The 235,964-nt window shown below is 35.4% G+C and overlaps 10 protein-coding genes across 23 annotated transcripts; 5 read left to right on the top strand and 5 right to left on the bottom strand.

The window, feature by feature from the left end:
• Positions 1-1,637: 1,637 nt before the first annotated feature.
• acap3a (ArfGAP with coiled-coil, ankyrin repeat and PH domains 3a) lies at positions 1,638-76,327 on the bottom strand. Of its 2 annotated transcripts, none has more exons than XM_058764091.1 (26): positions 76,144-76,327; positions 40,034-40,091; positions 36,255-36,374; positions 34,657-34,710; positions 28,810-28,868; positions 27,452-27,635; positions 27,022-27,066; positions 26,845-26,940; positions 25,536-25,610; positions 23,847-23,858; positions 16,354-16,466; positions 15,160-15,211; positions 14,560-14,660; positions 14,355-14,466; positions 13,286-13,494; positions 10,788-10,857; positions 10,580-10,674; positions 10,275-10,492; positions 9,983-10,084; positions 9,078-9,179; positions 8,750-8,970; positions 8,535-8,644; positions 7,731-7,841; positions 7,117-7,178; positions 2,473-2,575; positions 1,638-2,348 (listed from the first exon to the last, which is right to left on the bottom strand). In XM_058764091.1, the coding sequence occupies exons 1-26, from the start codon at positions 76,188-76,190 to the stop codon at positions 2,342-2,344; spliced, it is 2,538 nt and encodes an 845-aa protein (XP_058620074.1). In that variant the 5' UTR covers positions 76,191-76,327; the 3' UTR covers positions 1,638-2,341. The 2 variants fall into 2 exon arrangements, with proteins under 2 accessions (XP_058620074.1, XP_058620075.1); XM_058764092.1 differs by having other exon boundaries at positions 9,078-9,170.
• An 11,125-nt stretch (positions 76,328-87,452) lies between these two features.
• On the top strand, positions 87,453-89,487 carry LOC131532686 (uracil nucleotide/cysteinyl leukotriene receptor). 2 transcript variants are annotated; one of them, XM_058764538.1, is made up of 2 exons: positions 87,453-87,879; positions 88,390-89,487. In XM_058764538.1, exon 2 carries the CDS (start codon positions 88,555-88,557, stop codon positions 89,467-89,469), a length of 915 nt encoding a protein of 304 aa, XP_058620521.1. In that variant the 5' UTR covers positions 87,453-87,879; positions 88,390-88,554; the 3' UTR covers positions 89,470-89,487. The 2 variants fall into 2 exon arrangements, with proteins under 2 accessions (XP_058620521.1, XP_058620520.1); XM_058764537.1 differs by having other exon boundaries at positions 88,387-89,487.
• Positions 89,426-98,593, bottom strand: ints11 (integrator complex subunit 11). Its single transcript, XM_058764536.1, has 17 exons — positions 98,295-98,593; positions 97,848-97,945; positions 97,673-97,746; positions 97,360-97,588; positions 96,706-96,804; positions 96,579-96,613; positions 96,326-96,464; positions 96,102-96,166; positions 95,762-95,951; positions 94,969-95,052; positions 94,752-94,841; positions 93,930-94,092; positions 93,622-93,732; positions 93,248-93,309; positions 93,017-93,159; positions 91,037-91,166; positions 89,426-90,123 (listed from the first exon to the last, which is right to left on the bottom strand). Exons 1-17 carry the CDS (start codon positions 98,320-98,322, stop codon positions 90,067-90,069), a joined length of 1,797 nt encoding a protein of 598 aa, XP_058620519.1. The 5' UTR covers positions 98,323-98,593; the 3' UTR covers positions 89,426-90,066.
• A 649-nt stretch (positions 98,594-99,242) lies between these two features.
• On the top strand, positions 99,243-101,110 carry cptp (ceramide-1-phosphate transfer protein). Its single transcript, XM_058763781.1, has 2 exons — positions 99,243-99,539; positions 99,858-101,110. Exons 1-2 carry the CDS (start codon positions 99,427-99,429, stop codon positions 100,378-100,380), a joined length of 636 nt encoding a protein of 211 aa, XP_058619764.1. The 5' UTR covers positions 99,243-99,426; the 3' UTR covers positions 100,381-101,110.
• A 1,908-nt stretch (positions 101,111-103,018) lies between these two features.
• ubxn10 (UBX domain protein 10) lies at positions 103,019-104,353 on the top strand. 2 transcript variants are annotated; one of them, XM_058764159.1, is made up of 2 exons: positions 103,019-103,112; positions 103,537-104,353. In XM_058764159.1, the coding sequence occupies exon 2, from the start codon at positions 103,542-103,544 to the stop codon at positions 104,205-104,207; it is 666 nt and encodes a 221-aa protein (XP_058620142.1). In that variant the 5' UTR covers positions 103,019-103,112; positions 103,537-103,541; the 3' UTR covers positions 104,208-104,353. The 2 variants fall into 2 exon arrangements, with proteins under 2 accessions (XP_058620142.1, XP_058620141.1); XM_058764158.1 differs by having other exon boundaries at positions 103,032-103,112; positions 103,486-104,353.
• Positions 104,354-105,679: 1,326 nt separating this feature from the next.
• On the bottom strand, positions 105,680-114,658 carry ddx19a (DEAD-box helicase 19a). 2 transcript variants are annotated; one of them, XM_058763473.1, is made up of 12 exons: positions 114,473-114,658; positions 113,945-113,999; positions 113,362-113,394; positions 112,969-113,104; positions 112,357-112,449; positions 111,960-112,062; positions 111,103-111,217; positions 110,843-111,020; positions 107,833-108,070; positions 107,588-107,750; positions 107,241-107,432; positions 105,680-106,829 (listed from the first exon to the last, which is right to left on the bottom strand). In XM_058763473.1, exons 1-12 carry the CDS (start codon positions 114,527-114,529, stop codon positions 106,768-106,770), a joined length of 1,425 nt encoding a protein of 474 aa, XP_058619456.1. In that variant the 5' UTR covers positions 114,530-114,658; the 3' UTR covers positions 105,680-106,767. The 2 variants fall into 2 exon arrangements, with proteins under 2 accessions (XP_058619456.1, XP_058619457.1); XM_058763474.1 differs by having other exon boundaries at positions 113,362-113,395; positions 113,949-113,999.
• Positions 114,597-165,910, top strand: vwa5b1 (von Willebrand factor A domain containing 5B1). Its single transcript, XM_058763472.1, is given in 24 exon segments — positions 114,597-114,741; positions 117,302-117,405; positions 122,901-123,111; positions 124,062-124,220; positions 125,054-125,273; positions 126,555-126,703; positions 127,237-127,368; positions 129,325-129,449; positions 132,300-132,476; positions 136,704-136,814; positions 137,621-137,823; positions 144,470-144,584; positions 144,892-144,915; positions 144,917-145,078; positions 146,177-146,378; positions 146,569-146,768; positions 154,314-154,503; positions 156,595-156,885; positions 156,965-157,102; positions 157,289-157,420; positions 158,334-158,408; positions 158,649-158,718; positions 159,796-159,922; positions 163,149-165,910. Coding segments are annotated over 22 exon segments (3,825 nt in total). The 5' UTR covers positions 114,597-114,741; positions 117,302-117,405; positions 122,901-122,972; the 3' UTR covers positions 163,833-165,910.
• Positions 165,911-200,547: 34,637 nt separating this feature from the next.
• Positions 200,548-203,210, bottom strand: camk2n1b (calcium/calmodulin-dependent protein kinase II inhibitor 1b). Its single transcript, XM_058762764.1, has 2 exons — positions 202,870-203,210; positions 200,548-201,791 (listed from the first exon to the last, which is right to left on the bottom strand). Exons 1-2 carry the CDS (start codon positions 203,036-203,038, stop codon positions 201,721-201,723), a joined length of 240 nt encoding a protein of 79 aa, XP_058618747.1. The 5' UTR covers positions 203,039-203,210; the 3' UTR covers positions 200,548-201,720.
• Positions 202,683-231,517, top strand: fam43b (family with sequence similarity 43 member B). Of its 7 annotated transcripts, none has more exons than XM_058762753.1 (6): positions 202,683-202,698; positions 205,051-205,191; positions 207,125-207,244; positions 216,574-216,659; positions 218,935-219,074; positions 229,286-231,517. In XM_058762753.1, exon 6 carries the CDS (start codon positions 229,586-229,588, stop codon positions 230,531-230,533), a length of 948 nt encoding a protein of 315 aa, XP_058618736.1. In that variant the 5' UTR covers positions 202,683-202,698; positions 205,051-205,191; positions 207,125-207,244; positions 216,574-216,659; positions 218,935-219,074; positions 229,286-229,585; the 3' UTR covers positions 230,534-231,517. The 7 variants fall into 7 exon arrangements, with proteins under 7 accessions (XP_058618736.1, XP_058618733.1, XP_058618735.1 ...); XM_058762750.1 differs by lacking the exon at positions 202,683-202,698 and adding an exon at positions 202,818-202,961; XM_058762752.1 differs by lacking the exon at positions 202,683-202,698 and adding an exon at positions 202,920-202,961 and having other exon boundaries at positions 205,000-205,191.
• mul1b (mitochondrial E3 ubiquitin protein ligase 1b) lies at positions 208,316-214,764 on the bottom strand. Of its 4 annotated transcripts, none has more exons than XM_058762748.1 (5): positions 214,691-214,764; positions 213,466-213,604; positions 213,295-213,382; positions 213,032-213,152; positions 208,316-209,308 (listed from the first exon to the last, which is right to left on the bottom strand). In XM_058762748.1, the coding sequence occupies exons 2-5, from the start codon at positions 213,583-213,585 to the stop codon at positions 208,579-208,581; spliced, it is 1,059 nt and encodes a 352-aa protein (XP_058618731.1). In that variant the 5' UTR covers positions 213,586-213,604; positions 214,691-214,764; the 3' UTR covers positions 208,316-208,578. The 4 variants fall into 4 exon arrangements, with proteins under 4 accessions (XP_058618731.1, XP_058618730.1, XP_058618728.1 ...); XM_058762747.1 differs by lacking the exon at positions 214,691-214,764 and adding an exon at positions 214,077-214,174; XM_058762745.1 differs by lacking the exon at positions 214,691-214,764 and adding an exon at positions 214,044-214,126.
• Positions 231,518-235,964: the final 4,447 nt, after the last annotated feature.

Below are 235,964 nucleotides of genomic sequence, written 5' to 3'. Positions count from 1 at the left end.
CTTATATTCGGGTCAATACGGTAATTGGTTCGGAGAATGGACAACTTTATGTTTTTGATTCACTTTAAGAACCGACTCACAAGAGTCATTCGTTTCGAGGAATCGGTTTATACTTGTCGAACTGTACTTTTTTAATTCACTATAAAGAACCAGTTCACAAACGAGTGATTCTTTTGGGAATCGACTACTGTTATCTCACTGCATGTTTTTGATTCCCTACAAAGAGCTGGCTCATAAGACTGATTCATTCGTCTGGAATAGTTGAAATGCAAAACTTAACTTCATTTGGACACCTGAATGTAAGGTAACTCTCAGTCCTTCTTATCCGTCCAATGACTTGTCCAAACTCATTTTGTCTTCAGCAGAAATACATGAAACTGTCTGCGGAAAATCATTTTTGAGACATTTACAGGTGCTGGTCATATAATTAGAATATCATCAAAAAGTTGATTTATTTCACTAATTCCATTAAAAAAGTGAAACTTATATATTATATTCATTCATTACACACAGACTGATATATTTCAAATGTTTATTTCTTTTAATTTTGATGATTAGAGCTTACAGCTCATGAAAGTCAAAAATCAGTATCTCAAAATATTAGAATATTTACATTTGAGTTTCAATTAATGACCATCCCTACAGTATAAATTCTGGGTATCTCTTGTTCTTTGAAACCACAATAATGGGGAAGACTGCTGACTTCACAATGACCCAGAAGACGAACATTGACACCCTCCACAAAGAGGGTAAGTCACAGAAGGTCATTACTGAAAGGTGTGGCTGTTTACAGAGTGCTGTATCAAAGCATATTAAATGCAAAGTTGACAGGAAGGAAGAATTTGGGTAGGAAAAGGTGCACAAGCAACAGGGATGACCGCAAGCTTGAGAATACAGTCAAGCAAAGCTGATTCAAACACTTGGGAGAGCTTCACAAGGAGAGAACTGAAGCTGGAGTCAGTGCATCAAGAGTCACCACGCTCAGACGTCTTCAGGAAAAGGGCTACCAAGCCACTTCTGAACCAGAGACAACGTCAGAAGCATCTTACCTGGGCTGTGGAGAAAAAGAACTGGACTGTTGCTCAGTGCTCCAAAGTCCTCTTTTCAGATGAAAGTAAATTTTGCATTTCCTTTGGAAATCAGGGTCCCAGAGTCTGGAGGAAGAGTGGAGAGGCACAGAATCCATGTTGCTTGAAGTCCAGTGTAAAGTTTCCACACTCAGTGATGGTTTGGGGTGCCATGTCATCTGCTGGTGTTGGTCCACTGTGTTTTCTGAAGTCCACAGTCAACGCAGCCATCTACCAGGAAATTTTAGAGCACTTCATGCTTCCTGCTGCTGACCAACTTTATGGAGATGCAGATTTCATTTTCCAACAGGACTTGGCACTTGCACACAGTGCCAAAGCAACCAGTATCTGGTTTAAGGACCATGGTATCCCTGTTCTTAATTGGCCAGCAAACTCACCTGACCTGAACCCCATAGAGAATCTGTGGGGTATTGTCAAGAGGAAGATGAGAGACACCAGACCCAACAATGCAGATGAGCTGAAGGCCACTATCAGAGAAACCTGGGCTCTCATAACACCTGAACAGTTCCATTTTTTATGAACCCAAGAAAACCAACAGATTTTTGGAGATATATTTATTTCCCACAACAAAAGATCCACTCAATGTTTTTGCATTTTTAACAAAATACCATCATTTTATGATATATTATCAATTTGCATCTAAAAAAACAATACAATATCTGCATTTGAATTTGCAATGATTTATAAGTGGCTGTACAGATAAAATATATAGACTACACCAGCATAGTCGATACAAAACAGTACATTCATCACTACAGCAACAGACAAAATCACTGCAGATTCTCCAAACACAATTTCCTTATTATTTCAACTGCTTTAAAAACAGAAAAAAACGATCAGCGCTGGATATGTTTCATTATAGAGGATAATAGTGATGCTTGTAATAGTATTGAAATGAAATGAAAAATGAGAAAGCATTCATGCATGGTTTTTGGATTATATGTTTAAAAGACATGAAACCATAAATTGCAGATGTTTTGACATTTAGTGCCTCATTAAGTGCCTTTTACTGCTATGGCTAAAAGAGGGAGAATACAAATGAAGAAAAGTGACACAAAACACTGGGGATAAGTCCAGCTGACCCCATAAAGATACAAAAATAGCATTACATTCATTGCAAACATTCAACATGACCATAATTATCATTTAAAGTCTTTCACACTCATCTTCATCACACTTATGATATCAGCTAGTCAAAGTGTCTTCTGCTCCAGCTTGATTGGTGTCCAAAGTTTAAATCTGAGCTTGATCTGTCACACTCTAGATAAAAAAAGAAAAGAAAAACATATTATAATTGATACAATATATATATGTATATACACACACATAATTTTTTTTTTTTTACATTTATTTTACAGATGCCTAATGGATATCATCTAACTACCTGAAGGAGTGACGGAAGTGAACACTCCTCCGTTTCAGCTTCTCAGGATTGTGGGATGCCATATGGGAAAACTCACGGAAAATGTCCAGGTACGTGGTGTCACCTAAAATGGGATCAAACACAGTTAATGTGACTGTACATATAACTCCTAAAATGCAACCGTAATATGAATGGATGCTTTTGTATAAAATCGATATAAAAAGATGGTAAATAGTACTCTTATGTTAGAAGCTTTATTAATGCAAAAGCAGGTCTCTGAATGCCAAAGTAAGGGGGTCCAGTCTATTACAATAACAGTGTTTTCAGTGAGTTTCAATGCACTTCAGAGATTTAGAGTTAGAATTTAAGGGACAGAAATGGCTCTATAAAGCAACCCTATGAAAATGAGACTTCTTGTGCCGTATACGGTCTTTGTACTGTCTGGGTAACCATGGTAACAACTGAAACTTTGAAGGGGACAAAGAGTGGGTTTGAACACTTTGCTAAACTGTGTGAATTTCTCATGCTTGATTTACAATGAGGAGACTGTCCCTGTATTCCCAGGATGGGTGCTCATGCGTACTGACTAGTGTCTGCAAAACAACCATTGAAAGAAAGATAAAAGTTTGAGTTCTGTCACATTCCTCTTTAAATAGAAGCTCTATTGAATTCTATAAACTTACAATGAAAGTCTATAGGAAAACCGTAAACCAGTTGCATTTTTAGTTATTTTACAAGGTAAACTATTTTCTAACTATTTTCTTTTTAACCTCGAATATTCCTTTAAAAGCTAGATTTGATTACAGTTAGTGCAATTGAACTGACATCTTTTCAAATAAATATTAAAATGCACTATATGTTTGATAATAATAATAATAATACACTATTGTTTAAAATTTTGGGGGACAGTAAGATTTAAAAAAAAAAACTTTTATTCAGCAAGGATGCAGTAAATTGATCAAATATGAAACTTTTCACAAAAATATTAGGCGGCATAACTGTTTTCAACATTGACAATAAATGTAAACCAGCATATGTGACCCTGGACCACAAAACCAGTCTTAAGTGTCAATTTTTCGAAATTTAGATTTCTACATCATCTGAAAGCTGAATAAATAAGTTTCCATTGATGTATGGTTTGTTAGGATTGGACAATATTTGGCTGAGATACAACTATTTGAAAATCTGGAATCTAAGGGTGCAAAAAAATCAAAATACTGAGAAAATCGCCTTTAAAGTTGTCCAAATTAAGTTCTTAGCTCTGCATATTACTGATCAAAAATTAAGTTTTGATATATTTACGGTAGGAAATTCACTAAATATCTTCATGGAACATGATCTTTACTTAATATCCTAATGATTTTTGGCATAAAAGAAAAATGGATAATTTTGACCCATACAATATATTTTTGGCTATTGCTACAAATATACCCCAGCGACTTAAGACTGGTTTTGTGGTCCAGGGTCACATATTAGAATGATTTCTAAAGGATCATGTGACGCTGAAGACTTGAGTAATGATGCTGAAAATTCAGCTTTGTATCACACAAATAAATTACATTTTAAAATACATTCAAACAAAAAAACGGCTATTTTTAAATTGTAATAAAATTTCACATTACTGATTTTCAGCATTTTTTATCAAATAAATGCAGCCTTGCGTGAGCATAAAAGCCTTTAAAAAACATTAAAACATTTTTTTTACCAACCCTCAAACTTTTGAACAGTAAGTCAGAGGAACATTTTAATCAAAATGAATATTAGTATTTTAAATGTAGCGTATCAGAGTCACAGAATTTGAGGGCTAAAAATCTTCATATTGGATCTCAAAAGAAAAACTGAATTTACTTCCAGCAGCAAAATCAGTAAGTTGAGTTAATGCAGATGGTTATATAATACTGCACACTAACACAGCAAAGCACTACAGAGAAGAAAGAGGCAGGAGAAGTGAAGGCAAGCACAAGCAGTTAGTACTTCAGTCACGTTTCATTTATTGTCATGATTCTTTTCCGTTTAGGAGGAGAGAACAGATAAAAGGGCAGAAACGAAGAGCAAAAAGAAAAACAGAAGTTGCAGAGGTTCTAATTTACAGAAGTAAGTTCAGTTATACAATATTCAGACATATTTTACAAATGACACCAACATGAAAAGAAAAGCAGAAATATGAAAGCAAGCAATAAAAGAGGTTATGTGCTACAGCCACCATCTAGAACACATCTGGTTATACAGCATTTTTTTTTTTTTTTTTTTTAAATATTGGTGCCCCTTTGGCTGCATTGTTCACAAAATTTCATTTATTTGTCACTTCGGGAATCATACTGATTTGATATTCACAAAAAAAAACAAAAAAAAAAGTAGTTCATGTTAAACAGAAAGTGCTACGATTTCATTGGCCAGCAAGACACAGATGACACACCAACCAATGACCTTTCACCCCAAACACGTCGGGGAAAACTTTACAGTACTCTAGCCTGTTCACGAACTACAGACAACACATTTCTAGATGAATTTTCTCTCAACAAGTGCAGTTTTTGATTATGGTCTTTGGTTGGGATCTAGTGTTAAAGACATCTGAGTCACAACATGAGAACATGTCTATACTGAATATACTGTATTTATGACTCCCAGGAATTAATACAGTGTATATGAAATCATGTGTTAACTTGCTTACGATGTCATCCAATATTTAATATTTATATCATGGGAGTTCATCCTTTATCCTTAAGTGTTGGTGTAGTGTGACGTTGAGACTGTATTATGAGAATTCATTTACACGCACAGATTCATAAAGAACAAAAAGCAGCAGGAAACCAAACAGACCAGAGCAACAGCAATCAATGCACTGAAGATAACACAAAATAACAATTAAAAATAAAATTACCGCATTATATAGTAACATACACAACAGTTTAGGTTTTGGGTCAGTATGATTTGTTTTTAAAGAAATTAATACTTTTATTCAGCGAGGATGCATCAAATTGATCATAGGTGACAGTAAAAGATATTTTATAAAATATGTTATAAAAGATTTCTTTTTTAAATAAATGCTGTTCTTTTAAACTTTCTATTAATCAAAAAATGCATCAATGTTTCCACAAAAATATGAACTATTTCCAACATTGATAATAACAAGAAATCTCCGAATCAGCATATTAGAATGATTTCTGAAGCATCATGAGACACTGAAGACTGGAGTAATGATGCTGAAAATTCAGCTTCGCATCACAGGAATAAAGTACGTGTTAAAATATATTAAAATACAAAACAGTTACATTAAACTGTACTAATATTTCACATTACTACTATTTTTTACTGTATTTTTGATCAAATAAATGCAGCCTTGATGAGTATAAGTTATCGTACTGACCCCAAACATTTAAACGGTAATTGTTGATTTTAACACCCAGTAATCGAACTGGAGTCTAAACTGGAGTTTGGTTGTGAACGGTAAAAGTCACAAGTATATTAAATTACAAAAATACAATCTGTTACCACAGTACAAAAAAAAAATCATGTTGTATCATTGCACTATTGCTCTGGGCGGTACTCAAGAAAAGCATAAAAATCCAGTTTGAGGCATTTTCTACACCAGGGATCCTCAAATCAGGCCCACGAGATCCACTTCCCTGCAGACTTTAGCTGTAACCCTAATCAAACACACCTGAACATGCTAATCAGTGTCTTCAGGATCATTAGAAAATCACAGACAGGTGAGTTTGATCAGGGTTGGAGCTACACTCTGCAGTGGATTGGATTTGAGGAACCCTGTTCTACACCATCATCCAAAAAAAGCGAACAAAAACGACTGGAGTTAAGAAAAAGTGCATAACAGTGGCGTTTCAGTCGACAAAAATCACAATTTCAGTTAGTAGATTAGTGGATTAGACATTTTATACATTTATGACATATAATAAATCACAGTTTTTGAACCCACTCTCCCTCATGCGTTTGCAAGCACAAAACACAGTTTTAAGCACCCGATCCCCGTTTAAACCAAGTGTACAAAAATGCCACTAGAAGAACACTGTTAGAATAGATGGACAGCTGCCTAACATACTGTATAATACTGTTTGAAGTGTAAGTGGAGAGTGAAAGTGCAGCCAGGCGTGTGTATAGAAGCTAACGCTGAAGGTTAGTTCATCAAACGGTTTAGATACACTGGTAAGGGCTCTGTAAGATCAGTGAGTGCAATAGTCTGTGTAATCGGTATTTAGACAATACCACCACAATTACCTCAATCACAGGTAACCTTCATTATATAAAAACTGTCTTGAAATGAGTAGCACCACTGTTCGCTAGGCCAGTCAATCATGTGACTAATCTGCAGCATGTGAAGTGGTCAAGCTAGGTAACCAGATCTGGGACATGGTTAACCAGCCCTAACCAGTTTGAGAAAAGTTAGGTTAAACTTGACTGGAAGTTCACCAAATCAACCACCTTGGTTCAACTCTGACCAGATAGCAACCATTTAAAATCACCTGAAGCTGGAATTCCCAGCAAGACTGGCCCATCTGTACAGATAAACACATAAATACTTGGCAGTTCTTGGTGGGAATGATGGGAAAAAGCGCTACACTCTCTAGCACTCGGCTATGTTGAGACAGATAAACTCTTGGATGCATTTCTTATACTGCTGCTCTGTGGGACTGCTGCTAGAATATTGACCTGGCTGACCGAACGGACCCTCCGACTCACGCATCTCCTCGTTCATACGTGCTAGACGTAACCTGTCGAGAGAGAAAAGAAACAAAGAGAGGTTTGATTTGGAATCAAACTTTGTCCAATTTCTTACATACACTACCATTCAAAAGTATGGGGTCAGTAAGATTTTTCACGTTTTTGAAAGTCTCTTTTGCTCACCAAGGCTGCATTTATTTGATCAAAAATACAGTAAAAACAGTAATATTGTGAAATATTATTCCAATTTAAAATAACACTTTTATATTTTAATATGTTTTAAGATGCAATTTATTCCTGTGATGCAAAGCTGAATTTTCAGCATCATTAATCCAGTCTTTAGTGTCTGATATGATGATTTGCTGTTGTGCTGCTTAATAGATTTGGTGGAAATGTTGTGTTCTTTCAGGATTACTTGATGATTATAAAGTTCAAAATTACAGTATTTATTTGACACGTTTGATCAATATAGTGCATCCTTGCTGAATAACAGGACTAAATTCTTTGATAAAACAATCTTTCTGACTCCAAACCTTTGAACGATAGTGTAAATATTCTCTGGGTAAAACAAATACACATACATAGGAATTTTTTACACTTACAGAGTAACTATGTCAGCGTTAGCGGCTTGAACTGCTATGCTCAGTGGGTCCTGGCCATCCTCATCACCATCGTTCTGGGTCGCTCCTCGTTTCAGGAACAAACAAACTTGACTGGAAACACATGATAAAGAAAATACAGTTGTAGAAAAGATTCAAATTTGATGCAAAGCTGCATACACAGTAACAGACCTGCTAAAATGCTACTGCAACTGAGAACTTAAAAATAAATACCAGAAGTATCATTGTGTTACCATATTTTTTGGATATCTTATCATGATATTACCATTTTAGTTTTATTGGGTATGCATCGTCATAACATGTTTGTTGGACATATACCAATGTAAAACCATGGTATTCTTTCAAATGTCTTGGAGTACCTTGTAAACAACACAGTACATAAATATAATAAATATTCAGTATTCCAATATATAATAAAAGTATGACAAGTCCTCCTGGGAAGTTTGTATTTTATGGGTTGGGAGGTTGTAATTACAACATCGGGTGCATTCAAATAACTTTGGTTGGAGCAAGATGAAGTATTATTTCTGCATGAAGTTCAACAATATTTTTTTAAATCAATATATTTTTTAAATTGATATTTCTCATTGGCACACCCACAACTCAGAAACTCTGGGCTTAAAGAAAATCCAGTTTCCTGCTCGTAATTATGAATTTGTGGTGACATTCATGTCCGTTTAACTTGTATACAATCTCTTTGACATTACAACGCACCAAAAGACAGCAAAAGGCATCTGAAAATCTGTTTTATTAGAGTTACTCAAGAGTTACTAAGCATGCACTTACCCAGTGTGACCTAAATATGTGGCGTGATGCAGCGGGCCTCTTCCCCTGTGATCTCTTTGGTTGACATCTGCACCATTTTGGAGCAGAAACTCGCAGGCTATCAAGGAACCCTGAATGTTGAAAACCAGAGGATTAAAGCTTTACTACCACAAAATGGCAGGTTACTGTTAATATGTGCATGTGCAATGCATCTGAATATTTTTATAATGACTCACTCCAATCACAGCCTGAATAAGGGGGCTTTTCCCCTCGTCCTCTTCATTCACTGAGTTGACATCAGCTCCATGTGCCAGAGCTTCAGCCATGACGGGCAGATTTCGTGCCTGACAGGCCTTATAGAGTAATGCTCCAGGATCCAGTTCTCTCAGATCCTCTGGATCTGACGCCTCCGGCTCTAGTTCAGCCTCATTACTGGAGTCTTCAGAAACCTCACACTCTGAACATTACAAAAACACATGGAACAAATGATCCATCTGCTTCAACAGTCAATATGGAAAATGAACACTTGGTTAACATCATCAAGTCACACAGTGGTTCACTCACCCTCTTCTGTGACACTGTCCACCACAGACTCAAAGACCAAGACGTCAGTGCTGCCATCAGTACTGCCACCTAACCCACTGTCACTGCTCAGACCTGCAGGACCAACACAAGCCCACCAAAGGCACATTACACTCTAGAGCGCCAATAACAGCCAATGTGCACTGACGGCAAAAATGATGAAACTATGCGTCACAGCTACACAACTATATGAAATTGCACAAAAAAAACAAAGCAACAAAGCACAAAATAGATCAAAACAACAAAAAACAAAGCAAAATTCAAAGCAAAACAAGTAAACAACAAATCAAGCAAAAAAAAAACAAAAAACACTGAACAACAAAAGTAGATACAAAACAAATCTAAACAAAATAACACTACACAAAAGTAAACAAAACTACAAAAGTAAACAAAAACAAAGCAAAACATGTAAACGCAAAAACAAAGTAAATTAAAATAAAGCAATCTCACGAAAGTAAACAAATAGAAAAAGCAAGGCAAAACAAAACAAAACCCCAAACCAAACAAAAAACAACAAAAGTAAACAAAAACAATGCAGAGCAAAACACAAAATCAACAAACGTAAACAAAAACAAAGCAAAAATAAAAAACAAAAGTATAAAATAACAAAGAAAATGAAAACAAAGCTAATTAACAAAGCAAAACCTCAAGAGTAAACAAAAATAAATCAAAGCAAAACAAGACAAGACAACAAGAGCATGCAAAAACAAAGCTAAGTAAAATAAAGCAAGATCACAAAAGTAAAGAAAAAACAAAGTAAAGCAAAACAAAACAGCAAAAAAAGAACAAGCAACAACAAAAAAGAGCAACAAAAGTATATAAAAGACAAAGCAATTAAATTAAAAGTGTGGAAGCAAACTTTTTTTTTGCCAGAATATAATACTTACTGCGAGGCCCTGAACCAGTGTCAAAATATGAAAAGAGGGTGTCCAACTCATCCGGGCAAAAGAGGGATTCCCGTCTGAACTTTCTCTCCAGAGCAGCGGTTGCTTAAAGTTGGAGGGGGGGGGGGGCGTGGAGAGAGACGAAAATGTCACTTTTTTAAAACTTTAACCATTTAACACATCTATTATAGCAATTTACACAATACCATTGTATTATCAGCACAGTAAAGCCCAAAAAACATGGTACAAGCATGGTACTTTCATGCACAGCTAATTAAAAAAAATTATTGACTACCTGAGGAAAGGGTTGCAGGAGACGCACTGCCCGGCTCCTGTCTGTATTTGCGGTGTGTTTTGGGGACGGTGGTGGCACTGTTATGCCTCCTGCATTTCCTGGGGTTCCATCGCCGCTCAGATTTTCTCCCGCCGTTGACCAGAACTTCACCCGTCATCATCTTCTTCAGGAACTTCTTCTCAACATACTTTGCTTTGATCCAGGCCTCCTTTTCTTGCCTTAAAAAAATCAAGGCAGCAATTAATCCCTCGACATTCAGATCCACAGAAAAAGAGCCACTTGTGTCCATGTCCTTCATCACTCACCTGGAGCTGCTGGGTCCCGGTTTCTTCAGGCCCTGCTCTTCACAGCTGCCTTCATAGATGTGGTTGATGATACTGTTTCCTAGTTCACACATCAGCTGCATTGCAACAGAACAGAGGGCAGTTATTGTCAGAGCGTGTTTGCTCATGTCACAGTGAAAGGTCATCCAAGAGAGATTAGGAGGAAAACTATTTGGATGTTTGAGCAGACCTTTAGTAACTCTGGTTCCCATGAGTCCAGGGTGAGAGAACGGACCTTTGAACAATGTACTCCCAAACTCCTGTGAAAAGATGGAAAATTTATTTTGTTGGTTTGTTGTACAACACAAATGCACAATTTTATGTTACTTTCAAAATGTTTCATTATTGGACAATAATTTCATGTACATTTCTCTCATCTTTTAATTTGTGATATTTTGGGATTGTTTTCTCCTCAAATTATATGTGCAATGCTGCTGACATAATGCAAAATTAATGTACACACAACCTAAAAAAAAGAAACAAACAAAACAAAACATTTGCAACCATTTCGACTGCAAAAAAAAAAATTCATAACAACAACACTCATTACCATCATTGTAGTTATTTAGCTAACTATATTTATGCAAAATTGTTAAATTTTATAAAAATAGTTCAATAGTTAAATATAATAAAAAGAGTTCAACAACCACAACAACGATGACAATAATAATAATTTTAGTATATTAGAATTATTATTATTATTATTATTACAAATGTCATTAATGATGATATGATGGTTGTCATTATTATTATTATTATTCATTGTTATTAACATTATTAAATAAATACTACATAAATAAAACTACATAAATAAGAGTGACGATAATAACATTGGTTATTGTTATTATTAATTATTATAAATATTTACCAATTTTTCACAATTTTATTTTACAAAAGAAGAAGAAACAATTGATCAAAAACCGACAATACTTGTAATACACAATGCCAGATTTATCAGACAAATCAATTAGAAATTAATATTAATGACTCCTAAGTTTGATTTGGAATTATGATTAATAAATCCTTGTTATGCTTGTTGTTATTATTCGTTGTACTACTTATTAAACATTTTTGCATAAATACAATTGCATAAATAAAGATAATGATGGATGTTGTTTTTATAATTCTTATTTATTAAATAATTTTGCATATATAAAATTCCATTAATAATGATAATGGGGATGATAATGATGGTTATTTTTTCGTGTTTTGCATACTGGATCTATTAGAGGACACAAAGACACAAACAAAAATAAACAGTATTCTATCAGGCATAAAACAGCAGCATCAGTCAATCTCTGATTGTAAACTTGAGAAAGGTTTCTGATCTGAGCTGCTGAAAGTGTTTCAAACTCCCACCATTCACTAACAATTCAAGCAAGATGTTTCCCACTCAAGCTGAGGAGAGCAGCACGGCGACGGCTGACATCACTACACAACACTGTCATGTAAATGTGCATTCTGCCCACTAGATCAGCACGTTTCCAGGCAACCTAGTTAGAACGGGTGAAGACTGTGTCATAGTGAGCCACACTGTCTGGAGCAAAACACCCCAGTGAGCTCAAAGTGAGGGGGTGTGGCGTCAGGAAGAGCTTCGTGTTTCGAAACAGAATCTGATATTCAGTAGGTCGAAAGGTTATCATATCTCATAAACTCCTAAAAGGGGTCATATTATGCAAAAATTAATACTTTACTTGCTCTTTTAAAATCGAGCAAAGTTCAAGAAAGGGTGGAAAATGGTCACGTTAACCACTGTTTTTGGTGCAAGAAACAACAAATACTGTCAAATTTTAATTACAATCTACTAAGACCTCTACTTTTTATTATTGGATGAAATATTAAGTATGCACAAACATCATAATTTATGCAAAACTGTTTTGCAATGGGAATGGATGAATAATAATAATAATCATAATAACAACAACAACAATAATAATTAGTTTTAAAGTAAAAAAAAAAGGAATAAAAATGTTAATACTATTACTAATATTATTCAACAATTTAATAATAATCATAATAACAACATATGCTGAAATATTGATTTGAATTATTATTAGATTATTCTACCATTTCCATTACAAAATAATTTTGCATAAATTGCTAACAATATTATTGATATTAATATTATTCAACCATTTAATAATAATAATAATAATAATAATAATAATAATAATAATAATATTTTACTTTAACAACATATTTTAAATATTATTATTAGAATATTATTATTCTACCATTTTCATTGCACAACAATTTTGCATGATTTTCTAATAATAATACTAATCATTTTTATTATTAATGTCAATAACATTTTATAATAATAAAACATTAAATAGTATTATTATTGTTATTAGGTTATTATAATTCTACCATTTCCATTGTAAAACTATTTTTCATAAATTGCAAATAATAATCAAATGTATTATTATTATTATTATTATGTTCATGCCTTGGTATTCATCACTGTGTGTCTGGAGGAAAGTAAGCGCAGTCGCTGACCTTCTCTCTTGTCCTGACAGCCCTACGGTCGCTGGCTTGCCTCTGACTAATGAGAGAATCAAATCTGACCTAATCCAATTAGGAAACCCGACTGTGTTTACTGTGGCTGGTCACAGGACAAACTAAACACATCACAGACCTTCTCTTTTGGTGTAATGGATCATGATTACGATCTTTTCCATGCCTTACCTGTGAATGCCAGAGCACTCGATGCAGAGCAGGACGCCCAGATTGATGCTGGCCCAGCGCGGGTCGGCCTGCCCACAGTCACAGCACTGCTGGTTCCCCGGCAGACACAGGATACGCTGCAGAATGCTCTCGCCCCTGCCACTGCGCTCTCGGGGCTCATTTGCTGAGTCTATACTGCTGATGGAGGGAGAAGCGGTCCGGTCCAAACGCTGCAGACGGACGCACAAATCAGCACATTATTAGGAGTTATTTGGGGGAAAATAGAACATATAAGCTTTAAATATTAGTAGCAACAATTATGACAGACTTGCTGATTCATTTGTGCTCATCAAAAAGGTTTGCAAAAAATTATTCTTTATTTCGTTATATTTTTAAATAATTTGGATTTTTCAGTTACTTGAATCAGAACTTTCACACTATAGAACTGTTACATAGAATTAACTGTTATCTATACTTTTCATTATTGGATGAAATATTAAGTATACATAAAATGTAATAATAACAATAACCATAACAATAATAAAATTATTATTATACAAAATATTATTATTATTAGAATTATTATAGTCTGTTGTCTTTTGTCTTTAGCAAAACGATTTTGCATAAAATTGCATAATAATAATGATGATAACGTTTTTATTATTGTTATTATTACTAACAGTAATAATAACAACAACAATAATTAATATTTTCAATATTGTTTTAAAAATATTATTTTTATTGAAGCCTAATGATTATTATTTTAAGGAATTAGTTAAAAACACTCAATTAATGGTTTACTTGTAAATCATTCTGTACCGTTTTATTATTAAAATGTAAATTAATTAAACATAATACATTTAATGATTTTTTGCTGTATTTTATTTGCATTTTGAATCTACCCAACAATAGTGAGAAAAGCTTGCACTGGAAAAAATACACTCTTACAAGCCAGTTCTATCGAATATCGTCATAAAGTAGAAAAAAAAAACAGGGATATTACACATGCTTAATTGAGTTTATTTTTTTAAACTGATCCAACCAATGCTCATCCTTTGTTATAGTGATTTAGCATGTAGATTGTACAAACCTCAATGTAATAATTGTCTGGACTCTCTCTGTACGCCGAGGCGATGCTGGCTTGAACCGCCTGGATCCAGGCCTGCCGGAGTTTCTCTGACTCTGCCTGTAGCATACAGCTCCTACAATACACATCCATACAACACAATTACTACTAGTTATACAGCTCCAAGAGTCTTTTTTATACTGTAATCTAAAGTTTGAGCTTTACTCACTTGGTAGGCGACACGACTTCAAAACAGAACCTCCTCTCGATGTCCTCGCAAGGTTTGACAGAACAGAGCCTCAAGTCCTCCACAACAACCGTCAGCGAATCCTATGGAGGAGAAGACGCTTCAGTAAGGCTGTAAATGTGCTGACTTGAAGAAAAGCACTCTAAATAAACCTGTTTCACTCTGAAGTGCATTAAACAGCACTGCGTCACAGTAATTTAGCGGATTGCCTGAGCAAGCATTTCGACTGAAATAAATGGACGTTCTCCAAACAGATGAAGAGCGGGCAGTGCTGTGTGCATGCATTGATTTGTCGGGGAACGAGTTTGTTATCTTTAAAAAGACTGAGTGCTCTGGAGATATGCTGCTTGGCTAAACTACAACTGCTGTATCTAACAGCTCAGTGACCTGTGAGGTGAAGATTCACCAGCATTGATTGTGAGCTGAAGAATTCTGCTGATGCATGTTGTTGACACAAACTCAGTGCATTCTCTCTAGGTACTGTATAATGAAGCTGCTCATTAAAATCAAAGACAGATGACTTAACCTGTCTAAACCACTGTGACTAATGTGTCCACTTACTAAATGCTGATTTGAACTCACCTTTAGTTTCTTCTGATACACCAGCTGGCTGTTTTGGATGGAGAACCAGCGCCTGAAAAAAAAGAAGCAATACAGCGATATAAGAGACAAGGAATTAGTTACTAATTACTTTTTTATTAATAACTAATCATTGGCATGCTACGTTTCAAAAATGTTAAATAATACACAATTTTACTTTTTATAATGATATATTGTTACTATGATTATTGACAGATATTAGGGATTTTTAATGGTTTTAATGGTTTAAATGTTTTATATATATATATATATATACACACACACACATATATAATACATATATATATACACACATACAAATATTTATATATATTTGACCCTTTAACACTAGCGTTCTCTATTCTTTTTCTTTTCTATTTACTTGGTTTCTTTTTATTTATTATAAAAAAAACCTTAAGTCATTTCCCCAGTTTTTACTTTTATTACCTTTATTGTCATCTAAGTCAAAGTTAAACTGTAATTCCATAACACAATTGTTTAATTAATAATAATTGAAATAAATAATTTTCATAATAACAATACAAAAATTATTAATATTAGAGATTTTTTATGGATATCGATATTGGATATTTAATAGTTCATGCTCACTTCCTCAGTTTTTACTTTTATATTATTTTTACTGTCATTAGCTGACTCACAGTTATTCTTTAAAAAATATAATTTTAAATAATTCAATAACACAATTGTTTAATAAATAACAATAAAAAAAAAAAAGAATAATAAATAATTCAATAACACTGTTGATTGTAATCAAGTCTCAAAATTATTAATTTTTCTTACCATACTTTAATGTTACGAAGCCAAAATTCACTTGTAGAATTTAAAATGACTCTTTAATTTTTTTATTTGTCTAGACAAAATACCATAGAATGTATAGAATCTATAACACTAAAATAATATCAGTAGGCTATCAAGCCTGAATTTTTATGCAAAACATCAGTCCTACCCTGAATAATTCAGATTTTTTATTTGCATATTGTTGCATTCCTAACCTAGTTGCATGCCTGATTTAAAGCAAACCATGAATATTCAGATTCATGATCAAGCTTTATTGGATTTACTATGGCAGATACATTTTAATGAGCAAATTTCATTAATCAAATTACATCCAACACTACACGTTACATTTGGTTCCACCAAACTCTGAATATCTGCCGTTAACCAAATTTAACCTACCTATTCCATGTTTTGAAGGCGTTACTGGCCCTTTTAAACAGATAGCCCTCCATCACCAATCCATTGGGCGCATCCACGTTAAACTCCAACTTTGGGTCGTCATACGCAAAGTCCTGAATGACAAAACAATAGAGGAGCGTTAGAAAAGAGTGACGGCCATATACATGAAATAAGCCTAAACCACCAATGCAACAAAATACATTACATTCTGTCTGTGATAATGCTTCATTATTAAACAGGAGGCTGTAAGTGGAGCAGATGAACAAATTCATGCACAACACGTTCTCTCTATGTATCTACAACACACACTAGGAGTGACTCATCCAACGCTCTCAGATGTCCCACCAGAGCTTTTTGACGATGACGCAAGCGGTTGCGTAAGCATCTGAGCATATCCAACCGATTACCACCGAAGAGCTTCACATATTCACACTCACCACTCACAATAATGGCCCTCTTCCTGTTTCAGCAGCACACTCAATGCTCTCAGCCCTGAATCATCACAGGAGGTCCTAATGGCAACAACCTCCTCCACTCAGGTCATTTATATTGATTACCTCTGAGTGGAGGAATGACACGCTGTCAGCCGGGATAACACTTTAGCCATCACATGTGCTTAATGCTATACCATTATAGACTCAACGAGATGTCGAAAGCTCCAGTCGGAAGTAATTCCAGGGGAAAGACTTTAATAAATGTACAGTATTGAATGAGAAGTTCAACAAAGAGCAAAATGAAAGGTCTTCTGAGAAAAACAGCCCCTAATGTCTCCTCTAGAGTTTCAGAAAAGATCTCAACCGCCTCAAACTGTGCTCAGATTTACTAAAAAACCAAAGTATGCAATTAAATGTCAGAGATCTTAATATGAACTCATTAACTTTTAAATTCCTCTGATACTAAATGACATTAACTACTGGCCAAAAGTTGGGAATAATTAAGATTTTTAACGCTTCTGTCTCTTATTCTTATCTAGGTGGCATTTATTTGATCAACATTTGATTAAATTATTACAATTTAAAATAACCATTTTCTTTTTAAATATATTTACAAACGTAATTTATTCCTGTGACGCAAATCTGAATGTTCAGCATTATTATTCCAGTCTTCAGTGTCACATGATCCTTCAGAAATCATTTTAATGAGCTGATTTGCTGCTCAAGTAACATTTCTGATTATTATCAATGTTGAAGACAGTTGTGCTGCTTAATATTTTTGTGGAAATCGTGATACTGTACCATTCAAATGCTCAAATGAGAGAGAGAGAGAGAGAGATTAATATTTTATGTTACGATAAAATATTTATGATTAATTTATGTTATGATTTCTATTTCAAATAAATTTTGCTCATTTAAATTTCTATTTATCAAAAAAATCCTGAAAAAAATGCACCCAAAATTGGTTTCCACAAAAATATTTTGCAGCAAAAACAGTTTTCAACATTGAAAGTCATAAGAATCATTATTAAATATTAAGCAACAATAATACCTAACAACAACTGGGCAGCAAATCAGCATATTAGAATGATTTCTGAAAGGTCATGTGACACTGAAAACTGGAGTAATGATACTGAAAATTCAGAAACACACAAATAAATTACATAAAGAAAAAAAGAAAAAGAAAAAAGTTACTTATTTCAAAAACATTTAAAAAAAAAAATCTTAGTAGTGTAGCTGCTATCCACATTCATTTTACAGCTCTTTACTCTTATTGTATGTCAACAATTGCCTTATTTGTGTCTATTTATGAGTAATTTTAGGAGAAACATTAAAGAAAGTTGATACTTGAGAGAAATATGTAGTAGAAAGAGCAACTTGAGCATTACAATCAAAACTGCACTGTAAAAAACTATTTTTCGAAGTTGCAAATAAAGACTTTGAGTATATTTTAAAAGAAAATATAATTTCAGTTTTTATACTTAAAAATGTCCCATTTAATCCAATGTGAAACTTGAAATTTACCAGCAATTTCTGAGCAAAAACTGTTGAAAAGTAAACCCTACACCAAACTTTTGTCAGCACGTGTTGTAAACTGCACTGATTAGAGATCAAGAGTCATTAATCACGTCTTCATAACTAGATCATTTCACAACCCAAACAAACATCCTTGAAAAGTCTCAGCCTTCAGCTTCCTATCTGTCTGTGGCGGCATTGTCAAAAATTTCAAAGCGTTCTGGCCTCTCATGAACCCTCTGAAGACCTCAAGATAAAGCTGCTTCAACACTTCAGCAGCAGGAATGGACCTTCTTCTGAAAGAGCTCTTTGAACACAAACACTGCGCTCTTGCATTTTAAACGAGATTGCGCAACTTCATTCCAAGTTCCCTGATTAAATACGTGAGACACTGCTGTTTAATATAATCACGTAAGAAATAAAAGCAAACACCACCCAGAATACACCAGTATCCACTTAGCAAACCCCCACAGCACTTCAGCATTTGCACATTAGCTTCAGAAAACGTAAAGCTCTAGTCTTTTCTTCTGCTTAAACTGGTTGTGACAATAAGGCTTATTTATAGTCACTCATTTTACCCAAATCCTCAGCAGGGTGACTGTTCAAACATTCACATCCATTCACTTGTGCTTCCTTACAGCCAGAGACTAAATGATTCACTCAAGTTCTGAATGGTACAGAAACACCCTCCCTTTCACTCCCTCTGCTGCTTTTGCATGTTCCCACACACTTAGATACACATGGATGTAATGCAGTTAGGCTCCCATACCTTTAAATCTATTAAAAAAGTAGAACAATTAAGTAAAATATATATGTAAATAGAAAGAGAGAGAGAGAGAGAGAGAGAGAGATGGCTATAAATGTACAGTAAAAATGAGAAAATGCCATATAAAATGCATAATATAATAATATATAAAGTAAGAAAAATTAATTATAAAAATAAAGATTATATATAATAATTTTCTGTAGTTTTGTGCATTTATATATTATAGATAGATGTGCATTTTGTGTATAAATTCTATAATTCATCCATTTTATATGCACAAAACTATACAAAAAAATCAACAATATAATATTACACAATCATATATTAAGTATAATATAATATAATAGTACTGTTATATGTAATATACTTTAACTCACACACAATCTAACATATAGGACAGATTGTGAATATAAAAGAACAGTCTACATGGGCTATTTAGAAATACATTTGTAATGATGCATTCCATTATATTGTAGGAATATTCAAAAGAAAATGAAAGATTAATAGGTAAAAATCCCGAAAAGGAAACTATTTTTAGTTTTTTTACTACTATATTCTATTTAGTTACAAATTCTATAGAGAACAACCAACTGCATTAATGCACCAACTCACCAAAGTGAAGTCCAACCTGCCAAAGATCTTCATCCTTAAATGTTTTATGTATTTTAAAATCATTGCATCCCCAAGAAGCAGCTGAGCTCAACTAAACGGGTGCGCAGCCCAATCGAGCATGCAGTCAATGCAGCTCTGTGAGTGAGTCATGCAGCCTGGCAGCTCTCACAGTCAGCTGGAGCTTCAGCAGAGTAGATCATGTGCGATTCCACCTGCCCACTGCTGCCCACTGCTGCCCGCTGCCTGAGATAAAGCTCATTACCATACAGCTGCCGGCCCACAGGAATCACCACGCAGCCACTTCTGATGAGACTTTATAACAACTTTCTTTAATAATATTAAATACTATTATAACAAACAGCAAACAGATTATGTACAAGCAAAGAAATGTCATTAAACTATATTTAAATATAAAAAAATAATATTATATAAAACAAATATATAAAAATACATAAAATATAAAAACAACAAATATAATAACTTAAATACTAATAAATATTATAATTATAAACTGCAAACAAATTATGTACATGCAAATAGTTAGAAATGTCATTCAATTATATGTAAATATTTAAAAATATGTTATATAAAATTAATATATAAATAAATATAAAATTATATAAAACAAATATAATAACTTTCTTTAATAATATTAAATATTATGTAACAAACTGTAAACATGTATTTTAAAAAATGTTATAAAATAAATATGTAAAAATAACAATTCATAATAATTAAATAACTTTCTTTAAAAATATTAAATATTAGAACAAAGAGCAAACAGATTATGTACATGCAAATAGTTAGAAATGTCATTCAATTATATTTAAATATTAAAAATATATGTTATATAAAATTAATATATAAAATATATTTATATAAATAAATATAAAATATATAAAACAAATATAACTTTCTTTAATAATATTAAATATTATATAACAAATGGCAAACATTATGTATATGCAAAAAGCTAAAAATATAATTAAACTATTTATATATAATATAAAATATTATATATGTAATAAATATGTAAAAAATAAAAATACATAAAATGAAATAACTTTCCTTAAAAATACTAAATATTAGAACTAGAATCAGAAGTGCAAACAGACTATGTACATGCAAATAGTTAGAAATGTCATTAAACGATATTTAAAAAATGTAAAAATATGTAATGTTACACACACACATATATATATATATAAAATATAAAAAAACATAAAATATAAAAACCTTCAATAATATAAAATATTACTATAAGAAAACCGCAAGAAATGCCAGTTAGAAATGTCATGAAACTATACTATAAAAATATACTTAATATTAATTATTGCTTAAAATATATTTTAAATACCTAAAAAATAATATATAATTTATATTTATATATATATATATATATATATATATATATATATATATATATATATATATATATATATATATATATATATATATATATATATATATATATACACATACACATACAGCAAAAACATAATTATTTAATAAATCATTGATGTTCAGTTCATGACCCATCAAGCCAGTCACAACAATACTAAGCTTAATTTGACCTCCAGTGTAAAAATTATGCTCACTATGATTTAAAATAGCAATTAACCAAAATGCGAATGTTGGTCTTTACAACAAATGTAATTAAAAAGCGGAATATTTCAATACCTGTCAGCTGTGGCGGAAGAATCTTCTGTGCAGCATCTCACAAAACATTGTAAGACTGCAGAAGACAAGCGGCGCTATTTTAGGAGCTGCCGATGACGTGTGCGCTTATAAAAGCCATCGTCTGTTTCAACTACAAAGTCTATCAAAGTTTAAAGTATTCCAGTGGGATAAAAACACAGGATGAAATATTAAAACTCAAATTTAGGGCGTCATATTTGTAGTGAAGTGCTGTGAAGCTGTAAGAACTGCAGTTTGACTTGCTGGGCATCAATGGAGACTTCAAGAACGTCATGCTCACTTCATCTGATACTGTAAAAAATACCACCTCTATCTACTGTAATGACAGAAACACCATATAATTAATCAGCCTGTGAAACATTATTAATCTTCACATCACACACTAGTGACACTCTCTTCCTTTAGAGACGACTGGCTGCGATCCTGCAGATCTTCAGCTGTAACTCACATGTAAATATCTTTGGTTTTGAAATAACACACAGGCCTGATTTATGTTCATGAGTCGACAGCGAGTGTGTCAAAACACTGATAACACCAGTAAAAGTTTGATAATAATGCCAGAAAGACAATATGACTCACTGTGAAGCTACCAACTGTATTCAGTCAGAACAAAATCAGTACAGAACATGTTGCTTCTGCTTATTTGAAATTGAGAACTCAGAACACCATAGAGACCACCTAGAAACCACTCAAAACCCCTAGCAACCACTCAGTACACCCTAGCAACCACTTAATCCAGAAGAGACTTTAGTGTGGATTTTTTTTACTTGGACCAGTAAGCAACTACCTACTATAGCAACCACTTGAAACACCTTTACAATCACTTAGCAACCGCACAGAACACCCAATCAACCACTTAGCAACCACTCAAACACCCTAGCAACCATTCAGAACACCATCGCAACCACTTAATCCAGAAATATACTTTAGGGTGGGTTCTTTTGACTTGGACCAGTAAACAACAACCTAGCAACCACTCAAACACTCTTGCAAACTCTTATAACACCCTAGCAACCACTTAGCAACCACTCAGAGCACCCTAGCAAACACTTATTTTAGAAAGAGGTAAGCTCTTTTGACTTGGACAAGTATGAAACTACCTAGCAACCACTCAAAACACCCTAGTAACCACCTAGCATCCACTCAGAACACCTTAGCAACCACTTAGCAACTACTCAGAACACTGTAGCAAACACTTTAATCCAGAAAGAGACTTTAGTGTGGGCTTTTTTGACTTAGCAACCATTCAAAACAACCTAGCAACCACTTGGCAACCACTCAGAAGACCCTAGCAACCACTCGGAACACTCTAGCAACCATTTAATCTAGAAAGTAACTTTAGGGTGGATTTTTTTTTACTTGGACCAGTAATCAACCACCTAGCAACCACTCAAAACACCCTAGCAACAACTCAGAACACCGTAGCAAACACTTTATCCAGAAAGAGACTTTTAGGTGGGCTCTTTTGACTTGGATCAGTAATCAACCACTAAAAATTAAAATCACCCCAACAACCATTCAGTATACCCTAGTAACCACCTACCAACACCCTGGCAACCACATATAACACCTTAGCATTGTGACTGCGGGTTTTTACACCATTCACGTTTTCTCAAAATTTAAAATGTACAATATTGCACTGAAAACTGCATTTCACCCAAAAAAAAGCTAGGCTAGGCTAATAGAAAAGATCCATTCCAATCACGTCCTCCTGTTTGTAGCGCAGATTCTATTAGGTTCTGCCCATTCCAGCGATTCCTGTGGGTCAATAATGGGTTTAACTGATGTTCAGGGACAGATCTGCGGTGAGAGAGACACTTCATAACACTTTCAAGCAGTTTCGTAAGAACTACCAGAGGATTTGTGACAGACAGGAGGATATGAGCTTAGACAATTACCCAGAAACAGTACAGGCTTCGGTGGTTTAAAAATCACAACATTATGTAATTATGGGTAAGTTTCTTCTTAAAGTGGCTCTGAGACCATATGCTCCTCTCTGATGCCATCAGCCCAGTACTGTCACCACAGTTTGTGGCTAATTGCTGTGATGGATCGCGAGCGTTTCTTGAGATCAACCGCATCCAAAGCAGTCCCAGAAAGCATCTCTTAAACAATGCACAAAGAGAAACGGCTGCTCTTTTCATCAACCGCAATAAGGAACTGAAAAAAATCCATAGATGGAGAAACATCTACTAAATAATTGCTGTGTTGAGTGGAGGATGATGGGACTGCCATCAGCCGTTACATAAGTCAGATACGTTTGTAGGACAAATCAATCAGTCTCACTGAACTGTAATTATATCATCAGTTACACAACACAGGATTTGGGTCAGAATTACAAGCGAAACTACACTTTTTTCCCATAAAAATCCATCTGAGCGCAGATGAATTATTTATAGCCTCCATCTTGAAAGTCACATAAAAATGTTTACAGCCACGTTTGATGGGGTTTAGAGTAAAACACTCACCTGTAACAGTGTCTAAATCAGGATGAAGACAATCCCAGAGCACCATATGAAAGAAAACAGAAAAAAAGAAAATTAGAAATAAGTTGTCATACTAGGATAAGAATATGCATAACTTCACCTCCAGAATAAAGTGCTTTGAATTTGTAAGGTTGTTTTTAAATATGCTTAGTGCAAACTCAGTATTCCCCATTAACTGCCTACAGTAGACTGAAAAATTAATAACCTAAAAATATTTTTGTACTTCACAAAATAACATAAAAGATCTCTTTCATTGTGTTTTGGCAGCACTGCTAAAATTGAAATCACACAAGGATGTAATTTATTTGAATTATATAGCAGGGTTAATTTCTTTAATTAAATCTAAAACGAGCATTTTTGTTAATTGAAATAAATCTGAAATAAATTAAAAAATTAATTTAGATTAAAAACTTTAAGTGAAAATCACCTGAAATAAGGTTATGTAGAAGCACAAAAACTGAAAAAAACCTAAAAAAAAAAAACCTAAAATGGAACTAAAACTGAAATAAAATAAAGTAATATTTTAATAAAATAAAGTAGTACTTTAGTAAAGTAATATATAAAATAATGATAATAATAATAAAACTTACATAAAAAAGTACATAATAAAATTGTAAAATGTAATCAAATTATTTTAATTAAAATAATTATAACAAATAAAATAAAATAATTAATTAAAATAAAATTGTAAAAATTTCATTAAAATAAAATCTGATTCAAAATATTGATCAACTATAACAGTATATAAATAGTACTAAAATAACACTGCTGTCTATAATAACAACAACAACAACAATAAATTATAATTAAAGATATTAAATTATAGAATTAAAATGAATTCAAAATAATTAATTAAAAATCATTATATAATATTAATTATAGAATATAAAAATGATTAGAAATATCATTTTTATTTTTTGCAGCAAAGTCTGAGTTTAGATGTCCATGGGACTCATGATACAGGAGCAAATATTATGTAGATATCTGTCTATAAATGTTTTTTACAGAAAGGTGATGAACTAGGTGTCAGAAGCTGTCAGAAAACACAAGCCGTGCTGTCAGAGCGCTTGCTGAAAATCATCTAAAGCACTTCAGCAAGCTCTATTTTCTGTTCGCCCAAAATATATCCACTTTCCGTCTGCCCAACATCATCAATAACAGGAACATTCGAGGACAGATCTTTTCTACTCCTGCCAGAAGAACAGGAGTACAAACACTGAAGGAAATTGAAAAGGTATCTTTAAATAACTCTGGGCTAAAGTCCACATACTATCTTCCTTTTAATGTTTCGAAAATGAAGAGAAAACATGATGAAGTTAGGAATACGATGCAGGCCAGACTCGAACTTAAATCACGGCATGAGCACCACAGCTTTTATCTTGATGTTTTCTTCTAATTTAACCTAGTTTTGCAAAGTTTGATTGCAGCGCTTAGAATTAGAGTTAGTCTTTTAGTAACTGGACTAGTCCAATTAAAGCATGAATAATCCTCGATCACTAACTCCAGTGTGAAGAATGCAGAACACTTCCTTTCTTTAGAGGATTAGCATCTTTAACAGCCTAATTACAGCATTAGACGCGAGTCAACAGCGCTATTTGTCAGAGTATCTTTAGTAGGGTTTTTCTTACACCATGTTGTTTATACAGTATGCGTTTCTGTGTCTATTCTTACCCGCTGCTGAATCGTGGCATGTTTATGCTCCATTTCTCTCTTCTCCATCGCCGAATCAATCACCAGTTGATCCAGCTGTGACAAGATGAACAACCGCTCATTGTAAGTTTGTTGTCGTCTTGTGTATCAGGAAAACATGATCATGTTTATTATCCACAGGCACTGGGTGTCTATCTGTCCGTTGTAGCACTGCACTTTCAGATGTGATGGTAAGTTAAGCACTAAAGTCAGTGATGTAATGTGGCTGATCGATGAGCTAATTAGACAGAAATCAGACCCTGTCTGAGGTGAATGTATTTCACACAGCATCATTTTTGCCGATAAAACAAGATTTCAACATTTTGAATGCCACTGTATTTTATTATTTTGAGGGTAGGTTGATTTTTTTCTTTTTTGGATGCTGAAAAATGTATCCAGGTTTTTTTTCTCAGAGACAAAAAATTACATTTGAATAGTTTTGTCATTAAAACTTGTTTTAAACTTGTATAGAATCATTTTATACTATTTTTGGTTCAGTTTAATCTGGGTCTTCACATGAGTTTAGTGCCAACTTTCCAAACAAAAATAATGCGTGACCTCAAAATTAAAACAAATGAATCAAAATTAATTAATTTATTTAAAGTTTGAAGTAAACAAAATCAATTTATGCTGTATAAGAACATACATGTTCAAATCTTACAAAATGTCATGTCAAGAAAAGATCTGTATACGACATTATAAACTAAAATAAATCGACTATAAATGTAGGGAAATGGCTTACTTTTTGGCATATAATTTTTATTACATAAAATAAATAATTTAAAAAGCAAACAAATAAATTGATTAATAAATGTATTCACAAATGTATTTATTTATTTATTTATTTACACACTGCTTTTCATTTTAACAAGCTTTATAAATTGTTAATACAAAATTTCTTAATAAATGACATTGCACATTATACTAAATGATAAATGGACTACAAAAAGAGGAACAGTTTAAACTTTTTGGGGTGATAATTAAAATTATGCAAAATACATAATATTTTAAATAATTAATTTATTACTAAACTAACAATTAATGATACATACACACACACACACACACACACACAATTATATTAAATAAATAAATAAATACATAAATAAATATTTCTAATGTAATGAATGAATTTGTCAAATAAAAATGAAAAAATAAAATAAAATAAAAAAATAAATCACTTTGCATCTGTTTTTTTCAAACTTTTTCATTTCAAACTGAATCAGTGTTGCCGAACTGGCCACCAGCGCTCAGACAGAAATCAATAGCGTATGTAGAGAACACTGCTCACCTCAGCAGCCAGTTTCTTCATGTAGGGGTCAATCTCATCCAGGAGGTTGTAGCCCTGCTGATACAGCGAGTACTGCGCATGCATGAAGGATAACATCTGCACAAAACAGGACAGATCCAGATGATGCAGAGTCCACAATAAACCTACACATTTACATCCACCATCACTGATACTCACCGCATCTAAGATCTCAAATTTCTTTTTGGCTTGAAGGACGTTGATCTATATGTGGGAAAACAGATTTATATGAAACATTCTTATATGTGACCCACAAAACCAGTCATATTAAGTAGCACAGGTATATTTGTACAATACACTGTATGGGTCAAAATCATCAGTTTTTCTTTTATGCCATAAATCATTAGGATATTAAGCAAAGATCATGTTCCATGCAGATTTTTTGTAAATTTCCTACCGTAAATATATTAAAACTTCATTTTTGATTAGTAATATGCATTGCTAAGAACTTCATTTGGACAACTTTAAAGGCGATTTTCTCAATATTTAGATTTCTTTGCACCCTCAGATTCCAGATTTTCAAATAGTTGTATCTCGGCCAAATATCATCCTAATCCTAACAGTCTGGAGATGAGTGTTTATACGTTACCTGCAGCACATAGTCCAGTGCGAGATGTCGGAAGCACTTGCGGGTGAAGTTGAGGGTGCTGGTGGCTTCCTCCACCTCGTGGGGTTTGTTTCGAGGTGCCTGGGCGTTCTTCACCTGCGCGATCTCCAAATCTTCTCTCACCTTATCAAAGTGCTTCTTCGTGTCCTTGAATTTACGCACGTCACTGAAAGTACAGATGGACATTCATTATCTGAGTAGTCTAATGAATACAAAGCTGCTGATATGGACGCTTCAATGAAGGTTTTCAACAAGAAATTTCGTTTTTGGTGAACTATTCCTATTCCAGCAGTTTCAGGGTGAACATGAGAGGCAGTTGTGCTTATTTTAACAAAATATGTCTGAAATATTAATGTTGCCTGATATAATTACACATGACAGATCAGGTGGCGCTAATAAAAGCTTCATATCGCAGCGGTCTTCCTGAAATGCCATTAGTTTTGCCATATAAATCTTCCACCCATTGCATTATCAGTGATCACCTGTGATAAATGAATAGGAATCCCATTATCCTCCACCAGGACACATCAATTATTAATGAGCTCCAAAAGTCAGATCATTATTTATAATCAGCCTGCGGGAAGCACAATAATGAAAAAAAAAAAACCCTTCTCAGAGAGTGTGTGGTCGTGAATGCTTTCATGTATAAATAAAAACAGGCCACGGCAGGGCAACACTTCCACATCTCTGACCTTTCGGAGTGATATCAGCGAGTTGATATTTTCATATTTTAATGCATGTCATTTTAATGGAGAGAAGAGCAGGTACTAAAAAATATTATTTAAATAAACTGCAGCATTTCTGAACACTTTTTTTTTTTTTACAACTAAACATTTTAGTAAGAACTTGCAAGAAAATGTATAATATTAATGTAAAAATGTATAATATTACAATAAATACAAAATTGTACTGTAAAATAATTATTAAATTAAATTATTATTATTATCATCATCATCATAATCACTATCGTATTGTTAAAATACTTCTTAATTTTTATTATTAAAGTAAATTATTGCAATAATTGTTATTATTATTATTATTATTTGTAGTCATGATATATATATATATATATATATATATATATATATATATTCACAATCCTATATCATATCTAAGCAAAATTGAATATTGAGACTGAAAACTGAAACAAACAAAAAACAATAATAAAAAAAAAAAAAAAAAACAGAATTTTTATCAGAAAAAAAAAATGCAATAAGATTTCTTCCCCATATCAATAGTGATAATATTGATAAAACTGTTTTACTTTTAACGTGTAAAATACAAGTTCTTTATCAGAGTAAGCAACACAAAAGTGTATAAATATAGTCCAGTAAACTCACTCTTTAACAAAGTTATGCAACTGCTGCTTGACTGATCTCTGGGCTTGATCAAACAGGATCTGAAAAACACAAAATAAAAATAAACATGAATAAAAAGATCACTCTAGTTTGAACCAATGTCATCTGAGTATCTCTCTCTTTTTATGTATAAATGAATATGTGCAACAATAGACAAGCCTATTTCATAAGAAAACAAAGCCAACAATAGCTCAAAATGAAGCTTAACACATTTATTAGGAAATGTTCACCAGTCAACATCCTATATTAATCCAGGAACAACATTCTTATCAACAAATTACTGTTCTATGTTTCAGAAGGTAAAGTTAGCACAGTACTTAGACCAAAAAATGACTGATTACCCTGATTACTGAGAAAAAAATGGGAAATGGGAATATTGCATGTAATGCTCCACTGTCAACACTAGATGGCACTCTGCATTTGTTTAATGTGAGCTGTATGGGATGTAAACCTGTGAGTATGACCTCCCAACACACATATCATCATCATCATCATCACAGCCCTCCGCCTCATTGAGATTCAGCCCGAGCCTCTGCACAAGGACTGAGCTGATCTTGTATGCGGAGGAAAAATAGGTCACTCGGGCAGGGTGGGAGCGACATGGAGGAGAAAGAGGAGATGGAGCAAAGGAAACAACAGAAAAACAAAGGGAGGTGATGCAAGATACTTTGCTTCAGTCACATCCACATCAGCACAGATGATCCCACAGCGCTGGACCTTCAGCGCTTCTCAAGACGCTTCTTTGCTTTACAGCTTTTTTGATTTATTACTGAGGTACCAACTATTTCAGATAAACCACCCCTAAATTACACATAAAAATAAAATGTGTCAATAAAACCATATAAGTGGGCAGCTAAGAACCGAAAACTAGGGCTTGGAAATAAGATGTTAAAATATGTTTATATATTTACATTTATATATTTTATATTTATATGATAAATATAAGAAAGATTGTTTGAAAGGCGTGGACTGAATTGAAATAAATTGATATAATGTGTGTGTCTGTGTGTGTGTACATGTTTACACACACACACACACACAATTCATAAAGTGAACACACAAAATATGTATTATTTAAATATAATTGATTATAAATAAAATTATAGATTTAGATATACTGTATAAATTTATTTTGATAAAAATGAAATACAACAAATACATTTCTAAATGTATTGTCAAATAACAAAATTCAATAAAAAAAACAAAAAAACAAATGCAATATAAATAAATAAAATAAAAAATTATTTAATATAATTTATGTATTGTTATAAATAAATATATTGTATGAATTTAATTTTGACAACTCAATTTTTAATACAATATGAATACTTTCAAATATAAATAAAATGTGCATTTGAATAATACATAAAATAATAATACGTTGTTGTTTTTTTGCATTTTCAGTGGTTATTTTGGAGGAAAAATCCAAGTGTCATTACCTGTAGCTTTTCCTGCAGAACTCCTATCCATGATGCAAACAAAATCCCACTTCAACAATTACATCAGCACAAGCAAAAACCATTTCAGATCATATTCCTGTTTGTGTTGTCAGTAAAATGAGGTAATGTCAGTAGAGCTGTAAAGCCAGATTCTGATGTTACGCCCCAGATGAATACATTTAAAACTAAGCGGTTCACTTCACACTTTCTTAGTGGGGGTCAGTTTATAGCTCCATAAACACAAGCAGAGCCCAAATAAGGTGCTTGGTGATGAAGGCCAATGCTTTTGTGCTCCTCTGTGCCTCATGTCAAGGTTTACGGCCTCCCCTACAGTTAGGCAACAAAAATCCTTCTATAAAACACAAGACTCGGTTTTTCGAGATGCCCATCACTAAACAGAGCTCTAATAGATGTCAGTGACTTATCCTGCATCCAAACGGCCTTTAAATGAAGCAGCAGGTTCTGGGAAACCAAGAACCCAACCGACCGCCCGTCTGTCGCAGCAAAGCCCGTCTCGTTCTTTGGCAGGAAGGGAGAGAAACGCCCTGTGTGTGGTCCGCCGACTGACATATTGTGGTTTAATACATTGCCAAGTGCTAAGTGAGTATTTAATCTGAGCTCTCTATGAAATCACATACAGATACCAGCTTCAGAAATGCATACTTAAAAAAAAAAAAGTATATAAAGAAAAAATAAATAAAAAGAATGCAAAGCCCTAAATAAAATAACACATATTTCATTTAATTAATTTAATTCATTAATAACAAATATTTAACATTTTGATAACAGAAATTAATTCAATATAAATACATTTATTTTAATTAAATGTGTAATATTTAAAAATGTAATAAGTTATAATTTTTGTTATAATTTTATATACATATGATTTTAATATGCATTTATTAAATATTTAAATATTATAATAATTATATATATAATAATAATAATAAATTATATATTAATGCTATAATAATGCTATTTTAAATATTTTATATATAATAATGTTATATATATATATATATATATATATATATATATATATATATGTGTGTGTGTGTGTGTGTGTGTGTGTGTGAATTTATTTTTCATAAAAGAAATAAATGAATACTATAAATACATTTATTATTTCAATTAAATGTATTATTTAAAAATAATTAATAATAGTTACACACATATATTAATTTATTTTTGACAACAGACATTAAATTGATTCAGTATAATAACATTAAATAATTATGTCATATTTAAATAATATAATGAATTTACATTAAAATGTGTAAATTTGTATGAATATATTTATATGTATGAATTTTGACAATATATAATAATTAAATTAGATACATTTCAAGAATATACTAATATAATAAATGATTGATTAATAAATAATAATAATCATCATGTTATTATTATTGATAATAATAATCATAATAATAATAATAATTTTATTATTAAAAGAAAGGTTATTTCATGCAATAATGGTGATGGGTTTGTGTTCTATTTTGGTTTTCCCGCCTATCTTGTATTGTTTTTCTGAACACATCTGTGTAAATGTCAGCAGCGTGTGGCTATGCTGAATATTGTCCTGACTGGGCTTTACTGCCGCGTGTGCTCTTGCTGGGCTAAATTCCCCTGCACTTCCTGCTCTCTGCAAACAACAGTATGAAGGGCTAACCAAAAGGTTAACTGTACCCACAATATCAAAATGCCAAGTAACCACACTGATATGTCAGTGGGTTAGCGACTTTTGTCTCTGCACGAGATTTAGGACAATCTGTAAGAACGTGAGGCTCATCAAATACCTCCAACATGCAAAAGCCCCTCACTGACCCTACAATCCCTTCCACCTGCTTTCCAGACAATTCCTGTATTGTTGGGATAAAGAGCTGAGGAAAGAGTTTCTCTTGACATAACTTCCCAAAGAACTCCCTAGACACCGCTCTTTCTTTCGAAGACCTTCGTCTTCACATACTATCCCAGCTTTTCACATCGCTGTTTCCAGTTTGATTCATTTCCTTCCTATCTCTTAATAAACATGTTGTCCTGAAATTCAGAAATTCCATTCATTCTATTATCTCTGTTCCGATGCACGAAAACATTTCATTTAGGAACATAAAAACGCCTTTTCTAGCAATATACAAAATTCACAATTATAATGTGTAAATAAATTCTATGGTAACAGCTGTCCAGTTAAGACAAAAAATGTTTAGTTCTATTTTAAATTAAGTGATAATAAAATAGATAAATGATCAGTTTCCCCAAATTACATTTTTGACAATAATACCAGATTATTTTCCCCATAATTCAACATTCATTTCTCAACAACAGCTCTTATTTTATTTTTTTTTAATTTAAAAAAATAAAAATAGAAGGAAAAAACATTAAAAGTAAAGGTGTTTACATGCATGTTTATGTTTATGATATCTGATAAAGAACATGGTTAAACATAAGCGTCTGCATGCACAAAGTTAATGGAGTAAATTATTTCTTTTATTCACATTTTAGAATAATAAAGTCATTAAAACTATGAATTATTTAAGTAAAATTTTAACTATACACGTGCATATAAATTTTAATGTAAAACTATTTTATTTTATTTTTAGTTATTTATATTTGCAAAGAAATATTCAAGAACAATTTTATATTTATCCCAAAAAATTAATTAAGCACAAGTCTATTCAAAAAAAAAAAAAAAAAAAAGTCAATGCATGCAAAACATGCAATCATTAATGCAGATATTTGGACATGCCTAATTGCATGACATTAATATATACCATATACAGTATTTATGTATATATACAGTCAAGGTCAGAACTACTTGTCCCCTTGGTAAATATGAGCAAAGAAGACTGAAATTTTATATATATATATATACACATGCATACATACATACATACATACATAGTATCAATAATGGAGGGTTATTACATCCCTGTTGTCTCACTGTAAGTGCTCTTGTGCACTGATGCATGTGTTTGTCTTTCTGCATCCATTTATATAAGTGACCCTCAAGTGTTCATGTTTATACCTCACTGCACACACTGCTCAGGTGCTTCCTGACACACACACACACACACACACACACACCATCACAGCAGGATTCAGTTCCTAGCCCTCTGATGACCCTGCCCATTAACCTCGTTTGTGATGTCATTTCCCCATGTGGCACTGCTGGCCTCTGTACAGCCCCTCTCTAAAGACCCAGTGCTCGCTTCTCAAAAGAGCTCATCAAACGGGCAGTGAGTTCACAGACAGACGGCCCGCGGTGCACGGGTCAGATTTAACACCTCAGCGAGAGCTGGAAAACAACACGCTTAGAGAATGAGCAGATGAGTGTTAGAAACTAACAATAGTCACGTCCCTCCCTAACACGTGCTGCTTAGAGCTTTCTAAAGGAAAACAAGACAGATAATTAGTCAGACTAATTCATTATTCCACATGAAAATTCAGCAAAACCCTCCTCATCCATTTTTTGTTCTTCAGTAAAGCTATAAGGTTATTTGTAGAATAATGGAACTATTGATGTTACATTGTATGCATTATATACATATACATAACACACACACACACACACACACACACAATAAACCTCTCTTCAGATCAGCATACTCATTTTGTGAAAAACAACCAAGCAATCTGAACACATTTAGATAGGAAGTGGTTAATGTGACTAATTGGCTAATTCATTAAAAATAACCAGAAGAACTAAATTTGTTTGAGTTTGACAGCATGTTGCATATAATTCCCATATGCAATATAATGTATAATATAAATTATTAATATTATAATTTATTTGTAATTAATAATAAATATTAGTAATAAATTTGATAGTATATTTGAATTTAATTTATAAATTGTATACATATATAAAATAGTATATACATAAATTATACATGCACATAGTTGATAGCATAATCTAATTTAGAAACTGTATATACGTACATATATTAAATTGTATGTACAGTACATAAACTATATACACACACACACACACTATATACAAATATTACACTATATTTTACATTAGTTCTATTACTTATATATATATATATATATATATATAAATAAAACACTAAATGCTAGTATTTGATCCCAAGGACATTTTTGTTAGCTTTTGCCAATTCTGAAAGCTCTGAATGCTCTAGATATCGTCTCTGATGACCAGAAAAGACGTTCACAACAACAGACAGAGCATCATATATGATTTACACTCAACACGAGGATCATTCATGATTCACAGCATCGCAGCACGTTAAATCATTCACACACATCACCTTCACTAGAGCAGAGCCACACATGAGGGAAAACACATTAACATTTCACGATACGATGACACCGTAAGATGTCAAATATTCATCTGAGGAGAAACAAATGAGAAAAACACCAGACGTACCATGTGGTAGTTGACAATCTCCTGCAAACTCTCGCCACACTTCTCCAGACAGTCCTGTGAAAACACAAGAACAGGTCACAGTCGTCACAATTCAAATTGGATCATTTTCATTATCAAGACCACAAATCGATTATGTGATACTGGTAATTCAATCGCATGTTTATTCTCGTATCTTCATCGATTAATATTCTGGCCCACGTTGAGTCCGTCCGACAAGGAAAACAAGCCCCGCTGAGCGTGCAACAGCTTTTGTCAAAATGGAAATGTAATTGTGGGTCTGACTTGATGTTTTTACAGTGGAAAATGCAAATAGCAGCAGGTTTTAATAAGATGCTCAACATTAGTCAGCTGGGTACAAGGAAAGAGAAGCCAAAAGACTCTTAATAGCATTTACAGATGGCGGCAACGAGTCTAACCCAACTGGCACTACTGACAGAGAGAAAGGAGAGAGTACAGGAGCCCCGGCCTGCTTCCTTTTGACTAAATCCATGTCTAATCAGGGTCAAAGAGTGTCTGAGACACTCAAAACAGCAGCCTGACGCCCTTATGTCAGAGAGTCTGCCAGTAAAGAGCTCACAATTAAAAACAGACGTGAGTTTAGGGTTGAAAAATGACTGGAATGGAGTGATTTATGGTGTACAGTTTTGCTAACTGTTCCTGAACGTTTACACTGTTTATATACATCACCACAGCAAAAGAATGCGATTGATGCCATACAATACTAGGCTATACATTTTCTTACTGCAACCTCCTCTTTGGTTGCACGAAGTGAGGTCTGATTCGTGAATTAATGATTCGACTTTTAATGAATTGATCTAAAAGAAGTAATCATTAATAATAAACTTGACTCACTCCCTGAATTCATAGTTGTGAATTTGGAAGATTTAGAATTTTTGGAATAAATAGTAGGTCTACTTAAAAAAAAAAATAAATAATAATAAATTGAATCAATAGTAGCAAATAATAATAAATAAAATATAATGAAAACTAATAATAAACAAATAAATTATACTATTATTATAATTAATAAAAATATAAATAATATATAACAAATAAAATAAATACAAATATCATATAATTATAATATTAATCAACAATTATTAATATAAATTTAATTTGATACTATATACAATTTAAATATAATTATAATATATAATAATATTACATAATGAATGGAAATGAATAATAAAATTTTACTCTATTATAATAATAAAATATAACTAACTAATATATCATAAATAATAAATAAAATTAAAAATAATACATTTAAATAAAAATAAAATTAAAAATAATACATTTAAATAAAAATAAAATTAAAAATAATAGTAATTGATAATTAATAATATTAATTAATATAAAAGTAATAATAAATAATAAAAGAAAAATAAAACAAAAGTTTTAAAAAGTTAAATTTAATTTTGTTTTTATATAATATAAATAATATTGTTTATTGTGTATTTAAGTTAAGACATCTGTGAAGCTTCTAAGAATCATTCATGGAATTCTTAGGAACCATATTTCCTTATAATATCCATTATGACTCTCGTGATCAGAACTGACAGACAAAGCAAACTCTCACACACACAATAAAATATTACCGATATCATCTGGTCCTTCTTGCACTGCTGGGATAGGTCACGGATGCCGTTGATGAAGAGTTTGTTGGCGGTGACGTACGCTTTCCCAGCTTCAATCATACCGCCACACAGCTTCACCAGCTATTAAAGAAAACAGAGAGAGAAAGAGGTTAACATAATACACAATGAACCATCCATGCGTAATGCTTTTTAGAGCATCAGCAGAAACTTTAAGTCTTAATCATAACTGCGCTGACAGAGCAGAATATTAAAACTCTTTGAAGTTTTGTAGCAAAACACAATTATTTGATGAAATATTTATAATGCTGAGTGATAAAATGAAATAATTTTTTTTAATTGATTCATAAATTAGTATATTTTTTTTTTTTTTTTTTACATTTTATTTTTAAAAGTATGCTTTTGCATCCTTCTTTAGTTAAAATGTAAACATTTTAGTTAATATTATATTACTAATATTTCAATAAGTTTAGCTAATACTATTAGAAACTAATATTTTTCTTAGTATTTTTGTTTCATTAATGATGGGGATTTTGATTTGTCTCCGTGAATCAAATCTTGCATGCAGAAGATTCATTCAGTGAGTCATTCTGAACGTTACAGTTACAGAAGTAGATGGTGACCAGTAGGTGTCTTTTTATGTGTTATTAATGAACTTGAAATGTGTCTTATTTTATTAACATTTTAGTTAGAAACAAGAAAAATTTGTTCACTTCAAGATTTGCTCAGAAACACAGACTAGTTCATTAAAAAGCATTTAAATGAATTCTTCAGTATATAAAAAAAAAGTTGTTTCTGAAGCTGTAAAGTTGTCTAAAATCATAATAAAGATCTTGTAGACTTTCATTATAATGGCATTACTATAATCACACTTCTCTTATGAGTCAAAAATATTAATGCAGTACATTTATATAAACATTAGGTTAACCGAAACCAGAAATCTTTCTTTAAATCCCACAAACACACACACACACACACACACACAAACACACACACACAACATGTGCGGTTTCATCTGTGCAGTAATTCTCCTCACTAATGTGCCAATTACCAGTTCCCACATGTAAAGGCCAAGGCAAAAATTTCCCACTTTCGCACATGCCACACATCTCAGACTCAGCGGAGGGCTTTCACATGTGGTTGTGTGTTTGCTTTGTGTCTGATGGGACACATTCTCAGATGGGCTCCATGTGTCTGTCCCCGCGTTCGAGTCTAACCCGAACCGTTTAGTTCCCTTTTCTTCCCGTATTGCTCTTTCTTCTGTATTTTATCTTCCTCTTTCTTACCTCAGGTGCTATTTTGATTGCGTCCACGCACGCACATCCAGCTGAAAATATGGGTTTGGGAAAATCTCTTAATTTCCCACACTCTCTTCATGAGTCAATCTAACAAACACAGAGAGCCTTGTTCTGCACAGCTGCTGAACAGACCCACAGACTCTGCATCTGAGCAGCCAGACGCGAGAAATAACAAGAAATTGTCATGCAAAAATAGACCGAGATGCATCATTTACTGTTTGTGAGTAAGACTCCAAATGTTAAGTTTCCTACATATGATAAGCATGCAATAAGATTCCTTTTCAGTGTGATATCTCCAACCGTTTCCCTGGAGAAAGATCACATGAGATCAGAAGTCTGTGGTGAAGTTGTTTTGTTGAGCCTGATGAAATTATCAAAAGTTGCACGTTGTTGTGATTAAAATGCATGGAAACACTAAACAACAAAACCAAATATGAGACCAATTCATTTCTCTGGATCACTGCGCCTAAAAACATGCATATCACACTACACATACATACAGTATATATACATATGCTAATCAGTTATTGCACTAACTAGGACTTTTCTATAGTAAAATATACATTTAAATAAAAACAATTAAAAACATAAAAATGAATACAAAATAAATAAAAAAAATACAAAAAATAATAATTTAATTAATAATAATAAATAATAAATATTAATTTTAGGTAATTTGTTTTAAAATCCTGATAATTTCAGGAATAAAAAAATAAATAAATTACCAAAGAAGACTTTTAAAGTGACACAGGTGTAATCTGGATTGACAGCCGTCACTTAAAGGGGTCGTTACTTCTAAAGTAACGTTAACCCTCTGCGTCGTCAGCAGCTCAGATGTCGGGAGTAAATGACGACTGCTATATTCATTATTACATCTAACAACAAAACACCTCAGTCGCTTAATCTGAGTTATCTTGTCTTCCTCTGCACCAGAGTCGACACAGTGGCGGTCGGACTGTTTACAGCTCACTCAGTTCACTCAGGGCAGGTCTAAGGTAAAACGGCCTTGTCAATCAACTATCGTGGGAGGGGCCTACAGAACTACGTCATTCTGACAGGAATCTCAGAACAGCCTGATTTGAGAAAGGGGATTTTAAAGTAGGGATTTTTTAAAAACCACTGGGTTTATTATCATTATAGGATGGATATGTACACACACTTCCAACACACATTTATTTTCAAACAACTTGTAAAGTGAATTTTGCATCCGATGACCCCTTTAAGGTTTTCAGGAACAGATGGAGATCACAGGAATTAGAGAAACGTGTGCTCGTGACATCTGTCAGCAGATGAACACTTCTTTAAAGATTATTTCACCTTCATCTTCTCATGAATGGTCTTTTTTATTTATTTGTTTTTTTTAAGGGAATGTCTCTATATTTTTAGATTAACTTGTAACATCACCATTTCTTGCCATCTTTTTTTGTATTAATATGGGGTCAATTTAACTGAATTACACAAAAACTGAATTTTCTTTATCTAAAAATGATTATAAATAATATAAATACATAATTATTTCACTGGACTGAAAAAATAAAATAAAATAAAATAAAATAAAATAAAATAAAATAAAATAAAATAAAATAAAATAAAATAAAATAAAATAAAATAAAATAAAATAAAATAAAATAAAATAAAATAAAATAAAATAAAATAAAATAAAATAAAATAAAATAAAATAAAACTACCCTAACCCTAACCAATACTTTATTTTCTACTTTTCAATTATTTCCTTAATTTTTATTGAAAATAAATGCCTTTCCGATATGATATTTGAAAAGGGAGAAAAATAGTTTGCCAGAAGGCAGATTCGAACCTGGGTCGATCGCGTTGAAAAGAGTAGAACACGTGCTGTATCCTCTGCACCACTGGAGCTGATGATTGACAGCCGTCTTTTGTAGTGTTGACTGGCCCAATCACACATTGGTGGGCGGAGTTAGTGTAAATGGCCTCTGCCAACAAGGTGGGCTATTTGCACTTAGTGTAAATAGACAGTCCGCAAAAGAAAATAAAATAAAACTGACGTCATGTCAACTGCCCAAAGGCTAGTTTCTTGGGAGCACTAGACTAGACTGCTGTATTACAGTAATGGATCTTCCTGTCGATGAGGTTCAGCCATCTTTACAGCATTTGAACAGGATTACCATTGCTATACATTAATCCACAGTGTTCCTCTAATCTCATATACCACAAATGCCTCTCCACACATGCTCTTTCTGCTCTCTAATGATAAACTGCCCTGCTTTCTGCTTTCTCAGCTGGATTTACACCAGCATTTGCACACACTGATGATCCGTAAAGCCTGAGCTTGACCGCTTGACCTTGTTGTGGGAGCGGCTGATGTCATTGTTTGGCTCCAGAGGTCTTGGAAGGTATTAGATGTGATTTCTAACAAATCTAATCTGTGATTTTCAAACATGTGGCCTAAATGCACTCTGATGGGGTCAGAAGGTCAAGTGACAGCTTTAAAGCGTCTTACTGTACCTTATCAAGCTTGGCTTCGATCTCCACCACCTCCGTCTCCACCTCATCAATATTAGCCCTGGAACACAAGACAGATGATGACGTGAATTATTTTGGCTCGACATTCACAACTTGATAAATGGCACAGAAAGGAACAAATTAGCAGCAGATTTCATAGGATCTACATTTCATTCTTCATTTCGTATTCACTCGAAATAGTTTGTGAGAATAAAAATATGACCTTACTATATTTGCAGATTATAGAATACCTAGATGACAACTACATTTGCTAAAATGTATAGTATACAACAAACACACTGCATGCATATATAAATATATATATAAATTAGTGCTGTCAAACTATTAATCGTGATTAAATCGCATCCAAAATAAAAGTTTGTTTACATAATGTAATAAACACACACATACATACATATATACACACACACACGCATGTATATATTTCAGAAAAATGTTATGTTTACATATCAAATATTTATTTATAATATAAATTATATTAATATAAATATAGACATGCAAATACACGTAAATATTTTCAAAATATATACTGTGTGTGTGTGTGTGTATTTATATATACATAATAAATATACACCGTACACACACTTATTATGCAAACAAAAACTTTTATTTTGGATGAGATTAATCGTTTGACAGCACTAATATATATAATTATAATTTTTTTTTTAATTGGATAATTAAGTAGTTTAATTTGTATACCATAAAACTGGGATTAAAAATCCAAAATAACCATTTTCATCCCCAAGATTATAACTGGACTGCACTTACTGCAACACGATGTGACACACATAGTGACAAAAATAAAATTAAAAATAAATAAAATACAAATCAAATAAAAATTCATAATAAAATTTATATTAGTTTGAATAAACAGGAAATAATATCATAAACCAAATATGCAACATAAGGTCATGTGACAAAAATAAAATAAAATTTCATAATAAAATAATAAATTTTAAAAAATCTGGATTCGTGTTGAACAAACAGGAAATAAAATCAAATATATAACATAATGAGGTCATGTGACATGTAGTGAGGTAGCATGAAATGCTTATTGTGGAATAATTCCTACTATTTAATGTTCATTGTTCCAGTTGATTTTCAAAGAACATGCTTTTTTGGCTAATATTAGTAACAAACCCTTGCACAAGGCAAGAGGCAGATTTTCCACTTGTAAAAAGGTAGACAAAAACACAAGGCTGAAGCTGCTACTGCAGTTTTTATTTGTATAAATGTAAACATGAAGTATGAATTATATTTTGTATTTCTAGATATATTTACCAAGGGTATGAATAATTTTGAGCACAACTGTACGTTCCCACAGCCAGTAAAGTATACACATTTTAGTGCATACTGTAGCAGGAGTATGCAAATAAGTCACCATTGTGTGACTTTATGGTGCTTTCATGCCGGATTTACTGTAATTATGAGCTTCTGAATAGTAAAAACCTTTCATATCTTTGTCAAATTACAATTTGCCATTTTAAGGTAGCTCCAACATGTAAAAACAACCGAAATGACAGCAGCTTCAACAGTTAAAGTCTTTTAATCTTGTAATTATGGTTATTCTGACGAGTCCTGAACACAACTGACCAATCAGATCTGGCCTTCTCTTTTCAGAAGGACCGAAATTACAAGTTGCCGTCTCCTCCCTCTGTCCATCATGCAGTCTTCCTGCGTGAGAAAGGTTTTCCCTCTGAACTGTGAGGCTGTTTTAAAGCCTCAGGCTTTATGTTAAGCCATATCACTGAGATCTGAATTATTTTTCAGACTATTATACATTCAGTAATCTCTCTGTCTCTCGCTATGCTCTGCGTGTGACGTGTTTGAGCGAGGCTGCGCTGATGCACATGTTCTACATTTAGAGCAGAAGCAATTGTGCCTCGAGTACAGAGACAGACATTGGCCATGTTCTAAAAATTTGTAAAATTAGTATTATATATATATATATATATATATATATATATATATATATATATATATATATATATATATATATATATATATATATATATATATATATATATATATATATATATATATATATATATGAAAAATAAGTAATTATAATTAATTATAAAATACACATCCACACACACACATCTGTCCAGAATTAACATGACAGTAACAAAGCACTGCCTTACGATTTTTGCCTCACAGACAAGAAAAAATGCAGAAAACCCCCCCAGAAAGATCCCCTTTAAATCCCTGTAAGCACATTGCAATTCCCTAACAGCCACTAAAAACACCTTTGCAGCTGCACAGCAATGTCTGGTAACCACCTACAAATCCCAGCATCACAGTGACGGGTTTTGCACAGACAAGCACTTCTTCAGAATATGAAAAATAATTTTTCTAAATCACAAACCAGTGTCACAAAGATATTTAATATGCTGCTTTCTCATTGAATTCAACTGTTTTTGTTCATTCTTTGTATAACCTGCACCAAAATAAAGTCTGTTTTTATCCCTACAAAAACATTTGCTCATTCTGGGAATCCTGCCCTGAATAAACCCAGGCCCAGTTTATATAATGTCTCAAGACTTGCTGAGCTTCATCTGGAGTGTCCTGCAGCTGTCTGACCTCCTGATGCGTTTCCTGGGCAGAAGCACAGCTGCCGTCCCACTCTCTTCCTCACCCGTGATCATGCCAGCTCACTGCACATGGCACTCCCAGGATGGATGCGCACGTTGCCCCCGGGCCTGTAACCATGGCAACCGTCATGGGGGCCGACCCCACATTTATAAAACCTGTTATGTCTGAGTAGATCACTTCATCTCGCAAATGAAGAGAATAAATAGCAATATGGTTTAAGGACAACATGAAATAATTTTTGACTTTACTCTATATAAAGTTCTCCACTTTCAACATTACTGTCGATATAACTAAGGCTATGTGGGTAGAGAAACATAATGGTAACCATTAACATAACATAACATAACAAATTTAATTCAACTTTTTTTTTTTATCCAATCAAATCCAAAAAGATAAAAATCAAGTCCCTACACTAAATTAGTTGTGTTTAAATAAAAAAAACCCATCATAATACAAAAGTTAAATGCACTGTAAATGCCATTTCATGTTTGTCTTTAACATATACATTAAATGGCATTCATATATATGCATATATGCATAAAGTGGTGGCCAAAATTATTAGAACAATAGTATTTTCACCTGCTAAAAAATGGTTTTAAGTAAGTTATTTCTATCTTTTGCTGTAGTGTGTCAGTAGGAAATATCAGTTTACATTTCCAAACATTCATTTTTTTCAATTAATTGTAATAATCCAGTGAGATTTTTGTCTGACAGCAGCCAGTGCTCCACACAGAGATCTGATCTCATTATCATCCAGTCTGTCTGGAATCACATGAAGAAACAGAACAAACTGAGACAGACTAAATCCAGAAGAACTGTGGCAATGTCTCCAAGAAACATCTTCAAGAAACCTACCTGCAAAGCTACAGTACTGTTAAAAGTTTTAGGCACTTGGGTAAAAATGCTGTAAAATGAGGATGCTGTCAAAAATCATGTCATGAATAGATTTTCTTTATCAAAGATGTAAGATGTTCACCACAACAGATCAGCCCTGAAGACTATATTCAATGTAACAACATTAGTGCTGTTGTAGGTTGAGATGCAGAACCAGAACCAGCAGAGACATGTTTGCTTCTGGCTCAGTGTCCAGCTGACTTCACTTCCTCCAGCAGGGCCGGGCTCTGTTTACACCCACAAACCAGATAAAAGAAGAGCAGGGTTTGTTTATATCAGCTCTGTCAAATCAGTCCAGAATTAACACGTATGTTTTGAACAACGCTTGCACAGTCAACATCTGAGACGTTTACAAGACCAAAAAAAAAAAAAAAAAGGAAATCATTTAAGCATATAGGATGAATTTCATGAAAATAGCAATATATTTGCCAGTCCTGCTGGTGGCTGGTGTGTGTTTGCGCATGAGTGAACTGCATTATTGACCTTGACGCATTTGCCAGAAGGTACCAGCTGAAAGGGGAACAACCCTCGTCCACCGGGAGCCCACCATAATGAGAGAAACACTCCAGTGGACGCTATCAAACGACCCGCTAATCTGCAAAAAAGAACAGCTGAGAACAACATCCGCTGTATTCTCAGACACATCTCACACCTCAGAGGGAATATTTTCATTGTTACACTGCAACAGCTATAATCGCTGCATGTACTGAGACCCCTTTGCAAACTGATTTGCTAAAAGGGTCTCCATCCGGATGAGGTCACCATGAGGGTCTGATGATGATGATGTCACTGGGCTCAGTATTGATTGAATGATTGCTCCGAGTGCTCAAGAGGAGAGAGTGTCTGAGTGAGTCATCCAGAGAGAAGTGTGTGTGTGGGTCTCTATTCTTAGACTGAACGCCTCTCAGTGCTCTTGTCTGGGCCTTTTAAATTCAGTAAAAGCCTTAATTCTCCTGCAGCCTCCAGCTATACAGCCACTTACCAAAAACAGAGCAAAACATGCATCAGTGTGGCCAGTGTGCAGAAAAATTGAATTATAATGCACTTTAAATTGCCATTAATGTTGCTTTATTATAAAGACAACAGTGAATATCGCAATGGTTTTAATGCACATTAGGCTTCCAAATATAGTTTTTTAATTGCTATATTGGTGTATACTGAAAAAAAAAATTGTGGAGAAAAAAAAGTTTAATTCGATTTTTTATGTATTTTACTAACTGCTTTAAATATTTTGTTGATGTCATTGAATTGATGGCCAGTGATCAAAAACAGAGCAAAACTTGAATCATCAGGACCATTGTGAACTAACCATAAATTTTGAGGCACATTAAATTGCATTATATTTCAAAAGCAAATTCTCTGAATATTTTTTATTTTGTTTTCAAAATAAGTGTTAATAAAGTGCTGTCAAACAATTAATCACGACTAATCGCATCCAAAATAAAAGTTTGTTTACATAATATGTGCGTGTACTGTGTATATATAATACACAAACATACAGTATATTTTGAAAAAATGTACATGTATATATATTTTTTAATATTTACAATTATTTAAAAAAAAAAATTATATACACATACAGTCATGGCCAAAAATATCGGCACCCTTGCAATTCTGTCAGAAAATGCAGCCCTTCTCTCAGAAAATTGTTGCAGTTGCAAATGTTTTGGTACTCACGTGTTTATTTTTTTTTGTTTGCATTGGAACAACACAAAAAAAAACAGAAGAAAAGTCAAATCTGATACAATTCCACACAGAACCCAAAAAATGCACTGGACAAAATTATTGGCACCCTTAACTTAATATTTGGTAGCACCCCCTTTGGAAAAAATAACTGAAATCAATCGCTTCCTGTAACCATGAATGAGTTTCTTACACCTCTCTGCTGGAATTTGGGACCACTCTTCTTTTGTAAACTGCTCCAGGTCATTCAGATTTGAAGGATGCCTTCTCCCAACTGCTGTTCTGAGATCTCTCCACAGGTGTTCTATGGGATTCAGATCTGGACTCATTGCTGGCCGTTTCAGATCTCTCCAGCACTTTGTTTGGAACCATTTCTGAGTACTTTTTGAAGTGTGATTCGGGTCATTGTCCTGCTGGAAGACCCATGACCTCTGGTGGAGACGCAACTTTCTGACACTGACCACTACGTTCCGCTCCAAAATTCTTTGGTAATCATCAGATTTCAGGATACTGTTCACACAGTCAAGGCATCCAGTGCCAGAAGCAGCAAAGCAACCCTAAAACATCTTTAAACCTCCACCATGTTTGACTGTAGGGACTGTGTTCTTTTCTTTGAAGGCCTCATTTCTATTTCTGTAAACAGTGGCATGAGGTCCTTTACCAAAAAGCTCTACTTTTGTCTCATCTGTTCACAGTACATTCTCCCAGAAGGATTGTGGTTTTGTCACATAAGTTTAGTCAAACTCCAGTCTTGCTTTTTTATGCCTTTGTGTCAGCAGTGGTGTCCTCCTGGGTCTCCTTTTTATTCAGATGGCGACGGATAGTGCGAGCTAACACTGTTGTACCATGTGTCTGCAGATCAGCTTGAATTTGTTTGAAAGTTAATCGGGGTTCTTTATCCAACATTTGAACAATCCTTCGTTGTAATTTTTCGTTAATTTTGCTCTTCCGTCCACGTCCAGGGAGGTTAGCAACAGTGACATTGGCTGTAAACCTCTTGATGATATTGCGCACAGTGGACACAGGAATATTAAGATCTCTGGAGATGGACTTGAGATTGTCCATGTTTTTCCACAATTTTTTCTCTCAAATCCACAGACAAATCTTTACACTTCTTTCTTTTCTCCATGACACACAACACAAAGGGTGAGTCAACTTTTCTCCATTTTAACCGGTTGCAAGTGTGATTAGTATATTGCCCGCACCTGTTACTTGCCACAGGTGTGTCTAAATACAAATTACAGGAGCATCACATGCTTGAAAAGCAATTATTTCTTACAATTTTGACAAGGTGCCAATAATTTTGTCCAGTCCATTTTTGTGTGAAATTTTATCAAGTTTGACTTTTCTTCTTTTTTGTGTGTGTGTGTTGTTGCAGTGCAAACAAAAACAATAAGCATGTGAATACCAAAACATTTGCAATTGGAACAATTTTCTGAGAGAAGTGTTGCATTTTCTGACAGAATTGCAAGGGTGCCAATATTTTTGGCCATGACTGTACATACATACATAAATATACACAGTACACACACATATTTTATGTAAACAAAACTTTATTTTGAGTGTGATTAATGGCGATTAATCGTTTGACAGTATTATTTTCAAATGTGCTTTTTATATCGGAAAACACAGATATACATACACACATATATATATATATATATATATATATATATATATATATATATATATATATATAAAAAAAAAGAGATCGCAACCACTTGGTTGAAATGCATTAAAAAAAACACATCTTGATTTTTTTTTTTTTAATAGGTTTTGAATGCATTTAATTAATTGATTTACATATTTTGAATCTATCTGGAGCTTGAGTTCATGGCCACTGACCAAAAAATTTAAAATTAAATAAAATAAAAAAAAAAGTGAAAAATGTGCATCAATGAGGCTAGTGTGCAGAATAATTGAATTAATAAAAGCAACATTAGAGGCACATTAAAATGCATTATAATCTAATGGCTAATTCCGCATATATCAAAATGGTTTAATTGCAAATTCTGGTTGCAAAAATATTTTTATATAGGAACATGTTAAAATATGAGTACATATTCTTGGTTTTTAATGTATTTTACTAATTGCTTTGAACATTTTAAACGAAATGTCAGTGTACTAATGACCAATGATCCATGAATTTGCATCAATGTAGTCAATATGCAGAATAATTGCATTAATAACGGCATGTTGACCATGTAGGAAAAAAAACCCATCCTCCTGGTTGAAAAGTATGGGAAAAAATGAATTATCAATTATAACTATATAATAATTGCATTAACATTTTAAATCTATTTGCTGTTTTTTTGACAAAAAAAGAAAAAAAGAAAAGAAAGAAGAGACAAGACCAAAGCTTGCAACATGTTCGGTGTGTATAAAAATTTAATTACCTTTAAAATGCATTATACTTCAAAAGACGAATGCTTTTAGTATCACAATGTTTTTAATGCACATTTTTTTAGTCATTATATTTTCTAATGACTGTGTCAGCTTGCCTCATTATTGTCTGTTTTTCTTCATTTATTTGAAGCCCCTTATATCATGTAAGGATGTAATAAAGCATAAACGGAAAGATTATACAAACAAGTAAGATAATGTACAGCAAGTATCATTAATGCAAAATAAACAACTTCAGGGTGATAAAAAGACTCCTCCACTTTCTGGCAAAGTGATAATGTGATAATGACTGTACATTATCCCCTTAAACATCTATCAGTGACTCTACTTCTCTCCTCTACAGCTGCATTACTCGCCGCGTCTGTGTTTGTTTTGTAATTCAGGTCTGGTTTTAGTCTCTAGCGAGAGTGGGACGTCTCCAAAAAGCCACAGACGGATTTAACCCAAGCGGGCTTCCTTTCCAGCCTGCTTTATGGGTGTGTGGCGTGTGGAGGACAGGGCTGTCCAGCTCTCAGACATCTCTCAGCAAAAGCGTGTTGATTTTGGAGGGGTCAGCATGCAGTCAAGCATCAAAAATGTGTCATGAGCAAAAGAGAGGAGAGCGGCCCACCCGGACCCCTCCTCATCCAGACCCCGCGAGGCCACCACAGCCAGATACACCATGAGTTATCTGTATTTAGTGGTGTTCTGGCAGGGCAAAGTGAACCCAGCTGGCGTGTGCGTGCAAACAAATCCCTAATCGCCGCTCCGAAACCCGCCTGTGAGGATCATGTGTGAGAAAACACGGCGGTCCTTGCTTTATCGGATGCTTTCCCGCCAAAAATCTGTTGCTGTCTGAGAGGTGATGTCACAAAACGTCTCCAGACGTGCTGAAGTGCTAATGCGTCCAGGACCGAGGGGTTTGTGCAGTGCAGTGTGGGAGTTTAACTTATGTTACACACACATTCTCACAGGTCAGAGCAGATGGAGATCAGATTGTTATGAAGTCAACACTCCTGACAACACAAACACCAGAGGCCATTCAAACCAATCAACTCTATATGATTCACTCCTGAACTCTGTAAGAAACTTCACTTACTTTAAAAATTATTTAGGAGTACAAGCTAGCAAACAAACAAACAAATAAATAAATAAGACTATATTATATTAATGGAGTATTATAATATTAAGTCAGATATAATGTTGAGTTTTTTCCCCACACTGTGATGTTATTTTCAGGACAATTAATTTTCCTCCTTAATTATGTTAAATGAGAATTAGAAACAAAGTCAAGAGCAAAAATATTCTCAATGATGATTATCATTATGTAGATCAGGGAAATGTACTTAATTTTTATGAAAATATTGTCACAAATGCAAAAACATCTTAATGGTCCTAAAACAGACATACTTTTTTTTTTTTTTTTAATAATCATATCTAAAATGTACATGTACAGTAAAATTGTATTCTATTCTATTTTAAATTACATAATATATAATATTGAAAATAATGTCACAACTGGAAAAACATCTTAATGGTCCTAAAACAGACTTATTACTTTTTTTTTTTTTTTTTAAATAATCATATCTAAAATGTATGTATTATAAAATTCACATTTTTCCTATTCTATTCTATTTTATTCTGTTAGAAAACAGGGAAATTACTTATTTGTCATGAAAACATCTTTCATTTCATTTCATTTTCATATTTACATATCTATAGTATGTGAAACATTATTGTAATATAATATAATAATAATAATAATAATAATAATAATATAATGTAATATAATTTTAAAAAACACATATGCTTTTTTTATTAAAAAAATAAATAAATGAAAGTTAAGCACATTCTTATCAATTATCTTTAATGAGATTTAAAGAAAGTAGAAAGTAAAAAAAAAAATCTCAAAGATGATTATAATTACTGTAAAACAGTGAAATGTGCCCAGCTGTCATGAAAATGACTTTTTTTAAAAAAAAAATTTTTACATGATAATAAAAAAATATATACATGTAAAATACTAGTTCTTGACAGGTTTTGTGAGATTAATCCACTGAAAAGTGCAAGACAACTTGTCATCTTCAAAGAAAAGTCTAATGAATACTTGATTGCAGCAAATGAAATGCAATGATTCAGCTCTCAAAGGTCAGCTGAAATGGGCTGGGATAGACAGCACTCCCACAACCCCACACAGCTCACAGTATGTTATCTGACGGACTCGGAGCAGAGATACAGTGTCTTCACAGCCGTCACTGCAGGAATGTTCTACCACCCACCTCTGAGCAGCACTGGAGGAAAGCTTAGAGCCACTTCCTGTGGCCCAGCCACTGAACTCCAGACCACAGTGGGAATGCCAAGAGGTGGTCTATTGGAGCTGCGAGTTTCAAAAAGAAAACATTGCATGTTCGTCTCTACATAAGCTTCATTATGTAATGATACTGTCTCGATACGATCGGAGGAAATGAAAGAGGAAGGGCACAAAAGAGTGAATCTCCACAGCAGGGGCGTGAAATCCCTTCCTTCCTGACGTCCATGGCATATCTGCATCAGGAGATAAAGCCCTGACACGGATGAAATGGAATATACTGTAGAGATAATTATAAAGCAACCTGTCATCATGCTACCAAATCAATGGCGGAAAACTCAAAGATCTAGGGAACGGCTGGGAAGAAATCAGAGAGATACATTTGTTGTGACACTATTTTATAATGTATTCATTTAGAAAACAATTTTACCCAAAATAAAATACAAATGTGGAATATCCCAGCAATTCTACTAGGTTCTTTATTTTTGAGCTATTGTTGCATAGCTCTGCCCTGCATTGAAATCTCATTGGTTTAGAATCCTGCTGCACACAAACGACCATAAAGTGCAACAGTCAGGTTCTAGATGTGAAAATTCCATTCGTTTTCTCCACAGAGATATTGATTTTTAATGATAACTTTTAAAGTTTTTAAAGGCTGTTATTGAGAATAAGAACCTGTTCTTAATTGACTTGCCTGGTTAAATAAAGACTTTCTAAGACAACATCTAAAGACAAACCTATAAACTATGAATCAACGGTATGTGCTTTTATTAAAGCCAACAACCTGCATTATTTCAACTTATTAATTTACCTGTGGAATTCTTGGTGAAAAACTACATTGCCCATAATTCTACTCTACCCACTCCCACACTCTCAAACCACTTAAATATGTGCACACACACACACACACACACACACACACACTCCACAATAAACTTAAAATTGTTTTTATATAAACTCACTATCATTAAATCAATAGTTTTATATTTCTCCATCTTTCTGCATCATGGTATTGTAGTTCTTTAAATTTAAGCCATCATGTACAGTCTTGCACCTTTGTCTATTGGTCCAGTTTTCAAATCTTTTCTACTTCATATGAGAGTTTGAAATGTCATGAATCACCTTGAAGCTGGTTTGTTTGGTTTTTCTTAATTTGCTGTATTTTTACTGTAGTTTTGTAAATTGTAATTTTGCTGTATCACCATATGACACCATTTACTTTCACATGATTTTCAGTAATGTCCATAGGAAATCGGGAAAATGTTTGTAGGAAACCAACAACTTAACATTTCTACTTTGACAAAACATTAAACCAAAACTACTAAAGAGATGCTACAAGCACACCACATGCAACGGCTCAAACTGTGATGCAGCTTTGCTGAAACACACTGCTGAAAAAGTGGTGTAATAAATTCTTGGCACTGCTGACCCGATCTGTTTGTATCAAAATAACTGGAGCAAAAATAAACCATGGAGCTATTTTAAAAATTTCACTGTCAACTCCATTTGAAGCAATGGATGCTATGCAAGTAATGCACTAAAACAGCCAATAACTGCAGGCCGCCAATGGGCTTTGATGCAGCCAAAGATCCCAGTGTGACCCTGTGACTCCAGCCTGACCTCTGACCCCTGAAGAGAGAGCAGCTGCCCTAACAATCCCTCATCATGACTAGAGAATAAACAGAGATGTTCATAGACAGTCGTACCTCACACACGCAGAAGATCCTTAAATAACACTTCAGCAGAGACGGAGAAGTATTTACACTAGTCTCTATTACAATGGTAAATTCACGTATTCAATCATGCATGTGTCAAATGGATTTACTGTTTCAGAGCTTATGTGAAAGAAAATATGAAGGTTTCATTTCTTCGGCGTCTGTAGTGGTTAAAATAATAAAACCAGCTGCAGAAAGGATCAAAGTTCAACCGACAACAACTATAGGCTAAACAATAAAATATACTCATAAAAAGTACATTTATAGATTCATAAATTTCAAATATATTTCCTAAAATTATAGGAAGAAAATTACTCTGCCGTCTTAAAGGAACAGTTCTCTCAAAAATGAAAATCATTCCAAATTCAACATTTTCATTTTTGAAAAAAAAAAAGCACCATAAAACTAGGCATACAACTTGTGCACTATTTTATAAAACTTTAAAAGCCATTTGACACTTTGAATGATGAACAAACCAACATTTAAATTGTTATTTGCTAAAAATCGTCCCCTCTACTGTAGTTCTCAAATATCATTCACATTTACATAATGAAATATGACATCAAAACGTGTTCTACACAGATTAACATCCGTTTCACAAAATTGACCTGTCATATGGATTCAGACGACTTAGAATATTATGATGCTTTGTTGAGTCTCCATTCACTTCCACTGTATGGAAATAAGCAGCATGAACATTCTGCTAAAAATCTTATTCGTATTCTACATGGGGCTGGACAATAATTCAATATCAATATATATTGCGATATAATTTTTTTTCAATAATGGTGATTTGATTTTTAAACATTTCTGATATTTTCATATACATTAATGTTTCCCATACATTGATCAAAATCAATACACAGAGCAGGTGTTCTATATGAATGTACAGTATCTCTGAAAGGAACCGACTGTCTTCAGAAAAGTTTTGATGGCATTTTCATTTTATCTGATAAAGTAGCGTTCATGGCGCTGCTTTGTGTACAGCCGTTACTGGAGAAACCGCTGTTTCTGCTGCTCCAAAAGCGCCTCCTGCTGGCAGAGAATGAGCCCATCTCTAGCAACATGTTTTTGTTGTTTCTCACTCTTTTTTTCTGTTTTCTGCAGCAACTCTGAGCAATTTTCATATTCTTTATCCTGGCTGAAGCACTTTTGTTTCAATCCATAAGAATAATCAGCCTGTTATAGTTTAAAGTTAAAGATATTAATATTACTAAGGTGTTTTTATTACTAAATATTACTTACAGTATGCTTTCTTTGACGGTGATTTCACATTTCTTGTTTGTATGAAGGCTAAATGTGACCCTGGACGACCATACATTGATGTATGGTTTGTTAGGATCTGACAATATTTGGCCGAGATACAACTATTTGAAAATCTGGAATCTGAGGGTGCAAAAAAATCTAAATATTGAGAAAAACACCTTTAAAGTTGTCCAAATTAAGTTCTTAGCAATGCATATTACTAATCAAATTTAAGTTTTGATACATTTACGGTAAGAAATTTACAAAATATCTTCATGGAACATGATCTTTACTTAATATCCTAATGATTTTTGGCATAAAAGAAAAATCTATAATTTTGACCCATACAATGTATTTTTGGCTATTGCTACAAATGTACCCCAGCGACTGAAGACTGTTTTTTGGTTCAGGGTCACAAATACAAATAAAAGGTTAACATTAATTTGCACTGCTTTTTATTTAAAAAATATTCTATAGTTTTATAGGAGGTTTCATAGACTTGGCAAATTCATTTTTCAGAAGTTTGTAGGTACAGACATCCGTTGTGGGCGTTCTTGGCCCACAATATGGGTTCATATCGTTATCGGAATTATATCGTATCGACCAAAATTAAGAAATATATTGTGATACGAGTTTTGGCCATATTGTCCAGTCCTAGTTCTACATAAGAAAGTAAGTCATATAGTGTTTGGAGTGAATATATGATGGAAGAACTTCTGATTTCTGGTGAACTGTTTAAATGTTCTGAAGTTGATGGCTTTTCTCTCACATTAGAACTCACGAGAGATAATCAAGTCGTTCTTAGAAAATTGTAAGAAACCAAATATACTTTTAATCTGGTCGTTATCGCTTTTAAGTTTTAATTTTGGTTTGCTAAAGAATAAACATTCCAGAATTATTTTTTTCTTGAACAAACTATTTATTGTTGCTCTAGCTTTGTTATTTTTACAGCTATCATGGTTTTGACAGGCTGTTAGCATAAGCTGTTAACCGTGTATTCTCTGTCACAGTCTAGCGGGATTTCATTACCGCTACATGTTTGTCCAAGAGTCGATGCTAAAGCCTGGAAGCGGCCAGCACAACGCTGGGGCTTATGGGTGAATCCTCTGGGATTTAAGCCTGACTGGAGGAAGGACAGAACCACAGACCAGGCTCGGGTCTCGTGAGGTTGAGAGGGCCAGACGCCAGTCGGACTCAAAGCTCTGACCCGTAACATCCTTCCTGAGCCAGGCTACAATCAGGACAAATTAGCTACAGGCGTCATTTTCCGCTGTGTTTTAAAAAAAAAAAAAATATCACACGGTTTGGTACCTGCAATGTCAGCAAACTGTTGAGTAAATAACAGATGTGACAAACGAGAAATGATATCAGTGGATGACGAGAGTGACGGACAAAGTGGTTTTTACAGTCCTAATAAAAACAGGAAGGAGAAAGCACAAAGTCACACAAAAAAGACAATACTGTACATCAAGCTAACTACAGTTTCACAGGGACATGTGTCAAGTATATGGAAATGACAGCAAATATATTATATATCTCAATGTAACACTCACAGTAGCAAAACATTAGCTCACAATATACAATAATAATAATAATATACAAAAAAAAAAAAAAAAAAAAAAAAAAATATATATATATATATACACACACTATTTTATTTGAACTATTACATATATTACGATAAACTGTGAAAATTAATCTGCATTGTTAATCCTTTTGATCTTTTATTTAAAAAAAATGCACAAAAATCTAACCTTTCATTGGATAATGAGAATTTAAAATGGGGGGGAAATATCATTATGAAATAAATGTTTTTCTCTAATACACATTGGCCACAATTAACAGCACCCTTTTATTCAATACTTTTTGAAACCTCCATTTGCCAGTTTAACAGCTCTAAATGTTCTCCTATAATGCCTGATGAGGTTAGAGAACACCTGACAAGAGATCAGAGACCATTCCTTCATCCAGAATCACTCCAGACCCTTTAGATTCCCAGCTTCATGTTGGTGCTTCTTCTCTTCAGTTCACCACTCATTTTCTATAGGGTTCAGGTCAGAGGACTGGAATGGCCAGTTTTGTGCTCAGTGACCCATTTTTGTGTTGTTTTTGAGGTTTGTGTTTGGATTATTGTACGGTTGTTTTTAGTTACATCTGACCATAGAAGCCAGTCCAGTCGTGTCTGATAACTGAATATGCTGGAGGTTGTTTTTGGATGAGCTAGGAGAATTTTTCTTGAAACCCTCCCAAACAACATGTGGTGATGTAGGTGCTGTTTGACAATTTTTTTTTTAAAGGTTTCCTGACCCCGAGACACAACTATTTTCTGCAATTCAACAGCTGTGGTCCTTGAGTCTTTAGCCACTCAAACACTCCTTCTCACCGTGCATTAGGACGATATAGACACACGTCTTCTTCCAGGCAGTTTCGTGACATTTTATGTTGATTGGAAATTCTTAATTATTGCCCTGATGGTGGAAATGGGAATTTTCACTGCTCTAGCTCTTTTCTTAAAGCCACTTCACTAATTTGTGAAGCTCAATTGTCTTTTGCTGCACATCAGAAATATATTCTTTGGTTTCTCTCATTGTGATGGATGATTAAGGGAATTTGGGCTTTGTCTTCCCTCCTATTTATATTTCTGTGAAACAGGAAGCCATGGCTGGATAATTTCATGTTCATAATCACCCTGGAGTGCTCAAAATTGTGAATATGAATGGGAATATAGGCAAGGCAAGGCAAGTTTATTTATATAGCACATTTCATACACAGTGGTAATTCAAAGTGCTTTACATAAAAGGAAGTGAAATAGTCATTAAAAATAATAATAATAACAAGAAATTAAAAATAATAATAATCACAACAATAAAAACAAAGTGATTTAAAAATTGATTTAAAAAGAATTTAAAACATTTAAGAATAGAAAGTGATTATACATAGTGCAATCAGTTCGGACGTAGCACAGTGCTCATTCAACAAATGCACAGCTAAACAGATGAGTATTGAGTCTGGATTTAAATGTGGCTAATGTTTTAGCACATCTGATCTCTTCTGGAAGCGGGTTCCAACTGCGGGCGGCATAATAGTTAAAAGCGGACTCCCCTTGTTTTGTGTGAACCCTTGGTATTTCTAACTGACTCGATCCTAATGATCTGAGTGGTCTGTTAGGTTTATATTAAGTGAGCATATCTCTAATGTATTTAGGTCCTAGGCCATTTAGAGATTTATAAATGAGTAAAAGTACTTTAAAATCAATCCTAAATGTAACTGGAAGCCAGTGTAAGGACCTGGGGACTGGTTTGATATACTCAAATTTTCTGGTTCTAGTCAGAATCCTGGCAGCAGCGTTCTGGATGAGCTGCAGCTGTCTAATGGTCTTCTTTGGAAGGCCAGTGAGAAGACCATTACAATAATCCACCCTGCTGGCAGGGGCGTAAATTTCATCTGACAGTAGGGGGGGACAATAAACGTAAAATTTCTCAAGAGCAATTTTTGAAGGGGACACAAATAATACAGCCAAAATTGTACTTGCAAGGATAGATATGTGTACACAGCATGTGTACATAGCATGGAGACCATGTTTAAATGAGTTTATGGTTCACCACGCGGTCATATTATAATTATTATTTTGCGTCATCCATAGTATTTTAGGTTTCGTCTCTTTCGCATTAATTCCACATTAAACCCACTGATCTGCCACTTAACATCATAGTGAACCAAACCCAACACATAGGTCTACAATATTAGCCTAATATCAGTTCACACACAGGCTTATCGCCATGTTAGTTGTAGTGGGTGACAAGCTATGGTATTAAGCTTGTCAAACTTATAATCGCTCATAGAAAATACATCGGATGTCATAATTTTTTTGTCATGACTAATTTATTAATGATCCAGCATCATCTGTATTAAAGATAAAGAATCATTTCACTCGATGTTTAAAGAGAATAAAATAGCCTTGACAGCCTACTTACACATAACTAACTTGCTCTCTCTCACCGGATTCGTGTGTGTGTATTGGTAAAGAAGGAAAGCAGGCAGTGGACCAAACCACTGTGAGGAAAGGGAGGGGGGAATCAAAACATTTCTGAATTTAAAACGTTTTTTTGCATTTATTTTGTTTTACTAATCACACAATTATTTTAAGTATATGTCCATTATATTATTTTCAATACACAGAGTCACTTGTAATTATATTTTTAGGGGGGACAAGCCTCAGATAGGGGGGGTCCTGTCCCCCCCGTCCCCCCCGGGATTTACGCCTATGCCTGCTGGTGATAAAGGACATCTAATTCTTGCAATGTTTTTGAGATGATAGTATGCTGATTTAGTTACTGCTTTGACATGACTACTGAAACTAAGGTCTGTCTCCAGAAACACCCCTAGAGTCAAGGTATGCATTCACCTTGAGAACTTCATCTTTGTTTCCAAATGCAATGACTTCAGTTTTCTCCTTGTTTAACTGAAGAAAGTTCTGGCACATCCAACAGTTTATTTCATCAATGCATTGGCAGAGGGAGTCAATGGGGCTGTAGTCATTTGGAGATAAGGCTAGGTAAATCTGGGTATCATCAGCATAGCTGTGATAGGCAATTTGGTTCTTTCTCATTATTTGACTTAGTGGGAGCATATACAGGCTAAACAAGAGTGGTGCAAGAATTGAGCCTTGTGGGACTCCGCATGTCATGGACGTTTACTTAGACTTATGCTCTCCTATACTCACATAATAACCTCTCCCTTCTAAGTATGACCTGAACCATTTGAGTACCATCCCAGAAAGCCCGATCCAGTTTTCCAGTCTCTCTAGAAGTATGTTATGATCAACAGTGTCAAACGCAGCACTAAGATCTAGTAGTACCAGAACTGATATTTTGCCTGAATCAGAATTGAAGCGAATATCATTTATTATCTTAATAAGTGCGGTCTCTGTGCTATGATGTGCTCGGAAACCAGATTGAAAATTGTCCAGGTATCCATTTGAGTTTAAGAAGTTGTTCAGCTGATTAAAAACTACCTTCTCAATAATCTTGCCTATGAAAGGAAGATTTGATATTGGTCTATAGTTGTTCAACATTGTGTTATCAAGATTGCGCTTTTTCAGAAGGGCTTAACAACTGCAGTTTTCAGGAGTTTGAAAAGTCCCAGAAAGAAGTGAAGCGTTCACCACTTCTAAGAGATCTGCTTCTAAACAGTTAAGCACACTTTTGAAAAAAGATGTGGGAAGTGTGTCAAGATAGCATGTTGACGATGTAAGGTGCTGTACTATTTCTTTCAAAATTTTGCTATCAATTGCTTCAAAAACAGACATAGTCACTTCTTTCTGAAATTGCGGTCGAATCTGTGTGACCTCTGCAAAAGTAGATATGCCAATCTCCTTTCTGATATTATTGATCTTCTCAGAAAAGGAAGCAAGCAAACTCATTGCATTTGCTGTCGGAGAGCATTTCACTGGGAATTTGACTTGGGGGGTTTGTCAGTCTCTCCACAGTAGCAAAAAGAGTGTGAGAGTTGTTTAAGTTACTGTTTATAAGGTTTGAGAAGAAGGTCTGGCTAGCTGTGGCTAGTTCCACATTGAAAGCATGAAGGCTGTCTTTATAGATGCTATAGTGAATTTCAAGTTTTGTCTTCCGCCACATCCGCTCAGCTTTTCTGCATTGTCTTTTCATACTCTGAACTGCTGTTGATTTTCTCCATGGTGATTTTTGTCTGCCATTCTTCTTGCAGACCCTTGCCGGAGCAATATCATCAATAACATTCCTAACTTTTGAGTTAAAAGAATCCAGGAGAAGATCAACAGAGTCTGCAGAAATGCTTGGTGTTAAAGATATAGCCTTCATAAATAGCGCACTAGTGTTCTCATTAATGCATCTCTTTCTGACAGAGACAGATCTAGATTCAGTGGTAACAGAGATCAATATATCAAAGAAAATACAGAAGTGATCAGATAGTGATCTTAATAACAATGGATGAAATGTTTAGACCTCTACTGATGAGTAAATCTAGAGTGTGTCCACGATTGTGTGTGGGTCCATGCACATGCTGGGTCAGATCAAAAGTGTTTAAAACGGTTACAATTTCTTTTGTAGTTTTGATTTCTGCATTATCTATGTGAATATTAAAATCCCCTGCAATAGTAAAACAGTCAAACTCTGAGGAAATCATTGATAACAGTTCTGTGAACTCTTCAACAAAGGCTGGAGAGTATTTTGGAGGCCTGTAAATAATGATAAACAGAATGCGTGGAGCACCTTTCAGCACAATACCTAGGTATTCAAAGGACAAATACTGACCAAATGACACTTGCTTGCATTGAAATATACTTCAGAGATATTTTACTCATAAGAATTTCTAGGGGTGCCAATAATTGTGTCCAACGTGTATTTGAGAAAAACATTTATTTCATAATGATATTTCCCCCCATTTTAAATTCTTATTATCCAATGAAAGTTTAGATTTGTGTGAATTTTTTAAATAAAAGATCAAAAGGATTAACTATGCAGATTAATTTTCACAGCCTTCTTTGATCATATTTACCAAGGGTTCCGATATTTTTGGCCATGACTATATAGTAAATCACAAAACGGTGGCTAGATAATATTACAATATAAATTAAACTACCTGCATGGTGTTTTACTCATGAATCAACAGATATTAAAAATAAATGCTGTATCTAGTTTATAAACTACAAAAAATGATGCATTTACACATGTATTAATAAATATCTAATTTATAACCTTGTAAAATATATATTTTACATTTTAATATCATTAAATAATATACTATTTCTAAAACAAGAAAAAACTTTGAAAATGTAGTCTAATCAAGAAATTACAATAATATTATAATAAATATAATAAATACAAATGCCAGGATTTCGGGTTTTATACATTTTAAAAAAGTAAAAAAAGCAAATTTGTGACAAAAAAACCTGTGCAGTTCTAGTCACTCACAATACCTGAGGGGTCTCCGTTTAAGAGGGTGTAAATTAAAGTGAGGCTCGGGTGTTTGCAGTATACGGCCATCCAACTTTCTTTGCATGTGGCCTGCGATTAGGGCACCGCCGATGGGGAACAGACACTTCAGACGTGAAGCCCAGCAACCAAACAAAGACCATCACAGGGAGGAAGTGGCATAATTAACCCTTTCAGGTCACGCATTTCATTCTCACACAATACCCTCATACATTCTGTTCCCGCCACCGAGTCCGACAACTATAGACGAGTGCTCGGTGTGCATTCCACACAGCATCTCTCGCATTACAGCGTTTCATTTACATTTCAAGCAACTTGGAATATCATGAACGCGAGATGTTCATGACAGCTAGACATAACACTTGGGGCAAGGACGTGATGTAGTGAAATATCAGACCCAAATGTAGGTCCGGGAGCGAAGACAAAGGGCAGACAGTGAGTGTTCAGGATGTGAAGCGTCTTGGCTAGCCAGGCTGGTTTATATTAGCTCAGGGTGGTCTGTCGTGACTCCAGCATGCAAAAATGTCAATGGAGATGCAGAGAGACACACACAGACGCACTCCGCCTGGCTGGGCTGAAATGGATCGAGGACGTTGGCTATGAGAAAAGACTTCACAATGTGTCACTGCTGGGGTGAGGGACAAAAGAGTCTCCCAACTTTCATCTGAGAGAGAGAGAGCTCAATGAAAACGAGGGAATGAGGATTTATCCTGCCGTTTCTGACCATATCCGAGGAAAAAAAGAAGAAGAGAAAACTCGCACATAAAAGAATCTCCTGACACTCCAGCAGTCTTGGCTCTGGTTGATGTGGAGAGATCTTACATTTTTGTGGGCTGCACTTGTAGTTTGGACGGGCTCTGGAACAACATACCAGACACGGGGAGTTTTTGTTCCTGGAAATGTATCCCGTAAAATCTGCTAAAACGGACTCAGAACAGACTGAGCAATTGAAACTTTCACTGTGACACAAAATATATATTTTGAAATGCACATTGCTGCGATTATGCCATTTGAAACCAGTTTCAGGAGTTGTAAAAGATCTCTTTTACTGCTAAATTACAAACTGCTGACAAGATGATAAACTATGCTATTGCCAATAACCGATAAATGGCCAGTATTAAAATTCTATATCATGTCTAAATTATTTTTTTTAATGCAATTATACAGTATAATCACTAAAAACAATCTTTTTTTTTTTTAAATGCTACAAGTGAATTCAGGCACGACAACATTATAATGCACAGTATAAAAAGATATTCATTTTGAGATTTGATTAAGATCTCTTTTACTGTAAAATCATACTACAAAATTACAAATAACTGACAAGACGATAATCTTCATGTTAATGATAACCGATAAATGGCAGATATTAAAATTCTATACCATGCCTACAAATAAATTAAATTAAAAACGTCTATATAAAATAAAAACGAAACACTAAAAACAATCCTTTTTAAATGCTACATGTGAATTCACGCATGACAACAAATGCACAGAATCAAAAAAAGATGTTCACTTTGAGATTTGCTGAAGATATCTTTTGTAGGAAAATCATTCTACAAAATTACAAATAGCGGTTATTGCTGATAAAATAAATTAAAATGTCTAAAACTACAAATAAATCACTAAAAACAATCATTTTTAAATGCTTGTAAAGTCGATAATCCTGTTATTGTTGACAACTGATAAATGTCTGATATTAAAATTCTATACCATGTGTAAATATATATATATATATATATATATATATAAATATAAAATAAAAAAAGTCTAAATTGTATAATTGTGTGACCAAGACCTGTGGTCATTCTGGTTTCCATCAGTGGAAGGACTGAGGCTCTATAGCTTCCGCAGAACTTCTAGGAAGAGCAAATGATGACACCATGAACTATTCAAGACAAACACACAAACAAAACCAGAGGGAGGCCACAGGTCACAGGTTATGCTCATCTCTCCTTCCTCCAGGTGCTTCCTGGAAATTGGGTTCAATAATAAGCTCTAGACGTCACCATGCTGTCATCCTGACCAGGACCAGGATGTTGATAAACTTTCCATATGTGATGTAAACCAATGTACGGCAGTCACGTGACAGGAAGCTAGTGCAGTCCATCCTATACACAAACTGATATTCATCACAGCATATACAAGCACAATGGTGGATGCCCACTTTTTCAGCCAACTTTTTTCATTTTCTCCATTCGATTTTCAGGGAAGTATTTACTTAAAAGTTTAAACATTACAATTGTTTTTTTTGTGAGTAAATGAACTACTCATATTGAACTCCAAGTCATTGATTGCAAGTACAAGAAACAAGTCAACCCAGGAGGTTTTGAAGAAATGTCAGCTCAGCTGTTCCACACTGATGGATGCGGTCAGTGTATATTTAGCGCTCTTGGAAGTGGCAGCAGGTCTTTTGGGAATCGAGCTTGCATCAGTGTGCAAACAGGCCTGCAGTGGGAAGAGGAAGTTCCCTCATGCCTCATTGAGCCTAAACGCAAACCACAGACTCTCCTGAGACTCAGAAGCCATACCACAGATGAAGGGAAAGCTTTCAACAATTACACGGAGCACGCTAATGAGCATTAACTGAGGTTTTAATGCAGGAATTGATCATATAATTTTTTGTCTAAAACTACAGTTTAAAAGTTCAAGGTCAGTAAGACTTTTTTAAAGAAATTAATCCTTTTAAGGATGCTCTACATTGATCAAAAATGACAGTAAAGACATTTGTCACAAAAATGTATATTTCAAACAAATGCTGTTCTTTTGAACTTTGAAGAATCCGTAAAAAAAAAAAAAAAAAGTAGCAAAATTTTCAGAGAAATATTAATCAGCACAAAATGTTTGAATGGCAGAGTGTTAAAGCAAATACTACAGTTACTACTCCAAATTTTGACTGAATGACCCGTTTCAAAAATCAATTTAATATGTAAACTGAAAATCAAACAGGGAAAAACTTTGAAAATATCTGGGTTTTCTTAAATTTTTGATGTGAAAAACATAAACAGACATGTCAGTGCACTCTTGAATAACAAGATAGAAGATAATAAAGTAAGTTAAGGTGTTTATTAAGTGTTTTAGTGCAAAATTGGCATAATGGGCAAAAATCTGTGTGTTGGTAATTGGTAATTTACCAGTTGGTAAAATGGTAATTATCTTCACCTGATAAACAACATTTAGGATATTTATCACCACAATCTTTCAATTTTGAAACAATTTTGTGATTACCGATTAGTGGATAATTTTTTATTTTTTTTTAAATGCTAAAAATAATAAATAAAAAATTTGGTGACTATTATTATTATTTGTAAATATAAATATTTGACTATTTGTAACGGTTGAACATTGGTTGTTTTGCATCATATTCCTCATTTTAATAAAGAAAGAGGACACTCAAGGTTGTGCACTACTGTGATTATTGTTATTATTCAACTGCAAAGAATGTGGTACACAACAATTGTATGCCACAATGTGCTATTGTACTGCTTTTGAAAAACCTGGCTCACTCAGCTTGAATGGAGCTTTGGTTGCTGTGAATGTTGGCGCACACACACACACACATACACACGCCCTGCTGACTTTGCCGAACCTTCGTTAATATTCCAGTAGGCCACCATCATCCACATGCATTTCCTGTGCTGCACAGGGACAGGACGGAGCAGCGCGGAGGGAAAGACCCCGAGTGTGCTGAGAAAGCGAGTGGGTTTGTCCCGATCAGAACCAGATGCCTGTAAGAGCTCCAGATGTGAGTCAGCAACATCCCAGAAACAGACCCAGACAGAGCAACATGATTCACGAACACGCTCCTTCAGCAGGAGAGGAACCGTTAGATACAGGACAAAGATTCAGGGGGAAGAAATAAACAAAATAAAGAAGTCTGGTTAATGCCAGGTTCCCTCTCTGGACTTCCTCCAAAGCGGTTCCTCTTTACTGTACTGTATAGAGTCAAGTACATCAATCAGAAAAGTACAGTCAGTTGAAGCTGGTTCCAATTCACCGTTCCAAACAAATCCAGTTAAAACAAACTGTTAATATGTCGTACTGTCTTAAGACTTGACCTAAGACCTTAAAGGCTGGTTAAGCTAATTAAAGAGCATGGTGGGGGGTATCTAAAGCATCTTTCACTAGGGTCTTAAGCATTTAGAGCAGACCTAAATGTATATATATAAGGCTAATTTAGTAAATATTTTAAATTAAGAGTTAACAAACATTCAATGCCTATGAAAATTGTGACTGGCTGTTTTAACTGTAAGGCGGGGCTAAAGTGTTACGATTCCTCCCATTCATTTCTAAATAAGTGGACCGTCACGTCCCCTTAAAATGTATCTCCCCATAGGGAAACTGGATTTGGATTTATGTTTTTCTCCCAGAATAAGTGTTGTATAATTTCAGTAAAAATGTCTTTGCACCAAACATTTGGTATTGACATATTTTCAACCATTTACAGAGCAATGTGGCATTCAGTATGCTTATTGTTAACTAAAAAAGCATGGTTTATAAAATAAAAAAATATAAAAATAAATATAATGAAATATAAATATTAGATGAAAAACCTAAACTTAAAATAAATAAATAAAATAAAATTAGAATTGTCGCCTTTTGGCAATTAAATAAGTACTAAACTTACTGAAATTAAAACTGAAATTAAAAATTTAGAACATTCTAGATTAGAATTTCATGCTAATTTATAATAATAAATATTATAAATTTGAATATTATACTACTAAAAATGACAAGCACATAAAAACTCCTAAAAATGAATTAAAATGCAATCTGAAAACATCAAAAATGTAATTCAAAATGAATCAATTCTATTATAGTGTATAAATAATATAGTAAAATTATTTTCTAAATGCATGACCTACATTTGTAACGTCGCACTATACAGCCCAAGCCTAGTTTACTGTATCCCACAATGCAATGCGCTTGATCTTTCTGAACTGAGCTATTTGTAGAATGAATTATTTGGATGCAATATCAGTTGAGATTTTTAGCGTCTCTTTCTTGACTCATTATTTGGTTGAACTACAAAAATTTATTTACTTAAAAGCATGTATTTTTTGGCATTCATTCTCTTCAAAAAGTACAAATAACAGTACTGCTTCTCAGCTCCAGTCAGACATAACAACCTGTGTTTCACGAAGTCGATTCAGTCCATGATTCAGACCCATGACTCTAAAGATTGTATCAGTCTGATTCACTAAAAAGAATCATACCAACAATTGCACGTCGCACTGCAAAAAATGTTCACTTCATACTTTGCTAAGTACACAAGATAATAGAGTCAGTGTAATTTCCCAGCCTCATGGCAGTAAATCACACCGGTTACAGTACTTGACTAATCCACATAGAACTTTTACAGTAACTATTTGTATAAATGCTAAATTATAAGAGATTTACAAACTCCTAACCACCCGCTGAGATGCTGCCTTCTGTGAACTTCCTGTGCGGGTCAGCAGAAGGAAAAGATGGGAGTGGGTGGATGACGATAATCCTAATTGAGAACCATTACATCCACCTGTTGGTCACACTAGGGGGCTTTTAACTGCTTTACCCGTGTTTTGAGGGATTGGAGGTTATTTACTAGTGCTTTAAGAAATGCTGCATATTTTAGAGTTCCTAGCATTAAATAAAGGGCTTCATGTTGTTCTTCCTGTGGAGTCGGGCTTAGTAAGACTGCATCATCTATCAACAGGGGGCTTCATGGAAACTCTTTACAGTAACCTCCTGCTGTCCATTGAATCAAAATGGCTTTAAAACATTTTTCATCAGAAACTGCGTAAATTTCACAAATAAAAGAAACAAAGTAACACGTTGAATTAGATGTGAAATATTTTCTTGTAAAATGTACTCTAATAATGTTTTATTTACAAATTCGAAAAATATTTTAAGTGTACACTGAACGAAAAAAAATTCATCTCGCAATTAATTACAGAGAAACTGCACGTAACACATAAACATGACATTTTGAAGTACACCGTAAAAGATGATTTTTCAAAGCTGTACAGTAAACAAAACCGATTACTGGAGTACATTTTACGAGAAAATACCGTTTCAGTTTTTCTGCTTCAATAATGTGTTTAATTTTGTGTTACTGGCTGCTTCTTTGTAATTGTTTGTGAAATATACTAGCGATTTCTGTTTGAAAATTGTTTCTACATTTAGTTTTTTTTTTGTCTACAAAGACTGAAATAGAATTTTCTTTTAAAGTATACTCCAACAACTTTCGAAAAATCATTTTTATAGTGTAAAAAGTGGTGGGAGTAAATGGTGGGAAGAAATCTGAGAGCAATTGAGATCAAATGCTCACTATGTACATTCTTTTTAAGAACCACTTGTTTGCCAATTCAACTTTGGTTTCAGGTTTCCAAGCTTTAGCTTGCCTCCAAAACAAAATCTCACCCTATTTTTTTCCCTTTCCTGTGTGCTGTGCAACCCTCAACAAAAGACTGTGTTGTGACGCAACAAAACAAACCAACATCATTAGCCAAACACGAGCAGAATGGCTCAGGGGAAGCAAACCGAGTCATACGGCCGTGTTATTAGATTTCCTTTCACTTAATAAACCGCTCGCACTCTAGGGTCCTCGCTCATGGTGGCGTCTCTTCCAGGATGTTGCATAAACGTAGATGTGCAAACCGCTCAGAATGCACTGCCTTTGTGTGGCGGTGTGTGAATGGAGAGGCTATTGAGCTTTTGTAGACAGGAAGGACTGCCAGGCTTCACACAGAGTCGTGCACACAAAAGCCTGTAATGACATCAGCTCAGCCTCATAAGTTAAGTCTGTTTAACATGACTTAGAGGGTCTTAGTTCTCTCATTCACCTTCATGCTCTTCTGTTGATGATTTATGAAACACATTAACGGTTTTAAGATCACGACCAACATTTAAGGACAGTTTGCGCCACAAAATGTGTTTATATTGGGGTGTTTCTTCAACTTCATGCACTTCTAGGTTCTAGTCCTAGGGTTTATTATAATTAAGATATTTCAACTACTTCATTTGTGCTCTATTGTAGCAGAAAGGTCTTTTATTTTGCCATTTGCAACAACAAATGTATTTTATGTTATGATTTTATTGTCTTTACCATCTTAAACTCTGAAATCCATCATAAAAGTATATGAATATATAAAGGATAATCTAAATAAAAATACAATAAAATAAATAAATAAAATTGTTATTTACACCCCACTGAACAATTTTGCTCCTAATAAATTTTCTATATAAAAAAATTAAACTCCTATTAAAGTTATTATACTGTACTTTTTACCAAGGAGAGAAAAGTATCAGTTAAGATATTGAGATGAAATATGAAACAGAATAAAGAAAAATCAAGTTAAAATTTTTGTTTTTATTCTGCATCATTTCCAATCAATATTTAATTCTGTCAAATTATGCGCAAATATTTTTAAAGTAATTTTCATTATAAACAGTGTTGTTATTGTTAAATAAAATAGTAGTTAAAATACTCTTTGTGAATTTAATTAAGCCAAAGTAGAATAAATTAAAGCTATTACTTTTTCAAAACAATAAATAAATAAATAAAATTAGGAATGTTGGCTTGGCAACTAAAAATTATTTAACAGATAAAAGAAAAACAAAAAGTAATCAAAAGGGAAAAAAATTTAATAAAATCACTAAATCAATATAACAAACTGAAAATTGGAATGAAAACTAAAAATATAAAAATAAAAGAATTTGAAATAGTAATAAAATACTATAGTAGTATATTAATAATATTAATCACAATACACTGTTCACAACAGAATATCTGAGATGTGGTGGAAAGGACACAGTGGTGGGACTACACAGTTGAAGAAACTCGCATTTACACTTCAAATATCTAAATTCTTACATATCAAGGATAAGAACGGGAATCTCATGGTCTCCTTCTCAGATCCTAAGCCATAAAACTAAGCAAACTCCCCCACAATCCTCTCCAGATTGCTCTTCCTCTGAAGTCAACTGCATGTCCTGGGACTGGTTTGTTTCACACAGTCCTATCATCGCGTGGAAGGAATCCTCCGACGGCTGTCCTGAGCCTGGCTAGCTTAAGAAATCCTGACTGTCAAAGATCTACAGGCTCATCCCATTTCCTGAAGAGGAAGGAATGCAATCGGCACTCGAGGAGTTCATCACAGCGGCAAACAAACTAGAGATGCCATATGGTTACTAAGGTGTTTCCCGAATGGTTTTTAGCAAGTTGCTTACTGGCCAAGTCAAAAAAAAAAGAAAAAAAAAAAAACCATTGACAAGTCTGCATTACTCATTTTGGACCAAAACGGTGCTGGTTTTTGTGCCAGAACGGGCCGCTCTTCACTAACTTGAGAACCAAACTTTGACATGACATACTTTTAAGTTAACGGACTCTTACCAATAAGCCAATTACCGCCAGTTGTTTGGGTATTAAAAGCATTTTAACATCCAAAATAATTTAAAATACAGCATCCTCATGACCTGCTTTTGATGCAATTCAAATAAAATTTATATCAATAAAATTGCATATAAACTGTATTAATTTCATTATATTTTAGATGGGCAAGGAAATGTAATCCTAATATTTGTGAAGGTTTATGCAACACCGAAGACTAAAGTAATGGCTCCTGAAAATTCAGATAATATTTTAAAACATAAAAAGTCATTTTAAAATTGAAATAATTTGTCGCAATATTACTGTATAAAATAAATGCAGCCTTAGTGAGCATTAGACATTTCGTTCAGAAACATTACAAAATCTTTAAAAAAATATATATTATGTATATCTAACCGTTATCTTAAGTTGTAATCATTTTTGACAGGATTACATTTTTTACTATAGTTTTTAATCAAATAAATGCAGCCTATGCAGCTATACATACACTGATTATTTAAGGTGAGTCATCAAACAATGTTTTCACGATTTTCAATGGATCAGGAACAGTTGGATCAAACAGCGGTGATCAAACAGCTGTCCGCACACCTTGACGTCCCAGGACCGTGTTCGGGGGGAATGTGGGCTAATCCATGATTAGCAGAAACGTTCAAACTGCTGACCTAATCCCTGTTGTTTTCACATTGAGCCCGTCGTCCCACAAGGCAAAGACAAGACAAATCAGTGCCACTCGTAGATGAGAAGAACATCTCCATCGGTCTCAATGACACGCTCACAGCGTCTTATTTAATCATGTAAAAATAGAACGATTAAATTAACGGGGCGGCCTTGAGGGCGAGCCAGAAACTAGACGTGCGGGGCGTCTAATTAGCTCTATACACAGAGCTAAAGAGGCAATGCACATTGAATCAAGATCAAAACTGGGCAGTCACTGTGTGTGCTTATTATTTTAATTAGCCCAGATACTCTTATCTATATTAGCATCACGCTATAAGGTCTTGTAGGCGACCTATAATCTGTCAGGAAACCTGTTATGACCACACTGTTTGACGGCTCGCAGCCCAATTACAGGAGGGTCGTCTGAGCCCATCTGGGTCTGTGGAGGTAAGGAAGATGTCAAGCCCTGCTGGCACGCATTCAGAACAGAAGGAGGTCAATATGAAGTAGAGCAGAAGAAATAAGAGCATGTTGCAGAAATCCCTTCCAGCTCAAAGCAACAGCGACTCTTCAGGAACAAGTTCAAAAACAACCAAACCGTACCAAACAACCGCCTCTCTGAGGACACGCTGCAAGATTTCTCTCAAATCCAGCTAAACAGTTTGACTTTTTATGTGTAACATGCATCAAATGATTGGTTAATGGCAGAGTTATTTTAGTATTATTTAGGTACAAGTATAATTTTTATTAGTTCTGTCAAACGATTAATCGCATCCAAAATAAAAGTTTTTGTTTACATAATATATGTGTACTGTGTATATTTTTAATGTATACCCACACATGCATGTATATATTTCATTAAATATATTTATTTATAATATAAATTATATGAATATAAATACAGACATGTAAATACATGAATATATTTTCAATATATATACTGTATGTGTGTGTATTTATATATTCATAATAAATATACACAGAACACACACACATATTATGCAAACAAAAACTTTTATTTTGAATGAGATTAATCACGATTAATCGTTTGACAGCACAAATTTTTATTCACATTTGTATTAATTATTTTTTATTTTCTGTTTTTATTTTAGTATTTTTAAAGTTTTCTTTTTTTATTGTGTGTTGGTTATTTTATATAGTTTGCATTATTTTTTTTATTTCAGGTTTAGTTACTTTAGTGGCAACTCTAACTGAAATAAAATAAGTTTAGTAACTAATTTATGTATGTATGTATGCATGCATGCATGTATACACACACACACACACACACACACACACACACATTATGGTTTTAATTTTAGTTAACTAGAATAACCCTGGTTGATGGTCTAGCATACTTTCAGGGCAGCTTGTACAAAGGGTTTATAAGGTTTATAAATAAAGCAATCCATTCCCTATCTTTGGTCAGCTTTCTTTGGCAAATATATTCTCCTGACACTAATTACAGTCTTTATTTAGTCTAAGGATATGCAATAGTTATCTAAGACACCTGTAGACAACACATTTTATCTGCTCAAAATAACTCTAAAGCAGGGTTAAAATGATCTGTGATCACAGATTAATGAGGTCATTGTCTAAAATTGGATCTAAACAAGTCAACAATTCAACATGAAGCAGTTAAAACGGTAAATCGTCATGGGCAAGGACAATGAATATAAATGACAAACAAAACAATAAAATTAAATGTTAAAAAGCAAACACTTTCAACATGGATAATAAGAAATCCGGCACCAAATCAGCCTTTTAATATAATTTAAGAATCCATTAACGTGAAAAAAAAATTAAATTGTTCAAGTTACCTATAAACAAACATTTGAACTTTTTTGATCGTCTTTGAAGAATCAACATTAAATATGTACAACAACTTGGTGTAATGCATTCATGTTTGTGTAAAATATGTTTCTGGTCTTTGTTATTTCACATCACACAAAACTCAGCTGACCTACTGACTTAATTAAATTTGTACACAAGTCCAAAAGTCCTCCTGTGGTGTGACTGGGTCTTACAGTCCTCACATGATCATGAGAAGCCATACATCAACCATCTGTTGGTCTCCAATCATGTTGACCCAATTGATCTGTCTCAGTGAAAGGAGCCAGTGTGATAGAGAGGCATCATGAACAATGAGAACATTCTGCAACGAGCTGGAGACGACACATGTGAATCATAAACTGAACTTATGCCGCGGGTCACAGCAACAGGACGAGGATGTGTCCCCTTCCGACAATATGCCCCATACATATAAACAGCAGCTCCACTCAAGACTCAGGCAATGACACTCAAAGTCACAAGGACTGAGGTTTCCAGGAACTTTAAAAGGATTTTTTGAAAGAGAGGCAATGACATAAAAAAAACAACAAAACAACAATAAAATGTTATATAAATATAATAAAAAAAACAAAATGTAAAAAAAAAAAAAACATACATACACACACACACACACATATATATGAATAATGAAATAAAAATGTAAAATATAAAATTAACAAAAATTAAAACATGAAAAAAACAAAAGATTAAAAAGTCAAATCAATCAAGTGAATTTAGGCACTGCAACATTACAATGTACAGTATAAAATTGGATATTCATTTTGAAATTCGCAACAACTTTATCAAATAATTTGTGTTTGTAAAGATGAACTGAGCATCAGAGGTTGACAAATGTGAAAAAAAAAATATATAGGAACAACAAACAAGCACAATAAAATATCCGATACAGTAGGCCGAAATATATCCAATATATTTTGATATATTTTATATATTTTTATATAACTGATATTTTGATATTAAAGTAAAAAAATAAATAAAAAAAAAGTTCAAAATTGAACTAAAATCAAACAGATATAAGCCTCTTTCAAATAGCCTAAACATAATCTGCACAGTCTCCATTGAATGTTTTATACCAATATTTTTTATAAGAATGATAATAAAAGCGCTTATGATGATAGGTCTCTTACTTGCTAAATGCAGTCTAGTAGAGACTGTTTCAGTGGTCAACGACAAATATAGCCGCAGTGACCTCTCATAACCATTTTAAGCAAGAAAAAGCCTCTAGTGCACTCAACGAAACATTAAAGTAACTTAAAAAGCATCACAGGATGGAGCTTAAAAAAAACAGCAGCAGTCTGTTCTTCAGCGAGTCATTACGTAAGACACTTTATTGATTGAACCATTAAGCTTAGCACCCAAACAACACCGGCTCGAATGTGCTTTGTGTTTCCTCAGACAGTAAAAGGCCTCAAATGAAACTGGAGATTGGAAGTGAAAGTTCTGGAGATGTAATGAAATTAGTAACTTCTGTTATGCTGGAATGCATCGGTTCGCTCTCAGCGGGGGTTGGAAAAGAAGGTGACACAACAGACTTGAGTCAGGAATGATGAATAATATTTAGTCAGGTGGCTACAATCTGCTCCATATTTGTTAGACGTATAACCGAAATCTGAAAACTGCACATAAATGATACAGATAATAACCTCCATTATGAACTACATTTTTGATTGAGCACAAAGGAAATAGACTTTTTTTTTAATGCAAAACCTACTGGCGCTTTTGTGGCCTTGACCTTTCAAACGACCATTCACAGAGTGACTGGACGGGTCTGCGTCCAAAGCGCAAGGTCTTTGAGGGTTGCCAGATACTGGCAGGAATAGAATTGCTCCAGATGACAGGGATGGATAATTGTACAGGGTGTGGATGCATGAATGCCATGTGAAGAGTCAGTGTATGAAACTATCCATGCAGAGGTAATGCGCAGCATGCAGCAACAAGTGAAGGAAGTAGATTGTATTAAATGTTTTAGATGAGGAAAACCCCAGAAACATCCTGGGATCTTAAATAACAGCTTTTACCTCCATACAAAGGCCATTAAAACAGTGCTTGTGTCCAGGATGCTAATCAAGGCTTGAACCACCCTCAAATTTTGGGGCCAGTAAAATTATTTAAGTTAATAATATTTTATATGATAATTTATTCAGCAAGGATGCATTAAATTGATCAAAGGTGACAGAAAATAATTCTATAAAAAAAAAAAAAAAATGCTGTTTTTTTTTTGTTTTTTTAAATTTCTATTCAAAGAATCCCAAACAAATATATCAAGGTTACAAAAATATTAAACAGCACATGTTTTCATGGATAATAATCAGTTTCTTGAGTATCAAATCAGTATATTAGAATGATTTCTGAAGCATCATGTGACACTGAAGACTACAGTAATGATGCTGAAAATTCAGCTTTACATCACAGAAATAAATTACATTTTAAATCTTATTACAATAGAAAACAGTGCTTTTAATTTGTAAAAACATTTCACAATATTTCTGTTTTTACTGCATTTTTTAATCAAATAAATTAATCAGTGAGCATAAGAGATGTTCAAAAAAAGTTTTTTTTTTAAATTATCGACCACAAACATTTGAACATTTCTTTCTGTTTGAAAATGTTGGATTTTAAAATGTTTAGGTAATGAATGACAAAATTTGATTACAAGCTTATTAAATTTATTATACATTCAAATATTAATATACACTTGAATATATTATTATAAATATAACAAATTGCACCCCGAACATTCTTGAAAATGTTTGAATTATTGAAAAACAATCTTTTTAAAATATTATATTTTAATTATAATTCTAAAATAACCAACTGCCCTGAAAATCACAGTATTCACTCACTGGTTGTGTCCTAATTGCTCCTTTGGACAATGCAAGACCCCTCGCTCACCCAAAGTTAAAATATTAATGTATGTTTGTGCTCAGATACGAATGACATCTCGATCTCAAACATTGTGGCTTCTTGAGAAGATTTAACAATCTAGTTTCTTCATAAACATTAGAAAGTTCCTGAAAATCCCTGAAGAGATTGTGGAGCCCTGACTCACACAGCCAGATGGCATCCATTAAGGTGCTGCTTCCCGGTCTGGAAGTCTTTGATTTGGAGCAGGGATTATATATGCCGCCCACTCAAACACACACACTCTCACTCCGACGCATTTACTCACACACACACGCTCACGTGGGGAGTAACTGGAGCTGGTGCTGAGGAGGGGATGTGGGTGTAAAGGAATGCTGGTTTATTTGTCTAACCTCTGGATCTCGGTGCTTACCACAGTCACAGCTAGAGTCAGTGTGTGGGACATTCGGAATGCTTTAGATCCCATGTTCCACCATAACGCTGGAGCAGCGTACCTCCTTCCTCTCGGAATATATTGTCAAGAGAGCCATCGGATGGGAAGGAATTTTCTCAGCCATTTACATTCACACTGTAGCAAGCCGCTCTGCTTTAAATTGTAGCATTTTACCTAGTGTGCTTCATGACAACCAACATGACCTGATAAATATCGGCAAAGAAAATGTACTAATTTAAAACTGACTATCTATTCAGTTCATCTCAATTTATATACAGCACACTATCTGCTTTGTCGAAAAATATTATAAAAATATTTTTGATTTTATTTTTCTTAATTTCATAAATTATTATATTTGTTTATATCCATCTATATGTCTATCTATATATTATAAAAATATTTTTGATTTTTATATTTATATTTCTTGTATATTTTTTATTATATTTTCGTTTTCTATTTTTATTTTCATAACAGATTTTATTCAGCAAGGATGCACTAAATTGTAACTAATAACTTATATTTTAAATAAATGCTGTTCTTCTGAACCTTATATTCATTCAAGAATCTTGAGATAAAATGATCACAGTTTCCACAAAAATATTAAGCAGCGCAACTGCTTTTAACATTGATAATAAAAAAATATATTTCTTGAGTATCAAATCATAATATTTGAAGGACCATGTGACACTGAAGGCTGGAGTAAAGATGCTGAAAATTCAGCTTTGCATCACAGGAATAAATTACATCTTAAAATATATTATAACAGAAAACAGTTATTATAAATTGAAAAAAAAAAATTCAATTTTTACTGTATTTTGACAAAATAAACGCAGCCTTGAGCAAAAAAAAACCTTAGACGCTACTGGCATAGAAATTTTCATTTAATCTTTAGAGCCATGACAAAGAGGCATTATTTTGAGCATTAACTCAAAGAAACAAAAGGAAACAACTATGAAAAAATGCTATGCATGATTCAACCTTAAGTGCCCCTGTAATCACAGCCAAAAAACTACTCTAAGCCCTTGAGAGGAACATCAGGACATTAGTGCATGGGATATGAGCCACGCTGAGTGAATCATGGAAAATCAATGACTGCTGGGCATTGGATAGCTGGCCAAACATCCCTCTCAAACTCAGTCAGCTGACATGGTGGAAACTACAACCAACATCACATCAATAGAAGGTCCTTCGATGAACAGATTTAGTGTTATACAAGTGTAAATCCTGACCATTAAGTCAGTCATTAAGCCAGTAAGTGTTCAGCACCACCAGAGTAATGCAACGTCTGATCGGCAGTTCTCACAGGTAATTAGGGTACAATCAATGACTCAAGCAACACATTGCAGACTAATTACTCATTTAGTAGAGGTTTAATATAAAATTAAAAATCTGTCATCACCTACTCACCTTCATGTTGATCAAGTATTATGTAAACAAGATTTGTGCACAACAGCAATTAATTAAGTGAACAATCACTTAATTTCACTCACACTTAAGCATACTTAACAAGTGCACGAATCAAATGGACTATTTGTTGGTGCTTTTTCCATTTTGCAGCTTCAACACTGCGGCACCATTCACTTTCATTACATGGAAAAGAGCAGCCTAGACAGTCTGTTCGCTATCTTATTTTGTGTTTACAGGGAAAAAAACCCTCAAATCATACCTATTTTTAGCACCAAAAATAGTACATTATTTATGTCATAATTTTGATAAAGAGCACAATGGTGATCATCAATGGAGAAGCACTCCAGAGATTCAAACCTGCGACCTTTTAGTTCTCAGACCAGATTTGAGATTTTTCAAAACGCACTGGTAAATAATATTAAATCAACAACAATTCTGTTCAAATTACATACATTTTTCAGCTTCCAGGATTGGCACATAATGAATTCATAGTGTCTATTCCATGGCACTGACTCACTGAATCGTTCACGAAAATTAAATGGGAGTAAACAACAGAATAACAGATAACTGAAGACTTGCAACTGGAAATATAAGAAAGCTATGTAATATCTCATTCGCAACGTGACATTATTTAATTACAGCGCCTAATATCACCCGACTAACTCAATGTAAACCTCTCATCACAAACGTATCGTGGAAAACAGATATTTCAGCTTACCGAAAGCGGGGTGAATCTTTGACACAGTCTTCAAAATCCACCGTCATCCTGGACGATTATTTCCAACGATTAAAACTGAAATTTCATCGCCGTCAGTAAACAAGAGAGTAAATGTAAGAGATCCCGCGTACTACAGCCTCTTCACTCCAGACAGAGAATGAATCCACGGAGCTCAAGACTCGCTCCTAACGCTACAGTAAGGGACTGTCGGCAGTTTCTCTGCTCTGAGTAAAACGCGTAAAAGCGTGAACGGCTACCGTCAGACTTTAGCGTGAGTGCTGTCTTTTTTATGCTTAGTAATTTTTGAAAATCAATAAACAAATAGATAAAATAAAATACAAACGAATAAAATAAAATAAAACGAAATGAAACAAAACGAAATAAAATAAAATGACAAAATGATAAAATAAAAAAATAAAATAAAAAATGAGATATAAAAAATAATAAAATAAAATAATGAAATCAAAGCTAAATAAAATAAAATTACATAATGATAAAACAAAAAATAAAATAAAAAAGAGATATAAAATAAAAAATAAATCAAATAATGAAATGAAATAAAATGAAGTAAAATAAAATAAAATAAAAATGAAATGAAATATAAAAAAAAAATAAAAAAAAATAAAAATACATTTGTTTACATTTTCTCATAAGGACTTTTTAACAGACTAAACTCAAACTACTACAGTATATTTTGGTGTTCATGCAGTGTTCATTTTATGCAACCTCTGATCTGGGAGTTATCCCATATAAATAGTGTAACATTTCAACATTTATTATTAAATTGAGAATACATCTTTTATCACTTTTTTGCAGTTTGCAGTTTGCATTGCATATATTTAGAATGTGTTTTTAATCAAAATCTGATCAAAGTCTAAAGAAAACTCAAACAAGATGTCAAAGATCAACACAGCTTCTGGTTAATAACACTAAGAAAATCCTAGAATTGTATTTGTGCATGTGTGTGTTTGTGACAGAAATAAATGAAAGTAACAGAAAAAAATACATTTATTAATACACAAATATAAGGAAAGTGTTTGTGTGATTAGACTTTTGAGATGATCCCTAAGTCTATTCAGATTCAACACACCCCCTTGTCAATCTTATATTTGCATGAAATAAAGGCTAGTCATTTATAAAAGGTCATGTGCTATTTTACATGTTATATAATAATTTTATTTTCATAGATTATATGCTATTCATGTATTTAAAGTCTGTAAATGTGCAAATTGATCTGACAATGTAGGCAATTGTGTGGAATTAGATGCAGACTGCAGAATAAACCTTGAACTGCATTGAGGAATGTTTTCATGTTATGCTTTTAAAGTTTGAACGTGTGTCTTTACACATACAGTAAGTCATTTTTTCATCCTACAAGAATGTTTAGACTATGAATTCTCCTCTTTCCGCTCTTTCAGGAAATCTTACTGCAGCATGGAAGATATCTTTCAACATATGTTTTAACTTTGCTGACAGCCTCTCTCTTTCCTGTCTTGTTTAAAATGTTTCTAGTTCATATCCAGCTCTGGAAAGCAGCACCAGTTCTCATAAAATGCCTGGACAACAGCTGGGAATATTAGCATCTTGCCGACCACCAACAACACACAAACTGAGGACATGAGTTCTGATCAGCTGACCTTGAAAAACCTGCAATGCTCATTGCCATCTTTAGCACAAACCACAGGTTTAATGTAACAGAACCGAGTTGCTAAAACTGCTGAATCAGTCACAAATACATTTCTAGAGGGCTTATAATATTCCCCAAGAGTGAATATAAAGCGAATAGGAGTCTCGGTGGAAATATAAACATTAGCCAGCCATATTTGATCACTAGACAAGCTGGTATAAATAAAGGCAAGGCAATTATATTGGTTTTATTGATCGAAAAAAGCACAGCATTTTAGGACCGGATGAGCGTCATTAATATTACATCAGATTTACATTTAGTCATTTTACAGATGCTTTTATCCAGAGCAAATCTAAATGCATAAAATGCATTCAAAGTATACATTTGATCAGTTTATGCATTACCTGGGAATTGAACCCATGACCTTGAATGCCCAAGTATGTACTTTAATTTGAGTTGATTGTTCAGGCATTTTAAGGTGTGTTTACGCGTGTAACCTGGAAATGTTACAGGAACGTTCTACCAAACTTTCCTGGCTAACTAAACTAGAATGTTAGAACGTCTGTTCAGTAACGTTCTGGGAACCAGAAACTTTAGCTGGGATTGTGGTCCGGCCCAAAAAATAAAATGATACATTTAGTCCTGGTTCGTTTAGCAATCACGCTGGCATGGTTAACACTGAACCTAAAGATACAAAACAAAAGGATATGGTCACAACCTGATCTGACAACTTTTATGACATATTTTGCAAACTTACAGAACAACCAAAACAATGCTGTGTTCTGGGCTAAATGCGCTTGTTGCATGAGTATACATGTGATGGTATTTTTACCAGCTTATAATACTAAAAAGCTTGTAAAATGGGTAAAGGATTCAAAACAGTGGCACAAATTTCACCTCCTCGGTGAACAGAACAGTGGTTCTGATGCCTCTAATGGGCAACATACTGCAGCTCCTATGAGAAAAAGAACCATGTTTGCTTAAGCTTTCTGTCCTTTTTAGGGTTGTATCTTGTGACATCATATCCTGTTTTTGATTCGTATTGCATTCAGACTGTAATTCAGTTGAACCGCGCCATAGTTTGTTTAGAAGCAGACTGAGACCCACCTTTTCAGTGGTTCAGATCGCAACATTCACACTTATTTAATTGAACCGCACTAACAGAGCAATTGCGCAAGAGTCACACCGAACCAAACCTGCCAAGTGTGAACACGCCCTTAATCTATTATGAAAACAGATTCAGTGTGTTACTGTCAGAAGGTCTGAGTTCTCTACAGCATCAAAGCCCATCCAATTTCTGCCCTGAAGTTGGAAGAATAAACTAACACAACTACAGTTCCTGTACTGATTGAAATCTGGAAGTGTTTGTAGATCTCACAGAGAAACCTGATACTAAGAGGGATTTGCATTCTGGCAGGCTGTGATAAGTGCCACAGCACAGATGCAAACATCTGTGGAGGATTTTGTGCAAAACAATGCTGCTTATCAAGTTACAGTGGACAGAACTGAGTTGTCTAATTCAAAATCGCAACTCACAATAAAACATGACATGTTTATTATGATATTATGTTCTTATGAGGCCTTACATATTGAATGTATTTCATTTTTTATGTTTTTGAAAGAAGTCTCACATGCTCATTAAGGCTAAAATACAACAAAAACTGTTGTGAAATATGATTAAAATAATTGTTTTCTATTTAAATATATATTAAAATGTAATGTTTTCTTGTGGTGGCAAAGCTGATTTTCAGCAGCTGTATATACTGTGTATATATATATATATATATATATATATATTATACTAAATCTGAAATTATCCTCCATATACCCATTTGAAAGAAAAAAAATTATAATTGAGCTCCTTAATTAATTAGCATATTTGGCATGGGCTCTTCATAATTATCTCTATTGTTCTTTGTAATCCACAAGGTCAGATGGCCAGCATTTAGATAAATGAATATGTCATTTGTTCTAATGGCATTTTTATGGCAAGAACCAAATTAGAGCATTTCAACAGCCGCATTTCCTTTTTGAAGCCAAAAATAGAGGGCATTATTAATTCACAGGAAATGGGGCAGCCTGGGGGAGGGACAGGCACGCGGATTTTACTCCAGGCCTTTATAGAATGCTATTGTTCGGTCTTGTCCCACACTGAGAAAGCCGTGCCCATAAATCGGAATGATGTCATTCCCTTTTTTCCACACTTGAGATGTCAGAATAGCCCTGGACTGTCCGTGACAGTTTGTTTGGGGTGGGCTAGGAAGTTAAGTCACATTGTTATTGCTCATACTGAGATTTAGAACAAGTGCCTAGCTCAAAGTCTTAATCATCAGAGCATAATTCATCACTGAGCATTTGTCCTATACAGACAGAATGTTGCAGAGTGATGCACAGACAAACACCACACTGAAACACTTCACTCTTATTTAAACAAATAAATAAATAAACAAATATTTATTATTTATTCATGAATTTAATTAATTTTATTTTTTGGGCATACTGAAACTGCATGAATGTCTAGATAAAATATCTAAATATCCTTAAAATAAGGTAAAATAAACCTTAAAAGCAAAACTGCAAAAAGTACCTCTATTAAGTTTTTTTTTAGAATTGTGAATTCTTGTTCTAAGCATATATTTTAATCTTTTTGAGGTACATGCATGTATACATACATGAATAAATCTGTTAAAGGGTAAATTTGATTGCATAGTCAAATCCATAAGCAATCATCCAGAGATTCACTCAATGCAACAATAAAGAAGATTAGATCATTTACTAATTCTGATTAAAATGTATAGTCCTATATTTTCAAAAATATTTCCCATTATTAAAGCTTACATAAAGTCCCAGGCCTACACTCTTAAAAATAAAGGTGCTTAAAAGGTTTTTTGGTTCCACAAAGAACCATCTCTTTCTTACCTTTTTACAATCTGAAGAACCTTCTTTCGCCACAAAGAACCTTTTGTGAAACAGAAAGGTTCTTCAGATGTTACCTATATTTTGACAGGATAGTTTGAGAAGAGATTAGAGAACGGAATCATGAAGCACCTCAGGCCGGGCCTTGAACTCGGATCGCCCAAAACGCTGCTGCTCCAACATGGTGTTGCCATTTGAGTGACTCAGGCTGGCTACAGTCAAAACCTTCCTGTGACTACACAGCAAATAGTTTCTCCATTTCAGCATGACTGAAATGCTGATTTCGGGCCTCGGGACACCAGCAGTGATGGAATCAGCCGCTGTGAGATCATGAGGACACCAGAGCATATGTGTCTGTATCTGCTCTCAGCCTCCAGCTGCGTCTCGCATGCGAAACCTCCTCTGCTCTGTTATGGGTGTTAAAATTAGAGCGTTTTCAAATCCAGCGAGACTTCCCATTCTCCTGTCTCTCTTCCCCAGAGCTTCTCCCCGACTTTCACAGATCAAAGCTGGATTTTTTTTTTCTTCTCTTTTTTGGTGGCTGTTGAGTCAGCAGTCTAAATTAGAAATGAAGAAAGGCTGAGAAGAGAGAGAGAGAGAGAGAGATTTACAAGAAGTATTCCATCTTTTCTATTGAAGTTGTTCCATTATTTTTGCTGGCATTCCATAAAGAATTAGAATTCTATAAAGAACGAGATCTTAAAATCTCATTAATGGAGCAGATCATTTAGAATAAACCGTTTAGAATAAAGGAAATTCTTATTGCTCATGCACCTGCATGCATAAGATGGATGGATGGATAGATGGACGGATAGATAGATAGATAGATAGATAGATAGATAGATAGATAGATAGATAGATAGATAGATAGATAGATAGATAGATAGAATGGACGAATGGATAGACGGACATATGTACATATTGACAGACAGAAAGAAAGAAAGAAAGAAAGCAAGAAAGAAAGACATAGAGATATACAGTAGATAGACAGACGCAATGAACGAATGGATGTCTGGACGGAGGGACAGAACAATAAGAGCACATGAGCAGCTGTATGGTTGCTGGGTCCTGTCAGCTCAGATTTTGGCTGTTCTTCTCTCATCTCAGGCACATGTGCTGCAGCAGTGTGGATTGGTCGATTTGCTGCGAGAGATGTGAGTCTCAGGGAGAATGACCTACTTTTGATCACAGCACTTCCCAGTGCTCTCTCTTTCTCCAGATGGAAGACGCAAACCCACCACTGATTACACACCATATGTAACAGTATCATTTCTGACTGCAGGTGCTACTACTGAGAGCCACTGGAGTGATCCAGCCACTTTCTTGTTAACGGTATATTATGCATGTTCTCTTTCTCCCTCTCTCTCTCTAATTCGGTCTGTCTCTGATCCATTATTCATCCTCAGTGTGTATGCATTTTTTCAGTACATACTCTGGCCTTTTCTTGTGGGAAGTGTTTTAGTCTCTGCAGTCTGATTCTAGTTTTCTGTTCCATGATTCAAATTCTTCCCACCAGAAACACAAACTGCAAACAATTCATCATTTCAGTGAATCAACAGCTACACAGACAAACGTTCAAAACTGATTAGCGAGAAATAACTCAGTCTTGCAACACAGGCTACTAAATTCTACTAAATGTCCTTTAGCTCCTCTAAAATAGATTCAGCAGCTCGGTACAAGTCACCAGAATATATGAGACAATGACAGACCCATATGCCAACATCTTAAAATGAGTCTCAAGTGCATTTTTAAATGCCAAGTTATAAAAGTAAAAAAATAAACCCATAAAGCAGGGTTTTAGACCATCTGGGAGCAATTAAACATTTAATGGGTCTGAAAAATGGAAGTAGCAATGAGAAACATATTGCAAATATGATGTCAGTTGGATTATTTGACCAGGCTAGAGCTTGTTTTAGGATCAGCATGAAGGATCTGGACAATTGTACTAACAACATTCAAAGTAGAGCAGACATTGTGTTACATTTCGTTATTTTGCAGTTAGTCAGTGAATCATTCAGTTTAATTTGTGCATGCTGTAAAATCATTAATGCATGCTAATATATACAGAGACGGGTAACTGATTACATGTAATCTGGATTATGTAATCAGATTCCAAAAATTAAGTACTTGTAATTAGATTAAACTACATTTTGAAACGCTCATAATCAGACTATAATTACTTTTTATGTATTACATGGTTACATATTTTTTTACATAATAGCAGTAATTTATTCATGATTTATTGATTTTCCCTAATTCCTCCCTTTCATCTTTTAAATGTTCCTTTCTAAAATAGATACCACTTATATACTCTAAGAAAGTCAGGTGGCTACAAAGCATTTAACCACTTGATTTGAAAATATAATTTCATTTTCATTAAGAAGTGATTCAACATTGCATCAACTACTGATGAACACATTCATTTTTATTTAAATTATCACTCCGTCGGTTATTTTACCGTGTAGTACTTTGGAAGGCTTTTGTCGTTCAAACACATTAAAAAGCACAAATTCACCAACTTTTTTTGTCATCTGATCTGCTTTTACTTATATTTTTATTTGAAGTACCCCTGAGATTTTAAAATAGATATTTTAATAACGAAGTATCACATTTGCATGTTCATGGTTCACTGATGTTGGTTATGGTTATTTGTTTTAATTTAACATTTTTGTGATTTAATTAATTATTAACTCATGAACTCCCTGCAGTTCCTTCACAAACCCAGTTTGGGAAACTTTGACGTAATGTGAACTTCATGTTGTTGATAACATCAAATGGAATTTATTTCTTACTCTTTGTATTTTCATATAAATATGGTAGAAGTTTATTCTATTGAAAAAAAGATAGGTCAAAAGTAATTTAAAAGTAAACTAAAAGTAGTCTGATTATGTTAGGGTAAAGTGGGGGGAAACGCCCCCATGGGGTAAAATGGCCCCCTACTGTTCTTCCCAAAATAACCACAAGATAAAGTCAAGATAAATTTTTATTGTAACTATGGACTACGTTGACGAGAGTGATAAAGAAGTTTTCACCATGAAGCTTACACTGGCGATGTACCGGAGAGAAAACGGATTTCACAGTAAATGATCTAATTTCCAGCAGTAAGAAAAAGTGTTTTAAAACTTGTTTTGTTGAACATCACAGTTACATTTGATATGAGAACAGTAAGGCCTGTAGATAGGGAGTACACGTTATGTAATAAAAATATAATTATATTTTCAGAATGACATGATTTTTTCTCAAACATAGTGTGTGGGGTAAAGCGCCCCCAGGGGGCAATGGGCAATTACTGTAGTTATTCTGTTCTGAACAATAAAATCCTTTGTTTTTTCATCAAATGTATTCTAACTAGTTGGTTGAATAAAAATATTTGGACTTTATATTTAAAAATTACCTCAAGTTAGCATCAGGTAGCTAGTTAGCTAGCAAGTTAGCATCAGCTAACTTTTTTTTTTTCAAATAGGCTTTTATAATTTTGAAATTCATAATTATTGATTATGTTCTTTTTTTAATTTCAAGCTAAAACTGCCAGTACTCTGATTTTGCTGTAAATGCTTAAAGCAAATTGCTTTGTCAGACTGGGGGGCGTTTTGCCCCATAGGTGGGGTAAAATGCCCCCTTGGCACAAATGTAATTATTGTTAAAAATCTGATAACATGAAAACTCTGGACCTTTTTCATACTTGGTTTATAATTTATGTCATTGTCACTAAAACTATGATAACTTTTCTAAACACATTTAGCTTTTTTTCACAGAAAAAAATTACACAGTCCTTCAGGGCGTACTCTACCCTACTTACAATGTGTAATGTGATGGATTACGTTACTAACTACAATTTTTGTCATGTAATTTGGAATCAGTAATTTGAAAGTAATCTATTCTAGCACCATGGTACTAGAATGATGTTAGCGGTTGCCAAGGCGTTAGTGGTTGCCACTACATAAAACATTTTATGTAGTGGCGAAAACAAAAGCAACGAAAAAGAAGTTGAACCAACGCAAATGATACCACACCATAACAGTTTTGGCAACAATTACACAATTTTAGCGCTACCTAGTGGAGAGTTCACATCAGAAATGTTACGATAGCGTACGTGCAGCAAGCAACTTACAGTAATATCGATTTGCAATAATGTCACCAATGTCATGTATTTTATTTCATAAGATCCGCCTGGATAACTCTGTCGTTTAAATCGTTACTCGACGAAAATCTTAATTTGTTTCAAAGACAGTTTAGCTTCCTCGATGTGTTCATGCATTCAAGTTTAAAACTGTTTTCTTTTGAGTCTGAACTTGTAATAAAAATTCACAAATCCAGTCTGAATGATTCGTCACTGATTCTGACTCATGGTTCTCGAGTTCAATTCAACATAATTGGCTTGAATCATAATGACATTTGGTCAAATTTTTTTCTCCCTAACAAGAATTCAAAATACAAAGTCTTTCTAACTTAGTTAACTACTAAATTGGTGCACAAGAAGTCAAAGAAAATTCTGAATACATGTGATACGCTTTGGGATTGATGCTTTGTATTTCTGCAAACTCAATAACTCAAGCAATTTGTTGTTGCTACTAGTGTTTGAATGGATTCTTACAAGCATGTCAACTCTCTACATGCCAACCAAACAGCATATGACCTCACATGGTTTCCAGAAAATCCTAAGCTTCTCTTGAGCAGGTGGTGAGGGCGGGAAACACCATCTGCTCCCTTTTATACAGTAGTGGTCAGTATTATTATTATTAGTAGTATTGGAGAAAAACATTTATTTCATAATGATATTTCCCCCCATTTTAAATTCTTACTGTCCAATGAACGGTTCGATTTTTGTGATTTTTTTAAATAAAAGATCAAAAGGATTAACAATGCAGATTAATTTTCACAGCCTTCTTTGATCATATTTACCAAGGGTGCCAATAATTCTGACCACTACTGTAGGTCAGATTCCCAACCTTTGATTCAGTCAGCTCTCTTATTAAACATACTACACACATTCGTCAGGCCGTTAGATGAGAGATCACATGTAGGGCAGGATGTTATGGAAGGTGACTGCTCACTTTCAGTTTCATTTGAATTTCCTGTGATTCAACAGTTTTAGCATCCTCACACTTTTCATTTGGCCTTGAGATGCTTCAGCTGCTGAAGAAGGCCAGTGGATTTGCCTAAAGGACAAGGAGCAAGGTCAAAGCACACATCCTTAGAGCACATTACAGATGAATGCATCAAAGATCATCTGTCATGCAGTTCAGTGCAAACATCCTGTCTCAACATTTTGTGCTTGTAGCATGACTTTGTAAAGCTGTTTTTTCCATAACCAACCTTAATCAAGACTTAAAAATCACAAGAATATTATGTTTGCTTTAAGATTTAAGGACTTTTTTTTTTTAATTAGAAATAAGTGTTGTATTTGTGTATTCATAAATAATTGTAACCAAGTGCAATTGCATTATAATAGATTACAGATTCCTTGTAATGTCTGAAACTGGTTGTTTGTCTTGTTTTATAGTTTCTAAATGTGTAACTATAAATATAGTATTTTAATGTATTATGCTGTAAATATGGTTACAATTATTATACATTATTATAATTATACACCAGTGCATTATGAGGTAATGCATAATTAATGCATTAAAAATACTTAATGTAAAGTGTAACCAAAATATAATGTACATGAATGCAATGCAACTTTGTGTAAAAGCATCCAAATATAAATTGTTACTGCTATAAAAGCTATATAGACATGTTAAAAAATAATAAAAATGACAAAATTCAATATAAAAATAAAAACAAATTCATAATATAAAAACATAATATAAAATAAACAGTCATTTTAGACAATTCAATAATACATTTACCAAAAATGAAGGGAAGAAAGACTATTGCAGATCTTTCCAATCCATGTTATCTTAATGGTGAAAGCATAGTTTCCTTATCATCTTGATTTGCATCCTTGTCTGCTCTGTATCCTATCGATTTTCAGCCACCGATCAAGTGCTGAAATGCAAACCAAAAAAATTCTGTTCTTTCACAGTTTATAAATTCCACAATGGCAAAGCTGCGTTTCAGAGCCATTTTCCATCATGAATGATGAATGCCAAGCTCATCCTCACAGGAAGTGTGGAATGTGATAGGGCTGTATTCACTGAATGCATGTCACTATAAAGGCCATCAGACACAATGTGGCCCTTAAACCAAAACACAAATCTCATTCTTGTTCTCTCTGATTCAAACTTCAGCGTAGCCATTTCCATTCAGTTAGATGGCATTTACAGAATCCTAAATAAAATTGATTGTCCTCACGAGTTTGCAGCTACTGAATTAATTATTTAATCAATTATTTTATGATAAAAAAAATTATTGGATTGAAATATGCCTATATGGAGGGCAATGTATATGCATATGCATACATTTTTTTTGTATATTTATATTTGAAAAAATTCAAATCGAATTTTTAACATATTAAGGATTAGATTATTTAGGGTTTGAGCTTTGTTAAAATAGAAATAGTAAGAGTGATGACTGCCTTGGAAAGCACCATTAATCAAACAAATTAAAAGCAGATCAAATTTGATATATATGATCAAATATAATTTGGCTAGAGAAATGTTACTTGTATTCCATAATATCTGTTATAACAGGTTTTATGCGCCACCTAGTGTCAAATAGATCATCAATGATGGGAGATGTTGACCACATAGTTTTTTTTTTTTTTTTTTAAAGAGGTTTTAGACAATTTTTTTGGGAGGTTTTAGACACAAGAGGAACAAAAACAGAAAAGCAGCAATGCGATCAGCTAAACGTGAGTAGCCTAACGACTGATATGAGCATACAGTGCACTTTCACTCTCAAACAATGCACTGTACGAACACCCTTCGGTTCCATGGTGACTCATTTCAACAAAGCCACCTTAAAAAGTTTCTAGACATTACAGTTCATCGAGTGGAACATGTAATGCATAGTTTCCACGTGCTAAAATGTGTGCATGTCCCCCACGGTGCCATCAATACACCACCGGGGGAGGCTGCACTTTCTGGATTTCCTGTTCTGTCTTTTCATATAACTGCGTAAAACCACAGTGCTCAGAATAAGTTTCCACCACTGACAGAACAACAACTAGCTTTCATAAGACTTGATATGAAATTAATGTGCTTTTTACATTAACTCAAGGTCGACAGGATTCAAGAACGCTTCTTCTTGTAAGTGCATCAAAGTTAAATTATTTTGTGTGTGTGGTGTATATATTTGATACATTTTAATACATTTCTTCAATTATAAATCACCATAAAAATCAGTTTTTGCATTATCGGAATATTCAGTGTTGTTCAGTTCAAGTTAATAACCGACAGCACTCGATTACCTCACAATAATGTTAATTTCTTAGTGAGGCACTTACAATGGAAGTGAATTGTTCAATTAATCCATAAACGATTAAATACTCACTGTTTTAGAAGTGTAGCCAAAACACGTAAACGATATGACACAATGAACCTTTCCAAGACAACGTGGGGCGATTCGATTGTTTGTTTGTTTGTTTGTTTCCATTAGTGGTAGTTAACCTTAAGCAACAAATGCTGTCAACTGAATTTGTATTGAACCTGGCAAATGGAACAGTCATACTCTAAACCTGTTTGCGTGATAAGCACCTTATGCTAGATTCTTCACATGTTCACATAATAAATATCACTAATATTTTCTTTTCACAGCAGAAACTCACGGACTTTCACCTCTATCCTGATGGGGAACCGAAAAGCACAGTACTAACCAAAATAACCAAAATGCATTTATAACAATTCTAGTAAGTCATCTTGGCAGTTGATGTGAGAAAATCTCTAAAATCTTTAAAAACCTATTTACCCAAGGACCACAACATCATGGAACACATAAACCAATCCCAAATCGATTTCCAGCGCTATCTCTTCACACCTGTCTACAGTCTGGTCTTGTTTTTCGGATTGATTGGAAATCTCGGAGCTTTGTATTACTTCATCTTTAAAATCAAACAGAAATCTCCTTCAAACATATACATCATTAACCTGGCAGTGGCTGACACGCTCTTCTTGTTCGCCTTGCCATTTCGTATCCACTACCACCTCAATGACAGCAACTGGATATTTGGCGAAGCCATGTGTCGCATCACCGGCACGATCTTCTTCGCCAACATCTACATCAGCATCAGCTTCATGACCTGCATCTGCGTGGACCGTTACATCGCCACCCTCCACCCTCACACCTACCTAAAGCTTCGCAACACAAATCTCCCAGCGCTGGTGAGCACCGCTGTATGGCTGGTCTCTGGGTCAGCTATGCTGGCATTTATGTTAACATGCCCATTATCAAGCAAAGGAAACATGTGTTTTGAGGGCTTCAGTCAAAAAGAGTGGAGCGACTTGGCGCCCTACAGCATAAGCAGTCTCATTTTTGGATCCCTTCTGCCCTCTGCAGTCATCCTGGTTTGTTACCCCATTGTGGCCCGTCGCATCGCCCGGATCCACAACTCCACCGCCCGCGGAGCACGGCGGATCATCTACGCCATCTTAACCATCACACTTCTGTGTTTCCTTCCTTATCATATCGTGCATCTTGTATACCTCTTGACACGCTTGGAAAACAACAAAGAGGATGACGAGCTTTTCTTCCTCCGTAGGGTGACCATGGCTCTGGTCAGTCTAAACAGCATCTTGGACCCGCTTTTGTACTACTTTGCCACGGGTCACTACAAGTGGAGGCTCAAAAGTCTGAGGCTGAAGAAGAAAACGGGCGTTTATTCCATTTCCAATGGCTTTTGAGCTTCTGAAAGCTTCGTTCCAACTGAACTATTTCAGTTAAAAAGCATAGAGAGGAAAGACAGCACATACAATTCATCTGTAAAGCCAAAAAACTGCAATACAGTAATATGGACTCCAATGTGGCTTGATGAAACCGAGTAAGGATTTTTCTCATATAATTGTACTACTATGGTGCAAAATCAAACAAGAAAGACTGGCATTTTGATTAAATAACAGCAAACTTATTGATAAACTGATACATTGGCCAATATTTGGCTTTTTTTAATTGATCTTGGCAGCTAGGCTGATTCCCAATTTAGTCGGTTCTGAATTGTACTGTCATTTCAGTGGTTCATGCAATTTTTTTGTGTCTCATTTCATATAATTGAATTATTACATATATTAGTAGATGCAAATGTCAGTATCATCACTTCATTTTGTTTCAAATTCTGAATACTGACCATTTTTTGAACTGTTTATCCTTTATCTAAAGCTACGAAATAAATATATTTTCACAAATTACAGTCTTCTCAGTCAATTTTACTAAAAAAAAAAAAAATCTTTATTGTTATGTTTTTTAACAAACGACAAATATCAAAAGTCATCAAATGTCACCAGTCATGAAGGCAGACCTTTCTTCAACAACGTAGACAAGAAACTGCCCAATTCTTCATCCTGAAGGACACAATAAGAAACAGGTTAAAATAGTACATCTCAAAACCTAAAATGCAATTTATTTATTTTTTCAGCAAAAATTCAGTAAAACCAGTAATACTGCAAAATATTATTACACTTTAAAATAACAGTTTTCTACAATTATATATTTTATATTATTCATTAATACAATGCCATTTATTTCTGTGATGCAAAGCTGAATTTTACTGAATCATAACTACAGTCTTTAGTGTCACATGATCTTCAGAAATCATACTAATATGCTGATTTTTTCAGGATTCTTTGAAGAATAGAAAGCTCAAAGGAACAGCATTTATTTGAAATAGAAATCTTATAATATAATAATTATAATAGAAACTTCTGTCATTTTTGATCAATCCATTGCATCGTTGCTGAATAAAATTAAACTAATTAAATAAGGGATCTAAATAAGTACAAGCTCTGAAACCACTGAGCATGTCTTAGTGCAGTCAGAGGCGTTTCTATAAGTTACAATATTGGACAAAAGTAATGTAAACCACATGAGAAGGTGACACCACAAATTCACTTTCTCTCACACATCTGTTGCCATTTCAATTGCAATCCATTTGCGCCAGCCGGCAATATACTGAAGAATGTGATTTTATGGTAATATGTTTGTTTTGCCAGGCAGTTGGTGATACCAGTGTTTGTTTGGAAACGTAAGTGCAAAACTTTTCCCTTGTGGGCTGTGAGGTGCTATAAATTCCATTAGACCAACTATCTGACCACGAGCCAAAAAAACAAGTACAGTTCTCCACATACACAAACCCGAAATAGAAATTAAAATATTTAAGCTGTGTGAAAACAGTTCACACAATATAATCCACATTAAATTGTACATAAATTATGAAGCTAGACCAGTGGAGATTTAGTTCATCACATGTTTGTTCACCTGATAGCTCCAGGAGAGCAGAATGACTTTGAGGTTGGGCTCCTCGGCGGAGGATGTCACTTTAATAACGATGGATTCCACGATCACGGTGCCGTCTGGGACGTGCTGGATGCTGTAACTTTTCAATACACTGTAAGAGAGAATGAAAAACAGACTTGACCTCTCATGAAACCTTTACGAAAGCATGAACCACACATAGAACATCATACCTCATATTTGCCCATATGGACTGGCATTTACACTGTGGCTGGAGAGGTAAAAGTGTTGTTCACTGAGGGGCGAACATTTGGGTGAAATGACTCACCTGTATGTGAAAAATGACTAAAGATGACAGCCATGAAACATTTAGAAGCCATATGCCTTTTTAGTTGACAAATTACTGAACAGTTAAATGAGTAGATAGATTTTTTTGTTTTTGTTTTTAACAAAATAAAATATTAGAAGCTATTTAAATTTGTTACATATGATGGCGTTTTAGTGCCATGTAAAAAAAAATTAATAAATTATATGTATATGATTATGAGATTAAAGTCGGAATATTTTGAGAATAAAGTCGAAATTTTTCAAGAATTAAATCGTAGAAATTAAGATTATAATATTTTGAGACTGTAACCTATATTGCGCATGCAAATGGTCTGGATTGGGAGCACCAGGAGAAGTTGTCATTATTTCGACTTTATTCTTGAAATATTTCGACTTTAATCTCGTAATCTTAGATTTTTAAAAATGTTTAATGTGGCACTAAATGTGTCATAGTTACACCAAAACTTTGTCATGAATATTTAATTACACTTTTTCATATGAACAACCAGTCCGTAAATAGACTGATGCAAGTCTCCAAAAACCTAAAATAGTTGGCAGTTTGATTTGAATCTAATTTTCCTGAATAAATGAATCATGTTCTGTGAGGGAATCCAGTCGTTGTGAAACCAGTAACTGTGATTTGGATTCAAACTACAAGTTTGACACTGCTTTGTAAATCTCTTTGACTGACTTATTAAAAAAAAAGGGCTCATAAGAGTCATTTGTTCAACAATCAGACATGTTCATAGTTTGCTTCAGTCTCTGACAACATAAAATCTGCTGGATGGATGCATGCAAAGTGGCGTTTTTTTGCTTTTACTTTGATAGGACAGTTGAGTAACAACAGGAAGCGAAGTGGGAGAGGGATCGGGAAAGGTCCACGAGTTGGGACGCGAACTTGGGATGCCTGTAGCGCAGCGGTGTCGGAGCGCTGCGCACAAGGCTATCGGCAGAGACTCGACTAACTTTAAAAAAAAGTTTTCCCCCCAACATAAGTAAAGCTGTACTTTGCTGTGGAATTTTGAGCCCGGTTTCCATTTGTCTCTTCTTTCATTTTCACATCACACAAATGACTGATCAACAATGTTCTCCGAAGTAAAAACTGCTGAAGATATCTCATCTAACCCCTAAGTGTTAAATCAGGGTGCAACACATCCCACGCCACTGTGGACTTGGAAAAACATGACCTTCAAGCTTGAATTAATCTGAAGGTTAGAAAATTTCTCCTTACGTAAATATACATACCAGTGTTGTTTTTTGTATTATTTATACAATCTATTACAGTTTTTGTAAATATTTAGAATGAGCTTTAATTTATTTCTTTTTTAGTTTAATCTTTAGTAACTGTGTTTTGTTTTTGTCATTTTTTATTTTTAATTATTACTATTTAGGTTTCATTTATTCTTATTTCAGTTGCAGTTTTAGATTAAGTTTTTATTTTATTTATTTCTAGTAAGTAATCTGGTGTTTCAAGCTTAATTATTTCCACATTTCTAATTTTTCTAATATTTATCGTATCTGTTCTAATATTTATATTTAATTTTATTTCTGCTTTATTTCAATTAACAAAATGTTTTTAATAGTTTTAGTTAACCCTGTTACATGCAGGTGAGAAGGGTATGATTAACTGCATTAATTTAGCAATAGAAAAGTGTGTGTGTGGTATAGTTCGCTGACCTCTTGAGGTGTGTGTAGATGCGGCCGAGTGTGTCGGTGTCGCTGTGGGGGTCGTGGAGCTGCACACGGCAGGTGAAGCGCAGCTGATGTTCACTGAGACCCAGTTCTTTAAGAGCCTGTTCTGGAGAAACCAGCCGCAGACTCTACACAGACACACATATTCAGAAAACAACGTCTGAAACCTTATATTAGTCAAATAAATAATGAACCTAAAGAGCCATGCTGACTTACATTGTCCTTCATTATTAATGTTCCATGCATGGTGCGAGGTCTTTTAGCATCAGGCAATGGACCTGTGAGAAAGTTTCATAAGAAATCCTGTTAAAATTTATTTGTATGTTAATGTTAATATATATATTTTGCAGTTAGTGAATGTGTCACACCAAATGAAAGTAAGCACAAAAATCATTCAGTTTAATTTGTGCATGCTGTAAAATCAATAATGCATGCTTGTATAATATAAGGGATCCAGAAAGCTGTGTATAAACTCAAACTAAAAGAGGAAAAGCAGAATCTACAAGAACCACATAACCATATGACAAAAGGTCATGATGGCATTTCTGTAAACAGGTCAAATAAAGGAGTCAGTGGGAGTCAATAAACACCTCCGAGAGCCATCTCTCTCTTCAGCAGGTTGAGCGAGATGTCCACGGGGACGCTGGGGTTCGTCACTATAGTCGTCGTCTCTCCATTAGCTGGCATATAGCAGCTGATACCTGCATGGGGTAAAACATCAGCCCCGAGAGAATATGTAACAAACACTGAAAAGTACACTATTAATGTGATCATATTCCACAATTTTGTATTGTATTTTTACCCCTAAAGATCTCAAGAATAAATCGCAGAACTGGAAATTAGCAAGCATGCTGTACAGTCCAAAGCTGAAATGTATTTTGAGAAGCTGCAGACTTACTGAACTCCTGCTCGATCTTGTCTTTGAGGAACTCCATTTTCTTGGCCTCTCCGTGCACCAGCAGCATGTTTCTGGGTTCTGCCATGCGGATCAACTGCATGATGCCTTTGGCGTCGGCATGAGCACTGAAGGACATGTACTCCACCTGTAGCTTCACATCCAACTGAACACACACACCGCATTCAATACCAGTCAGAAGTTTGGAAGAATTACGATTTTTTAATGTCTCCAAAGAAGTCTCTTATGCTCACCAAGGCTGCTTTTATTTGATCAAACATACAGTAAAACAGTAACATAATTATAATTTAAAATAACCGTTTTCTACTTGAATAGATTTTAAAATGTAATTATACCTGTTATGGCAAAGCTAATTTTTTTTTAGCATCCATTAATCCAGTCTTCAGCATCTCATGATCCTTTAGAAATCTTCCTAATATGCTGATTTGCTGCTCAATTATTATTAAAATATATTACAATAGTAAACAAGTCTTTTAAACTGCAATAATTCACAATATTAAGATATTCATTGTATTTTTAATAATAATAATAAAAAAGCAGCCTTGGTGAGCATAAGAGAATTCTTTCAAAATGTTTTCCAAAAAATAAAGTATTCCAAACTTTTGACTGCTAGTGTATGAGACTTAAATACAGAGATACAGATGTAAATTATAGAGGTTTGACATAAATGAAGTTCAGGTGTGGTTAAAGACTTTATTATGAAAACTATGGGAAACGGTGGATAATATAAACTACAGATCAGAGTTCTCTGATGCCATCTAGTGAAGCTCAATTAAGATCAGTGTTTGCAGTGCCAATTATCACCGTTGCTCTTCCTTCCATCTCCAGTTTTTTCTGTCCATTCAAGATCTTGTGTCCCACAGTGCCTTGCACACAGTACCCTGGCATGATGACCTAAGAAATAAATATATTAAACTCAATAAATATATCTTCTATTTCGGTTAACAACTATGAGCCAGAATGGGCTTTGAATGAGTTGAAGTCTCAGTAACACAATTTGCCATTTCATAAGGAGTCTTACCATGTTCTTTTCATTGCCGGCCCATTTCTTGAATATCTGTAAAGATTGGCCAGCATGCAACATTCCGGGGGTGGCAAACACAACCTGATGGAACAGAATATCAATGTCTCTGTTTTTACATGATATCATGAACTCATTTGTTCCACTTTTCATCAATCTATCAATTCTTTCTGACAATTCTGTAACAGCAGAAAAAGCTACAAACTTCAATTAGCTCTAACTAGGACAAAAAAGAATCAGTGCTTCAGTTCTGAGGACTTGGGAATCAAGATTCAAACCTTTTGATTCTCATCACCAAAAAGATTCACTTTTCATTGATTTATTTGAAAACCATTTACATATTCAAATGTTAATTTTAACATAAATTGTTAAATTTAAATGTTATTTTTTTAATTAAAATTAAAATTAGGATTTAACAAATGCCATGTTTAATATTCTGAAAGGCTTCGACATGTATTATTTAATCATCATCAAAATAATAATAATAAAATAATTATAATTTTATAATAAACATCTATTGATAGTGTATCAATTATTAGAGTATATGAATTAGATTTAAAATTTTCATTAATATTAATTGTAGAAAATCAGATTTAAAGAAATCAATCAATATTATTTTTTGAATACTACTTAATATTCTTGAAAGTTTCTACATGTATCGTTTAATAAGAAGAAATAAAAAAGATAATATTTTTCATAATAATAATAATAATAATAATGCATTAATATCTCTTTGTGGGCTTGCAGAGTATATAAATGATCAGTTATATACATTTCTTTGCAGCCGTCTTACCATAGGTCCAGGGTTATCAGCATATGAGCGATCAAAGGCTTTGATGTGCTTGAACTCGAACATGTTTCTTTGTACGAAGGTCTTGCGGATCTTCTGATTGGTCCAGGTGATGAAGAGCTTGTAGTAGTGATTGGCTTTCTCAGTCAGCCCGGTGGAGAAGTAAATGGGGGCTTTCAGATTCATTCTTTCCCTGGTAAAATGAACAGCCAGCAATTACACACAATTCCGGTCCAATACAGAGTTTATGAGTGTTGTAACAGAATTTGACATATTCAAATAAACATATTCAAAAAGATAAAAAGCAGCAATCCTAGGCCAGCAAACAACTGAACAAGCTCACCAAAATGTTTCCAACAGAATACAGAGTTCTTGTGCTCTTCCCAGAGCAAACACTGGAATCAAGACCTAAAACAGAGACACCAGGATGAACAGAACAAACACACATCTGAAAACATATTATTGAAATGACATTAAAAAAAAAAGGATAGTTATGGCTTTAAAATCTGACTGGATGAGCTGACAAATACCAACTGAATTCTACATGTATTAATGTGCCTTAATTACCTTCCCTCCTCTTTCCACAGTTTCATGAACCTTCTTGAGGAAATCTCTTTCCCTGCAGCGTTTGGAGTCTCTGATCGTGGTGGCGTATGTGGACTCTGATATCAGAATATCTGGCCGGCATTTGTCAATCCAAGCAGCTCTGAGTAAATAAAGTCAGAGAATTTAAACCAGACTCAATTTAACCTGAATTAATCTAACCGAAAAAAACCTGGAACGTGCATAAAATAGTGACAAAAGAAGAGATTTTACTTACCCTAAATGTCTGTCTGGTGTCATGTTGTAATCACCCTATACAAATAGATTTAGATAGAATTTGCAAAAGATGTCAACAGCTGGAACATCATAAAATTAGAGTATGTAACAAGCAATGTTACGCTCACTGTGTAGACGACAGACTCTAAGCCGACTTTGATTTGAACCATGGCGGCTCCCAGAACATGACCTGCATAGTACGCTTTGATCTCAAGCTCCTCGTCTACCTAAAAAAAGAAAAAAACATACAAAAAATAAATAATGTTAAATAATGTTCTAGTTCAAACATTTTCAGTGGGGAACATTTACTACAACAAAATCCATCAGAATATTTAAAAACATTCTACATTTAAACAAAATATTATTATATTTAAAATGTAATTATTTTATTACGATAAAGAAAATAAGGATTTAAAGAAATAAGATCTCAAAATTTCATGTTTAATACTAAAAGGTTTATTATTATTATTAAACAATAAAAAATCCATTCCATTAATAGTAAATTTAAAGAAATAATTGAAATTGAAAATGTATTAATATTTATTTATAATATTAATTAATCAAATATTTATAAATTAATTTGATGCATAAACATTTTCATTAAGGAAAATTTACAATAACAAAATTCTTAAAAATCATTAATAAATTAATGATTACATTTCTAAAAATTACTTACATTAATGAATTTACTAAAATAAATTAATTTAGTTATTTTTTATTGATAACAGTACATTAAATTAATTCATTTCAGTTATTGTAAATTCACAGACAACTAACTTTACCTGAACTGTTTGGTGGAGGTTGAGTGGCACAACTTTCTTCATGCAGTCTTTGATCATCTGTGAAGTGAAGAAGTTGGTCTCTCCCTTTTTGTCTACTGTGATCTTTCTGAAGTCCTCGAGCAGGATGGGGCAGATGGCTTTGGTGGGGTGGGTCATGTAGATGGGCCCGTCGTAACCCACCATCTCGCTCATGTAGGGAAGAGCACCGCAGTGATCCAGGTGGAAATGACTGAGCGGAACATAGAGGAGGAAAGAAAAATCACAGTGGAGAACAGGAAAACTCACACAACAGTCACATAACATACAAACTAACCTTATAATAACACAGTCCAAGAACTCAGTGAGGCGACCGTTTTGGGTAATGTAACTGAAATCTGGGAAACGTCTCTGAAAACAAACACAGAAAGTTAAGTGCATAGTACTCAACTTGTTGACTATTATACTCAAAATACACACAAGTGAAGATAGCAATAACTGTTGTAACGCACATCGTCGTTATAGCCCATATGCATCCCGCAGTCAAGCATAATGTTTTTGCCTCCGATGGAGACCAAAATACAGCTGCGGCCAACATCCTGACCAGCCCCTGCAAGACAACAGATACACACATTTAGAAGAACTTAGAATTAAACTTAAGAATTAAATACATTTATATTATTATTATTTTTTTTTTAATATTTACCTGTTATGAGAGATATATATATATATATATATATATATATATATATATACATATACACACACACATATGTGTATGTGTGTAAAATTAACACATAACACGTTAATAAAATAAGATAACATAATAACAACTACTACAACTACTAATATCGTTGATTCCTGCACAATATAATTTGTTAAGCATTATATGTTTAATAATTGCATATTTATGAACGTTGTTAAGAAGTGTAATTGAAAAAATTATGCAATCTTCTCACCTAAAGGCGTAATTTTGATATCAGGCATCTTGACAGCTTTGAAAAGCTCAGAAATGAATGTTTTATGTTTACAAGAGACTGATGGTCAAACACTAACTGTACATTAGCCGGATATGAACACTTGATGGGTGCATGTCAGTCAGCTTGTACACCAGCCAGGGATGTAAACCAAATGTAAAGACTTTAGATAGTGTTCAAATAGTGGATCCTTCAGAAACAGGTTAGCACAACAAGCTAAACAACTTCACGCCGCTGCCATGAACGCCACAGAACAAGAGCGTAGAGTATCAACAGAGTATCGATGTGGGCGTGACTTAGTGGCCCATTCGTTGTCTAGCAATCGTTTCTAAAGAATAATTTTCTTATTTTAATTATTTACTGTGTGTTTTCAATTGAATGGGTACTAAAGTCTTTTAATATTATTGTTATTATTCATGAGTAAATTACTATCAGGTCCCCTAGTGAAGCAGACTATTAAACGGCCATGTCACGTGGTTACTGTTACTTTTCACAGCGCTGGTCAGCTTGGACCAATCATATTCGTTTGTGATTTCTGGACGAGGATTTTTAAAAATCATTTTCATTCAGATTCAGAGCCGTATTTAAATTCCGTTGTCAGACACAAATATGTAAAGTATATATATATTTAAAAGATTATGCTTTTCGATGCATAATTGTCTCCAATAAAACAAACAGCCTCCACATATTTGAATGCAGCTCAATGGAGAATTCGACTTTCTGAGCCCTCAAGCGCCGCCTCATGGAAGATTACTGAAAAGCAAAGATTGGACGTCAATGCGTGACTGCGACATCTTTAATCCCATTGGTTAAAATTTACTAAACAACCGCAGAGGGCTAAAACCAAAGGCCAATCATATGGAACGTCTTGTCATGTGACATGAAAAACTTGATTTGATTGGTCTAATGTTGCTTACGTTGCTTAAAGAACGCAGGAAAATCCCGGAACAGATGATCAAGAGCAAAGTATTTACAGCGATATGATCCCAATGAGGAGCACATAAGATACATTTATTGAAAATTAATATATAGGATTTAAAAAATATTTTTTTGTCGATTTTGTTGTAAGAATTTGTCCACAAATTTATTTCGTGGTGGTTTAATTAGAACAGACATGGCGGATACATTCAGTCTTGAAAGGGTTTTGGAAACATTCAGATCAAGTCTGAGTGAGACTAAGGAGGTTTACATGAAATATTATATAGCAGGATGGCAGGAGCTGGTCTCGTGAGTACATGTTTTATTACTGTTTTACATTATGGTCTTGGGATATTTAAAGAAGTGATGCCACAACTCTTGAAATATTAAGAATATTTTATTTTATATTTAATTTAATTATTATTTCAGAACTTGGAAAATTAATGGAAATCTTAGACATGTAAATTTATATTGTTCATTTAAAAGCTGTATCTTTTGTAATTACAAATACCTGTATAATTCATTGGTCAAAAAATGTAGAAAAGCCATTTGAATATAAAGACTACGAGCAATAAAAAAAAAAAATAAATAAAATTAATAATCAAAATCCCTCTTTTTTCCTATCAGCTTCATGAATAGTTTAGGGAATGTGTTTTCCTTCATCTCCAAGGATGTGGTCAGCAAAATCCAGATCCTAGAGAACTTCCTTTCAGGAGAAAACAGGTCCTGTTATGTCACTATCCAGTCCATGGTGAAGTATGAGCTGGAAAATGAACTGGTGGACCTCACCAAAAGAGGCAGCCACCCAGAATCCGGCTGCCGCACTCTTCTGAGGCTCCATCGTGCTCTGCTCTGGCTGGAGCTGTTCCTGGAGAGATTGCGAACCAGCAAAGAGGACGGCAAGACCTCCGTCATGTGTTCTGAAGCCTATAACGAGTCTCTGGCTCAGCATCACCCCTGGCTCATCCGGAAAGCTGTCGGCGTGGCGTTCTGTGCCCTTCCGGGGCGTGACACATTCTTTGATGTGATGAATGCGGGTGATCACACGCAGGTGGTTGCTCTGTTGGGAGAGTCTTTGCCTCTCATTGCTGAGGTCTACCAGATCACAGAAGACTTGTATGCGAAGAACAACCTCCTGGAGTTACCGTAGAGGGGGACTGATATATATTATTATATAGTCCTTGTGGCACATACTCACTTATTCACTACAAACATCAATTTCTTTGACTGTCTGCCTGTTTTAAAACTAAAGGGACATGCAATATGCAGATTTAAAGCACATTTTAAGCAGGGTTCTGCTCATTTAAGCTATCAACTACACAACACCAAGTTGGCATTAAATGCTGGGTGCACTTCAATATATTTGAGCTTAGGGAACAATATAAAGCTATTTAAAGGCAAAGGATGTGTATGATATATATCTAAATTAGAGTACTGTATATTTGAATATATAGGTAATTTTTCCCTTGAGTGTTAATTATTTTATTCGAAATACTTTTACTTGAATTCATGTCGAATGTGTGTCATACATCTGCAGCTTTGCTGAAACTGCAAAGGGGGAAATTTTGTTGTGAATGTATAAATAAGGTGTAATGCAATAATTAAATATAATGTTCTGAGAAACGTGTGTTTGTTACGGTTATTCTCATATTATTATATCTAAAATGAAAAGAACACTGAACAATTTTCAAGCTTTGCCTTAGGATGATGACATTTACTTCTTTCAGTATTTACAGTGTCATTTGCAGTTTGACAAAGAGCATACTTCTTAGCAAGCAATACAACACTATTTAGTTATATTCAGTGTATTTTTTTGGTTATTATTTACTAGTACTACAAACCCGATTCCAAAAAAGTTGGGACACTGTACAAATTGTGAATAAAAACAGAATGCAATGATGTGGAAGTTTCAAATTTCAATATTTTATTCAGAATACAACATAGATGACATATCAAATGTTTAAACTGAGAAAATGTATCATTTTAAGGGAAAAATAAGTTGATTTTAAATTTCATGGCATCAACACATCTCAAAAAAGTTGGGACAAGGCCATGTTTACCACTGTGTGGCATCCCCTCTTCTTTTTATAACAGTCTGCAAACGTCCGGGGACTGAGGAGACAAGTTGCTCAAGTTTAGGAATAGGAATGTTGTCCCATTCTTGTCTAATACAGGCTTCTAGTTGCTCAACTGTCTTAGGTCTTCTTTGTCACATCTTCCTCTTTATGATGCGCCAAATGTTTTCTATGGGTGAAAGATCTGGACTGCAGGCTGGCCATTTCAGTAGCCAGATCCTTCTTCTACGCAGCCATGATGTTGTAATTGATGCAGTATGTGGTCTGGCATTGTCATGTTGGAAAATGCAAGGTCTTCCCTGAAAGAGACGACGTCTGGATGGGAGCATATGTTGTTCTAGAACTTGGATATACCTTTCAGCATTGATGGTGCCTTTCCAGATGTGTAAGCTGCCCATGCCACACGCACTCATGCAACCCCATACCATCAGAGATGCAGGCTTCTGAACTGAGCGCTGATAACAACTTGGGTTGTCCTTGTCCTCTTTAGTCCGGATGACATGGCGTCCCAGTTTTCCAAAAAGAACTTCGTATTTTGATTCGTCTGACCACAGAACAGTTTTCCACTTTGCCACAGTCCATTTTAAATGAGCCTTGGCCAAGAGAAAACGCCTGCGCTTCTGGATCATGTTTAGATATGGCTTCTTTTTTGACCTATAGAGTTTTAGCCGGCAACGGCGAATGGCACGGTGGATTGTGTTCACCGACAATGTTTTCTGGAAGTATTCCTGAGCCCATGTTGTGATTTCCATTACAGTAGCATTCCTGTATGTGATGCAGTGCCGTCTAAGGGCCTGAAGATCACGGGCATCCAGTATGGTTTTCCGGCCTTGACCATTACGCACAGAGATTGTTCCAGATTCTCTGAATCTTTGGATGATATTATGCAATTGACCTAATAAGTTGCAAACTGGTCCTCCAGCTGTTCCTTATATGTACATTTAACTTTTCCGGCCTCTTATTGCTACCTGTCCCAACTTTTTTGGAATGTGTAGCTCTCATGAAATCCAAAATGAGCCAATATTTGGCATGACATTTCAAAATGTCTCACTTTCAACATTTGATATGTTATCTATATTCTATTGTGAATAAAATATAAGTTTATGAGATTTGTAAATTATTGTATTCCTTTTTTATTCACAATTTGTACAGTGTCCCAACTTTTTTGGAATCGGGTTTGTACATGCTTCATCCAAAGTGACTTTTTGGCCTTAAATTGCTTTAAGGTGTTTAGGAAATGTAAATATCTCATATTAGTAAATGTCCCACGTGAATTCATGAGTAACGATATAAAATAACATTAAATCTGACCGTGATTATAAAAAACTGAAAATAAATGAATAAATAAATTATATCATTATATTGTACCACACACAAGGAAAAAAAACCTTGCGAAAATTAACCATGGTTTTACTACAAAAAATAAAAAATAAAATCATGGTTACTATAACTAAACCATGGTAACCACTAATTTACCATGTTTACTACACTTTTACTGTAATAAAACCATAGTTAATTTTAAGGGCTACGGCAAGAAATTGTTTATTTCTGTATTTTTGTAAGAATTGTTTAGTAGTTTGACCCACATTTCATATTCATTTATGTTTTTTAACATTTTATAATAATATGTAAATATATATAAAATCGCAGACTTTAGTGCGTTTATATGACGCTCATTATAGTACTTCCGCTTCGGAAGCGTTGCCACGGAGACGCCAGTGCGTCGGCAAAACTATAGACCGTAGTGAAAATGCCTGCTTACTTTATCTCTTCAACAACGACTGAAAGAAGCAAAATAACTTAAAAGGTTCGACACATTTGACATTTTTTTCTGTATTACGATTGTTTATTGAATGTTTTAGCAACTTTAACCTTTAAATAGAACCGTAAATTTGAAGTTATTTGTAATGCATAAGCTTATTTACTTGTTAAGACTGACTGATGCGTGCAAGTCTAATGTAACTAATAATGATACTAAAGACATCTATCTATCTATCTATCTATCTATCTATCTATCTATCTATCTATCTATCTATCTATCTATCTATCTATCTATCTATCTATCTACCTACCTACCTACCTACCTACCTACCTACCTACCTATCTATCTATCTATCTATCTATCTATCTATCTATCTACTTACCTACCTACCTACCTACCTATCTATCTATCTATCTAGCTACCTACCTACCTACCTATCTATCTGAACAGAGTTCAATGTCTTCTGCAGGAAGGATGCATGTGAGCAGACCCAAGTCGTCTAAGGGACGCAGCAGACCCATGATGGCTCCCAATTCCAGTGTGGATCCACCTTCCCAGTCCTCGTCTCTTTCACCCCAACCTCCAGCCACCAAGGCAAATGACAGTTTAAACCAGTGCCTTCGATCCCGAGCCATTCTGAGACGCTGCAGTCAACCCAGTACAGATATACTGACTGAAATATTCGACAGACCCCCCGATGGACCCGTCTCTCTCAACAAATACAGGGTTCTTCCTTCCATAGAGAAGAAAACAGGTACTGACCGGACATTCGGTCAAGGTGACAGCAGCCATAGGATATGTCAACACACTTCACGTGTCCACGCAAAGGTCAGACCGGATGTGATTTCAGGAAGTCAGACGGGTCTAACTCCTCCAGAGGAACCAGGCCTGCTGCTCGCTATCAGAACTCCATGCAGTCAGAGGTTCAAGTGCCATTTCCGGCCGACAGACCAGCTCCAGGTGGTGCTATCGGCCGCAGAGGCTGAATTTGGGGAGAGGTTTGATAATTGTATGATTGAGACTATGGATGTGCCACGAAGGACTTTTACAAACCTTACAATGACCTTGGCTCAGTGTGGCGTCCTGAACAAATCGGTTTTATGCATTTCCCAAGATGACAGCACCATGGATTTAACTTGAAACACTAATGTAGTTCAACTTTTTATGGGCACTCATATTACACAAAGGCAAAGATTATTTAGATTTGCTGTCCGAGTAACATTTCAAATTATGATTCAAATTCCTCATGATTAAATACACGATTGAACATTAGATTATTTTGATTGTAAAATGTTTATTTGTCCCATATATATATATATATATATATATATATATATATATATATATATATATATATATGTGTGTGTGTATGTATGTATGTATGTATATATATATATATATATATACACATACAAGTACATATATTCTGTTAAAAGTTTTACATTTAAATTTGCTGAAAACTGACTCAACCTCAGGCCATCTGAGATGTTTTTCATCAGAACAGATTTGGAGAAATGTAGCATTACATCACTTGCTCACCAATGGATCCTCTGCAGTGAATGGGTGCCGTCAGAATGAGAGTCCAAACAGCTGATAAAAACATCACAATAATTCAGTAATCGACACATTGCTTCTGGACAAAATACCAGTCCATAATCCATAATAACACTTCCTCCAGTGTTCTCGCCTGTAAATGGTGATTGATCTGTGCTTATTTCTCTCCTGATTCATATAAGACAACTTTTTTACTGAAGAAAGCAATATTAGAGAGGACTCATATTTTAGCTGGAAGCAACAGTTTTAAGTTGAAATGGCGTAATGTTGAATTTGTTTCTTACAAACACAGTTTTTCACTTCACACAATGCTAATTGATGGACTGGACTGGAGTGGTGTGGATTACTTGTGAATTATTATGTTTTTAACAGCTGTTTGGACTCTCATTCTGACGGCACCCATTCACTGCAGACGATCCATTGGTGAAAAAGTGATGTAATGCTAAATTTCTCTAAATCTATTCTGATGAAGAAACAAACTCATCCACATCTTGGATGGCCTGAGGGTGAGTCAGTTTTCAGCAAATTTTCATTTTTGAGTCAACAACTACTATAAAGGTAAAACTAATCTTGCTTGACAAAACAAATTAAGGTCACCAAAAAAAAAAATCTGTCAAGAACCAGTTTGGGTCATAAACAATGATAGATAGAATAGATAAAATATATTATGTATTACAGATAAAAAGGTTTTACATTTTGCTTAAAGTGACCATTAAGTGTGTTTAGGACCATTAAGACGTTTTTGCTTTGACCTTTTTTTTTTTTATAATTAGACAGTTTGCTTTCTAATTTTGATTCCCACAAATTCAAAGAATCAAAAAGGTTTTTTTCCCTTTATGCACCTTTTTTTTTTTTTTTGTCTTTTGATTCAAGACTGCATGTCAGAAGCATGTTAAAATGTCTACAACCTATAATAAAGGTGCTGTCTTTTGCACAGTGGATGCAGGGAGTTGGAGAGACCAAAAAAAGCAAATGAAAAAAAGTATAAATCCATGCTGCATTTTAGAGTTGTTGCATTTAATTCTTGAAAAGAAGTAAAAATGATTGATATCACCACATAGAAATGAGCCAACTGGTAGTTTTATTATTTTAAGAATATATAGGAAACAACCATAAAACCCTAAATGCAGCAAATGTACAAAAAAGAAACTGAAATGCTGCAGCTAAATGCAATCGCAAATGGGTTTCAGTCAAACAAGGTGCATTAATTTAAGCAGCACAAATGTAAACAAACTAAAATAATTTTGCATTTTGCAAACAACAGTAGAGCAGCCATTCCTAACAATATAGCTACAATACAACATCACTCTTCAGTAGCTCTTTATACTTTGTAAAAGTGCTGCATTTCCTGCAACAGTAAGGAACATGCGAGCAAATAATTCACAGTTCAATCAAAACTCAAACTAATATTTGGTCTTTCTGAACAGAACAAAACTCTTATTCAAAAAGCTTAAATGCTTTTTGCAGTTCAAGTACAATGGCATTGCTACATATCAAAACAATACTCTATTGTGATTTTCACAATAATTCTCATTATAAAATGTCTTTTATTCTAAAGTGCTCTTGTCTTGAGGAATGTTAGTGTTTTGAGTTGGTCTTAAGAGACGGTGTAATTTGTGCGCCTTATTATGATTTTGTACCAATCTGTAGGCAAGTAAACCATATTTATCAGAGATTCTCTTCCTAACTGACTTTTATCTTCTCAGATACTGTGATGGAATAAATACTGAAGTCTGTTATTATTCTATTCACACGTAAGACCAAAAAGTAGTCTACTTATTTCACAGCGCAGCCCTATGCAAGATATGCTTCATTAGTCAAATCGATAACAGAGACGATGCCTATGTAAAACGGTCTCCTGTAAACAAGATTAAATGTAGGAATTAGTACTGCAATTCACTTCAAAATCAAAACACACTCTGTCAAACGCAAACTGATTCAAAACGTCCTTTAACCGCTATAAGCTTAGAATCAAATCTATTTGGCATTAAGCTCGAGTTAAAGCATATTCTCCTAAATATGAGTTGATAATTTATGTAAACATCTGTCTTTGTAATGCAGATTATTCAAGCATCGAATCTGACGAGGTAACAGCAGAACTGATTTTTATGAAAATAATGTAGAGTGCATTTCGCTCTTCATCACTTCAGTTGGCGATTTTTTCAATTTCATCGAGATCATCTGTGTCCAGCCTTCCAATTTTCTTATCTGTTGGATAAAACAAATTAGTAAATTAATAAATAAAATAAAAAGTCAATTCAAATAAAAAAAAAAAGTTAATTTCATAATTATTCATTTTTGTCATTTATATACATTAATATTCCTTAAAATAATTATATTCAAAATAAAAATATTCTATAATAATTCTAAAATTAAGAAAAATGAATATATATATTTTCATACAGACATACTACCAGTGGACTCAAATGAAAAGCATAAAATAATGGACTGTAATGATCAAAAACTGAAAACAAACAAATGAATAAATCAAAAACTGAATAATTAATAAATATTATTTGTTTTCTACTTTTTTCATTGATAATTGTTGATTATTTTTATAATTCATGAAAAAATAAATAAATACTGGGTGAACTATTACTTTAAGAGATAAACACTTACTAAAATGCCTCTCATATGTCTTGAGAATCTCCATGCTGCGCTGACTGTCCACCATGTTGACAGCAAGTCCTCTCTTACCAAAACGCCCAGTTCTGCCAATCCGGTGGAGGTACGTTTCATTGTCTGGATTGCCGTCTTTGTCCAGAGGAAGGTCAAAGTTGATCACCACTGACACTTGTTCAACATCAATACCTGTGGGTGGATAGCTTGATTACTGAAGATTGCAGAATTTACACACAGATGAGAAAGGAACAAATACTTCAACTTTTGGTTAAAATAGAAACTCCATATTCTCTCAAGGCTGTAGAAATACAACTGCATCTTATTAGATGTACAGGTGTACTTGCCTCTTGCACAGACATTAGTAGTGATGAGAACTTTCTCCTTGCCGTCTCTGAAACGTTCAATGACTGCAGCTCTTTGCTCGACTACCATTTCCCCACTGAGCAGCGCCACCTGGTGGCCCTCTTTAGACAGCTGGCCGGCGAGCCAGTTGGCTGTTTTCCGAGTCTGAGAAAAGATGACAATATGGGATGATTACATGAAAGAAACACAAACTTACAAATATCAACCAAAAGGAGAACAGACTCACATGACAGAAGATCATAGCTTGTGCAATAGTGATGGCTCCATAGATGTTACAGAGTGCGTTGAACTTGTCCTCCTTGCTGTTGCAGAGCACGTAGTACTGCTTGATAGTGTCCAGGGTCTCCTCTTCTCGCTTAAGCTTGATGATGTTGGGATCTGGCACGACCCGCTCGGCAAACTTCCACACAGAGTCCTCAAAGGTGGCAGAGAAAAGTAACATCTGACAGCCTTTGGGCAGCATTCTGTCAGTGACGGGAAATAGAAACCATTTATACTTGATCTCATGCTAAACCAAGTTGCATTTTAAATATAAATTTACTTCTAAAGTTACTTTTTTCTATTTAAGAACAAATTTTAAAATAAAATGTCAATGCACAAAAAGCCACAGATGCCATTATATGTGAAAGACAATGTGTTGGTATTTTTGTGAAAATATGCAAAATGATCAGCGGAAAATAAGAATATCAGTTAATGTAATCTTTGTGTTCATATTAAAACATTTTTGAAAAAATAAATGTAGAAACAACATTTAAACCATTTTCAATAAAAGCTCTAATTAAAATTCCATTTAATTACAAAAAAAATCTAGTTGTGTACAAAAGAAAAATATTTTCTTTACACCTTGAAAACACAGAAGCCTACACAGAATCATTTAAATTATTATTATTTTTTTTTCAAACCTATAAAGGTTTTTGTTGTTACATACATACATACATACATACAAGTATTCAGATCCTCTTCACTCTTTGTTATATTGCAGCCATTTGCTAAAATCATTTAAGTTAATTTTTTTCCCTCGTTAATGTACACACAGCACCCCATATTGACAGAAAAACACAGAATTGTTGACATTTTGCAGATTTATTAAAAAGAAAAACTGAAATATCACATGGTCCTAAGTATTCAGACCCTTTGCTGTGACACTCATATATTTAACTCAGGTGCTGTCCATTTCTTCTGATCATCCTTGAGATGGTTCTACACCTTCATTTGAGTCCAGCTGTGTTTGATTATACTGATTGGACTTGATTAGGAAAGCCACACACCTGTCTATATAAGACCTTACAGCTCACAGTGCATGTCAGAGCAAATGAGAATCATGAGGTCAAAGGAACTGCCTGAAGAGCTCAGAGACAGAATTGTGGCAAGGCACAGATCTGGCCAAGGTTACAAAGAAATTTCTGCTGCACTTAAGGTTCCTAAGAGCACAGTGGCCTCCATAATCCTTAAATGGAAGACGTTTGGGACGACCAGAACCCTTCCTAGAGCTGGCCGTCCGGCCAAATTGAGCTATCAGGGGAGAAGAGCCTTGGTGAGAGAGGTAAAGAAGAACCCAAAGATCACTGTGGCTGAGCTCCAGAGATGCAGTCAGGAGATGGGAGAAAGTTGTAGAAAGTCAACCATCACTGCAGCCCTCCACCAGTCGGGGCTTTATGGCAGAGTGGCCCGACGGAAGCCTCTCCTCAGTGCAAGACACATGAAAGCCCGCATGGAGGACTCCAAGATGGTGAGAAATAAGATTCTCTGGTCTGATGAGACCAAGATGGAACTTTTTGGCCTTAATTCTAAGCGGTATGTGTGGAAAACCAGGCACTGCTCATCACCTGTCCAATACAGTCCCAACAGTGAAGCATGGTGGTGGCAGCATCATGCTGTGGGGTGTTTTTCAGCTGCAGGGACAGGACGACTGGTTGCAATCGAGGGAAAGATGAATGCGGCCAAGTACAGGGATATCCTGGACGAAAACCTTCTCCAGAGTGCTCAGGACCTCAGACTGGGCCGAAGGTTTACCTTCCAACAAGACAATGACCCTAAGCACACAGCTAAAATAACGAAGGAGTGGCTTCACAACAACTCCGTGACTGTTCTTGAATGGCCCAGCCAGAGCCCTGACTTAAATCCAATTGAGCATCTCTGGAGAGACCTAAAAATGGCTGTCCACCAACGTTTTCCATCCAACTTGACAGAACTGGAGAGGATCTGCAAGGAGGAATGGCAGAGGATCCCCAAATCCAGGTGTGAAAAACTTGTTGCATCTTTCCCAAATAGACTCATGGCTGTATTAGAACAAAAGGGTGCTGCTTCTAAATACTGAGCAAAGGGTCTGAATACTTAGGACCATGTGATTTCAGTTTTTCTTTTTTAATAAATCTGCAAAAATGTCAACAATTCTGTGTTTTTCTGTCAATATGGGGTGCTGTGTGTACATTTAATGAGGAAAAAAAATTAACTTTTAATGATTTTAGCAAATGGCTGCAATATAACAAAGAGTGAAAAATTTAAGGGGGTCTGAATACTTTCCGTACCCACTATATATACATACATTTTTTCAATCATGACTTTTCTTAAAAAAAAAAAAAAAAAAACGTATTTTTCAAGAATTTGAGTTAGAAAAAAAAAAAAACGTATTTTCAAGAATTTGAGTTAGAAAAAAAAGTGAAATTCATACACGTTCATCTTTGAAGAGGAGTTTTCATGTCATTGTACATTTCTGCCAAGGAAAATTTTTTTTTTAAGTAATTGCCACTTTTTCCCTCACAATTCAGACTTTTTTTCCCTCATAATTCAGAAATGTGAGATACAAACTCAGAACTGCAAGATACTGTAGAACCTCGCAATTCTGAAAAATAATTGCAACATACAAACTTAGAATTCTTTCTTCTTGCAATTCTGACTTTACATCTCAGTTAAGAGTTTTCTCCCCTCTGAATTCTGATCTCGCAATAAAATGGCCAAAACTGCAACAGCACTATTAAAGAAAACTGCCCCACTACTTTTTTTTTTTTACTAAATAAAAGTGAAAATTAATTTATAAGTACACAAGGTAGGTCCACAAAATAAAATTGGTGTTTTCAAATCACAGTATGTATGAAATATATTTTTTTTATGTTTTTAATAATAATAAATTATGTATAAGATCCAGATACAAAAAAATGTTCATTATAGATCAAAATCATAATAGATCATATAATCAGCAGCCTGTCTTTGTGTATTTGCTTGCAGGCCAAGTTCACCTCTGAATGCGGATGCTCTGGTCCTGGTGTCCCTGTGTGGCGATCATCACATCGGCCTCATCCAGAACAAACACTTTGATCTTTTTGGGGTCGATGAGCTTCAGCTTAATGCACCAGTCCAGAACCGTCCCAGGTGTGCCGATGACGATCTGCTCCTTGATCTTAACCCCACGCTCCACTGGCAGAGGGCACAGCAGCCATCACGCATTTAAATCTGCTTTACACATCGCAAGATTCTGAGGCTTCATTTAACCACTTACTTTTATGTCCTCGAACAGCATATGCCAGTTTGACTTCTGGATAAAACTTGCCCATCTGCTCGATGACTTTTCCCGTCTGCAGAGCGAGCTCATATGTGGGAGAAATGCACAAGCACTGCAGGACAGACACAGATTGGGCACCAAATAATTAACAACATTTACATTATAGTTCACACTGAAATGAAAACTCGCCCTTGTGACTTTAATGATTAAATTTAGAAAGACATGAGGCTAATGGCAAGAAAAAAAATTTTTTTTTCCCAACAAAAATTATGAACTATTTATGGAAGCCACAGAATAAAGAATGAAATTAATTGCAACTAATTCAGCTTTTTTTTGCAGTTCAGAATTGTGGTATATAAACTCAGAATTCCGACTTTTTCCCCCCTCACAATTCCATTTTCATTCCAGTTTACATCTTGTAATTCCGCCATAGAATAAAAAAGGTAACTGTGACTCTTTATCTTACAATTTGAACTTTTTTCCCCTCACAATTCTGAGAAATAAAGATATAAAGAGATATGAAACAAATAAAGAGATATGAACTCAATTCTGAGAAAAAAAGCCAGAATTGTGAGATATAAACTCAGAATTGTGAAAAAACTAATAGATATTAAACTAACAGATATGGCTATACTTTCCCCAGTTGATTAATCACAGTACATTAAGGCAGTTCTTTACTGCTTCAATTTTACTACTTTACTGCTGAAATATGTTTAAATATGCAAAAGTTTCATAATCTAATGAACCTAAAATCTGACCAAAATTGATCAGTGCCTGAAAAAAAACAAAGGTTTTACCTGCCTTAAATCAGAATGAAAGGGAACATTAGCGTGAATCTCAGTTTTCAAACTCACCTGAGGCCATTTTAAGCTTGGGTCCACATGACTGAGCATGGCCAGCACGAAGGCAGCCGTTTTACCAGTGCCAGACTGAGACTGAGCGATCAGATTCTGAGGTCTGGGAGTGAAGGAAACACATACAGTCAGGGAAACATATGAGTTTATTAAAACTCAATTCATGCATATACCCAGAGATTTCACGTTAACTTTTCGATGGTCCAATATTGTTCATCAAATATTCAATCTGTGTGCTTTTAGTCAAATAAATAAATAAAATAATAATGATTCCAGTTGCATACATCAAGGGTTTCGAGCATATTTAGGGCTATAGTGCAATTCACTTTTTGCTCCAAACCCCCAATATGACCTCTTTATTCAATTAAAATAAAATTTACAAAATATGTGGACTTACGGTTCAGCGAGCATCATGGGAAGGGCGTTCTCTTGGATTTTAGAAGGTCTGTTGAAGCCCATTTCATAGACGCCTTTGAGCAACTGTGGTTTCCTGAGTTACACAAATTAAAATGAATAAAATTGACATATGCAAGCTGTCTGAGAGGTGTCGAAGCTTCCATATATAGTGCATGGTCTTTTTCATATTTATTTCTCCCAAATATTGAACAGATAATTAGCAGTAACTGTTGCTAGCAATATAAAATATCGTTCAAAAGTTTGGGGTCAACACAAGATACAAATAAAACTGTAATATTGCAAATTATTATTACAATTTAAAATAAATGTTTTCTATTTGAATATATTTTATATATGCATGCAAAGATGAATTTTCAGCATCATTATTCCAGTCAGTGTCACATGATCCTTCAGAAATCATTCTAATATTTTGCTGCAATCTAATAATTTGCTGCTCAACAAACATTTTGATCTATTATTATTATTATCAATGTTGAAAATAGTTGTGCTGCTTAATGTGTTTTTGGGAGAAATTGACCTCAAACCTCTGAATGTTTGTAAAAATTCACAGATTTTTTTCCTCAGATATCACTGTTTATTTAAAAGGACTCACAGTCTCAGCTCTTCAAAAGTCTTGACTGAATAAAGTGGTGAGTTTGGGTCCCTCTGAAGAACCTCCACTTGGTTTGTGTTGTTGACCACATTGCTTCTGATCAGCTTGTTTAGGAGAGACTGTGTGGCTCTGTCCTCTAAATAGTAGATTAGGAAAGAAACAGGCTACTATGATGGTCTTTTACAGTTAATCCATAAAGTTTAGGTGTCATTTGAATAAGTAACTTAAGATGCTAAGAACACACTTTTTAAAGTACTTACAGCTTCTTTAGAATCAAAATCACTCACAAAAATCTGTTACACTAAACACTAAAAAAAATTGCATTAAGCAAATAAGTTGACTATTTTTGGTTCTATGTTGACTGTAAATTCAGACTGCAGTTTAAAAATGAACCTTTTTCCTCTTCGTCGGATTTGTTGCCATCATCTATGGTACAGGAGAAAAGAAAAAAAAGATGACATAAGAAAATATTAAGAAATATTTTCATGCAATTATTGTAAACAGTTATGTTTTGTAAAAACAAATAGTAGTTAAAATAATAGCACACACACAAAAACTGTCATTTATTCACTCTCATGTCATTTCAAACGTGTAAGACTTTGTTCATTAGATGAACAAATAAGGGAGATTTTGAGAAAAGGACTGGTTGTTTCTTCCATCAAGAACCAGATTATGACATGATTTTGGTCTGTTCCTCACAAAAATATTGCATGACCTGAAAGGACTCGGAACATAGTGCACACTTATAAGGAATATAAATGACACTTTATAGTACTTTTGCATTATTTTTGAAGATCGAAAGCTCCAGTTACCATTTACTGTGACTGTATGGACAAAAAAAAAAAAAGTAATCTACATTTTTCAAAGGTTCTCCTTTTGTGTTCCACAGAAGTCATACAGGTTTGGAACTACATAAACACTCAATTCTGAGGGAACTGTTGCTTTAATGCACTATAAAAATGCAAAACATGACTACCATCAGTCTGATGTAAATTTGCATCTCCCGCTTCCATAATCCGCAAGTTCCCAATCTGTGTTCAAACAAAAGAATTTACAGTTTTAATACATTTAAATGCACTGCATAGAGTCAATATCCAATAATGAACAAAAGTAGATGATTTAAATTAAGCAGATATGCTTGCTGCTAGCCATACAAGCCACTTAATGCAAATTATACACATACTCGCTAGCTTTCAAACAAAAACTACGCACGTTAAGAGTTAACTTATATAACGTTAGACCAAGTTAACTTAGTTAACGTTACTTGTTCAAAGTTAAACTGCGGTCGCTAGATTTAAAATCTCATACAGGCCGTGTCTCAAAACTTAATTAAGAAGCATTTTGATGGCCAAAACCTTGTTCGGACGTTTCAAACACGCCTGTGACATGCAGAAATATTGTCTATATAGGCAGCTCCCTAGGATTTGAGACGCAGCCAGCGCCTGACTCACCGCAGCTAGTGCGCTAATCCATTACAACACAATTAAACCGCATTTTCACTCACAGTCTTGGTAGTAGACTCTTGTTCGTCCACAGCTAGAGCCCACGAGTCGGTTGCCATCGCTTCAGTCGAAGATATGTGAACTATTAAGCGCTCTTGTTAAGTCTTCAGATGGGCTTCACTTCAATTGACTCAGCTTCGCGAGAACGCGCAAACTGACAGCACGAGCACAGATAACGCTGTCCGGCCGGAAGTTAGCACAGAACACGCAGTTCCAGCAAAGTCAAGGGACTTTGGTTCTAGTTTACTATTCATTGCAAGCAATTTCATGTGTAAGTATCTGGGTATTAGTTTAAACCAATTAAATGTTACAGTAAGTTAGTATATTTTTGTAATAGGCCATTAGTGCAGACAAATATCGACATTTGTCTAATTTTTTGTTTATTGTTGTTGTCTCAGGTAAACCAACCACACTTTCTCATTTTTATGCATTGGGTATAAAGAAATAAACTTATTTTATTTGTATTATTTTTTTAAATTTATTTATTTTTATTTATTTATTTATTTTTGTGCACCAAATTAAAATTCCAGTATCATTATATTTTTGTATATGTGATCCTGGACCACAAAACCAGTCATAAGGGTCAATTTTTGAAAACTGATATTTATTCATCATCTGAAAATTTAATAAATAAGCTTTGCATTGATGTATGGTTTGTTAGAATAGGGCAATATTTGGCCGAGATACAACTATTTGAAAATCTAGAATCTGAGGGTGAAATGAATTTCAAATGATGTTCTTAGCAATGCATATTACTAATCAAAAATTAAGTTTTGATATATTTACGGTAGGAAATTTACAAATATCTTCATGGAACATTATCTTTATTTAATATCCTAATAATTTTTGGCATAAAATAAAAATCAATAATTTTGACCTATACAGTGTATTGTTGGCTATTGCTACATATACCCATGCTACTTATGACTGGTTTTGTGGTCCAGGGTCACACATATTGTTGTGTAAAGAAGTAAACACAATAAACCACAACTAATTGCACATGTTGTAAATTATATACATTTGTACAATTGCTGGCCAAAGCAATGGTTAGACATTTACTTAAAAATGGTTCCACCCTTATGAAAATTAACCATGGTTTTATTATAGTAAAATTTAAGTAACCATGTTTTTTTTTTTCTTTTTTCTTTTTTTTTGGTGTATTGATTACCATTTGCATAAGCACAGTTTTACTACAAATACCATGGTTAAACAGTTAAACTATAATTAGTGCAGGAAAACCATGGTTAATTTGTGACAAATTATCTAATTTAGTGTGACAACATGCCCCATCTGTGTAAACCATATCTTTTCCCAGGGCAATATTGTTGAAAAATTATTATAGAAATTGATTTTCTAAAATACATCTGAGAAATGTTGATTGTAGTAAAAAAAAGTGTTACAACTTGCCCAATCTCCCCTGAATATAATGAAAAAAAAAAAAAATCCTTAACAAAACCTGAATAAAACATAATATAATAATCTCTTTTTAACACTGTGTAACACATGTTGGGGAAGGCACTGTACATAATGACACAATGTGTTTTGGCTACACATTCTTGATAGTTACCTTTATACTTGAAAACCTTCATTGCCATCATATAGGAAACCATAGCTGATGTAACCATGGTAATAAAGAGCAATGCTTGTTTTTTTTGCCTGTGGTTACTATGCTTTTGCTAGAAATACCAATAGATTATGGTTACTGTGTAAGAATAATGATAACAGAATTTTCCATTAAAATATTTTAAATCTTTTTCTGATCTATTTAAAGGGATACTCCACCCCAAAATGAAATTTTTGTCATTAATCACTTTACCCTCATGTCGTTCCAAACCTGTAAAAGATTAATTCGTCCTCGGAACACAATTTAAGATATTTTGGATGAAAACCGGGAGGTTTGTGACTGTCCCACTGACTGCATCAGTAACGCATGGAGACGCTGTTTCCGTTCAAATCAAAGCGTAAATAAACGTACAATACGTATCCATGCGTTACTGATGACAGAGAATAGCGTACGCAGTTTGCGTCCATCGGATGCTCTCCAAAATGGCGCTACGCTGACACAGAGAGACAGAGGAGACGAATTGTTGAATAAATGTCGTTATTTTTATTTTCTTTGTGTACAAAAAGTATTCTCGTCGCTTCATAAAATTCCGATTGAACCACTGATGGCAGATGGCAGATGGCTGATGTTTTTTATATTTTTCTGTGCCTTGACAGTGTAATTTACTGATGCAGTCAGTGGGACAGTCACAAACCTCCCGGTTTTCATCCAAAATATCTTAAATTGTGTTCCGAGGACGAACAAAGCTTTTACGGGTTTGGAACGACAAGGGGTAAGTGATTAATGACAAAATTTTCATTTTGGGGTGGAGTATCCCTTTAAAACCCAGTATACAGATTTTATTGATGCTTTAACCTTATGTTGCAGTATTTAGGAGCCATGCACTTTTTGTACATTTATTAATTTAGCAGATGCTTTTATCCAAAACAATTGATTAATACAACAGAGATTTATCCTGCTTGAACCATGCTTGTTTCTTAAACCTAAAAAAAAAAATGCTTCAACCCGACCCCTCAGTGTTAAGAATGATTTATTAAAATGTGCTCTGGGCCATTTTTCTGTCATGCAATCTTGCATTTGTCTCAAAACTCATTATGCATTATGGTTTTATTTATTTTTGCCTGCTTTCTCAGATTTTCGTCGTAATTGTGAGTCAAATGTATATGTCCAAAGAATGTTTATTTAAAATAATTCTGTAGCTGAAATTTATGATGTCCATTCATAGCTTCTGGAAGTTGGATTTGATGTATTTTCTTCTTTATTGCAGATGAAATAATCAGCAGCCGCTGCAGCCCTCAGTAAATCCCAGCAGATGAGATAAGAGACATTCACTGAGAGCGAATGAGTGAGCAAGGGAGGGAAAGAGAGACAGTAAATAGCACATGTTAATTTAATTGAGAAACAGAAGCTGAGGTTTAAGCCAAGGCAGCACATCACTAAACACACACACACTTTCTCCAACCAACCTGTTGTCTTTTAAAAAGCCCTGGAGGCTCCATATTGATTGTCATGGTTACGTCCTCTGCAAAAGCAGATTAATCACATGCACCACAGCCACAAAATGCATTCAGAAAAAAAAAATAAACACAACTGTCCTTGTCATATTGAAATCAAGATAGTGAGCTTAGCAGTCACTGGAGGGAAAAAACATGAATGATGGGAAGACAAAAGTGGCAGGTAACGGGACAGAAAAGGATGTGAGACCAAAATTCTCAATCTGAATCCTTTGCATGATCTATGATCTCTTCCCTCCCCTCGTTTCCCCCATGCATGGTGTTGCATTTCAGCCAGTGGCACTCCTGGCTATCAAATAGGATACATGAATGGGCTCTCGTCACTGATTACAGAGAGACAGAGAGGTGGGGGAGCAGAGAGGTGGGTGGTACAGATGCTGAGGGGAGAATCGAGCGTTGGCAGGGGGCTGGTGGGGTTCGTGTTCATCTGTTGCACAGGACAAGCTCTCGTTTCCAGCTCTGCGCTTCATAACCACATGTTGCTGCACTGATTGACTGCATTAAGGTTCCTCCAGCTGCTTCTGTATCTGTCGGTCTCTCTCTCTCTCTTTACCTTCCTCCCGTCCTCCGTTCTGCTCAGTTGTTGTGTCCATCTCCAAGAGACAGAGAGCTTTTCGGAGTTGCAGCCTGATGTTATTTTGGACCTCACCGATTCAGACGTCGAGAGAGAATTGCGAGCGCTGCAGATGTGAGGTAAGAGATCTCTGCTTGGAGAAAAGTGAAGTCAAAGGATTGAGATGAAGTATTTTGTTTTAGATTCAAGGTGAATTTGGGAAGTGTTTCCAAAGCACCTCGCAGCTGCAAGTGATGCATCTGTAGTCAGTTTGCTGGAGATGCGGGATCAACAGGTGGTTGTTTCTGTGCCGTGTCTCCCGCAGTGTGTGTGGTGGCAGCCGTGGAGTGCGTGGAGTGGGGATTTGGCTGTTTCTTTGGGAGTGATTCACACTCTGTTGCTTCGGGGAGAGGATGGATAGGAGGCGGGGGTTGATTATTGTCTGCCACTTTGGGTTCTTCTGATTTGGGTCCCCTAGAATAGAACATGGAAGAAAGCTGGAATTATGTTTTATTTCATGCTGAGGACAAACAAAATCATATGGCTATTAAGAATGAAATTGATTTGGACCTTTACCTGTTCTGCTAGGGTCATTTGAAAAGCTTAATTTTATGTGGTTTTAATATTATTGCTTACCTGCATGACTTTGGTATCTGTTATAAATGTTTCTTTAGCAGCATATCAGCATATTACAAAAAATGACATTTTAGCATATAGAAAACAGTTATTTTAAATTGAAATAATATTTCACATTTTTTGATCAAATAAATGCAGGTTTTGTTAACATCGATTACCTGCATGATTCAGTATCTGTTATAAATGTTTCTTTAGCGGCATATTAGAATGATTTCTGGAGGATCATGTGACAATGAAGACTGAAGTAATGATGATGAAAATTCAGCTTTGCATCACAGGAATAAATTACATTTTAAAATGTATTACAATAAAAAACAGTTATTCTAAATTATAATAATATGTCACATTTTTGAACAAATGCATGCAGCCTAGGTAAGCATAAGAGACTTTTAATAAGGTTTTATTATCATTAGTTACCTGCATGATTTCAGCATCTGTTATATCATGTTTAAAGATGATACTGACACCTTTGCTTTGTGCAGAAATGTCCGCTCCTCTCAGGACACATGATGGCAGTGTTTGACCGGTTTGCCGTGTGAGATCTATTGCACTCTTCTGTCCAGTCTCATCCTGTCACGCGGCACCCCGCCAAACCCTAATCTATTAGAGAGGGGGTGGCGTTCCTCTGTGTCTGAGAGTTATGACCATGTGGACACCTTGATGAAAGGGTCTGTTTCTGTTCTGTGATAACAGGGAGCTGTTTAATCTCAAACATTTATGTCCTCTGAGAATAGTTGCTCATATATCTTGGGCGAACTGGCTGGGAATCAAGTCAAATTTCCAAAACACTGGCCCACTGTGGAAGTTTAGCAAGTTAGATGAAAATCTGTTTTAATATTCTTGGATATTTCTCAGAGGTTGCTTGCTCAGAGCACAAGAGATTTAATAGAGTTCTCAGTTGCGTTTGCAAATACGTGAGAAACCTGTTTGGAAACTACCATAATTTTTTCATGCTTCTGTTTGATGGCTTATGCTTTAAGTATGAGATATATCACAGATGTTTCTCCTGTAATTCATTAGATGAAATAAACAGAGACTCAAATGCTGATATTCAGTAAGACATTAGTCGACTGATAGAGGCTTTTCAATGCCTGATGCCCTTTCAAGGCTGTGAACTGCTGATATAATGTTATATATTATAATTGCTGATATATATTAATTCAAATTATATGGCAAATTAATATGAAATATATTAATGTTAAATGATACAATTCACAGTACTTTTTTAAAAGTTTGGGGTCAGTAAGATTTTTTTTTTTTTTTTTAATAAAGAAATTATTTTATTCTGCAAGAATGCATAAAATTGATCAAAAAGGACAGTAAATAAATTTATAATGTTAAAAAAATTCTATTTTCAAATAAAGGTTGTTTTTCGAATGTTATATTCTTTAAAAATTCCTGAAAAATGTATAACAATTTTCACAAAAATATCAAGCAGCATGACTCTTTTCAACATTGATAATAATAAGAAATGTTTCATTAGCAACCAATCAGAATATTAGAATGATTTCTGAAGGATCACGTGACACTGAAGACTGGAGTAATGATGCATCACAGGAATAAATGACATTTTAAAATATTAAAATAGAAAAACATTATTTTAAATGGTAATAATATTTCACAATATTTCTACTTTACTGTATTTTTGATTAAATAAATGCAGCCTTACTGAGAAACTTATTTTAAAATCATTAAAAAAAATCTTACCAACCCCATTTTTTTGAATGATAGTGCATAATCTCATAATATCAGAATCTCAGAATGACCAAATATTTTCCACGACTCGACAGTATAACTCAGGTAATTCATTAAAAGATTTTAGAAAATGTTTGAGCTCATATTTAAATCTCTGATATTTGTAAACCTGAGCACAATGTGAGGCATTTTTGAGATCTTTTCTCAGCTCAATTGTGCTTTCCAGACAAATCTGAGAAGCAGATCCAACAAAAGTCTTTGATTGTCATTGCTGTTTAGGAGAAACAATTGCAATATTTATAAATGTCATAATATAAGAGATCTCATTTGTGACATTTTTATTGTTTGGAGATTGCTTGTTCAAACCTTAGGACATTTTATGGAGTTTTCAGTTATGATTTATTTGTCAACATCTCAGATATGTCTTCTTACATCTTACTAGAAATAAAAACAGACACAAGACAATTGACATGTAAGTACAGAGTTCTAAAACAAATCTTCTGGTGACAGACTTTGCATTTTGGCAAATCTGAGCAGAGTGTGAGACATTATTCAGAGAGATTGCCCCTGAAACTCTAGACTGAGATCTTTGGTGTCTTTTTCTAAGGAGAGAAATCTGTGACGCATTAGCTTTCCATTTCAATTCCATTACTGTCCAAGAGAATCAATTGAAAAGTTAAAGAGATCTCATTTGTGCTCTGAAAACTAGTTAATTTGAGTATTACATCATGTTAATGGCTTTTTCTGGAACAATCATTAATGGAACTGAGCGACACAGACGCTTCTCTGTATCGGATAACTGCTCTGGTTTTGTATTCCTGTAGTCTGGAGTTCTGTGTGCTGACCTCAGGTGAAAACTGACTCGTCATGGCATCAGCACTGCATCCGTGGCTTGTTTGATGTGCCAGAGGTTTCTGTTCCCTTTGATGGTGCTGAAGCAGACCTGCGATTTGTGTGCCAGAAATCCAGCCATGGGATGGGGGGTGGTTTGTGTGGACCTGTCAGAGGTCTTCATTCGGACACCAGAGTGACATCCAGAGCGATACGGATAATGCTGTTGTCTTCTCATCTTTATTAATGCGACAGGCATGAGGGCAGTGATGAGTTATGATGTGACAATATGAATGACTTGTTTTTTTTACTCGGAGAGCAGATACTGGACACTTAATCCACACTTAAAATTTGTGAATATCATTGCATAGATATGAAATATTAAACCAGGTGGCGTTGATTTGAAGGACATATTTGCACAAACACACTTTTTAATCAAAATATAAATGATAAAATAGTAAACACACTTTTCAAAATTAGTTTTTGGTAATTTTCTGGTGGTCAAATGTTCTTAAAATGAGATCAGTTTAAGTTCAACTAAACTATCATTAGATACTGCATGTGACTTGTTTTCGGAGAATATATTTTGGAGTTTTTTTTTTTTAACTAACACCACAAAATTCTGTTCGATTTATGCTTAAAACAAGAAAAGCAGTGAGAGAGAGATATAGAATAATAATAATTCAGATCCTTTATGCAGTTTTGCTTTTTAAGTAAATGTGTCTTGTTTTAAGGATGTTTAGATATGTTTCATATTTTAGTGTAAATAAATAAATAAATATTGGCCTCTTATTTATTTAGATTCTGTAAGTTATGTATTTTTATTGATTATAACAAGGGGGGAAATTATAATAATTATAATAACAATATGTGACCCTGGACCACAAAACCAGTCTTAAGTCGCTGGGGTATATTTGTAGCAATAGCCAAAAATACATCGTATGGGTCAAAATTATTGATTTTTTTATGCCAAAAATCATTAGGATATTAAGTAAAGATCACGTTCCATGAAGATATTTTGTAAATTTCTTACCATAAATGTATCAAAACTTTGCATTGCTAAGAACTTCATTTGTTCAACTTTAAAGGCGATTTTCTCAATATTTTGATTTTTTTGCACCCTCAGATGTTCAAATAGTTGTATCTCAGCCAAATATAGTCCGATCCTAACAAACCATACATCAATGGAAAGCTTATTTATTCAGCTTTCAGATGATGTATAAATCTCAATTTCGAAAAATTGACACTTAAGACTGGTTTTGTCGTCCAGGGTCACATATTAGGTCATTCAAGCAACTTTTTAAGTAAATTTATCTTGTTTTAAAGTTTAGATATTTTTTTCTGGACAATCTGGACATTATCTACAAAAGAAATGTATGTAAGTGAATAAATAAATATATGTTCATTTATTTATGTCTTGTTTTATTGTTTAAAACAAGACAATTCAATGCATAATAATAATTATTAATGTTAATAATATTATTAATAATAATAATGTTTATCTGGACTTTCAAATACATTGTCCACAAAAATAAACGTAATAAATAAAAATGCACTGGCCCCAAAGAGGTATTTATTTATTTATTTATTGGCATTCTGCAAGATGTATTGTAAAACATGGTTTCAATGTTATCTAGGCTTTTTAGGGAAACATCCCCTCGCACTCCCTCCTCTGCATGTGAGAAGCTGTACTGGACAGAACCACCATCATGCCTGGTCTGATGAACAAGAGCAAATGGAGCGCTCTGCCTCTCAGCGTCTCAGACATCACTTCCTGTGTCAGGGGTTACACCCTGGCAATGACAGCCTCCTTGACCTATGAAAACATCGAAGATCACCCTATCGAGGGTAAGTATGCTGTCTAAAATAGCATACTTACTTCTGAAGTGATATCAATCATTAGTTGCTCTTGCTAAGTCTAAGTCACTGTTACACTCAAAAAAAAAAAAAAAAAGATTTTCCATTTGGATTACTAGTTTTACCTTAAACTGTTAAACATAGTGTGATGCATATTTGAAACCCAGATTTATAAATCCAATTTGTTTCAGTTATTGTTTTCACAATGAACAGATTTATGCTGATTTGCAATTTTGAAAGTAAGATTATATTAACATGAAACCAAATAACCAAATGCAAAGAGTTAATAAACTATGCCAGTGCAGAAATATTACTTGTTTAATTTACGAATGACTGACAAATATGCATTGTATTAAGTTTATGAGTTTATATTAAAACTATGTAATGCAAATGGATGGAAATTTTGTAGTTCAAATAAATAAATCTTAAATTTAGGCGTTTTTTTTGGATCAACCCTAAACTTTAGCATTAACCCTTGCCACTGCCCCATTGAATGCACCGATTAAATATAATCTCAAAAGATGCAACATCATCAGACCCAGTATTTATTTATTTTATTTTTTGTCCAAAAGTGCTTTTGACAAAAACCACAGTTATGATTCTCATCCTGAAAAGAAATTGGAGAAGAAATTCATTAAACTCTTTATAATCATAGTAATACTTTGACAAAATGCCCTGAAGGAAAGAGAAACACTTGTCTTTCCCTCCCAACCTCATCAGCCATTTGTGTGAAGTCTAGAAATGTCACCGGCAGATTGCTGCTCTGTGGTCTCCAGTGTCGTATTGACTCCAACAAATTGGATTTTGCATTGATCAATGCTGAAAGCACTAAAACGAAGGATTTAATTTCTGTCAAGTGCAAAATTAGCTTTGTGGAAGGATTGCTTTTTGCTATTGTGTAATAAACAATGCGTTCTCCTGTAATCCTGTGATTCCTGCAGGAATCTTTATATACCCTCTGGATGAGTGCAGCGTGGTGGTCGGTTTCGAAGCGATGATTGGCAGCCAGATAATAACCGTGCAGGTCAAAGATAAAATGAAAATCGATGACTGTTACTTTGATTGCTGCAATGCCAATGGAACCCCGCAGAGTGGAGGTGGTAAGATTGTATGCTCATTTATAATGCTCATCAAAGATCTTACTTAGCTAATCCCTGATTCAGAGCTTAAACGTAAGGCCGGTCACAGTGACTATATTGAATCCAGTTAAATGCCTCATGCAATGCAATGCAATGTTTGTTTCCTCATCAGAAGAGATTTGTAGAAATATAGCATTACATCACTTGCTCACCAATGGATCCTCTGCAGTGAATGGGTGCCGTCAGAATGAGAGTCCAAACACCTGATAAAAACATCACAGTAATCCACAGGATCCAGTCCATGAAGCAAAAAGCTGTGTTTGTAAGAAACAAATTCATCATTAAGACAATTCTAAATAGTTGCTCCTTGCTAAAATGCAAGTCCTCTATTCATAATATTGGTTTCTCCAGTGAAAAGTCATCTTGTCTGAATCAGGAGAGAAATATGCACAGATCAACCACTGTTTACAAGTGAAAACAGTCTGAAATGGTTCTAAACAGATATGTTGGTGGACAACAGGGGATTGACTTTTTCACTGGAGGAAGTATTATCACGGATTATGGACTCAGAAGTGACAGTTTAAAGTTTAAAAGCCTTAATTTTGTATTTGTTTTACAAACACACAGTTTTTCCCTTCACCATATGTTAATTGATAGACTGTGGATTACTTGTGGATTATTGTGAAGTTTTTATCAGCTGTTTGGACTCTCATTCTGACGGCACCCATTCACTGCAGAGGATCCACAAATTTTCTTTTTTGGGTGAACTATTCCTTTAACACATTTTATTAAGCTTTTTCATTGAAGTTGACTGTACATTTCTGAGGCTTTACTGATGAATCATCTTGTTGCAGGACATATCGTTTTGGATGAGGATCAGGAGAGGACAGTGCTGGTAGTCAGTCTGGGGGTCATTCCCCCTCTGGAGACCATTAATATACTGGTCAGCACCTCCTCAGAGCTCAGAACACTCCCTAATGGGGGAATTCGGGTGAGCTCACCACCCGTCTGCTCTCCTAGAGTCCAACGTTCTGTCAAAGAGGAGCAGGCGTTTTCGCCCAGCACTGCTAGGAGGTGTGTGATTCATTAGTATTTGCATGGACACACTGTATTTACTGTATGAGCTTAAAACATTCTGATTTCAGTTCTAAACTCCGAACCCCAGTAAAAGCAATTCATTGAGTCGGAACTTTTTAACAAGACTCCAATTTAAAGAATAAAATGTATTTTGTTGATAAAATCAGCTTTATCTGTGCTGCCTATTTTGCATTTTGTGTTGCATGCTACACTTTTTAGGACATTTAAGATTAAAGTTTAAAAATCTCCCATTGACCTGCAATGACATGTTAAACTTTACATTGATATTGATATCTGTGTAATATATTTGCATAATGATTTATAATGATTGAAGGACTAGTTCATTTCAATGAATCAAGAAGTTACAGGTATGGTCCAATTCCCGAATGAATGACTCTTATTAGACGGTTCTTTTTAGTGAATCAAAAACATACTGACTGGTTGTTCATATGACATGCATAAAATCTTTGATATCAGTGTAATATTTGCATACTGAAATTAAAATTTGCTAAGAATATTCTCACCTCAGGTCATCCAAGATGTAGATGAGTTTGTTTGTTCATTGGAACAGAACAGATTTGGAGAAATTTAGCATTACATCACTTGCTCACCAAACAAATCTTAATAATCGACAAGTAATCCACATGACTCCAGTCCCTCAGTTATGTCTTGCAAAGTGAAAATCTGCGTTTGTAAAAAAAACAAAAGAATCCATCCTTAAGCCATGGACTGCAGTTGTGTGGATTACTTGTGAATTATTGTGATGTTTTTATCAGCTGTTTGGACTCTCATTCTGACGGCACCCATTCACTGCAGAGGATCCATTGGTGAGCAAGTGATATAATTCTAAATTTCTCCAAATCTTTTTAGATGAAGAAACAAACTCACCTACATTCTAGATGGCCTGAGGGTAAGTGCATTTTCAAAAATGTTTCTTCTTTTGTTTGAACTATTCATTTAAATCAGAACAGCTGATTGCTGACTGGATGTTCATATGGCATGCAAGATTAAAAATCTCTGATATTGCTCTAATATTTGCATACTGAATTGCGACTTGTCTTCCTTCTTGCATTTATTTGCATACAGAATTTCTACTGCCATCTGTTTAACCATCTCTCTACGTATCATTCCAAAGATATTGTCGCATTATGTGTTGATTAAGCAAAATGTGCAATATGGAAACAGGAAATTAAACAACGTCAGACCCCACTGACTTCCATTGTATGGACAAAAAACACTGTGCAGTGTATCAAAACATCTCCTGCTGATTTGTCTCAGGAGGGATCAGCATCACTGTGCAGTGGGAACCCACGAGCAGACGGCCTCAGGAGTGTGTTTGGCTGCTCTATTGGAGGAAGAGACCATCAACTCCATTGACTATGAGTTTAATTTCCATCTTGAGATCAGAGGGCCGTATTTACTGGCAGGTCAGTTCCTCCATCCCCATGCGTGAGTCTAGAATTAAATATTATACCCCTGATTTACAGAGAAATAAATATGAATACATGTAAAATGTAATGCTTTATTTGCATTTAAAATTTACATTTACATTTACATTTATGCATTTAGCAGACGCTTTTATCCAAAGCGACTTACATTGCATTCAAGTTACAGTTTTTTACATTTTATCAGCTCTTGCTTTCCCTGGGAATCGAACCCATGATCTTGGCGTTGCTAGCGCCATGCTCTACTATTTGAGCTACAGAAAAATGTCTGACAAAAGCATAAATGCAAAATATATCCTGCCAACATTCTAGCCTAAATGATTTTGATGCATTAATAGTTTGATGTGGACTTTTCATGCTGATAACATGGCTTAGCTGTACTACATTATTTGATGCCGGTCGTTTTGCAGTATGCATCTTCCTGCTGGATTTGCAGAACGGTTTAGTCCTCGCATGCGGTATAACGTCTGTTGCTCCTGCTTATTTTAGATGCTTTAGAAGTTTTTTCTGTGCAGGTGTGGAAAGCCCCTCACATGCCATCCGGGCGGACGCTGACCCCTCGGCTCGCTCTGCCACCAGCATTGTGGTCACACTGGCAGACAAGTACACCTACGACTGCCCTGTGGAGATACTGATCTACCCCAGTGGTGTGTAGCACACATAATAACAATAATTATACTGTATATCGTGATCTGAATATGCAACACTTTTTAGTGACTCAAAAACATACAGCATGACCAGTGTAGTCCGATTCCTGAACAAATGGCTCTGAGTTGGTTCTTTTTAAGACCTGACCTGTATAGTCCGACTCTTGAACAAATGATTCTTGTAAACTGGTTCTTTTTAGTCAATCAAAAATAGCACATCCAATGTGGTTCGACTTCCAAATGAATGACTCTTATAAACCGGTTTAGTGAATCAGACATTATCAATTCCGCCAATGTAGTCAGATTCCTGAACGAATGTTTCTCATAAACCTTTTTAGTGAATTACAAACATACATCGTAACTAGTGTATTCTGATTCTTGAGCGAAAGACTCTTATGACCCTGTTCTTTTTTTAGTGAATCAAAAACATATCGGAAACATACAGTGTAACCAGTGTAAACCATTATAGTCCAATTCACAAGCAACTGACTCTTATAAACCGTTTCTTTGTAGTGAATCAAACATTTTCAAAGCAACCAGTGTGATCCAACTCCCAAATGAATCAGAAACATACAGCACAATTTTTTGTGAATCAGAAACATACAGCACAACCAGTGTTGTCTGGTTCCCCAATGACTCTTATGATCCGGTTCTTTAGTGAATCATAGTGCACATACAGTACAGCACAACTATTGTAGTCTGATTCATAAACAACAGAATCTGAGATGGATGTTTTTAGTGAATCAGAAACAGACAGCGCAGCCAGTATAGCGTGATTCCTAAATGAATGACTTCAATGCCTTTATGAGCTTGTTCTTTCAGTGAACCAAAAGTGTAAGTGAAACAAAAAGTAAATCAGAGTAGTTACTGACTGTTTATGCATATGACAGTAAATATGCAATAAATAAATATGCATGTTATGTATGTATACTTAATCTCTTTAGTTGTTGAAAATAAAGTGAACACCAATTAATGGGTTGCATTTATGCCACCTCTAAAAAGGTTGTGAAAAAAGTCATTAAAAAGTTAAGAATTGTTTTAGATGTGCTTATTAATACTGAAATAATCTCATCATTTGGCAATGCAATTACATTTCTTATTTTCAAATATTTATCTTTTTAAGTACTAAAAGAGTCATTAAGGAATCAGAGTTGCTCAAAGGAATCAGAATTAAATTCTGATTTCCATCCTTAGAAACCCTCTAGAAAGCTTAGGAGCAATAATGCTAAAATCCACTTTGGGCAGCAACTAGCAACCTAGCAACCACTTCTAGTGGCAATGAGCAAACATTTTAGTCCCTTTATGAATCCGTTTTCCTTGTGGACCTTCCCAGCAATGTTGCTTTTTTGTCAGGCCATTTGGTCCCCACATGGACAGACAAACAAGATCACAGCCACTCTGACCAGTGCTAACTGGACAATAGAGTCGGCCTTTCAGAGCAAGCCAGTGCTAATCTCTCCATGTGCCTGAAAGCTTGTCCAAACAAGAGGCACTTTATTAAATCATAGGCTACTGAGACATCATTCCCAGGTCCATAGCCATATAACATCATTTCTTGCACTATAAGCACTGTTTAGTTGAGCTCTATATTTCTTCAGCCACCCCATCATGCATCTCGACCTCCGCCGGCGTCTGGGAGGCATAAATGAATCCCTCGATGCCTCATAAGCTGCAGCATAAGATTGCCTTACTCCGCAGGTGACCCGAGGCCAGCATTGTGCAACTGAATTGATAAGACAGCCGAGTCAAAGGGGCAAACGCTCAGCCGTATTGATGGCACCAACGCACTCTGTGTCTAATACAGCTGCTGTTTTTAAGAAATACCGCCACCGCGGGAGTCCTTCATGTCTGGCAGTAATGCATCTCATCGTCTGCTGTCATTATTCACTGTTGTGCCTCCACAAGGAGAGGTTTTAATGCTGTACAGAGATAGTAATTCTTCCTTTCTTCACATAGAGCCCCATCTGCCACACGTTCTCATCGAAGATGGAGACATGACGCCGGAGGAATACGATGAGCATCTGAAAGGACGGAGCGACTACATAAAGGCCTCCAAGAAGGACTGCAGTAATGAAAAGACCGTGAGTGAGACAGTGAATGAGGGATTACAGAAAACAGACACAAAAACAGATGAAGTAGGCTGTACAAGGACGAAAAATATCAAAACAAGTAGTACAATGCTAGGACGCTTTTGTGGTGCTTTTTCAATATAATTGGTCAAATCTAGCAAAAGTTATTATTTTGCCGCCAGGATCATGAACTGCACTGGAAGTGGTGATTATTTGAAATAATATTCTCAAGATGTGTTTTTGTGACTGAGAAGTTCATAAGCAAACCAGCATGTAATATAACAGATAAAGGAATGATTTTGTACACAAGAAGTACCAAAAACCATCGTTTTTTTGAACAAGGAAACCACAGTACTTTTAGATGAATGAATAAATAAATAATTAATAATGAATTGTTAATAGCTGTTAATACAATACAATTATTGTGATTTAATTATTTCCAACCAGTCAAATTCAGGAAATTGTGACTTATTTTAACAATATTAATATTGATAAATGTAATTATTAATCAAATATTGTTTATATATTTTTAGTGAATATATTCAGTAACTTTTAATTTATTTATTGTTTATATTTTTGCACCATTCAAAAGTCTGGGGTTGGTAAGAAGTCTTTTTATGCTCATTTGTTTGATTATAAATACAGTAAAGACATTTTTTTTTTTTTAAATGTAATTTGTTCCTGTGATGCAAAGTAGTAATTAATAATTTTTTTTTATAGAAAGTTCAAAAGAACAGTGTTTTGTAATATTATAAATGTCTTTACTGTCACTTTTGAAAAATTTAATGTGTCCCTGCAGAATAAAAGTATTTATTTATTTTTTTTTAAATAAATTTGACTGACCCCAAAGTTTTAAATTGTAGTTACAGCATACATTCTTTCTGAACTTTTCCACACACCTCTTTGTCCCAGACTCCAGTCACTCTCTAAAATACTCAGGGTTTTTAATGCCAAGCTGTTAGATTAAGCCTAATGACACTCATACTGAAAATCGAGTGTGAAAACAAATTTAGTTAGGTTATCTATTTAATGCAAAATCCCTTGACAATTCTTGCTAATCGTCGCTTCAGGAAGTAGTTATATTAAGTGGGCAGCGCAGATCCATGTTTCTCAGCCGGCGCAAAGCTTCAATTGCATCCTTAAGTGAGTGCTGTTCATCAACAGGAGGGAGAGAACATTCAGCCCTAAAATCATCAGCAATGAATAGACGTTTCTATGGAAACCGTCAAAGGTCTTCAGCTGAGTCCATAGTGTTTCTAAATACCGTGTAGCAAAATAAGGGTTAACTTCACCTCCTTCGGGATGTGTGCTCCTGTAATTAAATCTTTAGTGCATGAGAGGGGAATCCGTGAACCATAAAAGATTTTCAAAATTATGATCTTGACTCATAGTTTCACATGCTTATGAGTGTCTGGCTCTATCAGTCATTTGCTGACGTGAGCTGAATAACACTGAATAACAGAAATGAAGATGATCATTTATTCACCAACGTTATTCTAAACTCGTATGACTTTCTTTCTCCTGTTGAACACAAAAAGAGAAATTCTGATGAATGTTCTAGTCATTTTTATTCCATACAATAATCAAGTAGATGATAATATCTGAATATGAATTTGGAAAATAGTATAAAAATGACATTTTATAGAAGAAACGTGTGTGTATGTAGAAGAAAGCCATTTCGCTCAAAGGTTAATTTAGTAAGCGAGTCATGGAAATTTCAGATTTCTGAGAAGTACTTTAATGTACAATGGACTAACTAATTGAGACGTGATGTAAAGTGGTTGAAATACATGGCTAATTTGAAATACTTTAATCAGAGCAGTTCACAATAGGCTAATTGGCATCCTTCAGAAGAGCTTGAACTCACAGGTTTCGACGTTTTCCGCTGAAAGTTCACACTTAACCACCTTACAGTGAACTCTCAACCTTTCATTCAGTTTGCATACTCAACCTCCAGGTTATTATTATCCACATTCTTTGTGTTTTTTTTTTTTCTTCCTTTTTACCCCTTTTCTTTCTTTTTTCTTTCCTGGGTCATATTTCAATAAAAATATATCTAAACTATAATTTTTTTACATATAATTTATGTCATTTATATATACAGTATTAAGATTTTGTGTGTATTTTTGCACAAATGTTTGTGTAAATATACACAAATATGTATATATTACTGCACCTATTTATATTTAATCTATCTTTTCTAATACATTACATACAGTCATTTTTGGATACTGTATAAAAAGCATAGAGTAAAACACACACACACACACACACACACACAGATACATACATAAACTAAATTAAATACTATAAATATATAGTATTTCTTTTGCATATTATATCTATATATATACACAAAATATTTTATTGCGTGAATATAAATATAATTTTGCCTAAGCCTATTTTAGATTGTGAAATTAAGCTTATTTTCACATCAAATATACTGTTATAAAATAGGTTATGATATATTTCAATTCTAAAAATGATCTTATTTGCTGTACTAGCATTAATTTGTGTTAATTTAATCCAAAAAATGGATAAAATGTGCTTAATTGCTTGAGTACTTATAGAGTAGTATTGCATCCATCATATTTCCCAACTCGTTTTTTTGAGACTTTGGTCATGTCTTGCATGAGAATCCAACTCTTTACCAGTGTAAGTAAGTCAGAATGCATGAAATAGCATTAGACATCCCCTTTAGTTTTCCTAAAAATGGGCTTTATTGTCTTTATGAAAAAGTGTAAGTTCTTATTTTTTTCTTTTCATTTTGATGTTAATGTGACATTTTTTTGTGAGATTCACCAGCTTTCCATTATAGCCTTCGGTAATGGCTTCTTTCACTGGGTGATGCGTGGTGTGTAGGTGGACATCATTCGGAAGAGGCTCCACAAAGACATCCTACACAACCCTGTGGTAATGTTGAACTTCTGCCCAGACCTCCGTTCGACGACCTCTGACCTGCGGAGCATTCAGGGGGAATTCATCTTCCTCATTGACCGCAGTGGAAGCATGAGTGGGGTCAACATCAATCGAGTTAAGGTAGGATGCTTGTGCTTCTGTGTTAAACTAACTCTGGCCCTCACTCCCAATGCCCAATGCTTATTAACTTTTAATGACATCCTAATTTATTCAGCAGTTTAAAACCCCAAAGTGCGTCAGTCGTGTTAATAACCATTAATGGCAAAAGAGTCTTTAAATGCACACAGCAGTGCTTATTTAATGAAGAGACAGATCGCCCACGTGTGTTCAACAGTATAAATCTGATTGGACAGTTTTATGGGAGTTGGAGAGCACAGATACTGTATTATCAGTCCTTCAAGGAGTAATTCTGTCAAAAATTTGCTGAAAATGTACTCACCCTCAGGCCATCCAACATGTAGATGAGTTTGTTTCTTCATAAGAACAGATTTGGAGAAATTTAGCATTACATCACTTGCTCAGCAATGGATCCTCTGCAGTGAATGGGTGCCGTCAGAATGAGAGTCCAAACAGCTGATAAAAACGTCACAATAAGCCACAAGTAATCCACATGACTGCAGTCCATCAATTAACATCTTGTGAAGTGAAAAGCTGTGTGTTTGTGAGAAACAAATCCATGATGTTTTTATCAGCTTTTGAACTCTCAATTCTGACGGCACCCATTCACTGCAGGTACTAATTAGCAAGTAGGGCTGCATATATTTAATATTCACAATATTTTCATTATGATTTTGCTGGAGATCTTAAAATGAGCAACATTCAATAATTTTAATCAACCTTTTGAAAAAAGAATAATAATAATAATAGTTTCAGATACTGTCTTGTAAGGAAGACCTGCAATGTGAGGGTTAAGATGGAGATATCCCTAATTTAAACTTCCCTGACTAGCAAAAAGCTGCTGAGTAACGTGAATCAGTGTGAGTATGTTGAGAATTTCAGTAATTTGTTTGTATATTCATTTAAAATGTTCAATTAAGTATACAGCTTTTTGTATGGTATGTAAATATAAGTATGAACAAATATAACTCTGCATTGTTCATTTAGTGAAAAATTTAAGAAACATGCCTTGAATTTTAACCTTTGCATAAGCATAAAGAAGAAATGAATACTTTTTACAGAAAGGAAGCATTAAATTGATCAAAAGTGACAGTAAAGAGTTAGAAAAGATGCCTATTTCAAATAAATGTTGTTCTTTTGAACATTATATTCATCACAGAATCCTGAAAAACAATATATTAGTTTTCTACAAAAAATATTAGGCAGCACTTCTTTTTCAACATTGATGATAATAAATGCACCTTGAGCAGCAAATTAGCATATCAGAATGATTTCTGAAGGATCATGTGACACTGAAGACTGGATAATGATGCTGAAAATTCAGCTTTGCATCACATGAATAAATTACATTTTAAAATATATTCAAATAGAAAACACTCATTTTAAACTGTAATAATTTTTCACAATGTTACACTTTTTACTGTATTTTTGCAACTTTGGTAAGCACAAGAGACTTTAAAAAAAAAAAATAATAATAATTCTTACTAACCCCAAACTTTGAAATGTGTACATGTTGAGATATTTATTTCCCTGAAAATAAATACATAGTTATATTTAGTTTTATTTGTTTTTACTACATTACTTCACTCATGGCTCTGTAGTTCGGAATCAAATCAGAGCTTTTGAGCAGCCTGTTGAAGGGGTTTTGTAATGAAATAACCAGCTTGTTGCACTGAATAGCTCAAGCAGCTTCGATAATTGAACTTGGTAAGTCTGCATGCTGAGATTGGATAATTTGTGCGCTGTGAATGAACCTGTGTGTGCGTGCCCCTGTTGATGGGGCTCTGCAGCGTGACGCACGAGCCAGCGATGACTCACTGCGGTTTTGATTGAGGATCTTCCCCTTCTGACCACAGACGCCAAACTGCTCTAATGTAAAGGCTCAGGTCACTCTAGCAGTAATATCCTTCCCTGAATATCCTTGACCCTCAAGAAGACTTGTTCCATGCTGAAATGTCATATATCCAGCGTGATCTCTTCTGGGCTGGAGGAGGACAACAATAGATATATCTAATAACACTGAAAGGAATCGTTCGCCCAGAAATGAACATTTTACTCACAGTCATGTGACTTTATTTCTTTCGTGTAACACAAAAGAAGAAATCTGAAGAATTGTGCTGGTCATTTCTGCTATGCATTTAGCCAAAAATGAAAATTAGCTGAAAACGTATTTAACCTCAGGCCATCCAAGATGTAGATGAGTTTGTTTCTTCATCTGAACAGATTTGGAGAAATGTAGCATCACTTGCTCACCAATGGATCCTCTGCAGTGAATGGGTGCCGTCAGAATGAGAGTCCAAACAGCTGATAAAAACATCCCAATAATCCACAAGCAATCAACATGACTCCAGTCCATCAAGTAATGTCTTGTGAAGGGAAAACTGTGTGTTTGTAAACAAACAAACAAACAAAAAAAAAATCATCATTAAGACATTTTAACTCGTCACTTCTGGACAAAATATGTGTCCATAATCCATAATGAGTACAATTTTTATTTTTGCAGGAACTATTCCTTTAAATCATTATTTAGTGAGTTGATCTTAAGAACTGAATCAGTGCAATTTGTGAATGAATCATTTAGACCCATTTCATAAACTGATTCATTGCCAATATTTGACTCGAAAGACATTTCAACTCTCATGAAAACATTTTCAGTAAATAATTTCTCGCACAAAGCTGTCGTATGATTCCAAAACATTTACAATATTATACTTTATGCATCTTTTGAGCCTTTTGAAGCTTGAAAGCCACTATTCTTTGTAACTGCATGAAAATAAATAAATACAATTTTCTAATTTTGTGCTCCACTGAAAAAGAAAGTTTTTTAATAATCATTTTTGGTAAGAACTAAGTATGATTTCTCACTGCGTGTCAAGTTCTTTTTGAATTTGTGAGGAAGTGTTTGCCGAAGGTAGACTTGTTTCATTATTATATGATCTGGTGATTCGTTTTTTTATTAATTCAAAACGTTAACAGACCTTATCATTGTAAAAACTGTGAAAATGCTAGAACTCTTATTTAATAATCTCATTCATCTTTACAAACTTAATTATAACCTCATGCTAATTACTCGCCGCTGTACCTGCTGTCAGTCTGTTGAAAAAGCAGCATTATAAATTATATCTCTACTTTAGATGAGACAATATGGATGTCTGACAGGTATAATTGTGGTGTTCAGTGAGCGCTGCTACACAGTTGCCTAATGGCTTCAGGTCTGCTAACAAAGACTGTTGATTCAATCCAAACAAGAGTGACACAGCTGAAATGCCATTGGCAATCAACCACCAGTCTAAACATTTGGGGAAACAGGTCACCCTCAGTGTCTATAATAGTTACAGCACTTAACCCTGTAATTAGAGTTGCTTTACAGAAGCAATGGCAAATGACTATAATCTCTGTGAATGCAAGTAATATGAGCAAGTCAAATGCAATGAAATATGTAAACTCGGTGTGAATTATATATAAGCACCTATAAAAAAACCTATAAGCACCCAAGTACATTACAAATTGCTTATACAATATTATTATACAACAAATGTTTTAATATATCAAAATAAAAGTCAAAACATGTTTATTAAACAACAAAAAAATATTTAAATGATATTTAAAATATATATTTATAAAATTATATATTAAAATATATAATAATTATTAAGAGTTGTTACTTGGTGAGGGGTAGTCGTGGCCTAATGGTTAGGGAGTTGGGCTTGTAACCTGAAGGTTGCCGTTTGGATTCTCGCGCCGGCAGGAATTGAAGGTGGGGATTGTGAATGAACAGCACTATCTCCACCTTCGATACCATGACTAAGGTGCCCTTGAGCAAGGCACCGAACCCCTAATTGCTCCCCGGGCGCTGGAGCAATAGCTGCCCACTGCTCTGGGTGTGTGTTCACTGTGTGTGTGTGTTTTGCATTTGTTCACTACTCACTGCTGTGTGTGTGCACTTGGATGGGTTAAATGCAGAGCACCAATTTCGAGTATGGGTCACCATACTTGACAATACGTCACGACTTAACTTAACTGACTTAACTTGACTTGTTCTCAGTTTTAAATGAGTAATGCAAAATATAGCTGTATTTAAATTTGTAATATTGCAAAAGTGATAATAAATAGCTACACATATATAAATATATAATAATAATAATACATATAACTGAAATAATATACATATTTTTTATGAGTAATGCAGAATCATTCATGTTGACCTCTTTCTTTTGTTTGTGCTCACAGGACGCAATGGTTGTGATTCTGAAAAGTCTTTTCCCAGCATGCTTATTCAACATAGTGGGCTTCGGATCCAAGTTCAAAACGCTGTTTGCCACCAGTCAGAGCTACGATGAGGTTAGTCACCCGCAGGGACTGGCACTCACTGCCCTCATTAGATCCGCTTGTGTTTTTCTGCTTGGATCCAGTGGAAAAGGTCTGCGTTTATATAATGAATGTCTAGTAGAGTTTCATGCTGATTTTATCATTTATAAAAACACTGCTTAATCAGTGCACTGCAAAAAATTATTTTCTTTCTCAGCATTTTTGTGTTATTTTACAGCACAAATATCTAAATATTCCTAAATCAAGATTTAGGACAACATTTACTTATTTACTTTACTTTATTTACTTTGAAGACAATCTTGTCTTGTTTTCTGAAAATGTAGCAAAATGAAGTGACTTCATGCTTAAAACAAGAAAAAAAATCAAATAAAAAATCTGCCAGTGGGATAAGAAAAATAAACTAAAAAAAAAACATTTTTTTCTTGTTTTAAGTGCAAAGTGACTTAGTTTTGTTATTTTGCTTTTAAGTAAATACATCTTGATTTAAGAATGTTTAGATATTTGCACTAAAAGAGAAAATCTCTGGCAAATATTTTATTTAATTTTTTTAAGCATATATGTAATGAAATTTTGGGTTTTTGGTTTTTGAAAAGGTTTGACAGGGGACTATGAAAAATGTGTGTGTGTGTATATATATATATATACACACTGTATATAGTCTGAAAATAATATGTATTATCTTACACATTTTTTCTTCTCAAGTAATTGTCTTGTTTTAAAGGCGTTTAGATTATTTAACTGAATTATTTTTTTTGCAGAAGTGTCACTATAGTTTATTTTTTTATAGTTTGTTATAACAAACCTAATTTATTTCACAGGAGAGCTTGGCTTTGGCTTGTGAGCATGTGAAGAAGATCCGGGCTGACATGGGCGGCACAAACATACTGGCTCCTCTCAACTGGATCCTACGGCAGCCCATGCAGAGAGGTCATCCTCGCCTGCTCTTCCTCCTGACTGATGGAGCTGTCAGTAACACGGGGAAAGTTATTGAGTTGCTCCGCAGCCACGCCAGGTTCACCAGGTCAGAGTTTGCACATTCCCATTCATGCATTTGCCAGATGCTTTTTTCCAAAGCAAGTTACATTGCATTTAAGGTGTTTATTTTATCAGTTCATGCATTCCCTGGGAATCGAACCATGACCTTGGCGTTGCTAGTGCCATGCTCTACTGCTACTGTATAATGTGCTGTTGCATTGTAATCTCAGATAATTGTTAGCGTCCTTCAAATATGATTGTACTGTATAAGTAAAAGATTGTGCTAATGTATTAATCTGAACATTTGGTGGATTTTTAGGACATTTGGAAAGTGTTCATCAACTCAAGATCTTCTTTATTTTATTTTTTACTAAACAGGACAAATTGACTTATTCAACAAGGTCATGAAGCATTCGCTAATGAGTTTGGAAACCATCTCTGAGTCTGGCAGAATGTCTATTAAAAAGTAATAATAATATTGAAAACCAAGGAAATGTCACAAATTGAGCCAGAAACAACAGGCAAGTGAACAATAGGCAGGTTTATTGAATAACTGGAGATGGGAGATCGAGAAGTGCAATGGCAGGTGAGTATGAACACTGAAACCAGATCTTGAGAGCTTAGCTGAATGCTGACATTTTTGCAGGTGTGCTGGTGCTGAGGTGTCCAGGAATGTGAGGGATCAACGTGGGAGTATCGCTGGAGAATCGTCTGGAGATCTGAAGGTAAGTACATACAGGTTAGTAATGCACGGGAGTCAGGCACAGTTCAGGGTAGGGACAGGGGTAGGCAACGTCAGTCCTGGAGTGCCGATTTCATGCAGAGTTTAGCTCCAACCCTGAAAAAAACCTCACCTGCCTGTAGCCCTAGTAATTCTGAAGACCTTGATTAGCTTGCTCAGGTGTGTTTGATTAGGGTTGGAGCTAAACTCTACTGGACAGCGGCACACCAGGAGCGACGTTGCCTACCCCTGGTCTAGGATCTCTGGAGGAGGAGGCTCGTCCGGTTCCGTGGGTCCTGGTGTGGAAGGAGAGAAGGGTTTAAGGAGGGACACATGAAAGGTGGGGTGAATTCTGTACCTGGGAGGTAGGTGGAGTTGATAAGTGACTTAATTTATCTGCCTCTGTATCCTAAACGGACCGATGTAGCGGGGACTCAGCTTCTTGCAGGGCAGGCGGAGGCGTAGATCCCGAGTAGACAGCCATACCCTTTGTCCAGGATGGTAGGTTGGAGCGGAGGAGCGCCGGGCATCTGCGAATCTCTTCTGCCTCCGCACTACACGTTGGAGCTGGACGTGAGCTGAGTCCTACACTCTCTCGCTCTCCCGGAACCAATAATCCACAGCTGGAACCTCCGAAGGCTCTCCCGACCAAGGGAAGAGCGGGGGCTGGTAGCCGAGCATGCACTGAAAGGGCGTGAGGCCAGTGGTGTTATGCCGGAGGGAATTTTGTGCATATTCGGCCCATGGGAAGAAGCGGTTCCAGCTGTGTTGGTCCCTCTGGCAGTATGCACGGAGGTAGCGTCCGAGTTCTTGGATCTTGCGCACATTCAGTTTGTCTGGGGATGGTAGCCGGAGGACAAGCTCACTGTGACCCCTAACAATCTGAAGAAAGCTTTCCACACTCCGGAAATGAATTGCGGGCCTTGGTCTGAAACTATATCCTCTGGGATTCCGTAATTCCGAAAGACATGAGTGAATAGAATTTCTGCGGTTTCCAGGGTGGTTGGCAATCCTGAGAGTGGAACCAGCTTGCAGGCTTTTGAGAAGCGATCTACTGCTACAAACACGCAGGTGTTACCTTCAGAATTGGGTAGGTCAGTTACAAAGTAAATCCCAATGTGTGACCACGGACAGTGAGGAATGGGTAGGGGCATGAGCTTGCCTACGGGGAGATGACGAGGAGTCTTGGACTGGCTCTCTCCAGCCAATGCCGCCACTCTTCCAGGGCATGCTTGATGGCAAGTAGCACTCGGTTACCAATATCATAGTTTTGCTCCTCTGGGGACAGTTTCTTGGAGTAGTATGCGCAACGCTGGAGGCGTGGAGGCTCACCGTACTGGTGGGAAAGCACGGCCCCCACTCCAGTGGTAGAGGCATCCACTTCTACCACAAACGGCACATGAGGATCGGGATGGTGAAGGATGGGGGCCGTGCAAAAGGCAGTCTTCAGATTTTCGAAGGCTTCGTGGGTGCTGGAGTTCCAGGACAAGGACTTGGGCTTTCCTCAGAGCAATGACGTCAGAGTGGCAGTGTGCTGGCTGAAATCCTTGATGAATCGACGATAGAAGTTTGCGAAGCTGAGAAATCTCTGCAACTCCTTCACAGTCTGGGGACAAGGCCACTCCTTGATGACAGTTACCTTCCCCTGGTCCATCTGGATACCATCCTGGCCAATGATGTACCCGAGAAACTGCACGGTGGGGCGATGGAATTCACACTTCTCCAGCTTGAGGTACAGATGGTGTTGACGGAGCCTCTGAAGGACCTGCTTCACGTGGCGGCGATGGTCGGCCAGTTTCTGCGAGTAAATGAGTATATCGTCGATGTAAACGATCAGAAACTGGTGGAGGAACTCTCGGAACACCTCGTTCATAAATCCTTGGAAGACGGACGAGGCGTTGGAAAGGCCAAACGGCATAACGAGATACTCATAGTGGCTGGTAGGGGTGATGAAAGCCATCTTCCATTCGTCACCTTCCCAGATACGAACGAGGTTGTAGGCACTCCGCAGGTCCAGCTTGGAGAAGATGCGTGCCCCACGGAGTTCCTCTAGCGCCGCTAGATCTGGTGTAAATAGTGGCTGATGACTGTGGTGACGGTGGAGGCTGTGACTACGTGACTTCTCTGAGAGGAAACAGTTCAACCAAAAGGTAATATTCTCAAATGTGGCTCATCAAAACACATCATAGGTTTGACCTTATTTGTTCTTACTAGAAATGTAAATATTGATTCAATTATAATACTTTACCTAATTGTGAACAGTGTTTATTTATATACTATTGTTGTATTTAGTATATAGAATTTGATTCATTAGAATTTTTTATTTCAGTTTTTTAATTTTAATTTTAATCAAAGTTTAATTAATTTTATGTGATTTTGTCATTTTATTAGTTTTTATTTTTATTATTTAGCTTTAATTATTTATATCAGTTTTGGTAATTGTTGTAATTAAACTTATTTTATTTCAGAATAAGTTCAAATTTTTGTATAGTATAAGTTTTGCGTCTAATATGTTTTTTTTCAGCTTTATTTAAATTTATGAATGCAATTTTTACTAGTTGTAGTTAGACAACAATAACAGCACTGATCGATTTCAATAGTTTTGGGTAGATTTATAATTATTCTTAAAAATATATATTGAGAACATAAATGTAACTGGAAAGACAATTTACACTACATAAAGTTGAATATTGACAATAAAGACTTTACATTTATTTTGGATAAGAAATTTATGTAAATTGATTATTAATCCAATAAAAAATATAATGTTTCAGCAAACTAACACAAACAGATGTTAAAAAAATAGTTCCCCTGAAAGTAAACATTCTTTCATTCTCAACCTCATGTTGATCTAAACCTGTATGAGTTTCATGGTTCGTTGGAACATAAAATATAATTTGAAAAAGTTTTCAGTGTTTTCTTTTAATGAAACTCAATGGAGTCCAATGTAGTTTGAACCCCAGAATATTTTCTCATGCACTCAGGTTTGAAACAACACCAAGGTGAGTGAATGATGACAGAATAATCATTTTTGAGTGAACTAACTCTGTTAAATATGCTAAATAGATTGTTATAGGTCATACTGAATAGCATTCACTATCATGACTTGGAATATATTGCTGGAATCAAACATCATATATGGTGCCTTTTTAGTGCAAACCAGCTTCTGATCATTTATATGGACAAGAGCAGCTTGGACAGTCTTAAAAATATCCTATTTTACTTTCCGCATGTAAAAGCCATACGGTTTTGGAACGATTTTATGATTAAATGACTCATAATTCAAATCTTTAATTTTTGGGTGAACTAATCCTTTAATATCGTAGGTTCAAGGATACAGAGCTGCAGAACTATTCAGGTAATAAGATCATAATCAGATCAGTGCAGCCGCTAGCAACAGTAAATTGATGTCTCTCCGTCTAATCCTTTTAGATCCGCAATAGCCATAACGCGGCTGGGATTCGCAGGCTTTGTTTCCGCACTCCGCTACTTCCGAGAGGCTTCCATCTCCCACCTCCAGTCCATTTATCACCTGCCGAGACGTTCACCTCAGAGAACCACTTCTTTTCTTCCCTGTCCTCCTAGAACAGATGCTACAATAGCTTTCTTTCAAATGAATGGAGGAACCCGTGGGTTTTAACAGCCGTTCCCGCAGTACAATAGACACACGATGGCTGGGAAGTGAAGCTGTTGTGTAATTTACTGCCTTAAACAGCACTTGCCCTCCACAGACGATCCAGAATAATCACAAATGTGTCTTGCTGCACTCTCTTTCTCTGCTGTGAGGACACGGCTCGGCTTTCTTTGCTTGTTAGGGAAGAATGTTTCTCAGCAAACTGATCTGATTGCCCATGTACACATTAGTAAATGGACAGATGTGTTCCCTGTTCTCTCATAACTCGCACGCGGTGAGCCGCAGATGTTGCTGCCTACACTAAAGGTCACTCATCTTCAGTTACTACTGTTTGCCTTCAGATACTGTGTATTAAAGCTCAAATCTAGAGATTGTAGAAATTTCTAATATAAATTCAATATATCAGCTTGGTTCCAAAACCTAGTGAGCTGCATTTTAAGACATCACAGGCACTGTAGTAAAACAGCATACCTTCATGCCTGAAATTCTCTTTAGTGACGACATTTTACTGACGTTGTGCACATCGCAGAATTCAACAACATGAAAAATTGAGCTTGCATAGCTAGAAGCAATTTTTTTCAGGTTTAAGATAACTGTATATGCCAAATTCTAATTATTAATTCTTTTAATTTTATTTATATATAATTTATTTACTTACATAGTTAAATACTTAAATGTATTTTTTTTAAATTACATTTAAAATAAACCATTGCACCTAATGCTCATATGTAGCATGTGTTTGTATATACTATATTTATATATATATATATATAATTAGTGCTGGGCAACGATTAATCATGATTAATCACATCTAAAATAAAAGTTTTTGTGTACATAACATATGTGTGTGTACTTTGTATATTTATTATGTATATATAAACACACACATGCATGTATATATTTAATAAAAATATGTTATGTTTATATATTAAATATATTTATATATAATATAAATTATATGAATGTAAATATATACATGTAAAAAATCCTCCATGTCCTGCTGATTCTTCAGTTTTCCAGCATCTTTTGCATGTTTGAACTATTTCAGCAGTGACTGTATGATTTTGAGATCTTTTCACACTGAGGACAATTGAGGGACTCAAAGACAACTTTTAAAAAAGGTTCAAACATTCACTGATGCTCCAGAAGGAAACACGATGCGTTACGAGCCGGAGATTGAGAACTTTTGAATGTCCAAATTTTTCTTATTTTGTTGAAATATCATTTTTTTCCATTTAGTACTGCCCTTCGGAAGCAACAGAAGATACTTGTATGTTTTCCGGAAGACAAATTAAGTACAATTTACCTTGATGTTCAAATTCAAAAAGTTTTCACCCCCCGTGAAAATATATATACTTAATTATGGAAATGTATTAAAAAAAAAAACAAATTACTTTTTTGTTTCTTAAAAGTCTAATAAATGGATGTAGTACCCAGTACTAGTATGTAGTATTTTATTTTAGTATTTATTTTTACATTTGTTATATATTTACTTATATATAGCTCATTATGAAGAAAAATAGGGGGGGAAATAAATTTATATAAAAAAAAAATATCTAAGGAAAAATGCACTATTGTACCCAATTCTGGTATGTAGTATTTTAGTTTCATTGATGTATATTTAAAAGGCTAATGAAAAATACTATTGTACCCAATATTGTCGATGTGGTATTTTAGTTTTTTATTCATGTATTTTATATTGTGCTGTAATATTGTGTTACTAGCTTAGCAACATCCTAAAGTGAAACTGTATTAGAATCAGTTCGCTTGCTAACCAACTAAGTTGGTTTGTTGGTCTATTTGCAGGTTTTAGTAGGCGTTTGGTCATTCAGCTTGGTCTACCGGCTTAACCCAGTAAGACCAGTTTAAGCTGGTTTAATCAGTTTTTCAGCTGTAAGTCTCTGTTGAAGACTGCTATTTGTGTGCCGTATGCAGTTGCAGTCTATCTAGAGCATTCCTAATCAGTCTGTTTCATTACGGATGCTTCCTTAGAAGGCAGCTGTAGGCAGCAGACAGCAAGCTCACTAGGCTGTGAGACAGAGAGTTGCACAATCTATGTTAGTTGCTGAAGAAGATTTGATGCTTATTATTCAGATAAACAATATGAATACTGTATGTTCCTTACTGGCTTTCTGACAGCACGCTTGCCAATCCCAGAATTAATAAAATTCAGCAATAAAGTTCAGAGAATTAAAGTGATATTGTCTGGCAGAGCGTCATCCAGTAGAGGTGCAGTTTCTTCATAATGTGATGCTCTTCTGATGTTTTCACAGACTCACCGCACCTGTCGTGTCTGTGTGTGTGTGTGTGTGTGTGTGTGTATTTGCATCATGGCAGGTGTTACACATTCGGGATAGGCCAGGGTGCGTGCAGGAGGCTGGTTTTAGGACTGGCCGCTGTTTCCAGAGGCACAGCTGATTTCCTGGCCGAAGGAGAACGACTGCAGCCGAAGGTCCTCATTTCCTCTGACATGTTTATCTTCCAACGCAACAACCTGCTATTTTGAATGCCACTGCAAAGCAATTACAGCAGCCATGTAAATTGTGGAGTGTCCAAATGTATTAGCAATTAACAAGTCGTTTTGTTTAGTCAAACATAAGTTAGGATAATAATCATAGCTGACAGCACATTTAATGTTTTTTCCTTCTCTCTCTGGTGTTTAATATTAGCATCTATATAGTTTGATTTCTATAGACTGTGCTCGCTTACTGAAACACTAGATAAGTGTTAGACCTGGCGGTTATTTGTGTCTTTGGCAGATGATTAAGTCGCTGAAGAAGTCCAATGACATCAGTCCTGACTGACATCTCCATTGAGTGGCTGTATCCAGAGACAAAGGAGATCCTGCTCTCTCCGGTCGGAGCGACCTGTCTGTTCCCTGGTGACCGGCTGATTGGATACAGCGTGATCTGTGACACCTCCAGATATCACTCCAACCCCAAATCAGTGAGTCATCCATCCATCCATCCATCTACAATTATTGTACTATATTTTATATTATTTATATACAATAATATTAATACTGATAATTATTACTAGTAGTAGTGTTATAATAGCATTAGTATTATTTAAATAGTTATTTTAAATTATACTGTATTTTGTTAATGATAATAATAATAATAATGTATTATTATTTATAAATATATAATAATATATTTTGTAAATTCATGAATTATTAGTTATGAATATGCAATTATTTTGTTATATTATTATTATTTAGATAGATTAGTTATTTGAAAATATACTGTATTTTCTTATCATATCAAATAAAAACAATAATAGTTAATCTGTAATTATTATACTATTTTATACTACTATTTATATTAACAACAATAAAATAATAATTAATATTATTATGATAGTTACTGTTTTCAAATGTACTGTATTTTAATATTACATCAAATATACAGTACACTTATTATTATTATTATTATTTAGATGATATTGTTATATTTAAAATATATTGTATTACAATGTATTAATTATTAGTTATGAATATGTAATTTTGTTGTATTATTAATATTATTTAGGTAGATAATGTTGCTGTTATCATGCAGTATCTTCTTATACTGTAATATCAAATAAAAACAACAATGATTAATCTGGAATTATTTTACTATATTTCTGTACTACTATTTATATTATTATTATTATTATTATTATAATTGCTGTTTTCACATTTACTGTATTTTATAATTACATCAAATATACACAAATTATTATTATTTGCATAATATTGTTATTATTTGAAAATATATTGTATTTTGATGTGTTTGTATTTCAATGTCTCACACACACACACACACACACACACACACACACACACACACATATATATATATATATATATATATATATATACTAAAAACACAACAATGCATCATCTGAAAATACTACATTTTGATGTATTACAATATCACATATATGAAAATATAGGCTTTTATATAATAGGTATTATATTTTAGTATATTATTTTTGTTAATGCAAATATAGATTTTAGAGCAAAACAAAAAGCTCTCAGACGTCTTTTCTCTGCTGTAACAGGACAAACGGAGGCGGTACAGCATGATGCGCTCCAACGAGTCGGCCAGTTCAGTGTTCTATCACTCTCAAGAGGAGGATGCTGGGAAGGTTTCCTCTGACGGTCAGGGGCCGCACAGGGACAATCAAGTCGGCTCGCTATTTGACGGTTGCCAGGAGACCATGTCTGTGAGCAGTCCTATCACCACGGAGCAAGACATTATGGGTAAAGTGCAGCTCTATACAGGGTAAACGTGTATTTTAAAAAGTACAAGATACATAATTTTCATTTTTGGATGAACTTTTCCTGATGTCTCCTGATAGGTTCCTTCATGAAGTCAGCAAACATTAAGATAAATTGAGAAAAAGTTAAAGAGAAAATGAGACAAACTCTTTTCTTTTCTTTTTTTACACAGGAACTGACATAGCCACCTCTCCGCGAAGACGTGCTTACAGCACCAATCAGATTGTAGATTACAACCCGATGAAGAAGGCCTACACCCCCAGTGACCCCAGCTCGGTGGTGGGCAAAAACCCTCTTAGAAGAGCAAAAGTCCAGGAACTCATAGGACAGACACATCCTGACCACGGAGCTCAGTGGAAAATGGACTACCAGGTTAGTAAACGCAAAACCATAAGGCTCGAAATGTGCTACACAAGTATGTGAATATAGAAGTTGTTTTGTGCATCATTGCATTGCAAAATGTGTCTGAAAATTGTCAATAGCCATTAGCATTGGAGAACCTACTTTGAGCTTCAGACTGCGTTGAAATTTTAACATAATTTGAAGTTGTTAAACTACAGTACACTACAAGCTACAAACAAAAAGTAATTAAGTACATTGGAGCTACATAGATTATTTAAAATTATACTATCTAATTTAATCAGAGCTGATATTTGCAGTGTGGGGTTTTGTACTAATGAACACTCAATTAGGGTGACAGTATCAAACTTGAACAGGTAAATTTCTCTTCTAAACAAACAATTTGACTGGAATGAATCAGACTTTCCTAAGCTACATTTGAAATAGGACCATTTAGGATGAACCGATTCACTAGAAGGAATCAGATTTACCAACAATATATATATACAGTATGAAAGAGAAAGAACCATTTAGGATGAACTGGTTCACTAGAAGGAATCAGATTTACCAACAATATATATATACAGTATGAAAGAGAAAGAACCATTTAGGATGAACTGATTCACTAGAATGAAGCAGATTTCTCAACACTACATACAGTATGAAAGACAAAGAACCATTTAACATGAACTGATTCACTAAAATGAATTGGATTTACCAACACTACATACAGAGAAAACTGTTTAAGATTAACTGATTCATTTGAATTAATCAGATTTCCCAGTAAGACATATAGGAGAGAGAACTGTTCAGAATGAACCGATTCACTAGAATGAATCAGATTTCCCAATATAAAAGAGAGAGAATAATTTAGGACGAAGCACTTCACTATAATGAACTGCATTACCCAATACCACATACAAGAGAGAAAACCTTGCAGAATTATTCACTAGAATAGTGATTCATAAACATAAATGTGTCATTTTTCTGAATGATAATATCTTAAAATACATATCCTGAGTAAGCAATAAACGTCATAACTTACAAATAATCAGTAAACATTTGTATCTGTAATCCCCTTTGTCCATGTGTGTTGACACAAAGCAGACGGCTTCTATTTAGGAGGTAGTTGTTTTCTTCAGAAGAAATATCTGTAGGCAGCCTTTGCCGTGCCATCTGCTAGCCCAAGCATCTGCTATGAGAAGAGCTGCATGGATTTATCTGTTTGTTCCAAAGGGTTATTTGAACTCATTTCTGAGCTCTGTGATGAGAATTTAATTCAATCTTCTTACCGCCACATGCACATAAATAGAGTTTAAATCACACAGCCAGCGGAAGATGAATTACAGTTCCCTGGACGATTAAGCAATGGAAGAATGTGCATAAAGGAAATATGTTTTCAGTTGGACTTTTGTGATGCGCACTCATGCACTTATAAATACATACACCTATAAATACAATATAAATACACCTTTGGAGTCCAGTGGGAGAAAAAAAGGTTGTTGGCCATCACAAAAGACGTGCCAGTGTTTGAACAGGGCTGAAATAATGAGGCCAAAAATATCCCTGACCTACAGATAAATTAGGATGTAATCAAGACCACAACGGAGAGGTGTGCATCCTTTGTGACTGATAATGATGGACATACTCATTTCATGCATTGTAGTTGAGCTGAATGGCCGAGGAAACCCTCTACATTCACAACAGGCCTCCTGAGAAGACTTAAGGAGGCTTTCCTAATAGACTACAGTACATTTCTAGCTCTCTGTTTAGTAATTGCATTGCTCAGCATTTTAATATTTACTGTAATAACCTGTAATATTTTTGTCAGGTTACCTACAATGTGTTTGAGTTGTAAAATGTAACATGAGTTAAATTGGGTTTATTCAAAACAAATAATATATATACTGGTCCGAAAACCAGTCAGTATCTGGTGTGACCACCATTTGCCTCACGCAGTGCAACACATCTCCTTCGCATAGAGTTGATCAGGTTGTTGATTGTGGCCTGTGGAATGTTGGTCCACTCCTCTTCAATGGCTGTGCGAAGCTGGATATTGGCAGGACCTAGAACACACTGTTGCATACGCCGATCCAGAGCATACCAAACATGGTCAATGGGTGACATGTCCGGTGAGTATGCTGGCCATGCAAGAACTGGGATGTTTTCAGCTTCAAGGAATTGTGTACAGATCCTTGCAACATGGGGCCGTGCATTATCATGCTGCAACATGAGGTGATGGTCGTGGATGAATGGCACAACAATGGGCCTCAGGATCTCGTCACGGTATCTCTGTGCATTCAAAATGCCATCAATAAAATGCACCTGTGTTCGTTGTCCATAACATACGCCTGCCCATACCATAACCCCACCGCCACCATGGGCCACTCGATCCACAACGTTGACATCAGCAAACCGCTCACCAGGTCTGCGATCTGCCCTGTACAGTGAAAACCGGGATTCATCCATGAAGAGAACACCTCTCCAAAGTGCCAGACGCCATCGAACGTGAGCATTTGCCCACTCAAGTCGGTTACGACGACGAACTGCAGTCAGGTCAAGACCCCGATGAGGACGACGAGCATGCAGATGAGCTTCCTGAGACGATTTCTGACAGTTTGTGCAGAAATTCTTTGGTTATGCAAACCGTTTGTTGCAGCAGCTGTCTGGGTGGCTGGTCTCAGATGATCTTGGAGGTGAAGATGCTGGAAGTGGAGGTCCTGGGCTGGTTTGGTTACATGTGGGCTGCGGTTGTGAGGCCGGTTGGATGTACTGCCAAATTCTCTGAAATGCCTTTGGAGACGGCTTATGGTAGAGAAATTAACATTCAGTTCACGGGCAACAGCTCTGGTGGACATTCCTGCAGTCAGCATGCCAATTGCACGCTCCCTCAAAACTTGCGACATCTGTGGCATTGTGCTGTGTGATAAAACTGCACATTTTAGAGTGGCCTTTTATTGTGGGCACACCTGTGCAATAATCATGCTGTCTAATCAGCATCTTGATATGCCACACCTGTGAGGTGGATGGATTATCTTGGCAAAGGAGAAGTGCTCACTAACACAGATTTAGACAGATTTGTGAACAACATTTGGGAGAAATAGGCCTTTTGTGTACATAGAAAGTTCATTGTACAGAGTTCAGCTCATGAAAAATGGGGGCAAAAACAAAAGTGTTGCATTTATAATTTTGTTCAGTGTATTTATGTATGTGTGTGTGTGTGTCACGTGTGTGTTCCTGTTTGCCCTTATTTGGTTTTTCCTGTTTCCTGTCCTCGTTTAGTTTGATTTGATTCCAGGTGTGTCCCTTTAGTCCCCTCTTTATGTTTATTATAAAAGCCCTGTGTCTTGAATTTTTTCCCTGTCCGGTATTGTTTGTCAATGTGCTATGTGTGTGCCTACCTGCCCTGTGATTCCCCGTATTGGAAGATTAAAGATTTGTGAATTTTCCTACAACTCCTCGTTTCCTCACTCCACGCTCCAGCACAGTAGTGCATCATTACAGTGTGTGCGTGTTACATAATATATGTGTGTGTACTGTATATATTTATTATGTTATACAAATACACACACATACAATATATATTTTGAAAATATTTACATATATTTATTATTTAGTAGGAGTGGCACGGTACATGTATTCGTACTGAACCATCACAGTACGGGCTTCTCGGTTCGGTGCATGAGGCCTTACGACAAATACAGGCAATTCACCCTCAATCCAGAAGCGCCCGCAGTAATGCAGCACTGTTGGATAACCACCAGCAGAAGAACAGCGAATGCCATGAGTTGCGCACTTGAAAACAAAGCCCCCTACACAGTGACAAAAGTGGGTAGTTCCACAATTAGTTCGGGTACTATGAAAAGGTTCCTGCGGTGCGAAAGGGCCTCATGTGCTGATTCTGAACGCGTCTCTCACATAGACTGACAAGGGAGTATACTTTAAAGGCTTGCACACTCAACTGTTTGCGAAAAGGAGCTTTGTGCTCGAGAATCCTACCTCTCTCATTCGGCACAAATCCAACCTGAACCGTGACCCCGAACCGAGGTACGTACCGAACCGTGACATCTGTGTACCATGCCACCTATTATTTACATGTATATATTTATATTCATATAATTTATATTATATATAAATATATACATGCATGTATGTGTATTTATATATACATAATAAATATACACAGTACTCACACATATATTATGTAAACAAATATATATATATATATATATATATATATATATATATATATATATACACACATACATACATACGTAGCCTACATATACAGGTGCATCTCAATAAATTAGAATGTCGTGGAAAAGTTAGTTTATTTCAGTAATTCAACTCAAATTGTGAAACTTGTGTATTAAATAAATTCAGTGCACACAGACTGAAGTTTAAGTCTTTGGTTCTTTTAATTGTAAACCCCACCAATTCACTATCTCAACAAATTAGAATATGGTGACATGCCAATCAGCTAATCAACTCAAAACACCTGCAAAGCCTTCAAAATGGTCCACAGAGTGTTGTATCCAAGCATGCTAACAGAAAGTTGAGTGGAAGGAAAAAGTGTGGAAGAAAAAGATGCACAACCAACCGAGAGAACCGCAGCCTTATGAGGATTGTCAAGCAAAATCGATTCAAGAATTTGGGTGAACTTCACAAGGAATGGACTGAGGCTGGGGTCAAGGCATCAAGAGCCACCACACACAGACGTGTCAAGGAATTTGGCTACAGTTGTCCTCTCCTGAACTACAGACAACGTCAGAGGCATCTAACCTGGGCTAAGGAGAAGAAGAACTGGACTGTTGCCCAGTAGTCCAAAGTCCTCCTTCCAGATGAGAGCAAGTTTTGTATTTCATTTGGAAACCAAGGTCCTAGAGTCTGGAGGAAGGGTGGAGAAGTTCATAGCCCAAGTTGCTTGAAGTCCAGTGTTAAGTTTCCACAGTCTGTGATGATTTGGGGTGCAATGTCATCTGCTGGTGTTGGTCCATTGTGTTTTTTGAAAACCAAAGTCACTGCACCCGTTTACCAAGAAATTTTGGAGCATTTCATGCTTCCTTCTGCTGACCAGCTTTTTAAAGATGCTGATTTCATTTTCCATCAGGATTTGGCGCCTGCCCACACTGCCAAAAGCACCAAAAGTTGGTTAAATGACCATGGTGTTGGTGTGCTTGACTGGCCAGCAAACTCACCAGACCTGAACCTCATAGAGAATCTAGAGAAAATGAGAAACAAGAGACCTCAGCAGTGCCACAAACTGATCACCTCCATGCCACGCCGAAAAGGGGCAGTAATTAAAGCAAAACGAGCCCCTACCAAGTATCGAGTACATATACAGTAAATGAACATACTTTCCAGAAGGGCAACAATTCACTAAAAATGTTTTTTTTATTGGTCTTATGAAGTATTCTAATTTGTTGAGATAGTGAATTGGTGGGTTTTTGTTAAATGTGAGCCAAAATTGTGAGCCATCACAATTAAAAGAACCAAAGACTTAAACTACTTCAGTCTGTGTGCATTGAATTTATTTAATACACGAGTTTCACAATTTGAGTTGAATTACTGAAATAAATGAACTTTTCCACGACATTCTAATTTATTGAGATGCACCTGTACATATATGTGTGTGTGTGTGTGTGTGTGTGTGTGTGTGTGTTTATAAATGATATTAAATATTTATTTAAATATTATTTAATAAGCAATATGTTTTCATGTTAGTAATCACACTCCTCAACATTTTAGTTTCCCGTAACATTTTTATCAGGTTACCTAAAAACTTGAGTTAAACTGGTCTTCAAAATATTATTATTTAGTATCCAAATACTATTATTTAAAAAGTAACATATTTAAATAATAATCTAAAAATATTTATTATTTAAATATCATTTAATAAGATTTTTTTTAAAGTAATTTTTTGAGTAATTGCTCATTCCTCAGCAATGCTGGTTGACAAAATAATGACACATCCTGTATTTATCACTCCTATTTCATGACATTGTTTCTCGAATTCAATGAGTTCAGTGATAGTTCTGCATTGCTGACACCCTGCCAAGAGACATACTGAACATCCAGACACTTACGTTCATCGTCCAGGACACAATTAGTTCTGACAACTGTGACAAAACCCTTGATGGCCACGATAAAATTTCCAATGTCACGCTCTTTGAAAGGAGAGAAGATATCAATAGTCCGGGCAACACTCGGTACTGCAAGCAATTGCCCGTGGAAATCTTATCAAAAAGGGAGTGAGAAATATTACAGATTAGCTACGGCAATAACAAGAGTCCTTGATTTCCCCTCAATGCATGCAATAATGACTTTAATGGTCCTTATTAGCTCTTCAGCAGGCATCAATTTTTCATGAACCAAATTGCCATTAAACCCAAGTGAACAGAGAGCCATGGCTGTAGGAGCTGGCATGGTTACGCCAACTCAAAGAATCATTGTGTTCATAAACTCCCTCTACATGAGGTGGAATAAATTAGATTTCCATTCATGTTGCCTTCATGCTGGAAAGTACAATAGGAAACCTGCATGATATGTACAGACACAGAATCAGAAACACATTCAGACTTGTTAGCATTAGTTCCATTACTGTGGCATTGTGATTGTTCTTTAGTTCAGGAAACAAGCAATAAACATTTATAACTGTCCTAAAAATTATAAGTCAGAATAATAACATTATTAATTTGTATGTTTTAATATTTTATTTTTATATTTAATGTATATAGATTTTTTTATTAATGTAATTATTTTTAAATGTAAATTTCTTTCAGTAATGTTTCAAAATATTTACTACTAGTCAAATGTTTGGAATGATTTTTATTTTATTTATTTATTTTTGATTTCTGAAGAATCGTGTGACATTGAAGACTGAAGTAATGATTTTTTTCAAATATATTACATTTTAAAATATATTTAAATAGTAAACAGCACTTTAAAATTGCAGTGATATTTCAAAATAATACTGTTTTTACTGTATTTTAATAATTGGAACCTTGCAGAGCAAAAGAGACTTCTTTCAAAAACATTTAAAAAATCTTAAATATTCAAAATTTTTGGCCGGTAGTGTATATTATAGTATATAACATATTTAAATAATAACATTTACATTTTTATATTTGAATTTATTTATTTATTTTTAAATATAATTTAAATGTTAACATTGAACTAACATTTGCATTTTAATATTATAATGAAACTGTTTATAGTTTTATTTTTAAATAATTTTAAATATATGCAAATTAGGCATATTAAATCATTCAAAATATGTAGCATAATATTTAATATGCCTATATTTATAATTATGTTATGAGTGATAAATAAAGGGAAAGCAGGTTTCAAGAGACATTTGAGTGCTCTTAAAAGATAAATATTTGCCATAATCTAAAACTGTGCCTGAGTTAGATGATGATCCAAATCTTAAAAATAATTTTTTAAAATGCAAAAACAATTAAATATTCAATATTAGAAGATACATCAAATGCGCCATTTTGGACTAGGTAATTGAAGTACAGTGGCATTGCAGAGTGAGCAGAAGGACAAATGAACTGTTGCTCGTTTCTCCATCAGCCACAGTTGGCCAGCCTGTGTGCCACATCCTCAAGAGGACGTCCCATAACTGCTCACAAACCTCCAGTGCAGCAACCAGAGGGTCTCCAGGGGGAGTCTAAGGTGGAGCAGACCCATTCCGGCCCAGTCGTGGAAGACGGCTCCAGGTCCTCAACTGACAGCCCTTCGTTAGGCAGCACCGGCGATGCAGGTTGGTCCTTCACTACAGTCCTCAAATATGAGAAGAAAGACATTGACATTTCTGATGCATAATAATCTTAGCGCTGCTTGGGCTCAGAGTTAAGCTTGCTTTAAACACTGTAATTTAAATACCCATAATCAGCTGCACAGTATGGGTGTAAAGGCACTTAACATTATACACTGAGCGCTGACTGAGAAACTACTCTTGAATCTGCTAATCACCTGTAGTTATAAAATCTTTATATATAAAAAAAATTGAGTAGTGAATATGAATTTTTCAGATTTCTTACTGCTCTAAACATGTTTTATCAGCTAGATATCACTCGTTGTTGAGTGTTGTGAGGAGTAAAAACTCCACAAGCCAGCGGTGATAATATCAGTCTGGCTGTTGAAGGTCATACTGACATTTGTACACTTCTAAGTATAAAAGTTTAAACTCCAAGGATTCAAACCTGGTATATGCATTGAATTTTCCTGAGATCTCTATAAAACAATTTTTAGATTGGAATTTTTAAATTTTTAAATTCGACTGGAAAGGTCATGGAAAAGTCATGGAAATTCAATGGTCAAAAAATGTGGGTAAGATAACTTGATGTTTTCAAAAAATGTTTTTTGAGGCTGTATTTATTTGATTAAAAATACAGTAAAATTTTGTTTTCAGTTTTTAAAATATTTTAAAATGTAATTTTTTTCTGTGATGCAAAGCTGAATTTTCCAGTCTTTCTTCAGTGTCACACAATCCTTCAGAAATCATTCTAATTTGATGATCTGATGCTCAAGAAACATTTTTTTTATTATCAGTATTGAAAACAGTTGTGCTAAACTGTTACTTTTTTGTACTTTTTTTCAGGGTTATTTGATGAATACAAAGTTCAAAAGAACAGCATTTATTTGAAATCTTTTGTGACATTATAAATGACTTATTTTTGATCAATTAAATGTGTCCTTACTGAATAAATATATATTTTTTTAAATCATACTGACCCCAATATTTTGAACGGTACTGTACTGTAAGATGATATGAGTTGCCAATAAATTTATATATGGTTTTAAATGAGCAGACTGATTTAATACTGGTGTTTAATGTACTATAAAGTCTCTCAATTCATAACTTTTAAAGCACCGCCATCAAAACACAGCTTATGTAACCAATCCACAGTATTCAACAATAAATTTCAAGAATGACAGACTTCAAATCACCTGCTGTGAGCAATTTTCCTGTCATTATACTTAATCCGTAGGTCTCGGTTTTTATGGCGACTATCAGCTAATAGTTTTGTGCAATAAAAAAGATTTTCAACCTAATTGCCTGTCAGTTACCATATTAAACTACATATTCTCAGATTCAGACATCTCACTCTTTTTCGGCACCATGAGAGTTGCACTTTTAAGACAGCGTGTCAAGTTTGAAGCAATTTCAAAACTAATTTTTAAAATCATTAAAGGGGTATTCACCCAAAAATGAAAATTCTGTCATTAATTACTCACCCTCATGTCATTCCAAACCTCACCGTAAGAACTTCGTTCATCTTCGGAACACAAATTAAGATATTTTTAATGAAATCCGAGAGCTTTCTGACCCTCCATAGACAGCAACGCAAATACCACGTTCAAGGCCCAGAAAGGTAGTAAAGACATCGTTAAAATAGTCCATGTGACATCAGCTGCGAGAATACTTTTTCACAAACCTTGATCTTGATCCTTGAACATGGTAGTTCCGTGTCAGAAAGCTCTCAGATTTCATCAAAAATATCTTAATTTGTGTTCCAAAGATGAACGAATGTCTTACAGGTTTGGAACGACATGAGGGTGAGTAATTAAAGGCGGAATTTTCATTTTTGGGTGAACTATCCCTTTAAGGCTTTTTTGCCCCCTCTAGCTGTTTTTAAAGCATGAACATATCCTAAAAATGGCATCTCAATGAAATCTGTTGTACCTTAGTTATACAGGGTTCCTTTAAGCAACCCAACAACTAGTTGATTTCAAAAATATCAAACTTTTGCAGTTTTAACTTGCCAACAGGTTTCTGATGTTTTCTGCAGGAATTACATCTGTTAATACTCTGAATATTATGTTTACCTTCTGTGCGTTTTCAAAACAGATGGCTACACGCATCAGCTTTGCGAAGTCGAAACGCCCCAGGATCCTCATGCGCCAGAATTCAAGGCCAGTCATGGAAAGGGAGATTGCAAAGCGGTCATATCAGGGCTGCTGTGCGGGAAGCCCATGAGATGGGAGGTGGCCTTTGACATCCAGCCTTTCCTGAAAGGCCGAGAGCGGGAGGAGAAAGTTCACGAGGACCTGTGGAACGAAACCTTCCATCACCTGGCAGGACTCTCCATTATTCAAGACTTTGAACACATGGTGGATAAAGAGTGTGAGATTGAGCATGGTAAGGTCGAATTACCAAATATTAAAACATCCAACTTGCTTGTATATCTGACCAAATCCCTCTATGTCATTTCTTGTAGGTTCTGGGAGACGGTACCAGCTTTACGCCATCCACACGAGCAAAGCCTGCAACATCTTGAGCAAATACACAGCGTTTGTGCCTATCGATCTGGACAGCAATGAATATTTACCCACCTGCATTGAGTACAGCCATCCCGGTAGGTCATTCTTCTAATTCATCTGAGCTCACAAGGCCTGGCAGTTGCAATCATTACGTCAAAGACACTCTTCTCAGCAAGAAGAAAACAAGGAGGAGCACAAGGAAACAGATGAAGCAGTCGCTCCTGGCTTAAGCACACAATTAGATTATTGTAATGACTCCTTGTGTATTTGTTTATCTCCAGGGGAGGATCATAAACGAAGTTCGCACTGCAGTTCTCGTTCCGGCAGCAGGAAGAACCGTGGTTACTCTGTGGGTCTGGGTCGCTCGCAATCAGGAGGTTTGACTGGGCAAGATGATGCAGCACTATGCTACAGTAAGACTGATGACAAAGTACTGACGATTGACTTGTTTACAAGTGTGGAGTTAAAAACTGATGGATCATAAAAGACTTATTGCTTATTAGATATTGCATGAAAAAGACTAATGCGTGGTTTGATTTCACTTATTCTTTAATTTCTTCTGGCTTTGAGTCTATGGCAGTCCCTAGAAACATTTGGTAAAAAGTTATGAAATTTGGCACACTTATTGAGGAGAGTCTCAACTTTTATCATACCCAATTTTAAACTCTCTAGTGCCACCAACAGGTCAACGTTTGAATATTTTATTTTAAAACTAACAACCAGTCTTTAGACTTTGAGTCAGACAATCTTGAAACTAAAGACTTCTGATATATGAAACTGCTAAATGCATTAACATATTTGATGGTGAGGATGCCAAACAGGAAGTGATTTAGTTTTCCAATGCTTTGGTCTACTCAATGCATTGGGTGGCAATGACAGTTGGCACCCAAGCAATTAATTGACAGTGACACTGGTTAAATGTCACAAAAATGCTCAAAAACATCATAACTTTGGGATAACTTTTGAGTATTCTGACAATACAATATCAGTTTGATGAAATGTTGATTTTTATTCAGTAAGGATCCATTAAATTGGACAAAAGTAAGTGACAGTAAAGACATTTATAATGTTACAAAATATTTCTATTACAATTAAATGCTGTTCTTTTGACATAAATGTAAAACTACTTTTACGAAAATCTCCAGCAGGGGTGCTATGACCAAACAAACGCCCAAAGTGCATGTTATTGTAAAATCTTCAGCTCAGACCCATTTACAAACGCACTTGGATGTGATTCCTTAATGCTAGTTCAGATAACCGCTTTCATTCCAAACTGATGTCAAAAGGACTTGTGTCTGCACCCTAAAACGCTTCTTTGCTCTATAGACGTAGACAATTCATCCCAATCCCCCTGCAAAACACCCTCATCCTCCAGCTGGGAACGATGTAGCTCTTCTGAAGGTACTTTTCTCTAACTGTCTGCATTCACTTGGTCACTTTGGTTATTACAGTCTTGCGGGTGTTCAAGCATGTCAAACAAACACAGCAGCATTAATCACTCAAGTTTGTAGCTGCTGAATTCATTAATTAGATTTGACCTATAGGAGCACAGGTGAGTTTATTGAGTGCTCTTTGCCTTGGGAGTGCAGTGTATTAGAAATCCATAGAAATCATCAGAAACCAACCTGCTCTCTCTTTCAGCCTCTCAAAGGAGTCCGTCGGTGACCTCCGACCACTCGCAGAGATCAGTCGAGAGCCTTTTCTCTGCCAGGTGGGTGTAGATAGAGGGAATGAGATGGGGGGGGGGAGCAAACAACGTCCACAAATCAAGTTACACTATTAAAAACACTGTAATTCACAGAACACAAATGAATAATTCAGCAGTTTGCATCGCTCCTGCTCCATTGTTTTAAATCATGAGTCGAATTTGCATTTTGATTGCTTTTGGTAGTCTGTTGGGTGCATGTAATGAGTTCAACTCTCAGAGAAGACAGATTAAAAAAAAATTTAAGACAGGAGATGCCTAGACTGACAATACGACAAATTTGTGCAGGTTTTCAGGCAATTTTTAATCATTTTGTTGTTATATTTTGTTGCGAAGGACTTAATGCTTTGTTACAATTAAATGAATCAATGTGACAGTTATCTTCTGGCAAGTGTTTGCTCTCTTGACGTCAAAGGTTTTGCTATTAGCATTTTCCTTTTAAAAAAATGTGTCTAAACTTCTTGAGTTTAAGTGAATGTATGAAGTGAAGGATACTCCAGCCTGAAGACTTGTGAAAATTAAAGGATTAATTAGCGCTTGGCTTTAAGAAACACTGACATGTGCAGAGGGTAAATTAACTGCAGGGTGAATAATGTATCACCAAATACTGTAGACTTAGCTCATGAATATTAATGAATAATATGAATATTAATTAGGACATTCACCAATTCTTTTACATAATACAAATAAATAGTTTATGTAATGTATTAATCTTTGATAATTGGTTCAAATCCGGCCTGGATTATATCCTAATCCTAATCCTATCCAAATTCCTATATTTTAAGTGCATAAAACCAAAATTTAAAACAAAAGATAGATGGTACTCCAGACACCAAAATAAACACTTTCTTTTCTTGTCTGGAATCTCTTTCACAGTTTTACCTCTCGCTGTCACTTGAAATGTCAGCCAAACTAATGACCAAAACGTGAGGAGCGGCGCTCTCAGGGATGTGTACACACCTCGCAAATTAAACAATGTGAAGGGGCAGATTTCACCTAGAAAAAGCACTTTAGACGTGTCTGTGCATTTAATGACGACAGTGAGGCACTGGAGTAAAAGGTGTTGTTTCTTTTTGCCTCCAGCAAGCTGAGCCTGAGCAGGACACGTCTCCTGACGAAAGCCGCCAGGGGCTTCATGAGCCGGTCGCAGAGCAAAATCAGCAACTCGGTGGCAGAGAACGAAAATGACAACAAGGACTACATCCCTCTGGTTTCTGTCGCCATATTCTGCTTTCAGGATGTTGATGCTCTGTGGTTTCAGTAGAATATACATTTGAAGTCGACATGAAATTGAAATTGCCCCTATTTATAATATATATATATATATATATTAGTACTGTCAGTCGATTAAAAAAAAAGAAATTATTTTGGAAATTAATACATTACTACTGATGTCTCTAGGAAATTGTTCTTGTTTTCCTAATATTTAACCACACTATAGCCATTCAACATCAGAGTATAATTGAGAGCTATCAAGTTTAACATTTATTAGACTTTAAAAAATAACTACTTCTAATTTAAGTGAACTTGAAACAATCTTCACATAAACCCATTATAATAAATGTCATATTTGGCTACCAGTGCCCAGCAAGTAGGAAATATACAGCAACTGAATAAAGTTATCATACACTAAATTCTAAGTTGAATATAGATGAATCCTTAAAGCTACAATAGTTATTGATTTCCTCTTTTTTTCTTTTGTCCTTTGATTAACAGACATCACAGCAACTGGGTTATTAGGTTGTTTGGCTGCTATTACTTTAAGAGCTGCAGCTGCTAAACTTGATGCGGATTTGACATGCATTGTATTTTCTCAGAGCGAGCAGATAATTAACCTAATTAACACGAGAGGAGCAAAGTCATCAATCAACCCAATTAACAAGATAAGAGCTGTATACACAACAGACTTACCTCTGTTCCTTTACAGTTTTCCAGCATCCCTCCACCACCCTATCTCCTCACTTATCCTAACAAGTGGGGGATACTCTGGGAGACCTCCACTCACCTGCGGTGACATGCTAATATAAAACGATATCCACAGAATAAACATTATTTATATATATACAGTCATGGCCAAAAATATTGGCACCCTTGCAATTGTGTTAGAAAATGCAACCCTTCTCTCAGAAAATTGTTGCAATTGCAAATGTTTTGGTACTCACATTTTTATTTTTATTTTTTGTTTGCATTGGAACAACACAAAAAAACAGAGAAGAAAAGTCAAATCTGATACAATTCCACACAGAACCCCAAAAATGCACTGGACAAAATTATTGGCACCCTTAACTTAATATTTGGTAGCACCCCCTTCGGAAAAAATAACTGAAATCAATCGCTTCCTGTAACCATGAATGAGTTTCTTACACCTCTCTGCTGGAATTTGGGACCACTCTTCTTTTGTAAACTGCTCCAGGTCATTCAGATTTGAAGGATGCCTTCTCCCAACTGCTGTTCTGAGATCTCTCCACAGGTGTTCTATGGGATTCAGATCTGGACTCATTGCTGGCCGTTTCAGATCTCTCCAGCACTTTGTTTGGAACCATTTCTGAGTGCTTTTTGAAGTGTGTTTCAGGTCATTGTCCTGCTGGAAGACCCATGACCTCTGGTGGAGACGCAACTTTCTGACACTGGACACTATGTTCCGCCCCAAAATTCTTTGGTAATCATCAGATTTCATGACACTGTTCACACAGTCAAGGCATTCAGTGCCAGAAGCAGCAAAGCAACCCCAAAACATCTTTAAACCTCCACCATGTTTGACTGTAGGGACTGTGTTCTTTTCTTTGAAGGCCTCATTTCTTTTTCTGTTAACAGTGGCATGAGGTCCTTTACCAAAAAAGCTCTACTTTTGTCTCATCTGTTCACAGCACATTCTCCCAGAAGGATTGTGGCTTTGTCACATAAGTTTTGGCAAACTCCAGTCTTGCTTTTTATGCCTTTGTGTCAGCAGTGGTGTCCTCCTGGGTCTCCTACCATAGCGTCCCTTTTCATTCAGATGGCGACGGATAGTGCGAGCTGACACTGTTGTACCCTGTGTCTGGAGATCAGCTTGAATTTGTTTGGAAGTTAATCAGGGTTCTTTATCCACCATTCGAAACAATCATTTGTTGTAATTTTTCATTAATTTTGCTCTTCCGTCCACATCCAGGGAGGTTAGATACAGTGACATTGGCTGTAAACCTCTTGATGATATTGCGCACAGTGGACACAGGAACATTAAGATCTCTGGAGATGGACTTGAGATTGTCCATGTTTTTCCACAATTTTTTCTCTCAAATCCACAGACAAATCTTTACACTTCTTTCTTTTCTCCATGACACACAACACAAAGGTTGAGTCAACTTTTCTCGCACCTTGCCCGCACCTGTTACTTGCCACAGGTATGTCTAAATACAAATTACAGGATCATCACATGCTTGAAAAGCAATTATTTCTTACAATTTTGACAAGGTGCCAATAATTTTGTCCAGTCCATTTTTGAGTTCTGTGTGAAATTTTATCGAGTTTGACTTTTCTTCTCTGTTTTTTTGTTGTTGCAGTGAAAACGAAAACAATAAGCACGTGAATACCAAAACATTTGCAATTGGTACAATATCCTGAGAGAAGTGTTGCATTTTCTGACAGAATTGCAAGGGTGCAAGTTATTACAATTTCTATTATTTATATGCATGGATTATCATATACAGGATTTGTTAAGATACATTACTATATATATATATATATATATATATATATATATATATATATTTACAATACAAATATATAAATATTGTGTATTTATATATTTATTTACATATAGAAATTCTACATATAAATTATATATATAATTTATATATATTCATATATTTTGAAATTTATATTAATATAATGACTTGTGAACATAATAGTAATATAGTAATAGTAATTTCAATACAAATATATGTAAATATTGTGTATTTATATATTTAGAAATTAATATTAAATATGTAGTTTTATATATGTGTATATATATTATTAGTTTCGTGTTGACTTCAAAAGGCCACCATAACAAAATGCCTGACAAACTTCAACTAGTAATGACGTCATTGCGTGTATTGCATCCACTCGCCTCATAACCTATAAATAGCCGGTCAATACTCACCCCGCACACAAAGGCAGTCTTCTTTACGTATAGTGAGTAATAGATCTGTTGACATTTAACAAGCACAGATCAATATCCCATGATCGCTAAGTCTGGTTAAATGAGATGTACTATTTGAGTAGAATATATGGGTCATGGCAATTACTCAAAGTAAATGGTGATGAGGCGTAACAAAATCAGTAGAGCGTATTTTTAAGGCTAATGTAATTGACAATGCCTAAAGACCTTAAATGACTCATTGAAGTTCCGTCTCTGAGCTTGATAATATGTTTAAGCACTGATTAAATAGACATATGGCTTCTACTTCCTGTTGCAGGTGTTATTGCAGCTGTCCTGTGGGGCATTCATGTTGGACCGTGCCTTGTGTGACGCCATCAACGTGCCCATGGACAAGCTGAAGTGGACGTCGCCCTTCACCAGCCACAGAATTAGCCTTACTCATGTGTCCCACTCTGGCTCCCGGCGCTCCGAGAGTCTGGAGGTCCACCACGGCTCCTCGCCTCCTCCAAAAGACTCAGACTTGAACTCTGAATATGAGGAGTTGATGTCCCGCACATCTTCATCCTCATTCCAGGCCCGAAGCCCTCGGATGGAGGGCGAGCCCTCACTGTTGAGCGGCTTCTCATCGATGTCGACCGAAGCCCCGCCATCACCTATCAACTCTTTGTACGACAGTGGACGGGGATCTGAATCTGAAATCGCGGAGACGCCCCTGCCGGGTTCGCCTGGGATCCTGCAAAGGGCCGTGCAAGACCCCGAGGGGATGGTGTGGGCGACCGCAGTTGCTCTGGCCTGGCTGGAACACAGTTCGGCCAGTTATTTCATCGAGTGGGAGCTGATCGCCGCCAAGGCTAGCATGTGGCTAGATGAACAGATCGTCCCAGAGGGCCGAGACCTGGCGTCGGTCAAAGCTGCGGCCAATCAGCTCTTCATCATCCTCAGACACTGGGACGAGAACCTGCAGCTCAACATGCTCTGCTACAACCCCAACAGTGTGTGAGGCCTGATAGGGTAGGGACGAAAATTCAAACTATGCGAAACGAGGGTTTTACTTGCCTTGAGTTGTTTTAATGTTTATTCTGTGGATATCGTTTTAGTTTTATGAATAGAAATCGTGCCAGTATTTCATCCGTCCAAAGGCCAGAAACATACTCTGCACAGGTACGTAGATGCCAATGTATTGCAGGCTTCCTATTGTATATGTGTAAGTTGATTTCTTGCATTACTGTAGCAGTAACAAACCTGTAAAAGACTGTATCTGTCTCCTATTGAAAAAATATTACACAAAGTAAAAAATTAGATGCAACTAATTGAAACAGATGCAACTCAGTGTTATTTTAGTATTATTTATATACAGTATTATTAAAAATTTTTATTAGGATTTTATATTTGTTAATTTTTTTTCATGTTTTATTTTTTTTATTTAAATTTTACATTTTGTTTAATTTTTAGTCATTTTAGTTTTAGTCATTTTTGTAAATTATTTAGGTATAATTTATTTTTATTTCCATTTTTAATTCCATTAGTAATTAGTGTTTTTATTCCTGTTAGTTGCCAAAGAAACTTGTAATTTTTCTTTAGTTTACGTTTTACATCAAATTTTTATTTTATTTTATTTTATTTTATTATTTTAGCTTTATTTCAATGAACAAAATTTTTTTTAAAGGTTTTAGTTAACGATAATAACCCTGTTGCGACAACAAGAAATAGTCACAATTGTGTGATAAAATGCACCATTACAAGATATTAATTTGAAGTTAAGAGAAACAAAGTTGCAATTGTGAGATATTAAGTTAGAATGATCAGATATTGTTTCAGTTACGAAAAAAAAAAGTCAAAATTGTAAAATAAAAAGGTACAATTACAAGAAATAAAGTCACAATTCTATTTATAATTTTGCATTCTGAGGTGGAAACAGGCTTGCGTACAAACTACAGTAATCGAGGGGGAATATTGTTTTATTGTTTAATATTTGTACCATTAATTCAATCACTGTTTTATTCATTTGGAAGTAACTAGGAAGTAATGGGAGTAAATACTGTAGGTGCAATAGCACCCCTTGTGGCAACCTTGACAATGCAACTCATACTTGTTGAATTCTAAATCAACACATTTCAGAAACTGTGAAATCGAGTTAGCATGCTGTAGCTAGAAGTGTTTGCGTTCACATATTTGCGTAGAGTATATTCCGGGCCAAACACCACCCAAAAAATGTGCATGTCTTTGCAAGATTGTTTTGTGTTTTTTATCTTGTCTCTGAAATAATGACGTACATATGGTTTAATAAACTGTCTGGTTGCTGCTTTGGAAGATTTTGTACCATAAACATTAATCGTACGAAGCCTTATAGTGACTTGTTCATTAGTTGGCGTGGTTGACTGCTACTGTATATGTGGCATTACAGGCTGTTTTAGCTGTCAGAGGATCCAGTGACTTATAAGATGCAGATACATGTATAACATCATGCAATGTACATTCGTTTGCCTTTACGATCGCTAAAAGATGTCAAATCATCGCTGAACGACACTTTCGATTGCTGTAAGTGCTCTCCAGTCTTAAGTGCCTAACCCCGTAGAACTGGACTGTTGATATGAACGTTGTACTGTTACTGCAATGCGCAATTGATTATTTTTTTCATTTTGCTGATTATATTTATCGCTGTGTATGTATTATTATAGTACTTTGTTGATGTCAGTTCAAAAATTGTACAGAAAAATTCTAAAAGATTGGCTGTAAATATATGTTTAAAAAAATTGCCAAAATGAGAAAATACAGAAGCTAGTGTATCTCTCTGTATATCGCACTGGTTTATTTTATTATCATACGTATTACTCCTCAGGTATTGCTCTTGAGTACTGTTGTCTAAGTAGATAAATGAGTGGTTTGTGGAAAGATCTTTCATCTCAAGGTACTTTTCAGATCCAACCTCTCTTATGCTCTTGTGACGGTGGCAGCTGGTTTGTGAAAAGTGCATTACGTCAGTCAGTTGTACCTTGTACTTAAGTGTCAAATTCTCTTCAAGTCATGTGTACTTGCTAGTGCAATGCTGGACTCTGTAACTGCATGTAATAAAGTTAACTGGATGAAAAATTGGGTCTCTTTATTTCCACTATATAGGACAAAAATATAAAACAATAAAATCCTGAGAATTCTGGCTCCATTCACACTGACAGTGATTTGCACCCACAAAACTATTGGGCGTCATGAAGTTTTGGTGTGAATTGATGGTTTGGGGTGTCAATAATAGTGACTGAGTTTTATGCAAATATGCAATATGTAATGACGATACAATGCAGTCTACCTAGCAAATTCTATCAATTTAAAGGAATAAGCCAAAAATTACAATTCTGTCATCATTTATTCACCCTCATGTTGTATGCTATTAATAAAAGCTATAATAGTATCTCAATGATATTAAAATAATACTGGTTATTTTGAAAAATGCTGGTATCAAATGGTATCAGGTCCCATTGACTTCCATAACATGAACAAAAAAACATTAGTGACCCTGGACCACAAAACCAGTCATAAGGGTCGTTTTTTGAGATTTGGTTTGTTAGGATCGGACAATATTTGGCCGAGATACAACTATTTGAAAATCTGGAGTCTGAGGGTGCAAAAAAAAAAAAATCTAAATATTGATAAAATCGCCTTTAAAGTTCTTAGCAATGCATATTACTAATCAAAAATTAAGTTTTAATATATTTACGGTAGGAAATTTACAAAATATCTTCATGGAACATGATCTTTACTTAATGTCCTAATGATTTTTGGCATAAAAGAAAAATCGGTCATTTTGACCCGTACAATGTATTTTTGGCTATTGCTACAAATATACCCCAGCGACTTAAGACTTAAGCTGTGTGGTTACAGACATTCTTCAAAACAGACAGAAATGCATACCAGTTTGGAGCGACACAAGGATGAGAAAATGATGACAGAATTGTAATTTTTGGGTGAACTATTCCTTTAAAATTCATCTGTATTATATTAACTTTCTTAAATGGCAGTTTTGATAACATAGGTACTGTAGCAGGTTGTGGAGTTGCATTGTAGAGTTTTTTTTTCCTTTTTGTCATGCCTCTAACCTCACCAAAGGCAATACTTTTTGCAGCCAGTAGATGTTGCACCACACTTTAAAAATCAAGGAAGGAAGGGTGCAGTTTTTGTCAGATTGCCGCATTTACAAACCATACGACAGCTTGTTTCTGCTCTGTTCGCTCTCTTTCTCTTTCTCTCAGTAACACCTTGTATAGTTTAAGCCTATTAGTCAGGCATTCATCAGGGAATTACACTGCAACTATAGCTGTCATCATGTTTGTGCAACTCAAAACAATGAAATCCAGTGTCTCTTTGTTACTTGTGAAATCTCTCTCTTTTATGAGTCACGTCCGTCCTGCAGCTTACGCCACCATTTAATTATATCAGTTACCACTCAGTGCAGTAAAAATGGCTTCAAGCATAAAGTCAGTATAAAAGAGAAGATTGTAATAGCTTGCTTTTGATGCTAATAATGCACAATGCTAGAGAGAAAGAGAGACAGTGTGAGAGGGCTGTAATTAGGGTTGGGAACCATATTTTTCCCAAACTATTATTTAAAAAAAACACCAGAACCAAATGATTTTCATGGTTCTTGAATATTCAGCGTCATACTAAAATACTGAGAGTGTTTCTTGGATTCACAGTGCTGCCAATGAATCCATGAAACCTGACACATGAAATAACAGTCAGAAAAAACTGAAAGAGTTTTATGATCAAATCTCTAACATGCAGTTCAACACAGTGATGAATGCGAGATGAACAAATACCAACACCTTTCTCAAAAGACTTTGTATCATTTTGGATACTTATGTTTTAAAATGATTTTTCTATAAAATAAATAATGTATGCAGTGCCGGTCCTAGACTTCTGAGGGCCCTAAGCAAAACTTTGGGGGTCCCTGTCAGTGTGTTCATTGATCTAATATATTGACAAGCACAGATCTAATAAACTGATAAGCATTCGATTACTTTCTCAGCTGTTTGTTCACTTGGGACATAATTATCTGTGTTTAAAGGGATAGTTCACCCAAAAATGAAAATTCTGTCAGGATCACTATCGTCAAAATGATTGACACTTAGCATACAGTTTGGTTTGCCGGTATGGTTATGTTCTGGGCAAAAACTCATGCAGCCAGTCATGAATGAGCAGGGAGAGCAGCAATAATAACCCCGCTATGGTAAACAAAACAGAACAAAGCAGATATCATTAATGTACTTAATGATAAGTGTAACACATTATTCAAGGTAAAAGGAGTCTGATTGCATGAGAAATATCAGAAAGCAAATTCCTGACTGTGGCGAAAGGAGGAGTTGGGGATGGAGGAGGGTAATTTGCTCCCGAGCAAGTGAAAAAGCTGCTGAATAATACTGAATAGAGCTTATATAGGAATTTCGTGATAGGTGTCGTATTTCTGTAGGTAGATGTGATCAGCTGAATCAGCCGGTGCAAGCTTGACTCACCTGACCTGCCAGAACTAACGCTTAATTTCTGTCATTAATTACTCAACGTCATGTTATTCCAAACCCGTAAGACCTTTGTTCATCTTCAGAACACAAATTAAGAAATTTTTGATGAAATCCGAGAGCTTTCTGACCCTAAATCAACAGCAACACAACTGAAATGTTCCCAGACCCAGAAACGTAGTAAGGACAACAGTAAAACAGTCCATGTGACAAACATAATTTTACAAAGCTGTGAGAATACTTTTTGTCTGCAAAGAAAACAAAAATAACAGTTTTATTCAACAATTCTTCTCCTCCAAATCACGAGTACCTCTGAGCCTTGTTTACATGCAGAGGAAAGCACACACTTGCGTCGTGGTACTCTCGATAATGGCAGCATATGTGATTTGGAGGAGAAGAATTGTTGAATAAAGTCATTATATTTATTTTCTTTGCACGTTTCTGGGTCTGGGAATATTTCAGTTGTATTTCTGTCTATGCAGGGTCAGAGAGCTCTTGGATTTCATCTTAATTTGTGTCCCGAAGATGAACGAAGATCTTATGGGTTTGGAACGACATGAGGGTGAGTAATTAATGACAGAATTTTCATTTTTGGGTGAACTAACCCTTTAAGTGAAAACTTGGCAAGATGGAAATTTTGACGTTTTGTGTGTATTTGTCCATTTAAGCACTTACGCTTTAAACTTCTTTTTAAGTATAAAGCATGTCTGGCAGGAGACTGTATATTATGACGGTCACGTTACATGATTTGACTGATTTGAATGTTACATACGAAGGGTAATAGCGCACCACTATAAATAAAAGAAACAGAATGTGGTGTGGTGTTATCGTTGAAAGAAAAAAAAATCAAAAACAGAACTAAAATTCTATTAATTGCACAGCTCTAGTCATTAAATCATCTTTGAGAGCAAGGGGCCCCCTGGTGTTTCGGGTGACCAATGCAACTTGTGTACTTCGAGTATGACCTCACTGAATATATTATCAATTAAACCTACAATAAGATGCTTCAGTCCACAGTATTTCAGTTTTTCCAGCAAAGTTGTGATTATGGTGATCATTTAGAGGCCTTATTTTTGATACATGAATTTCTAGGCAGTAGGCTTTGGAGAGTAAAATATGTGATCAGTTATTTTCAAGAACTGTCAGTTAAATGATTAAGGAAATGTAAGTTTCCTCCAGTATGTTCATAAGCTTCTCTTCAAAATCAGCGAGTTAATTCTACTTTGTATTTTTTCTGCATATTTTCTCCCTCTACTGGGTATTATCGCAGTGTCACGAACCTGCTGCATCATGTAATGAGACCTGTAGTTGACTGTGCGTGAGGACTGAGGAAATTTAATTATGCTAATGTCTGTGTAGACTATTCGAGCAAACATGCTAATGGAAACCCATTATGATAGTAAATGCAAGGCTGAGAGAAAACAATAATCATTGTAAGAAAAAAAACAGCCACTGACCACAAAGAATTACACATTGACATGTCATTTCTCATTTATGAGTCAGATGTTTCTCATAAAATTTCCTTAGGAGAATTAAAACGAGGCAATTGTTGAGCTGTAAAATGAATGTGGATTTTTTGAGGAATCTGACGAGAAATGTCTCTGACGTTTGATTTCAAATCTGAGCACAGTTTGAGACATTATTGAGATTTCTTTCTGAAACAATGTAGATGAGTTGTTTCTTCATCACAACAGATTTGGAGAAGTGTTGCATTTGCTCACCAATGGATCCTCTGCAGTGAATGGGTGCCGTCAGAATGCAAGTCCAAACAGCTGATAAAAACATCACAATATTTATTTAGAACTATTTTGGCTTATAAACAAGGTTTGATCTGTGCATATTTCTCTCCTGATTCAGACAAGATGACTTTTCCGCTGAAAAAGGCAATATTATAGATGTTTGGAAGTAACGTTTTGAAATTAAAAACACCTAAATGATTGATTTGTTTTTATAAACATGCAGCTTTTTGCTTCATAACATGTTAATTGATGGACTGGAGTCGTCTGGATTACTTGTGGATTATTGTGATGTTTTTATCAGCTGTTTGGACTCTCATTCTGACGGCACCCATTCAGATCCATTGGTGAGCAACTGATGTCACGCTACAACCCGAATTCTGGAAACGTTGGGACGTTTTTTAAATTTGAATCAAATGAAAACTAAAATAATTTCAAATCACACAAGCCAATATTTTATTCACAATAGAACATAGATAACAACAAATGTTTAAACTGAGAAATTTTACAATCTTATGCACAAAATGAGCTCATTTCAAATTTGATGCCTGCTACAGGTCTCAAAATTGCTGGGACGGGGGCATGTTTACCATGGTGTAGCATCTCCTCTTCTTTTCAAATCAGTTTGAAGACATCTGGACATCGAGGTTATGAGTTTCTGGAGTTTTGGTGTTGGAATTTGGTCCCATTCTTGCCAGATATAGATTTCCAACTGTTGAAGAGTTTGTGGTCATATTATTTGTTTAATAATGCGCCAAATGTTCTCTATAGGTGAAAGATCTGGACTGCAGGCAGGCCAATTCAGCACCCGGACTCTTCTACTACGAAGCCATGCTGTTGTAATAGCTGCAGTATGTGGTTTTGCATTGTCCTGCTGAAATACACGTTGTCTGGAGGGGAGCATATATTGCTCTAAAACCTTTATATACTGTTCAGCATTCATAGTGCCTTCCAAAACATGCAAGCTGCTCATACCGTATGCACTTATGCACCTCCATACCATCAGAGATGCTGGCTTTTGAACTGAACACTGATGTCACGCTGCAAGGTCTCCCTCCTCTTTAGCCCGAAGGACATGGTGTCCGTGATTTCCAACAAGATTGTCAAATTTGGACTCGTCTGACCATAGAACACTTTTCCATATTGAAACAGTCCATTTTAAATGAGCCTTTGCCCACAGGACACGACGGCGCTTCTGGACCATGTTCACATATGGCTTCCTTTTTGCATGATAGAGCTTTAGTTGGCATCTGCAGATGGCACGGCGGATTGTGTTTACCGACAGTGGTTTCTGGAAGTATTCCTGGGCCCATTTAGTAATGCCAATGACAGAATCATGCCGATGAGTGATTCAGTGTCGTCTGAGGGCCCTTACGCACAGAGATTTCTCCAGTTTCTCTGAATCTTTTGATGATGTTATGCACTGTAGGTGATGAGATTTGCAAAGCCTTTGCAATTAGATTTTTGAGGAAAGTTGTTTTTAAAGTATTCCACAATCTTTTTACACACTTTTTCACAGATTGGAGAGCCTATGCCCATCTTTACTTCTGCCTCTCTAAGACATCCCTTTTATAGCTAATCATGTTACAGACCTGATGTCAATTAACTTAATTAGTTGCTAGATGTTCTCCCAGCTGAATCTTTTAAAAAATTCTTGCTTTTTCAGCCCTTTGTTGCCCCCGTGCCAGCTTTTTTGAAACCTGTAGCAGGCATCAAAATGTGAAATGAGCTCATTTAGCGGAAAAAAAGTGGAAAATTTCTCCGTTTAAACATTTGTTACGTTCTCTATGTTCTATTGTGAATAAAATATTGGCTCATGTGATTTGAAAGTCTTTTAGTTTTCATTTTATTCAAATTTAAAAAACGTCAACTCAAGGTGAGTGGCCTGAATTCATTATCGAGTCTTTTTTATCAAGTATTTTTTCAACTGTAAAAAATAATTATTGGTGTACATTTTACAAGAAAATACAATTTCCCTTCAGAATTTCAAAATTCGTGAAACAATTTGTGAAAAAAGTGAAAATTGTTTTGAAGGAAATCCTACACCAAATTTTGCACAAACTTGTTAGCATACAGGAAGTTAGGCTTACTGTTCAGAATACCGCATTCATCAAACATTTATCAGCTGTGCATTATCATCAATAAACCACTGATCCCAGGAAGTAGGAGTATGTCACCGACGGGAACTTTTGAAGTGTTATACTGATAGTCCCACTTGTATTACCCAACACTTTCACATGAGCAGCTACAGAGCTGACGGAGTCACCCTTGTGCTTCATTACAGATATTCTTCTCTTATGTAAAGCCTCTTATTTAGAAAGGATTCATTGTGTGGAATGGGCGCACACTCAGCTCGACTTCTTTCACACTTTTGCACACACTGTTTTTAATCAGCGGCGAGGTGTTATTTGATGTTTTGATAATGATTGCTGAGCATAAGGGGCAAAGATAAAACTGAAGCGGAATGGTAATGACAGTCTGTAGTTAGCACATAAGAAATTATAGACAGTACTTTTATGCTGCACAAAAACAACAGATATTTTATGCTGTATTGAGCTTGTTTCTATGGCAACTATAAGCATTGTTAAGCAGGCCTTGAATAACATACTTGACATAAGAGATAAAAAATGAAAAGAAAGTCATAGTCATACTTATTAGTGGTGCATAGTACTATTGCCTATACTTAAGTGTTTTACTTATTTTATCAAAGAATAAATATATATATATATTTTTAAATATTGTTAGAGACTTTTTCACCTGGTGGAGTTTTCATTTTGTAAATATTTTTCATAGTTTAAGTTCGAATTTATGAATTTGAATGACTGAATTGCATTTATGCTACCAATAAAAATTCTGTATAAAAAGCTTTTGCTATATATAATTTAAATCTATATTTTATGTTTATGATGTTTTTGATGCATACACTGTATATAAATTTGTTACCACTGATGAGCATTTCTTGCACATTTAAGAAATATTGTTTCGATTTGTTTCTATTGTGATAGTGTTTTTGAAACATCGTGGCAGTGAGTTTTACAGTTTTATTACAGTATAATTGAGAAATTATGTTTTATTATTATTATTATAAACCTTTGAGTTTTTTCTTATATTTTCAGTTTTCAGTTTAATTTTAACAATTTCTAAATTTTGTTTTATTTTGTCATTTTTATTTTATTATTTAAATGGGCCTTATTTTATAATTTTTTAATTTAAGTTGAATTAAATGAATTTTTTTATAGTTTAGTTACATTTACTATTATATTTTAATTAACAGTTTTATATTTCAACTAATGAAAATGTTTTTATAACTTTTAGTTTTAGTTAACTATCACAAACCTGCATAAAAACAATAGGCCTATTTCTTCAGAAAATCTCATATTTTAGCACAGCAAGATCTAGCTAAGTTTGTTATGGTTTTCTTCTCATTGACAAAGTTAAGTTTCCTTCAAGGGACAATCAAAAGTGAACTGAGATGGATCGCTTAGAAAAACCATAACTGATTATGGACAGTATTTTGGGCACCACTGTCATGGCTGACGATAAAATCAATGGCTGTCGAGTTGTGGCCTACTTCACTGACATTAGCGCCGCCTCCTCATCTCTAGCGATCAAACATCAGTCTTCTTATCTTCCATACATTGCCATGAAACATTAGTTCATTCAAAATTGAATTAATTAAACTGCTAATAGCAGCTCATCAGCTGTCCGTTCCTTAAATGGCAGCTTGTTTGTGATTTCCAACGACTGTGAAACGCCGTAAATTAGCTTGCGCACAATGTTTGGTTTTTCCGAAAACACAGCACTATAAAATGTCATCAGTCCCATTAGGTGAAGCTCAATTAGCGGAAATTCTCTCAGTGGGTTCCTCAGCATGACAATACGAGTAATCTCAAAGCAGCTTTCGTTTTGGACCCTTGTGCTCGTCGGGGGATCAGAGAGGAGCTTTAGCTCTTAATTAGCTGCGGTACTTTCAGCGCAGCGAGGCGGACGCTTCAACCGAGGGACATACACAGGGCTTTAATGATGTCCGACAAGTTTGTTTCCACTGGGGTCCAGGGCTGATGAATAGCTGCAAACCAGCGCTTCATTAAAGGACTGAGGTTTGATTAAAAGAAAAGCTATAGAGGAAACAAGCCTGCCCTAAATGACTCTCAATTAGTCCACCTTCAGACCTGTAAATGGCAGTAATGATGGAATTCATGTACTCTTTGTTAAACCTCCAACTCCACCTTTGAATCTCTACGTGCACTGGAGAATTAAGTAGTGCTTGAAAGTTAAGTTTTAACATTTGAGTAAAGTTTTAAAGTCTGTCGGACATACATAACTTCAAACCTGACCAAAAATTGGGTCTATAATTAATAATAATGCTTCCTCCAGTGAAAAAGAATACATTCCCTGTTGTCATCTCACAACAAAATTCACAACATGCATATTTGTTTAGAACTGTTTTTGCTTATAATCTGTGAATATTTCTCTCCTGATTCAGACCAGACGACTTTTTCACTGGAGAAAGCAATAGAGGTCTTATAATTAAGATGCAAGCAACAAGTAAAACGATGGCTTAATGATGGATGTTTCTTATAAACACATAGCTTTTCACTTCACAAGATGTTAATTATGGACTGGAGTTGTGTGGATTACAGTGATGTTTTTATCAGCTGTTTGGACTCTCATTTTGATGGCACCCATTCACTGCAGAGGATCCATTGGTGAGCAAGTGATGTAATAAGAAACTCACATATGCCTGAGATTATTACAGACCTGCTTAAGTGAAATACATGACTGACAGCGTTTCAAACTTAACACATTGATAAATAAATGCAGGAGTGATTGCAATGTGATCTTCTTTATTCATAATCAAAGGGAGCTTTTTCCTTTCACGGTTGGGATAATAATGATTGCCATGGGTGAATTTGTTAAAAGTTTTTACACTTTATGAAGCTATGGAAGATCTGACCCATCTAAACAGTTCATTTAGACTTTGAAGAGTTATTCAGTCTAATATGAGAGCGTAGATTAGGCCGTGCTGTATGGAGTGGGTGGTGTTTTTTGAGCTCCATGTAACATTTAACAAAAATATACTAGCAAACAGCTTTATCTGTAAATGGATATGCTATTGAAATTTTTATCTTGTTTCTAGGCAACCATTTTATGTGCTAGAGCTAAAGCCTTTTTGAGTAACTCTTTGAAGAGCCCTTTTCTTCTCAAGTGAATTGCCTTTATGTCTTGTGTCTTTGTGGAAACATTCACATGGGTTATGACCCCAATGAAATGGAGATATTTTATTTGCCCCTTTGATCCAAAGGACATTTTGATCAAGCAGTAATCTAATAGTGATGTAATTTGAGGGGAAAAGTTGTGGTGAACCACAGATGAAGTGCAATTTCCCTTACACGGATAAAAGGAGGATTTGTTGCAGATTAAACCGTACAATGATTCAGAAGGATCATTTTCTAGACTGCCTTTATTGATTTTCACAACATCAGTGCCCAGCTGAAACAAACCCCTTAGGTTAAGAAAACTTTTTCCGATTATAACTAAAAGTAGTGGTTTTCTTAAAAAGATACCATGTGCATGTGCTGGTTTGGCATGTTTTGAAGCATGCATGGCAGCTGGTTTGAGCTGGTTTAAGCTGGCCCTCCTGCTCAGGACCAGCTTAAACCAGCTCAAACCAGCTACCATGCTTCAAAACATGCCTAACCAGTATGTTGTATGGAAAAAAAAATACTATGGAAGTCAATGGCTTCCATCAAGTGGAGGGTGAGTAATTGATGTCAGAGTTTTATTTTTTGGGTGATATATCCCTTGGGTTTTTTTGCAAGGTGCAAAGCATCCTTTATTCACCTTAATGTGACTTTCTGAAGATGATCCTCGCCATTCTTTGTAAAAGGATAATAAAAAACACTCAGTGTAATCAAAATACTCACCGTTACTTTGTTTCAAACATGTATAAGCACAAAAGAAGATAATTTGAAGAATGTTGGTAACCAAGCAATTTTGGTTCCCATCAACATCCATTGTATTTTTTTGTCCATACAGTGGAAGTCAACTGGGACATTAAACTATTTACTTGCCATCATATTTCTAAATATCTCATTTTGTTCCCCAAAGTAGAAAAAAATGCCATACAGGTTTGGTAAATGTTGACAGAATTTTCATTTTTGAATGGCGAATCCCTTTACAAAAATGAATGAAGACTGCAACAGCTAAAATAACCATAAGTGGCTCAAGCACTACATTCAAGTTTTCTGAAGTAATATGATGGCTTTGAATAAAGAATAGACCAAAAAAGTTAGTATTGACAAGTAATTTTGACGGCAGCTCTAGATCTTCTCACCGAGAAGCAGGTATGTCTGATTCTTTAGTGAATCATTTTTGTTGAATCAGATCTTTTGAATCAGTCAATTCATCTGGTTTATGCAGTTCTGAATTATCCATTCTTGATTCGGTTCTCATGTTCGTGAATGGATTGGAAGATGAGTAACAAACTAAATTTCTGTTTGTATGGTCAACATGCACAAAGCTATCAATTTAAGAATTCTTGTGATACAGTATTACATAACACCGTTTTGAAGTCTGAAGGCCTCAGTCTCCATTGCAATTGCATTGAAAAAAGCGACCAGAATTTTCACTTTATGTGTTCAACTGAAGAAGCTTAAAGCTTGACGTTTTGAGAGATTCTTTTTATTTTTATGTGCAACATGATCAGATGGTTGAGGAATGGTTTGTGGGCGGTTTGTGGGTGTGCCGCCTGAGGCTGAGACTAGCTCCAGGTCTGCTAAGTAGTGAAACTGTAAAACTAAATATCTGGAACCATGCATAGTGAAACAAATGAGGGCATATTTATTTATTATTTATTTAAGTATCACACTGTAGTTTTCAGGTAATACATAAGTATAAGGCTTTATTCCAGTTGCTCCATATTTAAAAAACAGCTCATCGGTATCTGTGAAGCATGTTTGTCAAGTGTCTCCCATGAGCCTGCGCCGTGGCAGTGCATTAACACTGTTCCCTACACAGATGAATGTCTGACTGATCAGATGGGCCACAGGCAGGTGGCATCTCTAAATTAATCATGTTGGACACATGAACGAATACATTGGAATTTGCTCCTGCAGTGGCTGAGGATCAAGTGTCGGTACGATGCTTTTCAAGAATGCTTCATGATATTTGATAGACTATTATTAATTTAGCAGTCTGGTTGTGTTATTGTAGACAATGCAAGAAAACACGTTTCGCCAGCGCACTCGAACGCTATTGGCTGTGCTTCCGTCAGTCTTTGATGGCAGAAAAAGCACTTTACAAAAGATTTTAGAATCAAGACACATAGCCCGTAACGAACTGAACAATTATTTAATCTAATCCACCTTATTTTTCGGTGCGAATTTAAACCGTTTTCTGTGAATGTGCGAGACTTCATTAGCAGCTGTAGCAAAATAACAAGAAGAATAACAAAGTGCAGTAAACGGTGAAACTGTTTGCACTATAAACCAGTGTTCATAATTAAGATAATACATTAAAATAATATGGTAAGACACATCAGTTTGCAATATCTAATAGCAAAATGAGCTGTTTGTAAAGCTAAAAATAGCTTGAAACGGAAGACACTGGAAGCCAGACCCATAAAATTTACCATGCCCACTCTTATGGGAAAAATTCGAAAATTCGACACTGTAATTCACATTTTTGCATAGGATTTTAAGATATTCCTAGGCTAGTCAGGTTTTCCTCACTGTGGGCTGTAACTGGTAGTGAGAACTGGACTTAACCAATGTTCAGTCTGCAGTAGCTGAGTGTAGCAGGTGCCATGTGGAAAAGAAATGTGGTGAGCACCATGGCAACCAACAAGGTCACAGCAGGCTCAAAATAAGAGGGAAATGGTACCACTTCAGGCATCCACTGTAGGACGAAGAGCACAAATAAAAGGCACGAGCTTGGGGCTCACCAGAAGATACCATTGTGGAACCCAAACAGTCAGACAGAGGTTTTGAGCAGTGGCGCGGTGACCTGAGAAGCAAATCTAAGTCAATTTGAAGCCGCAGTTTAATTTGTACATCACAGAAAACAGGGGATAGAAAGGGAACAGTATCTCAGATAGGAGTGTTGAGCTTCCCGCTAAGAGCTGCATGGGTTTTAGAACGAGAGGTACAAAAGCTACAGATGTCAGAGTCTCAAGTACTGCGGAAAACCGCAGTTTCATGTGATTCTCATCTTAGCTCGGCAAGTTGGTGCAGCTCCAAAGTGGCAAACAGGTTTACGGCATGCAGACCTATGGGTGGGCGGATGGAGTTTGCAAAAAGCCATCTGAGAAAACTAAAGCTGATACAAAAGTTGAGCTCTTTGGCCTGAAAATGAAAAGTATCATGTACTGTATGTAGTCGACTGTTAGGTAACACTTTCCTAAATAGCAGTGGCATTATTGTCCGATTTTAAACATAGGTATTGAAAAGTTTGTATGGTGTAAATCCTCAAGTAGAACCAATTTCACTCAGCCATCGATTGGAGAAGATCTACTTTCTAGTAGGACAATGACCTGAAGCACAAAGAAAAAATAATAGAAGAATAGCCTGGAAAAAAGAGCTCAGAATCTAATTGAAAATCTGCAGCATGACCTGAAAAATGCTGTCCAATGGCTCTCTGCATATAATTTGGCTGGAGCAAATTTGTTGGGAAAAATGGGCAAGAAATGAGCAGAGCTTATACAGGTTTACCCAAGAAGACCTTCCTAGACAATTCTCAATTGTGTGTGTGTGTGTCTTTTCTTACTTCTTGAAGAAGTCTGTATGAGCTTAGCACAATTCTTGCCCATTCTTCTCAGCAAATTTGATAATAATAATAAATGAATATTTATATACATTTTATTTATTTATTTATAGTTAAAATATATGCATATAATTATTTACATTTTTATCCCAAGCAGACCTTCCCAGAAACATACCCTGCTCAAGTGTAAATGAGACAATGTCTTTCATTCTGGCCCCATAAAAATAAATAAATACATACATACAAAAAAAAAAAAACAAAAACAAATTAAGTAAATAAATGTATAAATAAAATGACAATTAAAAATTAAATAAGACATTAATATTAAAATGATGTTTTATGAAAAAATGTTTAATTTATTGTGTTATTGAAGATATTACATAGGGGAGCATGATACATATACATATTAAAAATGTTTAATAATTTAACTTTAGTTTTGGGGATGCTACTTTGAAACTATTTTGAAAAACTAGACAACCTAAGTGTATATTGATTGAAATGAACAGCAGCATTCATTACACTAATAAGCATGTTTTTTATGTTTTTGCTAGACACATTTTACATTTGAAACTTTCTTAATTTTTATATTTCACCAGATGTCAATTGAGAGCCCATATACCTATTTGTGACGAATAGCGCACTGTGTCGTCATCTGAAATTGCATTCACTCTGAGTAGGTACTTTTGATAAGTAATTTCATCATAAACATTAAAAAAGGTGTAGGCCTAGTATACACTGAGCTCGTTGAGGGGAATGGTGTATATTTACAATTAAATGATTATCGTAGAGAAAATGCATAATTAAGTTGCTTACCAATTGCAACATGCTTAGAGTCACGAATGCACCTATGCTTTCTTAAAATACTGCATCTGTAGGCAGCACACTAGGTTTTGTAACAGCGTATCTCCCAAATGCCCTCTTAGTGTTCAGTTTTGTAAATAGCTGCACTACAGTGAAGACTTCCATGACCTTTTCATGACAAACTCTGATGCTAGAGCTATAAACTTTTTTGGTAGCGCAAAATTACATAACAAAAGACCTTTACATAACACACGACTGCAAAAGGAGAGTAACGCATCTGGCTCTAGCATGACGACATTACAGTATCTGTCACGGAAAGTCAAAATAAAGACACGGAGGCTGAAAAATCACTGTCGCTCACAGAAAGCATGTCTGCGAGACACATGCTTCATGCTTTGTGTGGGAGACTCACTGAGCCACGATAAAAAAAATGAAGACGGCCTCATCTTCCCAGCACAGGCGGCCGCTGAAGCGTGAGAGGCTGTGGGGTTACTATGGCAACAGTGCTGGCAATCCATGTTTTGTTGCCCTGTTTCACAGCTATCATGCCAAGAATATGTCAGCATGTGTTATCAGATTATTCTAGAGGACAGAGTGACAAACACACACTGATTCTTCAGAAATGTGTGTATTAAATACACATGAAGCAGAGGTGAGCTCAGATGATGAGTCATTTATGATTGAGTGAACAGATGTTATGTAGTAATATTTGGAAACATAAAACAGACTAAACTGATGCAAACTGTTGTTTTGTGATTGTTTTCATTGTCATTTACAACAGGAACCATGCGGTGGAACGGCTTATAAATGACTGGTCACCTGTCAGTTGCTAAGAAATCTCAGGTGTGGCTATAGGTATAGCTGGCTAAATTACTAAATTAAACTAAATTACTAATTACTAAACTAAGCTGGTCTGGGGTATGTATGTATGTATTTAGTTAGTTATTTTTTATTTGCCATTATGTCTATATACTGTAAAAATACATCTTTATTTTTTAAAAGTTGTAAATAAAACTTACAGTAGATAATTTTACGATAAAATACTATTTCAGTCTTTCTATTTAAAACCTTTATGTTCAATTTAGTGTTACTTGAAGTTTCTTTGTAATTATTTGTGAAATTTACTAACACTTTTTGAGTTTCTACACCATTTTATTATTTTATTTACCATTTAGTGTTTTATTAATATTTTGAAATAAGTTTTATTTATATATTTTCATTTTCATTTTAGTGTAATTAAACTGAAGCCGCAGTTTAATTTGTACATCACAGAAAACAGGGGATAGAAAGGGAACAGTATCTCAGATAGGAGCGTTGAGCTTCCCGCTAAGAGCTGCATGGGTTTTAGAACGAGAGGAACAAAAGCTACAAATGTCAGTCTCAAGTACTGCGGAAAACCGCAGTGTAGTAATGTTATGTGTTATTGTAATTTCTATTCATTATATATATATATATATATATATATATATATATATATATATATATATATATATATATGCCTATATGTACTGTTTATGTGTATGTGAATGAGTTTTAATATATATATTGTAGTGTTCTCGCAGTGTGTTGAAACTCTGACTAAACACCAAGTTAAACCGTAGCCAATGAAGACAGAGTCGTAGTAAGGTTGATCATTTACTGTCACTCTTCCTCATTAACATTTGCGGTGAAAACTGTAATGAAACAATACAACAATCTTCAGAATCCAGTGTCTTGACTAACATCGCATCATGAATGACTGTAACATAAGCATAAACTACTGTTCTCACTGTAGCAGCAGTTACAATGTCTATTAGTATCACTGAACGCTTGTACACAATAGTACACAACTGTTTTAGCAACTTATCAAACATATTTTTAACAAAATCATTACTAATATATGATCTTTTACATGTCTAATGTAATATCAATGAACTTACAGCATTGCCTCTGTGATGCTTTTAGAGGATGCAATGGATTATTAGAGAGAGCACGCTATGTCTGTCTCATTGTTTTCATGAAGAACGGATCACTCACAGGAAGTGACTAAACAGGAAGTGATGTCATCACATGAAACAAATAATATAATTTCTTTACAAACGAGGTAGATAAAGGAAAAGTAATTATGAACTTCGCATATTCACTTGAGAATATGTACTAAAAAATATTTAAAGAACTATTTGAAAGTTACATTCCTTAAAGGGCAACACACTCCCCGCCTGACCTATGTGAGGTCACTATGAACCAGTGAGCGTGCTAAACCTTAGTCTCTAGATCAGTCTTTGGGTAGAAGTAGAACAACTTCTGCAATTGGCCTTAGAAAGGTTTTAATATTGCCTTGGTCAGTTGTTGTGACCTCAACCTTTCTTACATGCCCATCCTTTCCAGGGAATACGGCAGAGATTCTGGCCATGGGCCAACAGTTGCGGCTATCTGCTTGTCTCTGAGCAGAACTAGATCTCCCACTTGAAGGTTTCTGCGAGGTACTGTCCACTTTTGTCTGTGTTGCAAGCAAGGTAAGTATTCGGCTCCAGCGGGTCCAGAACTGGTTTGCAAGAGCCTGAACTTGTCTCCATTGCTTTGTGTACAGGTCCTTGTCCGAGAAGTCTCCGGGAGGAGGCGGCACCCTGTCTTCTGTGTAAGGAGTATTGACGGTGAAAGTATGAATGGTTGTTCTGGATCTGCAGACACAGGTAGGAGTGGTCGTGCATTAATGATAGCAGTCACTTCTGCCATTAGTGTGCAAAGGACTTCATGGGTTAAGCGGTATTCAGCTGCAGAAACATTGAATCTAGGATTCTTCTGGCAATGCCGATCAGGCGCTCCACGAGCCTCCCATGTGAGAACTGTGTGGTGGGTTGAATTCCCAGCTGCATCCTTGCTCACTGAGGTACCTTTGCACTGTTTTGTCCATTCCAAGCTCCTTGCACGCTCCGATGAAATTGGTACCGCAATCGAACGGAGCTGTTTCGCAGGGCCTCTGAGTGCAAAAAGCGCCTGAGAGCATTTATGCAACTTGACGTGTCCATAGACTCAATGATCTCGATGTGCACAGCTCTCGAACTCATACAGCAGAACATGATGGCCCACCGCTTGCTCTCCGCCTGTCCTCCTCTGGTGCGTCTGCTTGTGACAGACCAGGGTCCAAATACATCGAGCCCCACATATGTAAAGGGAGGGCAGACTTTGAGACGCGTTCAAATGGCAGGTCCGCCATGTATTGTTCTTCGAGCTTTCCACGCAGCTTGCGACAGGTTATGCATTTGTGGAGTACTGAATTGATTAGTGACTTGCCTCCCAAGATCCACAGTCCTGCTGCCCTGATTGCTCCTTCTGTCAGGTGACGCCTTGATGTTTCACTTGCTCATGGTGATGTCGAATGAGCAATAGGGATATGTGGCTATCTTTGGGGAGAATTATTGGGTTTTTCCGCAGTTGCAACCTCAGAGTACTTTAGTCGTCCTCCAACACAAATGAAATTGTCCTCCATGATCGGACTGAGTTTCCAAGCAGCTACTTTTGGATACAGCTTGGTTAGCTTGGAGGGCTGACAGTTCTTTTGCAAATGCAGCCTTTTGTGTTGCTTTAAGGATAACATTCCTTGCATGGTCAATTTCGTCTGGAGCACGAGGTAAGTCACATCTGTGCCAACCTTTGCATTTGCTGTTTTGGTTCGTGTGCTTAAAGGATTTTGCTATGTGAACTAGAAATGCTACTCCTCTTACTAGGGAGGTGAAGGTAGAGAACCGTTGGAATCGGTTAGAGGTAAGCTTTGGTTCTTCCAGGTTAGTAGCACATGTTTGTACTTGTGGTCGGATTTCTGAATCATTTTCAGGTTCAATTAGTTCAAACGTCTCAGTTATTTGTGTTTTTTCTGCAGGTGGCTGACGCAAGAAGGAGGGGCCGGTGAACCAAGAAGTCTGTGCCAGGCAAGATGCAGGTAAAGATCGCGACGCATGATCTGCAGGGTTTTCTTCCGTACGTACGTAGTGCCACTGCTCAGGTCTCGAGGACTGACGGATGCGTTGGACTCTATTGTGAACATACACATAGAATCGTTTTGACTCGTTATAAATGTAACCGAGCACCACTTTGCTGTCGGTAAAAAACTTTATGTCATTTAACTCAAGATCTAGCTCATCCGCAATGAGATCTGCCATCTCTACTGCTAAGACAGCAGCACACAGCTCGAGCCTTGGGATTGTAGGCTCGGACAGGGGTACTAGTTTTGCCTTGCCCATAACAAATCCTACTTCGACTGGCCCATCTTTCTGAATTACTTTCAGATATGCCACGGCACCTATGGCCTTAGTCGATGCATCTGAGAATACACACAATTCTGTGTGCGCTGCTTCAATTAGTGAGGTTGTTGTGTATGTACGTGGAACATGAAGCTGTTCTAGGTCTTGGAGAGAATCTCTCCAGGCTTCCCATTTACTTAGTTTGTCCTCCGGGAGTAATGTGTCCCAGTCTGACTGTTCAGAGGTAAGTTCTCTGAGAAGGGCTCTTCCCTGGATCGTGACAGGTGCCAATAGACCCAGAGGATCAAAAACACTGTTGACAATGGAGAGGACTCCACGACGGGTGAATGGTTTGGCAATAGTCGATGCGGAGTAGGTGAATGTGTCGGTCGTGATCTCCCATAGCAGACCTAAACTCCGTTGTGTGGGTGAAGTTTCTCCACTCAGATCTAGGTCCTTGATTACTGGAGCACAATCTTCCAGTGGAAAAGCTTCCATGACTGTTTGAGAGTTCGAAGCAAACTTGTGCAAACGGAGGTTTGACTCAGCTAGTGAAGCCTGTGTTCGTTGGAGCAAATCGATTGCCTCAGCTTCGGATGGTACGGATACCAAACCATCATCAACATAGAAATGTCTTTCCACAAACTTGATGGTATCAGCATCATGCTCCTGTGCACCTTCTCTGATGGCTCTTCGCAACCCATAAATGGCCACAGCAGGAGATGGCCGATTGCGAAGACGTGGACCTTCATTCGATACTCAATAATTTCCTTGTTGACATCGTTGTCCTTGTGCCATAGGAATCGGAGGAAGTTACGATGGTCATCACGCACCAAGAAACAATGGAACATCTGCTGAATGTCTGCTAGGATTGCAATCCTCTCTTTCCTAAAGCGTAGCAGGACGCCGACAAGGGAGTTATTGAGGTCGGGACCTGTGAGGAGCACATCATTGAGAGAGATGCCTGAGTAACGAGCACTGGAATCAAAGACCACCCTGATCTGATTGGGTTTTGTGGATGGTAGACCCCAAATGTAGGAAGATACCAGCATTCATCCCCTTCTCTCAGTGGCAGCGCAACCTCAGCATGTCCGTTGGTAAAGATCTTTTCCATGAATGCCACATACTGTTGCTGCATCTCAGGTTTCTCTTCAGGGTTCGTTGCAGGCATGTGAATCGATTAACAACTTGCTCCTTATTGTTTGGCAAGCGCTGGCGTGGTTCTCTGAACGGTAGAGGAGCTACCCAGCTGTTAGCATCGTTTCTGTAGACGTTTGTGTCCATTATTTTTAGGAAAGCTGTGTCTTCCACGGATGGAGCAGGTTTGTTGTCATGCTCAGTTCTGCTGAACACTGTCTGTCCAAGCGTCTTCTCAGTTGCTTTGGTAGATGTGCTACCACTTTGCTGCATCTCCTTGACCTGCATAAAGCTCGTACAGGGTTGAAAAATTGAATTGCGGCCGCCTTCCAGCACGTTGGTCTTGAAAGTGTTGACCGTTGGCCTATGTACATTACCCAGGCACACTTCTCCTATTACTACCCAGCCCAGGTCCAGTCGTTGGGCAAAGGGGGCGTTGATTGGTCCATTGACCTGCTGCCTGACCTTGTGTGCCCTAATTACATCTCTTCCGAGTAGCAAAAGTATTTCTGCTTCGGTTCTAGTTCTGGGATGTGCTTGGCAATGTGTCGGAGATGAGGCTGGCAAAGGACTGCACTTGGTGTTGGAATCTCAGAGCGATTGTTCATGATCTCATGACACTCAATGAGTGGTGGAAGAGAGATGAGAACTTTTCCATCCAGGGATTCAATCTGGAATCCTTCTGTTTTCTTGCCAGATGTTTCTATGATGCCAGAGCAAGTTCTGAGATGATATGAGAATTGTTCGCTCTCCACATTGAACAGCTTGAAGAATTCAGGTCTGGCTAATGACCGATTGCTCTGGTCGTCCAGAATTACGTAGGCTTTGATAGCCATGTCCTTGGAACCCTTTGGGTACAGCTTTACAAGGCAGATTTTTGAGCACGAGCGCCCCACTGACCTGGACCACAAACTTCTGTACAGCTTGTATTGACAACAGCCATATTAGAGTGATCTTCTCCTCCCGCCATCCTCTTGTGACAGTGAAGGAGCCTTGACTACTTGTGGCAATGGGCCAGGGTGCATGGCTGCATCATGATTGGTGCTACTGCATTCAGAGCATTTTACGGAAGACTTGCATTCCCTGGCGAGGTGAGAAACCGAAGAACAGCATTTGTAACATATTCCTTTCTCCTTGAGGAAGGCCTTTCTGTCGTCGAGGAGTTTGTTTCTGAATGTTCTGCATTTTTTCAAGGGTGCGGTTTATTGTGTAATGGACAGATTTTGTTAGGGTCATCACTGACTGCACACACGTCTGTTTTGTGAACTGAGATGGGTTTGTTGGTTTGGAAACTCTTCACAATGGATCTGTCTGGTTTCACAGTTGTTGTAGCACTGCTTTGATGCATAAAGCTAGGATCATTTCGCTTCTTTGCTTCACGGCACACAAAGTTACAGAAATACTCAAAGGGAGGAAAGCGACCGTGATTTTCTTCTTTGTACCATGACCCAGAAGTCACCCACTTGTCTTGAAGCCCATATGGAAGCTTATCTACAATTGGTGCGATTCCACGTGAAGTGTCAAGGTATGACAGACCTGTGAGATAACCATCTTCTTTAGCACCTTGGATTTCCATAAGCAAATCCCCGAGTTCACGTAATTTGGTGTGGTCTTTAGCTGAAAACCTAGGAAAACTGTCTAATCGCTGAAACAGTGACCTTTCGATGATTTCTGCTGCAGCATAGCACTCATGTAGTCTTTCCCATGCTTTGTGTAAAGCAAGATTGGGGTTACTGACATGCACTGAGCGGATCCGTTTCACCATTTCGCCAGATTCCTTACCCAGCCATTTCGTCATGAGGTCCAATTCCTGGGTTGCTGTGAGGTGAACTTCACGAGCTGCACTGGTGAATGAGGAATACCATGACCGATAATTTTCAGGCTTATCGTCAAATTGGTACAGTCCTGAACTAACGAGGTCTCGCCGGGCTAAATACTGTGCCAAAGGCTCTGCCTGAGGTGGTGTGCTAGCTGGAGGAATGTAATGAACAATGTAAGGCTTAGCAGGTGCATTCATGATGGGGCTGGTCCTCCCAACTTCAGACTTAATCACACCTTCAGACAGATCAGATAGGTTAGTTGCAGGTAAGTGCATACTATCAGCTTTCTCAGACCTTGGCTTGTTTTTGATAGACTGTGCGTGTGAAGTGTCTTTCGCAGCTGGACTCCATGTTATGAAGCTGTTATGCGAGTCAGCATGAAATGGAGGAGCGACGGGCAAAGCTGAAAAGAGTGGAGGGGGAGAATGATTCTGAAGGTTGATTTGAGAATTGACATATTCACTGGTACGTTCAATTTTAACTTTCTCTGACTCAGATCCTCCTCTTTCCATTGCAGCATGTGTTGCTAATTCAGCATCTTCCAGCACTTGTGCCTCCACAGCAGCTGCATCAGCTTCTCGTTGTAGCGTTAACACTTCCAACTCAGTGTCTATTCTTACTGTTTCCAGCTGATTTTGAGCTTCTCTTGTGGCCTTTTCCATTTTCAGTTTAGCCTCTTGGCTGGCATATGATGCTCTCACTTTGGCGGCTTCAGCTCTGGCCCGGGCACGGGCTGCACTCGACGATGATGCGGATGACTTGCCACTTTTTGTGCTGCACACAGACGCCTTGCTGCTTGTGGCCATCTTATCCACTTTAACATCAAATAATGCTTTTTCACTGTAGTGTTCTCGTGCAGTGTGTTGAAACTCTGACTAAACACCAAGTTAAACCGTAGCCAATGAAGACAGAGTCGTAGTAAGGTTGATCATTTACTGTCACTCTTCCTCATTAACATTTGCGGTGAAAACTGTAATGAAACAATACAACAATCTTCAGAATCCAGTGTCTTGACTAACATCGCATCATGAATGACTGTAACATAAGCATAAACTACTGTTCTCACTGTAGCAGCAGTTACAATGTCTATTAGTATCACTGAACGCTTGTACACAATAGTACACAACTGTTTTAGCAACTTATCAAACATATTTTTAACAAAATCATTACTAATATATGATCTTTTACATGTCTAATGTAATATCAATGAACTTACAGCATTGCCTCTGTGATGCTTTTAGAGGATGCAATGGATTATTAGAGAGCACGCTATGTCTGTCTCATTGTTTTCATGAAGAACGGATCACTCACAGGAAGTGACTAAACAGGAAGTGATGTCATCACATGAAACAAATAATATAATTTCTTTACAAACGAGGTAGATAAAGGAAAAGTAATTATGAACTTCGCATATTCACTTGAGAATATGTACTAAAAATATTTAAAGAACTATTTGAAAGTTACATTCCTTAAAGGGCAACACATATATATATATATATATTTATTAAAACTATATACTATAATAGTATATTTTTATTTTATTATTTTATATTATTGAAAACAGTTCATAATAGTTTTAGTTAACCATGACATCATGGGTCTGGGACAAGAGGGTGGCTTCACATATGGATATATTGGTTTAAGAAAAGTTTATACTAGAGTTTCTCCTCACCTCTATCACCTTAATCTTGGTTGTGAGGCACTATTCTCTGTAAAATTGCTTTGGAATTATATTTAGTGTGAAAAGTGCAATACAAATACATTGGAATGGAAAATTCTTCTCCTCAGATTTATGCATCTCATTTTCTTCTAACACTGGGTGGAAAAAATCTTCTCAACTTCTGTGAGCTGTACAGAATAAATATTTTCTAGATAATCTAATAATTTCCTTTGGATTCAGTTTTGTGACTAACATTCTTTTTTAAATTCTGGAACTATTGTCTTTATAATATCATGTTTAATATTTTCTCACTATACCGTAAATTGGTCTTTAAAAAAAAAAAAGACCTGTCGACTTGATTTTCCCTTACTCTTTTTGAAGTCTTTTTTCCTCGATATGTGTTTTTCAGAGACTTATTAATGTCCATGACATCCCTGACTTTGATCTGAACGATAAGCTTGACACAGACTCTCCTAATGATTGTGATTGAGTTGTGAATCAGATCTAATTATGACACAGCATATGTGCTGATGGGAGTGACTCACCCTTTTACTGCCTTTAAAAAAAAAAATCTCTCTTGAATTGAATCAGGGATCCATGAAACCACTGGACATAATGAATTAAATTCTTCTTTCATTCTCTGCCTGCACTGTTGCTAAAACATGTGTCTCCCAGAGCCAATTACAGCCGTACTGTGCTCTCTTCAAAGCTGAAGCCTGTTTTTGGACTAATGATGCTGAGCCGAGGGTCTTACAGGTTTCTCTAGGAATAAATGACTTTTGACTTACGATCCATAATTCTCAGATTCACAATTTCTCGTAAATCTCACTTGTGTGACTGTTAAATACTATTTCTCATTTGAAGTTATTCCTGCTATGAAATATTTCTATGCAAAACAACTCTATATTCAGTGCATTTAAAACATAAGTTTTAAATAATCTAGGAATAATTAAAAGACTTGAAATATTTTTGATAATCAGTTGATCATTCTTGAACAGGATGTTATGATGTCAGATTTCAATCAAGCACATAGAGATGCATTAGTGTGAATCAAATTAATTGATCAAATGCAATTAAAATGCTTCTGCTCATAAATGACTCAACCTCTGACATCTATAATGATGTTCAGCTTGGTTTTGAAAGAGTTTTTGTTTTGGCTTCATATAGCTTTTACCCTTACAAAAACACTTTGATGTTATCAAAATCACAATACCTTGGTATTTTCATATATTATGATAGTAATTGACTACCATATTCATATACCATGATAATTATATGGTACTGTAAAGTATTCCAAACATAATCATAATTATTTCCGTCATGATAGTGTAAAAAAAAATTGCATTTTCCAGTGATTGCTAATTTATATTAAAGGAATAGTTCACCCAAAAATGAAAATGAGCTTGAAATTTAGAGATGTAGATGAATTTGTTTCTTCATTAGATTTGGAGAAATTTAGGATTACATCACTTGCTCACCATTGGATCCTCTGCAGTGAATGGGTGCCGTCAGAATGAGAGTCCAAACAGCTGATAAAGACATCATACTAATCCGGAAGTAATCCACACCACTCCAGTCCATCAATTAACATTTTACGAAGCGAAAAGCTGTGTGTTTATAAGAAACAAATTCACCAAGACAATTTTAAATAGTTGCTTCCTGCTAAAAAGTCCTCTTTTCATAATATTGCTTATAAAAATGTAATCTTGTCTGAATCAAGAGAGAAATATGCACAGCATAAGGACAGGCGAAAACAGTTCTACTCAAATATGTCAGTACTGTGAATTATTGTGATGTTTTTATCAGCTGTTTGGACTCTAATTCTGACGGCACCCATTCACTGCAGAGGATCCATTGGTGAGCAAGTGATGCTAAATTCCTCCAAATCTGTTTTCATGAAGAAACAAACTCATCTACATCTTGGATAACCTCAGGGCCAAAATGCCAATTTTCATTTTGGGTAAACTATTCCTTTAAGAAAAATAAAAGCTTTAAATGAGATGTCACACACTTTAATACCTTTGTCTGCAGCAAATTTAATCGAATAACCTTTTAAGTCAGTCTATAGCCGATTAGATGATTCACGGTAAATAAAAAAAATTAATCACAAAGAGCCCACCAAAATATATGAACCCTTAATTTATATTGCAAACTTAATTAGTATACTTGCATCATACACTCACTGTCACATTGCGTAGGCGAGAACGAGGAGATATCTTCACAATAAGAGGACTTTAATCATAAACCAAAGGGAATCACACACTGAAACAAGGTATAACTGTAGACACCAAATAAAGAACTCTGAACAAAGCACTCTATAAGTACACAACTTAATAAGGGGAAGACGAGACACAACTGTAATCAAATTGAACATAATCAGGGAACAGGAACAGGAAGACCATATATGGGCATGGGAAAACACGAGGGAAAACTAGATCAAAAGGCACATGGGACACATAGGAAACTAAACAAAACACACACAGAATAGTCCATGGCGTGACACTCACATTGGTTATTAAAGTTTAGTGTGTAACTCATCCCATAGTGTTTTTGCTATATGAATGATGAATGGTGTGCTGTTACATTTCCAAGCAATTTAAAATCTCAAAGACTTACACTGAGACACATCTAAGCACAAAAATATCATAAACACATCATAATCTCAGAAAATGTGAAAAAAAATCTAGGTGGTGATTAAAATTCAAAATACTAATCAATGTGTTTCAAGAAACTAATTGAATGTGATGAAATCGTCCAGTTCACATTCAGTTTTATTGCCATATAGCAATGATGCATGAAATCTAATACAAAACAGAGTGATCATCTTGGCTTTAGTGCACCAAAGAAACTGCTTTTCAGCTCATCTCAAACCAACACTATTATCTGTTTCTTATATATATTGCTGAAGATGCCAACCCTGAGATGGTTTTTCCTATTATTTTCAGCCAAACAGATTTGCCATGTCAAGATGCTGTAAGCAGGCACATAATCTCCTGCGGCCTGGTGTCACGTTGGAGCCATAGTTAGTTCAAAAAGGCTCATTTGCAAATATCTGACATTACTATTGGATCATTGACATTTTTACCATTTTAAAAGAAGCACAGAGGTGAGCAAACAATCTGTAGAGTGGGCGGAGAGTGTGCAACCCTCTCAGAAGCAAATGGGAAAATGATGATTTTTATCACAATAGCAATCTAGTCATTGTGCGATGACCTGCGCCATTGTTGGAAATGCATCAAGGAGAATTAATGATAAGACAGGAGCATCGTTCTCAAAGCTCCTACGGATCACTGCCAACACAAGCGGTGCGCTAACTAGGACAACTTCCCTTCTCAGCACACATTTCCATAGCAACCATTGTGGAACTTTCAGATAAACATGGTCCCAAAGAGAAATATTTTACTGTAATTAGTGGCATGATGCCTTGTAACGAAGCAGAATTTAACCTTTATTAGTATCTGATAGTGAAAGATATATGGCAGTTAAGTAAACAGCAAGTCTCCATGGAGCAAAAATGTACATGTAAGACCCTTTTAAGTTGTTCAGGAAACAATTTACTCATCCTCATGTTGCTAAACCCATGATTTTCTTTCTTCTGAAGAAGGTGAATGTAGGCCTACAGCTTAAAAGCACCATAAAGGTAGCCTATAGTCAATATGAAATGTACGCTATATTACAAGTCTTTTTATGTCATACGATTGCTTCACAGAAAAACTTACTCTTCAGCAAAGCTCCAAGATGGAGGACAAAGTCATGCGAACTACAAAAATGGCTGACAGCATTTGATACAAAAACGTGATGGCGAATAAAAGAAGTTTCTCACTATAGTGTACACTGTAGCCATCTAGTGGTCAAAATGAATTGCAAAACTGCTGGTTTTGCTTCTGGTTCTTCGTTAAACTGATGATTTATTTTATTTTGAAATAAAAGAGATAAAAGTCATAGTCAAAGTCGTTTGGGTGTACTGACACTAAAATGCCTACCTGAAACATTAATCCACAAATAGGCCTGTGATCTGTCCATTTTAATGTTCAAGTCCTTCAAGTGAGCAAATTACAATATTTAATCATGTTTAACTTTCACATTTCACATTCACGTGATTTACGAAGGCGTTGAACGTAAAAGATCACGTAGCACGAGAAAATCAATTGCATCAATAATGTAAAATATGTTGTTTTTTGACATAATTAACACAAAATGTCATATTGCTTCATGAGACTTGGAATATTACACACATGTATTTTCTGGTGTTTTATTTCCATTTTGGAGCTTAACAGCCCATGCCATCGATTCTTATTATATGGAAAACAATTCAATTCAAACAGGTTTTGAACAGCATAAAGGTCAGTAAATGCTTTTGCGTTTTTGGTGAATTATCACTTTAAAGATACATTCTGTTGTCCTTATTCGAATAGTGACAAGCAGTAAGCAAAACACAACAACAAAAGATTTCATCCGAACCGTGGCTCTTGAGAGCGATATCATTCAGAGCTGACGCTCGCCAGCTTAAGTGGGGAATAATAAAACACATGGCTTTGATGCAAAGCTGTATTATTTGCATAGAGAAAAGGTGCCAATTGGGGATTTTGCTCACATCGCTGCTCCAGGACAACACTGAGCGCATCTGTTGCCATGGCAGCCAACTGTACCCTTAGCACTTGCGTGTGTACAGAGTGGACAGAATAGTGAAGGAGAAGTGGATTCATGCGCTGCTCGGCATCTTCTGCTGGAGCTCTAATGAGATGCCAACACACAATAACACTTTTGTTTTCTTGTTTTTGTCCCCAAATGTGTTCATTTTCGGTAGTTCCTCAATAGGCCTGTGAGATATAATTGTTTAATTAAACACTTTTAATTGTATTTGTTGACACCCCAAGATTGAGTGATGTGAATGAATTTATCATTAATCTGAATATTAACGAATACTTTTTTTTTAGCATGGACAGAGTGGCAGGACGCATTATCCTGCTGAAAGAGGCCACAGTCACCAGGGAATACCGTTTCCACACTGAAAAAAAAAATGTTGAGCAAACTCAAAAATCTGCTGAAGCTGGTTGCCTTAAAATTTTAAGTTGGCTTAACTTTTTTTTAGAGTGGAAGTGTGTGTCTGCAACAATGCTTAGGTAGTGTCAAAGTAACATCCACATTGATGGCAGGACCCAAGGTTTCCCAGCAGAACATTGCCCAAAGCATCACACTACCTCCACCGGCTTGTCTTCTTCCCATAGTGCATCCTGGTGCCATGTGTTCCCCAGGTAAGCGACGCAGACGCACACGGCCATCCACGTGATCCATCCATCCTCCTTCTTCCATTGCTCCATGGTACAGTTCTGATGCTTACGTGCCCACTGTTGGTGCTTTCGGCGGTGGACAGGGGTCAGAATGGGCACCCTGACTGCTCTGCGGCTGTGCAGCCACATACACAACAAACACACACCTTTGCATCAGAACCAGTATTACAGTTTTTCTCGATTGCTAACACACAATTCATGAAACAATTCACCATTTTCTCACAACTATGAACACAATCTCAAAATTACACACCAACTTGTGCAAACTTCAGTCTTCCAGGTCAAAATCAAATAGTTTAGTCAAAAACATATTCTCTTTTGTCAGACTCAAACTTTGGCCTCAGATGATATACAAACCTGTCAAATACTCAGACTACGTTCCTGTCTAGAGAACACTAGTGAGATCAATTAAAACACTGTTACAAAAACCTCCTTTTGGGAAACAGGAATCCTTTTGCTAGTCAATGTCTGTTACAGTATACAGCATAAATAAAGGAGTGCAGATACAGTAAAATTCAGCAATTACAGTTTTTTCTGATGGCTTAAGCACATTTTTTGTAACTATTGGCTATTTTTGCAAAACTCTACACACAAATAAGAAAACCTTTCACCAAATCAGCAAAACATTGTAGTTTTCTTGCAAAAGCTAATAAACCTTGCTTAACTCTTCAAACCTTCGTAAAAATGGTATTTTCGTATCAAACAGTTAACACAACTATAAAGACACAGATGCATGCTACACACTGATGGTATGAATAAAAAACACATCTGGCTTTTGCTTTTCTGTGCACAAGGTAGGCTATGTCAGTTTGAGGTCATACTTTTGTCATAGTTCTGTAAACATAGAGGGATCCAAACACACATCAAAACAAACACAAGTGTTTTTTTCCAAGTCAAAACAAAATAGTAATTTCACTGAGAAAAAAAAAGAAATCAGTCTACATCGTGTCGTCTCTCTGGGTCAAAATTTCGTCTACATCACATGCAATGTCCTCTAGTCCAAGGCACCGGGGAAAATATCTTTTGGAATGGCATATCCAGGCCTGACATGATGCCTGGTCAATATCCCCACATACCTCCTCCATTGCCTGTAAAAGGGCTATGCGTTGATGGGGATGACGGTCATAGACCTTCCAGCGCCAGGCAGAGAAGAACTCTTCAATTGGATTCAAGAATGGAGAGTATGGGGGGAGGTTGAGTACAGTGAAGAGTGGGTGATCTGTAAACCAGTTGTGGACCAAAGCTGCCCTATGGAAACTAACATTGTCCCATATGGTGACGTATCTGGTCTGCTCTGGTCTCTGAACATTAGTGAGCATATCATGTAAGGTGTCCAGGAATGTAATAATGTGTGCAGTGTTATGTGGGCCCAGGGTTGCATGATGGTGAACAACACCATTTTGACTTATAGCTGCACACATAGTTATGTTACCACCACGTTGTCTTGGGACATTGATTATGGCACGGTGTCCGATAATGTTCCTGCCACATCTCCTTGTCTTAGTGAGGTTAAAACCAGCCTCATCCACAAAAAACTGCTCATGACCCATGACATCTGCCTCTAGCTCCATCACTCTGTAGACAAGACAAAACAAATTCAGCACAGCAGGCCCATGCACCGCACTACAGTATGCACTTCCAGATTCAGTACCAATGATACTATAGCTTACCTGCACATAGTCATATCGCAGCTGTTTTACACGTTCACTGTTTCTTTCAAAAGGTACTCTGTAGATTTGTTTCATTCGGATTCTGTTGCGGGCAAGTACACGACCTAATACAGAAATGCTCACATTATGTATGTTTTGGAAGGTGGTGTCATCATTAATTATGCGCTGCTGAATTTCTCGTAGCCTTTTGGAATTATTTGCAATCACCATATTGACTATATGGGTTTCTTGTTCTGCAGTGAACATTCTTCCTCTTCCCCCAACATCTGGTCGTCTAGCAATTCTGTAAAGTAACAATTTCAGGATTTTTACATCTATGGTATTGTTGTGTTTCTCATTAGAATATGGCAGTGCTACAAATCTTAGTGCAAAGTGACTGTACTAACCGATTCTCATTTCGAAATGTCCTTATGATGCTTGCTACAGTGTAGCGGCTCAAGTTAGGCTGAACCCGTTGGCCAGCTTCCTCAGGGTCATTCCATGGTTGATTACATGGTCCACTATTGTAGCTCTGATGTCATCAGTAATTCTATTTCTTACTCTTCTTACCCTTCCTCTTCCCCCTCCTCGTCCTCCTCTTGCTCCTCCTTGTCCTCTTCCTCCTACTTCTTCACCTCCACGTCCTCTTCCTCGGCCTCCTCTAATTCTCACTCTTCTCACTCTTCCTGCTCCCTCCATTGTACTCCACACGGACAGCTTACCTGTAGCTTATTTATAGTGCTTAGGCTGATTGCAAAGTGAACTAATTATCTAAAACAGTTTTCACATGTGACAGTGTGCCAGACAGTTGGCAAAATAGTGTAAATAATAGCCATAAATGTGTATAGTTTTGCTAGGAGTGTGTTGATCATTTGGAAATTGAGTGTAAAGCAGTGAGTTGTGTTTACAGTTCCGCAAAAAGAGTGCTGTGCAGTGGATTGTACCTACAGTTTTGCAAAGTGTGTGTTACAAAATTGCAAACTGAGTGCAAAGCAGTGTTTGTGCTTTTAGTTTTGCAAACTCAGTGAGTGGTTTTGCTATAAGTATTAATAGTTTTAGAAATTGTGCTATAAGAATCACAGTTAGGGTTTAAGCATTCAGAAAAAACTGTAACTTTAAGAAAAGTTTACTTTCATTACACGACTGTAAAGATATCTTACAGTAGATGAAAAGCACTAGAAGAGAAAAGTTCAAAGACTAAACAACTAAATATACAGTAAACACACACTGGACTATTACTGTCAGTTACTGTGAATGAATAAATAAATTAATGAATTAATGAATTAATTCATTCATTCAGCATCCTCAGCCAAATTGCATTACAGTATTGGTAGTATCCTTATTTGTTATAGTGGTTTCTTAGTCTTCTGAAAAAAGACTTCTCTGCCTTCCCTGGACAGTCGTCTCTCAGTTCTGCAAAAATAGAGTAGATGTAAGGACTACTTGGCTACAAATCATTTCAACAGTAATGAGTTTGAGGGTGTACAACATGTGCTACATTATTTACTGTACATAGAATAATGAAAGTTCTCTCATCTGAAGTACTGCTTCTATGTACTGTAATTATATTGTATGTGTCAGCAGTATTGAAACCTTGTAGATGAGTCTGTAGGCCATCTTCCCTCACGGTCAGTCCATGCAGAAGAACATGGTCAACTATAGTGCTTTGTATTTCATCAGGAACAAACGACCTTTGACCTCATCCCCTTAATTTTTTCTTTTCTCCTCCTATTCCTCTTTGTCTCCCACTACCATGATTCATTTTCCAAAACACATAATCACTTGTGCTCCTGTGCATATCATCCTGAGATTCTGACCTGTGTGTCATCAGTTTTGCTACTGAATGTTCACACATGGATAAATGTGCACTGTTTGTGTTCATTTTTTGATGCTTGAGTTAATTATATTGTGTGTTTGTGTTTTCTAAATGAGAACATGGTTAAACCTGTGCAAAATGATGGCGTTTTTGTGTAGAGTTTTGCAGAAAACACTGAACAAATTGGAACGTGTGTGCAAACAGGTGAAATGTGTTAAATGTTTTGAGAAACATGCCTTTGTTTTGAGAACTGTATGTATGGTTTGGAAAAATGGGCCAAATGAATCAGTTATAATATGTTAGCAATCAAGAAAAACTGTAACTTCTTGAGCAATGTGAACTACAGTAGCTCGTCTGTAGGATCGGACCACACAGGCCAGCCTTCGCTCCCCACGTGCATCAGTGAGCCTTGGCCACACATGATCCAGTCGCCGGTTTCCCACCCAGACAGCAACATAGTGTTGGCTTAGATCCGGCCCACATCTGGCCCGTGTGAAATCCATGCAGGCCAGATGTGGGCCAGAACTGGGCCGACACTGTTCCTTCCTTGGACCACTTTTGATAGATACAGACCACTGCAGACCGCGAACACCCCACAAGAGCTGCAGTTTTGGAGATGCTCTGACTCAGATGTCTAGCCATCACAATTTGGCCTTTGTCAAACTCGCTCAATTCCTTACACTTGCCCATTTTTCCTGCTTCTAACACATCAACTTTGAGGACAAAATGTTCACTTGCTGCCTAATATATCCCACCTATTAACAGGTGCCGTGATGAAGAGATAATCAGTGTTTTTCACTTCACCTGTCAGTGGTCATAATGTTATGCCTGATCGGTGTTTGAATAAATAATAACATATAAAAAATAGTAAATATTTTTCATATTAAAGAAAATTAATATTTTTGCAGTTGCAGGTGGCTCTTGTCTTCTTAATCTTCTCCCACTCAATCTTCTTTAAATCTTTATTGTATTTGAAATTATTCACATAAAACATGTAATAAAATAAAAATAGATAATAATGCTAATAAAAATGCTGCTGACAATAATAATAATAATAAGCTGAATTAGTCATTAATCAGTATGTTAGATCAAATACACTGATTAATGACTAATAGGCCTACTAAACTAGAAACAAATTTGTTGTTTTTTTAACCATGGACAGATAAAATAATAACAGATTTATTAAACATTTTTTAAAAATATTTATAATTACTTTTGAAGTACCTTTTAAGAAATTACACTCTTAATCTTCCTTTTAAATCTTTGTTGTGCTTAAATATTTACAAAAAAATCCTATTAAAATGATAGATAATAATAATAAATTATTAATAATAATCCAATGTGATGCATCACACAGACACGTCTCTTTTCGCTGTAAATTATGAGTAGATTCTTTTAACAATATGTACATAATTTGTATAATTCAAAATCATAATTTAAAATGTATTTTTTTTTTATCTAATTTGACCATAAATTGAGATAATCCTTTTTTTTTTTTTTTTTACTTCCAAAAATGTATTTTACAATAAAATGACACTTTTTCCCCCCCAGGGTAACTTAAAGTTGTCAATAAAATTATTTTGCTACGGCTTTCTTGTTTTCTTTTTCCATTTAAGTCACTAACATTTTACAGAAATTGTACAGTAAATTGTAATACGCTCAACAACATATTCACAGACCTAAGTATCACATTGTCTCAGATTTTCTCTGACTGATTTATTCGGCACTGTTCAGTGAAAACCAAAATGTGTTTACAAGTAAATCATTTCAGCAGCATAATGTGTTATAAGTGTTGAGGGCATATTCAGAGAAGGAACATCACATTCTTGCTCCTCTTGCACCCAGCAATTAAAAATAAAAATGAATGTAAAAAAAGCTGAGCTTGTAAAGTCGTTCTAGTGCTATGCTATCCAAGTGTGTTCAGCTCACTTCTGACTGTAGAGAGAGTTCAGTAATGTGGGAGAGAGAGCAGATACCGCACAGCCTTTCAAAGCAACACAAAGACACAGAGTACTTTACTTTCTTCATTTCTTTGCTATTTTCCCTGCAGCCTCATGTTTTCTATATAAACCGTTTATTTGAGCAGCTCTGCTTCATTTCCTTTGAGAAAATAGGGTGGAAATGTTGTAATTGAGTAAGTAAACCCAGTTCTCATGTTGTCCAAATGGTGCCATTGAAGCTTTTAAGCGTAAAGAGAAAATGAACTGTTGTGACGTTTCTCTCACCTGATTACCTGCTCATCCGGGGGGTCCTAATGAGCTGGTACAGGTTGCTTTCAGCAGATTCTGGACTTTGTGGCTCAACAAACTCAGTTCTGAGAAAATAATCTGTAGGTTTGATTGGTTGGCCATTGTGGTGAGGATAAATCTGAATGTCGAATCTGAATATGTTTTTTTGTAGGAATTAGGAAACATTTACAAATCTATAAGGAACGTTTTTCCATTGATTAAAAGTGGAAATGTAAAATCTTTCATCACCGTTAAAAAGTTTGGGAGAAGACTTCTCTTGTGCTCATCAAGGCTGCATTCATTTGATCACAAATACAGTAAATATTGTGAAATAGTATTACAATTTAAATGAATATATTGTAATTTATTCCTGTCATTACTCCAGTTTTCAGTGTCACATGATCCTTCAGAAATTTTTCTAATATGCTGATTTGTGGCTCAAGAATTTCTTATTTCTAATTATTATCAATGTTTAAAACAGCCGAGCTGCTTAATATTCTTGTGGAAACTGTGATACATTTTTCTTCAGGGTTATCTGATGAATTCTAAGGAATAGAATTTATTTGAAATTGAAATCTTTTGCAGTCTTTACTGTCACTTTTGATCAATTTAATTTGCCCTTGCTGAATGAAAGAAAAAAAACTTTCTGACCTTTTAAATAGTATTATACATTAATTCTTCTGTACAGAAATGTGATTTATTTCAGCTGTAAAGCTCATCATCATCATCTTTTAAGCATTGTGACTTTTCTTTTTTTGCCAGACCAACTTTTAGTTATGAAATATATGTGTAATTCCTGTAGGTGGAGCTTCATGAATCCTTTACCAGGTTACCAGGTTTACATGCTTTATATCCTGATAGCAGTTGAAAGTTTAAATCTCAAAGTCATCTTTAGAATCTGTGTATTTTAACATCTACTTCAGTGCTGTGCCTGGCTATAATATACTTTTATTGCAAAAGAAATCATTGTAGACACATTTTTTGTTGCTCATTTTAGGGTCAATATTTAATTTGTTTAACTATTTTACACTGATTTATTTATTAACTTGTATTGAACATAGGAAATACCTTTTAAGAGACTGAAGCACATGCTTCGGGTTAAAAAACTGAAATGCATTCCTCGTTTCTGACCTGACAACTCCAAACAGGCCTGTTTTAATTGATAAAAGAGGAAATCAAGGCCGAAGCTTCATCTTCAACAAAGGGAAGAAATTTCACATAGTGTAAAGTGAGGGTGCTGGAGTTCTGTTATATAATCACATTTTTATTGGTCATACATTTCATTGCAAATATAGCCCTGTTTAACAGTATAGAGAAGTGCAACATACACAATATTCAAGAGTCTGAGGTTTGTCATTCAGAGCAACATTACTGTAAATATATTAGTAATTCACTGCCACAGAAGGAGGCGTTTGTGCCTGTCTCATGCAAAAAAAGCAGTTAAAAAAGTCCTGAAACATATATGAGAGGCAGGCCTGGAAAACTTCACATTACTTGGGTGAACGGAAACACAAGTCAACTGGCATATTTTGCAAAATTTTGGCACAGAAGTGATCAAAATCCATTTAGAGTTGTGACAACCACGTTTGAAAGTGCTACGACTATAACTCAAATAAGCATTTTTTTCCTTTTCAGAAATAGCTCTTTGATATAAAAATAAGCTTTTGAACTCAGGCTAAGCAGGCAGTTTGCAGCCACATCAAAAAATTACAATATGCAACATGAAAAAATGTATTTAAAAAAAGTAGTCTTTCCTCTCTCATCTTATAAAAAAAAACATTTGCTCCGTCTGTCGTCTCTGCAAAAGAACAAAAAATGTATCCAAGAGATCATAATTAGGATATTTAAAGTGAAAAACACTTTCATTGTGCACAAAAAGATACGGAGAAACCAAGTGCTCAGTCTCACAGCAAAATAAAGAACGAAATTTGTCAGATTTGTGCTTGTGAGATCAATGCATTCCTCTCACAATATAAACTGAATCTGGACCACTACAGACCAACTCCACATGTATTAAACAACATAAGACTTGTTTGTCCAGTGTAGGATGTCACTTTATAAGAAGGGATATGAAACATGCCCTTAAAGAGAGAAAGCAGACAGACCCCCGCTTCCTCCATTTGGATGCCCGCAGCAGGTACGTTCTCCTCGCCTGCTGCCGCACCGTGTAATTCAACCCATTCTAAGAGGGACTGCAAAGTGCTTTCGATGCAGAATGCACAGAACCCACGATTTCCTGCCGCTTTAACAACGTCCTTGAACGTTACACTCCCGCCGATGACTTCTCTGCCGTGTTGTTCAGGACTTCATCAATTCTGTCATCTTCTATGACAACTGAAAGAGAAATCACAAGGGGCACTGGGGTCAAACGTGATGCCCTTGAACAAATGACAAGACTTTAGGACAAGAATTTGACAGTCAGGCTTTGCAGACTGCAAAAAAAATACAAATAAATATATATATATATATATATATATATATATATATATTTTTTTTTTTTTTTTTAAATTTTTTTTTTATTATAAATAATGGATGAAAACAGAGTGGCATGCTATAATTAATTAATTTTCTTATTCTAGGACAATTGTTAAGTATATTGTTTGGTATGACCTGATAATACTGGATGGACTAATATTAAGTATAATACTTCTACTTTTAACATTTAAAAAACTTTTAATTGAACTACATAATGCTTAGATTGTAGTGGGTTTTTTTTTGCAGCAGCAGCAGCAGTTGCGAATCTGTGAAATTTCACTGATAATGTTCCTGAAGCTAGTTTATTTACACACACACACACACACATGTGTGTGTGTGTGTGTATACACATTATCATTAAGCAATGAGTTACATTTCAGCCCCTTTAACAAAAATATTGTGTATTTGTTTTTGTTTTTTAGAACAATTCTTCAAAAATAATCATTTTGTGTTATCAAAATTACTGTTACAGCACCTAAAATGTAGGCTACACTTTACTTATGTCTATGTATATATATATATATATATATATATATATATATATATATGTATGTATGTATGTCTATACTTTTATGTTTAAAATTAAAAAAAAAAAAAATCTATTAGTCAATTAGCCCTCTTTTAACTAGAAAACTAAACAATTTGCCATGAAATGAAAACTCATATGAACTCACAATCAAGCAAAAGTAAATGCAAACGCATCACACTGACCTCATCACGTGATGCCATACATTTGCATATTAAAGGCATCGGTATCATATCAAAGGTAATAGTGAAAAGAAGGCATCAGTTCGACTCATTAATTCGTTTTTTTTTAAATTATTATTTTTTTTTAGTTTGCTTAATATGACAACATTAATAGGCTTTTTTTAGACTAGAAAACCAATTCCTAGTTTTATTTCACCAACGAAACAACGTAAATAATTGTTTTCCCCACCTCTCTTACTGCGTCCGATCTGTCCGAGTTTCGGAGCTCGTTTGTTCTGCCCAGAACTGAAGAAGTTACTGCTGTTGTTCTGCAGACGACAGGTGAGGGATATCTGCTCTTCATCCCCATCATCGCCATAATGAGAGATGTTCTCATCGTAAGGTAGCACTTCTGACATGATCCCGGTCACAATAATCGATGAAGAGATACGGGAAGAATCGAGAACTAACGAGCGAGGGCTCTGTAAACGAACGGCGCGCGAGAACCTCACTGTCACGATCAGATGCAGCTGTATTTTACCTTCATACTACGGGAGTCACTTTCACTTTACCTGTCGTTACTTACAGGCGATGAGCAGGAGTCACTCGGAAAAACTGATGTAGATGCAAAACAAGAGCGAGATGCAAAAACACACACGCGGGTCCTCAGAGAGCAGAGAGACGTCACTCCACCCCCCTCCTCCACCTCACTCTGCCGCCTGCAGCGCTTAGGGTGCTGTGGTTTAGTGGTTAAAGACGTCCAAAAGGATGTGGGTTTGAATCTCACTAGGGTTGATTCGTGACTAACCATCTCTGCCACCCAGAAGCTTGTCGCATTCGTGTCTTTGCACATGGGTACTGTGGCTTAGCGGCGAAAGATATGGGGTTAAATACAATTAGGGTTGATTCCTGCTGTGTCATCATTTTTTTCTTGAGTATGTAACCATTTAAAACATGCATACGGGTGGCGTGAGTTTGTTTCCTTATCAGAACACGTTTGGAGAAATTTAGCATTATTACATCACTTGCTCACCAATGCATCCTCTGCAGTGAATGGGTGCCGTCAGAACGAGAGTCCAAACATTTGATAAAAACATCACAATAATCCGGAAAACAATATTATGGAAGGGGGACTTGTATTTTACACACACAGTTTTTCACTTTACAAGATGTTAATTGATGGACTGCAGTTGTGTGTATTACTTGTGGATTATTGTGATGTTTTATCAGCTGTTTGGACTGTTATTCTGACGGCACCCATTCACTGCAGAGGATCCATTAGTGAGCGAGTGGTGCAATACTTAATTTCTCCAGATCTGTTTCAATGAAGGAACAAACTCATCTGCATCTTGGATTAGCCTGAGGTTGAGAAAAAAATTTCATAAATTTGATACTTTAGGGTGAACTATTCCTTGAAATTCATAATCTAATCACAATTGTGCCTTTAAGCAAAACTCATATAGAGAGGTAATGTACTGTGAAATATTAAAAAAAGGCTACTGTGTTCACCAGAATTTTAGCATAAAAATACAATGATGATGTGTTTTACAGGATTACAGGAATTAATATATTAATTGAGCAATTAAAATCTTAGCTATTAAATATGTATATATATATATATATATATATATATATATATATATATATATATATTTTTTTACGTACATATAAGCTATACAGTTAACCAGTTTAAGTTTTTAATGTTTAATAATAAAACATTTTTAGTCTTTAATAATAAAAAAAAAAACTTGATTTCTTCTGTAATGCTTTTATTAAGAATATCAACTACCATTATATAATACTAATGTTAATTCAAAGTCATATTCATATTCGTAATAATATTCTGTTATATTGTAGTCCTATAATATGACTCATGCTTTAATTTATTGTATGGCTATAGACTACAATCTGGACATACAGTAAATCATTAGTGGCTTATTAGTGGTTTATATGATTTTATCCGTAGAGAGGTTTTGAAGATTTCTGGTAGTTTTAATAGTTTAAGGCATTATGTTGATGGTTATCTCAGTACTAACCAACCCATGGTGATCCTCCAAGATTACAGCGTGATGGTAATGACAGAAAGGTATTTAGCTCCATCTATTGGTCATATACAGTAGTACTCTTTTTTTCCATGCGCAATTAATGCAAACTAGAGAAATGTTCTTTAATCGTTTACATGTTTTATAATATTGTTTGTAAAATATATATAACTAATATCAAAGCAATAGTTTTTAACCGCAATTTAGACAGTCCCATTGAACAAAGATTGTAGCAAAGAAAATAACATCCCCCAGCACTTCATAACCAGCAGCTTCTAATTCGTATCTTTAGAGATGAGACTGATTTGAACTCTGACAGACTGCATTATCCTGAACAGCTCCTGTGTATGTCTGAACTTCCGAACTCTTCTCTTCGGTTTCCTGTGCAGCATGTAGAGGAAGATGGAGCAGACGGTCAGACCGAACATCACCTTCAAGAGCCTCCAGAACCACAGGTCACTCTCCTGCTTCTTCAGGATGGAGTAAAGATTGAGGAAGTGCTGTATGTCCAGAAGTGGAACACAAACCAGGTTGCTGTCTTGCACCATCTTGCCTACACGAGTCAAGCTGGCAAAATACATCATTTTGAAATATTTATTTTCCAGATGTTCAAGCTGTCAAAAGCCATATGGCAGCAACAAACAGGCAGAGCAAAAAGAAGCAATTTACTACAAAGTTGGAACATTTTAAAAATGCAATTATATAGCTAGTATTAGTATATACTATAGACCAGCACCATATTCACACTACTATTCATCAATTTGGGGTCAGTATGATTTTCATTGTCTTTCATTCTCTCATTCTCACCAAGGCTGCATTTATTTGATTCAGTAAACAGTAATACTTACTGAGAAATATTGTTACAATTTAAAATAACTATTTTATTTGAATATATTTTAAAACATATAGTTTGGGGTTGTTAAGATTTTTTTTCATTTTTTTGAAAAATAAGTCTTTTATGCTCACCAAGGGTGCATTTCTTTGATAAAAAATACAGTAAAAATAGTAATATTGTGAAATATTTTTACAATTTAAAAGAACTGTTTTCTATTTGATTATATTTTGAAATGTAGTTTATTTCTGTGACACAATGCTGAATTTTCAGCATCATTACTCCAGTCTTCAGTGTCACGTGATCCTTCAGAAATCATTCTAATATGCTGATTTGCTGCTCAAAAATGTTTATTATGATTATCAATGTTAAAAACAATTACTCTATAATATCTTTTTGGAAACCGTGATATATTTTTTAAAATAAAAATTTGAAATAGAATTCTTTTGTAACATACATCTTTTAAAAACCTTAATCATTTACTTTTCTTTATTTTAATGCATCCCTGCTGAATAAAATTATTATTATTTAAAACCTTACTAACCCTAAACTTTTGAATGATAGTGTACCTAGTAGTTTTTTCATTATGCAATCTTGTGTCTGTCTTGTGTTTGGACTTTTGTGTTACTTCCTGTCTACAGTGCCATTTGTAGTCAACTTGTAGTCCTATTGTTTCATTGGTCGTCTTGATTGCTTTCACAGGTGTTTCTTGTTACCTTGTCATCCTGTTAGCTTCTCTGTGTATAAATAGCCCAGTGTTTCGGTTAGTCTTTGTCAGTTGTTGTCTTTGTGAAGTTCTGGTGTTGTTTCTGTTTCCTGGTTCTCTCTGTGTTTCTGGTTTGGGATTATCTTTTGTTTTATTGAATGTTCCACTGATTGCATTTGGATCCTAGCTCGGCTCTTCCTTGCATTGACCCGTTACAATTGTTATCATCATTATACAGTACTTTCAAATAATCTTATATAATTCTTATTAGCTTTAATTGTTCTATTACATGAGAGTGAGATCACTGCTACATTTCAGTGATGGTTTGTGTTTTGCATTGAAGGAAGTGAATGACTTCCTTGTGTGTGATTGGAGGGTGAAAAATATTTATTACAAACAAAAAAAGATGAAAAATGTAACTGTGGAAAACTGTGAAAAAGTTAAGTAATTAATAGGTAATATATCTTTTTATTTACTCTGCAAAAAACTCACAATTTTTTGAGTGTAGCAAAAACAGTGATATGCTAACTTTTCTGGACAAAAACAGTGATATGCAAACTTTTCTGGACAATTTGCATCACGCTCGATATGAACAGTTTTAGTGTGACAACTGGTTGCCAATTGTCTACTGATTTTTTCCTCCTTTTGTTCTGTCGATCCATGGCTTTTTATCTGGTTGATAAGTCAGGCACAATACAGTATTGCACTTATATATATTACACATTTATATATTCATATCACGAACATCCAGTCGGTAACTTAAGACTTTTTAGTAAACTTAAAGTTAACTGATTCCACGTACCATACAGGCTATTCATAATAATTAAAAATTACATATAATATTAATACTTTAAAGTCATAATTTCATACATATTTAGAACATTTACCAGACGTCTGTTGTGTGATTCACCTTCTTCTCTTTCAGGACTCTTTTGCAGTTGTTGACAAAAAGGCTGTTCAAGGTTTCCTTGACTTGCTGCAAAACATCTGGAGACTGTATGAGTACAATTCTCAAGAAAACGTGCAGTTGTTGTGACGACATTGGGTGAGAGATACTGTATTTGATTCTTTTGTCATCTAAAATGACTGATGTTTTCTTCGTAAGGTAACACTTAGGATGTGCTCCCTCTCCATCCACATTAATACATATCACTTGCGTGCCGCTGCTCCACCCCTTTCACTTTGTTTATTCCAGTGTACCTTAGTGATTAAAGATATGGTTATACAACTGAAAGGTGATAGGTTTGAACTCCAAAAAATAAGCCACCACCTTCATTGTGGTCTTTCAAGGAAACATTTAGTTTATATATTTCTAAATATTTAGTTGGTATAATTGGTACTGTGCAGACTTTTAATACGACATTGTGTCCTTTCCAGATCAAGTATATATTAATTATTCTTCTGGTAGAGAGAAATGTTATTTGTTATTTGTAAATTCAGATTACATCACATGAAGTGATCCACTACAGAACAAGAGTTCTTTATTATTTTCAATCCGTCGTAATATTTTTGTAAATTATGCATAACTAATATCAAACAAAACATTTTATATTGAAGAACAAAGAACAAAATGATTTGGTTTTAACGTTCCCTGGAATTTAGAGATTCCCATTTAATACATTTTTATTTATTAAAAATTAGAATTTTTAATGTATGCAACAAAAAAAAAATAACATACACCCACAGTCCTTTCAAACTCTTACAAACACATAAATAAAAACAAACTAAATAAAATGAAAAATAAAAATAATGAAAGGGCACCACAAAACATCAAGTTAATGTCTTAAAATGAGCAAATAAATATTTAACAACAAAAATATAAGGAAGTGAGAGATTTATTTTGCATAAAGAAATTAAAGCCTATTTATATGACCTTTAAGTATTGCAACATATTCATCATGACTAAGTGCATTCCTTATAAATCATTCACTATTGAAATGCAAAAAATATTAAAAATTATTTAAATATTTATTGTAATTGTAAATAATAAATGTAAAGCACAAAAATCGATTTTTTTTTTTTTTTTTTTAATACAGAAATCTTTGTATTGCAGAAGCTTTTAGTGTAAACCACCATGGAAAATGTGCTTATTTGTCATAAAAATAGTCACAATACAATAGTTTTCATTTTTTATTAAAGAAAATGGTCTTCATAATTTTTTTGTTTTGTTTTTGGATGAAATAAATGGCATTTAATTTCAGTTCACACAGGCACAAGTGGAGATAACAATTGCCAACAGTGTGATCAATCAATAGAACACAAAAAAAACTGCTGAGCATTTGGATGATATTAGCTGATGTTACATGGCATGAAATGCTGTGCTCACCCAAAGTGCCTCATTTCAAAGTAATTGCATACTACATATTTAGAATCAGGCCTCTAGCTGTTATACAGAGGGACAATCCTGTCTATTGTAGCCCTGCATATGGGACATTTCTTCGGTTCGGGCAGGGCCCTATAGCACTCCTCACAGGCACACACGTGACCACACTCCAGAAACACGCATGAGCGCTCACGATTCAAGCATACTGTGCATGAAGTAGGAGACAAATCCTCCTCCGCCAGGTGGAGATCCTGCAAACGTTTGCTCTGCCACTTCCTGTACTCGTCCAACAGGCTGCGCTCTTTCCTCCGCTCCTTTCGCAGCACGTACTGCCGCCACAGCAGGTAGAATAGTGTGGCGCAGGCAGTCAAGCCAAACAGCACCGTCAAGACCCTCCAGATCCGCAGGTTACCCTCTTGCTTGTTCAGGAGTGTGTCGTAGTCCAGCCGGCTGAGGAAGTACCGCAGGCCCTGTTTAGGGGGTTGAAGACGTACCAGGTTGTTGTCCAGCACCAGCTCCCCTACGCCCGTCATGCTGGCACCCAGACGTAGCATTTCTTCGGTCTCCTGGATGCCCTGCGGACGCTCGCCGCTGATGAAGTGGCTGATGACGTTGGTCAGAGACTGCTGGGAGGAGTGAAAGTTCTCATAGGTGGTCTCCAGATCCAATTCGGCTGCATCGAGCGGACGGACCACTCGCACTGTTGTGGGAATGGTGTCATCATGTGGGGCGAGGTCAAAGGGCACGGTGTTGGTGCGTTGGTGGATGACTTTTTCACAATCATTCCTAAAAGAAAGATGCATTAGCAGATTAAATAAAGTATATAAGGTTACTGACAGTGAAAAATACATTTTTATTATAAATTACTGATGCTGCATATGGATACATAAAATGATTAAAACAGTAAACATTAAATATAAATGAGAAAGTCTAATAAAAATGAAAGTGTAGTATAAAAAGGTAAATAAAGTATAATTATTAAACTATATATTATTATAAATAACATTTTATATTAAAAAATATTTAAGGTATACTCTATTTGAACATATAATTTGAAAAAATAATTATCACAGTATAAAAATTTAAATAAAGAATAAGTACTTGAAATATTTTACACATTTTAATATAAAAAATAAATATTTTAAATATAATCTAATATGTATTTAAATATTAAGTATATTTAAATTAGTGCTGTCAAATGATTAATCGAATCCAAAATAAAAGTTTTTGTTTACATAATATATGTGTGTGTTCTGTGTATATTTATTACGTATATATAAATACACACTCATGCATGTACAGTGCCCTCCACTAATATTGGCACCCTTGGTAAATATGAGCAAAGGAGGTTGGGAAAATAAATCTGCATTGTTTATCCTTTTTATCTTTCATTCAAAAAATTCACAAAATTCCAACCTATCATTGAAGTAAAGCAATTGAAAGTGGGGGGAAAATCTCATTGTGAAATAAATGCCTTCTCTAGTTCATGTTGGCCACAATTCCTTTACAGGACATTGTGGTGGGAAAAATTCGGAGTGGGAGGGAAATTTTTTTTTCAAATGTTTTGCGTTCCCTCGCAAAACTTTTGTGTTCCCTTGCAAAGATATTTGCGTTCTCTCGCAAAACTTTTGCGTTCTCTAGCAAAACCATTTGAGTTCGGACAAACGCTTCCTGTTTACTTTGCAGCTTGCAGTGGTTATAGCTCGTATGTTCACAATGAGCGGTTCATAGAGTTTTATTTTGAACTTGGACTCAAATAAATTAATAAGTCAATGCTTAGTTCAAGGCACGGTTTTGGGACATAATAAAACGCTTAATGTGGCTTAATGTTTTAAAACAGTGACTTGGAGGACCAAATTCAATAATAATAAAAGCTGATACAATTATTAGGCTAATATTAATAACCTTATTAATAATATTACTAAGCAGAATAGCCCAGAATATGAACCCAACGCCCTGCACGTAGCCTAAGCTTTTTCTCCCCCATAAAAGCTTAGTAGGCTATAATGAAAACGGTGATTTAAAAATACCAAATCCGTTGCATTCATATTCTGGGCTATTCTCCTTTATTAATAGTAATATTATTAATAAGGTTATTAATATAAACCTAACAATTTTATTAGTATTTATTATTATCGAATTTGGTCCTAATGTCACTGTTTTAATACATGAAGTCACATTAAAGCGTTTTAGAATGTCCCAAAACCGTGCCTTGAACTAACCACTGACTGACTGTATTTCTTTATACTTGAATCAAAGTTCAAAATAAAAACTCTATGAACCGCCCCATTGTGAACATACCAGCTGCATGAACCTTTCATTATAGCCTACCTTAAGCGTTTTCTATGGGGAAGAAAAGGCTTAACGTGCAGGGCGTTGCGTTCATATTCTGCTTTATTAATAGGAATATTATTAATAAGGTTATTAATGTTAGCCTAATAATTTTTATCAGGATTTATTATTATCGAATTTGGTCCTAATGTCACTGTTTTAAAACATTAAGCGTTTTAGAATGTCCCAAACCGTGCTTCGACATAAGCACTGACTGTATTTCTTTATACTTGAATCAAAGTTCAAAATAAAACTCTATGAACCGCTCCATTGTGAACATACGAGCTGTAACCACTGCAAGCTGCAAAGTAAACAGGAAGCGTTTGTCCGAACGCAAATATCTTTGCGAGAGAACGCAAAAGTTTTGCGAGAGAAGCAAAAGTTTTGCGAGAGAAGCAAAAGTTTTGCGAGAGAACGCAAAAGTTTTGCGAGAGAACGCAAAAGTTTTCTTGAGAGAAGCAAAAGTTTTCTTGAGAGAAGCATAAAAGTTTTGCGAGAGAATGCAAAACATTTGAAAACATTTTTTTCCTCCCACCCTGAATTTTTTTCATTCACCCCGAATTTTTCCCACCACAATGTCCTGTAAAGGGCTCCGTAGAAGCCAGTCCCATTTGAAGTTCCAGTCGTGTCTGATAACTGAATATGCTGGAGTTTGTTTTTGGATGAGCTAGGAGAATTTTTCTTGAAACCCTCCCAAACAACATGTGGTGATGTAGGTGCTGTTTGATAATTTTTTTGTTTTAGGTTTCTGACCCCAAGACTCCACTAATCTCTACAATTCTCCAGCTATGATCCTTGGAGTGTCTTTAGCCACTCAAACTCTCCTTCTCACCGTGCATTAGGGCGATATATCTTCCAGGCAGATTTTTTACATCTTTAGTTGATTGGAACCTTTTAATTATTGCCCTGATGGTGGAAATGGGGATTTTCAATGCTTTAACTCTTTTCTTACAGCCACTTTCTATTTTGTGAAGCTCAACAATCTTGTTCTGCACATCAGAACTATATTCTTTGGTTTTACTCCTTGTGATGGATGATTAAGGGAATTTGGCTTTTGTGTTGCTCATATTTATAATCATGTGGAACAAGAAGTCATGGCTGGACAATTTCATGCTCCTAGTCACCCTGGTGTGCTAAAAATGTAAATATGAATGAGAATATACTTCAGAGATATTTTACTCATAAAAATTTCTAGGGGTGCCAATAATTGTGGCCAACATTCATTGGAGAAAAACATTTATTTCATCATGAGATTTTCTCCCCACTTTCAATTGTTTTAAGTCAATGAAAGGTTAGAATTTTGTGAATTTTTTGATTGAAAGATCAAAAGGATAAACAATGCAGATTTATTTTCACAGCCGCCTTTGCTCATTTTTATCAAGGGTGCCAATATTAGTGGAGGGCATATAGTATATATTTAAGAAAAATATGTTACATTTATATATTAAATATATTTATATATAATATAAATATATGAATATACATATAAATATTTTCAAAGTATATACTATATGTGTGTGTATTTGTATATATATATATATATATATATATATATATATATATATATATATATATATATATACACACACAGTGCACACGGATATATTATGTAAATAAAAACTTTTATTTTGGATGCGATTAATCCCTTGACAGCACTAATTAAAATATTTAAATAAAGCACAATTTAAAAAGTGTAATTATTGAAACTAAATATTTATAAATATTACTTTATGTTAAGACAATAATTAATATTTAAATTTAATTAAAATATTTAAATACAATTAAAATTTAAAGTGTAATATAATTTAAAACGTAAATAAAACATATTTATGCAAAACTAAATGTTATAAGAAATATTTTATATTAACACTACATAATAAATAATAATTATTATTAGAAACTACGCACAAACACACATTTTCTAATAATTATACTTTAAATAAACTTTAACTGCAATTTATTTATGTATAAATTACCTTAAAACCTTTCTGATATTATACCTAGATGAATGAAATTTTGTAGACAAATACAAATTGTGGCCATGTATGAATGTCTTTAAGAGAGCTAAAAAATATTTAAAAAATAAATGAATAAAAAAACAACTATAAAGAACTGATAGTGTAATGGACAACATACACATAGTATAGTGTATAAATTATACACATTATAAACATGTACCATATATGTGTTGTTCGATTCCACACCATCTTCTTCTCTTTTAGGGTTAACCTCTCGATGACCCCTTTACAGTTGCCTACAAACTGACTGTTCAAGGTCTCTTTCACTGAGCGCACAACACCTAAAACAAACACAGTATGAGTAAAACATTTTTAAACATTAACACCAATTAAATACTAGTTTTTCTCTAATTATTTTCCAGTGTATCATTATTGTATGAACATCTGCAAAGTGCAACACTAGTTTTATTTTAGAAGCCATACCTTCAATAACTGCATAAGGAACACATTTTCCTGGAGCTTCATCGAGGATAGTTTTGAGATCTGGATTTAATGGCATCTTCTTGGCCTCCTGTTAAACAACACGCTTAAGTATGATCTGATTCTTCTAGTGATAGTGTCATTAAAAGAAATGCACCAGGGGTGTATGGTTACCCTTAATTTCGCTACATGGCTGGACTTCCTCTTGTATATGGTGTATAAAGCAGCAGTCAGAGCCGAGCTAGTGGCCAGCAACACAATCTGTGCTGTCGATGGTTTTCCGCTGGTCTCCATCCTCCAATCTACAGACCAGCTGAAAACAAATGTGTAATATCTCACAATAAAAAAAAACTAAAAAAAAATCTAGTCCAACAAGAGAAACAACTTCTCCAAGTTTGGTGTCAACAACATACCCATTCCTAGCTTATGAACAAGGCATTTTCAAAAGGTTAAATCTTTGTATTTACATTTGAAATCTATATTGTGTCGGAAAATAAAGAAATCATATAAAACCATACTTCGGGGTCATTTTTTTTTAACAGATATTGTAGGTAACTAACAAAAACATAACAGCTGTAAATTAGCTTGGATGGCTAGCAATGCCTTCCGAAAACAACCAGCTTAAATATGCGCTCTCAAAACGCAAAACCTTTTATTTTAATATTTAAGAAACTCGCGATATCGGTAACTGAAATAATACTAAAAGTGGTCAACAGGACAAACATGCACCGAAAATAACGTTATTTGACTACCTTCACTAAAAGCTGTGCTGGTGTACAACTCACTGTCAACTCAAGCCCCTTCATAATAAAAGTCCTCGGCAGCGAACTGTCTCTGCTGCAGGCTTGCAGATCAAAGCAGATATTACAAAGATCTGACGCGAATAACTAAAGTGACCATGTTAAAATTGTGTAATATATTTAGAAGATTAACCCACATACACAGAGCTATTTTAACAGATAAAGATCTCCACTACATTATAGAGAGAAAAATACAGAAACCTGAAAGTCCTGCTTTACCTACTTTACTAGTTGTATTCAACGGTCGAATACATTTTTTTAAATTAATTATTTTATTTTATTTTTATAATCCCAATGAATAAGTGCAGAAAATACCAAATCCAACAGGAATGTAAATAGGACTTTTATGTTATAGTTATGCTTTTTTTTCATATAGAATTTCATTTTCTGGTTTTAAAATAGACATTTCTTTAAAAATAACTGGCATTTTGTTATAAAGAAGGCAAATCTAGTCTAAACAGTCTAAATCTGGTCCAAACATTTTTGGAATCAACTCCGTCTCTGATTGTAGTTTTCTTTATGCTATCATTTACTGCTTGTTTAAAAGACAGCGGTCAGCTTGATAATTTAAAAATACTGTATTATTTTACAATACATACCAGTTGTGGTGTTTATCAGTGAACTACTCTATATTTTTGAACGACTCTCTTGAATGAATGGTTCAAAGATTCACTCATCGCCACCTACTGGTATAATGATGGAATATGTTACTGTACAGTCATCGAAGTGAACGAGTGTTTTTTGGTGTACACTGAATCAAACGATTCGAGTCACTGGGATAAAAAAAAAAAAAATCCCGCTAGATCATGCCGTCTTTCCTTGGAGTCGATTCCCTGAGTCGACACTCGATTCCCAACGTTTTGAAATCAAAGAATCGATTCTCTGTGGGAAAGTCCTAGCCCCGCCCCTTTTTACAGGCAAAGGCGCGAAAACAGGACGGACAAAACTAACTTCCACTAAAGATAAACGTAAATTAAATGAACTTTTCCATAGTACAATAGCTCAAAATGTTTTGTAAGCTATGTTAATATATTTCAGTCAAGACTCGATAACACATTATTTAAACTCAAACACTGAATGTTAGCCACCAGGGAATTTAATTAGTTACAAGCTTAGTTAAGGAGGGAGGGAAATATATGAAATGTCATGACTGAGCCATAGATTTGCCTTCTTCATAACAAAATGTCAATTATTTTTAAAGAAATGTCCATTTTAAAACCAGAAAATACAATTCTTTAAGAAACACCTCAAAAAAGTCCCATGATGGCTCATTGGGAATATTTTCCCAGCGAATAACATGGAAACGTTACAGTTTTTTGTTTAGGTTTTTATGTTCAGTAATTAGTATTGATTGGTCAGTCTTTGGCTGTCGTTGTGTTTAAATATTACACTAAAATGTACCTTGCTTGTGAAGATGCTGCGATCCTAACTGTATACTGTAGATGGCAGTGTTGAGTCATGCCGAGGGAAAGCCAGTCAAAGCTAATACATTTACGTTTATGCATTTAGCAGACGCTTTTATCCAAAGCGACTTACATTGCATTCAAGTTACAGTTTTTACATTTTATCAGCTCTTGCTTTCCCTGGGAATCGAACCCATGATCTTGGCGTTGCTAGCGCCATGCTCTACTATTTGAGCTACAGGAAAGCACTATAATAAAAGCTAATATTCATGTTCTCCTCATCAATGGGCCATTGAGTTATTGCAAATATGTATTTCAACATTATGAAAGAAACAGCATGACTGCATCATTAATAAATTGTAAGCCGTGAGTTGCTAACAATAGTGCAGCAGCATGAACTTCTGTGTGAATTTGCATGATAAATACTGACAGCCACAAAGATTCAGTACAAAACTATTCATCAGAGTTATATAATGAATGATCCATTCATAAAGAACTCTCAAGTCTCATCTCATTCATTCTTAAGCACAATAATTCACGAGTTTTTGTTGATGAAAAGCCTATTTGAGTATTAATACATTTTAAACCAGTGAAGATTAAACACAGGGTTTAAAACAGGCTTGATATATATCATTTACCATAGTTATAAGACAGATGATTTAAAACTGACTGTGCAAAGCTGTTTGATGAGCTCTGCACACTGGAAATGGAAAACAAATGAGAAACTTTTTTTTATTTTTATTTTTATTTTTTGCGCTAGAATAGCTTACAATGAAAAAAATCCGTCACGCTGATTTTTGTGCGGCCCATCTCTACAGAAGACAACCTCCAGAATATGATAACGGAAAAACATAGCATACAGTATATTTGTGTTTTTACTAAGTAATGTTACATTTTATGAAACAAAGTATGTTGAGACCTCAAGTTGCAGTGATTTGTTTGGTTGTCAGGTGTAAGATATGTAAATATATCAATTAATTTAATTATACATTTTACAGATTCATTGAATTATATGGTATGTTCAGTAGGTGAAGCTGTTTCATATTTTGTCATTTTTTTAAAATGTATTTTCCCCCCAGATATTTACACTTCTCAGCTTAATTCTCTGCTGGTGTTCGACTATCAAGGCTACCTTTGGCACCATTTGGAAGGGCTTAAAAGAAAGGTAAAGTAATTCTTGTTCTCTGGATATTTATACAACTTTTTAAACAATGGCCATTTATTATGAAGTGATGAATGTGAGGCTACAGTTAGACATAGCCCAAAACAATGATGAAAGTACATTTTTGATATTTTAGATCACAACTAAAGTTTATTATTATTGTTGTTGTTGTTGTTACAATAAAAAATTTGATTTGCAGATTATACTTTTTTTTTTTTTGTATTCTAAAGGTCATTTGTTACTTTGTATGTTATTATTTTGTGTTATTTATTATAAAAATTGTTGTATTTAAATTAAAGTAACGGTGGCCATTTAGAATGCAAACCTAAGCATGAATAATAATATAATTTAAGCAGTTTGGGTAGTTTGATAGGATTTTGGATTTCAGTTTAGAGCAAACTTTAACCAGAATGCTTGAGGAACATCAACAAAGTGCTGCTGTGCAAGAACTTTAAATATTGCATTAGAGTATTGGTCCAAAATAAATCTCATGAGTTTGTCAGGTCATTCAGAACTTTAATAAGTTCCTCAAAAACATGAGTAATTCAGTTAATCAAGATGGGTTGTTCGCCTGCCAAAAAGTGATGTGCTGTTCAGTGATGGCTGGCTAATGCGAACATCAAGCAGAAGCCAGAAACATGAGAGCAATGCCCTTTCCACATCAACAGCTGACTCACCGGAGGACGAGTGCCGCCCAGGGCCTCGGCTTTAACATTACTCACCTTGTTGAGCGAACGAGCAAACTGTTAGTGTTGTGTAGTGTGCTGTTCCTTAGCCCTCAAGACACTCAGGCAAGAAACACAGCGCCCACTCAAGCATGGACTGGAGAAAGTGTAGACAGATGGATGGGCGGGCAACAAACAGGAAGTGCTGGATACCAGATGTGTCTGTTTTAGTGCTGCAGAGCACATCGATGAAGGTGTGCAGGGATGCAGATGTACTGTACGCCTAGTGCACATGGACCCGTGCTTTAAACTAAAATTTCATTATTTTTCCAGATGGATTGTACATGAAACCATGCAAACATTTGGAGGGGCTCTTGTAATTTTTAGGAAGTCCATAATGCTCCATGATGTGTGGCCTTGTTTGCATGTTCTCTGTTTAGTTTAATGGTCACAATAGGCTGATTAATTTAATGGGAAGATGTCTAAGATGACAACAGTTTTCTAAAGTAATTGTCTGAGGAAAAAGCCATTGTTTTATCATCTTAATTACAATCCTCAGGACTGACAGATAATTTTCGTCTCGGCTTAGTTTTTCTTAAAAAGTTGAAAGATAATTAATCTTTTAGACTGAATATGATGGCGTGTCTTTTAAGCTTTCACGCACATTGGCAATGCAAGTTAGGGCATAAATGATTGATTTACACTGCAAATCTGTTTACTGAAAAGGGTTTGTGAAAAGTGATACACCCTCAAGTGACCAAAAAGCAATTAAATCTGATTTGTTTGTTCTTTTCAAAAGTTTGGGATCAGTATGATTTAATTTTTTATTTTTTATTTTTGGAAGAAATGGATAATTTTATTCAGCAAGGATTATCAAAAGTGACAGCAAAGTTACAAAATATTTCTATTTCAATAAATAAATAAATAAATACATTTTTGAAACCGGTAGTCTGTTCACTAAAGAATCCTGAATCATGGTTTCCACAAAAATATTAAGCAGCACAACTGTTTTCAACATTGATAATAATTAGAAATGTTTCCTAAGCAGCAAATCAGCATATTAGAATGATTTCTGAATGATCATGTGACACTGAAGACTGGAATAATGATGCTGAAAATTCAGCCTTGCGTGACAGGAATAAACTACATTTCAAAATATAATCAAATAGAAAACAGTTCTTTTAAATTGTAAAAATATTTCACAATATTATTATTTTTACGGTATTTTTTTAACCAAAGAAATGCACCCTTGGTGAGCATAAAATACTTATTTTCAAACAATATATTTCATACTGCTTCAATCAATAACAAAATAAAATATAGAATATTATTCTGGCTTGGACTATAGCACAAAATCTCTGCTCCACTAGTAAATGGTTATTTATCAAGATAGCTGTTTGTGCTGTCTAGTTGCTTAGAGAATGTGAGTGTGGGAGTTAAAAATCCCACACTCAAGAATATAATATAAAATATCAGTATGGTAATGTCTGAGACATCATGACTGGGTCTCTAAGAAATCAGATATAATTAAATGTCAAAATACAGCGAATAGTAGACATGAGAGATCATTGCAGAGCTCATTGCTAATTTTTATGCATTCTTTGTCTTTACAGGAAAACCAATCTTGAATTTTCACCCTGAAACTGAAGGATCTGAGCAGTCTCCATCATCTGTACTTACATTTTTGCCATTTATCGTGACCCGTGATATGATTGGAGAGCCACCTCAAAAGATTACCAGACAAAGGCATCAGGTGAATAATGATTCATCTTGGTACTGGTCTGCATTGCTAATTTCTGCTCTCTACAAACTTCGGCCTCATTTGCATTCGTAGCCTTACATAATGAATATGCAAAAAAGGCTGAATCAGGCCAACTATTTGGACATCATCATGTCATAATATGCAACGCTGCTTAATGTTTGTTTCCCATTTATTTTCAAATGTACTGCTGTTGGAGAGGAAGTTAGGGGCAGAAATTATGCTGCATTATTCATCATCAAAACATAGCTGTATTCAGGGAAACACTGCATTAAGATGTAGAAATAGGGAGAAATACTGAAACCCTCCATTAGACCACATCAGCAAACCATGCATAAATGAATAAAATCAAAAACTAAGGAGGTTTTGGGCCATTCAACCAAGTTTAAAACAAATACATAAATTAGTGCTGTACATCGCGATTAATTGCATCCAAAATAAATAAACAAAAGTTTTTGTTTACATAATATATGTGTGTGTGCTGTTTATTTATTATGTATATATAAAGACACACACATACAGTATATATTTTGAAAACATTTACATGTATATATTTATGTTCATATAAATTATATCATATATAAATATATTTAATATATAAACGTAACATATTTTCTTAAATATATACATGCATGTGTGTGTATTTATATATACATAATAAATAAACAGTACTCACACATGTATTATGTAAATAAAAACTTTTATTTTGGATGCGATTAAGCATTTGACAGCACTAACATAAATACATACATATAAATACATACAAATACACACACACACACACACACACACACACACACACTCACTATGAAGCACCAAAAAGGAAAAAATAAAATAAAATCTCAATATATAAATGTAATTCAGAATATATAGTTGTATGTCTGAATATGTAGATACAAATCTGAATATATATATGTAAAACAGTATATAGTTATAAGTCTGAATAAATGTAAGTGAATCAGAATACAAGTCTCAATATATAAATGTAAATTGCTTAATGTAAATCATGAATATATAGTTATAATTCTGAAAATATAATTGTAAATCTAAATATATACACAAAATAATGTAAAAATAAATAAAAATAAAATTATAAAGACATATGTGTGTGTGATCAATAATACTCGTTAATTTTGTAATAATGTGGTATTGTTGCTCATGTTGTTCTTCTAGGTTGTTTTTGTGTCATAACAGACTGTTTTTCATATTTATTTACAAAGTAGCCTTGTAATAAGCGAGAAATGTATAATGATATCTCTTACATAACAGCTCTTATCCATTTCATAATGCAACAACAATACCTAGAAGAGAAAAGAATAGGTGAATCATCTCTTTAGTGGTAAATGATACAGCCCTCTGCGGCTGCTTTATATTCATGCTGGATGTGTGTGTGTAGTTGCAGGTAGTGCTCGTCTCTTGGCACTGACTCTAGCTTTTGCCGGAGAGAGTGTTCACTCTTATCAGGCCAGCTCATTCTTTACAGCGAGCAGTCCACAGACCTTGTGTTCGCCATAAATCACACATCTATGAGATCGACCCTTTTTCCCTCCGTTCTGCCTAAACCCTTCGGTACATGACGCTGTATTGGCTTATTAAGGACAGCAGAAGCTGATTTGATTAGATGGCTGCTGTCCGTAGGGAGCTGTAGAACAAAACCTCTCGTCCGTCTAGTGTTCTGCAGAAACAAAATGAGGAGTCAGTGTTTGTTTGTGCCGCCATGAGCCTTGTGGATGGTTGCCAGGGCATGTTCTGAGGGGTTGCTAGGGTGTTGCTAAGTAGATCTGTACAATATATTGGTTGTTTTATTTTTCATTCAGTATCAGTCGTTATTGGATATTTATTTGTGCATGCTTATTTTTGATGTTCTTAGATTGTTTATCATTATCCAACATTATTATGATGCTTAAATTCACTTTTAATGTTTTTAAATGATTAATTTTACTTTTCATTAGTTATCAGTGATAGCATTAAAATTAATTATCGAGCTGATCATATTGGCTGGAAGTTTAATATCGGTTTATCCCTATTACTTTTTAGCATTAATTAAAATTATTAATTTAATTTTTTATTTATTGGTTATTAGTTATCAGTCACAGCATGAAAATGATCTATTTAAGCATTATATTGACTGGAAGTTTATTAATGTTGGTTTATTGCTTTTCAGCATTTAAAATTATTTTATTTTTATTTTATTTTTATTAATTAGTGATCAGTCATAGCATTACCATTAATTATTGATTTATTTATTTAATTATCATATTGGCTGAAATTTTAATGATGGTGCATCCCTATAGCTAAGGTAGGGATGCACCGATCCGATACTCGGTATCGGTTCCGATACGGTCATTTTCTGCCGGATCGGGTATCGGTCAGACGAGACCGATCCAAATCCGATATTGTGTGTATAGTGTTCTGTGTTATTGTTAAGCCCCACGAAAGGCACACAAACTTTATAAAGCACCATAAAGTTTTCGTGCACTATATTCCAAGTGTTCTGAAGCTGTTACATAGTTTAATGTGAGGTAGAGATGAATATTTAAGTGAAGTTGATGTAAACTCCTCCATTCAGCATTCAAACTGTGTTCCACATTCGGTTACGAGTCAAGATGATGAAACTCTCTCCAAGAGAGACTGTTAAAAGAAAAGGCTCAATAAACTATCGCACAGCTTTAATAGACTATGCATCAATATCTCTTCACTTTGTACTTTGCACTTTTCTATGCTGCGCGCTGTGATTCCATGTTGCTATTTACTTGTTTTTCATGAATTAATTTTTCATGAGATTTTGTATTTTAACATTTTACCAGATTCAGTCCTACACTTATTCACTTTTATTTGTTCCCCACTAAATAATGTTATTTCACTAAATGTTTAGATTTTATAAAATTATAGTGCACTCATGATTTTTCTAGAATAACTTTTGCTGCTGAATTATCCCTAGTTTATAATAGTATTTTTGTCATAGATTATGATTGTATGTTTTTTCATTGATTTTTCTTTAAAATGAAGTTGTCTATATTTAGTAGATTGTGTTTAACACACAAAACAGTGATGATCAGGTCAACACACTGAGGTATAGAAATTCTACATTGATTATAAAAAAACATTGCTGGTATCGGATCGGATCTGAAAAATGGTATCGGTGCATCTCTAAGCTAAGGCCTTTTTTTCCACGTATAGCATATAAAATTATTTTTTATTTATTTCTTTTATTTTCATTGCATGAAAACTAATTAGAATATTGGTCCGAATTCTAATATTGATGCATCCCTATACTGAGGCCTTTTTTAAAGTTATTTTATTCTTTCAATCGGTTTTAATGTATGCCAGGCGAGTGATAGTTTAGAAATAATTTGAGGAATCATTCATGTGTGCTCCATGAACATTGTTGGATGAGTTATGAGTTTAATACTTAAGGTTAACGATTTGAACAAACCTCTAACTGTAACTATGAGCAATAGCAATAGCGATGATCGTCTTAGAAAGCACTATTAAGTCAAGGAAACAGAAGAAAATGGTTTATAAAGAGCAACTGTATTTTGTTCCTCTCTGAAGCTGTTCAGTATCACCGTGTGGAAAGGACATGTGAGGAAATGGCTCATGATAAACGACGTCCTGCAGAAGAGCCGAAAAAGAAGTTAGAGTTTCAGTGCCCACAGAATAAAACAGTGGTGCATTCAGCACATTTCTCTCGGCTCCAATCACGAGGGCGACGGCGCAATAATGCCTGCGTGCGATTTTCCTCCGTTGGCTCAGATGAAGAAGTCTAATGAGGACAGGAGACAAATGTTCCTCCTCATTTCTCTGTAAAATGGATGCCTGTATCACTCCAGAGGGGCGCTGTTAATTGTCAGGCACAGCACAAACAGTCCCAATTCTCTAAAGAAATTAAACAAGATAAAACACTGAGTTGTGTTTAACCCTACTGTACTTTAAAGGAAGCCTGCAATGGTTCATCTGGGAAAATCTAATTACACTTTTATTTATTGGTAAATAATTTATGGGTCATGTGGTCCATGTAAACAAACAGAATATATATATAATATGTGTGTGTTTATGATGTGATTCTGATTCACTCGCAGTTTGATTCTGATTTTGATTCAATTCCAGTTCATTTTGGAATATTTCCAGATAATGTTCTTTTTTTCCCAACATATGAAAGAAATAATTTCTCTGCTAATAATATAAATGATGCAGGGACCGTGTTTCAGACTGATTTGAACCAGTAACCGGTATTCTTTTATTAAAACAATTAAAAGAACCCAAATAATGTCACAATGCACAAAATAGTCCTTAAAAAGTTTTTTCTTTATACAAAGTGTAATATCTAAATATAATTGAATAATTATTTTTTTTTTAATTTTGAGGTGAAATATGACCCTGAACATAATCTTTACTCTTTTCAAAGTTGAAATGTCTGTCCATTTGCTTCAGACCAGACACAAGTCTGTCTGTCCAAAAGTCTTGTAGTTACATAAGCATGTTAAATTACAGCCCACTGTTGTAAATCACAGTCAAAGTCTTCATTTCTTCCAGATTTCCTTTTTCTTCAGTAAAAGTCACACAGTTAATTAATTCCCTCACACCCTCCTCTTTCTATGCAGATGAGGTGCTATTCTGCCACACAGAAGGCTTTAATAATGCATTCACTTGGATCGGGGAGCTGGTGTCCCATTTTCTGTTACTGGACAGAATGTGCGATCCGTGACAGCTTGCACAAATGCTCTTCCTTTCTTAGAGTCTGATCAGAAAAGGATTTGGGAATAGACTAAATTGTGACTGACATGGAATTTAATCAAAACATGGCCTTGAGTCGATCCTCTCGCAGATGTTTCCCAATTTCATTCATCAGTTCGGTGCTTGCGCAGTGCTAACGCCTGAGGCAGAAACGTCAATGTGAACCATGTGCATCATTCCTTGTAAAGACCAGGGAGACACGGCAGGCTCCGGCCCTGTCCGCTCAGAGTTAGTTTTGAAGTTGTCATGGGCATGTTCTTTAAATTACGGCCCTGCTTTATATCGTCCTCATTAGGTCGAGGCACAGCAAACATCACTGCGAGATTCATTCCACTCTCGCTTTCTGTAAAAAATCATAAAGGCAGCCCTCGTTTACACGGCTACATCACTGTCCACTCTAGGAAACCAATAGCTTTCGCTTTTTATACTCCTCACAAAAAAAGCCGTCTCACGTAATGGACTGAAACAAGTGTCCTAGCCTTCAGGCCTTCTCTGGAGTTATAAGCGACAGCTCCCTTTAAAGGGTAAAAATAGACATAAAAGTTGGTTGTAGCTTGTGCCACTGGGTTTGTCATAGGGAGCTGTGTGATTTCAGGGTCAGCCTTTGAGGGAACAATGTGAGGACAGGAAACTGGCAAGGGCATGTGAGGACTCGGGCTTTAATGAATTGTTTACCAAGTGTCATTTTTAACTCAAGGTTAATGTTATCTTAGGATGTCTCAATTAATTTTCCCAAGGTCTTCTGTACATTTGTTTGCAGAGACTGCTGTGGCATTATTTAAATTAAAATTTCACTGTGGTTTATAATAAACCTTGTCTTATAAACATGCTCTTAAACAGCATGTAAATCCCATTGGCATATTTATGAGTTTAATAACATTTATTAAACCATCTGTGTAAATGCTCTTAAGTAAATTGGGGTGTCTTCTTCTGAAATATATTACAGAAAAATATGGAAAATGCAGAGGAGTGTTTGCCATTGGTAGACATATTTTTATCTTAAAATTAAACCAACAACAGCACCTAAAAGTTTCTGTAGCTGCACAAAGCACATGAATATTTAATGAGGCTAGCATTGAGGCAGTTTATGATTGTTTGTCTATTGCTTAACTTATGGTTACATTCCAGCACTGTGTAGTTTGCGACTCTCACAAAACCAGTCAAGATTGTCTTTCGCCACAAAATCAAAGGTAACAAATAAATAAAATAAAGATAATAAAGTAATAATAGTCAATAAAATAAAAAATAAAGAAATAATTTGTTTTACTCTTAATTATTATTGTTTTTCAAATAATTAATAATTGTATTTATTTATTTATTTACAGTAATAGCAGTATAATGTGACCTGGATATGTTCTTTATAGGTTTCGTGAGATTTGCAATTTGAAGGTAGACCATGGTTTAAATGGATCAGGGTAAAACACAACGCTAACCCATTTTTTTATATAACAAGCGTGAAACATTGCTTAAAGGGACAGTTCACCCAAAAATTAAAATTGTCATCATTTACTCACCCTCATGTCATTCCAAAATTGTGTGTACAAAACACAAAAGATATTCTGAAGAACATTTGGAACCAAACAACATTGGAGACCATTGATTTAAGAACAATAAAACACTTCTTGTATTTCTCTATTTCTTTTATATCCCACAAAGGAAAGTAAGTCATACAGATTTGGAATTACATGAGGTTGAGTAAATGATGTCAAGTTTTTTGGGTGAACTATCCCTTTAACACAGGGTAAAAATTGCCTTAAAGGTGCCATAGAATGCATTGATACAATATTTTAAATTGTTCTCTGATATCTACATAGAAGGTATGTGGCTTAGGTAAGGGCAAAAATTCTCCAGAAACGGTTTTACATGTGCATTTACAACCCTAGGATTTCTCCCTAGAATGAAATGGTCTGTTATTGGCTTATTTGGAAGGGTCATGAATAATAATGTTGAGCTCTGCTCTGATTGGCTGTTTCACAGTGCGGCTCATTTCAGTAGCTCACAGCAGGAAGGAAACACAGGGAGGAAAATATTAAATCGTCGGGTAATTGTACTGTATATAAAGTGTGGGCATCAGGGAGCCGCTATTAATATGCGAGGCACTGAAACTGCTTTCAAATGCACGATCGCTTTTTACATTCACTCTCGCTTTGGAGATTAGCGATCGCACAAACTCTGTTTATACTATGGAGTGGCAGTAGGCTACTTACTAGAGGTCGACCGATAGTGGATTTTACCGATACCCATAGCTAGGTTGGACCACACTGGACGATACCGATTAATCAACTGATAGTTTTCTAAATGGATACTGAAAGAAAGCTAGTGCTTTACTATTTTAAAAAAAGCAGTAACAGTACTGAACCATACATTGTAAATGGATAAAAATATTAATATTATTTACTACATTAAAGTTATTTCATAGTTTGCTAATGTTAAAAGAAGAAACTTTAAAATGTAAAAAATGTAGCCTATTAGTTACTAATAGTGAATTTTGAAATGAAAACACTCTAACAAGGAACAATACTTCTACAGTTTTCATTAATGCTACGAATGGACTCTTATTGTTAAGTATTACCATTTAATTTCAACAATCATGCTTAAAGATGGCCATCTTTAAATATCTACACAAGGCCATAGCATTAAAATTACATACATATGGATATTGTATGTGTACTCACACACTTTATATGCTTCTATTTTTTAACACTTGATAATTATCTAATAAAAAAAAATAAAGTTAGTCACACACCGGGCAAAAGCGCAGCGCTGCGTCTAGGAGAACTCAGAGGTATCACACACACACACACACCAGACGCTTTGCGTTCAATTCAAGTGGCGGTCTAAAACAATTTATTTAATCCCCAAACGGACATAAGTTTGCTTCAAGAATGAACAATGTGGCATAAAAAAAAACAGAGCACGCAGAAAGAGAACGCGCGATCTGTATTACAGCTCTGTATATGAAGCATACAGACTTTATTAGAGCCACAGAAAGACAAACGTTTTGCTGAAAAATGCACAATACATCATTTATAGCCTAGGGTGAAGTCATTATGTACATTCACAATGATTTGGTATAATGTAATTTAATAGAAAACTATGTGAATGGCGCTCTGTTCCACGGCAGGCTTTTCTGTCGGCTGTATTTAAATGCGCGTCTGGAGTTTCCCGCTCTGTGCAGCGTGCAGTGTCATGTGTCAAAATAAACAATACTGTGCTGTCAGTGATTTCCACCTCTAGAGGCCGCTCTTGTACTGTATAATGCCAGCGGACCCTTCTCAGCCACTCCAGCAATGGTTACAAACCGGAAAACTATTGGCATGGATTTTTGCCGATAACCGATAGTTGCGGCAATCAACTATCGGTGCCGATCCATCGGCAAAACCGATGAATCGGTCAACCTCTACTACTTACCACACATTTTACAAGATCAGATGCTTGTCAGTGGTGCTCAGGATCTGTAAATCATTCGCCATCATCCTCAGTCATCTCTCCTTACTCTGTTTATGTGGTAAGTGAAATCTTATGTACTGCAGTGTAACAGGCCACCGCTAGCAAGGAGCTAACCATGTCCCTTTAGTGGCTGGCGTTATTTTAGTTGAACGCGTTATTTGCTTTCCGTGCCTTTCTGAATACAGACACCAACCCATCCCTGCACTTCACATCCCCTGCACAGCCTGGAACATAACATTTATTTCCATGATCTGCCATTTTCACTGTTGTCCTCGCTTGTTTTTTCACAATACCTGCAGAACTTCTGATGGTTCGGCTGGCCTAGAACATGGGCGGGTATATGCAAATGTTGGGGGCGTAACTATTAGTGATCCCGACTGTTAAGTCACAGTCGGTGTTATGTTCGGATTTGCCTATTTTTCAGTGTTCTTTTTTATTCACGAGATTTACATAAGGAGGAAACAATGGTGTTTAAGACTCACGGTATGCCATTTCCATGTACAGAACTTATTATTCAACTATGCCAAGGTAAATACAGTTTTCCATTCTATGGCACCTTTAAATAAACCCAGGATTTAAGATAGTGTGATGAAGCATGAACAGTTCAGTACTTAAAAATAGTCAGCAGCTAAGCAGTTAACAACTTCAACATGTTCTTTATATGTTCCACCTTTTGTTCTGTGAATGACTAACACAAAAATCAACACACAAATTCCCTGGCGTGCAATGACAACTCTGTAATGACTGATTGGGAATAGGAACCAATCCATCAAACAGAGAAGTAATCTCAGAGTGACAGGAGCAGTTCCACTCCTCTGCGCAGTCTATCGGATTGATGGAAATGCTTCTCGATGTAATGCATAACTGCTGACCTGCCCTGGCAGAACGGCTCATCCAATACACTTCAACCCAATGAGATCCTGAGACTCAAGAGACTGAGCAACATGGAAAAGGCTCATCAGCTGCAAGCCGTCTTACATATAATTGAATAATAGTGATGCTGTAATCTGGTTTCAGTGGGAAAGGAACATTTATTGACATGTTTCATTATGTAAAGCACATTCATTACTACATTATGGTTTGTTATAGGATTATTTCCCCCAAAAATAACAGTTATGCCATAATTTACTTGTTCCAAACCCTTATGATGACACAAAAATAGAAATTAATGCATGTGCTGGTTGCTTTTTTTCCATAACTATAAAGAAAACTGTATATTAAACTATTAATATATATTCATATTTTATATATTAATTAATATAGAAAACTATATATTAATTAATAATAAACTATATATTATTGTAAATAAACTATAAATTAATAGGGACTGGAGCTTTCAGGCATCAGTAAGCAATCAAAAGCACTGTAAAAGTGGTCCATATGATTTGTGTGCCATAAGTCTTCTGAAGCCATATGATAGTTTTGTGTGAGAAACCATGCATAATTTGCACAATATTAAAAATTCAAGCTTTTGTGCTTCATGGAGGGAACAAAGTCATATAGGTTTGGGAAGACATGAGGGTGAGTACCCTAATTTTCATTTTTGGATGAACTGTTAATTTAAGGAAACTCTTATTGAAAGTCTTGATCTTTGTTCAAATAACTTGAATAGTTACAAAAAAAGTCTGAAACAGAAAAGTAAGATGTATTTAAGTTCTTATTATTTGGCTCGAAATAGAGTGAAATTATAGCTTATAAGAAAGTGATTCATCCTTTCAATTGTGAACATGTTCAAATGTCAAGAAGCAAATGTCTTTCCAGTCGTTTCAGGATCTGCAGCCTACGCACTTGTTCCACTAGACATTTAATAACCACGTTAACGTGCTTGTTCTAGCACCTTCTTTCATTTGCAGCCGTTACGTAAAGTCGTTTCCTGGAGTTTTTCCAGAGGCTGAATGAAATAAATTAGAACTGGGCGGTGTGATGGTGTACATCGACGGTAGAAATGACTCCCAGCAGGTCAAAGCATTCTCATAAGGCACTCTGACACAAGGATGAACCCTCTTCTTCTGCCTTAGGGTCAGTGGTCAGAGTCGGCACAACGAACTGTCAGGTGAGACAGTGAGGGGTTTGAAGGAGTTAAATGAGGACCGCCGAGGCTTCGAGCTCAGCGCTGATCAGCACTCAGTGATGCAGGAGGGGGAGAAAGAGGAAGGAGGAGCGAGCAGAGCAGCTGAGCCTTTCTGCTTTCAGTCTCTCGTCAGCGAGTACCAGAGCAGTTTCCTTTGCTGTGCTTCTCTGAAAAACACACACACACCAGAACACTCTTCATTGCTGGTTGGGTGAGAGTGCTGAATCCTTTCCTCTCCGCCTGGATCATGCTGCCCTGGAAAAGGAGCAAGTTTGTGCTGGTGGAGAATGAGTCCAAAAGCAAGCCGAAAAGTCTTGGAGCCGGACTGACTTATCATTCCCTGCTTTCGACTTTGCTCCACTCCTGTCCAGACCTCGTTCCTGACTGCCCGTTTCACTGGTTGGGAAGCGTTTTCCACAGCAAACGCCAGAAAGTGGAGCTCAACAAAGAGGAACCCACCTACAACGTGCGTTACCTGGGCAGTGCGGTCACCATCATGGCTAAAGGTGAGGATTGCACGCAGGAGGCGGTGGCTAAGATTTGGACTCGCAGCAACTATGGCGAACAGAGCGCCAAGATGAAGCTCAGTATCGGGCCGCACGGCATCCGCATGGGGGTGGATAAAGGCGGCAAAAAGAAGCCCGTCCACCTCTATTCCCTCAACCGTATCACATACTGCACCGCTGACCCCTTCCGGCCAAAGATTTTTGCGTGGATTTACAGGCATCAGGTGAAGAATAAAGCGGTGGTTCTACGATGCCACGCCGTCCTGTTGGCGAAGGCGGAAAAGGCCCGAGCGTTAGCGCTCAGTTTATACCAAAACTCAACATCGGCATTCACGGAGTTCAAGCGACTAAAGCGGCAATCTGATTTCCGCCATTGCCAGCAGCAGCTCTTGGGCGAGGACATTGTGCCTCTTATGCCTCTTCGGAGACTCCTGAATGGCCAGTGCCACTACCAGCCACCTGCAGAAAAGCCTGGAAGCGCCAAGCGGCTGTCCTCGATTACTGAGGAAGAGGAGGAGGAGGATGAGGATGGACCGAGGGATGCTGAATCCTCCAACACGAAAAACGCCAGCATTCCCAGTCCTTCTTCTCCTCCAGAGAAAGATCTGGGGAAGATCGTAAATAGACTGGATGAGGTTTCGATTACCAGCTGGGATGAAGCACAGATGACTATCAGCACTCTGGTGTGACGTCAGATGGATACAGTTTAGTGTCCTCACCACTGAGCTTCTGTCCTGTCGCCTTTCCCGCCAATCCACTCTGTCTGGTACGTCCATCGATGCACCGTGAAACAGCCCTCTGAAACTCGGGATAAGGACCGTTGGCAGACACGATGCCGACAAGGAAGCGTTACATGAGCTGCATGGAGAGGAAGAGCCAGAAGAAGCACAATATAAGGAAGACCACAGGTACACCAATCATCTGGAGTTGGTCGAGAGCTTACACCGAAAAGCCTTTATCTACCCCCAACATCAAGCAAAGCTTAAACCGCACACCCAAAGACGATAAAGCATTCATCTTGTACTCACGGCACCGAATGATATTGTGAGTACGTGCCAAGTGCTTTAGACTGGTGGACTATGAGTAGGAACCTAAAAATTTGACTTTTTGTATGACAAGATGGTTCATAACTGTCCCCCGGTGACCTCTTTCAACTGGCTCAGCTTCAATGGGATGCGATTAAAGCTGGTTTATTGGCATTGGGAGCAGCACTAATGAATTAAACCATAACTTAGGAATCGAGCCATTGACTTGACATGTTTACTGCTACCATTCGTCATAGCTCTGCTAATCAGTAATGCATAACAAGTGGAGGCATCACCTGTGACGTTTGAGATGAGCCTTTTAAAATGTTTATAAAAGGTATCTGTTTTACACTGTGATGTGTCTGGGACCAAATGGGAGCAATGTATCTTGTATTTATACAAATTGTAATTTATGCTGAATATATGTTGGTGTAATGTGGTAGTCATAAAAACTCATTTTTATGCTGTTCACGTGAAGGTTGTAGCTCCCATCTGTCAACTCTGGCATGTGTTTTTGTAATTTCAGCTCATCGTATTAATCTTCTGGAAACTGATTGGGGAAAATGGTGATTTTTGTACTACTTTCATCTTTTTCTGCACAATGGGACACTGTCAGTGTGAAATATTGCCAAATGTTGTATAATAAAATGTTTGCTTATATTAATTATGAATTTCTGGAGCCCCAGCTTTCCATTTGTTTTATCTGATCGGATTGAGTGCCTTTGAAAATGCAGACTGCTGATTTTTAAATACTTGAAAAAATACTTGATTCAAAGAAAAGGAAAAAAATGTCAATTGACAGCCTGTGAGTGGGCTGTGTGATTTCGTCTGAAGGGCATTTAGCTTTTCCGTCAAAGTGAGGCTATTAATCAGCCGATTGAATTGTACAGGAAGTGAGCATAAAACACCTGGGCAGGCAGCACAGAGCTTTCAGCTTGACATGAAATCAGCAAGAAGAGCCTTCAACAGCCTCTCAACGCATAGCTGATTACAACGGACAAAAGGACAAGCACATAAATGCACGCAATTCCATAAGATCTGCGTCAAATTCACCACAACAAGATCTCCTTTCTGAAGTGCAGTTGAAATGGTGCTTGCTAGGACAGACATCACTATTGCTATTGCTTATACTTAGGGTTAGGCAATGGATTAACTTGTCCCGTGCCCTTTTTGGGTTATGTGGATGATTTAAATTTGTGAGTTGTGCTTATTAGTTTTCTAAGTGATCATATTATCTGCAGTTTTTCGGTGAATAGTAGTTTGTTTGTGCTGTAATTATTTTGCTTACAACATCAGCACTTTGAAATTATTTTTAAATTATATATGTCCTTGAAATATTGTGGGATTTTGATCTTTTAGATTTTTTAGATGTTCTGACTGAAATGTGTGTTTTTGTCAACGGGCATTAAGGAGGCAGAGAGAGAGAGACATATGCATGAAACAACAAATACAGTCAGAAAATTACATCCAGATGGCAGCAGAAAGGTGCATTATGGGAGGAACCCACATTTTACATTATTGTGAGGCATGCATTGCACAAGCATTATTTTGATATATATCCTTTTCATAATGAACTGCAAATACCAACCATTTTGGATTTGGCTCCTGTCAAGGATTAATTTACTTAAAAAAGTCTGTCATTTAGTTTTCCTGATATTGTGAAATGTCTTTCGTGTTTGAATCCAAACCAATATGCTGTTATTTTTTTCTTGGAACACAAAAAGAGTTATTATATGACTTCAAATGTAGTACACAAATCATATAAGCTACTTTTATGATGATTTTAGTGCTTGATAAGCATGGTCACTATGAACTGTTGATTTAAGAAAACAGCTTTGTTAAAGATTCTTCAAAATTCCTCTGTGTTCCACAGAAAAAAACACATATGGTTTTTAAACAACATGAGTGTGAGCAAATAATGACTTTTTTGGTGAACCTAATTCTTTAAGGTATGCAATAAGGATGCATAAAATTGATCAAAAGTGACAGTAAAGACATTTAAAATGTTACAAATGATTTCTACTTCAAAAAAAAAAAGAAAAAAAGAAGCTATATCAAATAAATTTGTATTTATCAAAGAAACCTGAAAAACAAATGTATCACAGTATTCACAGAACTATTAAACAGCACGTTTCAACATTGATAATGATAAAAAATGTTTCTTGAGCAGAAAATCTGCATATTAGAATGATTTCTGAAGGATCATGTGTCACTGAAGACTGGATAATGATGCTGAAAATTCAGCTTTGCATCAAAGGAATAAATTACATTTTACCGAATTTATACTGAAATATAAAAAAAGATTTATTTTAAATTACAATAATATTTCACAACATTACTGTGTTTTTTTATCAAATAAATGCAGCCTTGGTGAATATAAGAGGCTAACTTCAATAACTTCAAAAACATCGTACTGACCTCTTTTGAACAGTAGTATTTATGTGTCCAGGTATATGACAGATTGACATGCCGAACTGGACATTTAGTGTCTGTGAGAGACACTATTTTGTCCCTGGGATGGGATTCTGTAAGTGTAATCTCACCTCTTACTCTCTGACTGTTAGAAAATGTGAGTGTGGCTTCGAGTGGGAGAGTGACAGAATAATGGGAGTGAGGGGTGTTACTTCTCTCCTATAAGCTTCAATGAAAGTGTTAATAGTCTCCCCTGGAGGCGCTGAGGGGAACAAGGTGTGCTGAGCCGGGACATACAGGATCAAGGAGCCATCTTTGAGGCATACAGTGAGAGAGAGCGATAAAAAGGATGACAGCCCCGTCTCAGGTGTGTGTGTGTGTGTGTGTGTGAGGGTTTAAAAGCGAGAGATAAAGAGAGAGACTTGCATTTGTATTCCTCAGCAGCACTGCTCTCTTCCCTCGAACAGCAGCGCTGGATTCTGCATTATTACTTCTAAACACACACTGTGCCAGATCAAATTCCCTGGAGGCGCAATCATAAATAGTTAATTCCTGAGAAATATTTGCACAAATAGTAACAGAGAAAAGATGTTTGCTCTATTCAAATTTTGTTAAGCAAAGCTTTGACAGTGTTTAACCGCTAAATAAAGGTGGCTTTACTTAAATATTCAAATTAATTTGTCAAATTAAAGGCTGGATAAGAAACCTGATTTATTTCCTGAACAAATCTGGCAAGAGTGTTCAGAACTGAAAGTGATTTATTAGAAACTATTTATGCGTTATTTTAAAGTCATCAAGAAAACTAAGTTGTAATTGAATTGCATGTGTTGGTTCATTAAACGCATATCACTATTTGTTAAGAAAAGCTTCCAAATTAAATTATGTGATATCACATGGCTTGTATGAAAAGTTTCACAGTTGTTCAAAAGTTTAGGGTCAGCAAGATTTAAAAATATTTTTGGAAGAAGTTTCTTCTGCTCACCAAGGCTGCATTTATTTGATCAAAAATACAGTAAAAACAGTAATATTGTGAAATATTATTACAATTTAAAATAACTGTTTTCCATTTGAATATATTTTATATTTTTTCTGTGATCAAAGCTGAATTTTCAGCATCATTATTCCCAGGGTCATGTGATCTTTCAGAAATCATTCTAGTATGCCGATTTGCTTTTCAAGAAACATTTCATATTATTAATGTTGAAAACGGTTGTGCTGCTTAATATTTTTGTGGGTATTCTTTTTGTGAATAGAAAGTACAAAAGAACAGCATTTGTTTGAAATACATTTGTATAACATTATAAATGTCTTTACTGTCACCTTTGATCAATTTAATGTATGCTTATGAATTAAGGGATACATTTCATTAAAAAAAATATAATAGTGACCTCAAACCTTTGAACAGTAGTGTATATAGATAGTATTCCTTTGGTTTATTCCCCAGCAGGGAATGCATGGATTGATAAAATGTATACCTTCAATGCAATAAAAGTCGCATTGAATAATTACACTCAAAATTAATGTGTTGAGGTGACAGTCAAGTAAAATCTTCCATGTTTACTTCAACGCGTTCTTAGTCATTGTGCATGCTTTTCAAAGGAAAAAATGACTTCTTATTTGAAAATATGTCAAATTATGAAAATAAATGGCTAGCAAATGTTATAATGTGAACTTTAAATCTTCATTTAAATAATAATAATAGATTCAAAAGGAACAAAATGCAATTCTAACACACAAACGGCTGCAGGAAATTAGATTGCCCGCAGTGCAATTGTTATGCAACGCCATCATAAATCAGGCCAAATAACTTCTCTATGCTGATCCATAGAGTCCGAGCTAAAACAGCTTAAGTGTTATTAGCACTACAGAGCAATATACTCCAAACACAAGCCACCCACAAGAGACCGGGCTCACTGACACTCGCAAATAAAGAGGTGCTGAATTTTGCATGACCTTTCAAAAACAGTGCTTGCACACCGTTATGACCATGTGTATTTCATGGTGGATGAAAGATATTATTCTCTGACAGTCCTCCCAGTAAGACTCTGTACTGTTATTGAAGCCGGTAGAATCTGTGCGACTTGAATATTTCAGTGTTTTCATCCGAAATATTCTCATTGCTTCTGTGTTTTTCTGCAATTCTTTGCACATAGAACAAGATGAGGAGAAACTTTTATGTGGTGAGGGTTCTTTAAAGATCAAAGCAAGATCTTTGATGTTGAAGCCATCACAAGTTTTAGCATCAACATTAAAATTTAACTCGCTGTAAAATAGAGAATAAGGCTGATTCATTTTTGTCACGTAAATATCAGATGTTTGATATTCGTAGCATTAAAGAAAACATGAAATCGACTCTATTTACCCAATTATTTTTAGTAAATAAATGGTCTAAGTTTAGACCAAATGGTCTAATAGTTTTTTTTACAGTGTATCTCAATGTATCAATCTGAATAATAGCACATCTCTCTTCAACAAACTGCATGAAATAATAAACAGTGCAAGATGAGTCGTACACCTAAATGTAATATTCAAGATTAGGGATTTCCACAAACTCCACAGCCAACGTTTGAGCAATAGTGTAAGTGACTTCTGCCTTAGCAAGTATCACTAATTCTAAATCAGTGCGGCAGAGGATTGTTTGATTGGAGGATTTGTTGTCGGCAGGGTCTGTGAGGTCATTCTG

This window comes from Onychostoma macrolepis, chromosome 23 (genome assembly GCF_012432095.1).
Source record: "Onychostoma macrolepis isolate SWU-2019 chromosome 23, ASM1243209v1, whole genome shotgun sequence".
Classification (NCBI taxonomy): domain Eukaryota; kingdom Metazoa; phylum Chordata; class Actinopteri; order Cypriniformes; family Cyprinidae; genus Onychostoma; species Onychostoma macrolepis.
This window is presented reverse-complemented; position numbering and strand designations above follow the sequence as displayed.

Bases quoted from the DNA above. Each gene is read 5' to 3' on its own strand.
- acap3a (XM_058764091.1), bottom strand. From the start codon at position 76,190: ATGACGGTGGATTTTGAAGACTGTGTCAAAGATTCACCCCGCTTTCG. The intron at 25,611-26,844 runs GTGAGCAGTGTT...ATCTTGTCACAG, and splicing joins TGAAGAAACTGGCTGCTGAG to CTGGATCAACTGGTGATTGA. The intron at 7,179-7,730 runs GTAAGTGTAAAA...CTCTCTCGACAG, and splicing joins AACGCTGACATAGTTACTCT to GTTACGTCTAGCACGTATGA.
- LOC131532686 (XM_058764538.1), top strand. From the start codon at position 88,555: ATGGAACACATAAACCAATCCCAAATCGATTTCCAGCGCTATCTCTTC.
- ints11 (XM_058764536.1), bottom strand. From the start codon at position 98,322: ATGCCTGATATCAAAATTACGCCTTTAG. The intron at 96,614-96,705 runs GTGAGCGTAACA...CTATTTGTATAG, and splicing joins TAGAGTCTGTCGTCTACACA to GGTGATTACAACATGACACC. The intron at 90,124-91,036 runs GTGAACAAACAT...TGTGTCCTTCAG, and splicing joins TGCTCTCCTGGAGCTATCAG to GATGAAGAATTGGGCAGTTT.
- cptp (XM_058763781.1), top strand. From the start codon at position 99,427: ATGGCGGATACATTCAGTCTTGAAAGGGTTTTGGAAACATTCAGATCA. The intron at 99,540-99,857 runs GTGAGTACATGT...TTTTCCTATCAG, and splicing joins GGATGGCAGGAGCTGGTCTC to CTTCATGAATAGTTTAGGGA.
- ubxn10 (XM_058764158.1), top strand. From the start codon at position 103,524: ATGTCTTCTGCAGGAAGGATGCATGTGAGCAGACCCAAGTCGTCTAAG.
- ddx19a (XM_058763473.1), bottom strand. From the start codon at position 114,529: ATGGCAACCGACTCGTGGGCTCTAGCTGTGGACGAACAAGAGTCTACT. The intron at 111,218-111,959 runs GTGAGTTTGAAA...TCTGTCCTGCAG, and splicing joins CAAGCTTAAAATGGCCTCAG to TGCTTGTGCATTTCTCCCAC. The intron at 107,433-107,587 runs GCAAGTACACCT...ATCCACCCACAG, and splicing joins TACTAATGTCTGTGCAAGAG to GTATTGATGTTGAACAAGTG.
- camk2n1b (XM_058762764.1), bottom strand. From the start codon at position 203,038: ATGTCAGAAGTGCTACCTTACGATGAGAACATCTCTCATTATGGCGAT. The intron at 201,792-202,869 runs GTGGGGAAAACA...TTTCTCTTTCAG, and splicing joins GATCGGACGCAGTAAGAGAG to TTGTCATAGAAGATGACAGA.
- mul1b (XM_058762748.1), bottom strand. From the start codon at position 213,585: ATGGAGACCAGCGGAAAACCATCGACAGCACAGATTGTGTTGCTGGCC. The intron at 213,383-213,465 runs GTAACCATACAC...GTTGTTTAACAG, and splicing joins GCCATGTAGCGAAATTAAGG to GAGGCCAAGAAGATGCCATT. The intron at 209,309-213,031 runs GTACATGTTTAT...TCTTTCTTTTAG, and splicing joins AATCGAACAACACATATATG to GAATGATTGTGAAAAAGTCA.
- fam43b (XM_058762753.1), top strand. From the start codon at position 229,586: ATGCTGCCCTGGAAAAGGAGCAAGTTTGTGCTGGTGGAGAATGAGTCC.